The sequence below is a fragment of the Melopsittacus undulatus genome, chromosome 10 (assembly GCF_012275295.1).
Source record: "Melopsittacus undulatus isolate bMelUnd1 chromosome 10, bMelUnd1.mat.Z, whole genome shotgun sequence".
NCBI classification, from domain to species: domain Eukaryota; kingdom Metazoa; phylum Chordata; class Aves; order Psittaciformes; family Psittaculidae; genus Melopsittacus; species Melopsittacus undulatus.
The window spans coordinates 20264326-20552683 of record NC_047536.1 but is presented as its reverse complement, the minus strand read 5'-3'; the positions used below and the strand labels follow the sequence as shown (position 1 = coordinate 20552683).

Sequence of the window (288358 nt, the reverse complement as noted above, 5' to 3'; positions counted from 1 at the left end):
CAATTGCCTCCTAACATCCTACGTCAGGGCGGTATTGTGTGTACAGGTGTACAGGTTAAAGAGCTCTCACGCCTTTCTGGAGAGGTGATGATGAGCAGGTGTATCACTGCTGTTTTCTTTTGCACATCATCTCTGCTGCTGTGAAAGCACTTTGCAAGCAAAAGTATGGCACAAGTCATTTTCAAGACAGCTTTTTATCTTCACATCCTGCCTTTGGGAAGCTGAGAGGTGATTTGTAGCTGAACACTCTCTGCACTTCCCAACACACGCAGGAATAAAGTTTGAGGGTTCAATCCTGGCATTTGTTAAAATTTGTTACCAGTTACAATCAAGCAGAAAATTTCCTTTTGACCTTGGAGAAGATAAAGGACTTCACCCTTTGGAGTTTGAGATGTGCCGATCAACTGTAAGCATCTAAACAAGGAGCCTGTGTTCACAGTAGGATGTGTTAAGGGTCCTGTATATTCTGCTGGGTTCACAGCACACCTCAGTTAAGTGCTCCAAGTCAGGAAACACAGATCTCCATCTCAGTCCCCAGTTTAATTACTGCAGCCTCCCAGTGCTGCCTCCCTCTCTCATAAAACTGGTAAAACACTGTCAGTCCTGCAGAAGTTAATTCAAAGTAGGCTCACCAAAGAAATGCAAATACAGCAGCCTAAAACATTTAGATGAGTTTGTTTTCTTAAACATTTGGCAGAGCTGGGGCCCGTAACTCTTTGGGTAGAGACATGCAAGCCTGTGAGCATGAGCTCCATTTGCACAGGGTTGGCTTAGGAGGGTGAAAAGAAAGGTTCAGGTTTTAAATAAGCTAAGAATGTGAGGCAGCCTGCCCAGCCAGGCTCTGAGATGAAACATTCAACCTGATCCATTCCTATGGTATCCTGGTGGCTGTATTTTTGGAAACTTTGCTTTTTTACATTTCTCTTTTCTCATGGCTCTGCCTCTAGGCCTCATTAATCTCCATAGGATTTGCAAGTGAACAATTGTCCTAATTCCATCTGGCTGGAGTACAACGAAAGAAAAAGGATCCTTTTTTAAAAAAGAAAATTGCTTTTTTAGTTCTTCTTCCTTCTCCCTCCTTATTCTGGAAATTCCTGGCAATTTAACACTTAGCTACTTCTTAATGATATTTCCAGAGTTAAGCTCGTTGATATTTCCAGAGTTAAGCTCGTTGGTACAACTTGAGAAATGGGATGATTAATAGCTAGGCGTATGGGAGTGCTCTGTAGCCAGGCTGCTACTGTTGTGTTGACCTTGTTTCACAGAGGATGATATTTTCTAACACCATTGAAATGAAATTAGGACCCAAAGATGTGGACTTAGACCTTGCTCCTCCCAACCCCAAATCTCTCCCATGTTTGATGGACTAGCTCATCCTGCTTAACAATAGATGTATAAGAAGCTTCCTTCTTAGGAGCTAAAAATTAGGAAAATAACTGGAGATGTCAGTGGATGTAAATTAGAAATGAAAACAGTGACAGAGGAGGCTTGACTTTTTTTGTGACAGACAGCCAATTACTCATTCTTATGGAAGTCAAAGGGCTGCTGCTGGAGTGGTACAGAGTTCTGAAGTTAGGTAAACTCTGGAATGAAAAGTTGCATTTTGAGTTACTTTTGAGAAAGTTCAGAAAGTAATGGAGAAAAAAGTAATTTTCTGATCTAAACACATTTCTAAAGGCACCAGAACAGGGCCTTTGTATTCAACTTCTCTGAAATAAAATATGTCATTCTACCACCCTGAAAAAAAAACAACATAAAGAGAACATAAGATACCCAAAGCAGACAGCACTGGAATTTTCAGCTTGAAACAGCACCTCTGGCTTCTCAACTGAGCCAATTTTGCCAGGGAAATTTAATGTCTAGAGCTCAGTGTTGTCAAGAGCCTTTTAATACGTGCGTTTATCAGATCTGGGCTTTATTTTTATTTCCATTCAGGAAATAAAATTGACTCAACTTGCCTGTTGTTATTTATATTTCCCATAGATGCGGATTGCCACACCATAACATTCCTACTTGTGTTGGTACCTCAGCACTGGAGATCACAGAGCAGCATCTGGGCCCATGCTGCAGCTGGGAGCGGGTCTTTGCCCTGCTTCTATAGCTGAAAACCTCCTGTTTGCAGTACGACTCATATTTGAAACCACCTTGCTGTCTCAAGACTATTGTAGTTCATGGTTGTGAATTAAAATGTAGAATTTTTGAGTAAAGGTCCTAGTAACAGCAACTGAAATGTGGGCATACACACAGGAGAAATTCAGCTTGCAGGTCCTGCAGCCTACATGCCATCCAGCTCCACAGACTTATGAAATGAACCCTGATTTACAGGCAGGTAATTAAGAGCAGATATGCTGAGCAAGAAAGCAGTGTTTCTGCAGCTCCCATTGCCAGCTGGATCACACGGAGCACTGCTGGCACCAGAGCTGAGCCAGCCCTGCCAGCTCCTCCTCTCCAACACTGTTAACCCCTGGTGTGGGGCTGAGCTGCCTTCTCTTCTCTGCTGCTCTTCTGGGTCATCCACCTCCATTCAGGCTGAAAACTCTTGTGCCACCAACTCTGATCTTGCAGGAGGGATTTTCAGGTTTCTATTTTCTTTTTTTGCTGAGGAACATTTGTAAATGTGATAAATGTAAGACATGGATTTGCTGAACGGCTGACATTCAGAATGCCTTCCTAATTCTTTCAAGCCTACATTAATCCTTATTAATACCATTAGCATAATGTATGAGCTGTTGAAAGTGCATGGAAGGAGTAGGTTTTGGTTTGTCACAGAACAACCTGTTCCACATTCCTATAAGTCAAGCAGGAATAGACTTCCATGGCCAAAGTGTTTTAAGGTGAGCGCATTTGTCACAGAACACAAAGGAGTTTCAAACAGGCAGATTCAGCTGCTGCTTTTCTCCAGTAGAGAAGATAGATAACTAAAACCCTTGTTCCCATAGCCCTGCTTTAGAGCCATTTAACTTGACCTTACTGTTCAGTAGCCCCAGCTTAGCTCCCTCTGCAATGCCCATATTCCTATAAAGGCACCCCATGCTTCTCCCTGTTTATGGAAATGTCCATGAGCCCTAGCTGTGGTCTGATCAGCTTTCTGGGCAGAGTATGCATGTTTTGGAGTTTTTGCCATCTTCCTTCATGAAGACTGAAAAGGGGGCGAAATTAACCGGGAGAGGGGATATTGTAGAGGTTTTTATGTTCAACTCCCAGTTTAGGTCTCTGCAGGTTGTAAACTGTTGAAGCCTGTATTTCCCCGTCAGCAAAGCAGTTCGGCACGTGCACACCTTTTACTTAGCTGATTAACATGGCTGACTATGGGACTTAATGAGGTTCCACATCAGGGATCCAGCCAGGAGCTCTATTAAAAACCTGCTCCATATTTGTGAATTGAAAGGTGTGAGGGGCAGAAGCCAGTTTGCTTTAGGGGATGATGCACAATGTTAGAGGATGCACTTCATATTTTAAGAAAAAAAGCAGCTATCACTCTTGGATGGTGTTTAAACCCTATACCATTTCACAGCCCAGTCATACACAGCCACATCAGACATTGTTTGGGTCTGTATATTTATGGGTTTTAGTGATCTGGGTTGCTCCATGTCCAGGGAACCAGAAAGCTGCATTCCCAAGGATCTATCAGGTACTCAGTATTTCAGACAGTTCATCTGCTTATTTTACTTGACAAAAATGGTGATCATCTTCTGTATCCCCCACAATCCAGCTCAAATTGATATGTATTTGGAAAATACTACATGAAATGATTTATTCCAGCTTTATCCATGTCCTAATAATGCAATTAATTATTGATGGGTACTAGGAAAAAGAAAAAGAAGCAGAATAGTATTTCAACAGATGCAGTTATTCAGAAAAGTGAAGTGGACGGAAAGTGTTTTCCATGCCATCAGATTTTAAGCTTTGAAATATTTTCCTATCCAAAACTAGGACAACAATATAAAAACAACTCTCGTCAAGTACTTTTACAAACGGAAGTCTCCCATAATGCAGGATCTGGCCAATGAACATGTAAAATCTTCTGCCATGAGTGAAAAGCAATTTTAAAAATGCAAAAAAATCACATTGGAACCAGAGTCAGAATATTTTAATTTAAAAGCTAAGACAGAAGAGAGGTTTTGGCAATTAAAGCAAATCCTTGTGAAACACCTAAAACTGAAACAATCAAACTGAAACTCGCCCTTTCACTCAGACAAGTTCAATTTTAATGAATCAACCTCTCCTGTGGAAGATATATAACTGCACAGATCTCAGTTGTGCCTAGTATGATGAGACCTCAATTCTAACTCCACTTCCAAGGCTGCTCTATTAAAAGACAGGAAGGAAGCCAACTTGCCAAACTGCGCTTCTACTTGGGGAAGGAAAACAAGAAATAAACCTGATTGTTAAAGTATCTGCTGATACAAGCACTTGCCAGAATGTGGGGTGGAGACGGGGCCAGACCTTCCTTGCAACAACTTGGTAAAACCTAAGGAAAGCAGCAGAGGCTGTGTTAGACTTCTGGCGACACTGATGTGCTTGATGCTTGAAACTGAGCTGTTACAGACCATCAGGGAGCTGAATGTGCAAGGCTGAAGTATGAGAGATACACAGATTGAAAAGAAATAATGCAGATAATGAAAATCCAAGAACCAGGGTCAAGCCCATGTCTGCTCAGTAGAGCTTTGTGAACATTCATAGTGCACAACCATGCAGTCTTGGTAGTGAAGCACTTGTCTCTAGAAGCTAATGTTCCTGGAGCCACTGACTCTGCTCAATCTATGAAGCTTAGGGACAATCACTTCTTTTGAGAAGACTGGTCACATTCTGCACACTTTAGGCCCAGTCATGTTCTCTGGCTTTAGGATGAGCATTGTGGCCAGCTCCCTCAGCTCCCTCCCTCCCCCAGAAACAAAAACCTGCACAGAGGATGACTCAAGAGAAAAACAAAATAACTCCACAGAGGAGGACTCTAAAAACATACTCCATTATCTGCGACACAATGACAGCTTTTGATTCAATTTGAGCATTCCGGGTTTATCATTTTCCTCTCTGTCAGTGGGATGTGTTCTGTGAGCAGCAATCTGTGTTTTTTTGACAAAGTAGGAAATTCACAATGGAAAAGAAGAAAGGTAATGAAATCCTGAAGATGTCTTCTTCCTCTCTCTCTCTCTCTTTTAAAGGACTGGTAATGAGAAGGAAACTGGTTATAGTCAGAGCTGCCAGGCTATCAGATGGAATGAGATCTGAAGGGAAAAAAAAAATTAATGGCATGCTAAATATGTTGTTGAAATGCACTGGGAATAGCTTCACGTTAAGAGGAAAACAGCTTAAAATCATGTAAAATGGAGGTCAGGCGTGAGAAGGAATGTGTCTGTAGAGAATTGTGTGCATGCTAAAAGCTGCCCACAAATTCTAAATACACACATTGGGAACTGCACAATAATCTGGTCAAACAAGGTTTTCAGATCTGCATCCACAGCTATTTTGGAGTATACTTCATCACTGCATACTTTTTCAGTTATCACAATCTTGCATTCAGTGACAGAAACGAATATGAGGATGTGGGTCACTACAATTCTTTGCAAAAAGCAAGAACCTGGTAAGAACAGTATTGATTTGCTCAATTAGAAAATGTTGAATACTGTTATCAGTTTCAATTATAGTGCCAATTTCCTTTAAGCTCCACTCTCTGAGGGAATAAGTTTTATACACTCATGCTCTGGGCATGTGCATAAGCAAACTAAACTTTGAAACAATTGGCTAATTTTAACTATATTTGGCAGAGGCATGATTCTCAAAGTTATTAAGGTCCTAAAAGTTTTCAGAGGAAAGTGGAAGGCTGCAGTGTACATTGAGATAGTAGCCCAGGATCTACAAGGAACCTCAACTTGGAGCACAAGCACATAAAATCAGCTTCCCGAAGTTCATGAATACTACAATGAGCTATAGGAAACAAACAAACAAAATGATATTTAAGCCACCAAAGCTAAACACCTCATTTTTAGCTAAGTAGCTGTTAAAATTTCAAAGCACTCTATGTATCAATTGATCCGTGGGACTCCAGCAGAGGTTACTTGGAGGATGGCATCACAGCATTACCATCTTGCATGGAAAGCTTTGAAAACTAGCCTCTAAATACCCAGTCCATGAAAGTATGAAAGAAGTATAAATGCACCAAAACCTCCCACTGAAATCCCTTTTAAGTTTCTGAATGATGCAGGCTCTGTCTGTGCTTAATAGCAAAGAATTACATAAAGCTAAAGAAAGAGACATTTGGGGGGAAGAGCAACTGGAGGAGAAGTGGTCTGGGGTAGGCCAATCCCACTTGCACTGCTATGAATGCATGTTCAGTGACAGAGGAAAAGACCAAACAGTCTGCATAAATTATAGGTGTAAACTTTCCAACTGATGGAAAAAAACAAGAATGGTATTTTATTTTCTAACATAAAGGAAGGAAATCTGAAGGAAAAAACTATTTTACATGAATTGGATCCTATTTTCATTGAAGTCCAAAGGCTGAAGGTTTAGTGGATGATTTCAGAGAATATTCTCATGGCTTCCCATCTTGAGGGAATAAAAGAAAAGAAACATTTCCAAAAAAGGCATTTCCATGAGAAACTCCAGTGGCATTATCCAAATAGACTTCCCAGTTAAAGAAATGCATCCATCTTTAGTACTTCTTATTTACTGCTCAGGTTAATAAGGCAGAGAGCTAAGTAATTACTTTTGAGAGAGGGTCTTTTAGAGAAGAAGGTCCTATGCAGCCTGCAGTCTCCCCAGGTCAGAAATCTACCTTTCCTAAATGGGGAGTTAATGTATTGTAAAGTACCTTGGCCAGCTGGAGTGCTTACTGTGTAGTCTATAGTCTCAGACAAGTCTGTTCTGTTTAAATTGTATTTACATGGATTTTCTTTCTGGTTTTCTATTTGTTACACAGTGTTAAATAAATCTGGCTTTATTCAAGATAATTTGGATTTATTGATTTTTACTGGGGACAATTACTCTGAGTGATGTCCCAGGGGAAGAATATGAACCTCTGGTGGGGGGCACAGCAGCTAAGGAACTGTCACACACAATTAAAGGTGCAGGAGCTCTCTCATAGAGGAATAATAAGGATATTCTGGCTGTGCTGACTGCACAGACCATCTAAGTAGTGATTAAAATATACAAGATTGTACTCAGCAGCTCATTAAGGATTTTTCATTTCTGTATCACTACATTAGAGACCATAAGGAGTCACCCCTGTTTCAGTCCTGCCGTGTCTTCAAATCTACCACTGGAACTCAAACACCAGGTCCCAGGTGCCTAATGCCAAAACCAGAATCAGCTCTAGAATTTCTAGCAAAATACATATCTAGGCAAAGTCTTGATGGTCTGTAGATGTCTAGTATGATAGAAAAATGCCAGTTCTGAAGCTCTTCTAGGTCTCTGTATGACATACTCCCTCTCACTGCAATTCATATAGAAAAGTCAAATAGGGCTAAAGAGAAGAACATCCTAATATTGTTTGAATTTACACTTTTTTTAAAAGGCAATGACAAAAATCCACTTGACACAGAAAGAGTAACCTTGTCACAAAAACAAAGTGACACAGAACCAGTCTTCCGGAGTCACACTTCTTAGAAGTTTATTCAGTAGCTGTTTGTCTCTATTTACACTATAAATGCTGTAGTTATAGATGTGGTTTGTAGCAAGTATGTCATTCCTGCATCATGTTTGCCTCAGATTTATACAGCCAATTCCCCTGAGAACAGAGAGAAGAATATGTATATCATGGTGGGATAAATGTTGCATCCCAGGGATGCTACCCAGACTCATACTGAATGCAATGTGCCATCTCCTCTACAGAAGGACTCCCAGGTATGAACTGGATGGTGCCAATTTGGTGTCACTACACACTTCTTATGGATTTTATCCTTTCTCTTTTTAAATTGGAGAAAATAATAGGCGGGAAGGAAAAGGATCCTGAGAGAGGCAGTGCCCCTGTTCCAAAGCCTGGTGGATAGAAATAGATGCTGCTATTCACAAAATTGAGATGGAAAAAAACAGGAGGTTTCTATTCATCCTTGATCAGCTCATTATAAAATTCTCACTTGCTTAAGTCCTGCAAGCAAATAGCAGGAATCTAAAAAAGCATCAGATAATACCCCTGCATGTGCTGACATGTCTTGGTACTGGCATGGCTGCATGGAGGGGGGAGAGACTAAATGGGGGTCAGATGTATATAGGGATTATTTCAGCATTTTTTCACTCTAGGGTTGGATATTTGTGTGTGTTCCTTTTCATTTGCCTCTACAGAGTTGGTGGACAAGGAGAGAGATCATGAACATTTACAGCTGTTTGAAGGAGAAAAAAAAAACAGGGCAAAGGCACAGAAGCCCTCACTGCTCACACACTCCTGGGGATGATTTTTTTCCCTTTGTTTTGAATTCATCAGTGTTTAAATACACAGAGGGTCCTTTCTCGTATGACAACAGTGGCTGTGGAGAAAAATAGAGCTAAAAAACCACTTTCATTTTAGATGCTATCTCCAAGGAGCGTATAAAACTTACAAGTCGCTCACTGGATGGTTGAAAGTGCTTTGTTTACTCTATGCTCAAAACCACGAAGACTTCAGCACAGCCTTAGCACATCCTTGCCTCTCAGGGTAAGGGCATACAGAGGAATTCAGAGACCTAGATCTACAAATACATTAGCTAAGACCTTTTTTGATTTTTTCACTTCTAACAAGATTTTGGTAACCTCTAGGATCACACACAACCTATTAACCATATGACACCAGAAAAACTCATTGTTCTCTGAAGAAATAGCAGAACTTTATGAAGCACTTACTTATCTCCTTTTATTTACTTTATTCCTTATACCTAACCATCCATTTTTCTTAGTTACTTACATTATATTCACCATGGTAGCATCAAAATGCTTCACAGTCTTTAAAGCATCTATCCTGAATCCCTCTTATCATTAATGTATTGCTTTTCTCATGCAAATAAGGTACTTTTATGCCCATGCATAAGATGAGGGACTTAAAACCATGATTTGAATATCCATAGGGCATGGCCAGCCTGTATAGGTGAGTAGCCCAGGCTCATGTACCCTGATCTGAATATATTGCTTCCACTTCATTTACACCTAGCTGCAAATCTCCACTTGACAATACAGATTGACAAACCAGAAGTACTCTAAAACACTACTATGTGTAATTTCAGTTGAAAGCAAAATTACTTGTAGCCAGCCATTTTCTATGTAACATCACAGGAAATAAGGACTTTAAATAACAGGTAGATATCTTTGAATTTCTCCATATAAGTGACTTAAGAAACCTGCAACAAAGCTGAAGACTGAACAGACTCTAAACCCTGTTCTTCACTCTTCATCTGGCTAAGTTTTTATGCTTTTCTCCAGTAAAATGAATGAAGTAGGTAGTAGTTTTATCTTAAAAAACAAAAAAGCATGTTATCATTCTCTGTTAGCATTGAGGAGGAAGCGTTTAACTTGAGTGGAAAAAGAGCAAATTTAGTATAAAAATGGGGGGAAAGTAAATCACAAACACAAGCAGAGACTGTGTTTTGGAAAGTTTGTAATAGCTGGGTTTCAAACAGGAGCCCATTAGAAAGAGATATCCTGCAGAGACTGCAAAAGATACTGGAACTACTACTGGAACCACAACAAGGAGGAGACACACAGAGGACACAGTAAGCTCTGCCCCCAGACAGAAAAGTCTCTTTTAAGCAATAAGCCAGAACAGTAAATTTTCAGCATTTCTACTCTGCGTTTCCCCCAGGCAAGGGAAACTATCTTCATTATACTGAAAAGTAAATAGAGACAATCTCAAGGGGACTTTGGAAAGAAGCAGTGAAAAAGCATGCTATGTAAGACCCAGGGCTGGGATGCTGCACTTTAGAGACCAGGGAGAAGGCTCTGTTCAGGAGGAGGGAAAGAAGCATTACATTCATCCAAGCTGGGCTCTCCTTATTCTGGAATGTAGGGAAAGGATCTCTCCTTCATAAAATGAGTCTGAAGTCTAACACAAGGCACCATCAGCTATGCCCCAACAGAGAGCAAGGTATGGACCTGTTTAAGAAGATATAGAGGAAGGCCACAAAGATGATCAGAGAGATGGAGCACATCTTCTATGAGGAAAAGCTGAGAAATAGGGTTGTTCAACCTGGAAAATGCTCCAGGGAGACCTTCCTGTGTCCCGGACTATACGTAAAAAACCCTGCCCATTAACAGAATACCACATGCCAGAAGGAGACTCTGCAATCTCATCATTTTAATAAAGGGCCTAATGAAGAATGCTGAAAATTTACCCTACGGAAATGCCATCCCTCAATTATTCTAATCCTGCAGTAGAGCCTGTCTGACATACACTCACATCAGCTCCTGGTGTCCATCAGCCAACCACCCCTGCCCCTGCGCCACCAGTTTGAGGTGTCCTCACCCTACCAGCCCAGACAGGAAAACACATTCACTCTGGAGATCTGCCTATGCAGATCCAAAAGAGATCCAAGCCTCATCCCTAGTATTTTATTTCAAGTGTCTTTTCTGTAACTCCTTCCTCTGTGGGTTAATGAAGACTTAAGCACTCTGTCTCAGCATCACTGATGTAAAACGGCTGCTTATTGCCTGTTCCATCTCACTGACTTTTATTGTGATACTTAAACCAAAATGGTGAACTGTTACACTTCATAGCCTGCAAATAAAAGCAGAATGTTAAAAAGCAGAGGCTATAACCTCTGATCCAGTCAGAATTGCTCTAAACATCTAAGGCTCATAATCCTGAGACAACTTTACTCGGCTCCAAAGGGGCAAGGAATGGCATGGATTATCATCCACAGCATATGAAGGAGGGACTTTAATTGTAATGCTACAATTTTTATTGTACCCATGCTCAAAGATAATGAAAAAATCCTAAACCAGCATGTGAAACAGCTCAGCTTCATTGACCTCAAAGAAGCTAACCCAGTTTACATCAGTGGGAATTCAGCCCATTATTTAGAAAACTTGAATAACCTGCAGCAAGTAGGAGATATTGGATCTTCTTTTCTTTGGACCACACAGAGAAGCCACTGAGGTGATGGCAGTCAATTTTCTCTGTTTCCAAAGACCCACCTATTCTGCAAATCATTACAACTACAAACATTGCATTTCCAATTCTCCACTTTAACGGAGCCACTTGGGCAGTACAATATCTATTTTTAGAGGCAGGAGGTCCTGGGGTTATGTCTGCAGTGACTTGCGCACTGAAATCAAATAGGAGAGAGGAGAGAATTGGCTCTCAGTCGTATTTTCAGATTTCTGATTTAGGGAAAGCCAGAGGCCAATAGGAACTCTGGCTCAGCTTAGAGGAGGAAAGGGACTGTTTTTGGTTGTAGCCTCGCTCCTTCTGCACATGCAAGTACATTCTGTTAATTTTGAAATAACATTGTTTTTAAGGACCTACCTTCAATATATCTAAGTTAGCCAAAATTGATTTTAGTCCCATACTCCAACACACTTCCCACTGAGGCAGTGGAAAAGACACTATTGAACTAAATACAGTCTGGCTGAGCAACTTAGTAACACAAGCCTACCAAGTCATTAAACATTTCTTGGGCAGAAATATGAGGGGTAAATTTGACACTAGCCAGAGTACCTGGTTTTACACAGCATGAAAAGTCAAAATGGTTCGGTTGCAAGGATAAAATAGTTTGTGGGATTTCTGATTGAGCCCAGAGCAGGGAAAATTGGTACACTCACAAAAGGAGCCTGTTCATATGGAACCTGTACACGGTTTCAGAGCTTGTCTTTCTGCTTTTGGTTTCCTCACTGGTAACTCTGAGCAGGTTCATGGAAGCCAATACCTTTGAGGGAACTAGAAAAGAGGTAAAATTCTTAAGCATATCTGCAATATTAGAGATGGCAGCCATTCAGGGGGACCATAAACATGGGTTGGAGCAATGTCCCCAGGACCTCTGCGAGACCCTGGCATAACTGTGAAGACTGACTCCCATAAAGAATACCTTTGTAGGTAACCCTGGCTTAACAGGACACTGGGAATTTATCCAGCACTAAGCGAAATAATAGAGATAAGATTTTTTAGGTGACTCACTGTTTGGAGAGTCTTTTGCGGTGCACAAGTCAAGACACCTAAATCTGTTAAGACACCTAGGAGGGACCAGACTTCAAAGAAGTAGATTTACTGATAACAGATTTACAGATCAGGTTCTTTAGAAGCTGCCTCAAGGTAGGGAATAAAAATAAAATAAAAATTTGAAACAAAATAAATACTACAAAGGCAACCACAGTCTATATGTGTAACTGAAAAATCTTGTTTAAGATCTGTACAATTCAAAGCAACTCACTTCTGCACACAGAGCTGAGGAAGTTCTTGTAGTGGAAGCTGAAGATGCAAAAAGCTTTAAAATATTCAAAAAAGGGGTTGGCAAAACTCTTGGAAAAAAACAAAACAAAATAAAACCAAAACCCACCCCTTCTGGTTTATTAGAAATAAATATTCAGCAATTAAAAAAAATATAAAAAAATTTAAAATAACCCAAACAGACAAAATCCTTCGTTGTGGGTAAAGATAACATTTATAGCTCAAGAACTGCCTGAGCTACCAGATCCTGGAAGAGTGCTGTGGGCTGTTTTCATACGTTTGACCAGTTATCCCATGCTGCCCTACCTGGCCACTCTAAGGGAGAGGACATGTGCTGAGCAGGTATTTGTCAGAAAACATCTAACCTTATGTTCCTATGCCTGAAGACTTTTATGGATGTAATAATTTATGTAGCTCCTGGTAACTGTGAAGATGACACTGGTTAGTGCCTAGCACTTTTTGTGTAGACTTTAGAATGACCACTGTGTTTTTCCTGTTTTAGAAAAAAGGAAGATTTTAAGGAAATCTGACCAGCAGCTTGGCCTTTCCAATGCAAAAAAAAAAAAGGCTTTGGAAACACTTAAATAAATGCCGTTAAGGAAATAGGTTAGTTTGATATAAAATAGTAGCAGCATAAATGTTCCTATGTTTTACCTCTATGGAATAGCAAATCCAAGAGAGATCTAACTAATGCAACATAGATCTGCAGCTCCCATTCCCAGGAACTGATTACCCCAAAATCATCGCAGCATCCACAGGGGACAGCAAAGCACTGTTATGTCCTTTTTACAGAACCAGGGAAGTGAAGTACAGGTAGAATAAGTGATTTACCCACGGATCCCACAGGAAGCTTGCAGTGCACCAACAGCATTAAGACTGAGACTTCTTGGACAAACAAAGGTGCCCTGAGGGCAGCTAGGAAGCAGACTCTAGGTCAGCCCTCAATGAACTGCCTAGCTTCCGCCTCCTTAGGGGCATCCACCGACTGCACTGAGAGCTGTACATACTGTGACCTGCCACCTCTACAGCCACTGCTCAAAGCCAAGGGAATTCAGTTCCTCCTCTTGAAATCCACTCTCTCTCTCATGGTAATGAGCACTTTAATCTATCAGGAAAATGTAGAGCTTCTTGGCACTGCTTTTTATTTCTGATCTGTGTTTTCTCCCTCTCTCTTTTAGGTTAATTTATCTGATTACATGCAAGGCACTGCAGTTGTGTTAAGGTACCAGTCGAGTTTCCACTTGGAGGCTTGGAGGAAAGATTACCATTAAAACGTGACTTCCATCCACTCAGCTGAAATTACTATTGATTGCCAAAGAAAAATATTTGTGCTGTGAAGCTGGGAGCTATGATGTTGAACCGTATTAACATAATGTTAGCATAGCTACGGGTGTTTAGTGGCACGCAATCAGATTTGAAATGAACGTTGATTATAGATTGAGATTAATGTTCACATATTCATAGGAACACAATGAAAAGAGCAATTTCCTTTCTACTACAGATCAATGGTTTCCCCATTCAATTATACAGCTGTAATAATTGCATTATGCGGAAATATTTCTTAATGGCTTATTTCATTCTTTCTGTTTGCCTCTGTGTGTGAGAGAGAGAAAGGCAGAAAGGTCTGGTGTGCTTGCACGCACACATGCATGTGTGAAATCTTTTGTCAGTGGTACTTGTCAAAGCCTGTATATAATGCAAAATACTTTAATTACTAGTGCAAATGCGCAATCTTTGGCTAAGCTAATAATCTCTTGGCATTTTCCCATTATTCTTTTTATTCCCTCAACATAGGCTTCAGGTTTCTCTGCTTGTTTAAGGTTTTAACAGCTGGATCCCACTGCACAGCAAATAAACTAGTTTCGGTCTGTGCGTAGCTCTGAATCCCCAGTGTTGCCCAAGTGGTCACCAGAAATCCTGATGGATTCCTGCCTGTGTCCCCCACTGGTTCAATACTAATAGAAGCAGGTTAGAAGCACTGTTGAAATTCCTTACTCTCTTAGTACTGTCCACCTAATCATACCAGCTGGTGTAACTAAGAAGCACAAGACTAGTTAAGCAAAATAACTTCCTGTGAGTTTCCAACCTTGTTCTTAGCACTCAGGGATTTGGACTTAAATTAAAAAATGAGGCCTTAATAGCTATGGCAGATCTACAGGAAACTATTGTTAGTCATCTGATTCTATCTTAAATCAAGGCAAGACAGGACATCTTCTGAAGGGAAATCTGGTTGTCAGTGGAGACTAACTTTAAAAGCACATGAGGGGTTAAGGTAAAAGAACCTTCTCTTCTTATTTTGGTACAACATTGCTGAGGGAGTTCTTTTTTTCATCTTCCTCAGAAATAAAAGTTCCCACTTATCCTAATTTTTGCCCCCCACACCCCTGCCCCCAAAGCATATTAGCTCAGATGTATTCTCCTACAAGGGAACACCTTTCGATTCCTGGATTGGTGGGTCAGCAGCCCAGAGGAGAATGTGTTACAAGGGAACAGATGTATCTCCCTGAAGGAGTTCATACGGTGGGTGTGAAAGGAGGAGTTTTGCACAGAAAAATGCAAAGAGGCAGCAGAGAGAGCAGGCTGTAAGAAAATAAAAGACTAGCACCAAGAGCCAATGGAACCATTTACAGTGCATTACTTGGCTCTGCTCTGTGGGATGTCCTGTTATTGAACCTTTTGACTCCAAATGACTTGAAAACATCTGCAGAGAGATTTTGTTAGACAGCAGCCTTGACCGCAGTGCATGTGCAGAAGAACATTCTCCAAGCTACCTTACAGAGGAAGCCTGCAACATTTCCAGGTTCAGTATCAGACATCCTACAGACCATATTGCTGGCAATGATCAAAACCCTATAAGGCAGAGTTGAGCAAGGTACTTTAGGTTGTTCAACTTGGAAGCTGAGGGTAAGGGCATTCTGGTCGTACACCATTTCTGCTGACTGTACTCTCTGCACTAGCAAGAGTTTCAAGAAACCATAGCAGTTGTCATGTGAGATCTGCACCATGTATTTAAGCTGCCTTCGCTTCCTCCAGAGCATTCATTTTTTTCTCGATGGAAAAAAGCTTCCAGCAGCACACCACACAGCTATTCCTCAGCATGGTCTGGCTTGTTGCATTTGTCTTTTTTACACTGCCAACACTTTGAGGTAAAGAATTAAGTTTTGCAGGGTTTTTTTTATTTGCTTTTTAGGGTTTTGGTTTATTGTTTTTTTTTTTTTTTCCCCAGACCATCTACAAAAAAGATGTCGATGTTTTGGTATGTCATTCCACATTGTAGGAGAAAAATACAAAGTGTGCTTAAACAGTTTTCAAAGTTAGATATCAACCACTTTTAGCTGTTTTAGAAGAAAACCCCACTACTTGATACGTGGAAGAAATTACTACACAGGGATTACAAGAACTGCAGAGTCACTATTCCCCTTGTGATGCTGAGTCATCAGATGGTAACAAATGAACAAGAATGAGGCAGCATGACCCACTCATTCAGCATTTAATCTGGCTCCCTTTTTCCCCTTTCCTCAAAGTTTCACATCTCTGTTCACTCATCTCACTTTGTCAGAAGTCACATGGAGGGACAGGCACAGTTTTTGTCTCGTGTGCATTTTCAGTTACCAGACAGTGGAGTTTCACAAAAAGTGGTATACTTGAAGGGTCTTGCCTGGAGGAGAAATAGATGGAAGTAATCATTGCGTTTATTAAACTAAGTATTTGGGCCTTTGGGAAGTGGGATAAGAGAAGTTAAGTGAATTGAGATTGTGGAAGAAACAAAATAAGTTTGATAAATCCCAGTGAACAGAAAACAGCATTCAAAAGCTGTGATGTTTAAGATTTTGAAAACTTAGCAATTTTGAATGTGCATATTTCTGAGGACTTCAGGGGACCTTTGTGTTTAGAAAAGGAATTTATTTTTCCAACTTTTCATTTGACTGAATATCAAATTGTTAAGTCTGTTTTGAAGGTCCTGGTTATTTTTTGTGCTTCTCTCATTCCCAGTAATACTGATTCAGTCTCACGTACCTGAAACTTACTTGAAAAATAGCAAACACTTATGTTTGCATACATGCCAGCCTGGGCCCTGAGGCACACCAATGTAACTGCTAGGAGATGCTCATGGAATCACTCTGGGTTCACAGCAGCAACAAGGAACTGGAGTTTGACACAGTACTGCTCTTACCTGACCCAGCTAGTGGCCTAAACTCAGATACAGTGCGTGCAGATTTGGAGCAGTTGGCTTCAGAACTAGTCTTTAAACTCTCATTACCAAATACTGTAATCTACAATGAGCATTCCAGGCAGATATTCTCCAGTGTTTTTAGGAAGAAAATTATGTAAATTATCAGATCACCAAGGCAGCAAATGCTGAGAAGTGGCTAGCTTATCTTTACAAATGAGTTGGTGAAGAGAATCATAATATCTACAGTTAACAGAGGAGAGAAGGAAAGTGGGCATTGTACAGTCTTCCTGTCCACGACTTCCTTCAGAAGTTGAGGTGAACATGGATTTCATCGAGCTTTGCATTAGCTTCCTTTGGAAAAGAGATTTGTCTTTGGCATGGATCTCTTCAGAAGACTAGGGAGGGATTCATCTCCCCTGACTCCAGATAACTCTAGTGAAGACAACTGTGTGTGATCCAGTCATACATGATTCATTTATGGTTGAGTCAGTGGAGAGAAGTAGGGATTTCTAAATCATGATTAATGACCAACTTCTGTCAAACACATCAAGATGAGATGAATTGTGCTTTAGAACGGTTGACTATCCTCCGTAGTCTGTAGGAGAACTTACTGGAGCTGTTCAGACATTTACAGTTTAGATACCTGATGTGAAAGTTTGGAAAAAGTCAATCTCACACTTTTTTCCTAAGTAACATGAAAAATAAAAATCTCTGTGTCTTTGTATAAGCACAGAACACAGTAACAGCTTTTCCTTCATAAAAAATAAGAAGAAATAATCTGAATTATTAAAATTTGAACATTCATTAGCTAATTATAATCTATTCAGCAGAAAATAAGGAAGCAGAATCTGCTAGAGGCTTGCTCAACCACAGGTTAATCTGAAATTATATCCTATTAGATGTGAAACATAAAGAAATGCTTTGTTCCCAAGGTTATTTTCTACAGATTTTCTGAGTGGCCTATAATTTGGCCTAACACTTTACCTTGGAACTGTGTAAGCATACGGCATGACCTTCAACTCCTAATACCCTTCAAGAAGCTGAAGTTGGATTGTTTGGGGTCATGGGTAACAACTGAGAAGTCATAGGTCAAATTCAAAACCATATTACGTCTCAAGGAAAGATTACCTTCCCAATAACATATGGCATGACCTCTAGCTCTGATTAGTCTGAGGGGCTCTTGTTCTCCATTCACACGTTCATGTATTCAAAATCTCTAGATCAAATATGAAGAAAAACTTCTTTCACCTTATCATGGAAGAACGCTTTTTTTTTCCCCTTTCCCTAAAGACAATTCTGGGTTTAGAAATGCTGTATTTATGTTAACTACTTGCCAGCGAAGCTGTTTTTAATGATATGCATGAGTTCCACCACTACTGCTCTATAAAGCACAATGGAAATATCATGTGAGATCAAATAAGTAGATTTTCCCCTTTTGGGGACAAATACACTTTTAAGAAAGGCATTGATATCCAATAGCCATCTTAATTTATGACATGCTTAATTTTGTTCATGATTACTATAGATACCTTTGTAGGGGAGTGAAAATCCATGTTTTAATAATCTGCTCCAAGGCTTTGTTCAGTTTTAGAGTATTGCTTGTCCAAGGCGCAAGTCTTCATGATTGATAGGAGCAGCAGACAGGCTGTCAACACTGTGAAAATTAATACTTGAGTATCAGTGAGGTAGGCATAAGAGACAAAAGGTCTGGAGTTACATGGGAACCCAATTTGTGTTTATCAGTTTACTTACCCTGAAGCAAATTTCTCAGCAAACTAGAACTGCCTTCCCTGGAGTAACATCCTCAAATGAACAATGATGAAGCTTCATTCAGCCTGATGGTTCAGTCCTCCTAGGAAACAATGTGACTTCATTGTTCTGTACATTACCATAGCAGAGCTTGGCTAATGCCAACTGCTTTTATATCTGCAAAGCAAACAAACAAAAAAGTGGTAAAATGAAAGTGGAAGAAACTTGAAACAAAAGGTTTACAGAAAAGAAGTCTTTAGGCTGTTTACTACTGTACATAGGCAAACATATTTCAGCATGTCTGTGAAGTACCAATATGCTTTCAGAGCAATAAGTAATATGTGAGATCACTGGTCAGATATTAGTATTTTAATAATACCTCAGAGAAAGACTAAGACATCCACCAGTTGTTGTAAGAAATATTACCTGTCAGAAAATATATCAAACAACAGGTTGCTTACTTTATAACCATTGCTTCTCCTAGCCTATACTGGGAAACTAATGGATGAATTTGAATTCTCAGATGCATTAGGCATGTATTTAGGAGACCACTCACCAAGACTTGTGAATCAGTGTCTTGTGAACGTTATTGCCATAAAGAGTGTAAATGCAGCGTGCCTGAGGAAGCGAATCTGTATTTGTATCTAACAAAAAGCAGTTCTTGTTCAAGAGGGAGAAATACCTAATTGTCTAAATTATTCTGTTGTTTTAGATATGTTTAAAAGAGCTGCTAGGAGCTGCATCTGCTAGGAGGCTTCACATCCAAGGGAATCTGGCTTCTGCACTCCAGGCTGAAGCTGAATTTCGTCTTTCAGACTCATTGCTAGAGCATGTTGAAACATTTGGTTCTCTCAGCCGTTAACAGAAGACTGTGAATTTGAGAATTCAGCTTGGATCACACTGGATTCATTATCTAGTCATAATTAACTAGAACTAGGAGGGATGTCCATAGGTAGTTCTGTATTTTTCTCTTTACTGTTCTGTAACCTTCCATAGTACAGTCTTTAGCCTTCAAATGACATGCTAGAAGGAAAATAGTATTTGGGAAATAGTAACCTGATAGTAAGAAAGTGTGTGTTGTGGCATGCTCTGTTAATGTGGCTCACAGCTCAGCCTCCATGAGCTGTTCCTCCTTTGCACTAGTACCCTCTGCCCCTTGGTCCGGGTATTCAAAGTCTCAGTGTCAGCTCTTTTTGTCTTATGCTGATTAAACAAATCCACAGCTTGTTTGTCTTCAGAGTAAGAAAAAGGACAGGTTCCTTTTCTGGGCATGTTTTTTGTCCACCAAGCTCTGTTAGTTTCCTTCCCAGTGGAAAAGCACTATTGGGAACACTCGAGTGTTGTTCTGACTGCAGAGTGACTGGGGAGGGATCAGGGAAGCACAGATGTGCAAGCTGATGGGACTGTTAATATGCTTAGGGGTAGATGCAGGTAGTTTTGAAAGACAGCATGATTTGGAAAAGCTGTGCTGAACATTCTGTTGCAGTAAATGCCATCTCTATACTGAGGTGAAGATGGACTATAGGTTTTTACCACAATTTTTGCATTCCAAGAGTGAGGAACAGAGCCCTGCTGGGAAAGAGAATGAAAAATTCAAGTAAGAGACATTACATTAGGCTGAAACCCTCATCATCACAGGTAAGCATTATGAAAAGGCAGCCCTTTTGCTAGGGTTATTCTAGGTAGTACCTTGTAACTGGAAGGGCTTATATGTCACGCTACATTGAAATACGCAAACACTTTTCACCTCAGCTCAGTAAGTTTTTGGCATCAATCACAGCTGCCTTCTCCTTCATCCGAAGTGGTTTACACAAAACTGCCCATAATTCACTCTTTCTGAGGTTCACTGGCTCAATGAACCAAATCAAACCACCCCTGCAGGTTCCAGGAAGCTGCCCTGTTCTCTTCCCTGCTCACCACAGCCAGCGGGAGGTTAGTAAAAAGGCATTTTCTGTGCACTCCATCTACCCTCATTTTGCATTTGAAATTCCAGATTCACCCCCTTGTCTTCACTTTCTCCGGCAGTTTCCCCCCTGGCTGCTTAAAAGCCGTGCCAGGTGTTGCTTTGTTCCTTTACAGCAATATTGCTGCTGCCTTCTGTGTGCAGATGCTGCGGTCAGAAATGCCAGAATTATGCTCCTTTTAACATTTTCTTTTTAACTTTGTCCTCCATACAGTTCCTCATATCTCCCCCACCCAATATGCAGTTACACAAACTCTCTTCACTCACATGCTGAGACCTCAGGGTCTATGGGCCAAAGAAAGTGGCATGTGTAGAGACATGCTGCACTAGCATAGGCTTTTCCATTGTTTAGCTCATTGCTGCAGTGGCCAGGCACTCTTATACTGAAAATTTCAGCTTCCAGGTGCTAGAGGCAGGAATCAGAAAGCTCCAGAGCCTCCTCATCTAGCAGAGCTGAAAAGGAGAATGGGTGCCATGACTGTCTCCTGGTATCTTCTAGCTGTGGGACAAGCATTTCTTAGAGCATCAGAGTGCTGAGTTGTAATATGAGGGGATACAGAGGAGCAAGAGGATATTCTTCTTTCCTTCCTTCCTTCCTTACTGGGGATTCCTGGCAGTTAAACTGAGCTCAAAAGCATAGAAAGATCAGGAAGCTATTTCAGTGGATGAGGCCTCCGGCACGTACACTTCAGTCTGGTGAGCATCTTGGTGAATGCTTTGCAGTGTGGGAGGTTCCATGCTGAGATCAACATGTCTTCCAACCTTTAGTGCTATTCTAGTTCAGATGGAAGCCCCCATCTGTTATTATCCTCAAGAATCTCCCTGCGTAGCAGGGTCTTCCCTTGATGTGAAGCTGCAGCTGATCAGATGTTACTTGCACTTCTTCAGTAGGTGGAAAACTGGAGACTTACTGTGTGTGGTAAACACCTTCCTGAGAACTGTGTCTCTGTCTTGGGGGTGGGAAGCCAAAAAGAAGCAAGGCAAAGAGTAAATACATCAGTCTCTATTGCACCTAAAGGCCTGACTTTGTTTTCAAGTGAAAATGAGATTTATGTTATCAGCCGACAATGCAAAACCATCACTTAATGGAGTATGACTGGCAATCTCCACTAAAGAAAGAGCTCTGATTGGTATCACAGAGTTTGATTCAGATCAGGCTTGAGGTATGCTACCAAAATACTGAAGGGTCTGAGAAGAGGATAAGAGCAGAGAGAGGCACTTACCGCATATAATTTAATCGATTAAATTAGCCTGTTTCTTTTTCTCTTTGCTGGCAAGATGTTCACAAGCTGATTAGAATTTCTCCAAATTTATTTCTTATTCAAATTTACTCAATGGTGTCTTGTGCTCTTTTAAAAATAAATAATATTGACTGATTACAAACAGTTCTCTGGGAGGATATGCTGTTCAGTATTCAAAATATGGTCTGATTTAGCTAATGACTTGGTCACATGGATCACACAGCATCATTTCTCCTTTGCAAGTGACAGCTATAGATCTTGCAAGTCAGTAAGAAAATCGCCAGGGGTATGGATACTAAGAGAATAGGGTCTGATAAAGAGGTTAAAGGAGTTTTAAATTTTAAGCATCCGAAAGGAAAACCAGCCCTCCTGAGATTTGCTGGCTGGGTGCAAAGGTTATATTTGATTTTCTTTCCTTGCCTGTCTGAGACAGTGGCCTACAGCAGAGAGCCTTTTATCTGCATGTGTCCTAACTAATCCTGAACCTTTAAAAAATGCAGAATGGAAACTGAGCATAAGAGGAGGAACACACAGGGTATGACAAAATCTTGGATCACCTTTGTGCTACCTGACCAGTGTGTCCTCAGCCACAGTGGAAAGGATTCTGCTTTGCTGTTACTATAAGCCAACAGTAAATGTTTTACCTCCTAGTAGAACTGTGACTAAAGGAGACACTGAGACAAAGTGTCATCTCGGTGCTCCTCCAGAGCTGAGGAATTTTACACTCCACCCATTTCCCCAGGGCTGTGCCTAAAGTCTGTGTCTAGCTCAAAAAGCTTGGACACATGAGTACACAACCTGAGGTCATGGGAGAGACAGTGCACTCCTGCTCTGCACTGCCTAGAAAAGCTTAGACACTGAACATCCACTGCTGGAGACTGTTAGGAACAGGTTAAATGGCCATGTGTTGGGAAAGACACTCACTGAATTAGTCCTGCTCTGTGGCCAGTCTAGACAATCTCACGAGCTTCCTTCCACTGGTCTGGACACAAATACAAGAAGAAAGGTTCACAGATGCTCCTTGCCCAGGCCTGAGAGAAGCACAATCTATTCCAGGCTCCCATCTCCTGAGACTCTTCCAAAAGGAGGATAACCGAAGTGACTTTTGAACACAGCCACTTGACGTTCATCGTTTGCCAGGTTCTGTATAAGTGAAAGTTGATTGCCTCAAATATTTGCATAGCAAAATGCCAGCAAAAAGTGTGAGTAAGGATCATGCAAATCAAACATTTATCTGAATGAAGTCTGCAATGTTATTTCATCTTTTGCAGCATCACCAAGGTCTAAGAAGATGTAGTTCTGGACTAATCTGAACTGGAGGTTCAGAATAAGATCAAAATATTGGGAAAGGCATGGAAGAGCAAGTCTCTGCAGAGCTATGCAGGACAGGCTGCACATCACCTACCTACACTGGGGCTTTCTGTTTAGTGCAGGACTATTTGTCTCAACTTTACATTAAAGCCAAATTTAGCAACACCAACAATATCATACAGTCATATGGTAAAAAGCTCAGAGGGTGTGAATCCATAGCATTATTACCAGGACAGAGGTATTTCAAAGCAGCTATTAAGATGCAGGGGCATGCATATACATGAAAATCCAAGCAGAAGTCCTTATGGTAAGAAACACATGCTTCCTCTTTTATAAAACCATCTCCCACCCCCATTTTTTTTGTAGTTTCACCCTATTGTCGAACTCTTTTTCTTCCACTACTTTCACCTTCCAAAGAAAGCAAACATGTCCCATTTCCAGCAAAAAGCTTACTCAGTGCCTGTCTTCTCAGTGCTAATGGCTTTCTCAGATGGAAGATGTCGTGTTAGTCAGGAATCAAATGAAAAAAATAAACAATTAATGGGCAGGATTCATTGTTTTTTACATGCTTTTACATTTTTACTTTCCAGATTGGCAGCACCATGGGAAACCCAACACTTGGATGAAGAGGAGTGTATATGGTGAATATGGGGGAAGAATTCTGAAGCTGTAATTCGGGTAAGTGAGAGCTGAGAGGGGTTAGTTCTTTTTCCTTCTCTTTTTCTTCCTTTTTTTTTTCCAGGCAATTATTTTATAGCACATATCATCAAGTCTGTATTAAACAGAGTTTCTGGGGCTAATGCTTTCCAGCCTTGATTCTCAGACTTCGTAACTCTTCCAAATACTACTTTAAAATGTCTTAGCTATATAAATACATGAGACCTCAATGTTTCCCTTGTGGACTAAGCTGAAAACGAGTTAGATTAAAAATAGATTTATTTTTTAGTATTTCTGATTATGCATAGGCCAAAGAGAAAAACAAACAAACAAGTAGAAGTCTATCACATGAAAAGGACTTGACGTTCCTAATGAGTTTTTAAAATTGGCACCCAATTTTATATTAGTAAAAACAAATAGCCTCAGAGAAAGCTTACATACATCAAGGTCTACATAGAAGCAGATCAAGTTCAATAAGTCAGTGACTTGTTCTTGGCTATCTGACTTGGGCTACAGTCTCCCTTACCATGTTAGATGAGCTAGCCTCATAGAAAGTACTGGGAGCAGTAAGGGCCCAGGTAAGCTCACACAAAGGGCCTACTATACCACAGTAAGCAACTGAAATAAGCATCATTCCATAGCAGTACAATCTATCAGGGTCTCCACAACATCACAGTACCAGCACAAAGTGGTTTTCTGCACAGAGGTGCAGAACTGGAACTGCTCCACATGAACTAAATGACAAGTGTCTTTGAATTCAATGGCAAGAGCTTTGTCCAGTCTGATTGTAATTCACCTTTTTGACATTTCCAATTATTCTTTTGCTATCTGATTACTTTTTCTTAATCTTTTGCTGTACTTAACTGTCCTTCCTTAAATGCAGAGGTACAGAGGATAAACCGTACAATAGATCCACATTACATTAAATATCACAGTAAAATCTCAACAAGCACGAGTGTTTTCCTTTGTTTTAGAAATCAATGGATATTTAATTAACGTGGGGTAATAACTCTTGCAAGTAGAAGAATCCCTTCAGATTTAAATGAAATCATTATTATATGTTAAATGGGAACACAGATACATTTGAATAATTTCAAAGTTCTCTACAAACAAGGATGAATTTAAATACTCTGTGTTCTTCCAGACTGGTGCAAAAATCAATGCTTTATCCCCAACATTCTCCAAACCTGGACACTCAGACACCCGCTCAAGAAGAAAGGCAAAGGAATGCTCAGAGGCCAGGATGCCTGGCTCAAAGAATGCAAACCTATGCCATTTCCCGAAGCATTAGGCAATTCTTCCTGGCAATAGATGGTAGCTACTAGAGACCATGTTTGTTAAAGGTTAGAACACCCACAGAAGAAACAAGCACTCTTCCCATGAGCACTGAGTTGGCACTCACACGCAAAAAATCCTTCAGAATTTTCCAAATTTCCATTAATTCTGGGTACTTAAATTGAGTTTAAGGTTGCTCTGTGTGTCTGCCCATCCAACCCTTGCTACTGGAAAGGTTACTGGTGCAGACATTACTCTCCAGTAGGGACTTCTGTAGTCACTACATGTTGTTACACAGACCAGTACTCCGTGGGAGTTGGGTCCCTATGACTCAGGCATTCTGTTGATAACCCTTGTTTTTAATTTCTTGGTTTTTCAACCTAAAGAAATCTAAAGCATATTTTCACACTTGTAGTGTTTCCAAGACAATGTTAAAGCAGCTTCTAATGTTTGGGAGTGGAACTAAGGAAGAATTAGTACAAGATCAGCCAGTAGAAAGGAGATAAGAAAATCTGTGTGGCTGGAAGAAATATTTTCTAGGAATTCTGAAAATTCCCATTTTTCTTACCAGTACAGGGCCTACGTTGTTACTCTTGTCCTTATGTCTGAAATAAAACCAGTGACACCTTTCAGGTAAAAGCAGTGCATCTCCTTTCTTGTGTGTCCTAACTAATTTTATCTATAAACTTAGTGTGTCCTAACTCTTTATCTATATAATTCGGCATAGCAAAGTCTGGATAGATCTTTTTGGAGAGAGGGGTACTAGTCTTGCTTTCACAAGTTACAAAGGTTATTTACACCATAAAATGAAATAATTAAATTTATTTTTTTAATTATTATTTATTAATTATAAATAAGGAATAAAGGGTTTGATGGTTTGGGGATGCAGAAAGGTTTTGAGTCCCTCTTTCTCCCCTTCTGCACACTCTAACACAGCAGCAGCACTTCCGCTCTATGCTCAGCACTGTCAATGAGGGGCTGGGGATCCTGCATCCTTAATTGCTGCACCAGAGAAGAAGGGAGGTGACATAGGTAAACAGCATATGAAAAGAGCAAAGATGACTTAGACAGATAGCACTGTCTGTGCCAGGACTGCAGTCTGTACACCTCAGTCCAGCACCGACACTAAATAACAGTAAGTCCCCAAATTATGAACAGGCTGTGGAGTTCAGCACCTGGATATGGATTTTATTAGACACCAAGCTAGAGATTAACCCTCACTGGGGTGGTGCTGGTACCCCATTCATTACCAGTTGGGCAGGGGGTGAGACAGGGAGAGCTCTGCAGGCCCAGAACCACCAGTTTCACAACAGGCTGCTGTGTTTCCTGCGGAAGGTTTTGTTTTGTTTTCTTCATTGGATTCTGGGGTACAAATTCTTGGAGTCTTTATTTGTTGCCAAGTGGTAGCACTGTGTGACTCCGGAAATACCTGTCGCCTAATTAAATTGTCTAGAGAGGAATTTTGGAAAGCGCTTCTAATTCAGGAGCTTAATTTAGGCTGGGACTGTGCACCAGAGCTTTCTGTCTTATTATTAGATGGAATTTCAATCATTGCAGATCTCTCCCCACCCCCAGCATTCTTTCCTCTCTCCCGATCTCCTAACAACCTGATTCTGGCACAATTCCCTTTCCCTTTAACCCTCCAGAGCTAAAAATAATATCCTCTTGGAACTAGCCAAAACTGAAAAAAAAAGGAAAAGAAGGAAGCAAGCACTGCGCCAGAGGTGTTGAATTTGCAGGAGTGAGCTGGAGATGGGTTCAGCAATCATTTCACAGCAGCCTCTCTAGAGAGAGACCAAAGGCATTATGAGAAAAACCCAGCTCATGGGTCCTGAGAGTAAGGAAGATGATGTGTTCTCAGGGCAGCCTGTAACATCTTAAGCCTGTAACATTTGTAAGATGCAGCCATCATATGCCTGGATTAAACCAACAAAATGGTTTATGGTGACTGAAAGGATGCTATGAGCAAACAGGCTTAAGTAAATGTTTCAGTCTGGCCAATTGCTCTGTGCACTGATGTTCTTCTGCAGTTAAATTGTACCTTTCCATGTAATTGCAGAGAAAGCAGATACAGGACACAGGAGTGATGGAAAGATGTGGGATGGACAGCAATGGTACCCACACAGGTCACAGACATGTCACTTCCTGAACCTGACACATCAAGAAAGTGGCTACTCAGAGATGATTAGGCATCGTATAAAGGACATTTGAATCCTCAGGTGGGAAGTACAACGCCTAGTTAAAACAAGTCAAACTCTTTCAGAGTGTCTCTGTGTGTGTCCATGGCCAAGGGTAACAGCCTCTGATCCTGCATCTTCACACAATCACTGCAGAGAAAAACATTAGAAAAGCTCCATGGCCAAGCTGAGCACACCACAAGCTGCATGAGATAGAGCTTTACCATGTCCAGGGCAGTTTTCCTGCATTTACAGTGCTGTACCTGTCACCATGAACTGACCTTTGGCATTTGGCACTGGAATTGAAAAGGTGATCCCAGAACTTTCACTTTCCTTGCCACAATCAGGTTTAATAAGGATTACAGGAAAACTAAAGAAATTCTTGCTAACCAAACCTCTGTGACATAACAGCACACAACCAGCTCTGCTCTGGTATCATGTTTTAAACTGGATCTGTGTGTGGACAGCATATGTACATTAAACAGTTGCTTGCTCACATGGTTTGGACTGCAGCACTTACCTTATAGCTGATTTAATTCTGCATTGCATCAGCTCTGGGCATCTGCCTTCACTCACACTGGAGTGCCCAGATGGGTGATAGCTCTGTGCTGTCACCCAGCCCTGTGCTACTGCACCATGCTGAAGGGAAAATATGTCTGAGATTGGAGGTTTTCTGTTCGGAACAAAACTCAGAACTCTCTCTCTCTATCTCAGCAGCTGGATATAGTCTGAATCCCCATGCTAGGATTCTCCTCCTGCTGCAGAGAGGAATTTCAATCTCATCTGGGATTAGATTTGTAGGCTGAGACACTGCAACATCTATATTGCTTTTAAACTCAGAGAGAGCAATAGAAGACACAGGACAGAGAAAAGGATAATGCATTGACCTATTGCTTCATCAAGGAAGAGCGTCTAGAAATACATATTCTTTTATATGTATGTTTATAAAGAAATGTATCTATTCAGTATATCTGATTTTATGCTTCCTCCACACCTACTTCTGCACAAAACACACTGCTACCTGGAGAAGAGGCGAAATGACTGCCTTCCACCTGATCTGGACAGGAAAAAACTCCAAATCCAGCCTGGGATCTGAAACCAGATTTGTCAGCCTGAGCACATTCTGTGTTATACAGGAATGGCTGGGAGCATGAACTCAGCTCTTGTTAAAGGTATTTGTTTGCAACCTCAAATTGAACTGTTTTAATTTTGTATAATACACATGCATTCACATACAGACACACTAAAAAACTAAACTTTTGACATCTTGTTAACTTTGAACTGCCTTTTTTTGTTCAGCTGTATTTACTGGGCTGGATTCCCTGCCAGGACCATTAAGTATCAATCATTCATTGTTTCGTTAGTGCTGAAATGACTTTCTAATTGACTTTGTAATTGTAGTTAAAAGCAACTTTAGCACAGGCTCAAAGAAGTCTTCCTAGAGGCCTCTCTGTGTCCTGTCTTTCATCTGCTGTCACTGGAACTTAATGGAGATGCCTCTAGCAGAAGAATGGTGTCTGATCACTTATTTGTAGGATATTGCTTTATTCTGTATTTAGTTTGATTTTACTTTTTCTTCCAGGGTCTGATAATGACTTGATGTTTCTGCAATACAGGATATTTGTCTGATAAATACCTAGCCAGGAGCTAAAAGAACACGCAGGGACTCAAGAAATACACCAGGATAACATACTATGGACAGCAGAGGTGCCAAAATGTTCCTGACACTCATGAAGCCCTGATAACACTTTTTAAACAGCCTCTGGTTTTCAGTCATTCTGCAAAGGCAGATCTTTTAAAAATAAGCTTTATTTTTCTGTGCATTTCAGAATAATGTGGTATAAAAGCCCTGAGACTCAGCAGGGCAAGGGCAGGCATGCAGAAGGAGAAGAACAAAGCATCTCCATCCACCACCTCCTCCCTTCATCCAGCCAAAATGGACTGTAGCACCAGGGAACCCTTGCTGCACAGCAGTGCAGGAAAGGGAACCAGGAAGGAATGATGCTTCACCCAAGCTAAAGATAGCAGGCAGAGTTCTCCTCTGCTTTGGGCAGAGGAACAGGAGTGGCATTTCCCCACCTACTTCCCCTTATATTGGCCATACCAGCATGGCAGGCAACATGCTGCAAAACCACAGAGGAAGCAAACTTGCAATGAGAACAGGCATGCTGCTAAAAATGCCAGAGAAAAAGCGGTTCTGGCTAGGAGGCAATGCCTGGGTAACGGAGGGGTAGGCCTGGCTTAATGAAACCATGCCTAGATCTTATGGGGCTGTTATATGGAGAATTCAGCAGCCAGTAATGAATCCTTTTAAAGGGCTCCATGTCTTCACCACTGCCTTGAAGAGTTCAGCATCCTGGGGACTGCTAAAAGCAGCTAATCTCTAGTGCTCAGAAAAGACCTTGCACTGAGGTCATTGTTGCTATTACAAGATTATAATAAAATAAATACACTGTTAAGTTGATTGGTGTCATGCTCTCAGCCAGTACTGAAAAAGATTTCACTGTCTTATGCTCAGGCGAGCTGCAATTCCCAAGTCATTATCTCAGCCTTCCAAAAGCTCCCATTGAACATTGGAGCAGAATTTACCCTGCTTGATAGCATCAGAGGTTTGAGTTCATGACCTGTTGCCTTCTTACAGCATTATTGCTTCATTTGCAGTGGATGGGTTTGACCTCAAGGCTGTTTCATGCAGGTTCAGATACACCAGCTTGCTTCTGCTGGAGCAACATTGCTAGAAACTAGGAGCCACCTTCCCTGTGGACTTGATTTGCTCCAGAACAAGAGGAAGCTCAGGTCCTGGCACATAGAGTATCTGCTCTCCTACTGTAGAGCAGCTAGTGCTATACAGCTTTGTGAGCTGAGCTGCCAGCCACCAAACAGCACTCACAGAATCACAGGATCATTACGGTTGGAAGAGACCTCTGGAGATCATCCAGTCTAATCCTCTGTCACAGGCAGAGATGCCTCTCAGTACCCCAGGCTGCTCCAAGCCGCATCCAGCCTGTCCTTGAACACTGCCAGAAATGGAGTATTTACCACTTCTTTGGGCAACTTGTGCCAGGGTTGAGATGAAGCTTGTGCTTTAGTTTATGGCTATTGCTCCTCATCATGTCACTGTGCACCACTGAAAAGAGTCTGGCACCACCTTCCTGGCACCACCTTCCTGGCACCTGCCTTTGAGATACTGATCTGCATTGATTAGGTCCCCTCTTAAGCTGTTTTTCTTCAGAATAAACAGAGCCAGCTCCCACAGTCTATCATAGAATCACAGAATCATAGATAGTTAGGATTGGAAAGGACCTCAAGATCATCTAGTTCCAACCCCCCTGCCATGGGCAGGGACACCTCACACTAAACCATGCCACCCAAGGCTTCATCCAACCTGGTCTTGAACACTGCCAGGGACAGAGCATTCACAACCTCCCTGTGCAACCCATTCCAGTACCTCACCACCCTAACAGTAAAGAATTTCTTCCTTATATCCAGTCTAAACCTCTGCTGTTTAAGTTTCAACCCATTACCCCTTGTCCTATCACTACTATCCTCACAAGAGAGATGCTCCAGACCCCTGAGCATCCCTATGGAGGCCAGTAGCTCCTTGTCATGTTGGTACTGAGAAGCCCAGAGCTGGACACAGAACTCCAGACATGTCCTCACTAGGGTCAGCAGAGGGGGAGGAATCACCCTTAACCTGCTGCCACACTGCTCCCAGTGCAGCCCAGGATGCTCTTGTCCCTCCGGGCTGCAAGGGTCAGCTCATGGCCATCTCATCATCTACCAACATTCCCTTCTCAGCTCGCCAGTAGATCAGCTCCAACCTCCGCTGGTTCTTGAGGTTCTTCCTCCTCAGGGGCAGGACTCTGTTGAAGCTCATGAGGCTTCTCTCTGCCCAATTCTCCAGCCTATGGAGGTGCCACTGAATGGCAGCACAGCTTCAGGTGTATCAACCACTGCCACAGCTTCCCATTAGCAGCAAACTTGCCCATCACAATTGCAGGTAACAAGCAGCTTCTGTGCCCAGGCCAAGAGCTGTTTGCTTTCATTTGTCATGTTAGCACCATCATGGGCCTGTACTTCTGCAAAACCTTCCATCAAGCTGTGCCTGGTAAAACTCCGATGGTTTCCAGGTGATTCCTCTTATCATTCAGTCCTTATCTCATTATCTTTCAGTACTTAAATGGGGCCTATAAGAAAGTTGGGAGAGTTTTTCAGGAGGGCTTGTTGTCATAAGAAAAAGGTTTTAAACTAACAGAGGGAGATTCAGGCTGGGTGTGAGGAAGAAGTTTTCTGCAGTGAGGCTGGTAAAACACTAGCACAGGTTGTCCAGAGAGGTGGTGGATGCCCCATCTCTGGAGACATCCAAGGCCAGGTTGGATGTGGTTCTGGGCAACCTGATCTAGTTGAAGATGTCCCTGCTCATTGCAGGTGGTTGGACTAGATGAGCTTTGAAGATCTCTTCCAACCCAAACTGTTCTGTGATTCTATAATCATTTTGTGGTGTTTTATGATGATCTGGCCTGGGGATCCCAGCTTGCATGTTTCCTTAGATATAAGCAGTACATTAACGTGTGGTTGCTAGAGGTTGGTATTGGGCTCAGTTGGACACCTTTTTATATCCTGTTATAGTGCCACACTCAGTCACCCATGATGCTGGGGGTGTTTAATGCTGGTGACTCTGCTGTTTGACCTGTGAGCATAGACAGCAGCGATACTCCATGAGGGCAGATCAAAGCGAAGGAGCCTGGAAAAGCACTCTGATTTTCACTTGGAGTAGTGGAGCTGACAGCAATTGTTTCTCTTGGAGCCAACTGGTCGGCATTCAGGTAAATCCAACTGTTTCACACTGTTAGCTGTGCCATCTGCTAACTCCTCCCTGGCAGCATACACAGAGAGCTGCTGCAGGGAGGAAGCCACTGAAGGGCTCAGCCACTGCTTCTGTTCTCTGTGTACTTTTAAAAGGGATTTGGCAAAGAGCTGAACCTGCCTGCACAGCTCGGGTGCAATGTTTGAAGCAGTTTTCAGTTGTTTTAAGAAATGAAATGGGTGCTCTCCAAACCAAAAAAAGAAGAAGGGTTCCCTTGCAGGAGTCTGATTTTAAGATATTTTTGTAAATCTCATTTAGGTGGATTTATGGGTGAAAGAAATGACACATTATCTCAAGAGGGCCAGGCTGGAACTGCTTAGGTGGTTTCTTAAAAAAAACCTTTGCTAGAGGTCAGCATGGAGAGTGGGTGATCTGCCTCCTTGGCTCTCCAGAACAAGACATGGTGCCCCTGTGGGCTTAGAGCAGTAGCAGAGGCTGGCCTGGCATGTCATCACTTTGGCACTTCTAAATTGCTTCTGAATATATTGGCAATTTGAGCAGTGCCAGCTGCAGTGGTTTTATTAGATATTTCCTGGAATTTGAAATTAATTTGAAGGCTTAAGTTCCTGAAGTCAAGAGAGTCCAAATTTTCTCTGCCACTTTCATCAAATCAGACAAAAAATTGGATCCAAATGTCTCATGACCCTCCCACCTTGGGTAAACTTAAATGAACTAAAACTTACTGTATAGAAATCTCAGGTGCATTACTTTACTGATGATCTTGGCGTTTGATCTGAAGTCTCAGCCTACGTGGACCTCTGAACACCTAGAAGTTTGCTTCCATTACTTCAGTAGAGCTCTGCACAGCAGAATAGGTAAAAAAATGGGGGAAAAATGTCTCTCATCCTCTGTTGAGCTGAGCAGAAACAGAACTCTCTGTATACTGTAGTCTCATTGACATCTGTGAGCATTCAGGTACACCGTGGGATTAATCCCTATTCACTTCAGTGCTGGACTAAGCTTAAGATAGGCACTCTTATAGCTGGTTGTTGCTGCCTCTCATCCCTTGTCACTATGAAAAACAGAATATGAATTCAAGATCAATGTAATGTAGGAAGTTGCAGCTTGATTTATGCAAATATATTAGATTTTATGCAAATGTACAACTGACCTTTCTTTGGTCAAAGTAAGTTGACAGGTACAGGATTCTGAGCTCAAGAGCAGAAAAAATGAGAGGTGTATTCATTATGCAGTGGAGATTTTTTTCAGAGAACAAATATCTCCAGTTACCTCCAGCAGAGGCTTCATGACAGAACATTTTGCTATCATTTCTTGAAGAGATCTCCTGAATACTCACAGAGAAAAGCTGGTTGGACTTTTCAATAGAAATTTATTTTCAGCAGAAATAAGATGTTGCAGCTGAAGTAAAGAGTTATTTGAAAAGAATTTGTTTTCAAACAGGAACAGGCAGCAGGGAAAGACAAATCTGAAAAATGTTCACTGATTTTTTTTTTATGGTTTTTTTGAGTTTGAATTTTGGGGAAAAGGCTTTTTTCAGTGAGTTGGTTATTGAGAGTCATCTTCAGAAATACACTTGCTGCCAGTGTTACTTGTGGTTTTCTTTAAAACACTTGCAATTCCTTCTCCCCTCCTCTAAATTTTCTATGAAAAACCCCCACTCTGTTTTGTGATTAAGAGCAAACACGATTGAACTCAGCAGCTGTTGGGAGTTCAAATGAATGTTCAGAAACATAATTCTAGAAGAATCTGATGAATTCTGCTTTCTCAGCAGCAATGAGTGTTGCGGAGCTGATCTGCCCCTCTGCTCTGCTGATATTAACTGATTCATAATTTTACTATGCATTTTCAAAGCGTTTCTTCTGTAGTAGCCACAGAGTTTCTCTGTGAGCCATAACAGGTTTCAGGCACCTAAAACCTGTATCTAGGTTTGAAAATACACTCTCAATAAACACACAATCAGGAAGCAAAACGTGACAAATGAGGAAGGAGGCAGTCATATACCCAGAGATCTGGAGTATGATCTAGGCAGGGCTAGATCCTAGGAAGTACAAATACACAAGGTCAGAAAAACAAAAGTGTGAAAATGGGGGGCAAAACAGCATTTCAGTCTTCTTTTCTTTGTAAATAAAGGGCTGGAAGTATTCTCACAGATGCAGGGTTAATCAGGGAATTGTTTATATTTTGTCTTTAAAAAAGAGCTAAGCTGGATTTTGGCCCAGCAACAGAGAGGTGCAATCAGAGCTGGACTTTAGAGCCCTACCAGGATAGGATTAATCCACCAGTAAGGTCAATCTGGCATGTCAGAGTGAGTCTATCCTCCATCACACCAGGGGGGTGCTGGTGCTGGTTGCTCCTAAGCCTATGGTCTCCAAGAGATTGGTCAGTGATACAAAGGTTGTCAGAAAGATGGACTCAAGTTTAAACTACATCTTGGCAATCCACAGACATGAAATATCAGTTATACTTGTGACCTGGAATGATGATACCAATATACAAATATCACCAATCCTAAAATTAAGAGGTGATCAAAAACTTGATCATATTGGGCACAGCTGAACTGCTTGATCAGAGGGGAACTAGACTCACTGTAGGGCTAAGCTGGACATCCAAGATAAGAAAACCAGCAATTCTAATATGTGGCACTAGATAGAAACTAGATCCACTGAGGCATTTAATTCCTGCTCGGATGCCTAAGGGATCTTTTTAGAACCTGAATACTTCCATAGATCAGAGTCTTGGTAACCAGTAGCAGAGAGATACCCCTAATAAAACCATAGGTGACTTGGCTATGTGGCTTTCCTTGTGTTTCTGTAGGCTTCAGCAGTTTAATTGACTAATGCACTTCATAACATCCTGCAAGGTGCTTTGAATGTGCAGCCCTCAAACCCCACTGCTGGCTCCATCCTGGGGCTGATCCCATGCTGGTGGCAAGGGGCAGCCCTTCCCGCTCTATTTCAAATTCAATGCCATGTGTTTTGCAAAGCTTCAAAGTGCCACTTAACGGGACTTTCATTTTCCTTCCAGCTGAAGAGAAAGGGTTGTTAAACTCCCAGGCTGGCAAGTTGGAGTTTACACAGATGGAACAGTTAGTGCAGACCGCAGAACAAATACCAGCAACCAACCAGTTTCACACTTCTAAAGAAAGAAAGAAAGGAATGGCAGAGGCAGGCCAAAGCAAACAGGCCTTGGAAAACTCGAACCCACTGGCTGGAATTTTCAGCTGTTACTTTTCACATTCAGGCTTTTTTGGAGATCTCTCGATTCAGCAAAGCAGAGAAGGCTTTTGCATTCATCTGAAATGATTTAAAGCTCCAGGAGGAGTGCTGTGCTCAGTCCCAGCAACCACAAAACATACATTGTTTGAAATTTTATAAATGTGGTTTTCACTGAGAGCCACATTTAAAAAAAAAAAAGTATGTTTTCTTTCCAGCAAATAACGTTGAATTTCCCGCATCATGCCTCGCCGCGGCAGTGGGGTGTGTCACCTTGTATGCTTTTTGCTTTTTAGACCTGATGACAACTCCTGTGCCCCTGAAAGAGCCCTGAATCCCCTTGCTTTGTGGGGCTGCCATCTGTCTCTGCTCCCCTCCAGAGATGCTGCCTGACTGAGGAAGGCTAGGTCCCCCCGGGGCTCATCCTCGCTGTCCTGCCATCAATCAGAAAGGTCATTGCTGAGCATCACCACCAGAAACCTCTGCAACACCCTGCACTGCTGCTGCTGGTGCTCAGAGCAAAGGACCAGAACAGGAATTAATCCTGGTCTCTCCCATGGCAATGGAAACATAACCTCTGGGCCAACCCCAAAGGATTTTATTTTATTAAGACACAAGGGTCGTGCCTCCCTCCATCCAGCCAACCTTTCGCTCTCGTCCTCCAGTGACAAAGTAATTGCAAAGGAATTAAAAAAGGCATCTCCTGCAAATACAGTCAGACCCACTAGTGAATCTCCACTCTACATCTGAGACCTGCTGGGTAAAATTGTTAGGGGTGGATAGATGGGTTTAGATAAAATTATCCTCTTGTATTCCCAGAGACCCGTATTCAAATGCAAACCTCATTATGAAATTGAAATGCTTCATGCTGTGTAAACTGTGACTTGTACTAACAACACTGAGGTGAATTCTGCTCCCACTGAAACAGATGTTGATTAGAGTAACTTCAGATTGCTCCCTCAGCTCACTGGGGTCTGCAGGGGCCTTCTCTTACTTTGGATTTACAGTTAGAGAGCTGAAGCAGCATCTTGTTCTGAATTGTTTCATTAAAAGTACCTGTTTCTACATGGTTTTACTCCCATGTACCAGAGGTTTGTGTTTTCCTCTTTGCTGTATTAGCAGTAGCTTCCTACTCCATCATGCACAGGAGTACTATTCGGTACCTCATGTGCTGCTGACATCAGATTTTACTAAATCAATCCAGACTTTGTGCAAAGCTGCACAAACTCATCTTAATTCAGTGGATAAACACTGTTCATTCCAGCTGAGACATTAAATGATGCTATTCAGGGATGTAAAAATGAGTGGAATTAACTTAGGTGATGAAAGAGGAGACAGCTTTACAGAGTGAGTAGAATAACAGTAGTTATTTTAACCAGAACAGTCAAATCTTAAGCAGTGGTGGGCTTTGACCATAAATGATCAATGTCCACTCAGTTGATGAGCATGGGGACAAACTGCAAGTCAGATTATCTCTGTGTTAGGTGTAAACTGAGACACCAAGTGGGGCCATACCCCTCTAATTCATCCCTGGTTTATCCTGCAGGCTCCAGACAATTGCTTTCCTCGCTATATACCTCTGTTCTCAGAGTGTAATTTCCACTTGCTCTGCCTGCTCACCAGCACCACAAGCGGCATCTGCCAGGACACCTCCCTCCAGGAGGGCAGGCTGGCTGCAAAGCAGGTTGCTAAAGGAGGCTATGCTATCTGTTGTGAAGGTTTTCAATACAAGACTGGATAAAGCCCTCAGTAACCCTCCTGAGGTCCTTTTGAACCTGAATTATCCTGTCAGCTGAAGGTGGGTACCTTAGGCAGGTTTTCTGGAAACATATATCTCTAGGGACTTGTAGGTCCCCACAATTAGTACAGCCTCTCCTACATGGCAAGAAAGTGGCTGCACAGACACTGACATCCATGTCCCATCCACCTCCTCCCTGGTAAGATGTTGTCTGTTCAGAAATTATATCATCAGTCAGTCACAGGGCAATGGCACAGCAGGGCTAAATCCTTCCCTGGTGAAACCACTGAAGCACTGGTGCACCATCAGAGACATTGTCGTAACTCAGTATCACATATAATGGTTTTTTTTCAGCTAATATTGCCATTTACATAGTTATGCCAAACTGGACCCAGTGATTCATGAATTTGCAGTATTTTTCTTTTATTTCAATGCTAAGTGTGTACAAACAAGACTGCATCTATGCAAGGGAGAATAAAAAGATTGCAGTCTTCCTCTCTGCTCTGCAGTTCCTGCTTAGGGTGACTAGTCCCTCCCTTTCAAACAACCTTTGCTGACAGAAACCCTTGATGATACATGGCAGGATGCACCAGAGTACCGTGGAAGCCAGTGCAACGTGACGCATTTACTGTACTACAACGTACTGTATCTCAGTGCTAATGACGTCTGGGTATTGAAATAACCTCCGCAGGGAGCAACGCTGCAACACCTGCTTCTTCTGGATAACGCAGTCTTCATCTCCTTGCTGCAATGGAAAAAAAAGACCTTCTCAGAGAGGCTGCTGAAGTGGAATGTCACATTAGGGCATGCTTGTTAATGACAAACCATTACAAGGTTGCCAAGTGTTTAAAACGATGCTCCCAGGATCGTAAGTATTGGAATATTTTATGTAGCATTTAATTATGCAAGGTTCAAATTATACTCAGTAATAGGAAAGGCAAGAAAACCTTTCATTAAGTGATGCTTAGTAATCATTAATCACATATTTATGCTATGATAACATACTGTAATAGTGCTTGGAACATAGGTCCAGTGGTCAAAACATCTCTGATATTGCATTGAGCTAACGAGGCTTGAGGGTCAAATTCTGCCCTCAGTTAAATCAGCGACATCTACAATTGTGTTGGTTCAATTGAGAAACAGTTCTAAAAGCCACTTCTTAGGAGTGCACCAGTTCCAAGAATTAGCAAAAGGCCTTGCCCTAGGTAGAATCATCTAATTTTCAGCAAGTATCTATGACTTGAAGTGGGATTATTGTGTCCAGCAAAGCAAGCCAACAGCCTTGAAACACACGGGAGGGAAATTCAGATATCCTTTTCCGTGGGCTTTGCATTCCTTTGGGAGTTTTTACTTCTGTTACCCCTCAACAAGGCTAAATGTAAATAGAAATGCTGCTGGGAACTTTGGAGTGTGATCCCTGGAGTTAATATTCTTTCTCAATTATTCCGATGGGAATTTCTAACAAGTTAACACAGCAATTTGTGAGATCACCCTCTAGTTTCTTACACGTGTTGCTAAGAAGCAAAATGAGTTAATACCCAACTGAGATGAACACAAGACAGTTATTTATACCTTTCTTCAGGCTCTCTTTGAACTCAGGCAGGCATAGATTATGTCATTCACAGCCAAGCACTCTTCCAAAATTTTCTTCCCACAAATGGAATGCATGATCTTCTACCTGCTAGAAGACGTATAAAGTTATTTTTAATGAAGATTCAGATTCTGGAGGAAGAAAGAGCATTTGGGGGCAGCACTGATACACAAATATACTCTACATTGTCCTAATTCAAGTCCTGGTCATAACCAATATGAAACACTGTTAGGAGGATTTTCTGCTGCAAAAAGTTGAATGTGTGCAGCAATTCATACATCTCCTTTGTATCTCAGGACATCTATGACCTGTTGACAAATGGTCAATGGGCAAAGAGTTAGTGTTAACGCAGTCAGAAACTAATATCTGATAGTCATTTACTTCTGTGATGATGTTCCCTGTATCCATAAAGATTCCAGGATTTACTTTGTTTGAAAAAATCTACACAAATATAGTCCTAATTTAATGGGCACATTGCTGGAAAAATAGAATTGAAATACCTCCTCAGCCCAGAACTTTTTCTTCAATGTCTCTTCTATGTATGTCATGGTTTGAGCATGTTTTGAGGTTGTTTTTATTCAAGGTTTTTTCCAGCCAGGTGGAGGAGGGGAGGCCGGAAGGAAGGAGAGACAGGACACCTGACCCAGGCTAGCCAATGAGGTATTCCATACCATAGCACGTGATGCCCAGGATGCAACTGGGAGAGAGAGAGCTGGAGGGGTAGAGCTCTGGAGGAAAATGGAGGAGGGAGCACGCAGTGCTCGGCCGGGCAGGGTGAGTTATGGGTCGGTGGCTGGTGGGGTGTTGTATTCTTTTCGCTTGTTATTGGCTGTATCATTATTATTGTGTTATGCCTTAGCTATTAAACCGTTCTTATCTCAATCCGTGGGGGCTACATTCTTTGGATTTTCCTTCCTAACTCTCCAGGAGTTGGGGGACTTGGTTTAAACCACGACATGTATTAATTTCATTGTTTTCCTAAATACAGTGGTTTTTGTTCTCCATTTAAGATCACATACTGAAATATGACTATTCTGTTAGTCTTCTGAAGTATACAATGTATGACTTTTAAGACTTTCTTTTTTTTTCTCAGAAGATGTAATAAATGCCTTGAGAAATGTCCCTGTGGTTGTCAGAATGGTTGTGGAAAGTCACAAATGCAGTTTTTTTCTGTATGGATCAAGGCCATTGTCAAATGAAATAATTTGTAGAGGAAATGATCCCTACTTGCAGAACATGGAAAGTTTGCTCGTAAGTGCATACACTTAATTCCTATTAATTTTACCAGGGGGTAAGTGGAAGTGTTCATATAGCTTGTATGTATCCTTTGCTGCTGGTTGAGTTTCTGCTCCTGCTGATAAAAAAGTACACTGTATTTGCAGGGTGAACAGTCACCCTTCTGGGCCATGCACACAGGAGTGTGCATGCTCTTAGTTTTATTCAAACACAGGATGGAGGTCAATTCAGTCATTTATTCAGATTCCCATGGGAGGCTCCCGTGGAAGTCTAGCTATGGCAAACTATGGTTTGCAATTTGGTATTGTGTCCCCAGACAAAGAACCTGTAGATAGGATGTTATTAGAAGACTGGTTCTAGCTGCAATGAGTCTTTCCCAGTTTCTCTACAGTTAAGCAACTAGCCTGCAACTTGAGCTGAATTTGAACCTGGTATGCCATCTTTATCCCAGCTAGCTACAGAACCATCTCAAGAGAAGCTTTGGCTGGGTGAAGACCCAAAGAAGTACCACATATGTAACCAATCTATAGGGAATATACACTCCAAACAACCAGTTAGGCAGCTTCCAGAGCCTAAGGGGGCTACAGGAAACCTGGAGAGGGGCTTTGGACCAAGGCCTGTAGCGAGAGGACAAGGAGAAATGGCTTTAACCTGCCAGAACAGCGGAGACTGAGATGAGCTCTTAGGCAGAATATTTGGCAAGCTAAGAACATTGGGATGGTTCAGCCTGGAGAAGCTGCATGGAGACCTCAAAGCAGCTTCCAGTATCTGAATGGGACCTACAAGGATGCTGGAGATCTTCACCAAGGACTGCAGTGACAGAACAATGGCTTCCAACTTAAACTGGGGAGATTTAGGTTAGAAATAAGAAATAAATTCTTCCCTGTGAGGGTGCTGAGGCGCTGGCACAGGGTGCCCAGAGAAGCTGTGGCTGCTCCATCCCTGTCAGTGTTCAAGGCCAGGTTGGACACAGCGGCTTGGAGCAAGCTGCTCCAGTGGAAGGTGTCCCTGCCCGTGGCAGGGGTTGGAACTGGAGGAGCTCTAAGGTCCCTTCCAACACAAGCCAGGCTGGGATTCCATGTCTGTGGGCTGCAGGGGCTGTGGAGGGCTGCCTGTTGCTAAACAGCTGCCACGTTTCATCCAAAGTGGCTGCATTTTAGTGGTGGCTGAAGTGCTTCCCCATCTACATTGGAAAGCTCATTGGGATAATTTTGGATGACAGATATTATTACTATATTTAATTTTTGAAACTCCACTGGAAAAGTTAAGCACTTAAAGAAATCCCTACACTTACTATGTTCAGCTTTTTCCCCTTGTAAGAAACGACTGGAGAGTTTGTGCTTTTAATTATTATCATTCCCCCTTGAAATTATAGGTAAAGCACTCAGTGACATTCGAAACATAAATTACTGGCCTGCAGCCTTGTGCTACTGTTTCTCTATCTCCTTGCCAGGGCTGCAAATCAATTTTCTGCATTTCTCTCAGATATTTTGAAGAAAATTGTGGAAAATAGCTGTTGGCACATGGCATTTTTCCACAATAGTTAGAACTATTGAATGGGGCTGTAATAGGCTGCTTTGGAAAAGCCAGCCCCATTCAAATGCCAACCTCAGAAGGATCAGAACACTCTCTCAATCTAAATTTCATAATTTTTCCACAGGAAGAGAAACAGAATTTTCCCTGGTTTTGCTGCAGTCCTGCAGCTTTGTGAAAAAAAAATAAGGAAAAAGGCAAAAAAAGGAAAAACCTGTCCCTGTTTTTAATTTCTTTTTGTTTCTCTTTCCTATTTTTCTTTTTTTGGTTTTGTGTTTTGTTGGTTTGGGGTTTTCCTCGCTCTTCTGTTTTGCTTGTTCCAGCCACTCTACACTCTGATCTTGGGTGATTTCTGGAGGATCTGATTTAGGGGTCTTTTCTTTACTGTGGTATTGTCCAGGTGTTTCTACTACAAAGTGTCCTGGAAATTCACCTGTTTACAGTGATGATTATTCAGCCAGTAAAATGATTTTCCCTCAAAACTGTCTCTGGTATGATTTCAGGTGCTACTGGTCATACAGAGACATCAATTTCTGACTGGAAGCATCTTTACATCTACCCTGGCTACGCTGGGATTTAAACTCATGTGACACTGGCCAACACTGAGTAAGCTTATACATTCAAGTTTGATTGGTTTCTTTGGATTTAGAGTCAAAGCTCTCTAAGACCATTAAGACAAAAAGCCAAGAGATGACAGAAGCTTTTCAGTCTGTAAAGCAGACTTTCAGCATTTGCAGTCAATTATAGAATCCCAGCCTGGTTTGGTTTGGAAAGGACCTTAAGGCTCTGCCAATTCCAGCCTCCTGCCACAGGCAGGGACAACTCATAGAATCATAGAACAGTTAGGGCTGGAAAGGACCTTAAGGTCATCAAGTTCTAACCCCCCTGCCATGGTCAGAGAAACGTCACACTAAAGCATGCCATGCAAGGCTTCGTCCAACCTGGCCTTGAACACTGCCAGGGATGGAGCATTCACAACCTCCCTGGGCAACCCATTTCAGTGCCTCACCACCCTCACAGTAAATAATTTCTTCCTTGTATCCAACCTAAACCTCCCCTGTTTCAGTTTTAACCCATCACCCCTTGTCCTGTCACTACAGTCCCTAATGAATAGTCCCTCACCAGCATTCTTGTAGGCTCCCTTCAGATACTGGAAGGCTGCTATGAGGTCTCCACGCAGCCTTCTCTTATCCAGGCTGAACAACCCCAACTTTCTCAGCCTGTCTCCATATGGGAAATGCTCCAGTTCCCTGATCATCCTTGTGGCCTTCTCTGGACTTGTTCCAACAGTTTCATGTCCTTTTTATACTGAAGACACCAGAACTGCACACAATACTCCAAGTGAGGTCTCACGAGAGCAGAGTTGAGAGGCAGGATCACCTCCTTTGACCTGCTGGTCACGCTTCTTTTGATGCAGCCCAACATGAAGTTCTCTTTCTGGGCTGTGAGCGCACATTGAAGCTGGCTCATGTTCATTTTCTCATCCACTAACACCCCCAAGTCCTCTGCAGGGCTGCTCTGAATCTCTTCTCTACCCAACCTGTAGCTGTGATTGCTGGGATTGCTGCGACCCAGGTGTAGGACCTTGCACTTGGCATGGTTAAACTTCATGAGGTTGGCATCAGCCCACCTCACAAGCATGTCAAGGTCCCTCTGAATGGCATTCCTTCCCTCCAGAGTATCAACCGAACCACACAGCTTGGTGTCATCGGCAAACTTGCTGAGGGTGCACTCAATCCCATTGTCCATGTCACCAACAAAGATGTTAAACAAGATGAGTCCCAACACTGATCCCTGAGGGACAGCACTCGTTACTGGTCTCAAGCTGGACATTGAACCGTTGACCAGAACTCTTTGAGTGTGACCATCCAGCCAGTTCTTTATCCACTGAGTGGTCCACCTATCAAATTGACGACACTTCAATTTAGAGACAAGGACGTTGTGTGGGACAGTGTCCAAAGTTTTGCACAAGTCCAGATGGATGATGTCAACTGCTCCACCCCTGTCCATCACTTCTGTAGCCCCGTCATAGAAGGCCACCAAATTGGTCAGGCAGGAGTTCCCCCTAGTGAAGCCATGCTGGCTGTCACCAAGGACCTTGTTGTTTTTCATGTTCCTTAGCATGCCTTCCAAGAGAATCTGCTCCAAGATTTTGCCAGGCACAGAGGTGAGACTGACTGGTCTGTAATTCCCTGGGTCATCCATTTTCCCCTTCTTGAAAATGGGGGTTATATTTCCCTTTTTCCAGTCATTGGGAACTTCACCTGACTGCCATGATTTTTCAAATATGATGGTCAGTGGCTTAGCAACTTCATTTGCCAGCTGCTTCAGGACCTGTGGATGGATTTCATCAGGTCCCATGGACTTGTTTACATTCAGGTTCTTAAGATGGTCTCGAATCAGATCCTCTCCTACAGTGGGCCTAAGGTCTTCCTTCTCACAGTCCCTGTGTCCGCCTTCCAAGACTTGGGTGGTATGGTCAGAGCATTTGCCAGTGAAGACCGAGGCAAAGAAGTCATTGAGAACCTCAGCCTTCTCCAAATCCTGTGTAGCCAGTTCTCCCGATAGCTCACACTAGACCATGTCACCCAAGGCTCTGTCCAAGCTGGTCTTGAACACTGCCAGGGATGGAGCATTCACAGCTTCTCTGGGCACCCTGTTCCAGGGCCTCAGCACCCTAACAGTAAAGAACTTCTCCCTAAGATCTAACCTGAACATCCCTATCACCCCTTGCCCTAGCACTGCAGTCCCTGATGAAGGTTACACAAGAACTGAGACCCAGCACAAGAATAACAAATTCCTGAATTTCCGAGGGAGAATTCTTGCAGAATTCTTGCTGATCTCATCGGCCAGGTCAGACAGTAGGGCTGTTTCTGGCAGTATTATGAACCTACTTACAGAGAAGTTGTTTAGCTCAATATGGCAGAAGCTTAAAGAAACAAGGTCACATCTCAGCTGCTTCTCCCTAAAAACTGGTTCTTCCAAAACCCCTGGAGAGAGCTTCTGGAGTTTTGATTATATGTTTCATTGGAAGGTGGTGATGTAATGTTGTACCTGATAAAGCAAGGGAACCGAGCTGGGGCTGAGAATGGTGAAAGTTTACTGGTTTAATCCAGGTCTGGAGACCTTGGATATATCTACCCATAATTTCAGGAGTGTTTTGGGTTGGAATCTGTTGCTGCTGGCCGGTCTGTCACCTGTTTTGCCAGGGCAGAAGGAACTCCTGCAGTACCATTGTAAAAGAGTCGTTTCAAAAGGGAAAACTAAGTTAACCTGTGGGTGTTTCGGCTAGTGCAGACTAATGCATTGCTATCTTCATTAACAGAAAGAATGCCAAAGAGGTTAAATGAGTCAGAACAGGCAGAGACACAATCCTTTTATGAGTTGAATGGGAGCTGGTTTGTAACATGAGGTTATTGATAATCCCAGGGTTTATATAACAGCATGATTCTAGGTCAGGGAGCAAAAACCACATACTCCCATAGACACACACTGGCTTGTGCACTGTAAGATGACACACTCTTCTGAACAGATGGCTGCAGCCCAGTTTGAGCACATGCACTCAGGAAAGATGGCTTTTTGTCAGCGGGGTAAGTCCTCCTGTCTGCTTTTGCACCTCAATATGTAGGACAGATGTTGATATTCTTCAATGAACAGTTCTGCAAATGATCACCTGGGCTCCCATGGCACTGTATCAGCTTAACTCATCCCAAGAAACTCTATAGTTAGAGATTGGGGTTTTTTTAGAAACACTACAAACATCTTTTCTTTAGCTTGAGAAACAGCTTCTTATTTTGATGAGTTCCCACATGTGTATTGGAGAGTTTGACACCCAGTCTGGTGTCAAGGAGCTGGATCTGGAAGTGGAGGAGCCACTCAGGGTGAAATAATCATTGTCTCTCAGCTCTTCTTTATGCTCATAGGGTAGTATTGCTAAAGAAGGTGGTTTACTTTCCCAGCAAGGTACTACTGAGGTACAAAATGGTTCTATCATCAAAAAAAAAAAAAAGCTTTTTAATAGTAGAACTAAATTCTTGTTTTGTTTAATAACCTCTTTAGTAACTGTATAACACCAATGAAGGGCAATTACATGACTTGAGCCATGCCACAATGCCAGTGCTAAGGTGTCGCTGGTTGTGGGTCCGGATCTTCTCCTGGCATTGCCATCCTAACCAGTCATTTTGCAGGAAGCAGATTCTACAAGCTCTCATGACTGTGCAGGTTGTCAGTGCTGCCCGTGGCATGCCTGCTAGTACTGTCTGACCTGATCTTTATGGTGCCATAAAAGTCAATTTATGATATTAAAGAAAATTTGAACTGTTCTGAGTTCAGTAGTCAATTGTGGCTTAAGCAGCCTACCTTAAATTCCCTCCCACAACATTCCCTGAGAATCCTTAAATTCCCAGGCTTAATTTTCCTGTGGTCTTCACATGGACAAGCCTATTATTGAATAAAACAAAGGAAACTAAAAGACCATCTGGAAGAATATCAAGGGTGACAGCTCCTGAGTCTATGGCACTTTTACTGTGTGTGTATGCAGGTGAAGGCATTTTCATCCTCCAAATTGTCTGCCTTTTTTCTTTTTCTTTTTGATTTTTAATGTGTACTTACGCAGGGTGGGTTTTTTTCTCAGGAAGAAAACCCTTCAGATAAAGAGGAAGATGTTAACAGGAGTCTGCTTAACACTAAGTCTCAGACCTCTTGCTTTCTCATTACAGGCAGCATTCGGTGACTGCCATTAAAGGACTGATGCTGGAGGAAACTTCCCACATTTTCAGAGTTGCTGCTCATGAAGCCTGGTAGCAGCTTTGTGGAAATAGGCATTTCAGTCACTGTCATTCACATTTAAGAAAGCCACAGTTCAAAAGCAGACACTGTGAATATCAAAGGCTAGAAGTAAGTTCTGGCTTCTGTCATTACCACTCACAGGGGACACAAAGTGGAACAGAGGAAGAAAAACATTTAACAAGTACAGATGACCCCTAGAGGGATTTGGAAAGGGCCAATAGTGATGTCTGAGTGCGCTGTAGGCATTAAACTGCTTCGAGAACAAGCACAAGTGTTTGCATGCATGAGGTGTTAGCTGAACCACGGTGCCAACTTCAGCATGCATGAGCAGAGCCAGGGAGCTGAAGTGCAGCACCAAGAGAAGCTCTGCAGCAACCCCTGTGCGGGAGGTTTGCAGCTCCTCTGCTGTGTCGGTAATGTACTCCCTGCAGGTTGTTGTGCTGTCTCATTGCACTTTCAAAAGACAGCCTCAGTGCAGGTGTGAAAGAGGGGCAGGGTGCTGCAGCAGGAGCATTCTGACCGCTTCCCTCATACTCCTAAGCAGTGGTGGTGGTGCTGTGAAGTGGTTCCTAGAAAGCGCAGGACTGAGCCAAAAACACAGCTGAACTGGTGTCCTGTTGCATTGGCAAGAGCAGTGACTGCATGTCATCGAACTCCCAGTGCTCACAGAACTGAAAATAGCAGGAATTTTCCCTTCTTGAACAAAATTCCTCCCTCAGCTATGGAAGAGAAACAATTGGGAAAGAAGATCAAGTTTGCCAAGAGCAGTGCATCCCTTTCAATTCAGTGTTCTCCCTGACATGTAAGAAATGCATAATAATTACAGAAAGGAACTAGCAAACGCTTCACAGTTTGGAAATAAAGTCACAATATTTCTGACAAAACCTTTTTCCAGCAGAAAGAACCAAATCTCTGTTTTGCTGAAAACAGAAATGAATCAATGGCACTTATTTTAGACAGATTACTCAGGTTAAGGCAGCAAGGAAAATGCCAGGAGATGTCTATATCGAGCTCTAGAGGTCAGGAGCTCTTCTACCTTTTCCCAGTAATTTGAACAGGGTACCTGAGTTCATTTCTAAGTGCCAAGAACAGTTCTGGCATGATGAGGGTCAGAAACACCGACTTTTGAACACGGGATATAAAAAAAAAGACAATTGGAGATGAAACTGTGTAAGGCCCCAAAGGCACTTTCCATGGAGTCCTGAAAACAGCCGTGCCATTCCAATGTGTATTTCCCTATTTCCTCCACTGCATGAATGCACTCTTCATGTGTTTATTGTGCCTCATTTAGTTGTACAAAAGTGAGTGGGTGAAATAGTTTAGATGAAAGAGAGTCTGTGGCAGGAGATCAAGAAAATAATTACTGCTGTGATCCACTGCTGGAGCTGAAAAATCTCAATTAAGGGGGAGGATGAGCAGGAATGGCTGTTGGAAGGAATGGAAAGAGATGTATATGTATGTGTACACACACACTTCTACACTCCTGCTCCTTGTGTTTTCAAGGAATACTCTTGAAATTAGTCCAAGAAGTACTTTGGGTAGAGTCCCCTCCCCTCCCTGGAGTTAGTTTGGTTTCTCAGAAACATTACAGACTGTTTCAGGTCTTGCTCTGCACAAAGGTTTTACAGCATCTTTCAGGATGATCATTTACGTTTCAGCAGGGAGTAGAGTGAGTCAACTTAATACAAATCTGTGAAACTTCACATCTGCAACTATCTTCTCTCTGTTAAGCAGCAGTCTTGAACGGAAGAGCAAACAACCTTTTTCATTGAGGATGCTACATGGAGCTGGTGTAGCTAAGCTTCCCTTTCCTGAGATGGTTTCATGCCTCTTTCCTGGGGCAGGTGGTGACCATGACTTTTCCTAAAACAAAATACACTGTTGGGGTGATAGCTGATGATGGCAGTTGTTACCTTGTAAGCATCTAATGCTACAAGATCTGATGGGGACTTGGGGGTGTGGGGCATGCCCAGGGTAGTTCTATCAGGTGAGGGGTTGAGAGCAATGGAAATTTACGCATGTGAAGAGTTTCACACCCCAACTGAGTAAAAATGTGAGATGGAGGTGTTATAGATGAGGCATACATGTAGGGATCTTGTTTGCCATTAGTTCACCCTGCATGGATGGTTGTGAAGTAGGGTATAGAATTGCCTGACATAAATAAAGTTATATTTAAATTGTTGGTTTGTCCATTAATGCAATGGCATATAAATCTGTCACTCACACAGGTTTGCTTAGTTTTCTTGGCTGAGAACAGCCATTCATTTTGCAGCAGAGATCTTATGTGCCCTTAAACTGTGCTTTGGTAACACTACACACTGCAGATGTGTGCGTGTAAACTGGGGAACTACAGCTCTTGTTCCTCTGCTTCTACTTAGCAAATAAATACCCATCTCACTTGTTGTGTAGTGACACCTTCCATGTGTTCCCAGTGGTGGTGAGGACCATGCAGCTCAGCCATTCCCAACTTTAGGCACAAAGCACAACAGTGGCAGAGAGCACAGGTGGGTGATGTGATGTGAAGCAGTGTGTTTGCCCCATCATTTGCCCACATAAAACAGAGAGGATTTTTCATGCAGATAGATAGGTGCATATTTTCCCCCTGCACAGAGAACCCAATCTTCCTGGGTATCAAAAGAGTGTTTTGATACTTATGGAGCATGATGTGGTCATCACCAACTGTTGGTTGTGCAAGGACTGAGTGCCAGTTCTTCTGATAAAGAGCCTTAAGGAAGCATACTGATGATAAATAAATAAATACACAGATAGATAACAATCCATGGAAAGCTCTCAGAATTCAGAACTCTACAAGACAAAAGCTTAATCCAAATTAGTGAAAGACTATGTTTGTTTATGTGTTCCCCAGCACTAGTGGCATACTACTGCTGCACTAATGTGGCCTTAAATGCATCTATGTAAAACATACAGGTTTAGGACAACCACGGAGAACTGGTACCCAACAAAAAGGGACATTACAAAAGCTGTAACTCATGTTATTAAGTCATGTAACTCATGCAACTCATGTTCTGTTATGTGCATGTAACTCATGGACGGGGCTGTGAGCACCTGGTCCTAGTGGAAGGTACCCCTGTCTATGATGGAGGGTTGGAGCTGGATGAGTTTTAGTATCCCTTCCAAACCAATCTAGGATTCTATGTCACTTGTATTTCTTCCTGATGGAAGTTTGTCTCAGTGCTTGCCTAGCATGCCTTGTATTCATTACTTCTGTGTCATTAAAGGCTTCACTTCATAGCCACAGCAGAAAATAGCAAAGACAGTAGAAAACACGGTGTTGCAAGTTCCCTAAGTAGGATCAGTAGGGTGTTGTTTTTTTTTTTCTCCTGGGAAATTTCTGCTTATACAAGAACATTGCATCTGGTGAGGCTATGGTGATATGCATGTGGGTGGTTCAAGGTGTGGAACGATGTCACCGTGCCAGTTAGAACATGCTGATCATGATGTCATATCAAAGAACACCGCTTGCAAAATGACTGTCAGATGAACCCTGTGCAAGGGAACATAATGGCTTGTATTCATATGTATCATTTGAATATCCATGTGGCAGCCTGCATTCCTGTACCTATCTGCAAAAGGGGAGGGAGGGGTCCCTCACATGATGATACAGTCTCATTCCAGGACAGCCCATGGGGAGTTAAAAAGAGTCTTCTAACCTCTGCATAAACTCAGTGCTAACCTTGAGGCTGACGACGAGGATCCCCAGTGCTAACTGCGTCTATGCTGTATTCAACACCATACGGCTGGCCTCAGGAGCACAGCAGATAGGAACAACTCCTGCAAGTCTAGCTCCAGTTCATAGTGGTACACTTTATTATGAATACCTCAAGAAAGACAATCCCAGACTCATCTGGGTTGGAGTGAATGGCTTTTCTTGGTCACTTTGAACAGATCCTTCAGGACTAGGCCAAAGATCCTGGGAGGTTTACAAATCCCACATGGCTTTAGAGACATAGTATAAAGTCTCATCCTTAATTTCCCATTGATCTATTCTGGCTGACTGCAGTTGAGGATCTGGCACTGTTAACTTCTATTCAGAAAGTAACCATACGGTATTATATGGGGAGAGGCAACAATCAGTAAACCATCACATCATTCCAATTGTCTTAATAAGTCTAGACCTGTGAGATGCTGACCAATTTTATTTCACATTCACATCCATGAGAATCAGAAATTCCTTGTACCTCTCAGCACTTCACAGTGTCAGGACATTCTAACATCAGAACAGCTTTCCAGAAGCAGATGTACTGTGCCACATATTTCCAGTTACTGAAGAGGATTAAAAATCTGTGTCTGGGATGTGAGTCATGGAGTTCTAAGTAGGTCCAGGACTGAAATTTCTCTGACTCTTGGGAGCATTTTGGCTTGATCTCATAAGGCCTGAAATTCCACTACTTTACCTGCATGTGCAAATAAGCACTGCAACAGTTTCAGTCACTGCTAATGCAGCTAATACTTGAATAAAATGGTTAATTCATATTAAAGACCTAAATCAACACTTAATCCATATATTTTAAAAACAAAGCAACAAAAGGACGTGTTACATAGCATGAAATCTGGTTTGTAGAGCTCCCTGCTACAGTGGTTTCTGAAGTCACCAGCATGCTTTGGCTGAATTATCCCTGTATAAATCACCCAAGCACCTCTTGTGTTCTCTCTGTCTTCCCCTGTGCAGGCAGCTCTGCCTCCTGCCTGCTGCAGCAGGGCACAAAGCGAGCCTGTGCACACCAACACTGATGGCATGGCTGGGAGGGCACTTACACCAGGGCAAAATAACCATGGAAATACGAATGATGCTTTAAATCCCCAAACCCTTAAATCATATGCTTTCATTATGTGAATATATCATCTCTATAGTGTGTGTGTGGTGGGGTAGTGTGAAATCAGCAGGCTCAGAGCAGTTTTAACGAAGGTTCATCTGAGGTAAGGCAGTAAGCTAGAGGCCACATGTTGCTTTTATTGCAGTTTTCCCTCTTGCTTGCCATTCCAAGCCAGCGGTTCCCTCGGAGCCCTTCATGCCTACAGACACGCACTGGCTGCACAGACACACAACAGGCATGTGAGGCTTCCCTGCTGAATGCATTTAATATGCTGTCTGTGCTGGCATGCTCCTGTCTTGCTTCATAAAACCTGTTGAAAGCCAGTCAATTCATTAATCTTTTGCCAAGAGACGTTAAATGCCAAACAGGGAAGGACGATAATGACTTGACAGTTCATAAGAAAGGGTCTGATCCTGCAAGATGCTCAGAGGGGGAGCCAGTGTGAAGAGGAGGGTGCTTGGCATGCTGCAGGACTGATCTCTTACACATATGCTGCTCTCTTTCTGCTCTGATTTGGTACACAGCTTCCAGCATGGAGCCAGGAAGGTGTGAGGGTATGATGAGGCCATGACCATGACTGTTCTATGATTCCGTGATTCTATGGTGCTGTCCTCTGAGGAGGTCCCTGGTATATCCCTCAACAGAGTCTGCCTCAGAGGATTAGCAGGGCTGATGCTCCAAAGCACACAGAGGAGACAGAGGGACAGCTCAGTCTGTTGCCAACATGAAACTGTCTCTTCTCTGCTCCCATGGCTAACTGACAGATAAAGCCCTGGCAGTGGAAATTGCAAACCATTTGCAATTCACCTGCACTGTCTGGTCCAGTTTTATCCTGCACGATCACCAGCACTGGTGCTCAGGAGCTGGCGAGCGATGAGTGGTCTAGCTCTGCAGCTTCAACTTCTCTTCCATGTCTCCAAGCCAACCCTGCACTGGGAAGGGAGGAGGAAGCAATACCACCAGCCTCAGGCGACAGGGCAGCGTGAGTCAGGCTGCAAAAAGGCAGTGAGTTTCGCTGAAAGCTTGTGGGTTTAAAGAAGAATAATTGTTGAAGCCTTTTGTTTGAATATTAGATCCCGAGATTTTATGGCTCAGATTTTTGAGCCTTTTTCAGTGCCATGCTGGATGTTATAAATGTTTAAAGAAACAGGGAGAAGCAGAGTTCTTCACACAGCTGTGTGACTTAAGGTGCTGGAGCTTTACTAATGAAACTGCAGTTATCACAGGACTTGCATTAAGCTAATTGGAGTGGGTATTGCTGAGGTCAACCACAGTTTCCAAAAGGTCCCACTAGTTCCAGAGCAGTTAGCGATGCTGAAGGGATGCACTAAACATCAAGCACACTCAGCCTCCTTGGTGTACAAGAGAGGTGGATCAATATTGAATTAGGAGTGGATAAACTGCATTTAACTATATTTAACAGTACTACTGATAGCACTTAAACTTATTAGATATCAATTACCCCTTAGTTTCACAGCAGCTCATCTCTGTCTCATATCTGCAGCATTTGATTGCTCCAGCCAGAGTCTGTGGCAGAGCTGGGGGTGTTCTGTCCCTCAGCTGATGAAATCAGTCTCATTTTGCAGAAACTTTTTCCATCAGCCCTAAATCCCCCCAAATGAAGCTAAGTTGGTGTGCATCGTTCTTTCTGATCTAAAGTGCCCTTCCCAGCTTAGTACTTCAGCATCCTTTCCCATCTGAAGATAGAAGAAAAAGCTTCATAGAAAAACTGGCTTGGTGGTTTCCAGTTACCATGTGTTACTGACAGGCTTCATGTAGTTTTCTACAATAAGGGCTACCAACAGAGGTCCTGCACACTTCTGCAAAACAATTCCTTTGAACATCCATGGTGCAAAAGGTAGCATATGGCCCATACTTCTTGTTCTGTGAAGACTGCCAGTCTCTTCCCTGCAAACAAGGTTGCTCTTTGCTGGGGTTTTCTGCATATGCCTCCACACTAATTGTTTCAAATTGGATGCACTTTCCTCACTGAAGGCAGTTCCAGTTTAGGCAGCAAACACCCTCCACTCTGTGCATTCATCAGTTACAGAGGTCACCAGCAGAGCCATGTATAGCTGCTCATGGTTTTCCATAAAGCAGATAATTTCTGATGGCAGGAGAGGATAACCCCAATTTTAAAGAGTGCCTTAATGCTAATGGAGTCACCCTCCAGGGTGTTGTCTTCACCATTTTCCACCACTGCATTTTTGGTGGCAAGGGAGTGGGTGATCGCATTGCTGAAGCTCATGGCCCATCCTGACTCTCTGCAGCTCTGTATCACATGAGAAGCAGGAATGGCTGTCTAGAGTGGCCTATCCTTATTACACTTCTAATCCATCTAAACCCTAATGAAGTAAAACCTAATAGTGGACAGCAACAGCCGACTTTGGGCTGTGTGTAACCCAAGCAGCACTGCAAGCAGCTCTGTGGCCCAAATTGCAGTAATTGCTCTGTGCAGATGTGTTATGGTGCAGAACAGCCCAGCCTCCCCTCCCTGAAAAAGCAAACCTGCCCTTGATGGGTGGCTGCAGCCTCCCTCGGCAGGCTCAGGGGGAGGACAGGAGCTGAAGGGTGCCTATAGCTTCTAAAGGGCTTGTGATCTTCATTGCTTGGGTACATGCAAGTCTTTCCAAAGGCCATGGAAAAGCAGCTTGAACACCTTAGTAAAGAATGGGGAGAAGATGGAGGGCATCATCTTCTGGCTTTGCTTGCTCCCATAGGTAGAAGCAGGAAGAGGTCCAGCACTAAGGCACCTAGAGTTCACAATTATTCTCATAAATGATTTGTTTCTCAGTAGATATATCATGAGGAAGGGACTGAAGGAGCATCCAAATCACTCAGCAGGCCATCTTCAGGCACTGGAATGGGTTGCCCAGGGAAGTTGTGGATGCTCCATCCCTGGCAGTGCTCAAGGCCAGGTTGGACAGAGCCTTGGGTGACATGGTTTAGTGTGAGGTGTCCCTGCCCACAGCAGGGGGTCAGAACAAGATGATCTTAAGGTCCTTTCCAACCCTAACTATTCAATGATTCTTGATTTGAACTCAAAGAGCCCATTCGTGCTCCAAAGGATGCTCTGAGAGCCCAGATCTCTTCTGCTTGCTTCCCTGCCTGGTGTCAGTGCTCAGGGGCAGAAGAGAGGCTTTGCCCAAGGAGGCAGGCAGTGCTGCTGGAGCCCAGCACTACCAAAGGCAAAAATACTCTGGTCCTAGAGGAGAGAAAGGGTGTTCTTTGCTGTTCTTTCAATCTTACAACCAAGCTATGGTGGTATCTGCCTCTGTTAGCCCCAGGGCGCACCCAGGCATGCCAGACCTTCAGAAGAGGCTTTGGGCAAGCCAACATCAAGCCTTGCATCAAGCACGTTCCCGCAGGCAAATACATTAAGGCAAGAGAGCAGGAGGATTCCCCTGTTCAGAGCCGCACTGAGGCACTGCCGGTGTCTTTCGCTCCCCATTATTTGGGAGCATCTCCTTTGGCTGGCAAGCTGGGCTTGGGGAGGGCGGCTGTGGGGGATGTGCTGGGTTGCTGCCAGGAGGGATGTAAGGCCACGGAGCAGCCTGGGTTTCCTGGATACACCCTGTCTTGCAGCTATCTGCAGCTCCGCCGTGTTTGGATCAGCCTGTCCTGCAGTGCTGCGAGCGCAGAGCCTCAGCCTGGCCTCTTTCTGGCAGACTTGTTTATCTGGGTGTTACATTGCTCGAGGCCAAGGCTTAGTTTCTGTTGTATTTGTGCCAGGGTACACAACCCTGGCAGCTTTCGGTACATGGGAGGAGTGTCGTTTTATCCCAGAATCTTCCTCGGGAATTGATAACTGTTTAACAGAAGATCAGGGAGCGGATGGAGCAACCGGAGGGGTCCCAGAGGGGGGGACATACATACCCTGGGAGCTGGAAGAAAAGGCTGGACAGACAGTACATGAATAATAAACTTAGGTGCTTTAAATTTTTATTTCTGTGATTTGGTGGTGGTGGTGGTAGTGGTTAGCTCCAGACTGGGATTAATGAATCCCTTGCAGCTATTCTGCTTTGACTAGATCTGGCAAAGATTATACTGGAAAGGGAGTGGGGGGATGGAGGAAGAAAAAGCAGCACTTATCAGCGTGTTTATACAGATAGGAGCTAAAAAGGTGTAACGTGATGAGACATCTTTAATTTCAGACAATGCAAGCCCTGCACAGTCCCTCTGGGTCTCTTAAACAGAGGCTCTTTGGAGCCTCCCAAAAGTACATTGCGCTATGGAAAGTGTTAGGAGCTAATTATGCAGCAGGCTGAAGGAGCCAGGGGACTGGGCTGAAACCGAGAGTGAGTTTTGTACCCAAAGCAGCTCTGGAAAGCACAGCTTTGCACAGAGGATGTACAAACCCAGATATTCCTTCTTGCCGTGCAGTGTGCATCCACATCCACAGTTCAATACAGGTGCTTTTTGGCTTGGGCAGCTCATAAGGACACAGGTCCTTATGGGACACTGGGAGCAGTTGGGTGCAGCAGAGGCACCCCATGTGTGCAACTGACAGATCAACTGTGATGGGAATATTTGCAGAACTTTATGTGGAAAAATATGAGCTGTTTCATATAGAACCCCCAGTACTGAAATGAACCTCCCTGCCTCGGCTGACAGGGATCCAGGGAATTTGCGGAGCACTATTGGTTGTGTGATGCAATTCTTGAACATGTCCAAAGCAGCAAGGCAGAGGTGAAAATTGGGAGACTAATATTTCTAATGTTCAGTGGTGGTGGTGGCAGTGAAGCATGGAAGAAATTCAGGGAGATCCAGAGACTTCTCTGCACCCAGTTCACATCTGTTCACAATTCACTGCTACCTGCCAAACAATTAAAAACAACAACCTGTTTTATTAGCTGTCACATCCCATAAAATATTCCAGGGCCCTTCATCAGCAGCTGACACCCTGTCAATAAGAGCTCTCTGACTTAAAAAATGTGCATAGTGTTATTTCAGTGTCTGGCTCTCAGAGGTTTATCTCCAGTGCCCATCACAGGAGTATTCAAGCACTAAATGCAAGGTTAACAACTTCACAATTAAGGATGTGAAAGATATATAGACACTGTTCTTCATTCCACCCTGAGTTTGAGAAATACAGGTCTTGCAGGCTAAATTGGTCCGTGCCTGGTCCTCCAGGGAGCTGTGCATGGGCTAAGCTTTGGGTAGGCAAGTGCATGCCTGGCCTTGACTTCAATAGCAGATAATCAGACAAGCTTAGAAGGGCACTTGTCCCTGCTGAGAGCTGGGGAAATGGAGTGTTGTGGCATGGTGGAATGCTTTTCCTTAACTTTTGTAGTCTAAGAAAAGAGAAGATGGGGAAAGTTATGTGACTGCACAGAAGCCAGTGGTCAGAGGCCCAGCATAAAGATAACCAGAATGAGTGGACATAGGTATTGATGCATCTCTGTGGATCTCTGTGCCTAGGTAGAGATAATTTCTGCATCGTAAGTACAACATCTGGCTCTGCTCAACCCTGTAACACTTTGTGGATCTAATCACACACTTTATGAAGGCTTCTTGAGAGAAATATGCCCAGGACACTCAGATGCTGCCCTTGCCCTTGCTGGCACATGAGCAGATCAGACATTGTATTGTCATTGTTAAGCCCTGGCAGTCGCCATCATGCTACCAGCGCTCCACTCCAGTAATTGCAAAGTGTTTAAGACATCCAGTCTGAAACAGATTGATCCCTTCAGCACAATCCTAAATCTGCCGAGGCTGCCAAATTCTGTCTTTTTTACCTCCCACAGGAACAGGGAGACTTCCCACAGACTTTACTTTCTAAAATGCGTTTTTCAGAGTTTTAAAAACTGCATTCACTGGCCAAAGTTGAAATAAAAGTGGTCAAGGTTGAAATCAGCATTTTGAGAACACCAAGACTTAGTAGCTCTGGTGTTTAGAACAGGAAAAGTGAGGGGCCACATTCTGCAAAGCTAGGGAAGACTTTTTGTACTTTTTCTGCATAATAAAAGAGATTGCACTCTTTTTTTAAAGTGCAAAGTGAAATGCAATCTAAAAGCCAAATATTTTCCATGTTCTCCAGACTGCACAGCCACAGAGTGATAAGCCCTGGCCCATGGAACTCACAGTTTAAACAGACCAAAGAGATGAAATATAACGTCCAAGATCAAACAGGAACTTAATGGCCAAATCTGTGAAGGGACCCCAGGCCCTTGGATTCAGAACTGCTGGGATTCTCGTTCCTGACATGTTCTTTAATTTTCCAATCAGGCCTTATTAGAGATCAAAATCCTGTTAAACACTTCCAAAGCACTGGGAGCTGGCAGTTTGTAAGTGATCACTGCACCTCTCATCTCACAGGTGTTGCAATCACATCCATGAGCTGTGAGTGGAGCCTGTGAAATCATATATGTTTCAGGATGGAAACTGGTTGATTTCTTTGAAATTATCTCAGTTTTAGGTCTGTTTTGAGACATATGTTCGGCATTGGCATCGCATGGCTACCTGGTGTGAGAGAAACCTCTGGGCCAAATTGTGCCCCGTGCTGTTACCCAGTACAGCAGCATGAGCATAACCAGTAGCAGATTGTAGACTTGAATGGCAGAATTAGGCTTATATTGGTTTTCCTAGATGGAGATTTTTGCCCAGTTTTTAGATTATATTATCCCTAGCAATTATCTGAGCTGAAATATAATGTTTCCCCCTCCCAGGGATCTTGACTTACTCTCAGTGAATGGCAGATAAGTATCACTTAGGTGACTGATGAGAAGGTCACTTCTCATAATCACTCTGTGTTCTTTCAGAGTAGCTATTGGTCCTCAGAAAGTCATTTCCACCCTGGAATGCCAGGGCCTGCTTTGCATAGCAGTTCTGAGTTTCGTGCTCAGAAGTCTGTGGCTTCATCTTGTTCCAAACCTCCTCCATATTATCTGAAGATACAGCCTGTGTGGATGAGCCCCTAGACAGCCTCAGGGTAGCATAGGACATGGCACACACTGGTTTAGTAGCAGGATGGAGGTAGAATGTCACTGCTTTCCTCTCTGAAGCAGGAGGACCTCATGTAACAGGAGCACAACTTTCTGCTGGTGTATATCTGTGTTTGCAGTTGCATGCAATTGCTCACAGGCCTGCAGAGAGCCACAGGAACTGGCAGTGGTGAGAAAGGGACAGATGAAAACAAAAGAAATTCCTGGTACTGCATGGTTCTTCAGGGGAAAAGAGGAAAACTAAGAAAAGAAAAAATTAAGAAAGATAAAAATGGAATAAAGGAACAAGAAAAAGAGAGTGGGGGAAAAAGTGGTTGTGGCTATTTGCAAAACCCCATGTCGAACTGTTGCAAAGGCAGATTCCTCAGTGTATCGTCATTGATCCTAGAGGAGCACATGTGGTACCAGCCCTCCAGTCCTACCAGCAGTTTCAAAAGAGCCTCAAGGAATGTTCAATGGAATGTGAAAATTTTTCCTTTGGAAATTGCAGCTCAGATGGTGTTTTCTGTCACATGATGCTCAGCCTCAGCATTTCTATTTAAAAGCACAAAAACCCAGCGGTGGGAATAGCACAGGTAAACCTTGGGCAACTCTTTGAAACTCCAGGCCCTTGGTGATCTTAGCAGGTGAGCTGAGATAAATCGAGCAGCTCCGGCAGGCATGGGGCACATACACTGGACTGCTGGAGTGGAAGAGGCAGGTGGCAGAAAGTACTCTTTGATATAAAGATATAACGTCCTCTCTCAAACCTCAGGGAGCCCCGTCTCCTAATATTATTCTTTCTTCATTTTCAATTCAAACCAAAAATGAAAACAGAAAGAAAATAAGTCTCTTTTCTCTCCTTGCCTGCTTTTCCCCCTCTCTCCCTCCTGCTGCTGCAATGGCAATGGGAGGGGAAGAGAAAAGGGTCTAGAGCCACTTAGATCAGTTTCATGCAATGGAGAAGTAAGACAGGAATTAATTTTCTTGTTAGCCTTTTTGTAAGAAGACAGACAACCCTTTCAGCCCAAATACAATATTGTAATTGCTCATATTCAACTGACAGAGGTTCCCAGATGAGCTCCACTGAGGCATCATTTACTAATCTGTCATGTTCTCTAGCACCCGCACAGAGCACTGTAAAAGTGTCTTCTTCTCTTTAAGTTATTTATATAGTTGGCTGAAAGCGCTTTGCTTGTACAAACTAGAAACTATTAGATTAGACCAGCGGAGACAGCCAGAGGCAATCTTTTTAACAAAGTGAGTGGGATTCAAAGTAGGGTTGGAAAGCAAATATTATTTCACTGGAAGTCTATTAGAGGTAGTTCCCTGGATAACAAATAAGTGCTTTGTTAGCTTAGCTTGAAGAAATGCACCGGTCAGGTTGGCAGCAGCTGGGTCTAATGGTAAACTGTGTGATAGCAGATGATAATTCTGTGATCAGTGCAACACATAAGCCAATTTTGCTCTCCCTTCCTCCATAGCATGCCACATCCCTGGGTTTACTTATTTAAAGTGCATGTCAGAACTTAGCAGCTGGGGATATTGCCGTTTGTTTTAAAACTTCTCATCATCACGCATATGCACACACATAAAAAGAAAAAGTATGTAAATTCAGCCTATCAGAAAGCAAATATTGTTCTCACCAGGGAAGGCTAAACGTTTGTCTGTGTTGGAGTGCTCCAATCAAAGTGGAATCTGGGCTTAAACCAACTTTTAGACATAGAGCTCATCAGGACAAACAGAAACTCAGAGTCTCTAAGTATTAGGTGAGGTTAAAGCACATTTATAAAAATATGCAAAACAAGCCATAGTCATTATTAGCTGCTAATTCTGGCAAATATCATTTTCATTCAACCCCTGAGACAGCTGCTTTCAATGATGGATAATGTGATTTTGCCTTGGTAGAGGACAAAATGTCCCTGTGCTCTAAATCCATATGTGAGTGACTCCTAAAAGCAGAAACATGTCTGTATAACAACTTGGGATTTACTTCTTTCTATGAGAGATGCTCCATCCATGTAAGGGGTTCGTTTTATTTATTATTAATAACCATTTGGAAATTCCCTGTTTGGGTCTCCCAGTGTGAGGGATTAAAAATCGAAAATTATACATGGATAGAGAAAATACTAATGGACAGAGGATGAATTTTTGCAAAGAAAAAGCCTGATTGTTTCTGACTGTGGTGTGGAGGGCTAGAGACACCAGAAGGCTTCCCAAAAGGCCATTACTCAACCCCATTCCTTCTATTCACATGCAAGACTGGCTCAAGGCTGAACACAACAGGAATGCTGGGCTACCCAAAGGAGTCAGAGAAACCATGGCCCCATGTCCTGCTCAGCTTTACCCAGAATAAGTGGATTCCCCCTTGGGAAATGCATGACACAACCTGTTACAGGGGATGGCAGGGGGTTGTCTGCTCCATGCAGCTTCTATTGCAGTTGGACTTGGTCGTGGGAACTGCGCTCTGTCCCTTTCCTAAAGGGAAGGGTAGTGCCACCCAGAGCTATACACAATCTTCACCCCACAATTACATTTTCAAGCTCCGTCCACCTTCAATATACATATTCAGAGGTAAGATTCATCCCCAGGGTGAATGTAAACCCCTTCCCTGCACAATCTCCACATCCATCCAGCCTTCCCTTCTTTCCAAGCTCTGCTTTAAAACTTCGAGGAAGTTTGCCCTTTTGCCCTCCTCTCTCCTTATACTCCAAAGGCAGAGGAAAGAAAATAAAACTCTTAAGGAAGACAAGAGCAACTCTTGAGGTAGACATTTGCTTTTGGGGGGAGAGATAAGGAGAAAGAGTGAGAGGTTTTGTAGAGGCAAAATGCAGTGGGAAAATCCAGTCCATAGTTACCTATGAGTTGTGCAGGTGAAAACCACCATCCACTCATTAATACTCCTTAATAAGTTAAAAAGCTAGGGATTCCCAGGGACACACCTGGGTTTTACCTTGCCAAAGGAGTGGGAAGAAACAAGGTCCCCTCCCAAGCCCAAATCTCTCCTACGCAGTGGCAATGCCCCAATTCCTCGTCTGCCAAAGATCCTAAGTGCACATCCCTTCCATTCACAATTCACCTCTAATAGCGCTGCTCCCTGGTAATGATGGGTTAGCCTTTCTGTTGCTGGAAGCAGGCAGCTAAGCTGCAGCTCCCTTTGATCGTCCCTCACCACTCTTCCCGCAGGGCCATATTTTCCTAAGGGAGAAGGGGGTGAGGGTGCACCCATGTCACCAACTCCCTCTGGAACAAGCCAGGCAAGTCTTTTATCTGCAGGGAGGTTTCGCTCTATTTAGGAGGATTAAGGCTTCTCCAGTTTGACTAGAAGCCCTGGCCTGCTGATAAAACACGCATTTCAATAGCTTAGCACACCTGGCTAAATGCACTGTAAGTAGCTGCTTAAGTGTATGCATGTTAAAAGCATCCTATAGATGCTGGCATAGCAAATGGAAGTGACCTGGGGGGAGCACGGGGACACAGGAATGAAAGTCCCTCTTCTTTCTCCTTTCCATTTTATGGAGATTGTTTTCATTCACCATGAAGTGTCAAATTCCACCTTTTTCTTCTATAAGAAGGTGGCAATTACAGAAAATTTCTTTACAGGCAATGAAAGATCAGGGGCTAGAAAATGGAATTTATTCTTAGATTTGTCTGCAGTGACAAGGAGTCACCATGTGTGACTGGGTTTTTGCAATCACTCTTCCTCCTAGTTTGGCTCCTTTACACTTTATCAGTGGATCTGCTACACAGAAAAGGTTCAGACAACCCAGGTGATCTGCAGGGACATAGGAAGAAGAAAATGCCCAGGGAACAAATATGTGCCCTAGAAAGCTAAATACTTGTTGGGCCATCCCTCAGCTGTGGCAGCAGTTGTATTCCCACAGCAGTAAATGTAAGCAGATTTAGGCTGGTGGGATTTGCTTTTCTACTTACATTTTTCAGTTCTGACTGCACCAGAGGTTTCCTTTTTCTGATTGTGCATCTGGGGATGGATCCCAAAAGCTCAGATCACAGGGCTGTGACCCTGTGGGGCACTTCACATACACCTTGGCAGGTTTCTGGCTGAAGCTTGTATAGTGGGGGTCCCGCTAGCCTGGAACCTCCCACACGGTCACCAGGCTGCACTGAACAAACAGGACGTGAAAGCACTTCCCCAGCTCTCAGCACAAGACAACGTGGTAAAGTGAGTGGCACTTGCCTTTGTGCTTCTAGGAAAAGGCCAGTGTAAGCATTTTGCTGATGTATGGATTTAATGGAAGAGGTGGATTCCTGATTTTTTGTTTCTTTCCTGTTTTCTGGTTGCCTTTCTTTTAAGTGTAGCTCCTGATTTCAGCAGCTGGATGTTTCTATAGGGGCAAGGTGGGGTTAATAATTTGCTGTAACTAGTGCCTGTGTTTCACTGACAAACGCTTACAGCAGAGTGGGAATTTGAAGGCACTTGTCCAGGCTGGTAAAATACATTTTGTCACATTGATACACTTCTTTTTTATTAGTTTGGTTATAGTTTTTTATCAGCAGCTCTTTCGTTTCCTGGAGCTGGCTTACTCTCTTTAGATCAGTCACAGGCAGGCTGTAATGATCTTAATGCAGCTCTGATCTATACAAGCCAGGAGCTGAGTCTGGTGATATATTGCGATCTTTATTGCCCTGTTACTCCCATTGTCTCAAGTGCTTCTCCAGATCGATGGTGAAATTCCTCTGCTTTAGTGGCTGTAAACTGGGAGGCCACTCATTCACCAGACGTGTGATGAGCTAAACTGTCACAGATTGGGTTTATGGATGCTCAGCCTGCAAAAGACGTCACATGGGTGCATTCTGTAAAACTCTTGCCCAGGGAAGAGTGGAGTGAATCCTGGCTAATGTTGCACACACACACCCCCCCCCACACCCCCCCCCATACTCATTAGTTACATTTGGAATTAGTTCTTCCAAGTGGCTCTGGATCATCTCCTCACCATTGTGGCTGTCACAACTAGTATCTGATACAATTTTGGAACAGAAATAATTCGAATCTAGACTCCGAGCTTGGTATATTCAGGAAAACGAAGACTTCAGTGAGAAATAGTAAGGATGCTCACAGAAAAAATGCATTTGCATGTTAGACTTCAGAATTTGAGATTAAGGGGTCTGAGAAATTATATTGTGTCATTCAATATGTCATGAGATTTTAAAGCTGAAACCCTATTTATTGCTTTTGCATATAGTATCTCCCCCATACAAATACAGTTCTTACTATCTATTTCTCTTCAAACCTTAAGTTTGAGTTCACTCATTTCATCTCCTATCCTACCACCTATTCAGTTAACTCTAATTCAAGCCATTGCTTAGCTCCACCACCACCATATCCACATTGCCATTCTCTGCCTTCTCCTGGGCTTCTTTACACCTCTTCCCAAGCTTGAAACACAGCTGCAATTGGATTTCCTTCTTTATTATCCAAAATTCACAGGGAAGAGAACAATTACTGACATTAACTCCCTCACTCCTCGTTAGATTTGACATTTCAAGGATGGGAGTGGGGTGAGAAGGGAAGAGATTGATCCAATGTCCATAGAAGAGAAGGAACATAGAGCATTAGCTGTTCTTCCTTCACTTTCAACCCCAGGATAACTATCATCTAGACTCCTGAAGGGATCCTTTTCCTGAAAAATCTCAATTTTCCTTAAAAAAACTTTCAAGAGAAAAAAAAATTTCTGTAACTCCCAACAACTATAGTGACTGCTATTTAATATTGGATGTGTTGAGGATCTGGATTAGGAGGGCCTACAGCTATTATGAGCTTTTCCTGGTAACTTTGTCATGAGGATAAGAATTTGCCAGATCTTAGCAGGGACTTTATGTTGTTCATCCTTTGAAAGTGTATTTCTGGTCTGGAAATGCTCCTGGCCAGGACTTCCAGTATAGAAAATGTCATTCCAGAATCCAGGGCAGACAGCAACTGCTCAGCAAAGAGATGGCAAAAGAGGTTTGGACAGCCTGGGATGTAGAAGGAGGAAATCAGCAACTGATAATGTAAAGTCTTTCACTTAGAAGTAGGAAATTAAGGGCACAAACACAAAAATAAAGCAAAGAATGCAGGGAAGTAAGATCTATCAAGATTGGTCCCACATGAGCCCAAGGATGGAGCCTTGTGAGTAATACTAAAGTAATCTCGTCTTTATGTTGTTTCTTTGTTTTAAAAACGTGTTGCATGTCCATCATGGGGTACCAGGAGGATGAGGCCTGAGAGATTTTTAGAAGCAAGATGCAGAAGAGACTGATGGACTGAAAAAATAGTCCTCTATAGGAACAAATCTAAGTGCCAGCATATACGAGAGACCACAGTAGATTGAATGACGTTGTGTGTGTTGGGAGAGCTTCAATTACTTAATTAAGGAAACGATGATACCGAGAGCAGTTTGAAGAGAAAAGCTCTCTCATTTGGATTCATTTCACTTTATATCTTTTTGGTGAAAGATGGAAATAAAAACGGAAGCAGACATGAAATTTAATAATGTTATTGCTAGAAACTAAAATGGAAAAAATACTGGCAATGAATTAAAGCTGAGGCATAAAATGCTAAAAAAGGAAAGAGAAAAATGGTCAAGCAGAACCTAAATAATTCATCTGTTTCCAGCAGTGGAAGAGTACTCAAAAACAAGGTATGGTGGTTACAGCAGGCAACTGGGAGTTGGGACTCCTGAATTTTATTTCTTTTCCTTAACATACGTCATTCTGTAAGTCAGACTTTCCATGCTTCAGTGTACCCAATACTTCTTCACATGACAGTGATGTAGTTGGACTTAATTTGCTGATGCCCTGTAGGTGTAAATTGTTATGAATTGGCAGAAATCACTTGAGATTTAAGGATGAAGTTATCTTTCCATTAGGAGCTTGGCTACCAAAACAAACTGTCCATTGAAGTCCCCCAAAGACAATGCAGCTCCCACTGAAATTTCCCATTTCATAACTCACTCCAGGTAGAATTTTTCCTTCTGAAGTGATACTTCTAATTGAATATCTCCCTCCAACTCCCTGGCATGAATGTTGCTTCTGGGTAAGCAGTGTGAATTGCCTCTCTCTTGTTCATAAAGTTGAATCAAAACTTCAGTTAAGTCTATTATTATTATACTTTCCCTTGCAGGCCTCAATATCATCTCACATCAGAAGACTGTAGGCAATCGGACATGTGCCGATGAGACATACTCTCTATTTGGCCTTTCCAAACAGACCTGCTGCTGATTCCCGACACTTGGACAAGAGGATGATTAGAGCTTTGACGCTTTGCTGGGCAAATCTAGCACCTGCCAGTAGAGGCTGACAGTGGTCTACACACAATGGCTGCAGATAGAGTGTCTTGCCTTGGAGAAGCAAGCGTTACATCCAGGTGAGCTGAGATACTTGCATACCTTAGCCATCACTCTGTGAATTGTTTTCCTTCATGCATTTTTGGAAGATTCTCTTTTGTCCTCTGGCATGTCTATTTTTTAAGTGAGGTGTCCTTTCTGAACAGAGAATTTGTGCCCATAAAACCTGAAAAAGCCCACTCAACTACATGTTGTCAGTCAGACCAGCTAGATATGCAAATAAGGTAACCCAAAACAAAAGCTTCCAGATTGTTTGTATCCACTGTAGACTGTCATGGCACTGACATTGCTTCTGTGCATCAGAGAATCCATAGGAGAATTTGGTTGTCCATGATGGTGTAGATAATTGGTTACTAAAACCAACTGCACATTCAGATAGATAGAAGTGGTTTGTGGCTCATCCCTTTTGCCAAACTCAGTCGCTGCATCTGGATTTGAATTGCTAAAATCAGCACAAATGTTATTGTTGAAAGCCACAGACCATGGTTTATGTCAATGATAGAGAAACCTCAGAAAGTTTGGACATTTCCAGTCAGCACCCGAACGCTGGGGTATTTCCCCAGCTGTAGCCAATTGATATACTGCTGTTTCCACAAGTTCAAGTAGTAAACTCTGGAGAGAGATTCATGAAGGAGCCAGGGACTGAAGCTCTTTTGAGCTGCCAGTGGCACTTTATTGGTAAACCTATTCAATTTCTCATTTTGCCAGTGCAGAAGCATGAGTATGGATGTTGAGAGCCAGTTACCAGAAGAAATAATTACTTGAGAGATTTTTGAGCTTCAAAACTAATCCCATTTTAGTTGGAACAATGGTTAAGGTCATTTCCAAATTGGTACAAATGGAGTTGACTATCCCTGATCCAGAATAGCGAACATCAGCAAAGCACCAGCAATTAAACAGTTTGTTAACAACCGCTCTGCTGGAATGAGTCTGGGGCTATTGCACAGGAAGGGAAAGAAGGTGCTTCAGTGTAAATTGCACTGAACATTTCAGCACTGAGGCTGATAAATGGTTTCTGAAGGATTTTCCTGAAGTATCTGGGACTCCGAGGAGGGAAAACATCTCTCAGACCAGATGCTTTGAGCCAGAGCATCCTACCTGCAACACCAGATGTCAAAGTAGGAAGATAAAGGGGAGTTGTGGTTCCAGCAGAGAAATACAAAATCCAGCCTCACTGGGGTTGTATGTGCAAGAATTTTATCTCAAATATCAAGCTGGGACAGCTGTACTGCAATTTCTGCTTGTGGGAAAAGAAGAAGAGGTTTTTTAAACAAAGTGTGAGAATTACAAGATCTGCACCTCCAAAACACTATCAAAATCAATATTGAGGTCTTTAACTCCTATATACAGAACATGGTTTAGTGTGAGGTGTTCCTGCCCATGGCAGGGGGGTTGAAACTGGATAATCTTAAGGTCCTTTCCAACCCTAGCTATTCTATGATTCTATGGGTACTGCTGAGTGCTCAGCTGAGCACCCTCCTGAAAATGCATCCTAAGTGTCTGAGAATGAAAAGTTTTGGTAAATTTGGAGCAAAGAGAAATATACTTTTTATTTTATTGGTTTAAAATATGGACCTTTTCAGTCCTTGTAGACATAGACTCCAATGCTGGCACATAAAATTAATTTTTATATTCTCCTTTAAGCAGGCCCTTTCTCTTCAGCGAATCTGCTCTCAAACGGATGAAACTTCCCAGTAGCACAAATCTGTGGGTTTAAACCGCTGTTATTCCTTATCTTTCCATATGAAACTTTTGCTTTGGCATAAAAGCTTTTATTTCTAACTTTAAAAAGTCAACTGAATTAAAAAAGAACATATCTGAAATAATAATGGAACTAGAATATCCATATGGACAACTCTACAGCTGTAGCAGCAGCAGTTCGATTCTACTGTCATGGATCAGTTTTCCTTAGTAAGGATATAAATCACACACATCTTTCTCTAAGGATCAGTAGACAGATCAACTCCAGGTACTCACTGCACAAAAAAAAAAACCCCTCACAACCACTCCTCTCCCCCACACTTTCTAAAATCTCAATAGAAAGCGGACTATAAAGTGGTGGCTTTTTCCCATCTCCCTTAGTTGATGTTTTCTGTCAAGCCCCAGTTCTACTGCAAATGTTTGAATCAATTTCTGAAGCTAAGCATGGACAGTCTAATTCAGCTTGTTTCTTCCCGGTTAATACGCATCTCCAAATACCCAGAAAAAGTCTCAGGACATTGCATTTGATTTTGCACTTGACAGTTACAAATCATGTTCACTAATCTGGATTTAGGACAATTGAGGTGCAGTTTGCTCTCCAGTTCAGCAATAATGATGAAAAAATATAAAATTGCCTTCCCTGTTGGCTATGTGTGTGTGTACATAAATATGTGTGTAATTACAAAGAATTATTCATGTTGCTGTATTTGCTATATACTTTAACTTCAGGTGTTCATGGCCCATTACAATGGAGCAATTCCAAAGTTTCCTAAGCAAGATGAGCAGTACCATAAATATGTGTATGCCGTTGCCAATTACTGCATGAGTAACAATATCCTGAATGTCATATTCCTTCATTAAAAGGTGAGCTTGGGAATATCCTCAGTTTCTGCTTTCTCGGCGTTTCTTGAGCAGACTCCAGCCTCATGGTAGTCAGCAGCAGCAAGCAGTGGGGAGCTGCAGTTTTAATAACAAACTGTGACTAGTTGCTACTGGCTGGGAAGCAGCTCCCACTAGAGTGCACGGCCGTCGAAGTTGTGGGAGAGTATACAAGTCTTCGATTTAATAGATGGTCTTTTGAGTGAAATGCATCAAAGCCTGAGCAGACCCTTTGCTGTGGAAATGTTATCCTCAGCTGAAACTAGGGATAGGGTTCTCTAATTTGCTCAAATCTATCAATTTACAGCAGACAATATCATCATTAAGAGCTGAGAGTGGGTGGAGGGAGAAGGAGGAATAAAGGAGATAAATCATTGCTACTCTTCTAAGAGAGCATTATAACTGTTTCTCAGAGAAGAACTTGCTATGAACACACAGCTTCAAATTCAGCAGCAGCAACTCTCTCAAAGACTTGAATAGCAGTTTTACAGCCTTTACTGATAATCCCATACACTTTGTTATTATGTCAATGCAAATTGTCATAATTTATTATTTATACAAGAGGTTTTCCAAAGTAACAAGGACAGCCAAGCATCCAACTCCCTTCAAAAGTCAGTGTGGCAATTAGGTTCCTGGATCTATCTATACCTCCAGTATACCTCCAGCACCTATACCTTCACAAATGGCCTGGTGCATCTGATGGGCTTGGCTTGTTTATTGAATTATCTGTAAGATGTATTTCTGTGGGATTTACTTTGATTTTCAGAATCTGTGTCCCAGACAAATAAATTCTCTATTCAGTTCAGGCACTCTAACATATTTTGTTTGCATTAGCTACACTCTGTTGCATTAGTAATGTCCCATCATATCATATTAGTAGTCTGCTTTGCTAATACAGGAAAAGTTGTTCACGCAGTACAAAGTCTACATGTGTTAGTAGTTGTTTTCCTTTGTATTTCATTATAGAGAGAGGCATTGAGCTCGGGGGGGGGGGGGGGGGGGGGGGGGGGGGGGGGGGAAGGGGGAAGGGGAAATTTCTTTGATATCTCAAGTTAGATTTATCCAGTGGGATAATAGGAAGACATTTTGGTTTGCTTAAATTTGAACAAGGAAAATAAAAGTACTACATTTTCTTCCTTTTATCTTTCCAAATGCAAAGAGGCCATTGGAGTGATTTTATTTAACTGAAAGTAGTTCAGCTGGCTGAGATTTTAAATGTGGGCATTTTGACTATTTTCACTTTAAAAAATATTAATCCAAAAACCCAAAATGGAGGAACAGTGTTTATAGGACATGAAAAGACTTCTTCCTTCTTCTCCCAACTCTGTCCACTGCTGAGGTGACGTAGCTCTGACTGACTGCAATGACAGGAGGGCTCCCCACTCCCTTGGCAAAAATGCCCCCATTTTTTAGTATCTTACAGAAAATTGAATCCAGCATAAATCAACATAGAGACTGATCTTCAAACTGCTTTTCTGCACTACTTCTAATATGTGGCCTGTGGTCCTTTACTGTGTGTGCATCAAACATTTCCACAAGGACTAGAACAAAACTGAGTTGATTTTGTTCTCTACTGTCTGTTTGCAGAGCCACTGGGACAATTATACATATCTGTGATCCAAGAGTAAGAGCAGCACATGGAGCTCCAGAAGTAAAAGTCTGACCAATAATTTCCAAGGAACTGCGTGAGGTCAAGCTAGCCCCCTGTACTGCTATTGCACTTCTGCTAAAGGGACCAAGTGAGAAAATACTTCTTACACATACGGTTATATTAAGGCTAATCCAGCATCATAGTCCACAAAGCTTTTATATACACTAAAACCTGAGAAGGGAGGAAGGGAAAATGTGTTTATATGTGGTGAGAAAAAAGTATAATCTTATACAGAGAACTTTGTCTCAGCTGTTGAACAAGAAGATCAGGACAACATGTGCAATAATGCTCAACCTTCCTTCTAGTGCAAGATAGCATTAACAAGCACAGTGAATGATGAAGTTCAATGTCTTGCAACTTACACACTCATCATGTCCTCCAGAGCAAAGCTAATGCCAGACAATGACTCCTGTGATACACCATGTCTTTTCTGTTTGTTTGTTTTAATAAACTAATGAGAGCAAGAGGAACACCAGGCACACTGCTGTGTCAGATGTGACGTCTCCCTCATGCACACATGTACTTCTCCCTACCTGCAGTGGAAAGCCATCCCAAAAACACTGTGATAGGACTTCACAACTCCAAACCTATCAAAAGCATGTAGCATTTAAAACACAGTGTTTGAGAAATGTTTCAGGAGTTATTAGAACTGAGTCTGTCTCTCTCCTGACTAGTTTTAGTGCCTCAGGTGATATGTACAGTTGCTAATGATCACTTTTATTTACTGCATAATACTCCCTGAAATATAGTTGTGAATCAGTGCTTGACAGAATAACACAGAAACATGGCTCCTGCCCAACAGGTATCCAAAGCCACAAGCAGCACAAGAGTGTCAGGCACTTTATGCTGAGCTCTCTCAAAAAATTTGGCCTTTAAAAGAAGGAATACTTCTCTAAATCTTTCCCTGGGACCAAGTATGCACTGGAGAGAAAAATGATAATAAATACATTGTATAGATGACTGTGTATTGTCTAAAAAGGTCCTTTTCAATCAGATGTCTCATAAAAACTAGTTTCTGCCAAGACTAGAAATGGATTAAAATGTTTAGAAGGAGTTCTTTACCAGCTCTCTAATGGAACAAAACATTTAGGAGGTAAGACTTTTCGTACCCAGCTGCCATCTGGTGCAGAAGTGAATGTTACACTTCTGATACCGAGTCAGAAGACTTCCGTGCATCCACCTTGGAAAAAAAGAAATTCTGGTTTTAGTACAGTAATTTTAAAGGCAGTATTACAATATCTGAAGCTGCTCATCTTAGTGTCAGACTAGGTAGTCTTAGCTGGAAAAATACCTTTTCTGAAAGCACAAGTTTTCCCCAAGATAGCTACTTAAGAAGTCAATCCTAAACTGCTAGTTATCTTTTACTGTTTTCACTGGATTCTGTAGAAGATCCTTTTTTAAATGTATGCTAGAGAAAATGTTTCATTTTCCATAAACCGTTCTTCGAATACTTGCCTTTGCATTCCCACTCATGGCCTCCATCCTTTAATAATGCCGGCTACTGCAGACTCCTTCCCTGAGTTCCCCCACTGGGAAGCTCAATGGTAGTGGATTCTTGTATTGGTCTCAGCATTCAGGTAAATATATTGCACAGAGAGGCTGGAGGCAAAAGATGCAATCTGCCCCTCACCTGTTTCTGCATCTTGATATTCACCTAGAAACTGCTACCTGTTTTTACTGGGTGTATACCTTTTACTGGGGAAGAAGAATTAATTCTGTCATTGCATTTTTATCCTCTTATTGAATCATTTAAAGAAGACAGAGTAAAAAAATTATTAAAAATGAACACCTATCCCAAAATGTAGCTTCTGGACTAGATAATTCTCTAACTCTAAAGTTAATGAGAAAGAAATCAATATAATTATCAATATTAAAACTAACATTAGTGAAATTAAAATCTTCTAGGGAGTCACATTTTACCCTGCAGAATATTATAGATTGACCTAACCAAGCCATGTAGCATCAGCCATGCAACAGCTCTTTGGATCTTGATGTACGACGAACACTGAGACATAGAATTCTGATGGTTTAATATGCCAGCTTAACATCACTGACCTTGTGAAGGAGACACAAGGACAAAAATGGGGCTATGTCTGCTTCATGTGTGCTAGAAAGTCTCTGGGTTGCATGGTGGCTCTATTTGCTGATGTCAGAGAGACTTCATTGTGATACAGCATTAATATTGTCTCATGTCAGGTAATGCAAATACAGAAAATTACAAGTAGTGTGAGCATGTACTGAAGATGAGCTCTGTGACATCCATTATGTAGAAGCAAAATCATCTTACCTCATGAAAGATGGCAGCTTGAAGGCTAAATTTAATGAGTCTGATTCTGATCTCGTACTAGGTTAAACCAAAAGTGACTCCATTTCAGGTAATGGAAATGCACTGCTGCTAAGCAAAAATAGCTGGGTTTATTGATGCATCCAGCTACGCTTCTGTGAAAGTTGACAGCCTACTAAAGGTTGCTATTCATTAGTTTCTGAGTTTTGACAGTCATCATAATTGTTATTAGAAAACCTCCAGCAATACTAAGTTGAGATACAATTTAAAAATAAGCCGGCGGTACCTTTAAATGTGCCATAAGCTTTGTTTTTGGCACTGGTATCTTTGAGCGGAGGCTTACAGTTCAATTCAGACAGTTAGCAGGGTGCTGACAGTAACATGTTGGTACAAGACTGTACTTCTTTCTTTAGTTTTGTTTTAATTAAAGACGCATTTATTTTTTAAAGGAGGTCATAAAGCTAACCTCCTCTGACAACACAGAATTACATTATAAAATCATTCCTTATAATAATTATAAATCTCTGCTAAAGCAAATTGAAATTAAATTAAAGTACCAGCATACGCTGCTTTTCTTCCTGATAGGAAGAATACATCTGATCAAAATTACCACCGACTGCTCAGCTTTTGCCACAAGGACAGATACAGAAATGAATTGCAGCCTTCATTCCTGCTCCTCCACGTCTGTTAATGTGTCAGAGCTTTAGCTCCAAAGGATGCCCTCTAAGCACCTGACGTGTCACTTGCCTATACTTACACTGCATGCCACAGCTACAACTGGTTTCAGTGGCACTTTTTCACCAACTAACAGTGGCATGCTTGAGATGAATCCTGACTTTCTACACTTACAGAGGGAACAAGAAATGTTGGTGTAATTTTAATTTACATTTAATTTTTGAATGTAATCTAAAGTGAAGTAATTTAAAGCAAAAGGAAAAGAAACTCTACCTATATGAAATGTAATTGTATAATACTCTTATATAGCCAGAAGTGTTGAATGCAGCAGGCTGATTTCAGAAGGTTTATAGTCTGGGGTGACATTACTTATATGACATGTATGGAAACTATGGGGTGGAATTTCCCTGAAAACAGTCCTTCCCACAAGATTTCTGGCACTTGGGATTCTCTCCACAGCTTGAAATCCTGTGAGGACAATCTGTCTTATTGTACTTGAGTTGTCCTTAGTTGAGCTGGAAACCAAAGGCCAGATCCTTAATTTATGTAAACAGAAAGAATTCTGTTGAAACAAATAGGGAAATTCTCAGTCCAAAATTGTAACAAAGAAAAAGGTTTCTAAATCCTTCACGACCTCAGAAAGTAAAGACTAAATCACTACAGAAAGTGAGTGGGATAAGAAGAGGAGGAGGTGTTTTTTCTTTTCCTTTCCTTATGGCCTGTCCAGAACAGACATTTTTCTATTAATAAACTTAGAGTCACAGGAACCCCCTTGGTGAGCTGCAAAGAGGTACTCAGTGCATTGTTTTTTCATTTCAGTGTCCTTCACAAACAGCAACCAGTATTAGCTGCTAACTTCAGAATATACCAAGTCAAGAATTTGAGGATTAGAGAAAACTCCGTGTCCTACAGTATGTAAGATGCATAGATGTGATTCGTATGTTATAAGGAATGTCAAGGGATGTTAAGGCATGAAGTGTCTAGAGATTATGTTGTTGTGGCCATTTAAGAAGTGGTCTGAGCATTAAAAGGACAAAGAATGTTATTGGATGAAGTTTACCTTCAAGTGAAATAATCACTTTAGACCATTTTGGAGTTCAATCAACAGAAAGTTAAGAATCTCACTTGCTCTGGGTGAATAAATGATGTGTAGGAAGCCTGGTGGTGATGATGACAGAGAAGAGTAACCCCCAGCTCAGCCTGGGAGCTCCAGGTAAGGAAGAGCTCCCTGACAGAGGAGGTGGTCTGCCAGAATACAGTGGGCAAGAGCAGAAAGGGACAAGTCCTATTTCTGTCCCAGCTTCCATAGAGTCCCAGACTGGTTTGGGTTGGAAGGGACCTTAAAGCTCATGCAGCTCCAACCGCTGCCACAGGCAAGGAAACCTTCCACTAGAGCAGCTTGTTCCAAGCCTCTGTGTCCAACCTGGCTTTAAACACCGACAGGGATGGGGCAGCCACAGCTTCTCTGGGAACCCTGTGCCAACATCGCAGCACCCTAACATCTTAAACTACCTTCTTTTATCTTGAAGCCACCCCCCCTTGTCCTGTCACTACCTGCTCTTGTCAAAAGTCCCTCTCCAGGTTTCCTGTAGACCACTTAAGGGGTTTTAAGTTATCCAAGTAACTCTGTGGATGCCCCTTCTCTCCAATATGAGACACTTGGGTCTCAGTTTCTTGCCAAGGCAAGGAAAGAAGGCCTAGGAAAAAAAGCCATGTATTAATGGATGGCTTTCCATGGCTTCTTCTGTGTTTCCCTCCACTTGCCAGCACCCAAAGTTTTTTCTGGTTGAAACATATTAAGTTGGTGTTTGCAGCTCAGGAAGTATTACCTGCTGGTTGCAGCTCAGTGGTGTAATTTACTTTCCCCAAGTCTTTGGATTTGGGCTGTGTCAAGCAGGTATTAAGTTTCCAGAAAAAAATTCCCTAGCAAACTAAACATAGAGCAAACTATGCTGGAATAACCTAGCAGGGAGGTTATGGGAGCATTCATTAATTGCTGCATTGCTTGGCAGGCTGAACTGGTTACTAGTTTGTTTTCAGTTGCAATGAAATCCAAATTCCCAGTTTGGATCTCTCTAACAATGCCCAGCATGGTTTGGATGCTGCAGCTCCTTTCATCTCTACAGATGTTGATATCAACTGTAATCTTGCATCTGAGTGATCTGAACTTTCTGTGTGGGTGGGGTTGACATATGCCTTTGTGGATGAAGTCATTTCCTAATCAGGACCTTCATCTTAAGCAACACCTTGCTTTCCCTAGTGGTTTGGCAAAGTTAATCTTTATTGCCCTTCAAAGCATTCAGCAAGGCCAGCTATTCACTCAGATTCCTCCTGACAAATCCGCTTAGGGAAGTGGAAGCCTGGAGCATGGATGGGGATGGGTGAGAAGGACCATAGCTATTCATATCTGATATGATATGATGTTTCTAACTGATTTGCAAATGCTCCCACATATCATGATAGAGACAGAGAGAGAAACAGAAAAATATGCAGATACATCAAAAATCAATTCCAGGATATGAAGCAACTATTGCTACTTAGATTACAATTTTCCAAGTGTCTGATGTCTTCACAAGGGGTGTGGTGGGAAACCAGAGAGATACCAAGTAAGATAAATACCCAAAGAGCTAAACTTTTGAATGGTGAAGAACTGTAGCTGATATCTAGGAACTGTGTGCTACGAGAGAACACAGCACCTTCTGCTTCTAATTCCACTGACTTCCACCTCACTATTATGTTTACCTGGGACAGCCCATGAGGCACCAGAAGACTTCTGAAGTATTCCCAATGCTGAACGAGTAATTTCATTTCCCTCTTTCACTGCTCTTTGTCTGTCATGCCATTCTTAAGGCCAAAATCATCTTGCTTTCAAGATTTCAGTCTAAGCCTTTCGGGGCAAGAACAGTGTCTATTTGCTTGTCCATACAAGTGCTAGCACAGCAGGTCCCAGTCTTGGTTCTAGTCTGTAAGTAGTATTACAGAATACCTGGTAATAGTGGGAAAAAAGGATGAAGTCATCCTGAGCTCTTGTCCCGTTTATCCATGGAAGTTTCTATATCTGCACCTCTGAGAGTACAGCAGATTTGCCAGGTCCCTCTGGGCCCAAATTTAGAAAGCTCTACCTTTTTCCCCCACCCCTGTTGGCTTTGATAAAGCAGGTTCCTGCCAAATCTTTCAGAGGAATGTTTCTCCTCTGTGTCCTTTAAGTGCCCAGGAAGCTGGGCATGACATTCTAAAACAGGGACCACAGCAGAAATTGGCATAGCAGACTTTAGTAGTCTAGGTTACTCTCAAATCCAGACCCTGCGAAAATAATTCCCAAAACACATACAACCCAGTTCACATTTGCATGTCCCAAGTATCTGTGTTTAACTTGACTACTTAGTGGTTTTTCAGTATTCATAAAATACACAATGGTAGTGCTTGTCCTGAAACTTAGACAATGGTTTACTTCCTGTGCAGTGATTATATATGCTCCTGTAGCAGCTGAGAATGGGGGAATGGTGACCCAAAGCACAGCAAAGAGTGGTCTATGAACCAGCACTGAAGGAAAAGTATTTATGAGAAAGAAGTGCTCCTTGCAGCACTTGTTTCCAGTGCAGTATGATCAGCAATGGGTTTGCATTAATAAGAGCTGGTGGTAAATTCCTAGGCATTGTGCTAAAGAGGTGCCTGAGTGTGAAGATGGCTATTGATTATTCAGACTGGCTGGGCCTTGAGGATCACATTTTCATGAAAACATTCATGTATGTACATTGGCCACACACCTGCTGTACGAGTATTTTCCACATCTTAGTGCTTACACACATACATTTTCTACTGTTGCACATGCAGCTGTGGTGTCTATCTGATCATGCCAATTTAGAAACTTCAGCAGCTAAGTATCCTGGAGATTCATTAACCAAAGAATTCAACTTCATGAACCAGTTTCAAATCAACATTTGCCCTATAATCTCCATTTTTTTTTAATGTCTCAGCTCATTTGAAAACCAAACAAATTTAAATGTCATTTGGTAGCTGAAGCAAAGATAACCTGGTAACTTGTGAGTAGGGAGTTCATATACAGCATGAGTGTGTAAAACTGATCCATTCAGAGTCTTGTGTTTAGAAGATAAAGAGATGAGCCACTGCAGTAGTTCACCTGATTAATTCTACAATGCCAACTTCAAGTAACTGGTAGAAGTAGACTGGGTATGTGGATTATTTCAGATCAAGAAGTGCAGTTATATCGTGTGTGGCATACCCAATCAGGTGACTGATTGAAAAGTAGGGATTCTTAATTTAGACTCAAACATTTGAGGAAACAAATTGTTTCTTTTTCAGCATTCATGTTAACTACTCTAAAAGTAAATATTTAATGCTGTAGGTCCATGCTATAGGCTACACTGAGTGCTTTTTACCATGTATAATCCTTCTGGGTTTTACATTTCTGTTTTTTTACATTTCCGGAACCTGAAAATAGGTGTATGTATCTGAGTACTATCAATGAAATAATGGTCCTAGTGACATTAGTAGCAATAGATACATTCAGAAAGATTTGTCTAAAGAGATTTATTTTTGTCTTCTGTTTCCTGATCTACATTACTATATACACCTATAGAGAAATATCTGTGTGCACACATGCACACATATATATATTAATACCAATCCAGCCACCAGCTGCATTTTCCAGTTACTTTCTACAATTATTTTATTTAGGAAGCTCTGATTAAAAACTTCTTTTGAAAATCCAGCTCCATTGCTTTTAGCATTTTAGCTGTAAAGCAATTACTCAGCTTGTCAGGGTAATCATCATAAATAGTGCTGTCCAGGGTGTATCTACAAGCCAAAAGTACCTGGTTGAGTCAGTTCATCTCAGTTCAATGACCTGCCAAGAAAAAGTTGTATCTGTATTCCATTCCCAAACTACAGAACAGCGTGCATATAAAAATGGGCCATTGTTAAGGCATTGACCACTTTTCCATGATTTTTGAGTCATAATCACTGACACCAGCAAATTTGAGCTCTGCATCCCATATCTTCAGGCATATTCTTTCTCTTTTTTCTTGCAGAAGCTTGAAGCATTTGTAATACCTTATGATTTCAAGAATCTGTCTAGACAACAGATACAGAAGCATGGGTTCAGTTTAATTGCCTTATCACAAATAGAGGGAGCTCTTAAGTTTTCAGTGATTAGGTAAGCAAATTTGAACTGAAAGCCACCAACTGAGAACAGATGCCATGATGAAGTCCTTGAGGGAGTACCTTGAAGGGTAGTTTGATCCAGGGATGTAGTCTCATCAGGTACAAATTGCCCTGACCTTGCAGGACTGAGTGATTTACATCCAAAGAAGGCTAGCCAGAGAATGTAACAATGCTGTCTTTGTAGTTTTAGCACAATTTTTTGGCAGCCAAACAAGTCCAAACAGCCTCCATTCCAGGCCTTTCCAGTTCCTTGACTGCCGCTGGTACAACCCTATATGTCGCTGAAAGCCATCCTCCTCCTGGTTTTGTAGCCACTGGCCATGAGGAACATTGGCTCCTGACAAGTCAGCGACGTGGTCCTGAGCTCTTACAGCACCTAAAGTAGCAATGGCAGCATAAATCGCTCCTCTGTCCTTCTTTTTCTTTCATTCTTTCATTTCTCTGAGTTTAAATACGCATATGTTGGAGGATTTTACCCTCTTCCAAACCACAGAGAGAAAGCAAGCTCCAAAAAGTTCACTAGCATCTGCCCCCACATCCAGCTCCACCCATAGTCATTCAGAATATTTTGCACGTATCACATATATATTCTGTAATCAATCTCTATTCACATAACACCAATAAGTAAACTGAGGCCCAGAACAGTGACGCTGCCAGATCATACAGTGAGTTAGTGGTGGAAACAAGAATAAAATTCAGGAGTCAGCTGCTAACCACATAAGCTATCCCTGCTGCTGGCCTGGAAAGCAAAAATAATGGTTTGGAGTCCTCCAGTTTTCATTATTAGCTTTTTGGATGAGTTTTGCCTAAGGGGAATGAGTTATTCTCTGCTGTTGCATCAGTATGCTTCACTTCAGCTGAATTATGTGCCACTTTATGGTAGGGTTGTCTTCATTTTTTTCTCGGCTGCGCTTAGGGAGATCTTTGTGAACATCTTGTTTGACAAATTCCACACCACCCGCAGAACCACTTTGAGGCAAACTTAGCAGAGTCAGAGACTGAGCTGGGCCCACTTATCTCTGGTGGATCTCGTCTTCTTGTAGCTAATTGCAATATGTAAGGTCCAGTGACCAGAGCAGAATGCAGGGCTTGGACCTAAGAACTTGCTGCTTCACTTTGCTGTTTTTGTCCTTGTGGCTTTGGGCAAGTCACTAAACTTGATTGACAGCATGTTCATTTGTGGGCATGTTAGTCTCTAATGAACGTTCCAGCCAATGCAAAAACTATTTGCAGGAATATTTTTATGCCTTTATTTATTTATAAGTAGAGATTACATTAAAAAAAAAAAACAAAACCAAAACACAAGCCCTTCTCCCCCACACAAACTTTTCTTTTCTTCTCTTCTTTTTTAGTTTCCTGAAACCAAACAGGAAAAAGAAACCATCCTTAAACCAAGAACTATGGTTTGTAGGGAAAATCCAGAAAAGACATTTCTGTTTTGTAAAAACCTTTTTGATAGAAGTTTTCAAGCCATAGCAAAGGGGCAGAAAAATTCCTGGTTTGTGGTTTGGAACCTGCCCTGTCTTGATCCAGCTACTTCAGTCTCTAATGTCAACAAACACTGATGACTTTCAAAAATCCATAGGTTGTGTTTTGGATGATATTTAGTGAAGCAATACTTCTTGTGTATAGAATAGTCTTGATTCATTATCTAGCAGAATAAAAACAGACAGCAATGAATTAACTAGTTATCTTCTTGGTGAATTTTAATACATGGGGAAGTGAGGGCACAAAAAGGTTGGTTTAAAGTTGACATAGTATGGACACTTTGGCACTATTGGGCACTTTGAAAGCTAGCTCTGCTCATGCACGTAATTTTGACCTGAAGGCATTGCTACCATTCTAACCTTCTCCTACATCCTATTTCCACTTCCTCTTCCCAGCCTGTTCCTTATTTGACTTCTTCTGAAACAGCACAGTTGCACACCCAGCAGAACAGCTCAGGTCGGGGAGCACAGCTACATCCATCTACATCCATCCACATCCATCTGTGCTACAAGACAAGACAGACAGGAATGATCCTTGGCAAAGACAGAATCAATCAACTCGCTGGAGTCAATAATCAAAGCGATGTTCAATGCGGAGAAGTTCACTGATGCTCACTGCAGTGGGGAGAATATTTATGTACTTCTGATAAAAACCTAGCCCAGCCCCATTCTGGATGTTTAGTGTTTTCTGTGAATATGGCACAGCTCTTTCTTAGCTGGTAGCAGGCCTGAATGACATTCCTCCATCTCATGTACAATGATCAAGACCTGCTGCTTGTATCTGGATCATTTGTAGTTATACAGAGCAATCACTCACACACGCCCCATCCCAAAGGGTTGTTGCTAGGGTCTAAGCTGTGGTATCAGTGCAGTCAATGCAAGAGGCTGCTATTGGAGGTGAAGAGGACACCCCCAAGACCCTGGCAGGACAAAACTGGTCTCCGAAAGTGTGTGCTCAGCAGCCTGGGTGCATACTGGATTTCATTATCTCACAAAATTGCTGCAGACTTTTTCAAAGAAGCTCCCTCTTGTTGGTAGGGCCACACAACAAGAACCAGCACGTTTACGTCTGACGATGACGTTAACCACCTTCAGAGCAGCAGAAACAACCGCACCAGTCAGGCAGTGCTGCCTGCCAGCCTCAGCGATAGGCTAATCTGAGTGCTCCTGCAGACACCTGCCAACCATGACCCACCCCCTTCTGCCTCCCCTCCAGGTGAAACTCTGATTCAGCATCTTAAACAAAACCACAAAACCTGCTTGTCAGTCTGGGAGCTCTCTTGTCTCTCTCTTCTCTCCACCACAAGACTCTACATGCAGCTGTGCTGCTGCCCAGGGGCTGGAGCGCAGCAGCAGGGTACGTTCAGTTACAGCCTGACACCCGCTGCTGTTTGGGAAACTGCTGGGCTTTGGCTTGTGCAGGGAGAGCGCTTGATGCTCCCCACACTTGGCAAAGCTGTCTGGACTTGCACTTCCCAGGAGCGCTTTCCAGCATGTCCTGGGCTTTGTCACCCCCACCAAACTGTACCAGGCAGTTTGGCACAGGGAGTTTGCTGCTCTTCAGCAGCAGAACTCTGGTGGTTTGCTCCTACCCAGGCTTTTTTTAATGCAGTTTTGTTTTATTTTGTTTTGCTCAGTGGCTTGGAGTGACACTGAAGCAGAAACACAGTAAAAGGATAATCCTGAACACGGTTATTGCTCCAAGCAGAGACGCTGGAGCCTTTCCAACCCCAGGCTTGCTTTGCCCCCCAAAGGCAACCTCTCTTTGGGTGAGGAGGAGGGCTGAGGGACAATTTTTGAGCTGACTGGAGTTGGCTGTAATTCCTCCTCAACAGCCTTTGCTGACAAACCTACCCTTGCCTGAGTTATTCTTGTCTTTATTGCGACCCCCTCTTTCTAAGACCTTGTTTTTTTTATGTTTGAGAATGTTCCCATATCACAGTCAGGTTTGTTCACTGTCTGGAGCCTGTTGGGTTACTTTTTGTATTTTCACTGATTTCCTACAACACAGAGTCCGAGTGGAGAACTAGTGGAGCCTTCATCCTTAGAATTCAGCTGCCGTCTTTATCCTCTTCTTCCCTGACAAGTCCTTTTATTGCCTATTGTAACCCTTTTATTTTTTGTGCTGTTCTCTGTAGTTAGTCAAATAGATCCATCCAAACTATTAAAACTAGGCTTTTCAGAGTAGAACTATTAAAGTTCTTATCTCTTCTCTTAACAGAAGTGCAGACATACAGACTTGGGTTAAGTGAAAAGGGCAAATATATTAGCTTTGTATATGAAAAGGAAGGCAGAGGGAATTGTTATCCTACTTAATCAAATGTAAAATCCTGCAAAACGCTGTGCTTAGGAAGTGAAGGTGAAAAACCTCCCTTCCCTCTCACTATCTAAACCAGCCACAGAATAAGCGTTAACCCACAACCCAGAATTTAAGTCCTTTCCTCATCTGCGTGGCTGCAGTGGTTGAAAATAAATGTCCCAAGACCCTGAATTTGAAATTGGATCTGATTTATATTGTTACAGCCTCTCTCCCCCTCATCATTAGGCTAATCTAAAGATACGAGTTTGCACTTTAAGAACTGCAAAACTGACTTTTGCCCTTTGGTGAACACATTTTGATAAGGCTCCAAGAGTATTCCTGTAAATCAGGAGAAATGGCACAGATACATCATTAGATCTTGAGAGAGAAGTTGATAGCAGAGAGTAACAAGAAGATACTAATTGTATTTAGAAAGCTTTTAATTAGATTGAATAAAATGAATTAAGCTCCCCTGTGACTGTTTTACAGTCCTAAATATTATGATGCTTGTAGAGGTCTACAAGAACCAGACTGTGATTTTTCAAAGGCTTGAAGTGATGTGGAAGCTCAGGTCCAAGCTTTGAACAGTCAGTGAAAGCCAGATTAAGATTTCCCCACAAGAAATGGTGGTGGGTGACTGTAGGAATCTCCTTAAACAAAGGCAGAGTTTCATCACCACTATATCATCTTAGATGGACTGGCAGAGGCCTTAGTAGATTTCCCTGGAGAATTAAGTCTAGATTGAATGCTAATGAGGCGCATAAAGTACTTAATGCCCCTCAAAGATCTTGTTTCAGGCACTTGGCAGGCTTGGGCACCTGCTTCATGCTTTGATCAACAGCCTGCAAGGAAGGGGAGATACGTTTTTCTTCTGAAGAAATAAAATGTTTTATTCCATTTAGCATGCATTTTTCCTCAGAACAGTAACCCTGGGTATGGTTCATAGTGTTTCTGCATTAATCTTCCCCTGTAAACCATCTGTATTTCCACAATGAATTTTCTCTATGTTGATTTCATCTAGGATCTGTAGCTTGTCTAGCACTTTCTGCTTCAGGTCCTGTATGTTTTTGTCAGAATGGATCCCATTAAGCTTCCACCATAAATAAAATGCAAAATAATTTGCAAACTTTCTGGCACTTCAGAACTCAAAACTGAACCTGAATCCTTGGATTGGATAGGGACATGAGTGTTAAATCTCAGCCTAAAAATAATGCACTTAATAGCTCAGCTGGAATATCTCTGCATAAGACCATCTGTCATAGCTGAGCTATGAACAGTTTGGTGCATTGCCGATCTGTCTCAGCGTGATCTTAAGTTGTTTTTGTCTCCCCACTGGTGAGACACATTCTTCTCATTCACTTAATTTGTTTCTCTTGGAGTGTTTTTATTCAGTAATTGTCACCAAGTCAGTGTGACATGAAGCAGAAGGGAGGAGAGGGCCATATTCTGCCTGAACTATTCAGTGTCTCCATTGCTGTGACTGTAGAGGGTAACTATGGTCCATTCTTGTGTCCATCCTGCTGCTCTTTCTCTGATTCTCATTGCAGACTCTGCTGTCTGCCTAGAGATGAATAAAATCTTGACAACGCCTGTTGACAGTGGCTGGAATGTTCTTCCTTTTTTTCTGTGACTACTGGAGTTCTTCCAGCCTTGGTAGTGAGCAGTTTCATCCAGTGACTTGCATTTTCCAAAAGCCCTTCTGATCCTTCCACAGTCCTCACTGCAGAATACCTCTTGTATGGAGTTACTTAGAATAGGTTATATACAAACATACATTTCAGTGCCTTTGCTTTCACCACTCTATTCTTTCATACCCTTCTGTCCTTTTCCCCCTCCTTTCACTGCTCCCTGTACGTCTTGTTATACCTTGTTTCTACATGCCTAATTCATGCTTTAAATAACAGCTGTCTGATTCTTTGCTTCTTCTCATACCCAGCTGATTATTTTCAATGTATTGATTTTCCACATGCAGATTAATAGGTTATTCAGCTCTCAAAGCCTATATCCACACAGCTGTGAGCTAATGTCCAAGTATGGAAAGGGGTGGGGGTGTATGTGTTTATGTGGTTGAACACCTTTCTGATGCACTTGTGTAACAAACCAAAGGGATTTTTCTCCTCCTTATCACCAATGGACAATGAGTAATCACATTTCATAGGGAGTAAAAAATGATAAATAAAAACCCGGTAAGTTTGCAATAACAAAATTATTGACATACGTCTTTCATATACCTTTAATTGCATTGGCTATTGTATTCTGGGTGTGAAAGGGTCAGGTACAATGGCAAAGTACCATGGCACACATGTAGGTGGTGTGGGGTCAGAAGCTCCTCCTGGACCTTCCCTCTTTGGCACAGCCATTTCTGCTTCTTTGTGTTGCTGTATCAGCCTGGGAGGTACAACCAACCAACCTTCTTCCTTGCTTCTTTCTAGCTAAAATGATTTCAGAGGTCCAGCACACAGCAGCTGTATTACACAGCCAGGCTAGGCACAAGAAGCATTGGCTTCACTGCTGATAAAGTATCATGGAAACATAACCTCTGGGTATGAAACATCGACCTTACTGGTTTATCTGACCAGTAAGAACCCATGGAATTATGATAATATAAGGCTGTGAATTTAAGTCTTATATATAATTAGTGAGTAATTTGAGGGGTAGGAACTTTTTTAATGTTTTGTAATCTATTAGTTTTCAAACCAATTTATTTTGTCAAATGTGAGGGTGATCAGGCTCTATCTGTAAGACAGTAACTGCCAAAGGACTTCTGGAAAAGCTGGAATAAATGGCTAAGAAGTGCAACCAGCAGTTAAAGTAAAAATATACAGAACTGTTGGCAAAATGATTACTGTTTAGCAACTCTGGGCTGAGTATTTCCTGCTTTCCTGGAGCCTATCAGAATGGTAGCCCAGATTCTCTGCCTCATTAGGATCCTTTGGCATGCTTGGCTTGCTGGGCCTGGAGCTACAGATTTATAGTTGGTGGCTGAATGCTGCAGATATTCAGGGCATGTTCAGAACTCTTCAGAAACCAGCACACTTGTTGATGTATGGGTTGAGATGCTCAGCTTCAAAAAACCCTGGTTGCTGAAGTGAAACCTTTTTCAAATGTCTGATTTGAATTTCATTCTTGTTCCAATAACACCAAACCAAAAAGTACTTCTGGACCTCACTTTCCTCTTGCCAAAGCCAGATGGATTCAGCTGGGTTCTGGGGATTCCCTCACATCTGCTACAGCTTTGCTTTTTACCACTGCTCCAAGAAACCTATGTTGTTGTGTATAGAATCATAGAATCATAGAATAGTTAGGGTTGGAAAGGACCTTAAGATCATCCAGTTCCAACCCCCCTTCCATGGGCAGGGACACCTCACACTAAACCATATCACCCAAGGCTTCATCCAACCTGAGTTAAAATTACAGTGTCTCAGTTAGAATCAATGGTAAGATCTGGATGGGAGTGAGTTAGAAATAGTGATAAAGTAGGTGTAGGTTTAAAAACAAGATTCTGAAGGGAGGGGGCTAGGCATGGGAGTTTTGAGGCAGAACATGGAGTTCTGACCAGAGAAACGTGGCTAAAGAGTGGGACAGAATTAGATACAGGCTGGAGATATATTTTTTAAACCAGTTCAAAAAGGGAATGGTGGGACAGCTGAAATGTGTCCAGATATTACTCATTTCCCCCCAGTGTTAACCCCCAACACAAATTAACCTCAGTCATTTTCCTCTTCCCTCTTAGACACACTTTATTTGTCAAGCCATGTTGCCTTAGCACTTCCTAACCAGCTGGAATAAATTTAGCCTAACCAACAAAATAGCACAACATGGCAGCCTTTGGATGAAGGAGCAAGCATGTCTCTTGCTGACTGCAGCCTCTTGTAGGTCATCGCAGCACATGTGTGTCCCTATCCTGGTGTAGCTTTTGTTGAAAATGGCTCAAGGTACAAAAACCTGAAGCTTCCTGTTAGGCTAGGAACGGATCAGTGTGGGTAAGGTAGCGTGGGCAGGAAGGTATGCGAGCATCTGGTTTGAATAGCTCTGTGCATGCAATGTCAGCCAACTTTCTGTAGGTTTCACAGTTGTTAGTTTTTCATCCCGGAGCTCTAGAGCAGTTGTGGATCCCACCCTTCACGTGCCTCCCAGGAAGGCTGCGGGGAAGCTCATCAAAAGAGGGTCCCCCTCCTTCATTTACAGGAGCCACTGAGGTTAGAAATAACTCCAAAAAGCCTAGACATGCTCCAAAAGGTCAAGTATCTCCTGTGACACTCAGGAGGCAGGAGGACCTGTGCCTTGATGTGCTTCTGATGGGAAAGCAACATGTGAGAAGACAGGCGACCGAGCAGCCTGCAGGATACACATTCCTAAATGTCACTTAGCCATACAACCTGCGAGGGCGGAAACGTGGGCAGATGGAGAAATAATATTTTCATTGAAAATTCTCTACCTCTCAAATATTTCCTGTCAGGTTCCTTCCAAGGAGGGGCCAAAGCAAGGAAAGAGGGGGGCTGAGGTGGGATGTGTGGCAGTGGACACAAGTTTGTGATTCCTCAGGCCTCTCCACTTTGAGAGCGCTTAACTCAATCCCTTTTTTCTCCTCCTCCTTGAGAAAAGGATCATGCTAAGCATTACTGGAGCCGGAGGCAGTTTGGGAAGTGAAATAAACACCTGACTGTTAAATGCTAAAGGTTTACTCAACCCAAAATAAAAATAGTTCTGGTTTCCTCCACAGCGCTCTAGAGTTACGTTCATCAGTGCACATGAGAGGGAGGTTTGCACAGGGGGAGTCTTGGAAGGCTGAGACGCTTCAGAGGGTAACATTTTGAGGCAATAAGACAGGCCTCCCTCTGTCCTGAGAGAGCTCTTCTGCCACTGAGAAAATGCTGCAGCTGTTTTCCTGGTGCAACCTAAAAATAAACTCCCTCCTTCTTTCCAGGCTGTTTGTATCAGTTTCAGGGGTGCCATCGCAAAACCAAGATGTCAAGTGTAAAGCGTCAGAGTCTCAAGGACGGGCACAGTCCCCTTTGTGTGGTCTGAAGGGCAGAAGGGTCTCAGCAACTTATGGCTAAAGTCACAGTGGCTTCAGAGTGTTCAGGAACTGCAAGTGGTGAATGGTACAGAGCAAACACTACAACTGGGCAGTATGAATATGCCTGTCCAGCAATGTTCCCACTACAGCAGGGCAGAAAATATGGTGCAAACACTGGCATTAAGGAAATTTCAATTGAACCTTTATTCATAGAATCATAGATTTGTTTAGGTTGGAAGGGACCTTAAAGCTCATCCATTTCCAAGCCCCTGCCATGGGCAGGGACACCTTCCACTACAGCAGGATGCTCCAAGTCGTGTCCAACCTGGTCACTGCTGTAGCTTAGTCCATCAAGTTGAAGACATTATGTTGCTATATATGATCTGTGCTTCAGAAAGCCAAACTGGAGCAACAGAAAGTTGCCGTATGTGCAAAATTATTCTGCTGACATGTCACCTCCGAAATGCAAGATGGAATATGCTGTGTATTACAAAAGATATTTATTGGGATTGATCATATATGACAAATACATTTGCAATATGTTTCCTTCTGTCAGGTCATCCATAGATGGACTAGGAAATATCATTTAACACATACAAAGTAGAGCAGATTCCTTCCCTGTGCGGTGGCTGCTTGCTGTTTCGCAAAGCTTGCCAACTTGTAAAGTAGCCCAGAAGGGCTATATATGAACTAAACCAGACTTCAACAGCTATTTCATTGTCCTGTGTAGGTATTCTTCTTCAGGTAACAAAGTAGATTAAGCAAACCAGAGAAAAGGGCACTTTTCTGCACAGGGTGACTGATGGGATTCTAATCTGGCATCTCTATTGAAGTCAGCTAACACCAACTGCTTCATAAAGAATTTCCACACCTTTTCCTTTCTTAACTGAGATAATGAAGCAAATTCACAGGATATCAAATTATTCAGAACTCCAGGATGGATAAACTGAATTGAAATTACAAGACTCCTAGATTTGCATTTGCTCTTGGAAAATGGGAAGCCCAGACAGAGAAACACCCAACCTGAGCAAAGGTAATAGCAACACTGGATTAGCATGGAACTGCTCTCACTGAAATGAAATTTGCTGTAGTTAACGAGAAAGTTTTAGGGTAAGAAATTATAGAACAATTTGGGCAAGGAGAAATGAAAGCCACCTGTTTAAAGTTAGCCTTTAACCTATTCCCTCTGCCTTCCCTTTTGCTTTCTCTCTCTTTCAAACTCTCCCGGTATCTCTGCTTTCCATAGAAGCAAATCTTCCCCAGGGAAAGTCAATTCTGAAGGCAATTTTCCAAAAACCATTTGGCAGAATTGGCCAGTACTTCAACTGCAAACATGAAAAGGCATTTATTCCACTAACTCAAATGTAGTTTGGAAGAGACATTACTGAACTTGTTTTAGGAATATACTTTGACTGCATCAGTTTTATTGCTTCTTGTATAAATGTCAAACCCAATTTGCCTCAAAGCAGAAAAAAAAATCCCTTGAAGTACATGGTAATGTATATATTACATACAAAAACTGGAAAAAAAAAGTGTTGTCTCTGTGGTAAACTCAAGCCCATACCATGTTAATTGTGCCCATTGTACACATGTATGATCTGGTATGGAAGACTGTGTAGGGGATTGTTGTTAAGCTGGCCAGGTAACGTAGGATCCAGAAGAATCTAATAATTTTTAAATTTTGCTTGCTTAATTTTTCAATCTAAACTTTTTTGCTTTTCATTCCTTAAAAGGATTGTTTTCCAGTTGTGCAAAGAACTTGTAGTAACCCCGTCCTTTGTGCACCATCAGCAGCATTTAACCTTGCACTGTTAGCACATCAGCTAATACATATCACATCTGAGATCCAGGACACCCAGCAGCAAAGGGTTTTTTTACTTGGAAAGCAAGTCTTCTAAATTCCTATTTCAATCAGTACTCATTGCCAAATTTTCAGGCAAGAAGCGAACTGGCTATTTCAAAACACTTTATCTCAGCAAAACTATAGCTGGAATTTCTTGGGGGCTAAGGAAGAAAGTACATCTTTAATCCAAAGGTTATCCCTCTGCTGAATTTCAAAGACTTGCTGAAGACAGTGTGGGATACAGCTTCCAGGGGGAAAAAAAGGAGATTCTTTCATAATCAACACAAATTATTAAGCAACCTAAATAATCTAATTTCTGCACTTTACTGTTTAACATAATTTGTAGAAGTGGGAGGTATTAGGACAGACTACATATTAGGAGCTGCCATTTGTAAAATGTTACTGTGAACACATTAGGTTTTGCAATGGTTTCATTTGCATTTTAAGGTCTGATCCTGCAAAACCATAACTTTCTTCATATGAGTAGCTGCAATGGCAGACACACTGCTTCTTATCTACATAAAGTTAATGTCTTGCACAATTATTTGCAGGATCTGACATAAGACAGAAAACGCAATTACTTTGTGAGTTACAAAAAGGAAAATGCTCTTTGGAATAGAAGGTGAGATTATCTGCTGGAGTAAATGATATAGGATTCATTGAATTCAATGGAGCTGCCTGATTCACACCCGCTGATATGGCCCATTAATTTTAGTGTATGAAAATGAATCTCTGCTCTAAAAATACTAATTAGTAATAAGCTTTGAGAAAGAAGAAAAAATCAATTTAAATTCATTTTGTGCAATGCACATTTTCTCTTGCTATTTTAGTTAAATTATTATTATGCATAATAATGGAAGGGCAATAGGTGCTGTCACTTTAGGAATTTGTAGCTGTGATGGGCTGTATAAAAGTTTGTGATAGGGAAATTTCAGGAAAGCCTGTCAATTGAATACAATAGTCATTATTATGGGTTGGATTAGGGTAGTGTGTCCCATTCCCCTCTGAGATTTCATCCCCATATTGCTGAACACATAAAGAAAATTACACCATCTCAAAACAATTTACAGTCTAATTAGAAATAAAGGGCAGAGAGAAAGAAGGGAAACTGAGGCAAACAGAGCTTCCATAAGGAACAGAGTTTGGAGTCAGTCTCATGCCTCTTGACTCACAGCCAGGTGCACATCAGGATGTTTCTCAGGAAGGGGTTTTTTTAGGTGCATGTGCAAAAGTGAATATGTACTTTGGCATTGAGCCATTTTCAGCATTCAAACTAGCATGCAAGCAAGATCCTGCGTGAACACCCAGATCTGCAGTCATTGAAACCACATTTGGTGCATGGGGTTATTTGCATGCTCATTTTGCCTCTATTCAGCACTCATCCCACATGCATTTGTGCAAAGAAGATCACACTCCTGTGCCGGGAAGTGAAGTGGTGTCTCTAGGCACTGCCATTCAGCTTTGGGTTTTCATCAACAATAAAAGCCTTCTGGGATAAGTGGCACTCAAAGGGATTCAAAGCTGCTTTCCTTGTATTCCAAGCAATCCTGCAATAGTAATGAACCATAGTCATAGCTGGATTAGTCACTGTTACTTATAATGCAAGAGCTGAAATGAAAGAAAAAATGAAGCTTAGCTTCATGCAGTGCATAATTGAAGGGTGGAACTCACATCCACAGGACATTGCACAGCCTAAAAGTACCAGTTCCTTCAGAAAGTGATTTAAATCCTGGAGGACAAACACAGCAAGGACTGTTAGACATTACTGTTGATAGCTACAGATCGCCAGAAGTGGGGAGGATGTGCTGAGGAGATCAGTGCTCACAGATTGGGTGTGCATGCAGTCATTCCTCTGCAAGGTGTAAGCGAGCACTGGGCATACTGGACCTTTGTTTCACCCAAGTGTGGCTGAACAAGGGCTTGCCTTAGTCCCTGTGGTTACGAAATCCAAGCCCAAGTACCACAGTGATGTAGGAAATCACTCTAATATTGAGGGTTTTTTTTTTAAGAAGTAAGAAAGTAAAAACAAGTGTTATATCAGCTCAGCTATCTTATAGAGCTTTTTTGGGGTCTGCTTTGGAAACCTACTGCTCTGTACCTGTAAGAGTATTGACTCTCTACAGGTAAAAAGAGTTAAGCCCATTTGACACTTCCTGGGATGACATCAAAGTCATACTACAAACAACCAAGAGTTTAGGGTCTAAAGCACAGCAAGCTGCTTCATGCACCCTGGGGTTGCTCAGAACCTCCAGATATGGACCCAAACATATGGAAGATTGTTATTTTCATCTACTCTTCAGCAGCTGAGAGATCAACAGCAACAGTTCACAGAGGCAAGTCGTCCTCAGGACATGAGCTCCCTTTCCCCTGATCCTTCTCTCCCACCAGCCCCTGTTCGTAGTTTCACCTTGTTCTGAAGTTATGAAGTTGTTTCTCAGTGGCAGAGAAAGGAAAAAAAAAGTAGCAAAAAAACCCCCAAAACCCCAAACCCAACACTTCTTTCTCTAAGATGCCTATTGATAGGCAGATCCTGTGGATTCCTCCTAGAATGGCTATCTTTGAACTGAGGACTTCTTAGTGAAGTTGGGGAGTTTCCTGGGGTTTTACTGTTTTTTTCCTAAATTGATTGTGGAATTTTTAAACAAGGTTGGTGCCTCTGATCTTTTTCTCAGCAGCTGCAAAATCTGTTTCTCCCCCTACCACCTGTTCCACAGAAACCAAGTATTGGAAAACTTAAAGGGGAAAGAACAGCAACACCATTTGCAGAGCCAGCCTCAAATGAAACAAGGACTGTTCCTACTGCTTTGTGAACAACCAACTATCCAAAAGGGCTTTGATCAAGTTTTTGGCTTATAATATTTGTGAATTAAGGATAACTGCAGAAATTTACTTTAGATTTTGATTTGAATATTGAACACTCCTAAAGTTAATCCCCACTGTTTAGTTCAGGTCCCCACTGTGAAATACAAGTTTCTTGTTATTTCTTGTGTGCAGACTTTATTTTTCTAAGCTTTTGACAACGAAATGTCATTTGTAGTTTTCCACTTTTTTTTCAGTGCGTATTCCATGTGTTATTCTATATCTTTCTGTCACAAGGATGTTATTCTCACTTTGTTAAACAAGACTGTTTGATTTCAGTGAACTATGACTTTATAACATGCCTGGACCTGGCCTGGTGATTTTAATGTCAGCTTGTGCCTATAGTTACATGCACAGAGGTTACACTGCTGAGTATAAACCCTTTTCCAGGTTGGAAGACATAGACAAGTGGTGGCTGTAAAAATGAGAGAAGCCTGTAGGGATGAAACAACTCCCAGAGGCAGAATGGGACATCTTTAGAACTATATAAAGACACACACACATGTGAATTTCAGGGTGTGCTCTGTCGTGTTTCTAGCTGGAGCAAACCACAAAAATACCAGGTAAAGAGTTTTATTTATTTAAGACATTTTCATCTTTCTTAAAATCTGCAAAGTGCTGAAAATCTGCACAAAAGTGTACTCTAATTGATGTTTCTGAGCCCACTTTGGCTGTTTTGGCTCATCCTGTTAAAGTGAGGATCAGCATCCAAGCACTTAGGTAGTTTTTCTCTCCAATCATTCTGAGGGACTGCTACCACCAACCCAATCACAGTTATTTCACACTCAACCTTTCCAAATAATGCTGGAACCATGAAGTTATTTATGTGACCTGCTTAATTGAAAGAGCATTTGCTGTCAGTGATCAAATAAACTGTTATTGATCTTCAGCAGTGGAGGCTGCTCACACAGAGCATTTGGGTACATATTTTTCATTAAGACACTTTTCAGAAAGAAAGAATCAGAAAACAAATGACTACAGAGAAAAGAAACTGTGCAAAGCACAAGATGGCAACACCACCACTGACTGCACGGAAATGTAAAGGCTTTAATGCAGACAACATCCTCAACTCCAAATACTTGGTGAGAAAAAACTGTTTCACATCACAGAGCAATGGTTTGGCCATGGGAATAAAACAGTGGTGCAGCAGTCAGTAGGAACTCTGGTACCTTACTTGAGCAAGCCCTCTGCAAGACCTGGAGCAGCCTATGTACTCCCACACTTCATCTTTTCAATATAGCTGGGCACTATTCTTCTTAACTCATTTAGAAAGTTAAATCCGATCTTGATTTGATCAGAGCTTGAGTGCCTAAGTCAGCTAGAGTCTGCAATACTAAAGGCAAAATCCCTGCATACTTTGAAGATGTCAGTACCTGCATCACTTTTGCCTCCGTTTTATTATAAATTCCTTCCTTACTCTCTAAGAATGGTTCAAAGAACAGATGCAATGAAAAAACTAAAGTGCTCAGATGTTACCATAATGAGGTCATGGCTGCTCTAAGTATCCAACTAAACAGAAATGAGACATGGAGCAAAGTCTTAATCCTAGGGCAAGGGGCACAGCCTGGCCTGTACCCAATGTGAAGTTTATTTGAGCTGATTTGTCTTCTAGCTGGCCAGAGGCAAGCCAGGTTAAGAGATGGCAACTCATTTCTGAGGACTATGACAACCCAGGCTGTGAGTTTTCTCCTTGATGCTTTACTTCTGATGTACAGTTCTGATGTACAAAGGAGAAGAAGTGACATTTTTCAAATTCCAGCACCTGTTGCTTTTCCATTTTTTGAGTTTGAAAGTAGAGACTGAGACACAAGTGGTGGTTATTTACAAGAAACCTTCTGATCCAAAGGAATCATATAGCAGAAGAAAACCCTAAATGGTCGATTATCAGCTGCTTAAGTTACCATGCTATGCACATAGAGTCTTTCCCACACATCCAGTGTCAACCACTGTCAGAAACAAACGGTAGGATGGAAACAAACAGACCTTGCTTTGATCCATCATGGCTTTCAGGTATTTAGAGTGACATTTAGGAGATGTAACATTTGCCATTAATTTTGTGACAAAGCTATTGCTAACATGTCCGAGAGAGAGAGGGATATACTTGTTCCACTTCTACAGCTGAGACCAGAGGCTTCTGTTTTTTTGCACTTCTTACAACTTCTTCTGATGGTGCATAGGAAAAATATGTCTTCAAGGTATGTGCTTACAACTATGAAAAATCAATGGCAGAATTATCTTTGTTTTCAAAATATGAAAGCACTCACAGCACTAAAGACTTGCTGAGCTAATTGTTATACTCTTCCTTTTCAGGCTGCAGATTCACCAGGTTTCAGATAGGATGTAATCCTGTTGTTCTGTTGTTGGGATTTTTTCTCTATTTTTAAGACAAGTCTTATTCAAACTTCATTTCTTCAGCATGATTTTTTCAGTCATTTGGACCAAAATACTCAGTATTTTCCTTAATCTGTTATTAAAAAAAAGAGATCAAATCATTAACACACTTACAGACTACATCCATTTTACTGGTAGAATTACGCAGCTCTAAAATATAAGGATTATAATGGAAACACTAACACAGTCTTGACTACTGCTGCCCTGCTCTAATATCACTGGACTTCCTTTGGGGGCGAAGCTTTGCCTCAGGAACCTTAATTATCTGATGTGGTCAATTACTCCAAGATAATGATGATTTTATCAGGTATTACTGCTCAAATATTTTACGATAGACAGGCTATTTAATTGCATTCTTGACCTACCAAAATGCTTACAGATGACTCAATTAAACACTAAGGAGAGGTAGGGGGAGGGGAAGAAGTGAGGGAAAGCACTTAAAACCCTGGCTTATAGTTCATTTTGAGAGCTTTGTTCCTCTTGAAAATCCTTCTATCCATTCTTCCCTCCATCCATCCATGTGTCCATGCATCCATGCATCTGTCCACCCAAGCAAGTTGCATGTGCAGCATTGCTGGGGCTGGAAGTCTGGACAAACATATTCAATATTCATGTACAAATAGGAAAGCATTATCCAACCTCCCTTCTGCTGAGGGATCAGAACTGGATCCTGCATAAGCCCTGTGGTGGATTCACAAATCCATTTTAGCATCACTGAGTGTCCCAGAGCAATGAGCATGATGAAATCAATGTTCTACCATATTCAGGTGAAGCAGAGTTAAGACAAGGAGGAAATGTCTATTACAGCAGCCTCTGGGAATAGTCTCAGCTCCTTTAAACCTTTCCGACTCCTCAGTGCAATGCAGCCTGAAGTCAGCAACCTCATCCATTTTTCTCTCTGTTGGCCCAGCAGTTCCTGGTGCTGGGCTAACATTTGCCAGGGAGGCTGAGGTCACTCTGAGGGCTGCTTTAATTGGCATCTTTGCTTCAGTGGCCGTAATGGGCCGTTTCCCAGGTACAGAACTGCCATGTCTTAAGAATGCTTTGGCTGCAAAGCGAGCATTCCTTGGCCTTGGGTCAGTCCCTGCCCTGGATGCTCCCGGACAGGCAGCAGAGACCTGGTGAACCCTCCTGCACTGAGTGGTGGGGAGGAATCCTCCTGGATCCCCAGTCAGGGAGGGAGGGGGGTATTTCCCTGCCAGCAGTTGATTTGCTGGTGGTGAAATGGGAACTGTTCACAGGATTCTGAGGGTGGATGATTTCCCTGCTGCTTACAATAATGTTACTGTAACATTGTCAGCAATGGTGTTAAGGACTCAGCCAAGAGCACCGAGAACAATGGCCCGGATGCCCTTCACTTAATGGCTGCTGGAATTCTGCTGCATTTCTCCACAAAGATCCCTTTGTCTTTCTGCCCTGGAAATAACATGGATTGTTGCAGCATTGCTGCAAAAAAAACGGCAACAAACCCTCCTGGGTAGGAATGCCGTTGCCTACTATCGCATCAGGCTAATGGAAAAGGAGAGAGGACATTTTATGGGGGTTTGCTCAGAAAACTTTTCATGAGAATATTATTCCCATTTTATGGGGTTTCACAGCAGAATTTTCATGGGCCGCACTTTGATCACTTTCTGTTATGTTTTCAGCCTCACTAATACCCTTTTCAGTCACAATCCAAAGCACAGCATCCACAAATATTCCCAAATACACGCTAAATTGCCCAGGAAGGAAACAATTTTCCTATCTTAAATTAGAACAAAATATGGTTCTGTAATGCCAGATTTTAGCAAATCAAAATGCTGCAGCAATTGGTTTGGATAAGTGAAAACAGTTTGGTTTGACTTTTAAAAATATTACTATCATTAGATTTCATATCAAGATGAAAAGTCATATTGAAACTACTGTAATTCCCTCATTATTAAGCAGACTGACAACAGTCAAAGGAAACACAAAAACGCAGCAAAGTTTTCAGCGTTGTGTGATCCGCTCTTATTGCATTCCATGTTATGTAAAGAACGAACAATTTTTAGTGAGTAAAATGGTGAACTGAGGCCAGAAAGCGTGGGCTCTGTGCAAATAGTGTGCACCAACAGCACTGACCTAAAGAACTATCTGTGTTTGCGGACCCTCCTTCCATTGCCCACGCAGTGCTCTTGATGGGCACTCAGATGTGTTGCTCTAACACAAATTGCCAGGGGTGGTTTCTCTGTTTCCTTAAAGGTACACTGACCGGAACTTTCTTTTATGAATCCCAGTGTAAGTCACATATCACACCCTGTGCTATGGCTTTTGGAGGTGAAACTGCTGCTCTGATCCCTGCAGATCAGCCTGACGCTCTGCAAAATAGGTGATGAAGCATGGGCTTCCTTCAGTTGGTGCCTGCTGGCATCCCTGTGTCCAGAGCAGTGATGCAGGCACCAGTGCTACTGCAGAGGATGCAGCAGGCACCCAGACACCAGGGGCTGTACTCCTTGCAATGAGGCATCGCCCTCCACATAACTCCTCACCAAACCAGACCCCTCTGAGGTAACACACTTTCCTACCCCAGTATCCAGAAGATCAACTCCCCCCCACAACTTATTCCAAATATTGCAAATCAAATTGTTATGCCTGCAATGCCTCAGCTCCTCTTTACAGTACATACGTATTTCAGAGTTGCCACTTAATACAATTACAGTTCATTTAGCCAGCAATTACAGTAATAGGAAGACTGGCAACCACTGTCATTCAGACTGTGGAATATCAATGTTGCACAGTGGTACTCTTATTCATCCTATGGAGTGTCTCCTTCATTAGATGCACATACTGTGGAATCAGATGGAAAAATTAAGACCACTCTTTTTTTGGTATTGTTCTGTTTTGGCTTTTTTTACATTTATCCATATACTCTGGTTTCCAGACAGAAATATAGTGGATGATACCCTGAGGCCCCTTCCAACCTGATTTTATCCTATGACTGTACGAATTATCAGATCTATTCTTTCAGCAGATTCATTTTCTATTGCATTTCACCTGCTAGAGGATCTTTGACAATATATTTCTTAGAGGCAACTCAAAATATGGTTGCTCCTGGACAGTGAAACAGAAACTTTAGAGTTTTTCTTTAAATCTTTTGCACAATGTTTTCTTTTAGTCCAGATTTCATGAATTTATGTTGAGGAAGGTATTGAAATAGGTGTTCCAGTTAATCCTTATATTAACAGAATTCTGAAGAATCCATATAAACATATGGCTACAGTTAAGCAAATGTGCCTTAGACAGGAATGAAGTGCTGAATTACAGATGTAGGGATTCCAAAAGAAAGTTAAAACTCTAACCACATCTCCTGAGCTTTAAATCCTCTTTCTCAGTCACTTGACCATGCTGCAGCAAACCTACTTTGGACTGATGGTTTAAATAGCTGTATATAGCATTTTATTATGTGAATGGCTTTAAAGATTAAGACTTGCACAGGGCAAAAAATCTGTATTGTACCTGCAATATTTAGCCCTCAAAAGGGGGTGACTAACGGTAGGAGGATCCTTTTGTGATTCAAAAAAGATCTTTGACTCACTGCCATTAGTGCAAGGAGTTGTTTTTAGGAAGGAGAATAATGATATCTTCACAGGTTGCCAAACTTTTGCTCTAGAAGAGCCTCTTGGCAGCAGATCCATTTATTCGATGAGCATTACTGAATTTCCTCGTTGATCTGTTTGTCTCCACATGGTGCCGTCTTTTGACGGTGTTACATTATAGCCCCTTGTTCTTATGATAAATTATTTTAATCCATCATCAGAGCACACTCTTGCTCTAATGATGGATTAGTGTTATGCATCATCAGGGCGAGAAGCATTGATAATGTACTAGAAGAACCCCCACTGACAGTGGAAAAATGTGCCAAAAGAATTAATTTGAAGTGCACCAAACTGAAACCAGAGATAAAGGTGCAGCTACAGTTCACAGTAAAAATTCCATCAGAAGAAGCAAGCCCAGCTCCAGTGGCAATCTAAGGAAGGAATAAAGATGGAGACAAGGTCACCTAGGCACATGGTAGTGCAGGAGCTGTGCCATTGCACCAGAGAGTTGTGCAACTGTCATTGACATAGAATCATAGAATCCAAGTCTGGTTTTGGTTGGAAGAAACCTTAAAGCTCATCCAGTTCCATCCCCCTGCCATGGGTAGGGACACCTTCCATTAGAGCAGCTTGCTCCAAGCTCCTGTGTCCAACCTGGCCTTGAACACTGCCAGGGATGGGGCAGCCACAGCTTCTCTCGGCAACCTGTTCCAATTCTCACAGTAAAGTATTTCTTCCTTATATCCAACCTGAATCTCTCCTGTTCCAGTTTGAACCCATTACTCCTTGTCCTGTCACTCTAGTCCCTGATGAAGAGTGCCTCTTCGACATCCTTGTAGGCCCCTTGCAGATACTGGAAGGCTGTTAAATGCACATGCACAAAATGTAGGTGTCCTATGTGTCCCCTTGTGCTATCAGAGGAACCCACTTTGGAGCACACAATATGAAGAGGCCTGAATTGATGGGGGGGTCTCCCAGAGTTCGGTACAAATCTTTGGTGCAGCTATCCCCCAGTGTGCTCTTTTCTTCTAGATCCAAATTGCATCTGCCTTCTGCATCTCCCAGCACCAGGGCTGCATGCATGGGAAGATAACCCTTAGGGATGGCATGTGGTACAGCCCCACTTCTCAAATCCTGCACCACATCCTTGATGCTGAGAGGAACTGCAGTAGACATTTTGTACCTTCAATACAATTAATAACTAATTCTTGCAGTATGCACATACCTGAACCACAGAGTGCACCAAAATGTTAGGTCAGAGCTACATAATAATGAAAGTCTATGAAGTCTGCATTTTAACCTCTGAATTTTAGGAGCTTTATTTGGGCTCAGTCATGACTTCCTTTAACTTTAGTGGTGGAAATAAAGAAAACAACCAGCCAAAAATCCCCAGTGTTTTCTTACACTATTGTAAAGAAATGTGGCCCTTGGTGTATTTCTCTTCAAATTCAAGGTTAAATCTATTCTCCCATACCTTGTGTTACAACTGTGATGATAAGTATCAAGAAAACACTGAATACCAAAGAAAACACATGAGAGATAGATCATACTATCATTCACCTTCAGGTAAATCTGTAATACAGAACACTGAACACTGTTGGCACTCTGGCACACTGGGCTCTTAACCCATAATTTCAGTGGTAAAAGTGAACCAGTCTATTGGCACCTGAGTTCTCCAGGGACTGCTTTGCGGTGCTTGTCCTAACATGCCTGTAAGTGCCTGCAGATCCTTCTCAAACAGGATTTTCCACATTTTGGAAGGCAAGACACAGAACCCAAATACAGAAGTTGGATTTGTGACCCCTGTTTATGAGGCTGGTACTTTCACATCCAGCCATCTGCCTCTCGCTGTCAGAACTGTCACACTTGCTCTTCATGCTAGCTTATTTGTGTCAGTGTTTTGCCTACCCAATCTTCCTGAGAAAGGTGGGAGAAATTTTACAAACAAGCAGTGATGGAGTCATCTGCTGTGATTTGACAGATTTGGGGACAGGGCTAATGTTTTAGAAAGAGTTTTGGCAGGGCAGGGAATGTTCTGAAGAACAGGACATGTCCAAGTTAGAAGATAAATGGCAAAAGCAAGTAGTTATGCAGTAAAGTTAACGATTCGCTGTAGTTTTGATGGCAGAAAGGCTTTCTTCTCATTAACTACCTTTGGCACATGAACTAGTCTGCCCATGGGATTACTGAAAATTACTGTGGTGGGGGAAAACAGCTGTTCCCCCTGTTGGTGCAAGACACATCTCTCCCCATGATGGTTGTCCCAAGCAGCTGTTGCAGGATTTGGAGTCACCGATGCCTCTGATACTTTTTCATCACCTTTGCTGAGGTTTTCATCAACTTATTGATGTGTTCATTCCATGTCACTTTTTTTTGGTCGTGCAGAGAAGGATCTCAGGCAGCTACCAGGACTTGCAATTAATTATTCACATAAAACACTAATGCGTAGTTGGTCTAGGTAACTTCCTGAAGTTAATAATAATTACTGATTTTTCCTGGTGTAGCCTTTGAAGAACAAGTCTGAACCCATCTCCTGTCTGACATTTCATCTGTAGTTACCTTCTCTTTAGCGTGGGCCTCACTCCTGCATTTCACCTGACACCTGTAGAGGATCCAGGGTGAGATTTGATTGTGGAGTACGACATGGAGCTATAGGTCCTTCTTGACTTCTGATTGGAACCCTTCTGCCAGCAATCCCAGGAATATACCCTAGCGGCTGTGATTTATTGCTGTGTTATCATGCCTGTCTGCCTCATTATAGACTTTGAATTTTGTCAGGCAGTTTGTCCTCTAGTGTCTGGTAATCAATTATTGTGGTCTGCAAAGAAGCCTTAAGTACTTTGCCAAACACTGCTAATAAACTGGGAAAGAGCTTGAGCACAAATTCAGGTTGCCTTAAGGAAATTCCAGAGAGCACTTTCCACTTTATTGTCTAGTTCACAGTGTGAACTGGGAATTATCTCAAAGAGTAATTCTCTACAGAGCTAAACTTCCCTTTAAGGACTGTGCCATACTGGATTACTGCAGATGGACTTGTCTCCATCCAAAAGCTGCTGAACTCAGCAGTTTTTCAAATGACACCAGTAAGAGCAGGACTCAGCCCACAGTCTGAAAGCAGAAACTTCAGAAGAAAATGAAAAAAAATCCCTAATTCCTTTTTCTTTTACCATAGATAAAGCTGGTAGGAAAAATGAGAATGGACAAGTCCCTGTACTACACAGGCAACATGTATTTGTTGCGCTACACTTGTAAAAAAACCCTATATTTTACAGGCTAAAATAATCAATAGTGCTTTGTGCAAGTCCTCTGCAGCAAAGTGAATGCCACATGAACCTGTAGTTTGTGCTTTGTTATAAATTTAGTATTTTCTTTTGAGGCTGGCTTGCCTTAATGTTCCAAGGAGGAATGAGCTGACATCCATCCTGCAGGAGTGTCCATCAGCCATCCTCCCTCACAAAAACAGTTCTCTTAATCCTGCTCATTTCTCCAGCACTTCAAAGGGCTTCACTTGTGATCGTGATGTGTCAATGACTTGTTTGGTATCAGCATAAAAGGTGAGCAGGTTGGGAACCCTGCTCTCAGAGACAGCTGCTGGGAGCCTAGAGATTTGCCCTCTTCACGTCCTCATGTACACACACACACACACAGTCTTTCCGTCTCTCTTTAGTTTTTCCCTTAGGGCAGTCTTCTAAAAAGTTTTTTCCAGGTTGTAAAAGGCTGATTCCATAAAGGAACAGCTTAGTGCTACAATGACATGACTTGTGGCTTCCAGGCTCCAAAGCTGTAATTTATTCAGACAATTAGCAGCAGCCCTGTATTCTTGACAAATTCTTCACTTGTGTGCAGCTACTACACAACAAGGTGCTTTTAAGAACTGTGCCTTATGGATTAAAAGACTCCCTCCCCACCCCCCCACCCCACTTCCTTTTCTCTTTGTATTTGACAAGTTCCTTTCACAGTCAATGGAAATTAATACAGCAGGTTAGAGAGATGATATACAATAATCCATCCAGCCAAGAAAGCATTGTCTGAAAAGAGCAAGTACAGAGCCTACAGGAACGTTTAATACACAAAAGGGAATGGTTCAGTGTTTGCCTTTTGGTAAAGTTATTTCACCCTTCACTTCACCTAATCCTCCAGCATTACTGTACCGGATGTGACTATGATGCCATTAATAAGTGTAAATGGTATGTAAGCATGGGTTAGTCGTCCAAAAGCTCACATCTGAATGGCTACTCCAGCATTCAGGTGGCTTTCCCTGGACCACAAACTGGTTGGAGCACCAATTGTACATGCAGAGCCCCCTACGACGCAATGCTGAGACTCACAGAGGTACAACATAAATCAGCCCAGACCCTTTTTCACACACAAGCCTGAAGTTAAAGCACAGTCATAAAATCCAGATCCAGCTCTGAATCCTGCCTTCCTCCAGCACCGCTGAAGTTCAGCCTAGTCATCATCCAAATGCTGTTCAAAATGGGACTTTGACTTTCAAGAGCTATGATCCTGCCCATTCTTACACTAGTCTCTCTCAGCAAAATGAGGACAAAAGCAATCAAATAATCACGGGATTGGGCAGAAACCAGTTTCTTTTCATTGCAGGGGAAAATCCTGAGCTGAAATATGGACTAGATTTTGGGCTGATGTACACTGAGTTCATTTCACTCCAAAAGACACTCAGGGAGACCTCTGCAGAGGGCTCTTCAGAGCCTTCCTTGTAGCCCTGCAGGGCAGTGGTTCAGGTGGGAAATGACATTAATGATTTATACCACCAACATCATACTGTGCTTTATGAACATCTACAACTTGGGAAAAATGGGGATTTTTTTTTGCCAGACTGAAATCTGTTAGAATGCAATTTTGAGCAAACAGCAAGAAGATAACAGATTTCTTTCACTAACTGTGGGCAGAGAGAAAGAGGTTTAACAGGTCACGTATTCATAATAAATGATTCATCTGGAGCTCAGATGCTGGTGTGAATGGGTATCCTAGAAATACTTGGAGGGTTACAGAGGTGCCTGTAAAAACTGCAAGACTTGGCCCACTGTTACTTTTGCTCTGCATTATACAGCATTTAGTTCAGCAACAGCAGGGCTGCACCCTGCAGCAAACGAAAATTCAAAGTATTTGGCTTCATGTGGCAAAACAGTGTTTGTTCAGTGGAACTAACTGAAGAAAATTCCTCATAAGTAATAAATAGAAGTTTTTTCTTTCAACCATGGCAAGATTGTTATCAAAACAGAATGAGGATCTTTTTAAAGATCTTGTCTTGTTTAAGAAGGGATTTCCCCCCCCCCCCACACTGAAATGGGAAAAGATGAAATGAAACAATTGAATGAACACATCTGTTAATTGAAAATAATTTGCAATAGTGAAAAGAAATGTGTTTTGGAAAATAACATCAACAAGTTGAAAGAAGATGTAAATAACTTAGAAAGAGCCTGTGAAAGATAGGCCTTTGGGTGCAGGAGGGCCTGGTGCTTCCCAGGCTTTAACACACTTCCTGGGTATGAGGCTGCTTTTCCTGGCTCCTGTGTCAGTAGATGCAGTTACACATCTGTAACTCCCCTGTAACTTTCAGGAGAGTTGTGCTGGTTGATACCTGCTGGTGATGTGACACCTCAGTGTGGAACCCTCAGATGTTAATGAGACTCACAAAGGAAAAGCAAGCCATCTTCTTTGCAAAGGTAATTCCTAAAGCTCCAGGATACAGTATTTCAAAGTATTTGTCATTTATTTGGGAGCCTACCTTAATAGGCTTCCTCTTGCTTCCTTTTTTTTCCTTAAAGAACAAGTCTCTCATTCCGTCTCTCATTGCCTCCCTTCTCAGTTACCACCTTGCTTTGGGTTAATCTCCCTAAACAGAGATATAAATGCCGTATCAGATTTTCTTTTCCTTGGCTGTGAGTCAGGCCTGCTGTGCTTTGAGAGCTTGTTGGGGTTGCAGAACCTGTATCTACAGCAGCAGCTTCACTTTGCATTGGAAAGGAGTCAGGAAAGAGATCTTTTTTTTTTTTTATTTTTCCATTAGTCATGGATTTTAATTGGAAAAAAAAAAAGTTAAAACAAATTGGGGGGGAAAAAAAAAGGAAGGGAACGGAAGGGAAAGAAAAGATGGGGTGAGCACATCCATTTCTTCCAGCTTCCAACATGTCTTCTCTCGGATGCAAACCCACCAAATAAAACCAGGAATGTGTGTGAGAGAATGGAAAAAAGTCTTATAAGACTGCTATGAAAAAAGTCCAGAGAAGATGTGTTCATGGTCTGTGCAGCCTCCTGGTGGGACAGCCAAGGAGTGGGACTCTGCCACTGCAAAATGGGCTTTGCTTTGCTGGCAGGTATCAGCATGACCAACAGGACACTCTGGGCAGCATTTGTCAGGAAACAGGGAAAAAGATCTTATCCAGGAATATTTTATGTATGTTTTATTAAAGCAGAGAGCATTTCATCCACCTCTGCTTAACATTGCTCAGAGCCCCCCAAAAGGCAATAGAGTCCCTACAGTGAGGTCTGTTTATTTTCTGCTCAGTTGGAAAGCAAAGGTCCTATTACTGTTAAAGGGAGTTACAAGTATTCATCAAAGAAAGAAATGACCCATAAAGGCAGTTAAGTTAGTTTAATTCCCACTGCATAAGTCAACCTCTTTTCTATATATAAAATGATGGGGTTAGAAAAGGATATTCATCAAGCAGTCCACTTATTTGACTGGCTGCACTTCCCCAAGTACTTTATAATTTGTAGTTATAAATAAATATATTTTTAATAATAAATAGGTATTTAAATAACATACAATAACTGTCTTATTAAATCACAATTTTTAGAATGAATAAGCAGTTAGATGTTAAAGACGTGGGTACCAAACAGCCACAGGATTTCAGACCCTTTTCTTTTTTATATACAAGCCATAAATATCACTATAAAATTACTTGGTTAGCCAAGGCCCTGGCTGAAGACCCTCCTCTCTGACGTCGCCTTTAAGTGATCATATACTTTTCTGGTACTATGACTTTTTAAACAATAACCACACATTATTTTCTTTGGCCACCTCTTACAGTTCAAAAGGGGCAGCCTCAAACTCCAGAGCTGAAGTAAAGCAATGTGTCCTCAAACCATAGCCCAGAAAGTGAGGAGCATCTAATAGCAGGTTTGAGATTCTTGGTCTCAGTCAGCTGGGTCCACACTGTTTCCAGCAGTTCAGTTCATGCATTGCCTCAAAAGGAGGAAAAACATCCCCAACAACGAAAAGAAAAAGGACAGAACTCAGTCCTACATGCACAAAAGTATCTGCCTTTGTCTATCTTTGATGGGGATCCACACACACATACACAAACACACTCTTTCCCCTGATGTTGCTTTTATTTTAGAAGGAACAGCTGTGCACTGATCAGGGTCCAGTCCAACTCCCTTGTCAAGAGCATGTCTTAAATGGGAATGTAGAGCAAAGGGCAGAGGAAAGCAAACCTACCCTGGGGGGTAGGGTGGAGAGGGGATGGTTTCATGGCACATGGCCTTGGCTGACTACATCATCCAAGTTTTGGTAAGAGAAAAGCACAGGGTCATTGGCATGAGTTGGAATAGTATCTTGCTCCCATTCCTGGACATAGCCTGTCCCGACATTCAGCACAGGATGCCACTGGTCTCTCAGGGCAGGCTGGTGCCAGTACCTAGCCCTCTGTTCCAAGGTGGACCTGAGGCTGGTTGGGAAGAGAGGCAATTTTCTGGTGGTTGTGAAGGGGCAGGCATGGATGGGGTGCTAGCAGATCCCTGGGGCAGATGCTTGCACAGGTCAGGACATGACATGAGTGCTGGATTTTCTCCTGCCCCTAACCTGCTCCAGGAGTTCACCCAGCCTTTGGCCTCTTCTTTCTTCTTTTATTATATATATATATATATATATATATATATATATATATTTATTTATTTTTCCTTTTAAGCCCCTGACAGAGCTGAGATTTGCTGCTCAGCACAGAGCCCCTCTGGAATTTCTCACCACTCCACCCATGCAGTAAAGCCCATGCTGGACCATAGAATCATGGAATCACTGAATAATTTGGGTTGGAAGGGACCTTCAAAGCTCATCCAGTCCAACCCCCTGCAATGAGTAGGGACATCTCCAACTAGATCAGAGTGCCCAGAACCACATCCAGCCTGGCCTAGAATGTCTCCAGGGATGGGGCATCCACCACTTCTCTGGGCAACCCGTGACAGTGTTTTACCACCCTCACTGGACAAAATTTTTTCCTCACATTCAGCCTGAATCTCCCTCTTTTAGTTTAAAACCATTACCATGCTCCAGCCACCGCGCTCTCCCTCCAGAGGACAAGAGCAAGTCACAGATGAAGTTTACCAGCAGGCTTGCTCCAATAACTTTTTCCCATCACACTTTTTTTCCCCCGTTATTATTTTTTCAGGCCCCCCCTTATTTTATTTTAGGCGCCTCTGAGAGTTCAACTGTCGCCTGAGGCTTCAAACTAATTTTCTCTTCAGAAATGATTGCAGAAAGCCGCATGCATAATAAATCCCGTTATTGCTCTTGTTATTAAAATAGGTTGTTAGGGATGTGGACTTGGAGGCCTTTTTGTCTGATGACAGCAGTTCTTCTTAGCTAGGCGCTTATGGCTTATTGACTAAGGCTGCCAGGTTCAGGAAAAAAAAAAGAATAAGAAAAGAAAATCAAAAAAGGAAGGAGCTGGAGCTACTGTTTAATAGTGAGGAAGTTGGGATGATCTGAGGTAGTTCTTTAAATCACGTCCATGGGCTGTGTTTGAAAAGACAGTGCATTTTCAGCAGCTCCAAGGCTGCACTGAGGGCCCACAGAGAGTGTCTGTGACGAGCTCTTTTCTGGAGCAATGATTAATTAATGTTTCTTTGACATGATTTATTTTAATGATTAATTAATTCTGTGGCTGCCAGGACTGCATAGCTTCACCATGCTGGGCACCCAGCAAGCCCCAGTGTCAATGAGATGAAGCATCTGAAGAGATGAATAGGCTGAGGGACTACAATGGAAATGAACAGGGCTGTTCTGCTTTTTCAGATGGGGACTGACACCCATGGAGGCAAAGCAACTTGCTTAAGGGCACCTAAAAGCCCAGCATCAGGACTGGTAATAGAAAAAACCCTTGTAAGGTCCTGCTTGACATATTGACCATAAGCTCATGTTTCCTCATCTTGCTCCAACAAACCACACACTTCATCCAGCAACCTGAAAGATTTAGCAATGCAGAGAAGAGCCCCTTTGAAATGTGGTTAAAGCAGCAAATCTCCTGTGAGAATGTATTCTTAAAACAATAGAAAGTTTTCAAGCAGGTTTGATAAGGAAAAGTACACTGTCCAATCATTAAATGGAGACATTTACTGGTTACCACATGAAAATGTGCTTCATAAATCACTGTAGCCCTATGGAATGAAAAGCTAATAATGGACGAGGCCATGCACTTCTTAGCAAGTTTCTTATGCATGGAAACTATGAAGTAGGGTGTGTTCCAACCTGATGAAACCAAACATGTCATATCCATACTGGAGACAGTGTCAGAACTAGCAGAAGTCTCACAGGGAAACTTCTTGCTGTAGGCAGAGGGGGCAGGGGCAATGCACACACCGTTGCAAAGGAACACGTTATTTCCAGTGCGCTTTCAACACAGACCTGGCAAGCAGACAGCATTGCTCTGAGCCACCACCTCTGCAAGAGCCACCGGCATGAGATGAACTGAGAGGAGATGTTCAACGCCTCCCTGATGGTTTGATGTCTGCCTGCATCTCACTCCCAAAGGGAGGACACTGACTGAAATCTTCCCTTTAATATACATGCAGATGATGTTGTGCAGTGGTTGACAATTAATAACTATTTTAGCATCAAAGAAATATGTATTGTTTAAATATTTATTTATTTATTTTGCTCAGGGTCAGGATAGCTTTTATACTGTAGCATCCCAAGGAGGAACCTCTTGAGACTCTACTGTCAAAGCCATAATATCATAGTACTCTGGGCCTTGCTCTCCTTTTCAAGCACTGGGTGGTATCCATATTATCAGTGAGCTTAACCTCTGCAGCATGTAAGCTCCTCAGCTAGCATAGTGAGTAGGGTATGGCATGCAGTAGGTACTAGTTCATGTGTCAGATTCATCCTGGGAAGAACCAGATCATGTCCTTTGGCTCTGAGATGTCAAACCATATTGCAAACTCAAGTCAATGGGGCTGTACCACCTTACTTCTGGTGGCAGTGGGCTGAGGACTTCAGTCAGCTGGGGAGTTCAGAGGAACTGGGACTTAACCCACTCCGTTCAAGAACTGTGTCACTTCCTGGGTTAGGGTATGAAAACAGGTCCTATAAACTAAGAAGACAATGGAATGTAACAACACAGAAGAGGAAAAAGAGATAAATCTAGGAAACACTTACCCAAAGAAGAAATATGGCCACTCTTTGAGTGTCAAGACTAGCTAAGTGAGAAAGCTCCTGTAGAAAATATGGAGTCAATTAGAAAACATACAGACCCAATTGCATATTTAACAGGTTGAGAGCCCTAATTTGCAATTCTTGATACATTTAAGTGTGGAAGTTGACACTAGATGTGACTAAATGAAGTAGGTTGTTTATACCTGAAGTACCCAAATTGAAAAAAAACATGCCTGGCTTCAGCAAGAAGAAAGAAACTCAGGCATGGCTTCCTCACCCATGTTCCATTTATAGATAGATTTTAAAGAATGCAGTTTATGACCCAGCAATACAGAAGCAATTACAGAAATGGAAAATGATCAAGTCATTCTCAGGTATTCATAGAAAATTGGCATCTCCTGAATATTGAATTGCACTAGGCCCTACCTTTCTATAAATACGGAAGATCAATAATTATCAGTGAAATGCTTTGCTAACGTCTGAAAGCTGGCAGGACTGAAATAAGATATGTCATTTATGTGTTACTGCCTGAAAGAGAGAAATAGTCTTTCCCGTTCTCTTGGTGAATACACCCCTTGGCCTTGCGATGAGGAATAATTACGGACCACTGCCTTTGCGCCCTCAGGAAAGGAGTGCATGAACAAATGCTGGCTACAGCTGACTTGTTCTTTTCCATGATGAACACTACAATGTTCATAGTCCTCATATTTTGAAGCCTACAGAGCTGCTCTACCACACATCTTCATGGAGAGATGGTGTGTTGAAAACAGCTACTCTTGCGAAATACTTGGAGAGTCATTGAATAACAAAAATGTTTATTGCTAACCATCCAAAGATCTTGAGGCACTTTCCGAAGGAGATAACATCACCAACCTTATTGTATAGGCATAAGTGACTGAAGGAAATCACTCAAGCTCTTAGGAGCAGGGCAGGACATGGACTAGAGTTGATGCCCCTTGACTCTGAGCATCAGACTCCTTCCTGTTTACCTTTTTGCTTCTTACCTGCACCCTCCCATCCTTGCATACCACAGAGGTAGCTGTGCAGTCCAAGAACTACAAGTTCCTTCTTCCCACAATCCAGCATCTTAGGGTTTTCTTCACTCTATCAGACTTCAGAGTTTGGGAGAATAAAGGCAGAAGGAAATAAATAAGCTAGAAAACATACCATCATCATTAGAAACATAAAAAGCTACAAATCTGTCACACTGCAGAAACTCTCACTTCATTGTTACTGTGATTTATTGGGGAACTAATTTTAAACAAGTTTTCTTTTCCAAAACCACAACACAAAAACAAACTGAACAAGCAAGCCAGAGGACAGAAGCTAGTCGCTACTGGACAATTTAAGCAATAATTTCATTTGCTTTGTAGTATAAAAAGCAATAAAGGGCTGTTTACGGAGTGAATAAACACTGAATGAATCACAAAAAGCTCTTTATTGCGATTATACTCCAAGGCAGAGGAGATTATTGTTATTACACAAGAAGGCACAATGTGAAAATTTGACTCAATGCGCCAGATTTTCAGACTGTTTCCCCGGTACAATTGTGTTCGGGGAGTACATTGTGTCTAATCTTAGCACGCTGTTTTGACAATTCCACATGCAAATCAGGTGGTGGGGTACAAATGCATTTAATTAACTATTTACAGCCAATTTATGCAAGCCTGGTGGCTGGACACGTGTTTTGCACAAGCAATGGCATGCTGAATGGGTTTGAAAATCAGCTGCCCGGTGTGATGTGTTTAGCCCTTCAGGAGACCGCCAAACGTTCTCTACCGAGGAGCCTTCCAACCTTTCAAGGTGCATGATGTCTTCTCCTCACAGGGAAAACTTGCACAGTCTCCATGTAAAATTCGTTTCAAGGAGCTGAAGAAGCAGTAAGAACAGCACTGATGAGTAGAACATCTTTCTTTTTTCCCTTCATGCATTTCTAATGCACTGTTTTCTTGTCAGGCAGTCTTCTCTTGCAGTCCTGATGAAGTGTTTGTGCTGAATAAAGTAAAGCTAATCCACACAGATTTTTCTTTTCCTTCTTCTTTTGCGGAGGTCTTCCTGCTGTCAGACCATTAAAAATTGAGTGATGTCAAAAAATAGGACCTCTGTGGCATGGGCTTACTCTCCTGGCTGCTCAGTAGGCATAAAATCTGGTACAGTTCAGGCATGCCATGCTCAGTCTTGCAGGAGCCACCAGCCTTTTAAATGTGCATGTGTGCCAGGCATGCATTCAGACTACAGCACTGCCTTATGCCCAGGGATCTTGGTTAGTCTTGTCTCCTTGTGCACCAGTGCTTCAATTTTTACTAGTCTCCTCCCAGCTGACCCGATGGACATCATCTCCCTCAAATAATTCTCTGTCTCTGGTTGTTGGGTATTTTCGAATTCTCCACTGGAGGCCTTTGTGTTCTCATCCAATAGAAGTAGTTGGTGGTCTTCCACCATTGTCTTGTCTTCCTGTGAAGCCTGCTGCCTTGGCAAAGGCACCAGCATCTGCACTGAGAATGGCAGGAGAAGATGCTTCCAGTTACAGAAGATGCTCTCAAGTAGAGAAGCTTTTCCTGCTGGGACTGTTATAGACCGAAAACCATAGCTCATGCAGAGAGCTGGATTATTAACGCATGATAATAACAGTAAAGAATTTCTTCCTTATATCCAGTCTAAACCTCTGCTGGTTGAAATTTAAACAGCAGAGGTTTAGACTGGATATAAGGAAGAAATTCTTTCCTGTTAAGGTGGTGAGGTACTGGAATGGGTTGCCCAGGGAGGTAGTGAATGCTCCATCCCTGGCAGTGTTCAAGACCAGGTTGGATGAAGCCTTGGGTGATATGGTCTAGTGTCAGGTGTCCCTGCCCATGGCAGGGGGGTTGAAACTAGATGATCTTAAGGTCCCTTCCAACTCTAACTATTCTATGATTCTATGATCACCTCCTAGTTGCTCTTGAATGAGAAAAGTGGGTTAAGCCTCGAAGATATGGTGGATAAAACTTTATTCTCTTTCTACATGTATTTGGGAAGCTGCTAGGAATTATCTCCAGTATAGCTTGACTGGCATTTGAACATGAGAAGCAGTTAGTTAATATATGAATTAATCTTTTTGATTTTCTCTTGGTTTCCACTTGTAAGGTGGTCAGGTCTGGTGCTTATGAATGTGAGCATTTATGGGCACAGAAGAAAACCCAAGTGAGGCAAGGGACTTGCTATTATTGAAGAGAAAATGCCTATAGGAGAACTAATACAGTATTTTAGAAGATACAGTTAGAATAGCAGGCTTGAACATACAAAATGTGTGTGAGAAGTTCCTTATGGATTTTTTGTTTTAATTGCTTTTGGGTTTTGCTTTTTTTGCCCCATTTGAAATGCTTCAGCCACACAAGGAGGGGACAGAAACAACATAATGTGATATTGAAAATCAGTCTCATAAGACAATAATAACAAAATCCTCTACTTGGATGCAGCAAAAAAATCCTCCTGATTTTTTCCAGAATTGAAGGTCTGCTCCATACATTTGGTTTGATTTCTAAGCAATCCAGTAAGCAAGGAGCTAAATTCACAAGAGCAATTTGGAGCAAATAGTTTGAATTAGCTCTGGTATTTGTCCAGTTTGGGGGGCAATTAAATAGATCCCAGGGATTTAGGTTTTATTTATTTTTTAATGAAACTTAACCAGTCTTCTGACTATGTTCTTTGTGAGGCTTACATCAATTCAGTGCTAACAGCACAGGGACAGACAGTGCAGAAACAGTGGAAGTGCTGATAATTGAAAATATAGCCTTTTGGATCTATTTTAAGCCAAACCTCCCATGTGGAAAAGAGGCATCAATTTGGAGCACTCAGGTAAAGAGGAGGAGTGTAGGAGCCTTTGTCATCAGCATTTCCTCACCTCACCTATCATATTACTAACATAAGGCAAAAGCAAGAGCCATAATTGCCAACAAGAGCAAATGATGGTTAAAGTAAAATAACAAAAAGGAAAAAAGAAAATATAGAATATTATGGGAAGTGTACATGGAAAAAAAAACCCACAGCCCTTAAAAAACATCAATCCCCTGAGCTCAAAGCAATGGATTTATTTTTTAAATTGCTAAATAAACAGAAGGCAGGAATGGAGGGGGCTGCCATGGATGAGAATAGAACGTATTTTGTTGCTGATAGTTCTGAATCTCCTTTGAAGGTTTATTTTGCGAAGGCTGAAGCTTTCAAAATCCTGAATTCAATTCCTTTGGGCTGCTGGCCTCTGTAAACACTTTCATGGACGACCAGTGGGGAGAGAGGAGCTCTGGCCTTCGAGAACAAAGCCTTCATGTTCAAGACACGATTTCTTTGAGTAAGATGTGGTTTTGGCTGTTCCTTTCAAACCACTTACACCTGGTTTACTTCAGCAGTGCTGGGCAGGATATGGTAAAAGACCTGGAGTGTTAGGACCAAACATACCAGATGTTCCTACACATACATTCTCTCTTGCAGCTGAACTCCTAGCAGCAGCCTTGTCCCCCTTTTCATTCCTTCACCACAATTCAACAATCTAAGCAAAACATTATTTTTTAAGAATACTTCTTTTTCTCTTCTAGCTCTGACTCTCATTACCCTTTTGGCAAAGTACAACTTAGCTTTAATTCTCCTTAGCAGCAAGGTTCTGGTGCTAGAATTTGCTACATTTGAGAACTTGCTGCTCTTATGGTATATTTCTGCATTCAGATAGAGCATTCCTTTCTGACAAAAGTGAGGGATTAACATTGTCTACCCTGCTTTCCACTGGTGAAATGTAGAACATTGCCTGCATGTGCTCCCAAAAGAACACAGAGGCATGGAGAAAAGCAGTGATGAGCAGGGGACGAAGGCTTTGCATTACTTGTCAGATGAAGTAGGAGAAAAGCTAACATTCCCAGTAGATCCATCCAAGGTTTCATGCTAGCACCTCCTGGGATAAGACTCCAGGAATATAAGGAATGTCTTATAAATCCTCAAGCTGTCCAATAAATCTTCTTTAGTAGATACAAACTGGTCTGTTTTGAAGACACAAGGAGCAGTAAGGCCTCCAAACCTGATTGATGTTTTCTTCTAGTTCAAGAAAAATGGTAAGCCAAGGAAAAGAGATGCAAAAAAATCCCCCGAAAATATTAAACATGCTTGTCAGGGCTGATGTAGCATCAGCACCTTCAAACTCCTCTTTCCATCTCTTCCCAGTCAAGCAGAGAAGCCACTTCACCTTTCAGGATGATGTAGCCCAAACTATTACAGCCACACACAGTCAGCAACAACTCACTGAGAAAATGCAACTGATATGATTGAAGAAGTGACCTGGAGGACAATGGTGTTTCTCCTGCAAGAAGCCACCAGTGCAACAGCAGCAGAACCAAAATGCAGATATGTCCACATTAGCATCAGTCTACCAAGAAGCAGTGACAACAGTTGACTGTGATATGACAATCCATATGAGTGGATTGTCACTGTACCTGTAGACTTCAAGGTTTCTCTTTTGTCTCTTTTATTTCTTTTTTTCCTGGCCAATTTCCACATCACCTTAAATTCTGACTTATCTGAGTCAGCTGCAACTTGTTGCAGTTATTTTTAAATGGAGAAAAAAAAAAGAACCAAAACAGTGCCACCTTTTCCTGGTCTTCACTTCTTCTTGCCTAGCTAAAGCCAGTAAGTATATAGACATCATACCTCTCAGGTTAGGAGTGTTCAACAACTGTGGGTCCGTAGATGCTACACTCACACAAGCAATACCTGACAGTGTTTAAATGCTGACATCTGGAGTTCACTTGTTGAGAATTTTATGAGGAGAAAAAAAAATAACAATCTCACTTTATATATAATTTTACATGTCACAGCTTTGTTTTTCATTCCCAAATATCATCCCTTTCCCTCAATTAGTCAGCCTTCTGTTGCATGAAATGACTGTCATCTTGTGAACATTGTAATTGCCTTCTGCAAGATGAAAACCAGGTACAGTACAAAAAAACCCCAAAAAACTAACCACCTAATGGGGCAAACACTGCAGATAGATACACACATACATTTGTTTGACTTTAGAGGTGGAAGTGGACGGGCTTGAAATGAACAGACTGTTCTCCATAGCAAAAAGCAGCTGCAGAAAAAACAGTATTTAGGCCCCGCTTTGTGATTTAAATGGTAAAAACCTTCCATCTCTATATCTTTATCACAAGTGATTTCAAAGGCCTTCACAGCACAAGCAGAAACTATCCTGCTCAGTCCTGAGGTGAGTGGCATGGCTATTTAAAAATGATTTACAACATGAGGTTAAGAGGAGCATTCGATGCAAATGAACTCACTGGATGATTTCTGATAGCTAACTTGCCATCAGCATTCCTCAGACCAATCCAGCACTTCAGGCTTTCGTGAAATCCACCAGGATTTTTTAAATAAAAATGTAAAAGCTCAAACAGCTGATCCAGGTGGTGCTGAGGGAGGAGCTGAGTTTTGTTCATGAGGTGCTCTCCAGATGAAATTTCACTTACAAAAGAAAGAAGGTTTTATAAAAATAACCTGTCTGGGTGGAACCTGGCAGAAGTGCCAAGACAGGGGACTTTCCCTGCTGCCCTGCACTAACTTGTCCCATTAATCCTTTTAATTTAATGTATTCATTTTTACACAGCTTAGATTGTTCACTTCATGCCAGTACAAATCATGTTTTGTTCCCAATTCTTTCACCATGCTCCTTTGTCTGACAGGACCTTGCTGCTGCTGCAGTAACTTACGTGGGCTGTCAGCTGGGCCACTGGGATGCAAATCTCTTTTTGTCCCCTTGGGGTGCCATCGATATTTTATTAAAAGGTTGCATCTCTCTTTATCCGGGGAAGTGATGGACTAACTGCATTTTCCTTCTGTAATGATCTCAGAGGGCAATAAATAAATAGATGATACCTAAAAATATCTAGTAAATAATGGCTAAATGAGAATGGACTCATTTATATCTAGGATTTTCTTAAATTTGTTTAAAAAAATGTGTTTCAAGTATTACTTCCTCCTTCCTGTTCCTGAAGCCATGTCATAAATAAGTTAGTAATACATAACTGAGACTCATTTGTATTGAGTACCCAAAACTCTGTCTAAAAAGCTCGCTCATCAAATTTAGAAAAAAATGAGCTCTATACCATATTCATATTCATATACCATACCCTGCTCTTGTGAGACCCCACTTGCAGCACTGTGTGCAGTTCTGGTCACAACATAAGAAGGACATGGAGCTGTCAGAGCAAGTCCAGAGGAGGCCATGAGGACAATCAGGGGCTGAAGCACCTCCCGTATGAAGACAGGCTGAGAACGTTGGGGCTGTTCAGCCTAGAGAAGAGAAGGCTGCATGAAGACCTCATGGCAGCCTTCCAGTATTTGAAGGGGGCTACAGGGATGTTGGAGAGCAACTCTGCATCAGGGACTGGAGTGATAGGACAAGGGGTGATGGGTTTAAACTGAAACAGAGGAAGTTCAGGTTGGGTATAAGGAAGAAGTTCTTCCCTGTAAGGGTGCTGAGGCGCTGGCACAGGGTGCCCACAGAAGCTGTGGCTGCCCCATCACTGGCAGTGTCCAAGTCCAGACTGGACAGAGCCTTGGGAAAAATGGTCTAGTGTGAGGGGGTTGGAAAGAGATGGGGTAGATGATAGATGATCTTAAGGTCCTTTCCAATCCAAACCATTCTATGATTCTATAATTCTATGATATTTGACTTAGAACCCGATCTGGATGTGATAAGTCCTTCCTACTGTGCGGGTGTTTGGAGCTGCCATTTAATTTGAAAGACAAGTTCTAATAAATGAACATCTGAAGGTTCATCAAAGCTAATTAAGTCTACCCAAACCTATGCTGACTCCCCTTATTTGGTAATGCTCCATTTCTGCTTAACCTTATGTATATGGCAGTGAAGTCCTCAGAGAAGCTTCTCAGTACATGTAAACTATGCATACTGAGTATGAATGAAAAGCAAACTACCTATGTATATGCAAAAAAGTTATATATCCTTAACATGATCTAGTGGAAGGTGTCTACCCATGGCAGGTTGGAAATAGATGACCTTTAAGGACCTTTCCAATCTAAACCATTATGATTCTAAAGCTGAACACATACTTTACCATTTTCTGAGTACTTTGACATGACCGGACATGAGAAAGCAGTTCAGCTTCTCCAGGTTATGCAAAAAAAAAGAGAATTTTTTTTGTGTTCCTCAGAGTGTAATGGAGCTGCAAGAGCAGAATGATCCAGAACTGGTGTGTTTGAACACACAGCTCTGCAGTTTTCAACAGAAACCCCTGCACTAACTTTTGGAAATCACATTACTCAGGATTTCCAAACATTTGCAATATCCGGTTCTTTTGGAGTTACGTTTCCATATTTAACACAGTGCAAGAAGTGAATATGAGAGAGCAAGCAGGCCCTCCACTAGGAATTTTTACTAAACGTTATGAAAATAACTTCCTTTCTAAATTTCATTTTTCCAGATTAAGGCAAGATTGCCTCAGCTTTTGCTCTGCTGGTAATCCCTTTGACTAGACACAAGTTGCTACTGTCTCTAAATCCCTGGTGTTGCATGTTTTCTCCAAAGCCCTCACAACTTTTTCAGGATGCAGGCCAGATGCTGCTCTCTGAAGGAGCACCTACTCCATAATAGAATAATAGAATAGTTAGGGTTGGAAAGGACCTTAAGATCATCAAGTTCCAACCTCCTGCCATTACCCGTTGTCCTGTCACTACAATCCCTAATGCAGAGTTCATCCCCAGCATCCCTGTAGGCCCCCTTCAGGTACTGGAAGGCTGCTATGAGGTCTCCACGCAGCCTTCTCTTATCCAGGCTGAACAGCCCCAACTTTCTCAGCCTGTCTTCATATGGGAGGTGTTCCAGTCCCCTGATCATCCTTGTGGCCTCCTCTGGACTTGTTCCAACAGTTCCATGTCCTTCTTATGTTGAGGACACCAGAACTGCACACAATACCTCAAGTGAGGTCTCACGAGAGCAGAGTAGAGGGGCAGGATCACCTCCTTCGACCTGCTGGTCACGCTTCTTTTGATGCAGCCCAACATGAAGTTCTCTTTCTGGGCTGCGAGCGCACACTGAAGCTGGCTCATGTTCATTTTCTCATTGACCAACACCCCCAAGTCCTTCTACACAGGCCTGCACTGAATCTCTTCTCTGCCCAACCTGTAGCTGTGCATGGGACTTGTCATGGTTAAACATCATGAGGTTGGCATCAGCCCACCTCACAAGCGTGTCAAGGTCCCTCTGGATGGCATTCCTTCCCTCCAGCGGATCAACCGAACCACACAGCTTGGTGTCATCGGCAAACTTGCTGAGGGCGCACTCAATTCCATTGTCCATATCACAGACAAAGGTGTTGAACAAGATTGGACCCAACACCGATTCCTGAGGGACACCACTCGTTACTGGTCTCAAGCTGGACATTGAACCATTGACCACAACTCTTTGCATGCGGCCATCCAGCCAGTTCTTTATCCACAAAGTACTCCATCTATCAAACTGATGTCTCTCCAATTTAGAGACAAGGATGTTGCGTGGGACAGTGTCGAACGCTTTGCACAAGTCCAGGTAGATGACGTCAACTGCTCCACCCCTGTCCATCAGTTCTGTAGCCCCGTCATAGAAGGCCACCAAATTGGTCAGGCAGGATTTCCCCCTAGTGAAGCCATGCTGACTGTCACCAAGGACCTTGTTGTTTTTCATGTTCCTTAGCATGCCTTCCAGGAGAATCTGCTCCAAGATTTTGCCAGGCACAGAGGTGAGACTGACTGGTCTGTAATTCCCTGGGTCATCCATTTTCCCCTTCTTGAAAATGGGGGTTATATTTCCCTTTTTCCAGTCATTGGGAACTTCACCTGACTGCCATGATTTTTCAAATATGATGGGCAGTGGCTTAGCAACTTCATTTGCCAGCTGCTTCAGGACCTGTGGATGGATTTCATCAGGTCCCATGGACTTGTTTACATTCAGGTTCTTAAGATGGTCTCGAACCAGATTCTCTCCTTCAGTGGGCCTAAGGTCTTCATTCTCACAGTCCGTGTGTCTGCCTTCCAAGTCTTAGGTGGTATGGTCAGAGCATTTGCCAGTGAAGACTAATGTATGTTTCTTCTGCTTAAACAAGTTCCCCTGCACTACATATGGCACATTTTCCAAACCTTTCATCAAGTACAGAATTATCAATTTCCTCATAGGTTTTTCAATAGGTTGATCATGACAGCATCCAAATGCTTCTCAAATACTCATGGATGTTTCTTCAGAGCGCTCTGGTAAGGATGGGAAAAGATGAGATCCTGAGGCACAAAGATGAGGATAAGTCACCATGAGTTTGGCGTGCTGAAGATAAGGTAACAGAAACACTCTGATTTCAGAGTTGAAGTTAGATGGCAGTTCTTAGGTTCAAGGCCCTGCTCTACCACCTCCAGAATCCTTGTGACACAGACCATAGTGAACCTATTCGACCTACAGGAAAACTAGAAGCTGCAGCCTGACACAACAGGAGAGCTGTGATAAGCCCATTTTCTTATCCCTGCTCCAGGCCTCCACGGCACAATTAGGTCCAGGAGTGCATCCTGCTGCAGATCCCCTTCCCACCTCTTGCAGTTCATTACTTCATTCACACAGCGCTTTGCAACCTCAGAATGCAGAGGAGCCTGAGGTCTCATGGTCTTGACCCTCCCTGTTGCTATTGGAAACTCTTAGCTGAAGCCCCACTCACTGGGCACTGATGTGAAGCTTTGGTTCACTCAGAGCATTCCTCTCCTATCTGCTTTCTTCTGGTGTATGCCTGATGGAAGACACTGTTTCCCAGAGTTGGCACTTGGCCTTGCTAGCATTCACATCAACCCATTCCAGTCTGGCTGAAAACGCTCTCAATCTCCTGCTTTCCCTAAAAATATTCCTGGGTCTATATTCCTCAGAAAGATGCTATCTCTAGGAGAGTCACTGTCTTCCCCCAAACAGTTCACCCTGTTTATCTGTCTTGTCTTGCTTCATTCCCCCTCCACCCTTCAAAACAGGAAGACTTATGAATGAGAATGATTTGTTTAGCAAGTTAAACTCAAACATGACTTTAAACAGAAGGTTATGAATATACAGAATGCAGAGAACAGGCATTCAGCATTGTAATTGGATCACTCTCTAATTCCCTTGTCTTTGTCTAGAATTCAGCAGGTCTTGCCCTGCACACCAGAGTGCACACGGCAATGTTTGGGAAATGCATGCAAATACTCAGCTTGAAACCTGGTGTTTCATGGCTCCCTGCCCCATGCCCATGGGGGTGAATGTTGTCCCATTTCCTCATATCATATTGTAAGCAAATGCAACATTATGACTTTGTAGAGCTTGCTGTGAGCACCCACCCTCACAGATGTGTTAAGTTACACACAACATACTTCAGAGCCCAATTAGACCCACTTAATTTACTACTGAATATTGTGAGTACAGTGACCACAGACAGATTTGTGCTCCACACTATCAAGGCTCCAGTGCTGTACCCCAACAGGGACTTATGTCCCAGCTTCTCCTCTAAGGAGGAAGGTTGCCAATAGGTCAGCATTTCTACTGCATCACAGGCCACACAAGTGACTCTCCAGCATCTTGCCCATGGGCTGGTTTCTGGCACTTCACAGTCTCATGAACTTTGTTCCTTTTCTGGTTGGAGCCTGGAGCTTGAATATTTGTAGTGCATCTTTTCCACTTCCTCCAGAACCTCTTTTTGAGACTGCAACTGCACCTCCCTTACAGCTTCTCTTTTATTTGTACATAAGTACACATCAGACACACCATCTTAAGACTCTCCATTAGCTTCTTCCTAATTATCCTTGCCACAGCATCCATGCTCCAGGAAAGCAGGAGCAACTTTGGATGCAAATATACAACACAGGGCTCAACTTCTGCCCCTGTAATTCTTATCTCAGTTTCTCTAGGCTCTTTCCTTTGAACAGGAAAATGCTCTCTTCTCAGTATGACTTTAAAAACAGGAATCTCATTTTTCTTTTAATTAACAGTAGTTTTGTCATTCTCCTTCCCATCTTCATAATAAGATGTAGATCTTCAGTTCTGGGCAGATTTAATGTAACCTCCCTATGATACCAAAAAGCCACACATCTCTTGAAAGAAAACTGAGAGGTTAAAGAACAGGTTTGACAACATTTAGATGACAGAGCCAACCCTGCTTTGTGCCAGGGAGAACTAGACCTTTTATAAGTCTCTTATTTTATAAAATTAAACATGACCAAAAAGCATATTTCTCCATTGACATTTACCAGCTTTTGAGCATTTGCAAACTTAAGAATGTTCTTTTAAGGGGATTTTTCTTTTAACACAGATGGGCATGCTTAATGCAATACAGAGGAAATAAAGTTGATTGATTGAATACTGTCCTACAGTTATTCCTCCTGACAGACGCATTTGTCCTAGATGCTGTCAGCCACTACTTCAGACGAAAGGAGAATCACTAAGCCTTTTGAAGCTGAGTAACTCTGTGGGCCAGCAACCATATCCCATGACATAAACCCTGTACCTTGGCAAAGAAGCAGTTAACAAAACAGTTTTGTTCATGTGAAAATACAAAGCAGCTGCTTAGTTCCATACTTGGCAGAAGAAGGCAGCCCCCTCTGCACTCCTTGTCTTCTGCTGCTCTTGGATCATTGCAGAGTTAACCAGCTGTTGCATTCCACATGCCAGTTACACCAGTTCGGAAAAGCAAGAGCAGGGATAGTTTTATGGCTGTACAAAAGGAATGAGAATAATACACTACTGAACCAGAAAGGACAATATTTATATAATAAACATTTTCAGGAACATAATGATTCCTCTGTTGTCAAAATTTTGGAGTGGTTAATTGTGCACACAAAAACTGTACCTCATCTACATGCTCAATAGCAGTTAATATGCTCCCAAAGTGCCTATGCACTGCAGATCTGTCCATCTGCACAGCCCTTCCAGCAACAGTCTTCACAAAATAAGGTGGTCAAATGCACAAACACTTCTGATAATATAGTTGTGTATGTGAAATGCCTCATTTTTTATGTCTGTGAAAATGCAACACAGATAATTTTGTTTTCAAGTTTAAGAATATCAGACTAAACCAAGCACTGAGGGTTTACTGCAAAACATTTGTACTAACTTTATGCATTCTCAGATGGTATTCAGGTAGGAATTACAATTTGGTCTTGAGATATGGTGGACACATCCACAGATCTCAGCTGCAGGCTAAGATTCAGAGTCAGAGCCTGTCTGTTGCTTCAGATGTTCATTTCAGGCTAGACTCAAATTTACTGAGTTCTGTTTCTGACTAAAATCTAGGGCAAAAAACTATGTCAGTCAAAACGGGCTTAGTGTGAAAACATCCCTGAAAGCTGAAGTGTGGGCAACTGATTTGCTTATTGGTGTCTTTTCAGATGGTCTGTCCTTTGCTTCCTAAACATCAAAAGGAAACACCCACAGTAGTGAATTGATGACCTGGCAACAGATCACAGAAAGTACCTGAAAATGGAACTGAGAAAGCAGAGGCCATTCCTAAAAATGAACCCATTTTTATCTGGGAAAGTTTACAAAAAGAAGCCAAAGGGTTTGCAGAGTTCATACGTGATTTTAGCTCAGAATCAATTTTCCCTATACACAGAAGTCTGTGCTAAAATTTAGCCTCAATAAACTGACATCCCATATTTCATTATTTCAAAAGAGTTCATAATAAACAGACTTTGGGGGGTGAAGGTGGGAAAACCACTAAAGCAGGCACTCCTGTTTGATCTCAAGGTGGTTTAACTTAGGCTCCCCATCCCCTTGGAAATACAGCACTGACACAAACTCATATCAATTAAAAACCAATCTTCTCTCTGTCTGGGTAACCTCATCCTTCTAATCACTAGCGGCTGACTTCTCTGCTGCCGTGTCGCTAAACCCTGACCTTCATTTCCCAGTCACCATCACACCCAATGCTCAGGCCACACCAACAGTGACTTAAGGATCTTCTCTCTTACAATGTCTGGGTTTTCCCTGAAACTGACTTTCTAGGAGTGAATTTCCTGTGTTTGCCTTCTGGGATCTGTAGCTTGTAGGAACATTTGCCAGGAGCACATCCTCATGAGCCACCACATAGATTTCCAAGCTTTTTTTTTTTTCCAAATGCAAACTAAAAATCTGTAAAAGGGAGGAAATTCAGCCAAATGTAAACCCGACATTCAATGGCATTCAAGCAAATGGTACTTGAAAGAGGGGGAAAAAGGTTTTATTACATTCAAGATTTGAAATTCCTGAATCACTTGTCTCAGTAGGAAAAGCACAACTTTCTTTACAAAATGTTGAGAAGTTCCACTCAGTAACTTCTTCCAGAATCCTTCAAATCTGAGTATTCATCAAAGCCAGCCTTTCCCAGAGAACTGGGTAGATTTCACTGAAACAGTAGTCATGTAAGAAACCAAAGTCCTTGAGCAGTAGCAAGTTTCATTATTAAAAAACTCTCTTCATATTTAGGTCAGGAGGTGCTCAATGAACATAATGAAGTTGCATGGTTGTCTACTGGTGTTAACTTGTTATAGTCTATCATTTATAAGAGTTGGAAACCTGACCTGTCTTCCAAACAGCTTTCCTACCATCTTCCTTCCCCACTCAACCCAGGACATATTGGGATCTAGAGAGCTTTACTTCCATAGGATACCTGGAGCTCTCCTGGTCCTGGTGTTAGGATTGACTGGCATGCTGGAGCTACTCCTGGGAGTGCCATGTTCAGGCAGGATTAGATAACTACCATGAGTGGTGGGTTACCAAAGTGATGTTCGCATGCAAGTTATTATTTGTGGGATGTAGTCTGATGGCTTATTAGGTCAGGCATGCCACCTCCAATGAAACAATTTTATCTTCAAGATGAAGTGAATTGTTATTTAGTAGTGTGTGGCATTTGTGTTAATGTCATTACTGAATTAGTAATGCAGTGGCAGTGCCAGGCTGTTAATTAATGACTTAAAGACAGTTTTGGTATTCAGGTCTGCCTGTCAGGGAGAGACCTAAATCCCTCCAGTCACTCCCAAAAGTTTGGTTTCAAAGAACCGGTATTTTCCAACCAAAAGACTTTTAATGACAGAATTCCTGAACAGCTCTAATTATACCCCATGGCTCAGTCTGAGGGATAATATTGTTACCCTCTGTAAAATAACGGTCCAGCATCCCATTATGTGTCCCTGATCCTCAGGAACTTGGAGGGGGAGGATTGGTGAGAAGCTCATAAATCTGGGGGGCTGTTAGGTGAGTGTATGCTGCTTCTCTGACCACCCTGGGTTATTAAACCCCTCTGTGACTGCTGTGGGATCCGAGCTGGGTGGGAAAACTTTACAAAACCAGCCAGTTTCCATGTGGTGCACACAGTGGGAAAACAGACGGACACAGGATGTACCCGTCTGAATTGCCCAGCCCCAGCTGAATGTAGGCCAGCATCAGCCTTATAAGAGGTCCTACGTGGTCGTGCTGGGATTCTTTGGCCCATCACCCAGCTCGCGATTTCAAAAGCACGTTGCAGAGCTTCAGAGTTAACTTTCTAATGAGGATAATTATTATTATTATTACATATATATATATATAAGAGCCCAGATCCCCATGAGGTTTCTTCAGATTGTCCCAGAAACAAAACATTTTCATTGTGTGGGCTGTGATTGGGAACACATGTACGCACCGCACCCCACTTCACTCTGCTCTCTCTGCTACTAATTACAAGGGGAGCAGAGCCCAGTGCAGAAGTTTCTTTAATTCCTTGATTTTGAAGGCTCAGCAATTGAATTACCTGAAGAGGCTGGAGCTTCTCTGTGGTACAATCCATCACGCAGCATTTGGGTTAGGCCAGGGTGGGGAGACGCGGATAATATATACATGCTGGCAGCACTATGTAGTCACCCAAATGGGGAAGAAGGAATTTCTCTTAATTAATGGCGTGATGTATGACACGTTAGCAACACAAACTCTTTAATAAACCTTGATGCCTTCTTTTACATTCACAAGATAAAAGCGCACTAGGTTACCTGCCTGTGCTGGCAGAGCAGCTTGTGGTGAGGGAGCTTTAATAGGTGCACATGGTGCTTTTGATTCTGGAACTGATTTTAGACAAAGCTGCCTTGAAGCAAAGGAAGCAAATGTGACTTTCAACCTCACCCAAGGCTGCAACCCAGAGATAGAGATACCACTGAAGAAGGCTGAAATATAAATTTAATTAACTATAACTCCCAATAGGACAAGCTTAGGAGGCTTAGTTCAGAATGTGATTACCTGAACCTACAGAGCTAAAGTGTTTGCTTTCCAAGCTCCAGTTCAAGTTTTTGTTTAGTGCAGGACTGAGACACAGACTAGATGTGAAGCTCAGATTCACTCAGGTTTGCCACAAGCATAAGGGTACTCAGATCTGGCTCATGACAAAAAACCCTGTTTACAGTTACAATGAATTAGGCCTTCCCCACATTAAAAGCTAGCATTTTAAACCTCTCATTTTGGCCATGCCTTTTTCTATTTGGTATTTTGTAGCCTCCTGGGTCAAAAAGTGAGTCAGGAGGTCAAATGTTTCAGAAGAAATGGACTACAGAGGAGATGTGGCTGGGACTTGGGCTCCAGAGCTCTAAATTAGGCATATTAGCAAAGACTGTTATGAATGATTATTTATTCTTCTGCTCTTTGATGGGTTTCACTTCCTTGAAGACTAGTTTTTGGTTTAGGCCAAGAAAGGAAAGGAAAAGGAAATGTCACAGCTCTTGGCAGCTTTGGAGATCCCTCAGCTGAGATCTTGGAAGCACTAAAACCTCAGACAGAGAGCAATGGGGACAATGAAGATAAAATATGAAGAAATAAATAAAGTCTTCATCAGGGCCCACCAAACTCAGAGGAAAAACCAAGCATGACTCCCATGGCCTTCAGGACAAGACCATGACCCAGAGAAGGGACATAGCCCACAGACTGCAGATGTGACAGTAGAATTCAGACTCACCTAATCACAAACACAGTAACAAAAATGGTTTAGAACACTTCATAATAGACTTATGGCATCTTGTATCCTAACACTACAAAAGTGAAGACAGACCCCTTTGACCTGAAATCATGATATAGCATAACATTCTACTGTCCAACCCCATATCCTTGAGATCTGTGCAGGACAACCTATAAGGAAAGACTGCAGAGACCAAACACTCAAGACTTTTTCTCTATATTACACACTTTCTTTCATTTCACCTTTCTTCCATAAGGGTGTGAAAGAACAAAACTCTCCAGTATGTTACAAAATTACATTCTCCAAAAGACAAAGGAGAGGAGTCTTGCTCCAAATGTGCTGCTTCGCTCTGGTGTAAAACTTTTCTTTTCTTTTCTTTGAGAGCAATTTAGTGTGGCAAATAAAAGCCCAGATAATTTTTAAATCAGCATGTAGCCAACTCAGCCACCCAGTAGCTCTGTCCTTGGGCAATATTATTGAAGCACACACAATCTATACTAAAGAGATCAGTTTCCCTCAGGCCTGCCAAGGGGATGCGTTAGTTGAGCCCAAAATATGACAGAAGGAAATTTATGTGCAACTTTTACACATAATATCTCATTATGACTCTCCCCAATCTTTCAATTTTAAAAATAAACGGCCTTTGTAATGATTTTACCAGGAGCATGTTGGAAGGAAGATTGAAAAAGAAAGAGGAAAGTGGCTTTGGCTACAGTCATTTCTTTTGCTCTTCTCTTTCTCTCCTGTTTTTCTTTAATTTTCCTGAAGATGTTTCCATTCAATTTAGGAAGAAATGGAATTTCCCCCTCCCTGCACCACTTTTTCTCTGTTTTGCCCATGTTTTCAAAGAATGGAATGGCTGACATAATGAAGCCTCTGTCAATAGCAAAATCATTTTGACTGGTTGGTAAATAATGAAAGTTTCCACTTAACGTGCAAGCCAGCTTACCCAGGAGACTAGTGCCTTGGTCCCTTTCCAGGCCAGCAAACTGTCAACCCTTGCACTCCCCCCACACACACACATCCAAAAGCACTGCCTTGCAGCAAGATGAAACAAGAGAGTTTAGCTGTGAGCAGATTCATGAGTTGCTTTGCCATGAAGCACATGCACTTTTGGACAGTAGGGCACTGCTTGCACAACCATGCCAGCTGGTGCCTGCAGGATCAGGTTCAAAATGGAATTTAAAAAAGATGGAATAAATAAGAATGGACAAACAAGAGGCGGAGGAAATCCAAGTGATGACTGATCTGCAAATACACAATTCCCAGAGCTGAACTCGACGACTTGGTTTGGTAAAGAAAGGATAATGCTGTGTGTTTGCCCATCACTGAGATGTCAATCACTGCACAATTTTCCAGTGTTTCATTGTGGGTATCAGCAGGAACAACTTCATGTGCTATTCATACCCTACAGACCACAGCTTGAGAACCCACAGGAGGAACATATACCTGAAGTAAGAATCAGTTGCAAGCATTTTCGGGAACAACCTCCTCTCAGGGGGGTAAGGCAAACAAACAAAGCTCTCACTGCTTCTGCTGGTAGCAGAGTGGGATGTTCTCAGAGCGGAAAGCAGAATCGTTGCCAACGTACACTGACTGGTGGGAAGATTTTTCCCATTGTGGGCTGATGGGTAAATGACCATTATCAGGCACAGAGAACTGGAGCAAATGTAAAAATATTCCAATCTGTACAATAAAAGGTTTTGTTCTTACACCGTGTTCCCTTTGCATCCCAAGTTCCCAAATATATTCTCAGGAGATAAAAGCTTTTATGCCTGTTCCCCTCTAGTTAGTTTCATCCCTCCCCTGACGCCCATGCCCTGAGACAGTGTCATGCATTTATCCATATTCATTTAATCCATTCTGCTTTCTTTTCTGTATCACTACACACTGGTTTTCATTTTAATGTGCTTGTGAAACCAGAAGTAAAGTTATTAGCACCAAAAATCTGTAAACCCCTTTTGGAGAACTCATCATTCTCCTCATCAGTCCCCACACTCCTGCTGTTAGTCCAGCAGTGACAGCCTGTCAATACCTGTCCTCACGGAGTCAGTGGGGTGATCTCTTCCCTAGAGAAGAGATCTAGTCTTGCTTTCAGCTAAAGTTTTCCTCTGAGTTATGAATTATTTGTGTAATTCTGGGAAAACTACAAGAAATCTTGAAGCTGGATACTGAAGTAAATAAGAAGAACCTATGTATGTTTAGTAAATGGATATGACAAAAATAATATCACAAAACACAGAGAATGGAAGAAAACCAAACCATCTCAGCAAGAAGACTATGTATTTTCATTGTACTGATGATGTATTAGTTCTACATTTGACGAGATCGTTTGGTTTAGGCAGAACAATTTCACCAGGAAAAACGTGTTTAATAGAAGGAGCCTTCCAATAGAGGGATGAAACCAAACTTGCTAGGAGATTTACCAGTTAATGCTGGTCAACAGAGTTTGCTTGTTATAGTGATACTTGTTTTGGGAGGGAATGGCTACACCAGCATTGTTACCATTTGCATTAGTGACATAAAATGTCATCAGATAAACAGAATTCTTGGGTGAGCGGTAGAAAATCATAAGCTGGGGGACTGCTGTGGGTTGAGTGGCATAATGTGGCCAATAAATTCTCTAGGCCTCAGTTTTCCCCACTGTAAAATAGGTACAACCCATTAGGTTAATGAGAATTCATTATTCTTAGAACCTGCTCTGAATTTGGCATCCGCCATGGACACACAACGTATGTCAGGAACACCAGACCAAGCTCATTTTGAATACCCCTGAGGCAGGCTGTATATAAAACATATGTCAGTAAAACACCTGAACATTGAGCATCCAGGGTGGAATGTTGCAATTCCACTGATTTCAGTAAATACACAGAATCACAGAATCGTTTAGATTGAAAAAGACCTATAAGACCATTGAGTCCACATGTCTGTGTTATAACTACTCAGCTTTTAAATCAAACAGTACAATTAGTGCATGGCTGTTCTTCACACACCTTAACATCCCTTGTTTGATGGCTTTATGTGAGAAATTTTACCCCTCTGTTTGAGTAGAGTTAAAACAAATCTGCCTCAATTTTTTCCAAGCTTGCCCCATCTCCTATTCCCTGGCAATGCTACTGCTCTCACTGAGCAGTATGAGGCTGAAAAACCCTCTTGAAGTGAAGGTATCTTTGTTCCACCACTGACTTCATCGGAAATACAAAACACTGGATGCATCCTTAACCCAGTTTTCCATCTGTGGAGCCTTTCTACTGAGTTGTTATGCTGTGATTTACTGTTACAGAAGTTGAGTGTATCTTTGACATATTGTCTAGGTAGGGCATGAACACATATTCATTTCCAAAAGAAAGGATTTACTAGAAAGCTCCAAACTTAAGACCATTAAAAAGGCAAGAGTCTGGGAATGTGTTGGAAAGGGAGCAGAGTGTGCTGTGGTGGGATGATTTCAGCCTCAGATTTCTTTCCAGGTCTTTTGGAGAGCTCCAGTCACAGGCCAATGTCACACTTCTGCTCCTGGCAAGCTGACCACCGGGGACAGGACCTGGTCTGGCCACTTGGTCATGGTTACCTAAGGCAGCCAAAAAGTTCAGCGGCTGCTTGTGGTTTCAAATCCCAGAACCTGTAAAGCACAAACACAGGTTCGAAATGGGAGGCTGTGACCTCTCCACTCACCAATAAAACATGCCCAGAGTCATAATAAACAAAACATTACAATTCAGGGTGGCAAGGCATAAACCAGTCTGATGTATTTTCTTTCTGTCCACTTAAACAAATCTTAGCCTTTACCAAAAGCTACCTCAGTGAACTAAGTTATCAAAACAATCCTGATTACAAAATAGGGTAAAAAAAAAAAGTCAAATAAACTCAACCTAGGGTTTCTGATGGGATGCTTTATGATCTTGTTGTTGCAGAGCAGAATATGGGCCAGGGTAAACATGGCAGGGACACAAGTGTGATAATATAATGATACCTTTTATTAGCTCAAAGAAGAAAAGAGAATAGGAGAACTCTGGATACATCAAAGGTCTTTTTTCTTTACTTTCAGGACGCAGAAAGGAAAACCCACAGTTTGTGTATTCCTGACAGTCATTGTGTCAGGACCAGACACTCACATTGGATTTTCATTTCCCTGGATAGCTAGAAAGGGGGGAGGGGGGGGAGGGGGGGAGGAGAGGGGCCTTGTAGGAGCTGAGGGACTTGACACCTGATTATACAATGATACAAATTTCAGGTCATATTTAACAGCATGAATAATAAACTGAAAATTGTTGCTGGCTACTCTCCGTGTAACTTCATGGTAACCTTTTTAAGCTCTTTTCTATGGGCTACCCATGGAGCTGCAGCAGATTGCAGCCAGGGAAGGAGTAGAGGCAGATTTTTAGGCAATACTTGCCTTTGCAGGAGATGCAGATGATATAATCAGAGCCAAAGATGGGCACTCCTGTGTACCTAACCTACTCACAAGAGGGGACAAGAGTCAGGGCTGCTGAAACAACCCCCCCCCCCCCCCCCAAGCAAAACAGTGCACATGAGGAGAGAAACTTGTGGGTAAAAGTGATGTGTGGCAGTCCAGTATCGTTGGCTGGTGTCAGATGCAGCAGAGTTGGTGCAGTGGATTAATGATTTCTTTTCCAACCTCTTACATCTTTTTCAGCCCATGCCATCATTTATTACTGCATCCTTACTCTGCTACTCAGACTGACAGAAGGGGAATAAACTTCACCCTGCAGGTGTTTTCAGGAGAAATTATCTTTTCCCCAGGAACTGGATCCTACATTTGGTGAGTAATAGTTATTTTTCCCAACAGTTCATGACAGTGTAGTAGCAGACACATTTTCCCTGGGTATTTCAGATATGTTCACATACATCCTAAACAGTACTTGTCTTCTGTGGATATATGTCCATAAATGTGGGAAGTATTTTAGAGCGTTACACTAGAAAGTGTATTAAAAAGCCTACCACTTACATTGATCTTAAAGCATTAAATTTTGACATCTTCTGTGCAGACAGGCCAAGAAGCTTAAAATGTATTTATCACACAAGAAACAGATTAAGTCCATTTTACCCTTTCAAAGCAGATCTCAAACTTCCTCAAGCAATAATGGCATATTTTTCAATTGACTAAAATAGAAATAAAAGGGCTTAACAGGATTTAGGCTGACTGGAAAGAAGAAGCCACCTCTACAGGAGATTTCAGAACACAGGCAAAGGGAGATGGAGCTTTTCCCAACATCTTTTTCTTATTAATAACCTATCACCTTCATTTAGTGCAAAATTAATGCCCAACCACTTGTTTCTGTCAGTATTAGTATAACTACATCAAATACATAGATGTGTATTATATATATATACACATATGTTTTAGTGCATCAGAGTTGCAACAATGAGCCTAATTCAGGCACGTGTTTAGGAGGCAGCTAGCAAGGCTGAAGAAACAAGAGAGAAATAATCATTTAATCAGCTATACTAAAAGCCAGGGATGGGGATAACAAATGCTGGAGAGTGGGACAGGGGCAGCAAGGGAGGGAGACTGGCACAGCAGAGAGAATACAGTGGCTCCTGGGGAAGCCACAAGCCTTGCAGCCACATGGCTCAGGCTGCAGTGTTGACTTTGGCAGTCAGGTGAAGTTCTTGATGACTGGAAAAAGGGAAATATAACCCCCATTTTCAAGAAGGGGAAAATGGATGACCCAGGGAATTACAGACCAGTCAGTCTCACCTCTGTGCCTGGCAAAATCTTGGAGCAGATTCTCCTGGAAGGCATGCTAAGGAACATGAAAAACAACAAGGTCCTTGGTGACAGTCAGCATGGCTTCACTAGGGGGAAATCCTGCCTGACCAATTTGGTGGCCTTCTATGATGGGGCTACAGAACTGATGGACAGGGGTGGAGCAGTTGACGTCATCTACCTGGACTTGTGCAAAGTGTTAGACACTGTCCCACGCAACATCCTTGTCTCTAAATTGGAGAGACATCAGTTTGATAGATGGAGTACTTGGTGGATAAAGAACTGGCTGGATGTCCACATGCAAAGAGTTGTGGTCAACGGTTCAATGTCCGCCTGGAGACCAGTAACGAGCGATGTTCCTCCGGGATCGGTGCTGGGTCCGATCTTGTTCAACACCTTTGTCGGTGACATGGACAATGGGATTGAGTGCACCCTCAGCAAGTTTGCCGATGACACCAAGCTGTGTGGTTCGGTTGATACTCTGGAGGGAAGGAATGCCATCCAGAGGGACCTTGACACACTTGTGAGGTGGGCTGATGCCAACCTCATGATGTCTAACCATGACAAGTGCAAGGTCCTACACCGGGGTTGGAGCAATCCCAGGCACAGCTACAGGTTGGGCAATAAGAAAATTCAGTGCAGGCCTGTGGAGAAGGGCTTGGGGGTGTTGGTCGATGAGAAAATGAACATGAGCCAGCTTCAATGTGCGCTCGCAGCCCAGAAAGAGAACTTCATGTTGGGTTGCATCAAAAGGAGTGTGACCAGCAGGTCGAAGGAGGTGATCCTGCCCCTCTACTCTGCTCTCCTGAGACCTCACTTGAGGTATTGTGTGCAGTTCTGGTGTCCTCAACATAAGAAGGACACGGAACTGTTGGAACAAGTCCAGAGGAGGCCACAAGGATGATCAGGGAACTGGAGCACCTCCCATATGAAGACAGGCTGAGAAAGTTGGGGCTGTTCAGCCTGGAGAAGGCTGCGTGGAGACCTCATAGCAGCCTTCCAGTACCTGAAGGGGGCCTACATGGATGCTGGGGAGGGACTATTCATTAGGGACTGTAGTGATAGGACAAGGGGTAACAGGTTGAAACTTAAACAGCAGAGGTTTAGACTGAATATAAGGAAGAAATTCTTTACTGTTAGGGTGGTGAGGTACTGGAATGGGTTGCCTAGGGACGTTGTGAATGCTCCATCCCTGGCAGTGTTCAAGGTCAGGCTGTATGAAGCCTTGGGTGATATGGTTTAGTGTGAGGTGTCCCTGCCCATGGCAGGAGGGTTGGAGCTAGATGATCTTAAGGTCCTTTCCAACCCTAACTATTCTATGATTCTATGACTTCTGATCACACATCTCTGTGAAGCAGCATTTGATGGAATAAGATGATGCATTTGGATTGTTTTCTCCCCTGCCTACAGCAGCATTGCTCAGAGACACCAGGGCACAGCAGGAGAAGGACAGAAATGCGAGTTTCTACTCGGAGCAGTTTCTGTGCTTCCCACAGAATGAGGCACTTCTGGGAAAGCCCGCAACATCTCCATGGGCAGCCACAGGCGTGGGCTCAGGCGCTTCAAACCCCTGTACTGCCATCCCATCCCATAGCCGTTGGGCTCGGGTTCACACCCTCCACCCCCCACCCCCCATCAAGGTCCAGCACTCCAGGGAAAACCTGGATGAACTCTAGAAACAGCTGGAGAGAACATGTTAAACCTCAGCATCATTGCCTGGGAGCCTGGACCACAGCACAGGAAGAGTTACCCTCTTTCAAAGGACCTTAGGGAGGATAGCTTTTGATGATGTGAGGCGTGCCTTGATTCAGAGATACTCAGACATCACCAGGGTGAGTGCCCAGAGATTGAGAGATAGTGTTTAATGTGTGCCTTCCACCTGAAAGCACTGGGGAGAGAAAAGAGTGTTGGGCACTGGTTCAATCACACCCAATCACCCTATCAGCTCTGTAATAATAACCATGAGAAGGGACCAAATGGCCAAAAACGTCCCTTACACCCTTTGCCTTCTTCCAAAAGAAATGCTTTTGGCATTTCTTCTGGTCTCCTTCCAGCCATTGAGCAAGCTATTGTTTGTTGCAATGGTAAGCTAAATAAAAATTAAGTCTTGTTAAGGTTATTTTTAACAATTTATTTAACAATTTATTTAACAATTTATTTAACAATTACTCTGACACAAAGGCTACCAGGAAAAAAAGGTCCCTTTTGTGGAAGGTTCATCACTGACACACGGACACATTGAGAACTGCCTGTTCGATATCCAGTTAACATATGGCCAATTTCATGGGACATAGTCCATAGGCTTTCTTTCTTATTTATTACAGAAAATGTTGGAGGATGAACTAAGGCCAGGTTGGACAGGGTTTGGAGCAAGTTGCTCTAGTGGAAGGTGTCACTGCATGTGGCAGGGATTGGAACTGGAGGAGCTTTTAAGTCCTTTCAACCCAAACCAGTCTGTGATTCTACGAATATTTCTGAAGACAGGGATGTTGCTTGGCCTACTTTGTCAACATCAGCTTAACTTAAGACCACTGGACCTTTACCCAGTTGAAATACTACTCCTTGCAATAAATACAATAAAAAATAGGAAAAATACATCATTGACAGTTGGGAGGGATATGAGGAGGTTTTTCTATCACAACAGAGACCAAACAGAAGAACCTGGTTCAGTTGTCCTCATGTTGCTGTGTTTGTGGAAGGCGTACCCTGCTTAGATGACAGCTGAAATTGACCTTGATACAGGAAATGCAAAAGCAAGCAAAATACATGTGTGATCTATAGCACTATTTATTGTAGCAGCTGTGGGTCATTCCATAGGTCACATATTTGCTTTACCGGATTAACAGTGAACACATGTGTGCATCACACACAGAGTAAATTTTTATCTCTTTTGGTCTGGCATTTTGGCTTGGTGGCAAGAAAATGCCATTTCTCCTTTCTCATAGCAATGCACTGATAGAAAGCTGCCCCGGCACCTCCCAGGCTCACCCTAAACACTTGCCCAGCCTCCTTGCAGACTCTGCCCTTCAATCATGTGCAGGTATCCCCCTTTGTATCCCGCAACAGTCCCATTAACCTGAACCATTGCTTCAACCTCCCTTCCAAACCAGCCACTTTGCCTTTAGCAACACAGAGGGGCAACTTGGTACCAGCTGCAATCCTGGTTTTGGGGAAATCAAAGACAAATCTCCCATTTCTGGCAGTAGAAGCTGCCCTAAATCTCTGTCACCAGTGCAGCTCTTTAAGAGCACAGTAATTCTCCACCAAATTGAATCTCCTCTGACAATTGGCAGCACATCAGAGACAATTCACAGGCATATTTTTTCCCCTTTCCTAACAGGAAATAGGGCTTGTGTTACATTTACAGTGACCTGGAGCTCCAGGGGCAGACTAATATCTCACCTAAACAAACAGACACTATTTCTTCCCTGATAAAGGCAGATGGGCTGAAAGGGGAAGTCACTTGGCTGCAGCTCTCCTGCCTCCCACAGCATCACGGGAGGTGTCAACAATGCGCAAACCTGCGAACACCAACACACGGATCCCCGATGCAGCCCAGGATGATCAGAGAGTCACAGAATCAGTGAGGCTGGAAAAGACCTTTAAGATCCTTAAGTCCACACCTTCCCCAGCACTGCCAAGGCCACCACTGCCCCATGGCACTGAGGCCTGTCTCTACAGTGTGTGAACACTTGCAGGGACAGTGACTGTAGCCCTGCCCTAGGCAGCCTGTTCCAATGCCTGAGCACCCTTTGGGGAAGGAATTGTTCCTGAGCTCCATCTAAACCTCTCCTGGTGTAGCTTGAGGCCATTTCCTCTTGTCCCATCTCTTGTTCTTTGGGAGCAGAGCCCAGCCCCTCCTGGCTCCATCCTCCTGTCAGGCAGTTGCAGGGAGCCATCAGGTCCCCCCTGAGCCTTCTCTTCTCCAGCCTGAACCCCCCAGGTCCCTCAGCCGTTCCCAATCACACTTGTACTTTAGCTCAGAATGGTAGTTCAGAAGGTTTGGAGTTGTCTGGACTCAGTCTTTGTTTCTATTTTAATGAAATTACCATTGTCTCACCTCCCATGGACCTCAGTGGGGTTCTCTTTCACAATGTGAAATGGGGGCTTCACTGCTCAACCCACAGAGGTTGAGAGGACCCAAACACCCTCTTCCACCTCCTTGGAGAATGCATTGTCTTCCCAGGAGCTTCCTGCTTGCCTCTGTGGGGACAGGGAGATAATTCTGGGCTTTATTTGTGGTGGATTTAAAAAAGCAAACTCCAAACTGTGTGAAACAACTTTGGGGGACACTAACTTTCAACAGATGTCATGATTGGTCAATGTCCAACTAACAAGAGCCTTCAGAAAGAATAAACACCTACATGTACTTACTTGTAAGACAAACAGCATTCAGATACTATTTTTCTTGTAATTCCCTGCCCCGATACACTACCTTATATTTTACCCTCAAGTGATATCCCATTCATCCCTTGTAAAACTCTGAGAAACAAACCACAACTGATGGGAAAACCTACCAATTGCAAAATTCCACACCATACATGCATCGCACTGAACATGCTCATGAAAAGCAGAAGTGAATACTCTGATTTCACACCCGTTAACTCTAAATGCCAAAAAGCACGAGAAAAACCTGCATGTTTCAACAGGTTGCCTATCCCAGCAGCATTCACCTCCCTGCTACCCAGTCCCCCACTTTTCCTGATATAAACAGGCTTTGCACCAGATGCTCAGCTTCTCCCAGGACTTCTTGAAAATCCCATGCCCTTCAGGTTACCCAAGGAGAGCACAGTTTAATGCTGAAAGCAACAAGAGTCTCCCAGCCTCAGAAGTTCCTGGCTTTTTGGAATACCACAAAGAAATAAAACCTCTACAGCTTTCTCCCTGCTTGTCTCTGCCCTTATCACAACAAGGGAGTCACAGCAAGGTGAAGGGATAACCAATAGCTCAGGTTAAGTGCTTGTGACAGAAAGTCTGTGCAACACCTCCCTGAGACTGAACCCATCCCTCAGGATTTCCATCTATATCTAGTAGAGAAAAAGCACACTTCAGGCTACTGAGATTCCAAGTGTGCCTTCATAGCCAAGAAAGTAAAGTGGCAGGAGGAGCAAAATCCAAAGTAGGATAAATGTCTGGAGCAGGAAATATTCCCTTAGGAAGTGGCAGTGAGACAGTGACAGGCAAGGGAGTGACACTGTGGGAATGACTCGCTTTAAGCTGTTGTTTTGGCTTTTTCAATGCAACCACAAGCCTGTTCATGTCAGGCATAGACCTCCCTCTCTCCCTGATTTCCAGGAATCAGGCACCCACAGTTGACAATTAGAGCAGTGGAGGAGCTGCGGCTGCCTGGTCTCAGTGTGTCTGAGGTTCTTGGTCCCTTCTTTTGCAAGAGAAACAGCCATTGACCTTCGGCTTTTCTGTGTCCCTCATTGCCATGGCATTGTGCAGAGGTATTTTAGGGTGACCAGATCTGTTTACACCAACATTTGTAACATATCCCCATACAAATCTTGCTGTTTGGTGGAAAAGCAATGTGCCAGCCTTTCACTTACTGCTTGTGTCACTCCTACTTGTGTGGATGCCCTCTAATCATCTCCCTCAATACTTTTGCTACATCAGGATTGAACTTGGGAAAGAAACTGGATTTTAGCTCCCTGAATCTGTTCTGGGGCCCCCAAAACCTCCTGTTGAAGCTCAGAGTGAAACCCTATGCCAGCCTCAAATGAGTGAGAATTTTCTGTGACTGCGTCCTGTGGTTTCAGCTGGTTTTGCAATTAAGTTTGTGTCCCAGTTTCGTTCTGAATTTCAGCTGATGCCATGTTCAGTGCAGATAAATCAGAACCTTAAAATGAAACTCAACCCCATATGAGCCTCTCCTCCCAACAAACTGTTACCCTGTGCCTTTTTGTTCGGTTATTCTCTTCCCCACCTCATTTCTGGTCTGGTCAAACTCTCTTTTAGTCACTGCTCTTTCCCTCATAGCACAAGTGATCAAGGCTTCCCAGGGCATTTGGAGGTGTCTGCTAGGCTTTTCCCTCCAGATCCACATTCATCAGTGGTTTTGCTTTCAGCCCTCTTGCATTTACACAAAAGCAATACAAAAGCAAGGAGCTCTGTTCTTCAGGAATGAGTATGGGCTGCCGGGATCCCTGTAGCCTCTGAATACTGGGCTCAGCATCCACGAAGTAGCCAACTTGTGTGCACACACAGATGACTGCTCTCTGTGCATTAGAAGGATGCTTAGCTGATATGGTGGTTTCTTATTTTGCTACTAGTCCAAAGCAGGAAAAAGTAGGAAAGAGAAACAAGCATTAAAACGAAGAGGACTGGTCAAGTGATTCACGCTCAAGAAGAGTGAATCAAGGGAGTCAGGTCTTTCCAGAAGTCTGAAGCTGAGAGCTGAAACTTAGAATTGAATCCAAAGCTGAGAAACCAGAGGTCACAGAAAAGAAGCCACTTGTGTGTGCAGAGGTTTTGTAGATGCAGTTGTGGACCCTTGTTTTCACAGTCAAACGTGTTGCCTCCATCTGTGTAAACAAGCAGCAGAGAAAGTTAACATTACGGGAAAAATACAGTAGAGGGAAAGGGAGTTGAACAGGTTTTGGCTACACAGCAAAGAAACTTGATGGGATTAGGGCTGCAACTCACTTGTGCCATTTTCCGGTCCAGATGAAGAAAAAGAATGAATGCCCAACAGAAGGGGAAAGGGACCTTTAGAGGACAGTACCAGCAACACAGCCTGTGGGAATTCCATCTGATTTTAATGCAGTGGGAAGCATGCCCAGCACTCTAAATAATGCTCCGATTGTATATAATGTTAACAGAGCCCTGGTTTGATGGGGTCCTGATCGACACAGCTGGAGGGAAAACTCATCAGGAGTCGCAAACTAGGCAGTAAATAAATAAACTTCAGCGCCATGCAGGTATTTATAGGGGTTTTGTTTTTATTGTTTAGGTACATTAAAAAATGCCAAACCCAACTAGTATCAGCCACTAAGGTCCCAACTAGTGACTTCTGTGTATTACTTTTTGGTAAGTATGTTTATTTCTCATCAGTCTTATCCTTTGTCTTGCCCAATACCCTCCAGAACTTCCTTCTTTCCCCCATAACCTTTATAGAAGTTCCCTTACAGCTGGTTTCATGTGCATATTATCTGACAGAGAGGACACTGAAGTTCTGTATTTTGGTAAAAAAGCCCAGGCTAAAACATGAAATGTAAAAATGAAATGAAAGGCTTAAAGCATGAAACATATTAATAAAAAAGTTTGCTTGAATAAGGTCAGAATCAGAAGTGTTGCATTAATTAATTAATGAATTAATTAATTAATAGTTAATGTGATTTTTGAAGACATTTAAAAAAAAATCACATCATCAAATTCTGGGAACTATGAAAGTATCGCAGGATCTGCTGAGACTGCAGAGAAAGGGAGCCCCACTGCATGTCCTGCATGCTGGACACCCCAGTGAGGATGCCTGTTGGGTGCAACTGCAGATCCTTGCTATCCTGTATTTCCCTGAAGTAGAAACTGGGTTTGAGGGAGCTGTGGGAGAGCTCTGCCCAGCAACAGCCCACAGAAACCTGATGGAGTCTGGCCAACTGGATGAATAAGAAATCACCTTATAACTGTTCCTTTAAATGCATAAAGGAAACATTAAAGGCTGAGAGAGCTGGGCTGGTTCAGGCTGGAGAAGAGAAGGCTCCTTAAGAGAAGACCTTAGGGCAGCTCCAGTGCCTAAAGGGGCCAGAGAAAACCTGGAGAGGGGCTTTGGAAAAGGTCCTGTAGGGACAGGCCAAGGGGAATGGCTTTAACCTGCCAGAACAGGGGAGACTGAGATGAGCTCTTAGGCAGAAGCTCTTCCCTGTGAGGGTGCTGAGGTGCTGGCACAGGGTGCCCAGAGAAGCTGTGGCTGCTCCATCCCTGGCAGTGTTCAAGGCCAGGTTGGACACAGGAACTTGGAGCAAGCTGCTCCAGTGGAAGGTGTCCCTGCCCATGGCAGGGGGTGGAACTGGATGAGCTTTAACTCTATGTTGAAGTGAGGTTTTTTTGCTATTCAGTATCTACAACATGGAATAGAACCACAAAATCATAGAACAGTTTGTGCTGAAAGGGACCTTCAAAGCTCATCTAGTCCAACTTCCCTGCAATAACTAGGGACATCTTCAAGTAGATCACATTGTTCAGAACCACATCCAGCCATGCCTTGAATGTCTCCAGGGATGGTGCATTCACCACTTCTTTGGGCAACCTGTGCCAGTGTTTTACCACCCTCTTTGTACAAAATGACTTTCCCATTCAAAAAGTGTCAGGTAATGAGTTACAGTGAATAAAATGCTGTGTGATTTATGTGACCCATCTTGTACAGGCAGTAACATAAAAGGTGTAAATAATGTATTATTGTTGTCATTCCCACTGGCATATTATTAAGAGTAATCAAGAATCCTCATATTCTTCTGTCACACTCCTGTACAATAACTTTGTCTGTAGAAAACAGAGAAGGCTTATGGATTACATACTACCAGGATCTAAAGTCGCCTTCAGGTTGTCACCTCTTCTCACATCTGTTTAACGTGTACCAAAAACTAAAACAAAAAAAAAAACCAACAAAAAAAAAACCCCTCATTTTCAGTGAAAAATAAAAGGCCACTTTTGAAAAACTGGAAGTCAAAGCAAGATGAGATGTTTCACACCAAACAGCCTGAAACTGCCAGTGTGAGCATGTACAGAACCACCCATGTATTCAACTCTCTTTATTCCTCTTAGCTGTGTGAACTACTCAAAACTGGAGGGCACATGTCACTTAAGAGTGACATGCAAATCATTACTGCTTTGTCTGCCAGGAAATCTGTGTAAACCAATGTGGAGTTCAGGTTCATTATATTGACATTTTTACCAACAAGTAAATGGAAAGGTTACCTTGTTGACATACCAGATGTTCTGCAAACTGCTTTTCAAACCATGGCTTCCATACATCTCTATAAATAAATAAATTAGACACTTACAAATGGTGTGTGAATCAATATATGGTAAATCACCCATTTGTATACACACAGCAAAAACTACTGTGTGTAAACCCCATATTTCACACCATGTCAAAACCTCCTTTTTCACCCAGTACTTTTCATTTTCCTGAAAATAGCTGTCATCTATGTAAATGTTTTCCCCCAAGACCAACTGTTCTTCATAGTAAGAACATTACAGAGAAACCTGGGTGCCTGAGTTAGCACATGGTGTTATCAATGAGAGTTAAGCACCTAAGCTAACATACCATGACACATATGTAAGGGTTTGAGTTTAGTTATGTAAAAGAGCAGATTTGCTCCAGTTTAGATTTATCCTCAAGGTATTTTCACCCCCTCCTTCTTCATTTTCCCCCCCCCTTGATTCATCTCTAATAACAAAAATAAGCCATTTGTCCAATGAGATACTTCAGACAGTTGTCCTTTCGTGGTGACGCAAATCAGGACTGACCTTGCAATTGTAGTCTCTATGAAGCACACATGGTCCAGGATGAAATCACAAGGGTTAATGATGTGATTTTTACATGCTGCTGCACGCCCTCAGCCTCAGGACTAAACAAAATGGAGCAGAGTCCAGCTTAGTTTACAAAGGCCTTCAGGTACCTCAGCTCCATTACTGCAGGGGAGAAAATGGTGTTTGGTCCTTTTCATGAAGGTCTCCCACTGCAACCATTATTTCTCTCAAGTCCCCTGCAGTGCCAGTGATTTCTTGCCATACCCAGTTTCCTATGTATGAATTTATTCTGGTGTAAATCAGGCAAACCAGATTAATTTCCTAAATCTCCAGTTGCAGAGAAATGAGATTTCTTGGAATGATGGTGATGCCTTCTGCCAGCTGCCCCATCTCCTAATCAAAGACATGTCATAACAAATCAGCTTTTCTGTAGTACCTTATCTACATTCAACATACAGATGCAGAATGGTTTCAATACACTCCAAAAGGCTCCTCCAAACTGGAAGAAGCCTTGATCAGTTCAGACCCTTCTCAACCAGCTGTGAAACAGAACTGTGTCTTTCCCACTTTATAATTCTTCACTGAGTGCTCATACTGAAATTGTTTCATAACCGCATGAGTTTGGAGTTTTCATTTCACCCTTGGAAGAAATGTAGAGCCTGGCACAGTGACAAGTATAACAGTGTGTAAAAGCACAATTAACTTATGCTCCCACCCCATTTTTTTACATTTCTAAGGAAGCTCTGAGATTTCAAAGTGATTGTTTTCACTTCAGAGCCAGCAGCGCACAATCCCTTCACTTCATCAGCAATGCCCTACAAAATCAGCATAAACTCCTCTCCCACTGCTGGAGGACAGGTTACAGAACATTCTGCATTTTCCCCCAGCAACAGGCTTCCTAACAGAGGGAAGCAGTAATTAAAAAGGCCAAGTGGAGACACACAGAGCACTAACAGAGTTAGGCACTGTCTTCCCTAAGTTTTTTCCTAGGACAACCAACTTCACAGAACCCCAGACTGGTTTGGGTTGAAGGGACCTTAAAGCTCATCCAGTTCCACCCCCTGCCATGGACAGGAACATCTTCCACTAGAGTAGCTTGCTCCAAGCCCCTATGTCCAACCTGGCCTTGAACACTGCCAGGGATGGAGCAGCCACAGCTTCTCTGGGCACCCTGTGCCAGCACCTCAGCACCCTCACAGGGAAGAGCTTCTGCACAAGGTTTAATCTAAATCTACCCTCTTTGAGTTTAAAATCAATCCCCCTTGTCCTACCACTACATGCCCTTGTGAAAACTCAATACTTTTAATTTCATAACTTGAATTTGTTTACATATAAACAAGTAACACCTTAGAGACTAAAGTTCAAGGAAAATTTTTCAATGTGATTGTTAGAATATGCCAGAGGATGCTGAAGTTTTCTGTTTGACAAGAAGTTTGAGATCTTGAACTCTCAACTCATCTTGGTCAAAGAAAGATGGTTTCAGATACTTCATGCCAAGTTCCTAACACTGCAAATGCTTATGAGCTTATCTATCTACCTGCTTTACAGAGGCAGCTTGGGTGAGCAAAGTTAATGGTAAATATTTTCAGAATAGTGTCTTTTCTGTCTGCCTATGATCTGCTGTGGGGCTGAGGCAGGGGCATGTGAAAGAGGTGGATATTGAACCAAGAAACTTTTTATTACTTTGAAGATGCTGAATGAAACAGGATGAGGTTGTCCATGATGAGCATGGATGCTGTATCAAACCACTGCTTTGAGTTTGGTCCCCTGATGACTTCAGTTTACCACCACTTGCTTCCCTGAGATCGCTGGGTAACACTACGCAGAGTATCTCACTTGCATTTTATATTCTTCCTTATGAGAGTAGACACTCAAAACTGTGTTGATCTTCCAATATACCAAGGCAACTGTCTATTTTCATTCACTGACTTTTCTTCCTGTAGATTTCTCACGAGCAACTGGTGCTAGCACAGATCAGAGGTGCTTTCAGATTTAATCATTCTGTGCCCTAAATAATCTCAAGTCAAAAAAGCCTCCAGAGTTCATCTGTCTTAAACTGTCTTAAAGTTTGGTTTAGATATTCATCAGGCTTGCCACTTCTAAGGGAAAATAGTTTAAAAACAGGACTAAGCAGACTGTCACTGGAGAACCACCATCACTTCGATCATAGATGGCACAAGACACCAACCAGGTATCATATTTCCAGCAGCGTTCAATAGCCTGACATATGCTTTTTCTATACCACAAACACCATAAAGACATTCTGCCAGACACAATCATCTGTATATAGCCTGGCAATTTATCAGCTATCCTAACTAAGCACATGGTCTGAAGAGCCTGGCTGTTAAAAGAGGAACGGCCAGCTGCAGCAATGGATAAAATTGCATCTAAAAGCAGAACAAAACACTACCACACTGAGCCTTTGCTAGTTCTCTTTCACAAGCCTATGCCCAGATTTGTGCAGGGTCTTAAAACTCTTTTTAAATAAATAGATAACTAAATAAAAGCATTATGCCACTACTGATAGTTGCAAGAGTTGCAAATTAAAACCAACACATGCTTCTATTCATGGGAAAGTCAAAGGAGACTGGGTAGGTTTTATACTGAGGCTGCTCTTTGGATTCTGATTATTTTTTAAAACCTTGATTGTTCATTTTTAATGGAGTTCTAATGAAACACCCTTAAGCCCTGCAGTGGTTTGCATTGATGGTTAGCAAGCCAAATACCAGTATGTCTTGTTTCACATGTAGCATTAGAGATAAGAGAGGGTAAGATCATGCCCTGGTTTTACAAGGCAGTAAGAGGCACTTAGGGGCCATACAGTCTCCTGCTTGGCTGCCTAAAGCCTACCCTGGTCATTAAATAATGTGAAAGGTTTATAACAACAGCTGGTGACTAATATATTCCCTTTGTACAAATGTTTTATATTTGTCACTATAACCACTGCAGAGAGACAGCTCTGCTCTCCTAAAGGCTCAATCTGGCCTAGAATGTTTTTTATGTACTCAAAACCGCATCCTTACCAGCCCCCATTTGCCAAATACTGTCATGCACACAAATACTATCACTATCACATCTATCAAATAATAGTAGACTTTACAACCTATGGTAATTGTAAGCAAAAAGATCATAGACACAGCATTTTTAGGATACCAAGGTAAGGCAAAGCATGCTAAGCAGGAATAAAGGGTGTAAAAAGTGTTGAAGAAGTTCTTCCCTTCAATTACTTTGCACCATGTTTTCCAACAGAAGTTTTCCTGTCTAGAAAAGGCAAAAAAACCCTACAATTCTGTGTGAAGTGGCAAAAAAAAAAAAAGTAGTGCATTGGGTGTTGAGATGCACCTCAGATGCACCACAACTACTGAAGCTCTGATATGAAAGTCACAACTGAGATCTGTTAGATACTGGTTCTGCTTTCCACACACATGGGTCCATTTTCACCACATTTCACAGTTTTAGGAGGCAGCAAGGAAATTGCACATGAGAATCACACAAACCAAACATGTCCTCCTGCTGATTCAGTGTCAGTGCCGTCTTATTAGAGAAATAACTTAGTATTCTTGGATATCCTGGCACATATGTAGGTGATCCCAGGCAAATGACAAGTTATTTAACTGAGTCACTTCTCCAGATGAGTTTGTGACTTACGCAGTGAAATACAACCTCACAGTGAGTGTGAACCTGGACTTGACTCTGAGTTTCTGGAGAGGTACCAGCAGCCTCCTTGTTCTACAGAAAAGTTAATTGCTCATCTTCCACTTTCTGTGGTCATTTATTTCTTTTTTGCTGGCCTATTTCCAGAAAGGTCCAAGCATTAACCTTGCTTCCACCACTTTAACTGCCTCTCCCCATTTACAAGGAGGATCAAAAGATGAATATATGTTCTGCAAGCGGGAGTGGTTTTTCTTTCCTTGGGAATGTATGGGCAGACACCTTTTTCCATTGGATGCAAACATGTGCACCTATGACAAGATAAACCCACAGCTCAGCAATTTGGCCAATGCTGCATGAGACAAAACCAACCCATGCAGAAGTACAAAACACACTGTCCTATGTAATTTCAATTACATCTGTGTTTTCCTCAGACTTTCTGATTTTCTGGTAATAGAATTTTATGAAGGGCTGCACATTATAAACCCTTAGAAAGTCAGAAAGTCCAAGCAACCGGATGATGATATCTTTCTTGTACGGGTAATGTTAGGACCAAACAATATCACAACCATTGCCCTGAGTGATGCCATGTACTGTCTTTGGTAGTGCCTTGAAGAGTTTATACAGGGAGGAAAAAAACGCAAGACTGATGTCTACAGCTGGACAAAATGCTACAGCAAAGACTTCACCAAAATCTCATTTCTGATCAACCAAAATATTTCCCAGCTCTGTCCTAGTTCCTGAAAAATCCAGTGGTTTAAAATGCTCATCTCAAACAATAAAAGCTGCTCAAAAACATTTAAATGGTTATTTTCAAATTTTCCAAAAGAAATATCTGCATTTTTTATTAATAATTTGAAACTTATTTCAATTTAGTGGGGGTTTTATTTAAAGCTTAAAGCAAATTAAATTTAAAAAAAAAACCTTCCAACAATTAAATGAACAAAAATGAAAAGAAATGAAACTTGGACCCAAAAAGCAGCCTGACAGCTTCTCAGTTCGCACTTTTTAGAGACAGATTGTTTTCAACACACTCAAAAACTCTTTACAAATATTTTTGCTTCGTGTTTCCAGAATTGTCAGAAAACAAAAATAGTCCATTACTCACACAGCTTTGCCAGAAAGCTCCATGACTGCAAAGGACACAGGCTCATGTGGCCTCCAACAGCTGTATTCCATCTAATTCTCCTAGTTCAGCTTTGGATTCCTATTGGTTTGGCAGCCCTGAAGGTTCAGAATACCTTGTAGATAACATTAGGCACAAGAACATAGGTAGAATTTAGGCTGCCTGAAAACAGCCCTGAATTCATGGACATTTTCCATCTCTTGCTGGTCCTCCAGGAATGGTACCACTCTAACCTACCTCATTGTCCCCTTTGCCTAGGACTGTGTTCAAATGGCACACTCAGGTTCTGGAAATGGCATTGAAATGCATGTATGTGTCACAATGGTGCCAAGGAACAAGGCACAACCAGCATCAGATAAAAAGCAAGAGAAAGAGAAACCAGGAATTGTAAGTTAACTGAATTCTCAGAAAGGGAGTTGATGAGATGGACAAAAGGAGGTATGATTCATAAGAAACTCACATGTGACCCAATGTTCCCTGTCATTTCCGGGGATGGATAGGCACTCACAGAGGCATCACCAAGAGGAAGTTCTGCTAGATGTGTGTGGTCACCTCTTCCCTGGAATTCATCAAGGACTGAAAGATGAGCTCAACACAAGTCTGCAAAATTTGTGCTTTCTCAAAAACCTTCTATAATGTTACAATTGTAAATTCAAGCTCAGCTGTGGAGCTTTCTTTTGTGACTTCTATTAAATATCTACTATCATTGTTCAGTACCAAACCATGAGCTCCTTTGTGATAATGACTATTGTAACAATGAATGCCAAATCATGCTCTGCCCAAGGAGCTGAATATCAAGATGTATAACAAGAGAGAGATGGAGACAAACAAACAAGAAATAAGAGATCTGTGTGACAACTATGACACGCAGTAGTCTTAGCACATCATGTTCCCTGTCATTTCCAGCCCCTTTTGTAGTATCATGGCAGAGGGAAGCTTTATTCTTTTGGTCCAAAAATAACCTATATTTTGAATGTTTTGTTATAAATTTGGTTTGATTGGTCACACAATCTCTGGAATTAGAATAAAGATAGGTCATCTTAACATACAAATAACTCCTTGGATATTTAGCTTCTAGCTGGTTTTCCCAAACAGTTCTATAATCTACACACGCACAAATATTTAATTGTATGTTGTAAATGAACTGGCATAGAACATGGCATAGATGCCATGCCTTAGCACATTGGAAAAACACATTTTCTGGGTAGATGAGACATTTTTATGACACAGGACTTTACTACTTGTTGTGGACATGATGTTCAAAATGTTTCTGGTGTGTCAGCTTATAGGGATCAGGTCTGTGCTCTACCTACCGTATTAGGAAGCAAAGATCTTTGTTATATGGAAATAGGTTGAATTAAAGAAATTGACAAAGAACCATAAATGCCACTGTCAAAAAAAGATTTCTAGGATCATCCAGCTCAAACTAAACTTGGTTGAAATACTCAAAATAACATCAGTAGAGGCAAGTCCTAAGTACAGCAGGGATGGCTTGTTAGATGGATGTGTTGGCATATTTTAATTTACATGGCAGAACTGCAATCTTTGAATTCTTTGAGACATTCATATGCAAGGTCCAGCTAATGTCAAGGCTCTGTCTCTATCTGAATTACTACTAGAAATCAGCGTGACTTGATCCGTGTTCCCATACACAGGAAGGACTGGTAGACTTGGCCACAGGTGAAGAGGTAAGTTTGATCTATGCACCCGCTTTCTCTTCCAAATAAAGACTGGAATTACAGGGAAGGAAACGAGGCAAGCCTCAGCTCAGCTTGCTGGCAACAGCATCTTAGGCTGCGTGGGGTAGGAGACGGGAAGGCAAAAATGCCTCCTGAGGTTAAACAGCCACCAGCAAATTACTGGCCTCCCTCAAACTGGAAGGAGCAGGGAGGAGTTTGATTTCAAGGGATACCAAAATTCATGCTCAAATTAGCCAAAGCATGATGTAGCTTAGATGCTACCACTGCACTAGGTGATACCTGTGGGCATGACCTGGTGCAGAGAAACGCAAACAGCTGAAGTTTTAAAACTTATGTCTAAAGACAGATACAGCTCTGAATACCTCCATCTGGCACCATAGAGAGGGGGCTATTTTTAATACAGCGAGGACAGTGCCTCCTACCCATAGTGAAGCCTCTCTAGCACCATCCCCATTATGAGACATTTTTGTTTAATTCTGCACAACCTGCAGCTCAGGACATGAAGCCATTTTTCTCTAAGTACCTTGTTCAAATCTGGCTTGAATAATGGCAAATTAGTGTTTGCTAACAACCTGAGTTTGGTGGCTGAAATAAGCTGCCTGTTGTATTGAATCAGATCGCTTTTAGGCAGGCTTCAATAACCTATGTAGCTATTGATGCTAATGGACCTACCAGCACAGTGACCTAAGTGCAGTGCTAGCAGTGTTATACCACCAGCGTTGCCCAAAGCAGGCTAGAAAAGGACTGTCTAACCGCTGCTTCCCTGGGGACCTCCAAGGAAATGAGATGTATCTCATGAGCTTCTCAAACAGCAAAAATTAGAACAAAAATAAATAAAACGGTTGGTGGTCTCAACTGTGTTTCTTGTGGGCAGTCACCCATGTTGCAAAAGCTTTCCTTGTGATGGGCACTAATTGCTCTCCCTTGCTAAAGCTCTTAGTTAAGAAGTCAAAAGTGAAATGACAACAGAGAGTAAAGGTCAGGATGACAAAAGCATGCAGATCCTTTGCCCCAGATGGATAGTTCAGGAGCCTGAACTTCCACTAGAACTAATAGGAATGTTGGTCTCTAAGAGGAATCACCTGACCCACATTTAATCACTACAGTGATAGTCAAAATGTGGCTATCTTGGGTTTTCCTAAAAATGAGGAAGATACAGGCACACCCAGAAGTCAGATCAGAGCTTTTGGGGGACACTCAGCTCCGTTGAAGGTCCCCATCTTATGCATCAAACAGAAATAAAGATCAGCCCAATCCCAAAACCTCAGAAAACTGCCCAGACTGAGAGGATCTTGGCCCATGTGGACTCTCTGTGGACCAGTGGTGATTCTTCTCACCCCACCCTCATCACTAAAATACAAACACCTCATGTTCCCTCTGGGGAAGCACCTCCCCAGTGATCTAGGTGGACCCTTTGCTTACATATGAAGCTTTGAGCTTCTGAAACTGAGCTCTTTTCTCTCCTCTGCATGGTCTGGGCAGCATGAATGAGCCTCACAGCTGCTGCCAGGTTGGAGACTGAGATCTTGAATTCTGCATTGAGACCCTGAGTTCTGAATCAAGCACTAGTGAATTATCATGGTTATCAGTAGGTAGCAGCTTGAAAGATGTACACACTCTACCTAGCTGCTGCAAAATTCATGCAGAAGTGATGTGCCATGTGAAAAGCAGTTCTAAACCAGCACATTTTAAAAGAAACTAGATGAAAAAGATATGCAGTGAATCTCAAACACAAATCTTAGTTCTCTAATCAGAATGCAGGTCACTAAGTGCCTCCCACAAACAAGACACTGGTGACTATTAAAACCTTATAGGCACCTTCTATTACATAAGGCAAACCTTCTATTACAAATATTTTCATTGTTAGGAAGTTCAGTGCAAATATGTGGGTTTTTTCAGTAAAACTTTTTATGTATATAATTGTATTTCTAATCTTATTTTTATTAATTAGCATATAGCTTTGTTTACAGAACTGGGATTGTTAAAAGAATAATTGCAGCAAATGTACTTTCTCCATGTTTAGACCTGTACTCTGAGGCCCATGTCTATCTAAGAATAGATCCTAGATATTCATCTCATTACAGAGATGCCCTCATAACCTTAATTTGAAGGAGTTCCTGGTAACCAGAAACTTGCTCTCTCATGGGGAGCTGACAGAAGGATCTCATGAAAGACATTGTGAAGTGGTACATACCTGGTGGGAAGAAAGTGGTGTTTTGTGTATGATGGGTCAGCCCTTTCAGTCAGTCACTGCTGCAGCTTTTCTCACCACAGGTATGATTCTAGATCTTAATTCTTCGGTGTGTGTCCTGCAGGAATAATGTAGGTGGCAAACTTTCAGGCATGCAAATTTACAAATGAGCTCTGTCAGGCAGAATGTCAGAGGACATATTTTGGAGGTTACAAAGAAACAGAAAACAGAGTCAAATGAAACATAACCAGCTTGATTATACAAGACAAAACTGGCAATATGGAGGTTTACTGAAATGAAGTTAATATTTCTAAGAAAGTATCTGGGTTTAGTGGGAATTATTTTCTTAGGTGGTATTTCAATGCTCAAAAAATGTCAAAGGTTTAAAAAATCACCACTTCAAAACAAATGGTGGGTGTTTCAGTGGAAAATGTAGACATTTTTTCACTTGAACATCACTGATTCTTGGGGAGTATTTCATTCTACAAAAGGTTTCAAAGTCTTATCCGATTCTATCTATTACTCTCAAAAGGAGAGTAGAAGGGCATGGGGAACATTCTTAGCAGAGCAAATAGAGTTTAGGATGACAGGAGCCACTTGATGTTGAGTGGGAAGGTGAGTTTGTGTAGTAACAACTCCGATCTGAAAGGCTATGTTCAACCCTGTCTCCTTCTTAACTTCAGTTTGGAGCAAGTGTCAGATCCCAATGTAAACTTTCCGATCTGTGTTATTCTATTAACTGAAAGGGAAAGGGATTAGCATGTGTACTTGTCACATCTTTTGACCTGTTGCATACTGAGACTGAAGGTAATGTTAAAGCAAACAGCATTCTTCTCTCTCTGCCAGGATAAGCAGGGCACGGTTGTAGTGTTTTGTTAAAAGAAAAGAAAGCTGGAGCACGTAAAACAAAGTACATGCCTTGTGCAAAAACAAATCTTGGAAGGTGAAGATTTCCAAGGGGTATACCTTAAACAGGGCGCGCACGAGAGAGAAAAACAGTTGAAAGGAAAGATTCCTTCCCTGCCAAGCACCAGATGGAGGGCCTTCCCACGGAAATAGCTGCAGAAGACAGATCGCTGACAGAAACCACTGCCAAGCGAAGGAGGTCCTCCTTGTGCTGGTAAAAGCTTAGTGGACGAGAACATAATACTCTGATGAAAACACGTGCTCCAGAGAAGGGGGTTGGCATGCGGCACAACACTCTTTAATGTGACAGAGTGTGGCTCGTACCCCTGAAAGGAGTGCATGCAATGGAAGTTTGATGTGGCTTGGGGCTTCATTCCATCTTTTCATACAGATTCTTGTTTTTTTCCCTCACTTTAAGTTTATAGAGCACATGTGCACACACAGACATGCATAATGGCAACAATAATCTGCTTTTCCTCTCCCTTCCCCTGCATTTCATTTCCATGAGGTCTTTGCTGTGATTGGGACAAGATGAAGTGTTGGATGCTGACACTGATAGAGAATACATTTGGGGATAGAGGGCTTAATGAAGCTAGGCACCAAAAATCTCTTTTTCAAACGTTTCAGTTAACTTGGCACTAAATTATTCATAGAAAAAGAAATTGAGGGCTTTCCACTCCTGCTTTTTCCTAGATGTTTCTGTTTCCTTTGTGAAAATCCATAGGAGTGCGTGCACTTTGCAAAGAAGAAAACAAATTCAGCATCTCCAGGATGATCCAGTCAGTTCAGCAATGGGGAAAAAAAGGCAATTAATTGTATTGCTGTCACAGAGAGCCATATGAATGGGACAGGATGACCTGGGTACAGTGCATTTTCAGGAAATAGTGTCTTCCAAGAAGGCAGAGCATCAGGTACACCCTGATGTTCCAAACATTTGAATGAGAACCATTATATTACGGTTATGGCCAAGGCTTGAGCATCTACTCAACAAAGTAGACAGTTAATGCAAAATATTAACCACAACTAAAACCCAGCTCCACTTTTGGACCATCTTCCTTTCTTTCAGGTCAAGAAGCAGAACAACAAACTAGTCCAGCAGTTCAATAGTATCCAGTATCAAGCTAGTAAAACATGTGAGGAGAGGATAAGGGAGGTGAAGATCTTTAGCCTGAAGAAAAAGTTAAAGAAGGGGATCTAATCTGTATCTTCTACAAACTGATGCATGGCTACAAAGAAGACGGAGTCCAAGTTTTCTCAGATACACACAATGAAAGGATGTGAGGCAAAGTTCACAATTTGCAGCAAATTCCTGCCATTTGTGCCTTTGCAGCAGGGCTTTTGACTCTCTGTGAGGATCATCATCATCACCATCTATGACAAACAGGGCATGCACTCCCATTGTGAAAGGAGGCAGTTGCACAAACACATGGCACCATTTATGGGTGACCAGGACCAGTTCTGCAATGTCTCATGCTCTGTCATCTCAAGAAGTGAATGGATTTCACTCCCTTTCTCACTGTCACTATGCCAGGGGCATGGATGCGTTCTGTGGACAAAACAGCTTTGTTAGGTTAGTTCACATGTCTCCAGAAAAGAGTGCACCAGTTACTGACAAAAGATTCCCTTTAAACGTGACGTATCTGTTCTCACTGGCAGAGTCCTAATGGTATAAAGACTATAGAGAAGACAATTAAGGATGACACAAAAGTCTCCTGCAGTGACAATCAGTGTTATCAAAATTAATTTGCCGGGGTGTGACAATGAGGAATATCATGGTTTCACCTTGACCTCAATCTTTTTGATGGGAACTATTTCCCCATACTTTGTAAAGTATTAGTCAAACCTGAGTTGAAGTTGTAGGGAAATCCAAGGGAGATGGAGCACAGAGTGCAGTGGGCAACACTAAGCTTCTGTGTTGCATCACACCGAACAAGATCATAGAGACTACTACTGGGAATCCTCACCACAGATAATGGTGCTCCCAGAGCATGTACTTAACCCCTCTCAGAACAACTATAGAAGCAAGTTTATGGCAGGCTGTTATAATAAATGCAAGCATTTCAGTGCAGGGATTGGGAATATTTACAGGGTAAACAAAGACATTTTTGGGAAGCCATGTGGCAAGGGTCATTGCTTTGCTGAAAGACAGAATGAGATAAGAGCCCTCACGCTTCACTAGACTGACTCTTTCCTCTTCAAATGACTGGAAGGATCCAGCCTGACAGTACAAGGCAGCACTGTTCCAGATTTCCCACACACTGTCATTATCTCCTCACTTCCTTTTTACCTCCTGAATCATCTTTATTCACTTTGTCTTACAGCAGCATGTAATTGCCCCATCCAAATGCCAAGGCTCCCATGTGTTGTACAAGCACAGAATGAAACCCTGATACCCGGTCTGTAGTGCCTTAAAGCCTGTCCTTCAAGGACAGATGTATACAGTATTTTTGCACAATGATATCTCTAAAATTACATTTCCCAAGGCAAATACCTAAGTGTATTGTATATACATTGACTGACAGAATATTTTCAAATATAGAGTCTTATCAGTATCTATGCAGAAATTCCTGAATTTATCTATCTCTGAGGTTAGATATTAGGAGGTCTAATTATCCAAAGTCAGATGGGAAGCTGCCTGGATTGTAGGTTTCATATCCACACAAACAGACGGCTCTTTTTCATCAAGCATTTCATAGATGCTTTTGTAGAGATGCCTATAATAATGTATGTGTAAATATGCATGCAAATAGAGGCATACACATAAACATAATGCATAGTACCAGATAAAGAAGAGAGGACAAGACTCATCAAGGCACATTGCAGATCTGCAGTGCCCTGAAATGGACAGACAATATATGTTTTCTCTAGGTGTTTTCACTCTCTGCACCAAATCAACGGCTTTAAAAAGACTACCAGTTTGATCAACAGAACTTACTAATAATGCTTGGCAGCTCTTCACTCCAGTTCTGTACTGGCCAAATAATCTGCCTAATGCACTTTAAACCTTAATTAGATTTTTCTTACTTTTTTTAATTTGGTCCGAAGAGAATATAAGTTCAAGGACCAAGTATTTCCAGCCCACTTCATGGTGTTTTGACACCAAACTGCCAATATTCCCACTACCTGGCACTGCCAAGACTTAAGGATGTGCACACTTATAGGTACACACTACCATTTCCTGATCATCTATTTAATTTAAGCACATTATATGCCTTCAAATACTCATTAACAATTCTTATAATCTGCTTTTGTTTCATAGCTGAGGGGGACTGAGATCTGTACAGGATGGTGACATTTCCAATAAGAATATCTGCAAATTTCTCTCCTTTTAGAACAGGCAAACAAAAAAGCACCAAAGCATTGCCTAGTTATAGACCCTTCTTTACATGGAGGAATTTGGATCATGTCTCTCTCTAATACATAACAGTGAATGACACTTGTAGGATCTCACAGGTAGAAAACATAGGGGTTTCCTACTTAAGTTGTGAAGGACAGCAAACTGAACACCACCCTCTGGCTCCAGCAGAGTTGGGGTTTTACTCTGAAGGGCACTGTACCATTTGATTAGCCAAGTGATAGCAGTAGAGTTCTTACTTGCACTTAATCGTTGCTAATTTATTACCTGCCAGCTATTGGGTACCTCTAAACTCAGTGTAGACACTGTCCTGTCAGCTCACCACCATCCTCACTGCTACCAGTGCTATTCCCAGTGCCACTATGAACTATGTGGCTTACCTCTGCTGTAAATAAAGAGAAACTGTGCCAGTATTAAATAATCCCAAATTTGTCTGTCTGTGTTATGGAGATGTTGGTGTGAAAAAAAAAACCATCAGGATCTGAGCCTTGCAAATTAAAAAAAAAGATTCATTCAGAATCAGTGTGAGTTTTGGTCCATCAGAATTTAGATGAGAATTGATTGCTATCACTTTGCTTATTCCTTCACACTAATAAAGTCCATCTACACTCAAACCAAGTCCTCAGAGAAGTCTTTAAAGGGGGGGGGGGGGGGGGGGAAGAAGCTAAATCAACTCTCGAATTCCCACGTAAACGGGGTTGAGGAGTGGAAAATTTCTTTTACCTATTCTTTGGGTGGTACAGAAATCTAAAATTCCTCTGGCCCTGCTTCCCTGGGCCAAGGCAAACACAGAGATTGTCCTTTTAATGTCTTAAAGGCTCTGTTTTCTTGTAATGCCAAATGCAATATTTTGTTGAAAACACTACACCAGAAGTTTCCCAGCTGAGAAAACAGGCTGGTGAAAAATGGCTTCAGAAACTGAAATAAACCACGCAAGAGCTGTTCAGGGTGTGTGTATGAAATGAACATCTGGATCTGGCTTGTTAAACTGCCTCTTTTTTTCCCTCCCCCTTCCCCCTTTTACTTTTTCTCACAGCTGTTCGAAGGAGTCCTGAGGGCAAAGAGACAGGTCAATGGACTGGATTACACCTTTTTTTGGTTTTTCTTTTTCTCCAAGCTCTCTGCACCTACACGAGGAATCGAGGCCACCACATGTGGGTTTAATAAGTAGGCACAAACACAGGAGAGAGAAAAAAAAATAGCTCAATTCCTGTTGGTTCTTCAGAGAGACGCTGAAGGAAAAATAAACTCCGGATTTAAAATTTTCTCTCCCTCAAAAAAAAGAGAAACCTTATGGTTCTAATCAAATATTTCTTTAAAAACCCAATGGATTATTATTGCTTTAAGAAATCAAGGTCTTTGCACAGTGTATCTTTTTCTCTGTTCCTTTAGCAAGGAATAACAATGGGTTAATCCCATACCTGCTGGAGCAAGAGGAAATTATAAAATGCCAGTGGCCTGGGTTCACTGAACTGAGTCTTCCTACACCACAAAATAGATACATGCAGTTATATCGAAGAGGTTCAGATTTCATCTCAGGCCACAGCTTCAGCAGCTTGACCAGTCCAGAAATGAAACAGAGAACTAAAGGAACCAAGACAGTATCTGGGGATGGTATTTTCTGAGAAAGAGATGATTTGTCTCTTCCTACTGACACAACATCCCCTGGCATTGCAAAAGGGATGACAGTAGCAAAGCATCTTCCAGCTTCAGCAACCTGCTCATGGAAGCTCTTTCACGTGGCTCTTCTAGAGACAAGGTGTTAGGTCTTACCCTAGGCTTGGACTGTGGGTCAAATGACCATACTACACAATCCATTCAGCCATAAGGGCTGCTGATATCTCTTCAGTCCACTGACAATTAGCAGCATGAAAATACGCTGCTCCCTTTGGAATACAGACATGTGGCACTGCACTCTCATACACACAGGTGGAGACAACCAAGAAGCAAGGCCATCAAACCTGAGCAGACACCGATTTTCTATAAGCAAAACCCTCCTTTTTGCTTAAAGCTCTATTTTCTGACCAACTCTTACCAACTTCTGTGGTCCCTGTGTATGTTTACACTGATGAACAGAATTCCAGAATTGGACAGAACTATTGTACCTGCTGAGAGGTTTTGCACACCCTGGGGGCATAGTTTGTGACCTTTTTAGTAGCAAATCTGAGTTTACTGTTGCTTCTCTGAGTTCTGCTTGGGGCTCGTCCCAGTATCACAGTCTAATAAGTAAAAAAATATGTCCCCAGATCCTTGAGTTTATTTGGGGAATCTTACTCCGGCTAGAAAATTGATGTTGAAAATCAAATACCTGAGTAAAAGCCCTTCGCAAAACACAAGTCCTTGTGCCAGGAAAGAAGCTGTGTTGTTCAACATTAATGCTGTAACTCAGACACGGCAGTGGTATTTTCTGGAAAAAGCCTTTCCACAGTAGCCTCCACCAAAAAGCCAGCATTTGTCAGTAGGTGCGGCATGCACAGACCAGATTAAACACACAGCGACAGTGTTGAGCTTTGGGAAGTTCTCTACAGAGAGAAGAAGGCAGTGCTGTTTGATGTGCTGTTCACCCCAGGTCGGTATGAGTCCCATGACAAGACAACAAATCTAAATGGGAAATAGAAACTTGCCTTGCATTAAGTCAGTGCGACGAAGGTTTTAGGGAACAATGTTTGGTCAGCGCGGAGCTAATGTGACCACATTTTCCAAGCTCGTATCTACTCCAATAGAGTTGAAAGACAGAATCATTTCAAAATCCAGCTGCAGGTAAAGTGAATTCCCTTTCTCTTCTCTCCTCCCTCTCTTTTTATAGAAGACCATGAGAAGAGTATGGCAGTGAATATTATTTATGGAGCACCTAATAAAAATGCTATGGGGAAATAATTACTGGAAACATCTGACTGTGTGACTGTAAATGCCTAGGCCCCAGTGCGCTGATTTAATGGACCGCTGCTTTAGTCTGTTATGCCTTGTGCTACTGACTTCAAGCCCCCTGCCCTCCTATTAAACCTCTTGCATCACTGTTATATCAGGATTTTATTCTGCAAGGTCCATGGCAACTTTCCAGAGAAGGATAATGTCGGGAGAGGTGACTGTGCTCACAGGGAGGCCTGGAGTCAGCCCTGGGAGAAAAAATGGGCTTCATGTAGAAAGCACAGTGAAACCCTGAAGATTTTGTGGTTCTGAGACCAAATCATGTTTCATAAACCAGACACCAGGTGCTTTAGGTATTTCTGAATGACACTGGTTAGATGTGAACCCTTCCCTCTTTTTGTTTGCCCATTTCTCATTCACAAACCAATAAACTGGTTTTGACTTTTGGCTGGGTTTTTTTCTGTCTTTAATACACCTTTCCAACCTCCTGAACCCAGTGGTACAAACCTGTGCAGGCTCCCTGCACAAAGGCCACTTCTCACCCTGAATTGCTCATGTGCCCTTCACCTTTTCACAGATAGATGCAGAAATGTTAAAATTCACAAAACACCTTGGAAGGGATCAGAAAAACACAAGGATTTGAAGTTCCTGCTTTCATTTGCAAAAACAGTCCTGCAGAAAGACCAGAGGGCTATCATTTAACTGCTGCTGCTGACTTGCTAAATGAAGAGGAGAAAGTAAAAGGTAGATCACTGCTGCACTGACAGCAAGAACAAAATCACATCTACTCCTTCTGAGCCCAGCAGTTAGCACGCTGTTTCTTCTCTCTCTCTTTTTTTATTGCTGGTTTTAATGTAATATTTAAGTTGGAACTAAAATAGACCATGGGACATTAAATCACTACCAAATGCAAATTTACCCATATATCTGCACTACATTTTCTCCTACATTTACAAAGCAAAATTCTACCATTTGAACTGTGAGCTCCTATTGCATTTAATGGGAGGCAGCAAACTCCAGACATTACTTGGAATACACATGCACTTATCTTGTTGTTACAGGTCTCCCTCACAGAGCTAAAAGAGAGCTTTAGTACCAGACAGCATCTCTCCGGAGTCATACCCAATGAATAGTGTTTTTTTGAAAGGATTATTTCAAAGGAACTCTGAAAAAGAATCTAATGACTTTCAAGCTGCAGGATTGCAGCATGGGAGGAAGGAGATAATGGAATATGACAGCAATGCATTTTTCATAAACCCAGTGATTTCTATCATAACGAGAAATCCATCTATAATTTGGAGAACTTCCCCCCCCCCCCCTCCCCAGAAGGAGACCTACGCTGTTGCAGAAAGTGCACTGAAGTACGAAATGAAACAATAATGATGATGATGTTACTGATGAGTCCCACAGCTCTGCCTTCCCTTCTGTCTCACTGAGGTTTCCGGCGCAATTCAAGAGGAGCACTTCCAATCCCTCTCTGCCTCAGCATCACTAACCAGGGAAGCTCACAGGCATACATCAGAGATTTCATGATAGATGCAAAGCCCCAGAGAAGAGGCTGTTCTTTATCTGCCCAAAGTTAAACCTGCATCTGCTCTCAATTAGCAGGCAATTAGGGGAGTTGAAAAGAAACCTGTTTACATTGGCTATGAAGTCTAAAATAATTTGTGAGATGTCAGGCCAGGATATTAAGATGTTAATGATCTTGTTTCTTTACTTTTTTGCATGCAGCGTAGTGTCACATCTTCCTTTCACATCTCCATATACAGTAACAGAGTGATTGACTTCTGGGAGGGTAAGAAACCACCAGAGGCTGGTATGGATGGGAGGAGAAGTTGTATCTTACAGCTAGTGTGGTGGGACAACTGAGGATGAGTGATTCTTTGCAAAAAAAAAAGAAATGGTGGTTGCTCATTTTGAATTGTGAGATAATGTCATGGTCCTGGATTACAGCATTCAAAAGTTTAATCCACAATTCCCATAGTAAAGGCCCCTCCTGCAACCTCCTGCGAAAGCCAGAAACAGTGACTGAACAAATCCAAAACAGACTTTTTGTAGCCTTGCACTGGACTTGCTCCTGTGGAATGGTTCTGAGCTCAGTTCTCCCTCCACAAAAGCCAACACAGGCAAGTGATCATGGGACAGGAAGGCTGGCTGCTCCACAAGTAAGCATCCTGCATGAGACATCTAAGGGAAACTGTGATCTCTGAAATTCAAATTAACATCTGAGACAGGATCCTGCTTATTTCTCTGTCACTGCCTTCCAAATATCTTTTCCAAGTATCTATTCACAGCACTAAGTTTTTCAGAAGAAAACATTTACCACTGACCTCTCAATTCAGCAGCATTCTCCAACGTGAGCTTCCTTAATGTTCAGCCAAGGCTTCTTGGTATTTCTTCGGTCATTTCTGAACAGTCACACAAAGCAGGCTTTGCAGAAACATACATCCTCCTTGAAGTGAAAGGCAGCGTTAGTATCCCTTCCTTCTGAAATCACGGTACTAGTTTCCATTGGCACAATATGGTAGAAGAATAGTGGAATAGATGAGGAAAACTGCAGAAAACACCTTCTGGAACTTGTATTTTGTATCTTATTTCATAGAAAAAGTACCATTCCTACTGACTGCCTGTCAGTAGAGGGTCTTATTGACATATTAACCTCCTCTGATACAGTCATCATGTTATACCTTTGACCCTCACAACTAACCAAAACATAAGTCTAATAAACAATCACCAAGTTGACAAAACTACATTTATGTGGTTCCAACTGATCAACCAAATTCCTGTAATTCTTTACGTCATGACAAAACAGGCCCGAATTCTCCCTGATCCCAAAGACTGCAAAAAGCCAGGAAAAAAAGAGCGCACCACAGGTGCCACTGTGCCCTCTTGTGTTCTCCTTTGGGCCATCTCCTCTCTTGTCCTCTTTTGCTTTTTCCACCACATGCTATGGATCCAGCTCTAATAAGAGCCAGGTGCTCAAACCCCCAGGCTACAAAATAGCCTTAATTATAGTATTAATAGCATTCTGCTAAATCAGAACAAAAGCACAGATAGGTCAGTATTTGTGGTTATATTTTTCAATGTCCTGGTGTTTGTTTTCTTTCCAATTTTATGTTTGTTACTGGCATTTATAATGCCTAAGAGACATTCCAGAGGCTAAAATACAGGCGATCTGAGCTTTGCATGATACTCCTAACTTTCCACAAAAAGAAATACCAGGAAGAGATCAGATCTACATTACAGCAGCCCCAGAGGTATACCCTTGAGTTTTGACCTCCTTTGATGAAAAGCAGAAGAGCTCAGTATTATTAGTATTTATTATTATTATCTTAATTGCTACTATTATTAAACAGCCCATGAAATATATTAATATAAATAACACAAACATAGACATTTGAAACACAAATTCGAGCACAAAGACACCTCTTATTTACCAAATATTAAACTGAATTTTTAATACTTTCCATTAATAAATCTTGCAGATGCATGCTGCATGAGTCAGTCAATAATAAAGGTTAGGATGAACGTGTACAGTATGGGAATGCCAGCTGGTCTCTTTAAAGATTAAAAAAGGGGGGCTCTGTTAAAAGAAAAACATTATATTCATTTTGTTTTTGCCAGTAACATACTGATAACCAGTTCAGTTCAAAAGCCTAAAGAGTGAAGCTTTTGCAGTTCACTTGCTGGTTGAAGTAACCTGTCCTGTGGCAGACAGAGAGTGAGCCACAGGGTGAAAATCCTGTTTCACAGCATCAGGGCTTGGAAAGGCACTTCTGTTCTGCACGGGGTGGGAACAAAACCTTTCAAACACTGTCACAGAGGGAGAACTGGCTCACTCCCATGGGCATCATGTGGGTCTCCTGACTGCACCCCAAAGCACAGGTCCTCCCAGGAGTACCAGGCAGGAATCCCCTCTTTCTGGCATCTTCGCCTGACACCAACACACCATTTCCTTCATCTGCTTGCCAAATCATCCCCCTTGTGCTGCTTTATCCCCCTGACTAACAGCACAGCCTAAGTGCACTCCGAGCCCGGTCATTTGGTTGGTAACACTTGATGTAGCTGCTCATCTTGTTCACTCCCAACAATATCAACTTCTCACAGCCCAGAGTAGTAAAACATGATTTTGTCAGTAAACTCCACTACTGTGACTCAGACATTGACACACAGGGTGCAGTTACCGTGTGTACAGTAATACGGGGCCATATTTAGAGTTTTTAACCATAACCACACTCCCAAAAACTGCATTAGATCAGCAGCCAGTTTCCCGGACTCCCAGTCCTTGTTTCTGACTTCAGGAATTCAGATTATTTATCTTGTACCAAATAAAGTTGCTTAGGAGATAAAACAGCAAGAAGGAAAAACAGAGGGGCCTAACAATTAGCTGTAATCTGTTCTGGCTTGAATAGATAATGCACAGAGTGAAAACAGCAGATAGTAAAAAAAAAAAAAGCAGCAAATTGAAACCTCACATGAAAATAAATCTTTTTTTCTGTATTTATGTTTTTAAAACTTTTAATGTTATTCTTATCAGTGCATAAGTAATATACAGAAGTGTTTGTCCAGTCTTCATCAACTACATTTGTCTTTGTTAAGGCTGCCTACGAATATGAGCATAGACAAAGCAAGAAGACCCACTGAAGAAGGCGTCTGAGTTCAGCACTGTGTGACTACTGCTGCTTACTGCAGGTAGCTCACAAGAGGGGACATTTCAGCTTAGTTTAAGATCTCTGCCTGTAAGGAGCAGGTCTGGTGCATGGGGAAGGTGCTCTCACTTTCTTCCACCCTTTCTTGTTTTTAAACAACAAGCTAGGCATTGCTCGTAGGATGAAGAAAGTTGAGAGACTCACACAAACCTACAGGATGTTTTGAGATTAGAGAGGATCAGAAGCTCATGATTGTGGTGCAAGAGAGAGTGTTTAAGTGTGAGGTCAGCTAAGATCAAAGATACCTGTCCTGCTAAAGGAAAGTCAGATAAACATCATGAGTCAGAGAAGGTGACAAGCACAGGAATGGTGTGGATCTGGGACATATCAGATAACTCTGACCTTGGTCCCAAAACATCCCCTACCTGAGAGGCAAGGGAGTTCTATGCAGGTGTATTTATTATTTTGTCTACACTGTTTCTTTCCCATGTTATTTCAGCCAGAATCATCTCAGCACTGTAGGCAACACCTGCACATGAGCTGCTCCCATGGGATCACATGGGGAACCCTGGGAGTCTAGTAAGAAAATGCGGACTTCAAGTTCAAAAGGTCACGGTTGGTCCTGTGGTTTTACGGCAGCTAAAAGCATGCTACAGACATCGAAGGACAAAGCATCCCAGCACATGATACTTGGCACAGTGGCTGGGGAATCTCCAGTGTCTGGGAGAGCTGCCCTGGAGAGTGGGAACAGAAGCCTTTCCAGTGTCCACTCGCTCATCCACCTCCCTGTCCAGCTGGTGCAGTACTGGCACATCCCAGTCTGTGCAGCACTGGGAAGCTTCCGCATAGCAGAAATTAATCTAATCATAGAATTATGGAATGGTTTGGGCTGAAGGGACCTTAAAGCTCATCCAGTTCCTAGATATGGTTGCTCCATCTAGAGCAGGTTGCTCCAAGCCCTGTCCAACCTTGCCTTGAACACTGCCAGGGAACATTCAATCCATTCTGAAGGCAAAATAGAGTTGGAAAACTGTACAGCACATTTTATTCTTTAGGCATTCTTCTAATGAAAAATCGGCATTTCGGGGATGGTGTTTCACTTTGTTGCCTTTTTTTGTTTGGTTGTTTTAATTTTAATATAAAGAAAACACAGGGCAACTGTAAAAATTATTATAAAAGGGAATCAGCTATTGCCTTGGTCAGATTAGGTTAAGTGTTGTGCTCTAAAGAGCCCTCTTCTGCCAACAGCACTCATACATGCTACTGACCTGGTTCCTTTTGACCCATTATCAGGGCAAGTGCTGTATCCAGTTATTCAAGATACAACTGAGACTAAAAAAAGAAATCATAACACTGAAAATGAAGGCATTTAGCAATACTGACGCCGGGAAGTCCCTTAGGTGGGATCCCTCTCCTTTGCACCTTCTTCTCCATTGCACAAGGCCCAGAACTGCTCTGGATCCATCCGTCATCTCCCTGGAGGCCAGCAGCTCTGGAGTGGGGGCTGGCTAGCTCTGCTCTCCCTGCTTATTTTCTGGGAAGTCAGGCTTTGTCAAGTGGAATGAATCTTGTGTTCATTTTAAGGAAGTTTATATTTGACTCTGGTAGGGCTGGGGAGGAGGTGAATGATAGGAAGAGGAGGGAAGGATCAGAGGTCCCCACAATACCACAAGCAGCCCCACTACCAAGGCAGCATGAGGAAGCAAAGCACCAAAATCAAACACGCCTGTTGTTGTGTGTTTTTTCTTCAACGCTCAGGGATGACTCTAGTTCTAAATCCAGCTCTTGCTCCATCACTGACCTTGGGGCCCAGGAAAAAATCGTAAATTAAACCTCCTGTTTTTAAAAATCATCTTCTAAACTACAGAAAACCACTTGCTAATTTTGCAGCACAACCTGCCTCATTTGCAGCAATGATCTCCATTTACTATCCACACCTTGGGGGTCTGAAAGTCTCATCAGCCACTGCTGCCCTTCAAGAGAAAGGGAAGCTTTTTTCATGTAGTTATTGGAGCCATTCTTCTGGGATGAGGCACAGAAGTGGAAGTGTAGAGAGGAACTAAACAAGCCTGGACTTTCACACCAGCTTTGCACAGTTACATGAAGCGCTCCTCGGCTTTTGGGACTGTATCCTACCAGCAAGATAATGGACACAGCTAATGCAAAGCAGTGGTTCTGTGTCTTCTGCAGGGCAGGCACGACATTATTCCCTCCTCATTAAGTGTGCAGAGGGAGTGTAAGCAATCCTGCCTTGGCTGCAGAGGAAGCAGTAAATGGAGATTCTCTGTGCAGACTTTGCATTCCCCCAGTGCGGTGTAAACCAAAACCAGTTCCTGCAATCCTGTGCAATAATATAGAAAGCTCACTGGGTACTTCTCCAATGTGTCTCCTGTGGGTATAGACTCCTGGCCTCCGAGGAAACCAAGAATGCCATCCTAGCACTATAATCACAGGGGTTCATGAAATGCAGTGTTGTTGTGAGGAGCCTTGAAGCAAAAGGGGAAAATAAATAAATAAATAACTACAGGGGCGTTGCCACTGGGGAAGAAAGTTTCAAATCTGATCTCAATCAAGCAACCACATTCACTGCTCTGCCAGGCTCGCTGCAGAAACCACCACTGTCATCCCTTCATTCTTTTCAATACTTCTTAGGGGCATCCATCTTCCTTAACACAGAAGCCCTGATCTCAAAAACCAGACACAGAATTAATTCCAGGAATCCTATGGTGGGGAGACATTAAATCCCATTTAGAGGTTTCTGTGGAAGCCTCTCTCCATGCTCCTTGCAGTCCAGTCAGACCCGCAGTGCAGTGCACTGGAGCCAGCCTGAAGGAGCTGGGGGTTACAGGTCTGTGGCAGGCTGAGGGACAGCCTGGCCTGGGATTCTGTAGTAATGCAGGGGGTTGTTTCTGTGGGGGGTGTTGATGGTGTCTAATGCAATGGTGGGTTTGGGCAGAGGTTCAGGGAACTAAACTACATATTTCTTTTCTTTTTAACTCCTTCAGCCTTAGTTAAGTCATTAAATCTCCCAGGTCTCATTTCCAGAGACCAGTTGCCTTTGAGATTTCTCCTATAGCTCTCCAAGGCTAGGAAAGATAAGACAGAACAAAAGAGGGAAAGCTGAGCCACAGCATTCAGAAAGAATTGTGTCTAACACATCTCCCAAAGTCTGAAGAAAGGTGGTGGCTCCCTGCAGGTTTGGGGTTTAAAGCACCCCTTCTGGGTTAGGTGTTAGGTAGCATCTCTCCTTCCAGCATGTAAACATTAACAGTGCTAAGTATCTCCCTTGCTCTGTTTTCTAATGGCGCTTTTGAGACATGCTGAGAGCTGAGAAGATGAGGACAGGGAAGTGCCTCCTGCCTCACTGTCCTGCAGAGAGCAGGGCCCGTGGGTCACCCGTCAGCTGCACCCTGAGCCACCGGCACAGAGTGTGAAAGCACATTTTCTTTCCTCCAACCCATCAAACCCATGCATTTTGTCAAGAACACCTCCTATTTTGATATTAATTTTGTAGGATTTTTTTTTCCGGGTATTGTCGAACCTTGCTCCAGACAATCCACGGGTACAATAAACATTTCCTGAAGATACATTTCCTTCCTTTGTGCTTCACAAGAGGAAGAACACCTTGTCCTAAGCGGATATGCTGAGAGGTTTGGGTCGTCCCAGAGAACTGACCATTCTTTGGAGCTAACCTCACACCTTCGTTTGTAACCTACCTGCTATTTTTCAGAACAGAGATCACTCAGCGCAATAATGGAAGGCTGAGACAGTTGAGCCTTCAGAATGCTGAAGGCTGACAGTTCAGAAGGGTTTGTTCAGCCTGGAGAAGTCCACTTCAGTGGCCTATGCCTCAGTTTCCAAACTAGACCATGAGAACAAAGTGAGGTATCTATCTAATTGCACACTTAGGGCTAAAAGCTTTTTGGCTGTAACAGACAGAAGCTACTGTTAGAAAACTGCCTTACAGACACTGCCTATAAATGCTTGAGAAGACAGGCTCAAAAGCAGCATTTCAGGGAACAGAAACTAAATGCAAAGGAACAGAAACTAAATTCCTTGAAAGATCTATAAGAAAAAAAAATACAACAGGCGCATTAATTATTTAGCAAAACTCAGATGTCCATTAATGGCTACTTAGACAGCATTTTGGCAGGATATCCTATCTACCGTATCCCCACTGTTTCCCTGTAACTGCACATTTTGCTTTGCTGTGCTCATGAGCCACGTCTCTCGCTTCTGTCAATGAGGGTGAGGCCCTGCAGTCCTCATCTCATTCCAAGTGGTCTCTATTACCATACCCACTTTTAAAGCCAGCACCCAAAAAGCCTTCCATGGACCACTGAACAGCAAACTGAAGTCACCAACACTAGGGAAACAGAAGCTGTGAGAGATATGTTGGGATTTTTTTCTCAGCTGCAAACTGGGGAAGCCTTATTTCCCTAAAACATGGGATCAGATACCCATCTCCATCAGCCAGCAAAGCTTCATAACGTGCCTCAGATCAGAATCTGGCCAGCTTGCAGAATTCATTTTCAGTGCTCTTGGGTGCCGCCTGCAGGCTTTGAACCTGCAGATTACTAATAGCTAATCCAAAACAACACTGAACCTAGTCATTTGTGGAATAAAACGGGGACTTATTACACTAAAATTCCCAGAGAAATCAAGGTGTGAAAATGAGCTTTTTTTTGACTCAGTTTTGTGCACACAGAAGCTGAGACACATTTTTTTTTTCTCACAATGAGTTTTTTGTCATGATTTAAATCCAAAACGTAAAATTCAATACACAAGCCAGAGGGCCATAAACACACAGATCAGCCTGGGAGAAAACAGGCACAGAAATTCTCCCAGATGTTGGTCTCTATAACACAACATTGTGCTTTGACGAGGCCTCACAGACTTGTAGACACATAAATGCCTTTGAGGATCCTCATTCCGACTCCAAAAAGTAGACCACAAAGGTTTACAAAGGCACTACTATTTCCAAGGTCTTTTTTGTCCTTCCCCGTCCCCCATTTTTGCAATGCTTCATATTCTGCACAGTGAAAGTTCAGAGGCTCTGGCCTTGGTGTTCATAGACAACCTCATCAAAGTTTTGATAACTAAGCAATGGGACACCTGGAAGCATGGGTGAAGCCCTGTTGGCCCTACCTGCTATGGAAAATGGCTCTCCTGGAGGTCTGACATTATTTGTGCCTTCTTTAACCTCTGTTCTCTGACTGTTCCATGAGGCCTTGAAAAGGTTTCCCCAAAGGCTCTTCATTTGTTCTGGCAGCCATCCATATTTTGCTTCCTCGCAGTCCTCTGGGTCTGAGGCTGCTCCTGTCTCCCTTCTGCTCCTGGTCTCACCACTTCCTCCCCACGTCCTGTGCTTGACGTACAGCTCAAGTCATAATGACCCAGTAAAAAAAACACAGGTTATTTGTTTATGGAGCACATTACACACTTGAAGACACAGTCAAAAACAGCTTAAAGGGGATGTGGGGGCCTCCTAGGTTAAGTAAAAGTAATTTCTGATATGCAACTCGCTTGGACAGCCTGACTCTTGCTGCAGATGTGGGATGTGCCCCAATCATGTGCGACTATGGGGCTGGAGGGAATGGCAGCACCTCCAGCACAGGGGGACCGGTGGGTATGGGGAAGGGTGGTGGGGAGGGTGACCAAGCCCCTGGCAACAAATAATGGTCCATTTTCAGTTCTGAAGGAGATGACAAATGAAAGGGAAAATGTAAGGGGGAAGGAGTTAAAACAATTCCAACAATGGAAAAATTAACTTACCTTTTCTGATGATCTCAGACCCAGTGCTGGATCTAGGCTGTACTGACCGGTGACATCAATGGCCCCTAAAATTTAGCTTTCAAAATCCTATTTTCTTTATAGAGAAAGAAGAATATGTCTCTCCCTTCTCCCCACAAAAAACACTAGTTCCTGCAAAGAACAGCAGAAATTTATTCAAAATATTTCCAAATTTGCTTTTTTTTTTTTGCCAAACAAACACATGGCTTGGTTATAAAATTAATACAATCATAATCAAGTCTGTAAGTTACTGGTTTACTGTACTTAGTGTTTTGTTTCTTGAATAAACACAGAAGAAAAAGGAAAATAATAAAGGGAGGGAACAAGAGGAAAAATCAGCTGGAAATACAGACCTGGTGAGTCGGTAAAATGACTCTTAAGTATTTGCAATCTTTCCCCCCTCAACAAAAAGTGAATCCTTTTTCTCTTTTGAATTTTTCATTGAAATTGCTCTATTGTCCACATGACCACATTCCATTTTTCACAAAACAGTACTTTGAGAATACATTTTAACCATCTCTTACAAAATGTAGTCTGTTCTCCTTTTTGATGCTTTCTCTCATATGTCAAGTCTCTACCAGAAGTTCAAGGCCCTTCTTATTGAAAGGGGAATGAGACTGGAACGAGAGCAGGGAAGGGGGAAAGCATGAAAAAAGGGAGACAGGAACACCCCTGACACAGCAGATTTGGTGCAGTTCAGTGTCCTGTTGAAAATCTCCAGCAGGAGCCACAGAAATCCATCAGTGTCCCCAGTGACTGGTCACTTGAGCTTTATACAGCCCCCCATGAAACATCAGTGCGGCTGAAGCAAATAGAGCACCATGCACTTCACATGCCCCAGGCTTGCAAGAGGCCAACTGCATATATGGTTTGCCATAATGAGGAGGGGAAAAGGGGTAAGAGGTGTCCATCTGGCTATTGTCGATTAGCTTTTACATTTTAATAAGGATCTGAGTTATGCTTTGTTTCTGGTTTAGACTGGTGCTGCTCTCTCTAAGGCTGACTGCTTCTTTCTCTACAAAGCAAAACACCAGCCACACCTTTCTTAAATATAAGCACTCTTCTTATGAGGAGACTTTTCTTCTGAAGGTGGAACGGCTACATCTAACTGGATGTGGGGAAAGCACTGCGATTGATTGGCTTTTTCCTCTTACAGACAACCTGAGTGTTAACATCCATGTGCAAACATGTGGGAGCAAAGAAGAAGGATAGAAAGTTTATCTTTATAGGGTAGGGTTTTTTTCATCCAGAGGATCCCAGTGTCCTCTGCAACACCAATAGCATCGATTTCACACACAGTGAGTAAAGGATAGACAAGACACCAAGAAAACAAGATGTAAGGGCTCAGCAATGCCAAGAACTTCACCAAATTCACCTGTGCTCAGAAATTAGGAAATGAAAACTCCCATGCTGCTGCACCCTGAGCAATGTGACAATATCCAAGAGAAAACAGAATAAGGTCATTAATAGACACATCACCACTTCTGACCTGCAAGCATTGACTGGGTGGTGCCCAGAAGGCAGTCAGGCAGCAACACTGTGACAGACTTCAGGGAATGAAGTGCTGTATCTATGTAAAACTAAAAGTGGTATTTTGAACAGGATGTCGGTTAGAAATGGTAGCAGCACAATAAATACAACAGAAAGAGAAGGAAGACAAAACTATAGTGCACTTTTCAACTATCTATAAACACTAGCATTTAGAACAAAACTGGGAAGCTCTGGCTTTCTTTTATGGATACAGTTCATTTTGATTGCTTCCACACTATATACAGAGGTGCAATAAAAGCCCAACTAACCAGAGTAAGCAGTCAAGCATAGGCTCATTGGAGCCATTCTCATGCTGCTCTTCGACAGAGTGTACCTCTGTGGGTAAGTGCAGACCATCTTGTGCTTGCTCCACCTGTGATCCAACGAGTTTCCAGCCCTGGCACTGTATTAGCATGTCAACGTTCCCTCAACTATTAAGCTGAAATTCCTCAAAGAGGCCTGTAAGCACAGGTGTGGTGACATGTTATGGACTATACAGCACCTAGGCTGTAGCTGGCCTGCATCAAACCCGCTCAGCCCACCAGCAGAGCAGAGGTGACTGTACCCACCCGGATGGGGACAGCCACACCTGCTTTTTAGGTTGAAAGGTGCCATCTTTTCAGGCTGTCCATAAAGGACACATTGCTTTCTAAACTGATTTACTCCCACAGCTCTGACAGAATGGCTGTGGCCTGAGTCCCACAGATGTGCAGCCCGCAACCTTCTGCAGACTCCAGCCATAGTCTGTGTGCCCAGACATGTTCCTTTAATGTCAGTGCAAATCTCCCTTTTGCCTCAGCTTGTTATGGATTTGCTCAAGACCAGTCTTGTTTCTTTTGAAGTCAGCAGGAAAAAAACGAGTGGGGGAGAAGATAAATCTATTTTCCGGTCTCTACCTTCCTCTAAAAACCAGACTCTCCTCATGCAATGCAACCCGAAGTCTTCAGCTCTGACAGGTCCCACTCCTGCAGCCACTTGGTTTATTCTCTGAAGTTTGTATCCTGGAGTCCCAGCAGCAGCAGCAAAAACAGCTGCCAACATCCTGGGAATATCTGCCTTGGAATCTCAACTACTGTGTGAAGCTGCTACTCTCCAGTTTGAGATTTGTGTTTGTAAAGGAAATCTGTCCAACAACAACATCAAGAGAGGAAAAAACGGAGGAAAAAGGGCTTTATATAACAGAATTAACAGAGCTGTTGCAATAGTAACGTGAATTTAACAGGCAACTTTTCCTTCTCCTTCTCTGCCCCCACCCTCTAACAGCAGTTCCATTTGTTTTTGTTTCCAAGCTTCTTTTACTGGCCACTCTTACAGCCCCACTCCCTTTGTCTAATTTGGATCTCGAACTTCCATGCAACCGACTCTTGCTGTAACTGTAAATCTTTTTATGGCCCTTCTGCCTCTGAACTGTAGAATCAATGCCACTGTAAGCTGCCTAAATGGGTCATAAATCCACTTAGTGCACTGAATGAGGAAAAAAGTTTTTAAGGGAAAGAAGGAAAAAAAAGAAAAGGCAAACTAAGGTGGATGGAGGGACACGGGGGGAAAAAACAAGAATATATTTGCTAAATGGAACCAAAATAACAGGAGTCAAAGGGAAAATATGAACACTGGGGGGCGGGGGGGGGATGTGGAAAGGATGAAACAATGCATCTTGGTGATAAAAACAAAATCCTGAAGGGCTGCTCAATTTATTAACACTCCATGATTTTTGGGAGCATGTTGGTTGCCCTGCACTCTTGCTGGCATCAGTAGGACCTGGGAAGCATTAGGAGAGCCTACCAGGCTGCTAGCAGCTCATAGATTCTCTTTTTCCACTGGGTGGTCCAGGGATTGGTATCTGGGTCTAATTCTAGCTCTTTTGCATGGTCTGACTCGCAGGTTTCATTGTGGCTTGTGACCTAGTTGATTTGTCTGTAAATGGAAGATAAAGATATTCCCCTTATTCCTAAAACATTTTGAGAGCTGCTTGAATGTCACCAGGGAAGGGACAGGACTGATTCCTGTGGCAGTCAATAGCAACGGTTTAATTTGTGTCTGTAGAGGCAGAGCTAACCCAAAATAGGCAACTTTTGTCCATGTAATTTATTGCGTTTATCACCATGGTATCTGAGCTCTAAGAGTATTATCCAAATTCCACTGAATGCACCAAATGTCTTTCCACTGCTTTCAATAAGTTTTGGATTTGACCCCAAAGTTACAAAAAAACCTGAGGAATATGTCAAAAGAATGTAAGTGGGTGTGAGTTGAAATCGAGGAGTTTGGAGACTGGAGTATGCAGAACAGTAGCTATTTAAAGACCAAGTTTGCTACTGAGTGTTCCCTTTTAATAGGGTTATATAAATACATTCCCATCTCAATATATGTGGAAAAACAGGCAGTGAGGTGAGACTCAATCGCTTTATTTCTTATGGGAAATATTGTGCATAGCTAAACCACCTCTTCCCCTTTCCTCACCCACCACCCACAGGCCCTGGAAGCCTTCAGCAGCTGTGTACAGTGTGAAGAGGCACATCCGGGAGCATGGCGAAAGTTAAAAAGTTCACAGCCCTGCCTTTATAATAAAGCCCCTGTTTTCACTGAGTTCTCACTTGGCCTTAAAGACTTGATCTGAGTTTTGGCAACTCAACATGTCAGAACAGGAGGGGAGACTGATTATGCCTTTTTATTATTATTATTGTTATTTTATTGCTCTGCTGCCTTGCAAGGAAAAGAGGAGGGGAAAAAAATGAAAGCAATGCTCGTGCTTGGCTCTCTGCAAAGACTAAATGAGTTTCAGCACAGCTCCTTCAGGCCATGTGCATCCCTGCAGTAGGTTACTGCCAGAGTGGGCACCAACTGGCACCTTAATTACCATTATCAGGGAAAAAAAATCAGGCTGAGAGGTGAAGCCCTCTCTTTTTCCATCAGTACCATACATGTGCTACACTGACCAACAGTTCAGGTCAGGAGACGCTGATACTATAACTTAAAAGAGTCTTATTAAAATGATGGAAATCTTTGATTGTAAAAAGTGGGGTCTGCACCTGGACAGTAGTGATGTTTTAAAGGAAATCCATCTGGTATTTTATTGCTTATTCTCTCCATGCACCTTGTGTACAAGAACAATACAAGACCTGGAATATTTCCTATCGGGAGTCTTCCAAAAAGGTGTTTGTACTCTGACAGGTCAATAAGCCACACAGACTTTTGCAGTATTATCTCTATTACAGGTAACAATTGGAATACAAGTCTTTTTACAAGCCTTCCTAAAAACACTGTCATGGATCCTTGGAGCAAGCAAACTCTTGTGAACCCCACTGAACTTCAGGAAGCTCATATAACCCAAAACCGGCTAAGTCTTAATTATCTTCATTATCAGTATCTTCATATTTCAGGTGTAGTTCCATAACTTCACCTGAAATCAAGTGAAGCTCATTTTTGCCATCAACAGAGCTGGGGCAATCTGCCTGCACTGAGGATTGAACCCTGTCTGCATTGAAGAGTAGGACTCAAATGTCACAGGGTGCAGGATAGTGCAATTATGGGGAACCAGCTCCAGGAGGAAGTTGGTGTCAAAAGCCTGTAACAACACTGAGATTGAGCATGGTTGGGCATGGTTGGTCTATCTGTCTGCAAATAACCACATGAACATATTATGGGAAGCACATTTTAAAAAGAAAACTATATAAAGCATGCAGAATTTAATACCAGTCGGTAAAGACTTTGGGAACTCAACAACAGCATTACAATAAAATCACATACAGGCAGAACGACTTGATCACAAGGCAACCAACCTCTCCTTCATTGCCAATTCTAACTATTTTATTAATTCTAGTAAATATATATCACAGGTCTCAAGATGACTGATGCTTGGCCTCAAGATGACTACAGCCTTGGCCTCGGCCACTAGGTGATTGTTATGAATCTCAACTTTCATTTTTAACTTTTTAGCTGTCACCATTCAAAGAAATTATATTAAAAATAAACTATGAAAACATAAAAGAAAGGGGCAAAAAAGGTGAACCCTATGGAAATGCAGAAGACAAATTAAAAAATATTACTATAGTAATTATTTCTTCCCTATCTTCAATTCTGACTGATCACATTTGATGGCTAGAGTAGACATTATTGGCTAGCTGACAGCAGCAAAATTACCTTGAATGAAACCCATGTAACAGAATTTGGCTATAATATACATTTGCTTTGAATTTGTGCAAGCTCTAGTATAGAACTAGGAAACAGTCACAGATTTAATTTACTTTTCACTTCTAATGCTCCTTGCATATTGTGGGCGGTATGAATTTGGCAAGAGGTATGCATTTATTAGCACATATAAATTTACCAGGAATGTTTGGTCTTGCTGTTAAAGCCCAGATCTAGAACACAGGAATATGTCAGAAGCTGAGTGTCATTTTTAAAAGCAAGCTTAGAAATCATGTATTTATATTGAAACACTTCACAAGTAAACCAATTGCACCCAGGATGTTGAGAAAGCAGAAGGAAGACATATCCTGTAATAGTCTAAGATTTGGAAAACCTAAGTCATGATTTCTAAATACTTGGAATTGGAAATCCTGCTGTTAACTGCTCTTCACTGTTTTACACAGTTTCACCCAGATCCAAGGACAGATTTCTGTCTCCCTAAATTTAAGGAAAATTTATCAAAATAACCTGCAGATTCATACTTTAGCAGCTTGGATTCAGTAGTAGATGTTTGCACTTGGTCTCCTACCCGCTCCTTCTAAATTCACATACACAAACTCAAACAACTATTTACATCCACACATAGCCTGTAAAAGACAAAAAAGCCTCTTCTCAGCTTGAGGAGAACCTGCTGTCGACAAACTCCTCCCCCTCTGAACCATAACCTTTGACTCATCCTGTGGGGGAGAAGGGAGAAATTCAATCAGGTGCAGAATGCCAATATGTGCCTCTGGGGTGACAGACATCCAATTTCCAAGCAACCATTAAAAGGTCCATATGGAATTTGACGTTTAATATGAAGCAACAAGAAACAGGAAAACCTGACAGCAAACACATGCCGTGTGTTACTTCTGCCTGTGAGCTTGGGCCAGTATCTGAGCCTTTCCAGGTGCTCTCTTCTGCACTGGGAGCAAGCTGTGGGGATGTTCAGCACACTTGGGGTGCTCTTACATTTTATTATTATTATTTTAACTAAGATACAAGCTGTTTGGTCCGTTTGAGTAGGGTATGGCTCTAAGACAGATGTGAAAATAATCTGCAAACATAAGGGTCACACAGTGGAACATTTCCAAGACTGTATGAAACATTAGGCAAGTGAACAGAAAACATTTATTTTTCCATGTCATATACCACAGCAAACTTGGCTTTCTCAAGCTTATCTTTGTATCTACATTATAACTGAAGACTAATTGTGTTTTCCTCCATATTTTTCTGCAGATCAAAAAAGTACAAATCTAGTCTCTCTGTTCATACCAAAAAGTTGTTTTTTTCCCATTTATGGCATCAGTGCAGCAGCAAGGGAGTCAGGCTGCAATGCCAGAGACACTGATGGACTACAGGCAAGTGCTGCAGTCAATGGACCTCTGGAAATGGAGATGAAATGAGGCTCAGTTGTGTGCAGCACATTGATAAGAATTTGGCCCCCATTTTAGCATGACCCACTAGGTTTAAATTGCTTCATTTCTCAGCCAGTCAAGAGCAAATGGGTGGTAGATGTGATACGGCTGTTCACTGGAAATCACTCTTGACTGATTTAGCTTCTCCTCCTTGGTAGTGTATGGGCTCAGTTTATGGCTTGGGCACATAAATTACATGGGAAAAACCTTTCATGGTTTTGTATAGCATATATATATGTTGTCACCCCATCAGAGGAGAAGCTTTTATGAAGAATTAGCTCTGAGTGTACACAGAATAGCAACGATCATTTTTAGTTTCTTGACAAAAATAAAGTCACATTTTAAAATAACACTTTTGAATTAAAGTAGAACCAAGTAACTTTGATCCTCTTTTTATACAAAGATTCATAAAACATTGCTGCTGGTTCTAAACCTAACACATTTGAACATTTTTTATTTGTTTGTTTTTGGAAAACTTATAAGAATTATTAAATTCCAAAAAGTTTTCAGAACTCATTAACAAGATTTCACCAGTTTGGAGTTTGTTTTTGCCTCTTTGAAAGGAGATACAAAGATGTTTCATTTTCATTTTAACATGTTTACAGAACAAATGTTCTACCAGCATTGCTGCATGGTTATTTCTGGGGGATGAGTAACAAGATATTGGAGAATTATTCATAAGAATCATTTGGGTGATTTATATACTTTCTTGCGATTGGAACAAGGGCCTCATTTCAGGCTGTAACACTCTTAGTTTCTACCCACAGGCGGATGTAGTATTGAGAACAGTCACTTGAACCCAGGTTAAAGACCACAAAGATTAAAATCGGGGGAGTAAAGCTTCAAGACAAGGGGTGCTTTTGTCTTGGGCCTACGCAGCACACGACAGCAGGGTCCTGACTCCAGACTGCATTTCCCAAAGGACAGAGCACTGACAATTGTACAGCTACACAACAGCAGAATCTGGCTGAGGACCAAGGTCCCTTCTCAAGGCTGGCTGGAATGCAGGAGAGAGACAGGCTTTTATTGGAAGAGGAAAGCTGTGAGAAGGGAGGAAGGGACTTTACAAGCCTATGCAAAATCTCATTCAGATTAGGATTTAGATCAAGTAAATTTAGACAAACATACCAGGTGAGATTTTTTAGCTTCACTGTCTGGGTATCTCAGGTTTTAAGACACCCATAAACCACCCAGATCCAAGTGATCGGTGTCAAAGTTATTTTCCATCCTTAAACTAAAAACTTCAAAACTACCCCAAGTGGGAAGGCTTCTTTTTCTCTTAACCCAAGCCAGATCCCACTGAAGGCAATGGAGATTTTTTCTAACACCCTCCTCCTGCCCCTGAAGTTCAAGATAGGTTTACACAATGCAGATCTATTTTAATGCTTTAGTTTTAATGTTTTCCTTCAGTTTTGAAAACTGATGTGCTTTTCCGGTAAATAGTGTGTAACTTCTGAGTGCAGAACCACTGGAGGAAGTTACCATCAGGATAAACATTGATAATTAATAATTATTAGCAAAATTCCACTGTTCATGTCAGTTTGGTGAAAGAAGGGAAATTCATATACCTCAACTATAATATATTACTTGTTCAATGCAATAGAAACTCCTGCGGCAGAAAGACCATCCTTCTTACACTACTGCCAGAAATCTCTACTACTCTTTCAGGATCCCAATCAACGCCTCCCCAGTTTTCCCAACCAAAGCTATGCACTCAACAAAGCAGACCTGCCATAAATCTCGAAGCACTACCAGCTTTCAGCAAAAGCTGGTAACATTACACTGGGGGATGATGTATGGGGATGTCACCAACTCCCTCCTCACATGCACAGACCCCCTTCCCCTGTTGCAGGCATTTTTTACCAGCTTTGGTGACATCTCCCAGCCATCAAGCAGAGTGACAGCAGCAGCTTTCTCCCTGGTTCCACAGTGAGTGGTCAGTGATGTTTATGGGAGAGTGGAGGAGGGAGACAGGAGCTGGGCATCATTAACAGGACAACTGAATGGGTTATGCCTCTCTGATTTCAATTAACCTCTGAACTTTGTAGTGACAAGATCTCATGGTTACCAACTAACTCCAGCAAAACCCAGATGTTACAAGTGGTTAATCCAAGATCTCAAATGGTGCATAATTGGGATGCTTACCAAAACAAAAAGGAATAACATTTCAGACTTCTTTAATATCCTTATTGTGCTGGAACTGGGGTCTGATTATTCTATCAAACCTAGGGTCTGATCCTGTTCCCATTTCAAATCAACTGCCATTGAAGAACAAAGCAATCTGGCTGTTCAGGACAGAGTTTTCTATGATTTACTCATGCATTTTCAAGGGAGCAGGTTTTAGTTTTTAAATCAAGAGAAAGTTTTAGAGATTCAGTACAAAAAATCCTTTTAAAATCCTATATGAGCTACAAAGACTTCCAGCTTGCAATAAAGCTACAAACGAGAATTAAAATTGACCAAAAGAATGCCATTTTTTTTCAATGAAAACATATTTTGAGTTCTTCTAGCTTTTTAATTCAGAAACTAGACAGAGAAACCCTGGTTTTGTTGGCCTTGTTTTCAGCACAATTCTGACACTTAAAATGTTGGCCATCTCTGGTTAGTGGAAATAGATTTATAACCATTTATTAGGCTGCAGTGGCCAAAGGATAAAGTGTTATCACTTTGCATATTGGCTTAAATGAATTTGTTCCTAATCTCTGCTCAGCTACAAATGAAAGAGAAACCTGAATTGGTGACAACAGACCATGCATTTTCATGCAGGTGCAGTTACAGCACCAGGTGTGAGAGACACTGGAGAGTGTTGAAGCAAAACCAAAGGCTACGGTGCAAAAAAAGATGATAAATACCAGGAAATGTGAGCAGACTCATAACATTTTAAACAGATGCAGTATCCCAGAAGTAATTTCAAGACAATTTGAAGACAGAGTTGGTGATGATGCTATGGGTAATAAACCCCTCTTTACTAATGGGTTAATAGAAATATCAGTTTAAAAAGAAAAATGATGAAAAAAGATTATAAATTTGTTAAACAAAATTTACTGACTGAAAGGTGGTGACTACCATAAACTAATTCTAGAACTTTGTTATGCAGTTCTTTGTAGTTTAAACAGTACCATTAGTCAAATTAACTGCAAGCCTGCAAATTCTTTACTCAAAACAGTAAATAATTACATCCAATAGGCAACTTCTTGTAACATAAATCTCACAATCTAGGCTGATATTATCAAGAGTTTTGCTCATAATGGATATTTACAGCATCTGCAGGAAGCAAGAGCCCAAAATCAAAGTTTCTTTAAGGCACAATATCCCACTTTGCAATATTTAGGACATTTAGGATGCATTTCAGAAGCTTCTTCTAGACACCTGAAGATGTCCAAGTTACAACAGACTGCAAGAATGCCCTTCTATTCCTTACACATTACTATCCCTATCTAATAAAGCCTAATGTCCCAATGATAGAAGCATCTGGCTCCTCTCCCCTAATCAATAATATTCTGCAAAAGCCCCTTTTTCCAGCAGCAGCATAAATTATCTGTTCTATGCAAATAGAGTTGCTAATGTTAATTGCCAGGGCTGATTGGTGATTAATTTTTTGATTATGATCAATCATTCTGCAGGAATCTTAATAAGACATTCAAGGCAATCTGCAAATTGATAATAATTAGGGATCCCAACTGGTAACGCATCCACAGCCAACTATAAAACATGTCTGTGATTGAGCATGTCCCTTCAAATCAAGTTCCTCCCTTTTGAAGAAAAGGGAACAATCAAAGCCTCTGGAGCCTGATGGGACTGTGCTATCAAGAAGCTCCTTTATTGCCATTTTTATGGTAAGATGGGTTACAGCATCCTCTAATACAAGTGGCCACCTTCTTTATGTCCCTCATATGGTGGGAAAAGAAATGGGAGGTTTATTTACATGATGATGCTTTGGAAACATTACCCCAATTCACAGCATTGCAGCCTGGGAAAATAAGCAATTCACAGAAGCACAGGATCCCAAAGTAACCAACCTCTGGTGAGCCAAGAATCACCTCTTGGAGCAGTCCTGCAGGGAACACAGTACATGATACTAGAGAATTTCAGGCCATGCAAACTTAAAAAGGGACAAACAGAAAGCTCACATGGTATCTTTTTTTTCTAGTGCAGATGAGGTAATAGCATGAGACTTCTAGCACCAAAGTAGAAGAGAAATGCTTTCCCTCTGTGACACTTGTTTGTATATGTTAGGGTGAAAGTTCCGATGTTGTAAATGTAGCAGCTCAAAATGTAACATGATTCATAATATTTTCTTTAGCAATGAATTCTCTTGTAAACATAAATATCACTACGCAACATTTTAAACCCAAATACTAACTATTGCTTTGTAGGAAAACTACAGGCTGGGCAGGGACTGGATTGAGAGGAGCCCTGAGGAGAAGGACTTGGAGGTGACTGATGAGAAGCTCCCCATGACCTGGCAGTGTTCTCTTGCAGCCCAGAAGGGTTCAAGGCCAGGCTGGACACAGGAGCTTGGACCAATCCGCTCTAGTGGAAGGCGTCCCTGCCCATAGCAGAGGGTTGGAACTGGATGAGCTTTAGGGTCCTTTCCAACCCAAACCAGTCTGGGATTCTATTCTACGATTCTAGGAACCAGAAAGTACAAGTGACTGGAAGAGGATATGAAGTTTAACAAACAGCCCTACAGACAAAACTGAGCCTCCCCAAACACTGCTACCCACTTGGGCTGTGCAAGGGTGTTCATCAAGCTGTGTTCAACTTCCTTGGCAGCTCTCTGCCTGCATACCCCAGTGTGGCATTTCATGCACATGCTCAACCACTGGGCCTTGTGCAGCAAGGGCTCGACTTTGCTCTACATTCAAGTTGGCCAGACAGATCTTGACACATGCTAAGAAGAGCTGAACAGTCATCTTCCACTGTCAAAAATGAGTGACTTGCAGGAAGTGAGGAATATAGAGGGAAAAGTTTGAAGCATGTTGTATCTCAATGGTCACCTGTCACATTCAATTAATATCCAAGCCTTTGAAATTCCGGTGTTCATGGCTTAATTCTGATTTGCACAAAATATTGCTTTTTACATATCAAGGATGGCAAAAAGGAGCTTGAATATAAATTAAACAAATCCTTGTGGTCTACAATTCTTTCAGTACTTTCGGTGCTGCTAAATGTACCATTTTATGAGGTTCAAGGTATTTGCTCTTTTATTTAAGGAACTTACAGTGTAAGTAGCTCAGCTTTTGCTGTTATTAGAAAGACAGAGTAGGATTAGCCCCTACTTTTGTGTTACATTTTCTGAAGAGAAGTTAGATTTCAGATGAATGTTGTTTTACACAGGAAATATCTTCTTCCTGAATGTGTCAACTTTGCAACAAGAAACTGAAATATGGTTTTTACAAGAAGTCCAGTTATAAGTGCAAGCTTTTACACAAAACAGTTTCAATAAAAACAAAACCCAAACCAACCTAAAGGAGGGCAGGGTTCCTTTCTTTCCTTAGTAGGAAACAAGAAATGCTTTAAAAGGACACAGGAATACATAAGGGTTTTAACCATAAAATGGCTTTTAATTAGGGATTTTTAAAAACCTTGACCCATTCTTTGCTTAATCTCATTATTTCTCAGCCAGTTTCAATTTTTCAAGAATTGTAAACACATATAGAGGGAATTTAGTGGCCACAGCAACCACAGAGTGTCACAGGGAGTAAACACAAGTATGTACTAAACATATTTACCTTAGACAAAACTAGCCCAATTCTTTTCTAGTTGTCCCAGATCAAGAACAAGTCCTCTATTGTCAGGGGAGCAATTCTCTTGTTAAGCTGATGTCTTTGATAAACAAATCAGGTCCATATTTTTAAAGTTAACATTCCATTGCTTTTCTATTTCTTTTTAATTCTGCATATTTTCTGAAATCAAATAAATTAACAAATGTTTAATTCTGCAGCTGAGATTCCTCACTGCTCCCCTTATAAATCTCACTCAGGAAAACTGAACTGCTGTCACGTTCCTTGGATTTGGTCTGTCATTCCTCTCCAGCTCCTCGCACTTTTACAATTCACAAGGTCATGAGTACAAAATGTGCTTGTTAACTTCCACAAGAATAAAGCTGTCAGATGGGCTGAGGCCTCCTTGTGTACCAGGTTAGTGAGATATGATTATCCAAGCTTTAAAATGGATAAACCTATTAAATTAATAAATCTGCTGCCCTGTAGCCCACCACTGATGTCACTGCCTTACCTATGAGGCACCCCTTCTTAAATTAATACTTGCTAAAGGAATAAATCTATTCAAGATACTAAAGCTTTGTATTGAAGAGTTATCTTTTGTGTTACAAACTGTAAGTATCTTTGACTGCAGTGGATGTGAGTGAGAGAAAATGAATTACAGGGAAAAAAAGAAATATTAGAAAAATGTTATTACCTATCTAACACTGTGGGCTGCTGCTTACCCGTACACAACTAATCGCTTCCCTCTTTCTTCTTTTATTCTAATGTGTGAGTGAATTTTAGTGCTTATGAAAGTGAAGGATAATTAGCAAGGTAATGGGTAAACTGTAAGGGCACCGCTTTATCAAAGACAGATTGGGTCAGCTACATATGGGCCAAAGAAATCATGATTAACTTCTTTCAGCTGCTTTGAGTTATTACTCTAAAGGTCCAACAATGAAGTTTCATATCAGGGGATAGAGAAGGAAAAAGAGTTTCAAAGGGTTCATCCTTCTTGACTTCTTAGAAAGCCTTTAGTATATTGTGTTTGATAGAATATAGTATCACTAGTCCTTATTTGTATTAATCTATTACACTGACACCCTCACAGAAACCAAAATGCACTCTGAAAGGCACTGACCAAATAGATGGCAAGACCCTAAGATCTTGCAGTCTAAAATACAGAATTCAAAGGGTTGAGGGAAGCAAGCACAGACATACGAAAGCAGTTGCTTTAAGATCACATGGCAAAATCCAGCAAAAATAGAAAACAGAAAACACATTCCCTAGATCCACATCGGTACCCACAGATGAAGTTACTTCAATAAGGTTAAAAATGAGACAAAAATAAGATCCCAGCTCATCTACAGGCATCCAACAACATGCTCAGAACTCAAAAGTAAATTTGTAAAAGGAAACAGGAAATGAAAACTAAAGAGGGTTGACATGATTACGGGGTGTTAATAAGAAAAGACATAAGCCAGGGGCCTTGATGTACAACTAGACAACAAGAGGTTACGTTTGGAGTCAGGGCTATGCTAATTTGCAAACTTGGGTCCATTTCATTAAGTGAGCTGAGAGACAGGCTGTCTCAGTCCAGCAGAGAGGGATCTCATTATCCATGTAGGGAGCAAGAGATAAGAATCTTTTAATAATTGCTTGGATTTTTTTTTATGATGATATGGAATGCCAATTTTTGCTTCTCCACTCAATGTGGAGAAAAAACAGCCCCCCTCCTGGCTGTGGCCATTAGGACAGGGAGGGAAAACAGAGACTAATATGCTTGCCCGGGAGACCAATGCTGCAAAACTCCATTAAATGAACTTCATATTGGAAACATGTTTATTTACAGGGGATGAAAAAGTTTGCCAACCCTTTTTACTTAATTATTAATAGGCACAGCTGCACGAGATAGGGCCCAGTCCAAGCCCCAGTGCAGTCACCAGGCTACTGATAAGTAGCCTTGAGATCAAATCCTGTACTAATTTGTTAAGGAATGGTGCTGAATTGACACCTTTGGAAAAAGCTAAAGAACATACATTGCTTTGGTAAAAGCGCTGTTCACACTCACTTCCCCTTGTTCTTCTCTCCAAAACACTGCAGACATAAGAAAGGAGCTTCCTGGAAGCCAGAGATTTGTACAGTTATTCCCTTCCCTGCAATAAGTAATTCACCTACTTTAGGCTAAGCACATCACAGGTCTTATGATTGGGAAAAGTTTAGTCCATCAGAGACTGATTTTTAGAGATTTGCACCCTTCACATGACCATACCAAATACAATTCTGGCTACCTCTAAAATCCCTGGCATAAAAAACACCAGGGGTGATGTCAGAAAAGGTATCATGCTCCTTTTCACTGCAGAGTATTTGCTAAAGGATGAGATACAGACACAATAACTTACCAAAATCGTATTAATAGCATTAAACTTTTAACAGTAAAGTCTTCCCTCTGCCCAAATGTATGCTGCAAGGAAAGAAGAACTGTTTCCACAGCCAAATCTGCTCATTTGCTCGAATTCACTGGACTGGACTGTACAGTGTTGGAAAACACTGTCCAGGGAACTCTGGAGATGTGCTTAACTCTAAAGCTGGCTGCAGGACTTGTTTTATGCATTGGGTCAGCCTAAGGACTACATATAACTTACCTATCACCTCAGCAGGAACAGAATTATAAGGCTTTCTCTAGCTGACCTTGCCTCTTTTCCCAGCTCTTAGTTGCTCATGAACAATCTTCAGTTTTCCATATGCCCGTTTACTGTTTGAAAGGATTTGGCCAGTATCTTTTGTGAAAGACACTCCCAGTCTTCACTTTGCAGCCAAGATTGGAGAAAGGAGGGTTGACAGAATGGAAGCTGGCTTTCCTGGATAAAAAGCTCATGTTCTGGCTCCTTAATTAGATAGGAATAACTTGAGAATCAGCTATATGGGCACAGATGCTCCCCCGAGATTACAGAAGTGCCTTCTGCAAGCATATTCTGATATTTACGTTTAAGGAAAAATTCTGTCTCCACAGATATTCCTACTTATAAATCCATCCCTTGGAGCAATCCTGGGAAGCAAAGATTGTGTGTCCATTGGGAGCAGCAGAGCTGTGAGTGGTGCAGACACAGCCCAAAACTGACTTGGGCTACAGCCCACTGGGTCAGGGACAGGAATGACTGGAGGGAAGGAAGCACAGAGTCAGTATGCTCACAAGGAAACCCAAAAGACCAGAAAGGAAGAGAAGCAGAGGGCAGGAGCAGCTCAAAAGGGAGCACACTGACTGCACAAGGACAGGTCTTGACATTACTGAGTGTATAGAAGTTGTCCCATCCCTGACCCAAATCAGAGCTGATGTGGCACAGCCCCTCCTTTCCTCACAGCTGGAAGAGCACAGGGGTTACACACCACACCTTCTCCCATCCATACTGAAACAGGGGCCTGATACACACTGTTTCTAAGGAGGTGGTGTTCAGTCAGTCCTCCTCTAAATTAACAGTGCCCGCATCAAGGGGTGAGACTCATTAATAAATGTCACTTCCTGGGCTGCTGTAGAACAGGGTTCTTTTCAGAAGCAGTTGTTTCTCTGTAATGGAGACAGACAAAGAAAGTGGATGGCAGAACAAAGGCTCAATGAGCCAGGTCCCAGGAGGAGCCTTGGGATGTGCTACCTAGGAGCATGGCACAGGCTGCCGCTGTTTGGGAGCCAGGAGGGAGCGTACAGGGGTTAGCCATGTGCTTGCTCTTAACCTTGCAAGGACAATGCTTTGAACTGTCCTCCTCATAAGGCTCTGATAAAAGTTACAGTCTCAATTCTCCATTCTTCCCTCCCCCTTCATCACCATCACTATCTCACCCCTCAGAGATATGAAGAAATATGAGCAAAGGCTGCAGTAGATCATGTCAAGCCAATATTAAATGCCTCTAATGAAGCTTAGATTAGACCAGTCATCTTAAATGTCTGTATGTTGCCTATAAACACCCAGAGACTCTGCAACTGAGAGGCCTGATCACTGAGAAAAGGCTCAAATACCAGCCTTGTGCTTACAAAATGCCTTGAGTTCTTGATGTCGTAAGACTTATCCTACAAGGTGCTGTTAGCAGCCCTTTCCTGTTAATGTTTTTTAATAAATGGAAGTGTCTGTACTAACAATGTCATGTGAGTTTCCCTTCCAGTACACTTCAAACCAGAGCTGAAGTATCCAAATGATGTAGTTTCAAGCTCTGAGCACATTTCAGTCAATACTCATCAAGTCAATAGGCAAATTCTATGACTTCTGTAGCTTTGGGCTCCCCACATCTATGCGATTGCTATATTGCATCACATTTCACCCCAGACAGCTGTGGAATGATGCACATCACCCTTTATTTTGTAAAGTTACTCTGTCTCCCAGTGCTCCTAACTAAGTATATTCCACAGCTTTACTTTCTAATCAGACCTCATCACATTAAAACATACAATAATCTTTCCAACTGGTTAAAAGATGTCCACTAGTGGCTTGTGTAAGACCATTAAATTTACTTTTGCTTTTGAATTAAGTCACCAAATTTCAGCCTAGGTATTTAAAGATTAGAAACTAAAAATCAGAACCTGACACTTCCAAAGCTTCATGCTGGTTGCTTTGTTGTGCTCCCTTCTCTCTCCTGTCCACAGCTCCCTGTTGTCAAGTTAAGATATATATATCTAAACTACCTCAGTCTGAATTTATTTGCAGTGTACTGAGATAAAAGTCCAGCTGTAGTATAATTAAAATTTAGCAGGGTAATAGGCTCCAGATTTTTTAAAACCTATTTTCTATTAAAAGGAGATCTCTCTTTCTCTCTCTGCTTATTCCTCATAATTACAATATGAATTTAAGGTACCGTAAAATTAATAGAGCATCAATTCTAGAGACCGAAGTCTCCTACACAGGCAGCCAGCCAACCTGTCCCTGCCACTGCCCTCCAGCTGTGACCATAACCCTACACATGATAACAACTGGTATACCTCTAGGCAAACTCATTTACTGACCCTTTAAGATGGATGTTAAAAGACCAATTGAAGTTAATAATGTGTAATGCTTTTTGTGAACTGGATCCTTGACCATATAGAACAGATTTTAAATTACCCACCTCATTATAAGCTGCACAAAAGCTGCAGAAAAATCACCCTCTACTACTGATGTGTATATATATATATATGTATGTATGTATATATATATTTATACACACACAGAGGAAAGATTTGCAAGCAGGAAAGTGAAGATACGGTGAAGTCACTTATAGCCTATGATGGGTATGGTTTGATTTCATGTTTTAGAAGATTTTGCTAAACATGAGTAGTGAAAGAAATCTTCATTGTCCCCTTTCCTTGCAAGGGCAAAGAAGCATCAGGACAGGCCTTTTGGTGTGATGCTGGTGTCTAAGACTTAGGCCAGGGAAGTCTGGACCGTGATTTTGGAGATGCTGCAGCCCGCTGGCCTGGGGCAATGAGGTTCTACAGAGGATTTTGGAGTTGTTCCATTCTCAGGTTCTCACTCCAGCTGTTAATTTGGCAAGGACAGTGCTGAGAGTCCCAGCCAGGAGAGCTGCAGCCATGGCTCAGGGTCTGTAATGGAGGGCTTCTGCCCTCTGTCTTTCCTGTATTGTGCATCCACATCACTTAGGAAAAAAATGTTCTTTTTTCCCTGCCCTCCTTTCACAATAGGTGTGGTCACAGCTGGAAGGCAGTGGCTGTGTGTTTTGAACACAAAAAAAGAGGAGGTGGAAAAGGAGTCTCTTGTTAGCAGCTTCTGAAGGCTGAGACATTATGTCCAGCCACATACCTGTGATATGTGCAAGTAAAACAAATCTATGTACACAAGCATATTTGCTCCAGTGTAGGATGGGATATAATTATAGCCAATTAAATAATTTTTCCTAAGATGCTTTTTAGAAATCAAGTTGTTACCTATTCATCAGACTGTCAGTAAACATATCTCTCTCACATACAACATGTTTAACTTCTGCTCAGGTTATATTACTTATATGCAATTCTTGCAGTAATTAATGACACCTCTATCAGCTCTTGGCTTTTCAAAACCCCTGCAAACAAACAAAATGTAATAATTCAGGGAATTATCTTTTATCCATTTGAGAATAAGTCGTGAGGGTTGGTTGGTTTGGTTGGTTTTTACTTCCTACTTCTACATTCACATACATCTTTTAGAGATGGGTACGGAGTTAGTATGACCCTAGTCCTGGTAACGCTCATTCATGCCAGCTCCTTTGGTCAAGGGGACAGATCACATCCAAGAACTGAGAAGTTCAACTTCACAAAGCACAAGTTTTGCATTGCCAGGTGTTCATTCAAAACTGATTACTGCTCTTAGAAATAATAAATAAACATAGTATATGTATATACTTTCATGTCCTGTAACTGTATAAGCAAGCTCTGGACCTGTGGCCCAGCTGAGAACAGTTCTGCAGGTTATGTTAGTCCTGCCTCAGTTTTCAGATTGTCTGTCTACGTTTTTGCCTTGCATCAGGCAGTTCCTTCAGAGGCAGCCACTGCTGCAGTCATAGATGAATAATGATGTATCGCTGGGGCCCAGAAATGTCAAGTGGACTAGTGGTAAGTGCATTTTGTGATGTTCATGGAAACAGCATCACTAAAACCAGTGTGCAAGGCTGAAAGATTGTCTTAGACCCTCTGCAACCTGGGCTTTCCCTCAACATCTACCAGCTAGACCTTTTTTAATCCTTCACAAACAGCTTCTGTCTTAATCCTAAATAAGTCATGGAGCTTAAACAATGTTATTTAACCTCCCGTGTCCTCTCCCCATATTTCTAATAGTGCCAAACACCCATAAACTAATTCCAAAAAGCCACACGTTACCCAATCAATGCTGCCTAAGGAAAGCATTCAGGAGTGTTTATGGGGCAGCTGAAGTGTAATGATTTAGTAGATGTTTATAAATGTTTATACTGTACAGATTAACATTCCCCAGGGGTCCTGTAACGAAGAGAGTGCTCCAACTGGAATCAAACCAGCTAGCCTGGGCTGAATGAGCATGAATGAATCCTGCTGGCCTACCCTCACGAGCTGTTTACTCAGTCTGAACGGATTTCCTCTATCCATGCTCCTTCAGCATTTTGTTTTGAGAGAGGTAGAAGAGAGCCTGGTCTCAGAAGCACGGTTTGGAAACAAGCTAGAAAATCCAGTCACTTGGATTGGCGCAATTACTCACAAATTACCCTAGACAAAAGAACAAAGAGCCCAACCCCTTCTGTTGTTGAAGTGGAGGCTGAAACTCCCACTGACTTCAAAGGAAGCTGGGTCTCAGTCTTAGAACACAGTTTTCAAACACTGTGTCCAAGTGTAAACACTGACAATCATGCTGAAGTAACTATGTCCTGCTATTGCACGAAGATCAAGGTCTTGGTATTTATGCCTTAGAAGTTTCACATTAGGTCACTAGATTTGAAAACATGGCTTCAGATACTATGACGCTGTGCTGAAGGTTCACAGTGATGGGTGATGAAAGACCCAGTAGTAGTGGTGGACAGCTTCATTGAATACCCAGCTGAAGGTGATGGACATCTTTCATTCAGAGCAAATAAAAGAATTTCACTTTGTCCAGTGATTGCTCACGGAGTAAAATTATTTGCTACTGGTACTGGGATGCATGCAATGTGTTCCACATCGCCATGGGTTTAACATGAACACCAACCCCACAAAGTATGGCTGGGAACTGGTGGGTGAAGCTGTGCCTGCTTTGGTGCCTCAGAGCAATGAACTAGCAGGTTTTAAAGGACGCTAACAGCAGTGATGGCCCTGGAGGTATGAGAGAAAGATCATTTCTTCTGGGCATGGTGCCAGGTGAACAAAGCACAAGTAAAGAAACAAACCCCTCTGGATTTTTGCTGTGGTCAGGAGAGTATGACTTTTTATAGATGACACCTGTATATATTCAGAAAGTGAATAATCTCAAAGAGGCCAGGAATGGGTGGGAAGAACATAGAAAGGATCACAGTGTGGCCATAGCCAGCACAGGCCAATAAAGGCGGCCAGAAACACCAGAGTGAACCATATCTTCATGAGGGGGATCCCATTGCCAGGGGATTTCTGCAGACTGAGGGCCCACAGTCATCTTCGAATTGTGCATTTTGCTGGTGTGATGAGATTTCTCAGTTCTCCCAGAGTTATTCTACCTCTGGCTCTGATAGCCACATGTCTGCACAGCACAGACAGGGAGCAGCATCACATACTACAGGTGTTCACAACATTAAATACAAAGTACTCCTTGCAAACTCTTAAACCACAGCACTGAAGGGAGTCCCACTGAAAATGTCTGCTGTGACCCTTCAGCCTCTCTAATGGATCGGGCAGATGGAGAGGGCTCAGTACATAAAAGCATTTCTTTGAATGAGTTTCTGAGATGTTTTTAAAGTCTCAAAACTAAGTTTGCTTTGAATCTTGGATGGAGACATTGGACAGAGGTAATTTTGTCTGCAGTGGTTTATTTGCCCATCTCATGAAGCTGTCTGAGCTAGTTACAGTGTTTGGCAAACACTCCTGGTACAAGTTCTACACTGTAACCCCACTTGGGTCTTTAGATCAGTGGAAAAGACAGATATTTGAAATCTTCTAGAGCACTGTAACCATCAGGTAATTAGCTGTAGCAGACTTACAAAGTAGGAAAGGCTCCTGAGAGCTCTGAAATGAAAGCACAAAATGTCTCCGGGAACTAATTTTAGAGTGGCTTGAAGTATTTAATCCTGCAAATTATTGCCAGTGAGGAAACATCAAGGTACTGCTGGATCTTAATAGTGGCAAACCAGCAGGAATGGTTCACCCTAAGCTTCCTCCTGCTGATGGCTAAGCAATCGGACACGCTTTACACTACTCACAAGGTGCAGAGGCAGCTCTGTTTTGTTCCCAGTGACTTGTAAAGTGGCCTGGAATTGTTCCTCTCTTCTTTGTGTCTGCAAGGGATCCTTTATCAGTGAAGCCGATGCAGCCCTATACTGCAAACAACAGAGAACAAGGAAGAGAAGAATAAACACTGGGGGTACAGATAGCACCACACCACTACATCATGCTAGACCCTGGGCCCATGGATGCTCTCCATCCTTAAGAGGGCAGAGAGGGGTTGGTAGAGAGGCACAAGGGGGCAGAGTGCTTTGCTCTTTCATAAACAGGGTCTGTCTCATTTGGATAGATGGATGCCTTTCTGGTTCCTTGTTTTGCTCATGAGTTCTCATTAATGAAGTTGAGGAGATTGGATTTATCCTTTCATCCCCCCAGGCATCAGTTTCTCCATGTGTGAAATGTGTAAATCTGAACCTTCTCAGGGAATAGGAAATGGCAGATAGGGGACTAGAAACCAACTTCCGAGCTTCTTAAACTCAATCTGCTCTCATACAGATCTTCAGATCTGCAACCTCCTTTACTTTCATGAGACACCATATGAGGGAGCCAGGAAACTCCACCGGGAAGCCACTCAAGAATCCTGCCGCTGTGGTGGCTAAAAAACTTTTCTTCCAAACTGAATTAATTCATAGCCAATTAACACCCATGTTTTCTTGTGCCAAAATATTCCATCTTTAATAAGTAAGTAGTCTGTCCACCTCTGTGAAAGCTAAATACTTGATTGCTACAGAAGCTAGGAGTTTCCTCTTCCACCAGCCATAGGCAGAAATGTTAATAACAGAATGCATTGTAATACCCCATGCAAATTTTGCAGGAGTTCATCCAGGTATGTGCAAGAGTCTATGTACCAACTTCAAAACTATTTCCACTACTAACTTTCCCAGCTGGGAAGTTTCTCTCATCTTCTAAAAAGCAAAGGCAAGAAGCTACAGTTTAACATGTTACTGAAAACTCCTTCCCAAATAATATAAGCTGCAATGTCTCCTCATCTTCAAAATCCATCAGGCACCAAGAAGTGTCTCATCTAAAACCGTAAGAATTAAGACCTGCATATTTCTTTGAACAACAAGCATTTCTGAAATCAGCTTTTCTTTCTTTTTAGGTACAGGTATCCTTTTGCACATGCACCATTTGTATCTGCAAAACCAAGTGACCAAAATGTTAAAACTAAAGTTAACCATAAGACCTTACCCATCTGCATTATGATTCACTCTTCAAAGGATTATGCCTTGTTTTCCACTAGATTCTACCTCAGGATGGACAGTGCTCACTTAATAAGCAGATATTCAGTATTTTGTTACAGTGCCATTATTCAGCATGTGTCTTCAGGCCTTATTTACTGCCTACTATTCAAAACCTGCTTGGAAGTCACAATTGCTGATTTTCCTGTGAGGTTTTCTAGGGCTCTTATCAGTATGGCATATGAGTGCTTCACAACGTTCATTTCTTTTAACAACACCCTGTAAGATGAGAGGAGATTATTATTCCTGTTTAACAGACGGGAAAGTGAAACACAAAGAGATTCAGGTCAAAACATTCCGCTAACATTGGGTACCCAAGCTGAGATGCCTGGGAATTGATTTCTCAGAATGTTTAACATTGTACAGCATCGTATGCCAGGAGAAATACCACTGACAGTGTATTCTGCAAACGGGAACACAGAAAACAAAATAAGATTAATACCCAATTGGGAAGAATTCAGTTTAAATCGACTTCTCTAAGACTGGATGAGAGTTCTAAAGTATTCAGATGCCTTTGCCATGACATCCCCCAGTTTCTTTTCAATCCTCTGCCTCTTACTGCACTTCCCAGCTTCCATACCAAATAGAGGCAAAGCACATCAGACACCAGCCGCCTCCTCTGCCCATCCGTGACTCATCTCCTGAGATGCTCCACATTCTGAGCGGAATGAGACCTGGGTCCTCCACTAAATATAGTAAATGGTCGTGTAATTAAAGACTATACCAAACACATATACAAAATAAACACCTGGCAGGAAATCTTCATTTCATAATTTCCCAACACCCTTTTCTAAATAATAAGCTTTTCAAGGAGAACACTGTCTCCATTATACATACATATATATAAAAATATGTTTTTGTATATAATTTATATAACCCATATATATATCTGCATATACTTATATAAGCCAAATATGATTTATTTTATAGAAATATTCTAATATATTTTTATATATCCATATTCTTGCTCCTGAGTCATAATATGTTGAAATTTTACAAAAACTGGAAAAGGTTCCTGCATGGAACACTAAGCCCAAACAATTAACATTTTCAAGTTGAAATTAGAGGTGATCAAAATCTGCCCATAGGTTCCAGTTCAGCATTTTTCCTACATCTTTCTGTTTCAGGGCATCAGGACCACTTCTATTTTGTATCATTCACAGCTGAAGGAACATAGAGGTAACACTCCAAATTTCTAGTATGCAGGAAATTCAGTTTTTCCATGATTTCATTTCATTCTGAATTGGGAGCACACCTATGCTTCCCTTGACTCAAACTTTTAAATTCCCCTTGAAATGTTATTTGCGTTGGGTTTAAATTATTCTAAATAAATCAAACAGAGCTGATGCCAGCATGAGAAATTTCAATGTGAATGCTCAGTTTGACAGAGCTACAAGGAAATACAGAAGCCTGGAAAGTTTCAAGCATTCCCAATTACAAGTACACCACCAGCTATTTCTAAAATACCATTGTAATACCATATACATTTTGTAATACTAAATATGCTATGTGTTACTTTCAATACAGTGGGACCAAAGAAGGCACCATCATTTTCCAAATACTTTTACTGCCTTTCTGTCTTAGATACAGCCAAGTGAGGAGTGGAGCCTTGCCCTCCCCACCTCCACCGGCCAGCCTTGTTTCATACAGTCATGAAAAAAGAGCCTAATCCAATATTTTCTACTTTAAAAGAACCTGTGAAACAAGAAGTTCTGAGTTTCCTATATGGATGAACTGACTGCAGCAGGCAGAGCTATGCCAAGTCCAGGGAACAGCACTTGTGAGCAGATACAGGGCGCTGCTGAGAAGTGAAACTAGGGTTTCATAGAATCATAGAATAACTGAATAGGTTGGGTTGGAAGGGACCTTAGATATCATTTAGTTTCAACTCCCTGACACAGGCAGGGACACCTTCCACTAGACCAGGCTGCTCCAACCTGATCTTGGGCTAACCATGCATTAAATGACATGGAAAGCTGTCCAGTTTGCTTGTTTCACTGACTAATGTTTTGTTCTTTTGTTTTATCTAGGGGATGAGTAGAGTGCAAAACATAACTTGACTCACATGCCTTTGAAGGGTATGCTGGGGCCTGCTGTGAACCTGGGCTTCTAGTTCAGAAAGGATCAGCCACAGAGAACCATTCAAACAAAGTCCCATGTCAGGATCTTCTATTTTGAAGGGAGGTGAGAAATTGGAATGAAATACTCAGCTGAGAACAGCTCTTTCGGTAAGGCTCAGGCAGTGGAAACCACACAGCCCTGCAGTTGCCAGCAGCCAGGGAGGAATTCCCCTGTCATGAGGGCCGTGACTCACGCGTGCCCCTGCTGCTTTTCTCCCTCTGATGTAGGGGCCATAACTGTGGTCTGGGATGTGTCAGGAGAAAGGACCTGGCAGAGATCGCCTCTGTTACACAACTTCTCCATCCTTCCCAAAGGCATGATCCACCCAGGGCATGGAGCTGCTGCAGGTGACACAAGCTACAAGATCCTTTTGCAGCTGATATTTCTTCTCTCCTTTCATTTCCCTTATTCCTCTGCTCCTCTGGAATAACCAGAGTAACTCACCCAGCTCCTGAGCAATCACAACACTGTTACAAAAGTCAGAAGGATTTTTAGCACCAGTTTCAGCAGTGTAGAATGAGGCTCCATACACAGCAGCGCTGAAACAGGTATTGAGGTCCCTCATCAGTTTTGCTCAATAAATTAACAACGGAGCTGCTGCCACAGCAGTGTGAGCAGTTGGCAACGTTTGCATTTGTGCTTTGGGTATTTATTACTCTGTTTTTCACAAGCCCTTTTAATGCCTCCAGGAGTAATTTATGGGGACAGAAGAGCATAAAAATAGCAGATCCCACTTATTTAAAATCTCTGGATGATGAAAATCACATGAGACGAGCAGGTTTCACATTGTTTCCTCTTCATAAATGGCTTCTAAAGTAGTAAAAGCCAACACAAATCCTGTACAAACACCATGCCATGTTTGTTTGGGCTTACCTGAACACTGTGTGGACATTTCAGGTTTATCCAAGTTTGGGCTCCATTTTGCTGACTAATTCCATCAAATCACTGCAGGTTTTAGTAACAGTTAAAATAACTAACTAGACACATGCACTAAAATAGCTTTTAACTAGTTTTACTACAGGAGAGGATTACTTTGTGAAAAACAGTTTTTAGTATTAATCTTGTTACTTTTCAGATTGATGAGTAATGTGTGTGAGTGGTGGTTCTTTTTCCCTTTTGTTGGCAGCTTTTAGTGCTCCTGCTCCAGAATAGGAAGCAGACTGATCTGGATGCCCAGGATGGTCTAAGTTTCCAACAACTGACAGGTTGCTTATTTCTTTTAGAAAAGCAGCAAATTAGTGAAGCATGACTAACTAACTTTGTGATCCAGTGAATACTCATCCTGGCAGCAACATTTAGAACCATAACCTTTTGGTGCTAAGAGTATAGGAGTTTCTGGGTGGTGTAGTCTTGGGGGTATCTGTCGCACCCAAAAGCTTTACATTATTTCAAAAGTGACGTGACGTTTCTGAAATAAGTAGTGTTTGCCTATAAAAGGCAAATTAAAGAGGTTCTTTGCCCTGTCTTTTCTCAAGAATTGATACTCGGACTCCCTAGTTTCCAGATAAAGCCATAGACTATAAGATACAATGCTTGTCTACTTTAGTTCTACTGTATCTCATATTTTGCCTCATGAGACCAAATTTATTACGGTGATGGATGTAATATAAGAGTATATTTTAAACACCACAAGTGTACCTGCTTGGCTGCTCATTTTTCACCAAGTCATTCCAGGAAGCATTTAAAAGCCAGAAGTCTGCCCCAGAATTTGTTTGGATAATCTAGGCTTCATGATTCTGCAAGACAGCATAGAAAGTTAACTTGAGAGGTTTTCTCTGCTATTAGTCACACCAAAGGTCTATAAAGGCAGCCAGATCTTTTATCAGACTCTTTTCACAGAGAGTGATAGAGAGAAATCTCAACCTGGACCTCCATCTAGCAAAAAACCCCTGCACAGATGCTTGGCCTCCTTTAGTGTTCCCTCTCTATAATCAGAGGAAATAATCCACAGCATGTAAAGCTGCAAACATGTTCAGGTCTTTGCAAATCACAGCCACAACAGACCTGAGCTTTGAAGACTTGCAGGATTATTCACAATTTCACCAGCCTGATTCAGCAGAAGGAACATAGAACCACTCTGAATCACAGTCGAAGCCATTTATGGGTACTGGGAAAAGTAGTGCCTCTGGACAAAATGTAGCTTTTTCTCAGATTCCTTCACAGGTTTAAGGCGAATTAAACCTTTCTGAAACTCACTGGGAAAAGATGGAGCAGGAGGAGAGAGAAGGACAATTTATCTCTAAATTACATTGCTCTTCAGAGTAAACCACAGAGAGCTGTAATGGGACAAGTAATTTTTTTACATGGTATAATTAATTAGAACCCATAAAACCCAATTAAACAGCACTTTTGAGACTATCAAGTGGTGCATGTTTGAAACTGCAAATATGACAGTGTAAGTACATTTTTATAGCTGGGCACACTCCTCAGGATTATTTTCAGTGCTCTACTAAAATGGGAAATGGCACCAGTTTGGCCCCTGCTAATAAATCGTTTGGAAACAGGCTATATTAATAATCTTTACGGGGGTAGGATGGAAGCCAGATGGGGCAGAGAAGGGAGTGTGGAGGTGGCATAATATATTGGCCGGGAAAACATAATCCAGACCAAAGCAGCAATTTAATCTTGATGTGCAGGGGAGAGGGCTGGGTGTACAATAGGAGGGGTGGTGGGCTGGAAGGAGACCAGCCCTGCGGGATCAAGAGGAGCATTTCCAAGGTAAGGAAGGCAGCATCCCACAGGGTGAGTTCTTGTCTGTCTAAATGAGACAGGGAGCAAGAAACAGAGCAGTGCTGCAGACAGGGTTTCTCCAGCAATGCAGGAGCCTTGTCCCTGCTGCTTGTCAATGAGCAGTGGTGCTGGAAGCTCCCCCTTTACCACTGTCACAACCTTGCTGTCCCCGGAGGGGGCCGCTGCCTGTGTATGCAGGCGATGGTCCCGATGCGTGCGTACGAGCCCGGTACACAACCTAGTGCGAGTAAAAACTCCCTTTGCCCTTGTTTATTTACACGAGGCCCCATTTGTGTTTAACTTGGCAGCCAGGAGACCTGCGCCTTGTGCCAAGCACTAATTCCTTGACTGCCCTGACAGGCCCCGGCCTGCACACCTGAAAGCCATTAGCGCTCGGGCCGGGTTGTTCTCACGTTGCGAGGCAGTGACCCGCGGCCGCGTACAGCGCCGGCACACACTCCATCATCCCCTGTCAGCGGGTCCCGCCCGGCGGCGCGGGCACTGCCAGCGCAGCGAGCAGGCAGATCATGAGCGCTCGGGAGAAGCCCTGCCTTAGCAAGCGGCCCCCCTCTCAGAGGGCAGGGGTACTCAGCGGAGTATCAGCCCTTCGCCTTGAGTTATGGGCTTTTTCGGGGTTGGGGTAGTTTATCCTTCGGCAAACAGCGATGCAGGGTGATGAGTAAACAGCCCCTGACAGCTGAGCTTCAGTGACAGCACCAGATTGAATCCTACAGCCCCATTCAACTGTACAATGATCCTCATGTAAGCTGCTCCCTTTTCTCTTATCAGTCACTCTGAAAACCCCTCCAGAATCACCCATCAACACAGGAAGAGTATTTAATCCAGAAATGCAGAGAAACAGTCTTTCAAATGAGTTTTGGAAGCAGTAGTGAACAGCTGGACTCGATAGAAAGTGTTGCAGTGAAGACTTGCACCATCTATGGGAAGAATATAGGGAGGACTTAAGAGCATAAAGGAGATTAGCACTCTCTGCAGAATGCTGTTGCACTACATGTTATGCTCTCTGAAGGTTGCAGAGTGCTGTCACATTCTTTATTATACACGGGGAGCCTATTCATCTGTTAGTTTTTATGAATGCATTTACTGTATTACAGAGTCTTATAAATATTTGCATTTCATAAGCCTTATGCCATTTCACCGACACTGAGACCCTTAAGCTTTCTCCCGACATAAGTTATTTTAAGATCTCAGTCTCCTCAGCAACTCTAAATTCTGCCATTTTAGTTTGCTAGAAACATTTCTTCTCCTTGTATTCTCCCCGTGTGTAATACCTCTACTTAGAATAGGGACTGAGAGCCTTGACAAGCTGTCAGTCCTAGACCACAAACAGGTTTTGGACCAAGTTCTCATGACCTTCAAAAGGAAGGAATGAAGGACTTAACCACTGGAGAGCTCCAGATTTCCATGAGGAAAACCAGCACTGCATTTGTTTCTATGGCAGTCTTAAGGCTGTGCACTTTTCAGTCATCACTTCCTAAAGATTACTAACACCCTTCCCACCCGCCCAAGCCAAACAAACAAACAAAAAACCAATTGGGGTTCTTTCAGAGCCTTTTTTCACTGCATTTCTGACGCCTACACAGTTGAACATGTGGGAAAGCACACGACCTGACAGAATATAACCACAGGCCTAACAAAACGCTTATAACATTCTTTCAGGCACTCCTAAGGCAGTATTTGCTCTGAAATATATTAGGTAGATGCTGATATGACATTTTTTCCTAAGCCTCTGTAGTTCACATGTGGCGTCTCTACAAGCCTTGTACTTCAGGTTCCTCACTCTGCTCTTTAAATTGCTGGGCTTTTGAATGTACTTAATTTTTGCTGTGTCCCTGCAAGGTCATCTAGGGCAATACTTCCCATTTGAAAGAGGAGGCACTGGTACACAAGATCTTAACTGGTTAGAGATGAAAATGGAGATGTGCGAGATGTAATGATCTAATGTAAAATATGTGAGTTCCTTGCTCCAAGACTCCATAATAAAGTTTTTCTCCCGAGAGATTTTCTTTTCCTTAATACAAAAAAGGTGCTCTGTATGGTAACAACCATGCTGAAATGAAGACCCTTCCTCCCCAGTTTAAGAAACACAATAGTAAGAATAATGTTTGTGCATTGCAGAACTGAGCATTTTGTAGAGATCCATAAAGGCAGATCACGTGGTGAAGGGAGGACAGAAAAATCACTTTAATACTAAATCCTGGTTTAGATGTTTCAAGAAAACAGCACATTTTAAGGAGACTGGAAAGGTGGGACTGCAGCAGACTCGTGGTTTAGTTAGTTAGGGAGTAGAGGCACAGGGAATATCAGCAGCCATCAATGGGATGGCAAATGCCATTTGTATAGACATGTGTCATTCCTGTACTGCAGCCAAGTGAAACTACAAACACTATTAAAAGTATAAAGAGGCTTTAATTTACATTCCTGCTAAGGCATCTTTATGTTGCCAGAATATTACAAGTGGGCTTAGTGTAAATGAGAATCTGGCCTTAATATTCTCAGACAGAAAAGTGAAATACACAGACATACTGACTTAGATTTCTGTTCTCTCTTCTGTTACTGCAATATATCTGCATGGAGCAAAACTAGTAGAAGGAATACAAATCTTCACATACATTGCATAGCAGCTTCAATGAGCACAAATGTCATTTCATGTGACAGCAAAAATGGCTCTATACAGCCCCACATCCCCTAATAACATGGCAGCATATGGCTAGACACACTGCCTGGATCATGTCACCCCTGCCACCATAGCAATCATGATGCTACAATCAGAACTTCAACTCCCAACACCCACCTAAACAAAGTCATCCGTTCAGGAACCTCCAATACCTCAGACTTCTGAACAAACTGAACAAACTTTTTAGTACAAAAGAGCAAAAGCCTTGAATAACATCAGTGCCTTGGGAAAAAACTATGTCCTTCACTAGAGAGAGGCACAGCAATGAAGCAAACTGCAGCAATCCCTGTTAATGTGACCAGGGCAATACACACCAGCCTTGAGCTTCAGGAGCTTCTCACTACCACCAGAAGCATCTGTGCATCCTGACCATTAGCATGTTTCCAGGTGTGGCCAATTCCAGATGCTTCAGAGGAAAATGGAAGAACAAACCAACTCAGAGGCCAATTTATGTATGAAAGGATGAGGCAAGGTGGTGGTGGGGGAACCAAATAACCCCCCCCCCCCAATGCCCATGAGGAAGCCCTCAAGCAAAAGGATGAGACAGGGGTTTCAGAGCAGACTGAGAGGAGAGCTTTCCATCAAAAAGAAAAGGTCATCATATGAAAGACATATGAGAGAACAAAAGTGTAAGCAAAATGGGTAAAATTCTGAGGCCTCTGAAAACAATAACAAAACTTCCAAATTTTATTTGGGCTGAGATTTGGGGTTCAGCATATTTAAGTAGATTCTTACATTCTTTTACTAAATAAAAGATCTGTAGCTGTTGAAACATCTACTTGGGATGTGTTAATTTTTATAGGAAAATGAAAGGTGCTAATTTATCCCTGTCACTGAATAATATATAAACAGTTAAATGTGGTCTGAGTTTGGAAGCTGTACATGGCAGACATCCTTTAAAAATTCATTCAAAAGGTACTGAAAGAATAATCTTTTCCAAATCTGTCAACAAGATCCCAGCCACTGTTCCTGGCAAGAAAACAGCCTAATTTGGTAAAACAATCACTTTTGCTCTCACAAACATTGTAAAACAAATGGGGTCATGGAAAGAAAAATGGGAACATTTTAAAAGACCCTTGATAGCTCCTCAGCAGTGTGTGTTACCGTGGGGTGTTTCCAGGAACCACACAGGTTTTAGAAGTACAACTAAATGCAGAGGGTGGGAGGGAGATCAGAGTGCAGGCAAGGGCTGAGGCACTGCAAATCCAATTCACCGTATGGTTTTGCTGTGAATGCTTTTCCAGGTCTCACACCATTACATAGGATGTAACATCATAATGATGTCAACTCTTGGACCAAGGAATGAGCTGATTTAAGTTTTATGAGGGGAAGGATGAATACTTTCAAAGGAATGGTGAGTCGAATAATACACAACTGGTAGGAGAACAGTCCAGGGAACTCACGGCTATGCTTTGAACTATTTTTAGCAAGGTACTGCAAGTTCAGGGATAGTACAGAAAGGGCCTGCACAGCTCCAGTGAAGCACACCATGTCAAAGTGTTGACAGTTTTCTATTCATTTTGCAGAGAGAGAATCTGAAATCTCTCTTCTCTTTCACCAGAGGTGGCTGCTGTAGCAGGCCTTCTGCTTGCAAACAGTTGCATGTGTGTGTGTGAATGAGAATCAACCTGTGTAAGAAGCCTCCATCTCTATGCTCCATGCCAGAACAAAGGACAAGCACTCACATCTGAAGCAGCACAAGCCCCTCTCTGCTTTCTTCAGGGTAGTGGGAAGGGTGCTGCAGCAGGAGCCAGGTTTCCTCCATCTCTGCCCTGTCTCCCACATGAAAGCCATCCCTCCTCATCACATGCTTTCTCCTGAGGGTGCTGACTTTTGCTCTGCCCACCCAAGGAGGTGCTCCATCGACTTGGTGTTAGTCCCAGCACAATCAACAGCACAGGAAAACATAAAAACCCCTGAAACTGAGATATAAAGAAAACACAGGTTGGTAATTTTTCCATCAAAGCTGTTGCTGTTCCTACAGAAAAAGCATGTTAATAAAGACCTTCCCAGAACTCCCTTTGTAGAGTCACTGCAGATGCTAGTTTCTGCCAGTTCTTATTATGTTTTTCCTTCTTTAAATGCATACTTAAATACATCCAGTTATTGCAGATCACCAGGAATACATGAGGAATGGGTTGCTTTATAAGCTTTACTACAATTATGGTTAATGTTGGAAATATATACTGTATATTTCCTGTATGGTGGCACTGCTACAAGCACAGAAAATCCACATTGAAGGGGATTTCTATGCAAGCTATGCAGCAGATGAAGATTGTATTGCAAGCCTGATTTACTGATTCAAGCTTCTTCTCTTACCACCCACTTCTCTAACAGCTTTTAAACTTAAATAGACATAGAAGTTAAAATGTTCTTTTATAGGGTGAAATAAACAGATTTTATGGTTCAGAAACTTCGAGTTTAGAGATCAACACTTTGCCACTAATTTATGCAGGTTCAAGCTGAGGGAATGGCTTGTTTTCCTCTCTACAGTTATTGAGGGCTTTCCCCTCCAAAAAACATCAAGATGCACTTTAAATTAAGTGTTATAATAATTTTGGATGCAGGCAATGCTTTCTCTTGACAAAGTACATCTAACTTACTGCCTTCCAGAACCCAGTTCCCATGAAAGCAGAGGGAAATGACTGCTGGAAACCTCAAAGAAGATGGAAATGGATGCAAACCATCAGAACTTACTATTCATATTATTGACAGGGCCTTTAAAAAAACCACCACCAACAACAAAACACACACACAAGAAAACAAAACAACAACACCCCCAAAGCTCACAGGAAAGCTGTTAAATGCCACTCTGGAAAGCTAAAAAACTCTTACGAATGTAAATGCAATTTCTAGTTACACTTCTTTTTTAACTGTCAAAGTAGTGTAAAGAGCATTTAGCCCCAGCCCGTTCAGTTAACTCCTTTCCAGTGGGATAGCAGGATACAGTTCCAGCTGTCACAGGGAATCTGAGGAGAAGCAGTACAGTCAAACTCCATCTCTTACACAACACATTTCCATCACAGGCAGCATCCATCAGACTTCATGGGTAGTCCTCGCATTTCAGTGAGCCAGAGATGTGAATTCCAGATTCACACACAAATAATTAGAGAGCATAAAACCCAAGGAAGACAGAGCTTGGAAAGCTTGGTATGGCCTGAATGCACAGAAAGTAATTTTCAAACCCAGGAAATGCAGGAGCTGTATTTGGCTGTGCAGTAGGGAGAACCACCCTAAATATTGTAAAGAAAAATTGCAATGCCCTCATAGTTTCTATATGTTTCACTTATCCACCTATCTGTTTATTAAACCCTCATCACTGTGACTTTCGAGCATCTGACAGATCCAGTAACAGCAGGGGATGTTTTTCCTCCCTGTTATTACATATGTGAACCAGCATTTAAGTGGTTAAAAAGGAGGCTTTGTTTCCAAGCAATGATAATCCTGTTCCTGAGGACACCAGTAATGGTGGTATATGACAACATAATCAGCAGCACAAGGATATAAACAACTCCCAATTATCCCAGACCAAAATTTCTGAACATCTTGTTACATTTTTTCCTTAGGCCTTAAAATTACGGAGTTGTTATGGTTGGATGCTTTGTGGTGAATAAATCTAGAATAATTTCCTGGAAAGAGTGAATTGCCACTGAAGTGCTGTTAGTGCAAAAGACCACAGTACCAAGCTCGCCCTGGCTTTCCTATCCATGGGGGAAAAAAGCCCCAAACATACAATGTTCTCAACACTAGGGGACAAGAGAGAAATAGGGAGGAGTGGTGATTTGATTTTGAGGAAGTGGAAAGTATTTTCACGCCCCACATGGAAAAACAGGCAAGAGGGAGTGCACAATGGGAACAGCACACAACACTGGGATTGCTTGCACACTTACTTCTGCCAAAATGCCAAATTCTCTGGGCCTCCAGGTAAGTAACAAATAAGCAACCATTAAAGAACCCCACTGCACATGAACACCATCTCTATGAAGCTGGTGAGGATCTGCAGGTGCCATTTCCCACACAAGGTGCACTGAGGCACTCATCAAGGCTAGGAGCTCCCACAGAGATACGATTCTGTAAGAGAAACAGAGATGTTGTAGGACACAGTGTTTAGATCTGAAGCCAGTTCAAAGTAACTGTGTTGAGAGCCAAATCCATGCTTAGGCTTTGAATATACCTCCAAAACATGGATGTTTTTGGATCTGGAGTTTGGGTTCTGTCATCCATCTAATCTTGAAATGGGTGGATCAAAGATGTTCAGTCTGAGGCTTAGCAAAGTGCTAACAGATATTTTTGCATGGAAATGGTTCAGTAAAGTGCTCCATGCAAGGAATAAACTTGTTGCTGGACAAGTTGTGAACTGAAAGAGAAGTGAAACTGGAGGAGGAAATTACTATGTATCTATTGATTGTTTTGGTACTTTACCTTGCAAGGTTGGCTTTGTTTACAAAGGAGAGGTTGGTTTTATTTACAAGGTAGGGGGAGAAAGAGGTACAATGTGGTTGAGGAAAGTTGGTAGCAGTGCTAGAAAAGACTGGAAATTAAGAAGGATGTTGAGTGGCTTGGGCAGTAGCAATTGTATGTTTGGTATTCCATCCTATATGACCCTGGCCAAGCCATTGAGTGCCTCAGCTTCCTACTTGCTAACTGGAAGTAGTAAACCTTGCTAAAAAATAAACTGATAAAAAGAATCGGTGGGGGGAAAGAACTCTCTTTCACCCTCTGCAGCCTCATGACTTATAGGTGGCCTGATACACTCATTGAACGAAGGAGACTGGATGGCTTCCTGAATGATTCAAAATAGAAATACAGAAATACAATTATAGGAAAGAACTAATTGCAAAACACTTAAAGCTATAGGGACAAGTGTGGTGATAGATTTTCTGACATTTCTGTGCTTTAAAGGAAGCCATGCCCCTGTTCAAGCTATAGGAAAAACACAATCACACGCGCACAAATTGCACAGCTCAGGCTGGCACTGGTATTTGCTCTGTAGATGGCACAAATGCCAAATGCTAGTGTAGAGTGGAAATAGCTGTAAGCCACCAAGGAATTAACCCTGACATACATGTGAGATCTGGCCACATCAACCACCTCATTTATTCCAGAGCATGTATTTTCTTGGTCACCATTTTCAGCCTACCCTAGCCCACGCTTTTGGCCAATACCAACCTTTAACCTGAAGTCTGTGAAGATCTGAAAGGAATTTCCCCTTCAATACATACGATCCTTCATTAAGCAAAGCCATTTCCATGATTCCTGGAGAATGAAGAGGCACAAATATCCTGGAACTCAGGATCCTGCAATTAATACTGTGGTCTCCTTTTAGGGGATGAGAAGATAATTCACACCTAGTGCAGACAGGTCATTCCAGGATAACCTTTATACACTGAGTAAAGGCAGATTCCTAAATAATTCAAAATGGAAATCTCAGATGTCGTTCATTCTTCTGCTCTAAGTGACTAAGTGTTATGCAAATTTGGGAGTGGAAAAAAAAAGCACATGGCCTTGCAAATGAAATTAAACCATAGATGGGTTGCTGTGTTCTGGGGAAAACTATGAACAACAGTATAAGACCTTACCTACAAATCTTGCAGGTTTACAGATTATGGAGAACTGCAACATTTCTCCTGCTGTTACACACATTCACGTCATCATGTCTTCATTTTCCAAGCAATTTCCAGTTGGAAACCACTGAAACCTCTTTAGCTACAGAGACATAAAGACAGATCAGAGAACACTCTCATGAATTGCAGACATCTTTATGCAAGACCAGGCAAAGCCGAAGATAGCTGCTTTCCCCTGTAGTGCAGAAATTCTTGTACAGATTACACACCTTATTAATTCTAGACCAGTGAACTTGCCTTCTAGGTTATAACCCAGTGTCACATTATTAGTCAGGTTTCCCAGCATCTCTTGATAAAAATGGTGGTTTTATTGGTATATAAAAAACAGCAGGCAAGTTAAATGTTCAGGATTTTCTTATAAAATATTTAAGTTTATAAACTGTTGCAAATAGGCTACTGTTTATATAATATTCACAGACATCTGTAATGCCTCTCATGAAAGCTAATGTACAAGCTTTTAGCTACTGCAAAAGGGATTTAAAGATGCTTTGCCCATCTTAAAGTGCAATTCTACATAGTCTGAAATGCTACTTTGATACTAGTTTGTTTTGAGCTTAATGTTTTTTCCCCTCACTGATGTCTGGGTTGAAATTTGCCTACTTTATGAGTTAAGGCCCCAGTGCATTTAAAATTTAAATACCCGACTAGGACACTCTTATTCAGCAAAACCCATGCACATGCCTCATTTCAGGTACATGTTTGCATCCTTCAAGTCTCAAGGCTCGAATCATATGCCCACATTATTTGTTATAACAGACAGAAAAGCAGTTGGGAATACAGGCATTCCTGAGGCAGAAGGCTGTACTTCACAAAGGTAAGAAGCTCTAATGACTTGTTTTCTAGGTATTGCCTAACTATTGCCCAGTACTAAGAAACAACTGCTGCTTCAGTTTCTGTGTTACTGACATTTTTTGTTGTCATTTGTTTCTGCAACACTGAAGTTATCCTGTAGATATTTTACTTTTGTTTCTAAAATAAAATAAAACAAATAAAGCTACTCAGAGTACAAGACACAATTGCTCCCCCACCAACAAAATAACAAAGTGAGGTGGGATTCTTCTCCCATCATCAGTTGACTGCAAAGTGTCACACTGGTACCTTGTGTTGTTTTCATGTCAAACAACAGGAATAGTAAAAAAAATTTAATATTTTGAGCATATTGTTTAAAACAGAACAGTGTCAGAGAAACTCTCCTTAGAATTCTCCTTCAGCTAATGTAGAGGCAGCACAGCTGATGCAAAAGACTAAGTCTCAACCACACACCCAAATGCCAACAGCTGAACAGCACAATCTAAAGAGAGTTATGGCATTCCCCTCAAACCTATTTGTACCACACATCGAGCGTAAGCATTGATCAAATGTGGTTCCGAATCAAGAGGCTTATAGTGAGGATCTCAGGTTACCTTCATCTGGCTACAGTCAACCTCTCAGAACAGCCTTGCCAATCATTCCCATTATGACTTTTGCAGACGGAGCATTTGCAGCATTTCATATTGTAAGAAGCTAAGTGGCTGGTGATGTGTACCAAACCACCAGCTCCAGAGAACGACAAGCTTTCTGCTTCCTCACACAAGTCTAACGGGCTAGAAAACAGCAACCCAGTATACCACAGAAGTGTTTCTTTGCTTTGAAGGCGCAGTTTCCGTATCTGCCTCTATCTTCCCATATCTATCTTTTTTAAGCTCCAACATAGTAGATTCCCATGCAGTAGATGATGTTCATAGCTGTGATATCAGATCAGGGGCAAATATTTGCCACCCTGCAAGTGTATACATGGGAGTGAGTGAAGAGAACCCCATGGTGGGTGGCAACAGAAGAGCAAGCACAAGTTCCTGCTTGGGACCCTCAAGCAGGAATGGAACTTTAAACTGTTAGCAGGTACAAGAGCCTGAAATGAGGACCAGATGAATGCAACCCAATGTAGATACTAGGAAATAAGCAGCTCTGAAATTCAGAGAGATCTAGAAATTAGCTTAGCTGTAAGGACATGACTTGCAGTAGACACAGTGAGCTCCTGGCAACCTTTCTCCATTGGGTAGATCTTTAGTTACTACTTGTCTCTCTTCTCCTCTACTCACTGTCAATATGTGGTAGTATTCTGAAATATGTGTCTGCTCAGGGAGCCTCTGCAGTCTTCTTAAGGAGTTGCTATAACTTCAGTATACCATACTGGAACCACAGACCGGTGTACCAGTGCCTTCAGTGAGTATATTGACATTTTATAGCAACAATCTGTACACTAGATAAATAAGGAGCATACTAGCCATCTCTCTTATTTCTTTCCTCATCCTTACCCTGGTAGTGCTGGGCTTTTGCCCATCAGAACATAACCACAGACTAATATGATTGGAGTCAGTAAAGTGCTACAAGAAGGTTTTCTAAGTCAACTCTCCCAGCCAAAAGACTGAGTAAACTGATATAAAGCATGGCACCAGACTATCCTTGTGGGCAGCCATAATCATAAATAAATACAGGTTGTATAAGTGAAGGGACATGGGCAGAAGTAGGATATACTGGGCAGCATCTCTCCCCTTCAAAGAGCGCAGACAGTTCCAGTCTCAGAGCTTTCTCTATTTACTTATGGTGACTGACACATAGTTTGTATGTTTGCATTTTGTCAGTTTGTATTTTAAGGACAGTTACAAGGAGGAGTAAGTTACTGTGCTGTTTCCCCGTGAAACCTGGCAGAACTGGTATTTGTCAGTGTGAAGCACACATAATGGTGTCTGCCTGATAGAAGGAGAAAACCTGCACTCAGAACAAAATGAGGTCAGAGCAGACTTAAAGAAGGAACTATCTGATCCTATTATCACCTTTTCTTACTCTAACTGTGTCACCTACAATAGCCAGCAGTGTAGAGGACTGGAACTGACCTCAGTGTTGTCCCCCACAGCTTTTCTCCTGTGAAAAGAGATTTCTGTGTTGTTCCCCTGTCAACTTATAGGAGGAAGTGGTCCCAGAAGTGGTCATGGAGGTAAAGGTACACAGTACAAGTTCTACAGGAATCTCAGGACAAAGGCTATTATCCTGAGAAACCTTTCTGAGCCCTTACGTGCGTTTTTGGCACAGTTTCTACTCCTGTGTTATGTGGAAACAAACTATTTTTCCCAAGCACTGGACAAATCATGAGTCTGTGTCCTCAAGAAAACTCATCCTCTAGAGCAAATACAGAAACATGTCACCTAATGTCTCACTAGACTTCAGCAGAGTGAAAGACAAAACAAGCAGCAGATCATATTCCTACTATCAATGCAGTATTTCCTTCAAAGATTCAGCCCTTCCAGACCTCCTTCTCCACCCACATGTAGTTGGTCTTCTTTATAGATTTGCAAGACTGATTGAAGAAAGCGATAGCTCCTGTCTGCTATCTTTGTATTTTGATATAGAGTAACTTCAGCTCTAGTATCCAGTCACAGTGGACAGAAAGGTGCCTACCATTTTGGCAAGATAAATGGCATTTTGAGCAACACAGTGCCACAGAAATACCTGCACAGACAATGAGCTGTTCTCAAAGATCCTCTGTACAATGCTAATGGCACGGAGTATGACCTTCAAAAATTCTTTGCACAGTAAATAAACTCTCCTTAAAGCATGCATTTATAGAAGAAGGGAAAAAAAAAATCCAAACCGGCAAAACTGGAGAGGTTTATTTTAAGGACAAGGACTTAATCCATTCAAATAAATTTAAATAATTAGAAGCTGAGGACCACCTTGACAAGGTTCCCAACCCTGCCCCTTTTCATTTAATTTAATGAGGGACACTTGTTAACAATGCCAATAACAGGCTGTTGTGGTAATTCATCACAGCCAATACACCCCTGCTCTAATCAGACAGACAAGTAGTGAGAGTTGCCCAGTGCAATCACTGTAAGATTGTGACTATAAAATAAAATGAAATAAAATAAAAGCAAGATTTTTTGAAAAAAAGACCTTTGTTTATTTGATTAACTCCTTTGCTATCTATTTCGGTTCTTTCCTCTTCTTCACACAGTCATTTTCCACTCATCTCTCCCAGCTTCCCTGCTTACTTTGCTTAGCAGTGCACTTCTTGCAAGCACATGAAAACTGTTCCTATGGTATCAATCATGCATATTCTTGAAAGGCAAGCTTACCCTAAAAGCACTCAGAGCCAGAACAAGATGCAAGACAAGTGGATCCAGCAAATGAATAGGAGGCATCACAATGAGACAATTAGGATGAATATAAATAAGCTGGCGAGAAGAAATATCATTTCACTGAAACATGCAATTTTACTGAACCCAAAATCACACTTGGAGACAAATCTGTCTCCAGAGAGCTTTCAGGATAAGGATTTTTGAGGTTGGGTCATCTGTGATCAAAGACAGCAACATGCCAGATATTTTGACTGACTCTTTGCATTTTGCAAAGGCAAATTTTGAATGTGAGAATTGCCATTATCTGACTATTTCATGATGCAAAGTTAGCAAGAGCCATCTTTGGGAAGGACAATGTTCTTAACGCCAGTCAGTCCTTACACTCTCATGGTTTTACTAGAAGCCACTGTGCAACATTATGCAGAAATACCTAAGCTAATGTAGAATGAGCTAGCTTGAGTATCAAAAGCAGTGCAGACACGGACTTGAACTTAAGTTGACCACTGCTATAAAAGATAATTTAAAATATTTTTACAAATATCTTAGCAATAAAAGGAGGATCAAGAGACCCTCCATTCTTTACTAGATACCAGGGGACACCTAGTGACCAAGGATGACAAAAAGGCTGGGGTACTTAATGCTGTATTTATCTACGTCTTCAACAGTCACACCAGCCATGCTTAGGGTACTCAGTCCCCTGATGGGTTCCACCCAAGAATGCTGACGGAGCTGGCAGAGGAGCTTGCTAATCCACTCTCTCCATCATCTATCAGCACTCATGGTCTAGAGGGCAGGTCCCAGGGGAGGCTGGCCAGTGTGACACCTCTCTACAAAAAGGGAAGGCAGGAAAATCCTGAAAACTCCAGGCCTGTGAGCCTAAGCTCAGTGCTGCTGAAGGTCATGGAGCAGATGATCCCAAGTGAGATCATAAAGTGAGCGCAGGAAAATGGGGGAATCAGGCCAGTCAGCATGGGCATCAAGCAGAAGAACAGGTCTTGCTTGACCAACCTTATCTACTTCCACAATAAGGTGACCTGCCTGGTTGATGAGGGAAAGGCTGTGGACATTGTCTATTTGGACCTTAAAAAAGCATTTGACACTGTCTCCCACACATTCTGGAGAAATTGGCTTCTCATGGCCTGGGTAGGTGGATTCTTTAATGGGTTGGAAACTGGCTGCATGGCAGAGCCCAAAGAGTGGTGGTGAATGGTGTCATATCTAGTTGGCAACCAGTCACTACACTGCCGGTAACTCTTGTTAGCAATGATCTACAGGATTAAAAGCATTCAGCAAACTACAGCTGCTTTGTTCTGAGGTTTTATTGGGGGTTATTTTTATTATCTTTTTATTTTTTTTCCACCATTAGGGAATTACTAATTGTTCCAAACTGCTGTTCATTGGCTTAGAGTTCCACATGTACTGTCAAACTGCTGGTCAGCTGGCAGGCACACCGCGCTTTCCCAACAGATTTATTTCACAGCTGGATTTGCAGTCTAAAAGGGCCTTCCCATTTCCAGATCTGCAATCCTTCCAGGCAGAAGGCAGGAGAGGAACAGACAGATGCCTTTCCACAGAGATGTAACAACCCTAGCAGGTTCTCAGCATGTCAATAACAATCTAATCAGGCTGCATTATATTGAGGGGAAAATGAGACTTCTGACTTTGCCAGAACACTTCACACATCCGCTTGCTCTTACAAACACATACAACACACTCCAGTTTCCAGATGCAGATAAGGATAACCACAGTGTGGAAAACAATCCAAGAACTAGTCTAGCCAATTCCTAGCTGGACCTCAGCCTCTTTCCATCTCCTCTCCTTGGTCTGGAATAACAATTGCTGCCTGTAAATTTAATGGAAACTTCATAGACAACTCTGTTGTGCTCATGTTGCAGATGGTGCCCTACTGCTCTGAAGATGCATAGGAAAGATGACTCAACAAGCTGTCCCACCTTGCCTCTCCCCCAGTTCTGTTGTGTTGATAGGAAAACCTGCAGACCTAGCAATGCCCAGGGAGAAGTTACTTGTCCTGGAAGAGTCCTGATGGCACCTCTTAAGGATAGCTGCAAGCACCTCTCCTCCTCACATGGCCAAGCAACTGTACAAAACTATACAGAGAAGTCACACAGCTCACCCAAAAAGTACTGCACAGGCTTTTCTCCTGCTGAGTGTTAACTCCTGCCAGAGCTCTCTCCTTGGGCAAGGCTCACTAAAGCTGACCTTACCCAGACTGTAAAACTGGGGGTCATATCCCCAGACAACCATAGTCAACCTAAATTAACCACTGGCTTGTGGATCGGTGAGCAGGGAAGCACCCCAGGCAGCAGAGCCGCATGCTGGCTTCTTATCCAGCATGCTCTGTGGCAAGAACTCGTACCCAGTAGCAATCTGTTCTTGGCAAAAAGATAAATAAATGACAAAAGAACATCATAGGATCATGATTCTAGACTCACTGCCTAGGGGAGGGAGCGGGGGAAAGATCTGAGCTCTTTCCTGGCTGATTACCTAAAGAAAAGACAAAAAAAGATGACTAGCTCCAGTGAATGAAACAGAACCTTTCAGTTCAAACGCTGCAGCCAGGTCATCCTGGTTCCCTTGATCTCTTTCCCACCCAATGAGCTCCTCTTAAGCTCTGACTGATGGTGTCATCTGTTTCAAAATGTGTTTATTCTGACAATTTGCTCTGCTTTTATGTAAAAGGACAGGCCAGCGACTCATTCCCCAAACCTCAAGGAAGCAGCACAAGCCTTGGCTGCTAGACCAGTTGGCTCCCTGTGGACTGTTGATTTTTGGATAAAGTGTTATTCCATCCTTAAACGATGTACTTACCCTGAAAAAGAAAGCGCACACACAAACACACAACTGGGTATTAAGAGCTTTGTTAGATCTGTGACTGACCTTGTGACTAAAGTGTCAGCTGCTTCTGCAGAACTGGCGATGGCAGTGGAAAAAAAACCCCAAAACACAAACCAAGAAAGCAAAGGAAGAGTGAACACTGAACTGCTCACAGCTGGACTGAGCTGAACTTCCACAGCTCAGCTGCTAACACTAGCTTTTCCTCATTGCTTCGGTGTCAGTGAGGTTATGGAAACCAGAGAGGCAAACAAGTGTCAGTTTTTAAAACAGATCAAGGGCTAAAGGAAGGGGGGAAAAGGGTGTGGGGGAGAATATTCAGAGAACATCCGTTCTGTGGAGAGTTGTGTGTTTCTCAGGGTACCCAAGAGAAGGGGAGATATGCCTACACAAGAGAGGTCAGCAGGTATCAGATTGCATCACCCCTTTCCTCTTTCTGTTGGCTGCCTTTTAATGCTCCCTTTTGAGTACATTTCCCTTTGGTTGTGGTAAACACAATTCACCAGCCCTCTTGAAGAACATGCTCCATTGGCACTGAAATAGAAACCTGATTTCTGCCCCCTGCTCTATCTACCCTCTACTGATCAGACCCTGCCTTAATCTGAACAGAAGAGACAGGATCTGGGAGTCAGGCACAGACCCACAGTACACCAAGAGAGCACATAAATTCCTCCAAACAAGCTGATGGGGCTCCTCTTCCTTCCCCTGAAGAGTTCAACCCTGGTTTTAACAGCTGTGCCTGCTTGGACTTGGTGGAAATGTAGTCCCAGCTCTGCATATGCATCTATGTGCTCAGGGGTCAGCAGCCCTGAAAACCATGCCTAGACAGCAACATGATGAATGGAACACAAGGACTAGATTAAAATAGACTTTCAAATGCAGTTCCATTTAAATAAATCCCCCTATTTCTGTTGCCATTGACTAGCTTAAACTGCATTTTACTCTCTACCATTTGTCATCTTTTTTCACAACCTATTTGTGGTTAGCAGACATTGCCTTTAGGAGACTAACAACAAAGCAAGGGACATGAGCTCATTGTGTCCAATGCTGCACCCCTATGCTGCATGCTGTCTCATTCCCACAGGTTGCCCCAGTGAGTGAAGGTCCCTGCTTATATCCAGACCACAAACTCTGGGGATGTCCACCTACCACCCTACACTGCACACTGACACATGCAGCCCTTTCACACTGACCCTCATCTCACACATCACAGTCCTGGGTCACAGCCCTGTTTTGGGGTCCTCTTCCTACAGCTATGTCCAGCATCCACATAGGGCTGGCTCCATCAGCATCCTATCACAGCCTGACACCCAGCTGATGGACCAGGGGAGAGAAGGAGCTGAAAATGTCACTGGTGGCTGGTCAGGGGAGGGGACACAACCTACACTGAAATGTCAGACAGCCCTGCTCATCTCCAGAGACATGGGAAGCACCAGCCAGGCTTCAGAGAGCCCCTGCCCAGCACAGCTGGGCTGCTGGAGAACCCCTTGGCTGAGTTCACACCCAATATAGCACCCACAGCTCATAGCACAGACTGCCAGGACCCAACTGACTTATGCTATGCCCGAAACCAGGCTGCTTATGAAAGAACAGGAAGGGATCAGAAGTCCATACCTGGTATCCTCAGGTGCATTAACATGAGAAAGCAGCCAGGCAGCCATTCCAGACCAGAAGCAACTGTGTATCACTGTCTAGCTGCTGGTCAAAGCGGAACATTTTTAGCTGTAAGGCACAGGATTTGACATCAAATTCACCATTGCCAGAACTATGCCAATGTGAAGCACTACTGTCCCCATCAAAGATGTTCAGACCAAGAAGAACGCATTTAGGAAACATGACATTCTTGAACATGACACTGCTGTGTCCTTTTCCATCCAACATGACTGGAATTAGATCCAAATTACAGCCAGTTTTCAGGATGCCTGCAGTAACACCCCAGGGCTGCCCAGAGACACTGGCACAGGGTGCCCAGAGAAGCTGTGGCTGCCCCATCCCTGACAGTGTTCAAGGCCAGGTTGGACACAGGGGCTTGGAGCAAGCTGCTCTAGTGGAAGGTGTCCCTGCCCGTGGCAGAGGTTGGAGCTGGATGAGTTTTAAGGTCCCTTCCAACCCAAACCAGGCTGGGATTCTATGATTCTATGATCCAGCTGATCATCTGGGACAATGTACGCTAGCAATACAGCCACATGGACAGTGTCTGCCAGTCCTGTACCCACAGTTTAAGACAAGCAGATGTTCCCTTTTCACCATGTGACAAAATACATAGCATCCATCTGTAATGTCAGTGAAATAATTTCTCAAGTACCTTCAGTCCCACGAGGCTGGCCTGCACAGCATGCAGGTTACTTGTATTTCTGATGTTCTCAGAAATTAAATCAGTGAACAGATACACAAAGTGCAAAAATACTGTCATGTCAACATATAACTTTTCCACTATCAAATAAAAGCAGAATAAATTGGCCACAGAAATAAACTACTGGCAAAGAGGAAACCCCAGAAACTCAGACCTCACTGAACATCACTCAAGAGGACTTCTTGCTTGATCATGAGTCTAAGAACCAAGGAAAACCATTTACGTACTTCACTGCTGCAAAGTGTTTTCATCTTTTTATGCTTTGGTTTGGCTTTTGGTTGAGTATTTTTAGGACCTTTGTGATAGTACAATGTCCAATGGGATAGAGAGATCCTCTAGATTTTGTAACTTAAGAAAAATATATAAATCCTCCAGTCTTAGGATACATGCAAAATCCTGCTTCTGCAGCCAGTTCCCAGGCATTTGAAGGCAATGCAGGGAGTCACACAGCCACCATGGGACAGCAATGTCAGAGAAGCACTTCTGCAGATGGTGGGCAATGACAGCACCAGCTCCTCTAAGGTTCTAGTGCTGGTGCCTGTCTTCACAGCACTTTGCCTACCAAGCAGGGTAACATTTTACCCACCTTATTTCTTTCTGCTTGCTTCATCATGGTTTGGTGTAAGTCATTAGGGTCTCCCCTTGCAGCAGCCAAATAGCCCAAGGGTGCTAGAGCCATGAGGCTATCTAGTAGCTTCCTTGCCACAGATTTCCTGCAAACCCTCCCGCCTGAGGCAGTCCTGCATTTCCCACCCACATGATTTCTCCTGAACCTTTCCAGATGGGAAACATCCAGACAGTGCTGGAAGAGCTCAGCAGCTTGGATGCTATCAGCAGGCTGGGAACGTAGCCTCCAGGGCACTGTATCAGGGCTGCACAGATCCCATTGATTTCCTCCCTTTTAACTTGGCAGAAAGCTGAAGTTTTCAAAAACGATTCTCTTTAACCTCTGTGAAGAAGGAGAGATCTCAGGGATTTGAGCACTGATCATCTGAAAACTGCGTTAGGGGGTGAAGGAGTTTGTTTGAGATTCTGATCAACAAAGCGCGGCTCAGAGGAGTGGGTCAGGAAATGTCAAAGATGGATCACCACAGAAGAAGATGGTTTTGTTTTATAACAAGCTCTGCTGCTAAAAATGCTGGGGAGCAGCAGCTAGGAGGGAGAGAAGGGGTATAAGGTGTCATGGAGGAGGGGAGAGAAAGCTTTAGCCAGCAAGACAAGCATCCTGAGTCACTGCTGGGGAGGTGAGGCCACTTTGCCAAGGAAAGGCTGACAGAGTGTGTCTGGAGTAATTCCACAGCTTAAAAAGTGATAATAATTTATATTTTTAACACAGGATTGGTGCAATCCTGGACACAAACCAAATACAGAATACCACTGATGTGAGCCATGATCACCCACTGCCAGGGCTGCATCTGTACATGCATGCAAGGAGGGGATAAGTGTGGTCCATGCCATTCCTCTGAATGAGCCACATCCCCATGCTTGTGCAAAGCAGCTCCTAATGAACCCCTTGCTCGTAGTGCAGAGTGCTCCAGCTTCTGCTCCACCTCAAGCATAGCCCCATGGTAGCATCAAGAGGAGCTGTGGGCTCAGTTCCGTCCCCACACCAGGAACCCCTTGCTGGGGATTGGGAACACTGCAGTGGTGAGCGCCTCCGAGATGAATGACTTTAGATGAGCTTGTTCTGCTGACTCATGGATGTGATTTTCATCAAAGAGCAGTGTATTTGCTGAACTCTGATTTCACTTTCTCTAGGTCTCCACAGCTAATGTCTGTGGCTACAAGACACGCAGGATATTAATCATAGAATCATAGAACAGTCTGGGTTGGAAGGGACCTTCAAAGCTCATAATCTAGTTCAACCCCCTGCAATGAGCAGGGACACCTTCAACTACATCAAGTCACTCAGAACTACATCCAGCCTGGCCTGGAATGTCTGCAGGGATGGGGCATCAACCACCTCTCTGGGCAATCTGTGCCAGTCTTACCACCCTCAGGAGAGGCAGAACCACCGCCCTTGATGTGCTGGCCACAATCCTCTGGCTGCAGCCCAGGATACAATTGGCCTCCAGGCTGTAAGCACACAGTGTCCACTCATGTCCAAGCTCTCACCCACCAGTACCCCTCAGAGCTACTCTCAATTCCTCCATCCCCCAGCCTGTGTTGATACCGGGGGTTGCACGGACCCACATGCAGTTCCCTGCATGGACCCCTCTCAAGCCTCTCCAAGCTTGTCTGTTAATCTGTATTCTTTCTTTATTCTTTTTTTCTGCTATAAAACTTTCTCAATTTCATTGAACTTTTAACTAAGAATGCAACAATTAAAACCTGATTTTTAAAAAGATACAGCAAAAGCACTTTGCTGCACACCCTTTGCAAACACATCACAGTTACTTACCAGTAAACTTCGGCTTGGTCTGGGTTTTAAACTGACAAAGTACAAAGTGAATATGAAACCCCCAGAAAGAAAATAAGGTTTTTTTTCCATCATTATCTGAGTACTAACAAAGCCCAGCACTGCACAGCCCCTGAGTACTGCTGGGACTGATGTAGCCCAGCACTGCACAGACCCTGAGTACTGCTGGGACTGACAACAGGAAGAAACTCTCTTTCCATTTTGTCCTGTCAATATTTTCCTTGCAGTGCTTTGTTCAGCACTGAGACTAACTGAGGCACAGTACTGTTTGTAGGCAGAAATAAGATCATTCATTAGATGAACCGGAATAGCTGGAAAAATTAGATAAGTTTCCAGGTGCTTCCTAACCAGCCTCTCACACAGTCACTAAGACAAGTCTATTGAAACGCCTTGAGTTGAAGGACTCGATGGGCTCTGCTTAGGTTTCCTTTCAGTCCTTATTTCCAGAAGCATAAGTGCTTTTTGCAGCTTATTTGACTCAAGGGCAAGGATTAGATCTCTCCAGTTACAGAGAAGCTTCTCTTCAACCAGCCAAAATCACTCAAATTACTTTGGTAGCTTTGCTTTCTCCCGGGCTCCTTTCTTTTCATTTGTTAAAAGAAATGGCCAGAACAGTGATTTAGAAAATAAGCACACACACACAAACCCCTTTAAAAAGCACAAGTAAAACCAATCCCCTTTTATGATATACCCTATCTGTTCTCCTTAGTCCTTTCCTGTGTTGAACCCTTACCAAAATCCTCATCAGGTAAAGTCTGACAACTCCTGGTGTAGTGATCCATGGTGCAGCTGCTGGAGAGCAAAAGAGATGTTGTGGAATTCCATATTCAAGTGACCAAGTCACTAGCTCCATCCTAACTCCGTAGACTCCAGGAGGAAGAGGAGGGTAAGGTACTGAGCCACTCTCTTCTCCCAGGTTCCACAGACCTTCTGCTCTATGAATCCAGCAGATATGAACGGAAAACACTGACGGAAAAATGGGACACCAGAGAACACAGAGTGCACTTTGTGATCTTAACTGCAGTTTAGGGGTGCATGAGGCTTCTACACATAGGCACTGCAAGCATGGCTGAAAGAAAACAGCACTCAGTGCTGCTAAAAATGATCTTATTTAACCTTTGAAAATAAAAGCAATGATTATGAAAGGGGTGACAAGGTTGTTCTCAGGATGTCTAGTTGAGAATTGCTGCCATTTTCCTAGTTTCTCTGGATATGGGGCTGCTAATCAGAATTCAATGATAAATTGTGCTGGAAATGAGAATGGTATTTGGATTATTTGCCCTAAGCAGAAGAAAGGCAAGTCAAGGAGGAGGTGTGAGGCAGAGATCAGTCTCCCTTCGTGCATGGGCATCTCACAGGACTTTAGTATCAACAGAAGTAACCACCAAGTCCAGAGCTGCTAAAGCCAAATTCAAAGTTCAACAGCCTGAAGAGCTCTATTACACCCTGCCCCAGCAATGGGGCCAGACTCAGATGCCTTAGCAACAAGCAGTACAGAAAGCCCAGAAGATAGCTGCATCTGGACTCTTCCTTCAGAAGAGCAAAGGCAAAATCATCCAGCCAGGATCTGAATCAGTAGCTGGTCCTGACACCTGAACTACCAGCAACTCCAAGGGCTGCTTTAAGGAGAGAAACAAAATCACAAGGTTTGTCAGCAGATTTTCATTAAGAGGAAGCTGAGGTCACCCATATTTCTACATTAATTTTCTAGTACATATTGGTTGGACTTTAGGTAATTGTCCCTCCTCCACCCCCCCACCCAACCCCCCCTTTTTAATAAGTACAATTTACTAGAGTTGCATAAAAATGAGTAATACATTAGTTTCACTTAGACCCAATATAAAATGAGTCATTTCTTTCCAGCACATGACCAGGCTATTATGTCTCTCCTAAGTATATTGCAGAAAGATAAAGATGTTACTTTTTGCCCATAAACACACTGTAAACCATCTGATTCTTTCAAGTGACAATGAGTTCACCTCCTGAAAAGGTCCATTTGAAATGCACCTTCCCTGTCATACCCACATCCCACAGCTATACCAAGCCCTGGGAAAAGGGCACATACTTTGTTCTCACTCAGATGAACCGCGTTTATCTCTTTCTGGCTGACAAGGGGAAAATAGTCTTTGTGACAATGGGGCCCCGGAGGGAATAATGTGGTACCTTTATTTATAGATCCAAGGCTTGATAATCTGATCACTTGATGCTCCCTCCCCTTCAGGCTTTGAGCAACCAGTATTTAGCCTTGCCCTGGTTTTGGCTTTTCTGCCCCTCTCATCTTTCCAGCTCTCTACATCTCAGACAATATTTCTTTAGAAAGGCAGCAGGTTCTCTCTGGGGCTGTGAAGTACAGCATTTGTGCAAACAACATGATTGCATTGGTTCTGCCAATCCCTGGTCAAGGTATGAGGGACCAACGCTGTCTGGCTCTGTAGTGACAGCAACATTGCTGGGTAATCTGTCTGGCTACGCTGAAATGAGGGGGATTCACTGAACTTACTTTTTTTTGTTTGCTAAGTTTACTCCTGAGCAGTCTCTCTGGAACTCGATGGCAATCCTGTAAATACACCAAAATCTAAATCAGAAGTGGGATTATTAGTGAAAATAAAACCAGCTACTAACCTATTTACTTTAACATAGCCTGACAGAAACATATTATTGCGTCCAAAATCACACCTTACGAAGAAGCTCCCACACCCTTTTAATGTCTTTTATATCTTCTCTGGACTGCTTCACATCTGAATGCACAGAGCATGTTTTAAACGTACAGGTGGATGCTCCCAATGTCATGCTCATTGACAGCTCCAATCACTGTCATCAAATGTACCCTGGCAAAGAGCCCTGATATAATCTAACCTCACCTTGCCCTTTGCTGCCATCTAGAAACCAGCCCATAACTTACTGAGTACAGAGTACATCTTTTTTTCTCTTTTCCAAGGAAATCTTTTCATTAGACCAACTGGTATGGCAGGGAGAGACAAAATACCTTTCACACTCCCAAACCTATTCTCAAGGTCAGGAATGAGAGTAGAAGATTTTTCATTCACCTTGGAGTATCAGCTTGTTCACTGGTATTGTGCAAGTGACTGCATTTGCTATACTTCCAAATCCACACACAAATTTCAGCTCTCTTAAAGTAGGAACTGGTGCATTGATTAATGCATTTTCTATGTGGGGATGTTCAGCCTGCACAGGAAGATCCAACAGTACTGACAGTAATCAAGAGAAGCGTTCACTACATGTATGCATACGTATTACTTTGGGCCTGTAAGGATACTTCAGTGTCCCTCTATAAACAGAGATATAAACTCCCCCTTCCTTAACCTCCAAACAAACCTTAGTTTTAAAAAGAGTAGGGGAAAAAAAAAAGAAAACCCACCCTCATTGTCACTTTGGGTCAGAGGCACAAGAGGATCCTGTCACATATTTTGCTGCAGTTCATCATAAAGGAAGAAACCTTCAGTTTACACAGGAACACCATATTAAAACCATAGAATAGTTAGGGTTGGAAAGGACCCTAAGATCATCTAGCTCCAACCCCCTGCCATGGGCAGGGACATCTGAATTGATACAAAATGGACCAATACCACAGTGCTGGTAAAGATCTGCAGAAGCTGCTCTCCTGCCTTCACATTTGCAATGCAGATTTCCAAGACCCTTCTGCAAACTCAACTCCCACACTCTTAATTCAATTCATGGAACTACAAAGAGGTGACTTGAAGCTCCTTCTCAGATCCCAAATTTTGGATCTTCTCTTGTATTGTTCAAAGTTTGAGCTACCAATACTGAAAATGCATTTTTCTATATCTTTTTTTATATAGACTGTAACCACCACCTTCTCACTTTGCAGTCTGAGCCAGTTCTTAATCCATTGCTTTCCACTACTCAGTCCTAAGGGTACACTGAGGTCACGTTTCCTATATTTTCTTGGAAATCATTAAACATATGGGGAAAGGGGGAGTTGGGTAGAATATGGTTTAAAAGCTTCTGTAACTCAAGACCTGGAGCTATAAGAAAGGACTATGCATTTCAGCACTGATGATCAAATCATGAGCTGGCAAGACTGGGCTTTCATTCAACTGGACCACAAATGCACTTGAAACAGTGACTTGCTTTTCTCCTTTTGTTTCAGATCCACCCAGCATCTTTTTTGACATAAAGTGACCCATTTCTGTTCTGAATCACTAGCAAAGAAGGGAAAGGAAGAAAAGTGAAGATATCAGTCTCTACATCTTCATCCCACAAAATGTTGCAGAGGGCACAACTTGATTGTTAACTTCTCTCACTCTCTCATGACCTCTTGTAAAATAACCCCTTCTCACATCTAAGTTATAAAGTAAAGCAGTTCCTTTCATACTTAAAAGTGCATGCTGTCTATGATGGCAAGATAAAGGTCATCCAACAGTGAATGGAATTAGCTTATCTTGAGAAAAATGATACCTCAGCCACAAATGATGAGGGCCATGTAATGAGTACACCTTGCCCAAGGTTATGGGGGGATCCACATTAAGGAGAACTCAGACTCTCCACCCCTGCACTGTTTCAGCACATAAGAGAGGCAAAATGACTGTCACCCTTAAATTGTGGATACTAAGACTTCCCCACAACAGTACTCATCCAAGGCAGCTGCATTCCCCTTCCAAACCTCAGGAAGCACTTGCAGGACATGTCTGCACTGTGCAGCTACCCATAGACTAGTATCCAAATGATGCATCCACATGCAGAAGAAAGCCTAACACATGCCCTAAAACACTTGTTCAGGTTTGAGGCTGCTTCTTCCTCAAGCCCATACATGAGGAAAGCCTGTCTGGGGCCATGCTTCCTCCTCTGTTTTCAATGATGTGGACACAACACATGGATGTGGGTGCTGCAGCATTGAGCACTGCAGCCTCACTTGTGAAGAGTGCAAACTCCCAGCCCTAGGAAGTGCAGGCATAGCATCATTTCCAGCCTCTGCTTCTGGGAAGCAGCCTTCATCCTTCATCACCCACCTTCCCCTCAAAGGGTTCCCACCTATTACACTGCACGGTAGAGAGGCAAACACCAGCCACACTGCAGGTTCCTCTATGTATTAACACCAGAGCCAAGGCTAGATGCAGGTTTAGGTTCTCTTTGGCTTCAATGTGTATTCAGGGAGGAAGTACATCTTGATCCTCCATGAAAGACTTCTGCTAGCCATCAGACATAGATTACAGGTCAGTGAGAGAGGAGGATGTTACGTATCTTTCCTTCAGACAGTGCTTCAGAATTTCTGTGTTGGACAATGGAAAACACAAATGATGTGATTGTTTCAGCTGATCACTCTGGCAGTGATTTAAAAAGAAACGGAACAGAGCCAAGAAAACCCAGTTTTATGAAGCTGCAGCCTATTTCCTAAGGAGGAAGGAGAAAACCTGTCTGTACAGATGTTTTTCCAGCCCCCAAATTTGTTATCTGTACTGATCTTATATTACAACCCTATTTCGTACAAGCCAGATAGCACACAGCCAAAGCTACAGGACTGTCTTTCTCTTTGTTCCTAGAGACTAACATAAAAGTCACTGAGTGGGAGAAATACTGAGCCAGTCCCTCCTCAGGAAACCCCAGAAACATTTCCAAATAGCAAATTACACATGTAGAAAGACTTGACAAATGGGACAAGTCCGCTCCATTCCATATGCTTACCTTCCACATAGCCTTCGTCCCCTCGTTTCCATTATTAGCCCTTTTACCGCATAATCATGCCTTTAAAAAAGTGCAATGCCTTCTCCTTATAACATCGCCCTTGGGAAGCCAAAGCACTTCAAATGCAATGGTTTGGCATTAAACAAGGAGAGTTATTGTTATGCTTCTTACCCCTACACTTAAGCTTAATATGGGCATAGATTGGAAGTGCAGAACAGACAACTCCTGAAAGCAGAAAAACTACTGAGGTTTCTTGTCTAAGGCAGAAGAGGAGGAGGGGAATGGGCTGGAGGTGACTGTTCCTTAGCCAGCGCTGCTAATCGAAGCAAGCCATCCTCATCAATATCACTTTGCTTTGGCAGCTTTTCAAGAGAGAAAAAAAAAGAAAGAAAGGAAGGAACCCCCCCCCCCCCTTGCACTCCCCTTGTGCAACACGTTTAATTGCTCTGTGTGCCACACACCAAAGAGGAAATCCAGGGGGTTAGCAGCAGTGTGATGAGCTGCATCGCCTTTAATGCTTTAAAGAGCAAACTCCTGCAGTTGGGGAGCAGGCAGGGGGAAGGCACATCCCCCTCTGACCCACGGGGCACATTCTTTGCCACTCCATCTGCCACCCCCAGCTGCTAAATCCTCTGTCACCAGCACAAGGTGATCTCAGACCTGAGCGTGCTACTAACACATGAAAGGAAGCAACTTTGGCTGGGTGCCTCCTCCCAGCCCCGCTCCCCCTGTGCCCTTCCTCCCCTTCCTCCCTGACATGTTTAAAGCATCTGAACGTCAAGGTACTGAGATATCGCAGAGCGAGCTTCCCTTCCCTATCCTGCTCAGACGTCTCTTGTCAGCAGCTCCCTCCAGCCTTACTCTCAACCCCCTTTTTTCCATGAGGATTTCCCTCCCTCCTGCTCTGGAGCCACAGCTCTGGAGCTCACATTATTTGCTTTCTTGGAGCCTACAGTCTGGAGCCAGGGAGGTTTGTCTGCTTCCCTGGGTTCAGCTAATAAATTGGGATCAGGGGGTCACACAGCAGGGGACTTGGAAGCCTGAGAGCCTCTGACACCATTTTTATTAGTTTTTACTATACATACCATTTCAGGAGCCGGGATGCCATCCCTGTGGGGCCCTACCCATTGCTTAGTAACTAAGATTTTGTAATCTAAGTTTTGACAAGGTCATTTTTTACCTTGGGAGAGGGTGGGGGAGGGAGAACCCCCATGTACATTAATTACACAAACACTGTGGGGACAATGCAAATAGGAACCCATTTCCCTTTTGCATCAGGGATAAAGAATGAAAAATGTTTTACTATAGGGCTATTACAAGGCAAACAGGCCAGGATGTTTTAAATGACACACTGACACAGACCTGCGCTCTCTGTGCAGGTTGGGTGAGTGCATTTCAGCCTTTCCCCTGTCTATTCCTAACAAAACAAAAGTGACGAAACCTGGAGGGAGCCACAGAGCCCTGGTGCCCATGTTATACTAAATACTCCCATGCTTCTTACGGCAGCATAGGCATGACCCTGATCCAGCTAAAATTAAGTAACAAAACCTCCACCAGACTCAGCATCACCATGACAGTTAACCCTGTATTTAGTCAATCACTGCTGGCACATGGGGTGTAAATTACCTTTTGGCAAGCTCTAGCCCCAGCAGACAGAGGTGTGAAGAGCCCAGGCGACCGCCAGCCCTTCAGGTCAACTGGAGACAGTTTTTTCCCTGATACAACGTTTCTTAGGATAACAAGCAGGATGACTGGAAAGCATGGGAAACAAGGAAACACAGCCACACAGAGCTGGTCAGAGCTGGGACCGTTGCATGAGGGTAGGTACAGAGCCAGTGTGCCAAGCCAGGCTTCTCCCATGTATTTAGCACCACTTTCTTGATCCACAGCTTTGCTGTTCAATAACCCCGAGCATATTTTTCTTTCTTTTCCTTTCTCCTTTTTTCATCTCCTGCTCTGATAAATTCATTCTGGAAAGAAGAAAAAGTCCTTTGGTCACTGCTACCTTTCCCTTCCACCCTCTCCCCTGGTCCAGAGCTGTGTGAGGTATATGCCTCTGATGTGGTTAGAGCAGGACTGAGGTTAAGTAATGCTTTGAGGTCCTTCAGTATGCATTTTGCTGTCTGTCACCTCAGTGGGCTCCAGCATATGCTTTGAGGTTAAGTCCCAGTGTTTGTGTTTTGGGCCTTTGTTGTGGTTGCTTGATTTGTTCATGATGGCCTTGGCTCTGCCACCCCACCAGCAAATACAACATTCACAAAGTGGCGACTCAGGCATTTCATCCCCTGGCAGCAACAGTGCCTGGCAGAGGCTCAAAACAGATCAGAGAACGGGGCAACAAGTGTCCCCAAGATGGATTTCAGACAAACAGGGAAAAACCTGAAAAAGCAGTAAGAGAAAAAGCCTGAGATTAACTGAAGAGACAGAAAAACAGCTGGAATGTCAAGTGGAGCCTGAAGAGATCAAAAGTAAATCAGCTCAGTGATAGGCAAGGAACTATGCTGTGCTTTGGAACAGCAATGCTCAAAATATGGCAACTCACTGGCCTGCACAGCTTTTTCCCTTGGTTAAACTCAGCCTCACGTCAAAAGCAGTTGCTTTTTGCTGCCAGCACTGGAAACTCAAAGCAGAACCTACAGATCAAGCTGTTTTCTTCCTGCATCAGGCACCAGCCCTAAAAATAAATGACCCTGGAGGACTCAAAAAGCTGGCTCACTTGTTTGGCTGATAGCGTATGAAGCAGGATAGCAATGCTTGTGCTTGTGCTTCTGCAGTTATATGGGCTCTGTGGGCTTTCAAATAACAAAAATATGTCCCCAGACATGAAGAGAGAACTTCATCCTGACCTGGTTTTACATCATACTTCACCCCTGGAGGAAAAAAGAGTGATCCTCATAACATATCATAGAATCACAGAATGGTATGGGCTGGAAGGGACCTTAAAGCTCATCCTGTTCTAACCCCCTGCCATGGGCAGGGATACCTTCCACTAAAGCAGGTTGCTCCAAGCCTCATCCAACCTGGTCTTGAACACTGTGGACATACAAAACTGTAACATCAATGAGCGATCTGAGTACCAGACCACGTGTCTGAACTGGAACTGTCAATTTTTCCATAAAAGCAAGACATTATGATGATTCACATTATGCATCATCAGTGACGGGTATTCCTACATTAACCATGTTTCAGGGTTGAATACATGTGAAAGTATCTTATACGGACTTATACAATAAGGTACTCTGTAATAAAATACCAAGTTCATAGAGGGAGGAAGGATGGTCTTGTGCTGAAGCACAGCACTGGAGTCACAAAGCCTGGATCCTGTCCTTGGTATGACCTGTGGTAATCCTGTGAGACCTCAGAAGCAAGACTTATCTTAGCTATGTAGTGTGAAATCACTACTGGGTGTACAGCAATTTACAGAGAGCTTTATAACTCATTTTTGCCTGTTTGATCTCCAGCTCCAACTTTTCTGGCAAAATAGCAATTAGAGCACAAGTGCTGAGCCGGCTCTTTGTTGCTGCCCATGCCCTATCAGACTAAGAAAATGATTGTGACTCAGTCACCTAAGCTCTGTTCTGTTTATTCATGTGTAAACTGGGAAACACTATAATTGCTTTCTAAGCATTAATAGATTATTCCTCATTGCACTACTACAGAATTCCTAGAACAGAGAGAAATAAAACCAACAAGAGCAGCAGACAACAGCAAACTGCTCAGCACTGTTTGTTTACTTGTTTTTTCTTCTGAGTGCTGAGGTACATGAGAAGTTCTTTCCACTCATGTCCTGACCTCAGTACAGTGTGCCATGGTGTGCTCTGTGACCATCTACACTTCTCTCTATTCAGACGTGACTCCATCACAGACATCATGCCACTACATTCAATGGGGTGCCTAGCAGGGAGTTCCTGAACACATGTCTACTTGTACCTCTACCTTATATATTTTCTCAGATCAATAAATCTTCTATATTTCACTGTCATTAGGGGGCAAGATAGTCAGATGGATATCAGATGATTAATTGACTTCTAGGTGCAGTTACCTTCTTCTACAACTCCTCTATGCATTTGTGTATCTCCAGCCACTGTTTTCACACACATTTTCTCTGGTTGCTGAAGTCCTATAACTCTGCATGTCTCCCTGCCTGTTACAGCAAGCAGCCAGAGAGCAATTGTAACCAACACACTGATTTGTATAGAGAGAAATTAATCCTCTTCCTTCTTGGGGCTGGATCGTCTCAAGTGCAGGATGGATGGATCACGAACTAAAGTTCCAAAGCAAATAAGGAACTAAGTCAGAGTGACAGGAGGTATGTAACATGGGCAGATTAACTTCACACCCTTCATCATCTCAAGCAACAAAATAAACGTAGATCAGACTACAACACTCAGGCCTGGTGCTCCCTTGAGAAAAAAACTAACAGCAAAAAAAAACCCAAACAGAGCCAAAACCCCCAGCCTTTGAAAATCGCTTCTATGGGAAGCAGGAGGTGCATGCTACAGCTTGGTAATGCAAACAGTCTCCTTTTCCATACTGGGGTATATGCCCATCTCATAACAAGCACTGCTTTACGAAGACATAGCTTGAGCTTTGATTTTTATGTTGTTAGGCTAAAATTGTTTTACTATTGTAGTTATTTAGTCACAGGCCAATCAGTCCCACAATAGCAACTGCAGAAGATTAACTGTAAATATGGCCTGCATATTTTATTACTTAAAATCAGCTTGTTCTCATTTCAGGTAACAACATGGAAATGTATTGAAAGGACAAAGGGAACATTTGAAGACAGTAAGCAGGGTCAGCTAGTAAAGGTTCAAACAGGTATTCTCAGCAATCTATAAGACACTCACAGAATTGTCCCACCTGAAACTTAGAAGTTTCTCATGGTGGAGAAAGTTGTTTGGGAAAAAGACACAAATGAAAAATGAGCCATTTCCGCTCACAGGCAGCTGAAGCTGAACACTCATGTATCCTCAGAGAATGTCTGAGTGGAAAATCTGACTGATCTGGCAGCGACCATTCCAAGACAGCGATACTGAGTCATAAAGCCAAGCCGTAGCTACCACGCAGCCCAATCCAGTGCTCCTCAAGTCAATAGGAAAGCTCTAGAACTGGCGCACACAAATTAAATCAAGTTTGGAGCGTGGCTGTTATTAGCTCAGCCCCACTGGAGGAGCTGGCAATGAAAAGCTGCTGCTTTCGTGAAGAGACTTCTATTGCTGTTATCAGTGTCATTTCTGTCTAAGGATGTTCTGCAAATTCAGAGAGGCATCAAACTAAGGAGTGTTCTTTGGACTTTGTTTTTCAAAGAGAAGTTGGGAGAAAACAGTTTCACAGCTGTAGGTTGAGCATGAAAAATGTGGCAGGTGACAGAAAGAGGGTCACCACACTGGGAGAGTGTCTCTATTTTGACAGGGTATGGGCTTGGTTTGCTGTTACATCATGTGAATTTAGTGCTGGTAAAATGGGGGGAAAAATGCTGGTCTATTTAAATCCTGGGATGAGGAATTGCAGCATCCACCACTTAATAGGAAAACATATTCTCCTTCAGATGAAGCAGCTAACAAAATCTATATAGAGGACAAGCACTAACAGAAATCAGACATGAAAGCACAAGTTAGGATATAAGAAAAAAGAAGCTCCAGAAGGGACACTGAGCAAGCCTAATTGAACTCCTGATGCAAAGTACATCCCTTGAAGTCAGACAGCTCTTTCAATAGGGGTAAAAATGACAAAGTATTATTATCTGCAATTGAGGAAGACAGAGAAGAAACAGAGACAAGACTGTATCTTGTAAGACAAAAGAAAAGCCATAAAGGGAGCCCTTGACCTCCCTCTCTCAGCTCTCAGTTTTGATGCAAGACAGAAAGAGCAAAGGTAGTAACAGCTTCTTGCACTCAGCTCTCACTTGGAAGGACCTTAGGGAGGTAAGTAGAGCACCCGACCATCATCTACAAACAGTGGCATCAGTAAACCCTGCCCCTGATGTACTTCCATTAGACACTATGGAGAGTAAGGCATTAAATGCAAATGGAGAATGGGAAGAAGAAATTCTTTAATTAACTATACACCAGTGTCAAAAGCCTGGGTAATAAACAACAGGAAATAGAATTGGTCATTTATGAGCACTAATTTGTCCTAGATTCTATTACTGAGCCTTGTAGAATGATCTGCATGACTGAATGTTTAAATCAATGTTTATAATCTACTTAGATAGGACCCAGATCTTAGAAGAAAATGAGGAGTGGAAAAGATGGCATTACCTATAAGAAGTCACTCATAATTATGACATCCTTTGCCATCATGCTAGGAAGCATGGTGACTAACACATAAACTGCTTTCTTATCGGGTGTAGGATGAAAAGATCATCTAACCTGAAGGTCTCTCATCTGAGAGGTTGATGCTAGTCCCCCTTAGAACTGCTAAATATCCAAGCTCTAATCTGTCAAGGTGGTGGAGAATTCACCATGGTGGGGAAAACCTCTACCAACTTACTCTTACAGAGGAACCAGTCATCCAACAAACAGCAGTAACATAACTACAGTTAATTATGAGTCAGTCACCCTTGTTACAGGCAACAAGAGCAACTATGTAAACTAATAATAATATATACTTGGTGGTCTGAAAAGCTTTCAGCTTTATAAAACATGAAGGGCAACTCAGTTGAGTTAAAAAGTCTCGCTGACCAAACTGGAAATGTTTATGAAGGTCTTACAAAAAGCCCCAGATCCCACAGCCCAATAGTCAAGAGAAGATATGATGCTGGTGAAATAACTAATCTACACTAACAGGTTGCAGAAACCTAATAAAAACAAGGAAAATTATATACCCAGAAGAATAATGCACAAAATAGAGTAAATATGAAGTTTATTAGGAATCTTAAAATGCAATTTCTGCTTAGAGCTAACACTGAAATGCAAAAGACTACTACCAGGTGAAGATGTTTTCAAGATGATACACCTAAGCAATTCCCATCTAAGATATCCCAAAATGGGAAGCAAATGCTTTCAGCATATCTTGGAAGAAGTTAGATTCTAGAAAATTAACTTGATATTATGGCAATGCTATAAACAATGAACAGACATATTATCCATGTAACAACAAAAATAAACTAACCAAAGGAATCATGTGAACCTCAAAACACAGAAATGCACAAATGTATAAGCAATCGCCATGAGTTTATGGAAACCACAGCCTGTCAAATCCATTTCACTTCTTCTATGAGATTGTAAATGGAGCTAAAAAATAGCTTATGATCAGACTTCTAATAAGTGTTTGAAATCAGATTTATACAGAATTGAATGCTACAGAATGGATCAAAACACATAGGTCTGTTGTACCCTTTGGCTTCATAATATGTGGTACTAACAGGGCTGGGAACTGCAATGCAGTGGAAGAGCTGACTGCCACCATTAATGATGGAGAGCAAAGATATCCTACCACTTCCATTACAGCAGCACTTCTACTGAGGCTATTTGCAGCTTCAGAGCAGATGGATTTTCCAGACATACCAGCAGCAAGAATAGTCTGGGCTTAACAAGTCTTTACACACATGATAAGGCACACCTACTAGCCTAGCTCATTATCTCCACAATTCCTCCTCCTGAGACATGGACAAACACCTGAGGAATGGAACCATGAAAATAAAATGCCTTCCAGAGGCCGTATTCTTTTCTGAGGCCAGTTAATAGCTATGCTGACTTTTGGTAGATCCCAGTGGTGTCCCATACCCATCCCAAAACAACATCTCTATTGGTATAGAACAGCCAAGTTTTTCATTTGCCTGAAGTCACACCCATTATTTGCTCCCATAACCATGCTCAACTCCAAAATATACCCTGAATCTAAGGATCTGACAAGCTGTGGGGCCCATATCATTGGTATTGGAAGATCTTCCAGAAACCAAAGCAAAAGCGTATGTGATACATACAGTGCTCTCTGCTGAAAATCATGGAGAACAAGGAGTGGCAATTGCTGTTCTCTGATGTTCTAGCATGCATGGCATGCAATGACCTTGACCCTATTTTTAACCTCTGACATGCCATGCCTTGATGCCAGCCCTGCAGGGTTATGTTAGTTAAAGCTTCAGTGATTATTTTGAAGTGACAGATGGAGTGTCAAAGTAAACAGCATCTGTCCAAAGGGCTGCAGTAGGTGATGCTTCACAGAATATCTCCTGAACATCTGCAGTCATTAAATGTTTAGGGTGAACAAAATTTAATCTTGCAGGCTCTGTTGAATCAGGCAGAGTTCACTGCACATGGGCCCTTGATCTAGAAAAGAGTGCTGCTTCTCCCTAAGCCCTCTTCCCCCTGAACTTCAGAGCTGTGGAAGCTTGTTTGTTCAAAAAATAAGCGTTTAGTAGATAAACACCCAGTTTGGCAGCATGAAATTGTTTCTCATATCTGAAAGGAGACAACAATCAGGATTTAAAAATGTTCATCTCTTTCCACCTTTTATGTAAGGGGTAGGTTATTTTACCAGAATGGAAGACTTTTTGGCTGTGTTTGTTTCTTGCAGAACTCAGTAGTGATATCTGAAAAACATGATGTTACTCAAAAGATGTGACCAATGGGAAAAAGCATGAAGCAAGTGAGAAGCGGGAAAGGCCAGAAACTTATCAACGTGTGAGATAGTTGACTTTGATAGTCAGCAATATTAAAAAGCCCAGTGCAGGGATACAATGCACTCCTTTCCCTCCCACAGAAGGGAGACAAAGCTCAGCAAGTCAGTACCAAAGACACAAGTAGAAACCATCTAATTTGCTTGCATTGACACATACTTGGGGTGGGATCCACCATTTCCTCCTTCCTACTTGTGTCATTCCCAGCAGTTTGAATTGACATGACCTGTAGTTCACTCAAATCCCTCATTTTAGAAGTATAAGCAGCAGCTCATTTGGGAGCAGTGATGAGCAATTTGAAGGAGACTGTCACGAGTACAAACCAACAAAGCAGTCATAGAGTCAAGCCAAGCAGATAGGAGGCAGACAGATCTGTAGAGAGGAGATACTGCTTCTTGAAACGTGATGGCTGTGAGACTGATACATCAAGCCTTGCTGTGGCACTCAGACCTTACTGTAGGCAGTTTCCTGGCTACAGAAAAACAGAACATCGATATGTCCTTTCCAAGGCAGAAAGGGGCAAGGAAATGAAACCCCTTTGCGCTGCATGGCAGGGAAACATTATTACAAAGGGACAATTTTTCCAGAGTCCCAGATAGCTGGTAACCCTGCTCATTCTGAACAGGGAACAGGTCAGAAGATAAATGTTCAGCCTTCGGCACTTATTACTCAGAGTGCAAGGTTCTCATATGAAGGTTACCATATAATATTGGATTATGGTAATATATTACATTGCATTGCTGATAGGGATTTTTCATAGTTTTTCATGTTCATTGCTTAGCTCCCTATAGTTTATATTATTTTCTTCTATCTATCTAATATATCATGTTTCTCAGTCACCTATCACTTTGGTATCCTTCTAGAAGCAGTAATGTATTTCTTAGATATGGGAAAGATTCACCAGTTACCTGCCAGCACTACTTCTTTCCCTCTCATACTGTTGGGGAAGCCAAAAAAGATGCACTGTTGATTTCGTCCTTTGCCAAAAGCTGAGGCTATTGGTCTGGGACTTGCATGTATTAGGAAATCCATTTGTGCTCCCTCTTCTTACTCAATGTCATTTCCTTTCCCAGCTTCAGAGAAAAAGTCTGCAAGTAACCCCAGAAGAGGGTAATACATTATTTTTTAGTTGACAAAGCTGAGGGCAAGAAGAAAAAGAGATGAAACAACAGAAATGTTGATCTCATTCTAAATCACACGTTACATTTAATTCTCTGTTGCTGTTTGTTCATTGCCTGCTAAACTTAAACTGTTCTCACATCTGGCGGGGCAAGTTCAGAGCCATAAATGCCAGCAGGGGTCATAACTGGAGAAAGAACAGAAAATGAGCTAATGGTTGGAGTCAAGGCTGGTATATGCCCACAAGTCATGTTCTGATGTAAGCATGCAAGACCTTCAACTCTCCTCGGAAAACTGTGATGACACTTCAAAACACCCATGAAATGCACTCTCCTAGATGTGAATTATTGGGAACCACAATGGAATGGCCAGCCCAAGTTTGTCTTACCTCTGAAATTAAAAGCTTTTGAATTTGAACATAGTTTGTGTAATTCTGTACTTTAAAGGATTATCAATGTAGACTTCTCCATGTGACAAACCCTGAAGCCACTATTATGGAAAGCCTAACTCTCTCAGCAGAGTAAATATGGCACCAACTGCCACTTTGGAGAGCTACAAAACCTCAGGAAAGAAGGAGAGAGAAAAAAGAAACAGGCTGTGAAAAGGAATGGCAAACTTACAACATGTGAGTGCATGGGGGATGGGGAAAGAGAAGATGAAATAAAGGCCATGTCAAATGACTCTGCCTTCCCCTCTATTTCGTTTGGAGAGAAGATTAGGTTACTACAGTTCAACAGGACTCAGTTTGCTTATTGCTTTGGGCATTAAGAACTTAATGCAAAAGTAATGAAGTTAAACCTGTGGCATAGATAATGGTCATTAGCAGTCTTCTTTTCCTGTCATAAACCTGACCCTTGTTAACTCCCATTTTATCTTTCTATGCAGATGATTTGAGTGGGGCAGGAAGTATTCTCTATTCTGTCCAATTTGGGAACAAAGTCAGCTAGTGAGCATGCACTGGTATTTCCCAAACTGAAGCCCCTCTTCCCCTCATTACATCCCAGGTTGCATTAGGGAATAGGAATTAGGTTGCATAAAGGGAAACATTAGGAAGAAAGAGCAAAATCTGAGCCTTTGACAGAAAAAGCAGAACTTGCAGCAGGGACAAGAGCTTCAAGAAGTCAGCTGGAATCAAAACCTCCTAAAAGGAGGTTTTGTTAGGGAAAAGGCAAGGATTAAAAAGCTTTAGCATGAAACAAAACCTATTTACTGTTTAACCACTTATATTTCTGTCCTCCACCTCCCAGACAATGGAGTTCTTTCCCCAATCATTAATTAAACTCTTCTACAGTTTATTGACTGAGGGCAAAATTGCCTGCAAATAGATCCTTGATAGTTGGTACGGCATTTCTGCCCTCACAAAGGGAATCTATTACCCAGTTCTGCCAAGGAACATCTCTTGATGAGAGAGATTTGGATAGACCAATATGAGCAAATATCCTAATTCTTTAGTAGTTATCCAAAACTCCAATATTCTTTCGTCAGGGACACAAAAAGAGCAACATTGTAGCTAAAAGGAACCTGTTTTTCACAACTACATGGGAAAAATACATCCCATTATCACCCAGGTCTGAAAACATGCTCTAGTTCATCTGCTTTTAGAAGCAAGATGACAGCTACTAACTTTTTTGCCTAATAGTAACGATCAGGCTTTTTTTCCATGGGAATTACCGGGTGGCATAAAGAAACTTAATGTAAGGTTTCAAAGGAGATGATCATTCCATTGACTACCTAAAATGGTAGAGACCTGTATAGCTACATTGACCTTAAAGGTACATTAATCAATTTTGAGGTTTCACTGCCAAGTGAATCCAAACATACCAAGAAGGCAGTAATAGAGCCCTCAGGCCAATTCCAAAATTGCATTATCTTCAAAGGAAGGATCATCTGGCCCTCAAAGTGAAAATGCTTCATAATAATATCAGTCATCACAAGAGTTACACCTACATTTGAGTAACAGGGAGTGGATGAGTCACCACCTGATGAGCAGACAAAAAACGAATTTTTGGGTTACGGTCCCAGAGAATTATCTGTTTCCTGTAAATTCACTCAAAGGGAGGAAAACCACAGGCTAAAATCTCAGCTTGGGGTAATTCTGTATTTCATGCTGAAAAGGGGCCTGTACAGGACATTGCTGAATAGACAGCTAAAGCAGTCCAATTTTAAGGTGTAGAAGCCAATACGACTGCTTGAATCATCTCCCAGTCTCCTGTTGAGCTTCTCATCTACTTTATTTACACAGACATATGTGATTTTGTTGCCAGCTGGTGATTTGGCAATAAAATGAAATCTGAGCCTAATGTGCCTGGAAGATTTGTTTGGAAAAAAATAAACCCAAGATAAAAAAAACCAAACTAAGTAGTAGTTGTTTATAGAAACATTACAGTACCTTTGATCCTTTCTTCTGTTCTGCTTCAATATGCTTGAGTAAAAAGAAAATACGCTGTAAATTTCAGAGAGCAGCATGGGGGCTCCTGTGTTTGTGTTGCAAAGACAGGCTGAAGCCTTTAATCAAGACAAACTCCTGTAGGGCAAATTTCCCAATCCAGAATTAGTGCGGTGGTGATGCTAGGTGGATCCCCATCCGAGCAATCTACAGGTCTTGTAACTTGTCTGACCCATTTCTGTGGCAGGGCAGCCCTGCAAAATGATTTGGGCATGAGAGAAGGTGGGGAGACAAGGAGGTGACACACAGGGAATGAAGACTAAAGCTAATAAACATGTAAATATGTGGAAAAATCAGTCAGAAAACTTAGGAATGGCTGAAACACTGAACTATAAATATCAAAGAAATAGAATTATTATAGAAAGTGTAGCATCCATATGAAGAACGCTTCACATGTACATGACCATGCATAAAAACACTACGAGTAACTCTCTTGACCTTCTCTATACATACGCATGTCAGACAAATATGCACATGATGCTTTTTAAAAGCTGATATTTATTATACCTCACATCAAAGCCTAACTGCACATGGTCAGCTTCTTATGGAATATGGGCATGCAACAGGCACAGGGGGCAGAAAGGGCATTAAAGCTGCTTGTCTTATAGAAGCCCCAGTTAATAGTGGATACTTTTGTAAATTAACTTGCTGTAATAATTACACTTAAAAATCAGAGGTGCTAACTCACCCTTGAGGTCTATCAAGACACCATCTCCATAATTTAGAACGTTCCGGTGGGATTCAGAGTGTGTGTCTTCAGAGGCAAACCAATGGCTTTTCAAATACTTGTCCAAAGTGCATAAGAAGTAGTCCTATGCTGTGCTACAAACTGAAATGTGCTGAGAATGCAATCCATGATTCAGATACAAATGTATTTAAAAAATACAAGTGTCTTTCCTTTAAAACCCCATTTTCAAGCAGTGTAATGTGTTCCTTTCAGACCAAAATCTTGTCTTTTTCCCCAGAACAGCTTTGAATACACTCAGTTGCTTCTGCATTCTCTGTGATCAGATAAATCGTTACAGTTAGAAACTCTTAAATACAAATTACAACTCCAGAATGGCCAAGGGAAAACATCACTTGGTTCCACAAGGAGCCTGTGCATGACTAACAAACAGTAAAACAATGTTTAAAATACAAGTTAGAAATCATCACCAGACCCCTGAGATACTGAACGTAAATGGCTATACTGTAACAGAGCACCCAGTGTACTCAGGAGGCATTGAAGAACATGTGGACAAGTGAATATTGTTGTGGCCACTGCAGTAGAGGAGGGTTTAATTTAGCTGCCTTCTCACATCCACATGCTAGAGACAATGTTAGGAAATCCCACATGTGTCTGTGGGGGTATTTCTAAAGTTTTCTCCATGGTTCCACATCTGCGCATGACCAAGGCTTTGAACGCAGATGGTGTTCCATGGATAGGTGAACTGATTTATGTTTTTCAGTTAAGGGGCCATAGAGCAGAGTGGCTGATTGCTATCAGTTCAGAGGGGGCAGGAATCTGGGCCTTCTCCAACTTTGCACAGACAAGTGGAAGCCATATGTGATTTCCTACAGCCATCTAAAGCGAGCAGGAGCTGAAAGGTAACTTCCCCACCCATGTGGAGGAGTTTAAAGCCTGCTGAGAACTTCCCCCAGCCAAATGTTCAGTGATTTGTGCAGCCTCCTCTATCTTTGAAACACGAGCAAGTTATTGTTGTTATACAAAGAAGCTGGCAAAGTGTCATCCCATGATTCAGCATATCAAGAAGCAAGATAGCATAATGCATCATTGTGCCAAAGGGTTGTGCAACGCGGGCTGAAACAGTCCATATAAAAGCACTGTTGTCTTGGGATGGAAATGGCTTTTTTCATGGAAGATACCCATCTGCCAAAAACCCTTGTTGTATAACTAATGTTTTATGAGCAGAAGATCCAGAGGCACTGTGACACAGACATAGGAAAAGATTCTTTGGTTTACCAGGATGATTTGTTTACAATTGTAACATCTGGTACAGAAAGTTGTGAAAGAGATCCATGAATTGAGAAGAGGAGAAAAAAGAAGTCCTGCATATGATTTAAACTTCACTGTGAATTGGAGATAATCCATTAGAGTCAATGGAGATAACCTGGCACAAATCTACCTTCAATGAAAGGAGAACCACAGCCAAAGAGCATCAAGGCACACAGCCTTACTGCCTTTCTTTATAAAGCCCATGGGGAAGTCTGCAATAGGTCAGATTACTTCAGCTATTTCCATCATTCAATTCTCTTTTCACCCTTATGGCATTGCCCTGCAGGCTGAACCCCAGTAATTCCTCCCCAAGTGCTCTGACAGGGTCAGACACTGTCATCCTAGAGGATGCCAACATTGCACCCCATAAGGGATCATGCCTGTTGTCTGTTACCTCCACCTGCCTCAGGAAGGGCTCTCCAGCTGGTCTCCATCAGAAGAGCACCCTCACATCGTTCTTCCCAGCCTTTCCTCCTTTCAGAAAGCATCATTCCTAGAGGAAAGGCTCCAAAAGACTCTTGGAATTTAAAAGAAACATCTACCTTTTAAAACAAAACTTCATGAGGTCTTTTTGTTGAAAGAACTGATATCCTTAAAAAGGAAAACTGAGACCAGCAACTCCTTTTGCTGAAAAGCCTCTGGGCTGACATAATGGTGACCAACTCTGCCCACACTTGCCACCAGAAGCCAAAGAGAAAAAGCTCTGCAAATCATTACCGCATTCTCCTGCATCCTTCAGGCATCCAGTCCCCATCCTCTACTTTTAATTTAGATAACTGGTTTCCATGTCCTGTCTAACTTCTGTTTTCCCAGTCTGTGCCCTTCTGATTCAGTTTCCTCTCTGCTGACTCCCTGCTTCCTTGCCCAAAGAGCTGTTTTGGCACCATTTTTTCCTACTTTATTTTCTTTTTATATCTCTTGACTGTGTCAGATGCTATTAATTCTATTTAATAAAGATGAGAGACACAGGCAGTGAGGGAGGGCAGACTGTTAGTAGTAATGTAAATAGATCAAACTTTTACCCTACACACCTCAAGTTATGAGAACCTGAAAGTAAAGGAGTAGTTAAGGGCCTCAGCTGCTCGTATTGGCAATCCCATCTTTCATAAGCACGCAATTTAGATTTAATATTATGCTTAATGAAGGTAATTAAAAACAAATTGCAATTAAAATACTATTTAATGAGGTTCAACAGTGATGTAATAGATATGTATCTATCAGCAAGTTCAACTTCAATAAATATTTTCTTAATAACAAACTGGCATTTAATTAGTATGGGGAAAATGTTGCTGTTATATCTAAATTAAATTAAAATATACTTAGAGCACTTCCTCACTTAACAGTAAGTGCTAATGAAAAATATTTAAAAGACTTTTTCTCTCCTTCCTTTTTTTTTAAGGGTAATGGTTACAAGAACTAAATAAAAGGAATTTAATTGATTGCAGAATATGAGGGTACTATCCAGCCCTGCACAGAAACACGTAATTGTTTTAATAATCTCCTAGTGCACAGTATCTCCACTGACATATGCCCATGAACAGGCAGCCTGGCTGGGACTGGAAGTATAAAGATTGAGCAAATGTGATAGCTGACAGTCATGCTCAAAATTCCCACCACACCTTCCCCACTCACCTTTTGACGGCATTTCTGGTCCCATCAGCATAAACATCTGAGCACCTACCAAAGATTTTAAAATAGAAATAAAGTGTTTTCTTTCTTCCTGCAGAGATAAAGTGTGAATATTTCATGGATCTTTATTTGTTCAGTGGGAGAGGGCAGGAGGAGTTTAGTATTTGGAGTTTAGCATATGTTAACTATTCTGTTTGAAACAAAGGTTTCTGAAATCTTTATTTCTCATAAAAGGTACTTCAGTAGCTTAAGCCCTGATCCTATCTGTCTCCTGTGCTCGCCAGACTCCTTATAGTGCCCGATGCTTTAATTGCTCCTGCACTCATTATGACTTGGACTAAATTCAAACAAAACATTTTGTAGTGAAAAATAGCTTTTAGGAGCACACAAAACAGGGACCCTTAAAACACTGACTATTTTTGATCAACTGACTGGAACTTGGAAGGATTAATTTTGACAGAGCCTGTAGAAACACAAAATAAAACCTGAATAAATATTTTATAATTCTTTTTCTCTACAGTTCTTTACTAAGTATCTCAGGACAGGAACTGGAAAAACCGCCAACCAAAACGTTTTCCTTGCATATATGAAAAGGACTCCTTCTTCTGTGTCTTCACAGCACCCACCACAAGAGGTCTGGTTCACAGGAAGGATGCAACAATCTGATAGATTTACAATATCAATGCAAACAATTCCCCAAGGCAAATAATGACTTTTCATTGTTTCACTCCTCAGAAATTCTGTACATGACATTTTTGTACAGCAACACGTGTCACATATACAGGTATAGTTTTTTGTCATCACTGACTGTATGTAATGTACCTAACTGCAGACAGAAATGAGCTTATAAGAAAAAAACAAAAGGCACAACGTTGAACATAATTTAAATAAAGAAGAAAACCACACTGGCACAATGTTTCCCCTGAGCTCACTATGGATTCTTTTTGCAAGTGTAAAAGACTCAGGGGAACTAGGTATTAAAGAGAAAAATTTAGCCCTTAGCTCTGTTCTTCTTGAAGACAACACCAAGAATAGGAGATGATAATCATAAACCTGGTCTCTCTGGATAGCTTTCCACTTAATCCCACCAGCAGCTGTTTGGCCCAAACCTCTCCTTCTTCTTTACATATCACAAACAGACTGGAACAAGGACTACTAGTTTTAAATTTCAATTATTTTCTGTTAGACTTAAGAGTGCCAATCTTGGTTTAAAGTGATGGGTCCAACATTGCACAGTATTATTTCATAAAAAAAAAAAAAAGATCCAGACATAGAAAATAGGTAACAGATAAGCAATGTGAGAATGAGTTACTGAATATAGCGTATAATATTAAACCATACAAAATCAGAGAGAAATAGCATACATATCCAGCCAACTCACGATTGATCCTGAAAGCTCAGATGTATTAGATGCAAAATGTGAAGGATGTTTTCCTGGCATGTTCCAGCTACTGCTATGATGCGGATAACACTTAGCATCAAATAATGCTCCTAGAATTCCAGTTTTCAAGCATTTCACAATCCACTGCTAAATATGACATCCTGGGTGAAACAAATGTCTTGATTAAGGACTTATTAACATTGAAACAGAACTGACTTCATGAATTATGACAGGTCCTACTATACCCATCACAATGCATTAGAGCTGAAAGCAAAGATACTGTCCTTACTTCAGAAAAACACAGCTATTTAGTTAGGGAAATACCCACTCAGAGCAGTAGGCACAGGCAGAGCCTGGTTTCAGCAGGCAGAACAGAAAGTCATATCCAATTCTTTAGTCCTATGTCTCCTAGCGTACAGTGGTTGCTGTTGTGTATCTTACCACACTCCTACTTGAATGGAACAAAAACCATTTAAGTTTGATAAAATACCTGCTCACCCTATTAATTTATAGTTAAACCTGTGCTTTGAAGAAGACACTCTTCCTTCACTTTCACCACTTAAACTACTTTCTTAGAAAACAGAAAGAGCCAACAGGGACCTTGGAAAGATGCTTTACAATACGGATTATTGGACACTGGTGGAAATGCCCAATATTGCATCTGGTTTTGATGCCAAGAGCCTAGCTACAACACAACCCACAGCTCAGTGTCACCTTGTCCCCAGTATATCCAGTCACCTAATGAAAGCCCCCAGTCACAGACAAACTGGAGTTGCCCTCTGAAAAATCCAAGGAAATCTGTGGGGTTTGACTGTCGGTACCTGTTGCAGTACCTGTGGTGGGTCAGATGGAACTGGAAATCAATCAGATTTAGCTTCCTAATCACTTGAAGGCTTTTAAAAATTCCACTTCAGATACAAGAAAAGAAAAAGGAGATGGGAAGCACAGAACCAGGAACTCTGGAAAAGAATTTGTTTAGGGTTGGCTACTCCATGTTAAGCTTGGGGTCTTTTTCAGCCAGGACAGCTAATGCTCTTACCAAGGGGAGAGCAAACTACCATCACTGATGCCACCAAAGATCTGAAGAGTCAGGAACTATCCCCTCATCCCTAAAGTATTTCCACCAAAAATAGCAGAGAAATGCTGATTAGGAAAGACAGTGCTTTAACACTCTTGGCTCATGGTTAGCAGTCTGGCATCTCTGGTGATGCTCAGCTCAGGCTAAGACAAACAGGAGGCCCATGCCAAGTTGTTCTGCAGGCAGTGGCCTGTTGCCAGATTGTCATTTTTCACAGAAAGGACACAATACCAAGCAAGCTGGCTGAGAATGAATAAAAATGTCATCTGTGTTCACTCCACTTCAAGGGCTCGTGCAGTATTGTTCTCATGCGCAATACAAGTCCAATTGATCTAACAGACACATCAAAAGATTCTGCTCAGGACCTTATTGGTCACTCTTCCAACCTTGTCAGGGAACTCACATCAAACTGTTGCATCTTACAGCAGTGATTAAAAAGGGTTCATTTCTTTCATGAGCAGAGGATGGTTTATTTTTTGCCTACTAGAAATTTGTCTCTTTCTTTCACCCAGCAAAAAAGCACAAGAATGAGACAATGAGCATGAAAAAGAAATATGCTTCACAGAAATAGCAAACCATCAGATTTGCACACTGCTGGAGATGCAAAAGCAAAGATGATTGAGAAAAGGCTGCAAAGCCAAAAAAGCACTGACAAGATTCATCTGCCATCTGCGAGAAAGAAAGGAAAAAACAGAAATAAACACAGGCATGAGAAGGCAAGAGGAATGAACATGGTTTGTTACCATGGGGCACCTTTTCCTGATTGAATTCTGAAGACTTTACCAATGGGGACATGGGTTTTGAAACAGAGTCTAGGGAATTTTTGTCTTCAGTGACTGTGTCTAAATGTGCACAGTGAGACAGCTTCATCTTGGGCCCCCACACAGGAAAAGCATACATGAGATACCCCAGGAGCATACGAATCATGACTGGCTTTCACGTGTTTCCCTAGAAAGGGGCTCCATGTTAGACTCCATTTGCACACCATCTGCATGTGCTGTTAGGACATGAAGTTGGAACAGTCAGTTGTTGAAGGTAAACAGGATCTTTGTTTTTCCTAGTTAGACTGAATTCAACATACTAAACACTCTTTCAGAGCTGTTCAGCCTCCTCATCTCCTAGAGACAGCAACAGGTCTTGAAGTATTGAGTAACATGCAGAAAATCCCAGAGAAATGGGCTGTAGTAACTGGTACTAATGGGAAAGAATGGTAGGGAGCTGGGAAAAGAGTAAAGCTCCCTTCATCCTCTCAGTGTATTCTTGCCAACAGCTACTGATAGAATCAGATTCTAAACACAACCATCAAGACTAGATTTTCATACTTGGAGAGAGATGAGGAACAGCTTCCAACAAGTCTCCATGAGCCATCATAATAACGAAACTCTAAATATCAGATACAGCAAAATACAAGCTGGCAACAGAGAAGAGCACTGCATTCCTCACCTACTGCTGTGCAGGAAAGACAGGTGCTGGATAGCTAAGGTTACGAGCTTTCTTCCTCATTTCCACTGCAAGGGTTCTGCATCCTCTCTGGTGCTTTGACAGGCAACTCCTTGAGCAATAAATGAATTTGTGCCTTAGGAAAGTAAATTGGAGAATTCTATAAGATATCTGTATTCTGAAAGTTGAAGAATGACCTAAAGAGCACTGGAAGAAGCCATGCCACTTTTCTGCCATCCCCCAAGCCAGGATTTACACTCCATCATCCATCTCTGAACATTATTTGGCAACCCCTGACTGAAAAGAAATCCTCAGTAGAGATTCCCTCACCAGAAACCACATGAATGGGAGTTACGGGGAAGATGCCTCAACCACAGTTGTACTCAACACCAGCTTGCTCTGTGACCTGATGATTTACCTGGCTCCAGCCTGTGAGAGGAAGACCATGGTGTGGTTTGCCACCTCACTGCCCCAACCAGGCAGAGTACCACACCAACACTGTCCTACCAGAGGGGAAGAGTAGCACAACAGCAGAACTGGATTCAACATCCAAGGTGCACTGCACAAACCAGACGTGATACAGCTCTTAAAAGGGGGCTGTAGAAAGAAGTTACCATAAAGTTTCCATTCCAAAGCACTAAAATCTTACATTTGCTTATTAAATTTCAGTTGGGGCCCCAGGCAATTGAACAGAGCACCAGTCTAGCTACTGCATTTTGCTTTCCTTGCTGCTACTGACACACAGCCATAACTTACATAAATAAATTGCAGAGCCTAGGAGTTTAATCTTGGCTAACCATCCCTTCCACCTCTGGCTTTCAGGGTAAAACTGACATCACATTTCAGATTTGGGTTTTTGTTTTATTATTCCTTTCTTTTCTTTTAAAAACATTATGGGAATGTGGAACAAAAGAAGAATAGCATATCCTCTGTTTAAGGGCCCCTGATTCAAAGACCAGTTGAGACAATAGCAGGATTCTCATGTATTTTGTAGGTATTTAATAATAACCCAATGAGTCCAGTTGGAAAGTCATTACTCTCAGGGGCCTGCTGGGAATCTGTGCTTCCCCTGCTCACTGATGCTTTCACATGGCTGCAAGCACAGAGGTGTGCCATGCCTGCATCCCAAGAAATTCCCTGGTGCCTGAAGCTCAGATCTGCAGCCTGAGTTAGCCACATACAACAGGAGCTGGGTGCTGTGTTAGGGCTCTGCTCCTGTGTGATTGCTGGAAAATGGGATCTGAGATGACAAAAGTTGTTGTAGTTCCTATTCTTTGGTAATCATTTCAGATGGCACAGACTTGAAAGCCCTGATCCCCTCTCATGGGCTGGTTCCATAATGCTCAGCACAGGAAGGAAGGATGATTTTTTTCTAAAATGCTCAATAAAGATATGCTCTCCCATAAACTGGGCTTGAGGGGCTCAAAGAATTGCCAGCCACAAGTCTTCACAACCTGTCAGCTCTCAGAAAGGCTTCAAATTGGCTTGGAAATAATGAAAAACATAATAAGAAACATAGTGGACTGTTTTATTTGCTTGTTGATTTTGGAACCTAGAACATAAATAACCACCTCGTGTTTCAAGCTCTCTTCCATCACACACACGAGGAGGTGTGGGGTTTGCACCTCCAGAAAGAAGAAATGTGCTGGGGTTTATATTTGTTTGTATACTAAAAGTGAGAGTTCAAGGAAATAGCAAGATTATGAGAGCTCAGGCTTTAAGAGACCCCCTAGGCATTACTGGAAAGATTCACAGTTACGTTACCAGGCTCGGTACCTTTGTACTTTTCCTCCAAGTATGACAGTCTCCACTCACAGCTGAGGATCTCCTTCCTCAGGTAGTACTAGAGAAAAAGGGTTAAACAATGACAAGGAGAGACCAACAAGCTTGTAAAATATGTAGTAACCAAGCACGGTAACAGCACTCAGCTGTTTTTGCAACCCCCCCAAATTATACTGTATAAGTCATGTATTAGCTGTTCTTCAGCATTTGCTAATTCCAAAGGCTTATCCCGACCAGTCAAAACCAGAAATAGCCCATCTCAGACAAACAACAGGAGTGGCACATGCTGGAATCAAGCAGCAGTAGAGCAAAGAGCTAAAGCATATGCTTAACTGATGAACAGGAACACATGTGCTTAAAAAAATTAAGCGTAAGATTAAATATTTTGCTGCATTGAGACCAGATGAATTCCGTAGTTAGTTTATTGTTATCACTATTACGATCATCACTACTACTGAGCAGACAACAGACCATGGTAAAGCTGGCTAGCTTTTTCAGAACTGTTTGTGCAGTTTATCCAGCCTATGCTGGCATTTACACATCCTAAAGTCATGATTCAAAAGACCAAGATCAGCAGCTACCCAGTTTGTTAAGACAAAGCTGAGGTCTAGTGATTAACTGCACCCAGGAATGACTTTGATAAGCTCTGGTACCTTAAGAAAACGGTGCTAAGCACTAAATGACAGAGCAGAATCATAGAATAGTTAGTGTTGGAAAGGACCTTAGGATCATCCAGTTCCAACCCCCCTGCCATGGGCAGGAACACCTCACACTAAACCATATCACCCAAGGCTTCATCCAACCTGGTCTTGAACACTGCCAGGGATGGAGCATTCACTACCTCCCTGTGCAACCCATTCCAGTACCTCACCACCCTAACAGTAAAGGATTTCTTCCTTATATCAAGTCTAAACCTCTGCTGTTTAAGTTTCAACCTGTTATCCCTTGTCCTGTCACTACAGTCCCTAATGAATAGTCCCTCACCAGCATCCCTGTAGGCCCCCTTCAGATACTGGAAGGCTGCTATGAGGTCTCCATGCAGCCTTCTCTTCTCCAGGCTGAACAGCCCCAACCTTCTCAGCCTGTCTTCATATGGGAGGTGCTCCAGAATGTGCCACAAGTAAAGACTAGTGGGAATATTTGGATATGCAGAGCAGCAAAATGAGGGGAGTTCAAGCATTCCTATTCTGTTTGTTTTTAAACATGATGCTCCTACTGCAAAGAGGTGGTTAAGAGCATATGCTGTCATTTTAAATTCTTTTTTTTAATTCAAAATACTAATACTGGTTAATATTACAAAAGAGGAGAGGACAGTGCTCCTTGGGAGAGGTTTATTCTTTAATCTTTTTAAACCAATGGGAATTTCAGATGTTCAGGAACTGTGGCTGTAACAGATCTGTATTTTTATTAAATTACCTTTTTCCTAAAGGAGATTACAACATGGCACGTGGTGTCTTTCAAACCAGACACCTGTAGGCAGAATTAGAAGCTTCACAACTACCATAGCTGAGGTTCCCAGGGGCTGGGGAGGTGGTGAGGAATTGTTCAGCTCAGATCCAGGGAAAGCTGGCAACCTCATCAGCAGTGTTATCAAGGCCTCTCCAGATCTCAATGGCTTTCCTGTCTGCATATTTTTATATGTATGTACATTTATTTATTTATGCATTTTATTTTAAGGCTAGTTCCAACAGGAAAAAGATAATAGAAGAGGGAGAATTTCCTGTGACAGGGGACCAGGGAGAAAAAAAGGAAAAGAAAAGCAAGCCCATTAAATAAAATGAGCCTGGACAAAGGCTTATGTGAAACTGAAATGAGGCTGAGACGCCCCAGGTGCAGCACGGGTCAACCGCCCTTCTTCCAGCTCCACGCTGGAAATGTGCCCAGCTTTTGTCAAAGGTCCCAAAGCCACAGCAGAAGGCTCAAGATGTTGCCCGGCCTTGGGCTACAAACTTGGCTGCTGCAGCAACGGTGACCTCTGTTCCTGACACGGGGCTGGATCAGTGGTTTTTGCCAGTTCTTCCTTCTCCCAGGCAGAAGGACCATTCAGTAGTTGGGGTTTGTGGCCTGACATTTGGGCATCCAACAGTTTCTGTTCACAGGCAAAACTCTATTTAGCAAATGGATTTCAGCCCATTGTTTACACTGGTTTCCCATGGCTGGAAGCTTCAGGAGGCTGTAATATTCCAGGGCTGGAATATAGCTGCGGAGCCTATATACTGTATACTGCAAAGCCAGTATACGTCGATCCTATCCTTCACGGACCAGGACTGGAGCAAGGGCACTGTAGACTCCATGTAAAATGACAAGCTTCTCCAATGAGCACCCCAACAAGAACAAAAAAGCGGAATTGGATGTGGACCCTTGAAAATGCTTTGTCTATTCTCATAAATACCAGCTCATTTTCTTCATGTTCCCAAACTATCTACAAACTGGCAATGATCTCTGAGCAGAGTGGACAGAAGACCAACAAGTGGAATTGCATAATGCTAGTCCTGCCACTAGCCATCCTGCTTTTTAAGCCTGTTACCTTCGTTTTAATGGACAATGGAGCAGTGAAAGGGCCCTGTGTAAGAGGCATGGAGCAGGACGGGGAAGCCACTCCTCCATATTTTTCAAGAAGCAAGTAAAACACATCAGTCTTCTCCAGAATTAGTGCTTGCTGCCAACAGCAGACCAGTGGCAAGAGATGCATGGTGCTACTAATGCCTGCTTTTAAATTCTTGTTGTTATTTTGAATTACCATAGCACCTGTGGATTCCCTTCATGGGAGACTGGCCTACAGTGACAGAACACCCTGCAGAGCCAGCACAGATGGTTCTTTAACCAGGGAGTCTGCACTCCAAGCCAAAAGCTGGCAGATGATGTTACAGACAAGGTGGGTTCCATGGAAACCACTAATGTTCATAGACTCACAGCCTGGTTTGGGTTGGAAGGGACCTTAAAGCTCATCCAGCTCCAGCCCCTGCCACGGGCAGGGACACCTTCCTCTGGAGCAGCTTGCTCCAAGCCCCTGTGTCCAACCTGGCCTTGAACACTGCCAGGGATGGGGCAGCCACAGCTTCCCTAGGCACCCTGTGCCAGCGCCTCAGCACCCTCCCAGGGAAGAGCTTCTGCCTAAGAGCTCATCTCAATTTCACCCCATCCATTAAAGAGCAGACCTATGGGGAACTGCCTTCTTTTAGGTGCTGAAAATTATCTGACAGTTGGTAATCTGCAAGGGGACATCAGTGAGACAGATGTGGTGTAAGCAGGTAGGTCTCCACAGCATCAGGAAAGGGACAGAAGCTGAATTTGGGTGAGCAGAGTAAATTACCATGAGATACAGTGTAGAAAATGAAAGGATAATGACAAAAAGCATGATCCTTTGAGCCTCAAAGGAATGATAGGGAGTGCCTGTTTCTACCTCTGCTTTCTTTACATACTGCTGAATTGCTCCCTCCTGAGAGGCCTCATCCCTAGTGCTCGTAAAAGTACTCCAAGAAAGTAGCTGTGTTCTCTCCAACATTTGTGCCCTCCCTTTTCAGCTTAAATTAAGCAATGGAAAACAGGACAACGTTTCCAGCAAACATGATTTTACAGCACAGCCTCATCCCTCCTCCCTTCTTCTCCTGCAACAACAGTATTTTTGTTTGTTTAAATGGGAAAAACAAAGGAACACATTCCACAATGCATGCTCCTACCCCTCACCCACAGGATCACTCCTAAAACACAAAGTTTACAGCTCAATGACTGAGAGCTCCCTTTCATGTCAGTATCCACACTGAAACCTCAGCAGGGCAAAGTGCCTGAACCCACGCCTCAGACTTCCTCCTCCTTCCCTCTTCCTAAATGCTGCCTCACCCTCCAAAAAGTCCCCCATGGAGAAAAAAAAAACAAAACAAAGCTCATAAATGGAAGTAAATGACAAAACAGAACATACCTATGATCCTTCCCCTGCATCAACCTGCTCCTTGCAAGCTGCAGAAATCTCACTGATCAACAAGCATCAATGCTAAGGTTGGTCCTGAAAGCAGGCATTACATGTGCCAAAACAGGCATGTCATTGTACATACCATTACCACTGACCTGCTGCACAGCACTCCTAACTCTCACATCGCTTTGGCAGAAGTCACTGTGGCCAGTTCCACTTCAAAGCTACCTCTGCGCTTTCAGAATCACAGTAAGTGCTCTCTCTAATTACTACTTGTTTCCAGTATGTTTTTAATCATAATCATTAAGAGACTGAACACGACCCACTGAGATACAGAAGTGTAAACATGAGCAATAATTATTCCAACCTCTTCACTGGCTTCAGGTAATGATCACACTTAAATGCTGTTGCTCAGTTTATGACAGTCTGGTTTAGCATCGCATTTTTCTGTGTGTTTTTGGTTAAGGCCACCTAAAGGTTAAGGTCTATAGAAGAGGGAAAAACATGTTTTAGAGTTATTTTAAAGGCTTTTAGTTATTTAAAGTCAATGCCTGTGACCTGTTAAGAATCAGCATAGATGAAGACATCTGCCTTATGCTATTCCAGAGTAAACAGATCTGCTGCAGAACTGTAAGTCAACTTGAAGCTGGAATTTCAGTTTAATTTATAGTAGACATGCCACTGGCATTTCTGCTTGTAGAAATGGTCACGTTAGTTTTAATCACGCTAACATGGTGCTAGGAGCATTCTGAATGCAGCAGCTCAAACAGATGTGCTAATATTTGCCCTAGTTTTTAAGAAACAAGTGGGAGAAGAAGGGAGAGCCTGCCATTAAGACCATCAGTTACTGCCATGGTCCCAAACATCCCACGTAATACAGTGTCCTTTAGTATACTCTTACCCTTCACCTCCCATACGCAAAGTATAGAGGGTGCAGTTTTCTCTGTATAATCTTGTAGTTACTGGTTACTTTTCTGGCCACCCAGCTGACACCCCTAGGCTATGTGAAGATAAATAATACATGCTCAGAGCTCAACACGTGTGCCTGACTGCTATCCCAATATAGGTGCAGTCACCCCATGCTTGCATGTGCTAGGACTGTCCCAGATTTAACCATTTAACCACAGACATACCTATCCCATTAACAGAGACCTAGAGCCTCCTAAATCCTTAGAAAAAACTTGAAGGCTTAAACACAATGAAATGCTACTCAAGTGCTTGCCAATGTGTGGTAAGTGGCTGTAAACACCACTTAATGCACAGCAAGGATGAATTTGAGCCAGTTATTCCTCCTTGAAAGTTAAAGTGACATAAAACACCTCACATCTCCCATGGATGCAAGCAGGTTTTGGGTGTCTAATCCTAAGCTATAATATCCCCTGAGCAAAACTGTTTGAATTCTTTTCATCGGGAGTAATGTTGTGTTTGGGGTTCTGTTGTTTCACTACTGCCTTGTTTGTGTTTGAAAATACATTTTTCCTTGTTTTCCAGTGAAATGCCAGAAATGGAAAATCACTGTTGACGTGGGCTTAAAACCCCTTAGGTTGGAGTTGTTTTTATCTGTCCTGGTTAAATAAATCCTCTGGTCACTGGGAAGTTGGAAATAAATATATTTCAAAATACCTTCTGGAGACTTTCTGATGCCCTTCCACCAGACCTGCTCCAGTTCATCCTTGGCTCTGATGTGGTGCTCCTGGATAACCCAGTGACACAATGTTCTGTGCCGCCATGACCCGGCTGTTGAGATAATAAGAATTCTAGTCTCCAAATCAATGATTTTTTTTTCATCAGAAAAAAAAGCAGTTCATCAGATCAGATGTTATTGCAGAAATATATTTGCTGTGAATAATTACAGCTTTTGTGTAATTTTTCTGCAGTTCAAGATGGAGATTCCAGAGAAAACCAAATTAAAGAACACTCAATCATCACAATCATAATAGTAATAATAAACCCCCCAAACAGGCTATTTCAGACTACACCAAGGCTTTGTTTTTTTCACAAGTATCTGACATAAATAGCGAGCCAAGTTTTGATCACAGCCACAGAGGTGGATGCTCACGGAGAGCCTGCTAACACCTCCCACCATTCACGCCCCAACATCTAATGTGTGAATGGAACCGTTAGGCACACACTGCAAAGAGGCTGACACCCACTTCCATGGGCGCAATCCAAGGCATGTCCCAAAGTGCTGCACGAAGCTGGCAGAGGCGCAGAGGGCTCACTCCAGCCCCTCTGCCCACCGGCTATCTGCATCCACACGTGGAGATGGGAAGAAACGAAGGCTCCACCCTGTTCCCAGAGGATGGGTGCAGCCCCTTTCCCCAAATGAAAGGAGCTAAGCCAGGCTCACAGTCTTCAATTCATAAGTGTTCATCTATGAAATCGGATTCCCACCCCTCTCCACTAAGAATCTGCTAATTCCACGAAGCACAAAATGTCAGGATTTTTGCCAATATGAGCACAGCTGTCAAAATCTCATCCTTGGAAAGAATCCCACATAGACACAGGTTTTACCCCAGCCAAAATGGTCAAACTTCTCAGAGAAACAGAGAGGAAAAAGTTTCCATATTGTCACTGCAATAGCTTGGGATTACTCACTGCCAGACAACTGGGATGCAGTGTTTTAATAGCTGAACCACTAAAAGCAACGGGCATCTTGCTATTGACAGCACTAAGAACAGATTCAGTGCCTTTGGCACAAGATTATCAAAAGCATCATAGCAGGAAAAGAAATAAGCTTGTTTGGATTCGGGAGACAACAAATAAAAGGGAAAATATGCTTGCAATTTGCTATTTCTATAATATGTTTTTCTAAATATCTTCAGCACTTTTGCCTGGTATTTCCAGTGGGAGTCTGAGCAGCTCTGGGTTTATACTGTCCTTGGGTTCATGGTCTTTCATGCCTATCTGAAATCCAAGCCCAAGAGACTTGGCTGAACTTGCCACCAGTGCAAGGAAGGATGCAAAAAGCTTCCCATCTGGATTATCCCAGGGACTAGAGACACCCACAGCCCAGCACTGGCTGGGCACTGCCATGAACACACAGAACTGAGCAGCATTGCCAATCCCCGGAGCAGGCAAGCATAAACGTGTTTCTTCAGATGGGAGATGTGAAGAGGATAAATGTTCATGAGCAAAGACAGCAGAGGAACAGCAACTCCTCAGTCCCTCGGGCAGATGGGACCTGTCTGTGCTGCCTTTCTTAGCCTGGCCCAACTTGCATGAGAGCAGCAGTCAGGCAGCAAGAGATGAACTCCTGCAGCTGAGGGGGTGAGGAGGAGAGGTGGCATCAGAAACAGCAATCATTATCTTCTTTACTGGAAAACGTTTATCTGAGTGGCCGAATTCAGTGCTGTTCCAGATCTTTATGAGATTTATGAGGCTTAAGAAAAAAATTTACTAAGAAGACATAAAACTTCGGTGGTTTGAAATGGAAATGTTTGCAAGGGACTTGGGATCAGCTGGTTTCAATTGCAGCCCTGCCTAAAGCAGGGAGGGCTTCACTTCAGGGCTAAGGACCTCAAACCTCTCCTGATCTGAACCTCCAAAGACAGCTAGAGATTAAAACTGACTAGTGAGCCAATGCTCCATCACTGGGAGGAGCTGTGGTACCTCAGATAAAGGAAAAACGTAGATAATTGAGATGATGAAGAGCACATGGCAGAAACACTCAAGTCTTGTGTGAACTAGTGCAGTCCTGCAGGGCCAGTCCTGAGCACAAGCTAATAATGTCTGTTGAATCTAAGCTGATTCCTGATCCTGCACCACTCACCCCCCCTCCCACATCCTGGTTCTGCAGAGCTTATTACATTGTATGGAATGTTAAACCCAAGCTGGCTTTCTGCATTGACACACGGCTGGGAGCAATACAACCCTAACTCCAGGCACATGGAGCTCTGGGGAGCACAGGACAGGGACATGGCTCTGCATCTTAGCCCTGGTGTTCTCAGCACATGACTGATTCCCAGCAGAGGCATATGAACATCTCTGTACCCTGCTCCTTGTTTCCACTGGGTTCATAGGGAAATTCCTCCTGGTGCTCACAAAGCACATTGCCCCAGATTCAGCCTCTGCCTTCATCGATGTAATGCCGAAGTCAAACTTTGTTGAGAAATCTCCAGGCTGAATTTGACCCAGTGCAAAACAGAAACTGAATTCCACCTCCAAGCATAACAGAGAGGACAACAAAACACTTAGAAAATGTTGTTTTTCCCGTATCAGAAGCTCGAAACCACATTACACACTTGTCTTAATGAGCGTAATAAGCTTTAACTTTAAGCCTCTGAACTGAGCTCATCATCCACTTTTAGAGTAATATTCCCTTCAGTGCCTTGTAGGGCATGTTGGGATAGGTTGGCCAATGTTTAACACCTTTGCATTTGCCAGCCTTTGTTCCTGGCTCTGCAACAAACACAAAACACACTGGAGATTTCCATAGGGTATCAGGGGAGGTCCACGCCTCCTACCCTAACAGGATGCTTAATTATATCGGGCTCCAAGTGGGATTCACACCAAGCAACTCACAGCGGCTCTGCTGGCAAACAGATCTGAAGGTGTGTGTGGTTCCTTCCACCTCTCTCCTCTCCCCCAGTTAACAGAGAATATTTCCTTCCCTTCTTCCTCCTATCTCTTGTCCCACTGACCAGGCACTGAGCAGCCTGGCTCACCTGGCTGGCAGAGCCTCACTCACAATCACTAAATCCTATCACAATCACTAAATCATAATCCTTTTCACTGGGATTGCCTTTAATCTTGTGTAATTGAAAATACCAAATGCTGCAGTCTAATATGTAGGAAACTCCTTTTTATGTAAAGCTCTGGAGACTACAATGAGAGTACTGCTGTTGACATGGTCTTTCCCACAACAGATCAGCCCAAGATCCTGCCTTCGCACTGGCTCATGCTCTGAGATGCCACATCCCAAAATGCACTTGTCAGTATTTAGCATTGCTCTCTGAGGAGACAGAGTTTTGCATCATTCTGCTCAGCCATTGTTTATGGCTCAATGTGTGAGCTTTGGCTAGCTTTCCCTAGCTTGCAAATTACTTATGGCACTTACTTGTGTACTGATGTTAAGAAAATCATCTTGGTTTGTTTCAGACACCCAGGTTTACAGCCTGGCCTGATAGCATCTTGCAGGAGGGAAGTCCACAAATTTACCTTATTATATATAAAGATGCATTTACTTGTTATTATTCACATCAGCATTATCTTTGTAAGATCTCTTACCAGACAGGTATGATTACAAACCTTTCCTGGCCTCAAACCTGTTTACTCAGGTAGTTTCACTCAGCAATTAGGTTTTGAAACACAGAAACAAACTTCTCAGTCTACTTCTAGAAGAAATTAGGAGCATATCACAGGCTAAGACAGTGATCTGAGCAAGATTTCTATACAACTGGCCAAACATACTGCTTCAAAATCTGTAAGTACAAGTTTTTACAAAGAAATGCAAATGTAGGTCTAGTTTGGAATACACTGAATTTTGTTTTCATCATCAGCATCAATGTAAACTATTGTCTGGAAGGAAAGACAGTTCTGGCTCTTATGTACTAACTCACTGTGGGACATGAAGCTTATGTGGTTTATTCTCAAACAAAGCAGTTCAGTGCCCATCCGGCTGTAGCTGTAGATATGGTCTTGCTGCAGTTTGTCCGAGAAAATAAATGACTAAGAGGTGTTTACCAAGACTTGATCTATCAAGACTCTCTCTCCTCAGGACCCCCTTTCCATTCTCCCTTCTTGTGATTTCAAAAAGAGAGTTTATTGTTACTGACACACTACTGCAATTAGCTAAGCCATCTGCAATGCAGTGAACTGATCACTTTTCATGACATGAAGTCCCAAACCAAATCAAGGTCCATTGTCTTCAGTGCCTAAACGGGCATCCCCTGGTCTGAGAAACCACCAACATTGTTTTCCTTTCCTGAGAAATATGGCTTTGATTTAAGCAAAAGGCTTTTTAACAACAGGCTGTGATTCAAAAAAAAAAAAGTTGTATTTTTTTTTACCTTTGGCTCTATTCAAATCTCTCAGGTAAACACTTTCCATGAACATTTCTCAGCCAGCAGATTGCTTGCAAACTCCTCACATTGATTATCGACCAAAGTACCAGCTGTGATCCATGACCTGTGCTGCATGACTGCTCATGTAAGTCACACAGAGCTGCTTCTGTTCCCAGCTTGCAAGAGTGATAGCATGGACTTGAAAGGAGGGGTTTGGTAGTGCACAAACAACCATTTTCATCAGTACTGTTGATTATTTTATCTTCTTTTCCATGAACATCCATAAAAAGAAAACTAATGATGATATGAATTAACTATATAAGGGATAAATGTGACTACAGCAGTTTTTGCCCTTATTGTCATTAATATTTTCCAGTGAAAACACTCACACTTGTTCTCACTGGCATTCCTCAGAGGGTGAAGTGTTACCCAGCCGAACGAATGGAGCTCAGTGTGAATTTCTGGGGTTTACTCATATATGCTTTTATTTATATTGTTCAGATATTTAAAAATTAGAGAGCTCTTCCCTGATAAAGCTACAGCTGGGCTTTTATGCACACTTAAATTTACCTGACTATAAACTCCTGATATTGAGTGATAACTTCTTTATCTGTCAAATACTGCACTCCCGAACAGTGATGTATTCAGCTATAGGGAAGACTATACAAAAGCTATAGTCAGCTATAGGAAAGACCTTTCAATTTAGATTTTTTAAAAATTAAACATGTTCTTACAATCAAATTTAGCCTTTTTTAACTGTTCTGTATTTACCTGGATGTTTCTCAGTCCATTAACTAAATGCCCATGCTTTAACCAATTAGCTAATGAGCAATGTCATTAGGAAGAGAAGGTAATTTTCCAGAAACCTGAGAAACTGTGAACACCAGATAACAAATCAAAATAAATCATCCAACTTCAACCCCCTCTCTTGGTGTTTGTTAATACACAGGATTGCAAACATTCCCTCCAGTATTATCTTTTCTCCCTTTATCTCCAGCTCAGACTGATTTGTAGCTCAGGTCACTGTAATATCCAGCACTCCACAATGTTTTGCTTCAAATTTCCAGTAAGGCATGCAGCTCTTTTTGCCTTTCTACAGACATCAACTACTAAGTCTTTCAGGTCTCTCTTTAAATCTCGGCCTTTAATACTGCTGGGTATCACAGCACATATATAGATATACTGCTATAGCTCTCTTTAACCAACCAGAAACAATCATGACAATATGGCATTGCCCCTCTGGCAAACAGGCTGCTATAAAGAAGAGGTATTTGGCCTTGAAAGTATTGTTGATATTTTCCAAATTTTTCAAGATCATCAGGACATACATAGAGGGAGGAGAAAATAAAAAGGGGAAGAGAAAGAGGAACTGCTTGTAAATGTAGAAAGATACTTCTTAAGATGTCATTCGAGGGATATCTCATTTCACTGGTCAAGTGCAGTTTGTCTAATCTGACTTTGAAATCATTGTTCCTCCCTTAAAATATCTCGGTTGTATGAGAATACATGAGTCTTTAGGAGGTTGGCAGGGTGAAGAGAGGAAGAGAAGGAGAGAGACAGAAAGTCAACAGATCAATAAAAGCACTTTAGGATAATGGCTCTACCTCAAGCAGACCAGGTCTGGATTCCAGGCCAGCCCAACACTGCCAGGAAATGTGCATTTGCATGAAGGAAATTATTTGCATGAATATAATTAAACCCACAGCACCATGGCAGAAGGTGAGGTTCTCTCCCCATCCTGTTTCAGGGGTACATCTTTCTTCCTGTTCATCCTTGATCACACCCAGTGTCCTGACTGGAGTCAGCAGGACCAGAGTCAGGAAGCCTGGCCAAATTGAAGACATTGGTTTGCAGCTTGTAGTAAAGAAAGGCAGTAAAAGAAAGCATTAGGACAGAGTGGAGTGAAAAGAGAAGGGCGCAGAGGTATATGCATATTGGTTCCCCCTCTAGCCCTTTCTTTTTCATGCTGGGCAGTTACATGGAAACAACAAAGTGCCTGAGTCAAGTCAGAGCTGATCTTTCAGGAGTTAGTGCCAACAGACTGCATACGGCCACCATCTGCAAAAGGCTTCCCAATTCGATGGAATTTTATTACAGTAAGGGCCCCATCTACTGCCAAAAATTTGCAGTGAAACAAACCACACATTTAAACATCTTTTGTTTCATTAAAATACTTTCATTAACTCCCAACCATTCCATTTCACTTTCTGTCTCTTGCCCTCACCCCAAACATGAGAGAGCATCCATAAGCGACAGCTTCACCAAGCACACCCATGATGCCCATGCCAGGAAAGTTCTCCCTGCTTTTTATATTGCTTCAGAGTACCCAGCCATCATGGTGACCCACACAAAAAAAGTCCATCCCCCCTCTTGCATCCCAGACAGATGAAGAACTAGTAAGCAGCAAACAAGTGGGTTTCCCAATCCATGCTGTGTAGCCAACTAGTCAGGCAAGGCTGCCCACGGGAAAGGAAACATAAAAAGTCATGAAAAGAAGTTTGCTTTCTCGTTGTACACTTACAACCTGCTGTTAAAAGGACTCAAGCCTGCTTCCAGATAGCCCAGAGCCTGGAGCTGTTCAGGAGCTTTTAAGCACTTATTTGAAATCCACAACCCCGTGATTGTGGCACAGTGTTGGAAGTGGAAGAACTGGGACCAGAGTATACGAAATAGTTAACCCAAATGGAACAGAACATTTATACCAAAATAAGCGCTTCTCTATGGGTTGTGGGTTACTCTCAAGGTTTAATGTATATTTTTGGGCTGGGGGGTTGCTTTAGAAGCTGTCAGTACTTGTAGGGGAATATTTCCCTTCTCCCATTACTACAGTAAAAATCATCAGACAAATAGATGGCCCCATAGATTGACACCTAGAAGCTCTGCTAAGTGCCAGCACTTTGTACCCAAGGTTGAAGAGCCCAGAAGGAAGCAGGTCACAAATTCCTGCTCCAGAACTGCCCATTCCCCCCCACAAGACAGCAAAAGCTCCGGTTCTCAAGACTACGTAAGGGGAGTACAACAAAATAAGGAGAAACTGCAATAAGACAAACATCAAAGATTGTTTCTCTTTAATTACCCTCCCCCAGTATCTTTGTTCATCAGCTGGAACTCCCTGTTGCTTTTCTAAACTAAACAAACCAGTGAGGTTTTCATGCTGACCCACCTCGTCTCTTTGGGCTGACTAATTGCTGAAACTGGCAATAAATTGTCCACTTTGTGACATTCTGAATAGCCTCATTTATTGTGGACAGCACACATCTGTTGCTGTATGTGCACACATGCATGTGCACACTTACACAAACACAACCCTCTCTCCTGTTGCAGGGCTGGCTGGGGCTGGGGCTGGCCAGTGTACTGTTTCGGTCCCATATTGAGTTTTGGCTGGTGCTGAGGTCCCTGAGGTTGAAGAGGAATAAAGCTCCTGGAGGGGAAACGTCCCATAAACATGGCTCTTGTGTTCACCTGGGAGGGAAATGTTCCCATCGGATAAGGCTGCTGAATAAATCACGTGAAAAAGGTTCTGCTTGGTGCAGGCTGGGAGCAACCTGGTGGAGGGACAGGGTGTAAAATGCACCCATACTTTCTCTTCCCTGAACAAGCAGAGCCAATTTTATAGAATCCCAGACTGGTTTGGGTGGAAGGGACCTTAAAGCTCCTCCACTTCCAACGACCTGCCATGGGCAGGGACACCTTCCTCTGGAGCAGCTTGCTCCAAGCCCTTGTGTCCAACCTGGCCTTGAACACTGCCACAGATAGGGCAGCCACAGCTTCTCTGGGCACCCTGTGCCAGCGCCTCAGCACCCTCACAGAGAAGAGCTTCTGCCTTGCATGTAACCCAAATTTCCTCTGTTTCAGTTTAAACCCATCACCCCTTGCCCTATCACTACAGGCCCTGATGAAGAGTCCCTCTCCAGCATCCTTATAGCCCCCTTCAGACACTGGAAGCTGCTATGAGGTCTCCACGCAGCTTCTCTTCTCCAGGCTCAACAGACCCAGTTTTCTCAGCCTGCCTTCATACAGGAGGTGCTGCAGCCCCTGATCATCCTTCTGGCCTCCTCCAGACTTTCCTACTAGCCTGAGCAACCAGCAAGAGGAGATTACAGCCAGCAAAGGGGAATGCATGCTGCTGAACCACACGATGCTGTTTTAAACCTTCAGCTGCTGTTTCAGGCGTGAAAGAAATCTCTCTTCACACATATCACACGAACCTGACAGAAGACTAAATTAAAGAAAGATCTGGCCAGCCAATCTAGCCTCTTTTCTTCCTCTCACAAAACTGAGTAACACATAAGTAATACTTTCATCATGGTCACTGCAACTGCTTCAGATGTAACATCCATAATCAGGCTATTTAATTTCAATCAGGAATTTTTCTCATATGCATCAGTCCCAGCTTGTTGCTCACTTAACACCTATGCTATGTTTTTAAAATCAAACTCCAGTATTTTTCATCAGCACATTGATGACAGACATGGAAGAGGTGGAGAAATTCCTCCCTCTGTAACACACACGTTTGTTATTGAAGCCAAGAAGAGGAGTGCTCCTCCACGATGATGGCCTTGGCTCTGGCTGGGTGTGCACGAGCAGCCCTAAGCCCCTTCTCTGGCCACTGGTGCCTGCCCATGGCAATCCAGAGCCTCCCCACCACCTGCACCCAGGCCTACCCTACTGTGCTCCAGCAGAAGGTAATGCTAATAGCTGGAAAAGCTCTCTGGACAAGTGCAGACTTCACCTTACTTAGTGGGAGAGATGCTCAACTCACACCACCTCCCATCAGCATGGAAAGGAGAATTGCTCAAGAACTCTGATAATACAAAATGTTCAGGGGGGTTTAAGGGGTTTTGTCTTTGTTTTTCAAGAGGATTATTTTTTCCTTCATTCCTGGTGAGAAAGCTTATGCCTTTAATGCTGTAACTATAAACTAAATAATAGATCAGCTTTTTTTCTGTCAAGCATAGCAACAGAACTGAACGTATGCAAAGTTTCCACTAAAGGTTTTTGCAACTCAATTTTCCTCTAGAGATTAGAGGAAGCCAGATATTCTGTTTCTTGCTGGAACTTGGCTGGTAGCCACACTGTGCTCCCTTTCCCTGTCATCCATCCCTGGTCTCCCCCCAGCCCCCAGCACTGTTAATCAGATTGCTGTATCTTCCCTATATTTCTCCTGTCAAGCTATTAAAGGGATATGAAAAAGAGAAGAGAAAGAAGAGAATCAGCTGAGATATAAACCAGCTCAGGTCCTAGAGTGCCTCTCCTGCTTCTCAAGGTTGAGCTTACTGTATTACTACACACACTCCTGTCAAAGCAAAGGAGAACTGTGTTTTCCCATGCTAAGATTATATGGCTGTAGTTTATTTCCCCAGTGAAGAGGGGCAGGCAGAAATTCTGGACAGAGCAACCACGGAACTGTAAAACCAGGAAACTGTAGCATGGAGAGGGAGTAAAGTCATTGAGCCTGGGCTACGGGCTCAGGATATTCCAGCTTGGCAACACCATCCCTCTGCCTGCACAGTGAAAAAAGCAGCACTGACAGGAAGGTTCATACCATAAAATAGCAGAGAGTTATCACAGCTCCATGAGCTTTAGCAGCTTCCTTGGGTAGAGAAGTCCTGGCGCATGCTCAGCAGCAAGTGGAGGTGGTTGGTTGGAGAAAAAGCTTTATGAGGCTCACAAAGAACCCTAGACCAAAGTCAGACTTAGGGCTGAAAACACTGATTTTACTGCATCTCTCCCTCCTCCTTTGATTTTGGAGCACAACAGAAACGCTCAGTCCAGCACTCAATGTCTGTAGAGAGGTTTGCTCCCATGAAAGGGTCCCTAGGGGACCATTTATTCACCAGGAGATGAAGCAAACTCCCACCTATGGATATGCTAGGACTTTGAAAATAGTTGGATACTGATATTTTTGGCTGGGTCTACATCCCATTCTTGTACATATTAATAAATGAGGAAAATAACCTAGCTAACATGGCTCCAACACACCAGAAACAAGAACTGTTGTATGATTTTGGCCTAAGCTTTCTCTTTGTAACCAACCAGGTGGCAATCTTATAAAGAACACCATAAAACTGCTTCATTTCTCTAGTAATCTGAGAGTTTGTGACTGCATCAGAGACCAGGCCCTGCACTCCAACAGCACACTGTACACAGATTCAGTTTATTTCAGGCATGTCCACTTTGCTCTGATTTTAAATAGTACTTAGAGAGGTTTTTAAGAGCCCCTCAGTGAGCTGTGAGCTCTCAAGCACCTCAGGTGTCTTGGACAATGGAATTTAGATATTAGAAAATAAAAGACTTACTTAGGTTATTCTTAAGTTCCTTAGAAAACAACATGTTCACATAAAAGGTAAAAGTCTATGGAGAATCATGATGGCATGATGGGTCACTGGACAGATTTTGTCCAAATCTATGTTAAACAGAGAGAGAGGAAAATCAAATCAATTTACCAATACCCAAGTTCCATATTCATGCAAAATATTTACTCACTTTGAAAAGACTGTGAGGCTAAGGAAGGTGCTGATGACATCTGATTGCACCTTAATCACAGAGTCACAGACTGGTTGGGTTGGAAAGGACCTAATACAACACCTAATTCTAAACCCCTGCCATGGGCAGGAACACCTGATCATAGAAACATCTAGGTTAGAAAAGTCCTTTAAGATTATCAAATCCAACTGGTGACCTAGGACTGCCAAGTGACCACTAAACCATGTCCCTAAGCACCACATCTACACATCTTTTAAGTACCCCTAGGGCTGAAGTGTTTGCTCTAACACTAATGAAGTGTTTGCTGTATCCATCCCTCTCTGGGGACAATCAAGCTGATTTCTTGGGTGTAGACATTTTAATAAAATATCAGTCTCTTCTCCTTGGGTTTTTGTTTGCTTTTGCATTTAGAAAAAATAAACAAAGGTCATTCCTACAAGTAACTGTAGAATACTGTGAATATTTAACACCTATGAAGTTTGTGTTCCCAGATAAATGTTTGCCTGCACGAAGTCCAGGTAAAAGGAGTTGAGAAAGAACACAGGAATATGCACACATACCTAAAACTGCATGCACACCCACATCCTTCACCATTCCATAGGGACATGGCTTTCGCTGCTCAAACACGCCTACTCAAGCATCCTCCCCAGCCATGCTGTCCTCGCTGCAACCTTTTGTCTTTCACTTACCTCTCCTTCCTTTATCTCTGTTCTATAACCATTACCTTCATCAGCATAACTCCATAAGATATATCTAGACATCATTTTGCCAATGAATGCATTTCACACAACATTAGTCATATTGTACTGTGGATAATTTTTATGATATTGCTGTGCCTCTCCTTGGTATGTTGTTACAGTTTAATTTGTACATATTCTGCTGCTGATGTAGTGTCAGTCAGCTGTAACCAGAGAGAGCACGATGTTTCTGTGTTATTGCAACCCATTTTCCCCTTAAAAAAAAATTAAAGTAAGAAAGGAAGTGGAAAAACCCAAACCATTAGAGATAGACCTTTTCTTACAAGTAACTGTTTGCTTTCTAGGATTAGTTAACTTCAGATTAACTACAGTAACAATCAACTGTAGATCAGGACAGTGTTGAGCCAGATGTCAACTTTGCCCAACAGAAAAGGATTCAGATTCAGGTTAACATCTCAGGCCCATTACACAAATAAGCACAAGCTGCAAATTTGTGTTTTGAACCGATTTTTGCACAAAATTCAGGGTAAGAGTTTCATATCTGCAACAGATCTTGAGACTCTTTCTAGCTAACTTGTCTTCATCTGATAATCTAATACTAGCTATCTCCTTCCCTTCCAAATGGTGATACTCATTTCATGGTTAGAGTTTAATGCTGTAGATCAATTTTCAGTCCCAGGCATCATTTTTACTTTTAGACATGAACAACACTGCCTGTCAACTGTTTTAGGTATTCAATAGACAATATCAGTATCTACACAAAGAACTGGCTACACTGTTCTCAGTGTTTCTGCTCAACGATTGAGTTTCCCATATGGAAATGTTTTGCAAAATAAAGGATTACTTGGAAGGATATTGGGCTAACCCTGCTGAGTATCTGCTTTTTTTCTTCTTAGTTCTGCAGCATGGAACGTAACCGCTGGTATTTTGGCCAGTGACCACAAGGTCATAAGACTGAGTGAGTGACTGAGACTCCCTGAGTTCTTTGTTTACCTCTGGAAGACAAAACAATTGATAAATTCATCTAATAAACAAGAGTTTTGTTTAATTCTTCTTAAATACTTTTTTTTTAAAGGAGCTAAGTTTGCCCCACATATTTGAATGCTGCCTAAGAGAATACATTCCCTTGAGCAATGATCTCTCACTTTTGTTTCCAGCCAATTTTACAGGTCAACTTCTTTCCCTATTGATCTTAATCTAAGACTTAGAAGAATATTTCTTGCCCTACAAATTTACTCCTCCAAGTTGAGCATATTAAGCAGACTGGTTTGTTATACTGCACCAATAAAGTATAGAGTTATTTGGCTCTGAAGATCAAATAATGTGAGTTGTTAAAGAAGAGCTAATCTCTTGGGCTGAGATCCCTGAAAAAATTTTGGTACCTTGAAGATCTTGGGTGTTCACCTCCCTGAGTTGCTATGAAATAGTCATGTTCTTGCGGGTTGAGAGAATGCCAGGGCAAGGTGTGCCCTCTGTTCCATTCCTGGCTCTTATTCTGGAAGAGTAATTCAGTGTCTTAAGCCTCCACAATCTCCTTTAAGGAAAAGGAGTTTTGTTTCATCTTCTCAGAGGACCAGTCATGATAAAAGACCTTGGTGTACTTAATACGCTTTGTGTGCCTTAATCCTGTAATATGGGCAGATGCAAGGAGAAACTACGATGGAACAATCTTCTACTTTTGTTCCTCCTCAGATCCCCTAAACACTTCCATTCACAAAAGCTGCACTGGGAGGAGGGGAAACATGGTCTAAGTCTTCCCCAAATCTCTGACATCAACTGCTCTATCCAAGAGATGTTTAGAAAGAAATTTAAAAGGGGGCAGAGAGATTAAGCTTTGTAGCTGCAACACCCATAGCACCACTCTGCATAGGGCTTGCTACAGCACCATGACATCCCCTGCTTGATCCATTTACAGCAGAGCTATTCTGACCTCAGTCAGATTTGCCTAGATTCATTTATATATTTGTTCAGACATGAACAAAATACTCTAGCTGTCTATGCTAATTTATAACTGAAGGACCTATTTAACACCCAGAAGGGTTTTGGTATGAGACAGCAGCTAAGCTAGAGCTAAGAAGCTGACATACACACTAACAGGATCATCTTACATGGTTAAAAGGTGTAGACAGTGATTCCGCAAACTTCATGGGTTTCAGGCCTGAACCTGAAGTATTATAGAATATAATGCAGAATTCTGGAATACAGCAGTTTGATCCTGTGAAGAAAATTACCTGACATTAACTCTACAGTTACCATACTCTAAGGTTAAAAAGTCCTGAGTTCTGTCTATTGAGAAATAATTGAAAGGAAACCAGTTTGTGAACATGCAAATAATTAACCCAGTTCAGACAAGAAAGTTGATTCATAATCGTAACATTATTCATCTTATGCTTATAAGAACCTGTGATCTTAGTACTTTCACACAACTAAAGCACATACCCTTGACATGTTGACACTTATATGCCTTCTCTACACAATTGTGCCATCTGGAAGACCAACCCAGGGATCTTCGTGCTGCCGACAGAGTACTAGGTAGGGCCCCTGCCTTATTTTAAGTGAATCCAAAGAAACAAGGTCAGGTATTAGAAGACAAAAGATATCTCCCCACTGCCCATGACATTCTTCCACACAAGAACTAACTCAGGCCATGGTGAAATGAAGTTGTTAAAGTGTCCATAAGCACTTGGCCCATGCAGAAGTTCTTATCATGCCTTGCTCCTGTGAATCAATCCTTTTAATTAAGGTAGCTGGGGGATATAATGATGTTTTTATTTACAATTGCAGCTTTAAATTAGGATCAATAGAGGCAGCTACAGCCCTACAATAACAACAGTCCTGAGAAGGTTTTCAGAGAACTCATTTCTGAAATAAACCCATCCTATTTCTATTAAAAATGTAATAAAATATCATAGAGAAAAAGACTTGGACCTTAATACAAGAAAAAGGTTCAAGGACTCTTACTATTTGGTTTTTGGTTTGGTTTTGATCACCAAGGCCTTCTTCCCTATGGCTGTCTCCCGTATAGACATGGACACATATGGAATAAAGTGAGTGGGCAGCAGGCCAGGTCAAAGCTAATTCTGTCAGAAGAGGAAAGTACACATCTGTTCAGTTACCACCCTGTACTTCTTGCTTCTTATTCATTGTAAAATTTTGCTCACTATGAAGCTTATGCCATAGACAAGGGGGTTGGGGTTTTTTTTTTATCAGCTCTTTCAAGAAAGGATGCTCTCTACTGGAACAGGAATGGGTTCAGCCTGAACAAACTGTCAGTATAAAACAACAAAAAAAATAGCCATTACTGAAGGGAAATTGTAATTTAGGTTTTGGAGGGAGGGGGTTGGGGGCATGACCTTCTGTCAAATGAGACCTTTTCTGAGAATGAAATTGCAACAAAAGGACCCATCTCATGACTTTCCCATTTCATAGCTTATTTCATAGTTGCTGTACAAGTTGGGGTAATATCTGCTCTGATTTATAGAGGAACAGTTCTGTAAGAAGCCACCCTTCTAATTATAATTGGTTATGAGGTCCATCACTCACATCAGACTGAAATTTACTTCCATCTCAAACATGATCTTTTTTTTGCCTGTTTATTATCATAAACTGGCCACAGAAATGCTGATAAAGAGATTACAGAAAATGTTATTAGCTTCATCCCCTCCTAGTTGAGTTTCTTCTTTTAATACAGACTTATTCTGAGTCTTTGTTTACACATTGTGATGTGTCAGACAGTAACCACTATCTCTTCTAAGGGAAGTTGTGCAATAAAAGCCTTCCCTATGCCATGTGCTACATTAGGCAGAAAAGCTGACTTCAACAGAATGAGCAAAAGAACCTATAAATCCAATGATTCCCTCCACTTTCACAGGCAGGGTATACAAGGGCTTCACACGTATAGTAGATGTTTCATTTGGATGCAAAACATGCTAAAATTTGTCCTGAAAAGCATTTACACTTTAAAAACATACCATAATTCTAAGAAGAAAAATGCCTGACGTATATTCTGGGTGATTTCAAATTCATATATATTTTAAATGATCTATATGCCCTAAGCTGTGCATTTTATACAAGAGAATGATAACCATTACCATTCCACTCCATCTAATCCACTGATGGCCTTGATTTATTGGCCAGTTGTGTACAGTGCACTGCCCCTCCTGAAATTCATGCTCTAATTTTCATTTTTGCTGTTGCTGCTTCTGCTGTTATCTGGATGAGCACTTGCCATGAAGGTATCATGGTCTTACTCACCCTGTAAACATAATTGATGCTATTGAAGATAATGATTTAGGATATCATCCATCTCCAGTACAGCTTGCCATTACGTGACTTGTTCTTGCAGGTATCTGATTTGTATCATAGACGAGTTGGCTTGATTGCTGTTTTGCCATAGAGTAATAGTTTCCTGGTTTCCACTGAGATACTGAGTCTGCCTTGATCACTCAGGTGATCAGTCAACACACAAGTTAATTATGGGTGAAGGGGTGTCTGGAGCCCAAAGATCAAAAGATACACACAAGGTCTTCTCCAAGTCATTATTCACCTTCTTAAGCATCAGGCACTCAGTTCAGATTCCTGTCTCCTGTACTGTGATATAATAAAGTTATATCACTTTATTCCCTAAATAAAGTGATGCAACAGCAGGAAACCTGAATTAGAACAGCTAAAAGATGCAAAATGGATCTTCCAATTTTCCAAAAGAGGAAAAACAAAGAAACTCTTGTGGGCATGATTGCCTGAAAGGGGGAATCAGGATTAAAAACTCAAGGGTTGCTGTGCAGAGGTGGATGACCTGACAGCTTGCCACAAGGTTTTCACGTGCTTCCCTGGTAAATTTTTTTAGGTTTTTTGGCATGCCCAGGAAATGTTTTCAAATATTACCATCATCTTTACTTCCAAAGCATAGAATTTACTGGCAGAAAATAGGAGCTACTGGACAAAAAAAAAAAAAAAAATCAGAAGACCTCCCAAACTGTAAAAGAACAGCAGTTCTCAAAAGTTACATATTGCAACCACCCTCAAAACTCAAATGTAGGCATTAACATTACCAGCAGCTAATCACAATTACTATCCTGAATAACCTGCAGGAGACTTACTCCTTTGGGCCACATTCCACATGCCTCTGGGGAACAGGCACTGCAGCACTGCAGCCTTCTTCCTTCTCCAGAATCCTGTGAGCCAAACACAACCTCTTGGACAAGTCTGTTGTCCAACAACAGACAAACAACTGAGGCCTACAACAGTAAAGAGGTTGCAATGTCATGCTGTAGCCAGCTTTTTGTGGGTGGAAAAAACAATCTTCTTGGGGATGATGGGTTGTGCTCACCAAAGGCTTGAGTATCAGCTTGATACACCACTGAGCTACACCTGCATTCATCCACCAAAACTGGTTTCTCCATCCCTGTGGTTTTCATGTTACTACATTAAAGGAGACATAACTGGGCAATATGCCTCAAGAGTTTATTTCCTAAAATAATATGATGATTACTCCACCCAAAGTCACCCTGCCTTTATTTTTAAGGCAGAAGGAACTGAATCACTGAGCTGCAGATTTGAAGAGATACTGCCTAAGGTCAAATGTTCAAAGGACTTCGGTGCAAGTGCCACTCAGTGCACACAATCCCACATATGCTTTCTTCCGTATGCAAATAAATGCTACAGATGCACAGCCCACTTGCACGTATCTGCACATGCCAAGGGGATTTACACATGTTAATACTTGGAAAGCAAAGTGAGAATGTATATAAAATGGCATGCACAAAGTACATTCATCCATGTGCATATCCCTCCAGAGGAATCACTACTTGGATGTGTTTCTAAGTGGAAAAATCAGTTAAAATATTGATATGTCACCCTCTCTCCAAAACCTAATGATTACAGTCTGCTAATTACACCACATCTGTTAGAATATTCAGCAAATATATTGTGAACCTGGTCTATTATCTATGATACCAACAAAAATTTCAAGTAACGTCTTAAAGTCCACATGCAAGGTGACAGCAGAAGTAAACCGTGCCATGCTACCCCTATCCTGCAACTTCCTCATGCAAGTACTACATACTGTGACAGAGTAGCTAAAATAACCTTTGCTACATTTTACTTTCTGCAGATGGAGAGAAAGCAGTGAGAAAACATAAAAATTCACACTCAGGAAGGAAAAGTACATTAAAAAAAAACCCAAAATTAAATGTCATTTACCATTTGTCCCAGAGTAGCTCTGAAAGACAGTGGGACACAGACTGCCATTGCTTTTAGTCAAGTTTCCTACAGCCTGGTAGCTTTTGAAAGCCTGACACATAGGTGCATGGTAGGGTCTGCTGGGGAGACAGTCATCTTAGCACAGCTATGCCTTGAATTTAATCTCTCATTATACAGGATCATAGAATCTCAGACTGGTTTGGGTTGAAGGGACCTTAAAGCTCATCCAGCTTCAACCCCTGCCACGGGCAGGGACACTTGCCTCTGGAGCAGCTTGCTCCAAGCCCCTCTGTCCAACCTGGCCTTGAACACTGCCAGGGATGGGGCAGCCACAGCTTCTCTGGGCACCCTGTGCCAGTGCCTCAGCACCCTCACAGGGAAGAGCTTCTGCATAAGAGCTCATCTCAGTCTCCCCTGTTCTGGCAGGTTAAAGCCATTCCCCTTGTCCCATTCCTACAGGCCCTTGTCCAAAGCCCGTCTCCAGCTCCCTTGCAGCATCTCTACTCCTGGAGTGAAATCCATACGGATTTGCCAAATCCCTATGCTTTTTAAGGCACTTTAATACTAGTATAAATTCACAGATCTGCTTTCTGTCAGGAAGCAGCTCTCTGTTCTGTCTTGCACAGAGCTCTGAGCCACAGCCCTGCTTTTTCCCCACCTCCCATACTCAACAAGGACTCCCTCACACTATCATTACTATGGTTTCTCCAATACAACAATTCAGATTTCAAGCAAAAAAACCAGATTTATTTCTTTTTCTCAACAGCAGTGTACAATTTGAAAGTCAAGCTGGGTCCCTTCCTTGGCTTTCTCAAACCAAGTTCCCCAGGGCAAATGCAACTGTCTGGTGTAAACTGGAGCAGAACTGCCACCGTCTTCTGGGTAACAGAAACAAGAGCCTTTGCATCTCATTATTATTACTATGGGACCTGAGCACTAGCTAGCTGTTCTTTTTATACCACTTGAGCCAGCCCACTTCTGCACCAGAAAGCAAATCATCACTCAGGCTGAAGTTTATGAAACTTCTGGGATTCACAAACGTGTTTCATGAATTTCTGGCAGTAGTCTGAATATTCACAAATAATGTGATGCCAGTAATCAGAATGAGTCAAAACTTGACACTTCTATTCATAAATCAGGAGATGTTTTATTTTTACTGCCTAAACAGTTCTGCTCCCAAGCACGACTGGAGTTAAACCACCAACCTGGAGGTGAAAGGACCTTTATTGAATGTATTTGTTTAGGTTTATATGAAATATAAAAAAGTGCCTATCCAGGCCTCTAGCCACCTTTGCTGTATATTAAAAAGAACAGGCCAGTTCACACAGACAAAAATAAACTCAGCAACTTCCAAAAGCCAAAGAAGGCACAAGAAAGCCTCTTGGCCAGAGACCTCAAATTTTTCTATATAAACTAGAAACTTTTGCACACACTACTTCTCTCTTCTGCAGAGCCTGGGACATGAGGAGCTGTGTCCCTCAGGTCAGCAGAACTGGAATCTCCCAGGCTGGAGTGGAAAGAGAGCATTCAGTCATGCTCCTGCTGAGGAGATCTATCCAGTATTCTCTCCTTAAAACTGAGAGGACTGCAGCCAAAAAGCCGCTGTGGCTTGCAGCTGCAGTGGTATCACTGGGAAGACAGAGCAATCTATTAAGCAAAGAGGATCCAATATCCAAGACCATGTGCCAAGAATCTATTTTAGCCTCCCCCGCGAGCCCACAAGCGCAGTGTAGACCCTGGAGCACCAGCATTAAGTGCTGATGGTGAAACTCCCACTTGTCACTCCAAGCACATGAACAGCACTCTGCAGATCCATATCCCACCACTCAACACACTGCACGTACACCCTGGCCATCCCCCAGGCCGAGGGAGGACTTCCACTCTCCTACATTACAGAGTAGCTTCATTTAACCACTTCTTCCTTCCACGGTCAGAACACTGTAAATTTATGACTCCAAAAATAGGAGAGGGAAGAGAAAGCAAATCTATTGACTTCAGAACACAAAATGAAACAAATTAAGATTCTCTACTGCAAGGTAGAAGGGCCCTGCAGACTAAGTTCTGTCTTTTTGCTGTTGCCATGGTCCCCTCTGGTGCCAGCCAAGAGCACCACTCACTGTCCTGCTCAGCCATCCTCTTCCCTTGCAGTCTCCTTTTGGAGTGAGGACCAGTAGATCTGGGGAGGCAAGGGCAGAGAAGTGAGACATGTCTTTATAAAACTGGCTTTTCTCCTATAGTCAGATTACATGAGACTTAATTACAGATTTGTCTCTTAGAAACAACTCCAGTTCCACTACAGGAAGATCCCTTCTAAAGTTAACAAAAGCACCAGTCAACCAGGTCTTTTCCTTTCTGAATGCTGCAGAAAGTATGTGTCCATGAAAGAGGCTGCAAGAGATTGTTAATCTCCAACATGCTGCAGGTTGTATTTTCCAAATCCTCAACTACAAGCATGAAAAACCATGCTCTTTTGGGGTCTGGGTTTTTTTTTACTAGAGGCCGATAGATTTAGGAACAGTTTCCATTTAAAACACTGAGCTGAGGTTTCTCCTGGGGAAGAAGGGCCAGTAGCAGACAGGTTAAGGGAAGAGAGTGATCCCTGTCCCATCCATCCATGCTGCCTTGCAGCAAGGCAGAACTGCAGCAACTGCCAGGGGACAGGGGCATGCATGAAAATCAGCTCTCTCCCTGAGCTTCTGTTCTAGCCAGAGCGGATGTGGATAAGGAGCAGGATCCATTGCAATCAGGCTTGTAGAGCACAGACTTCCTCCCCTTCAAGTGTCTAAAAAGCAGCCTGCTGAGATTTTCTCCTGGACAGCTCAGCATTCAGACAGGCTGTCTAATCAAAAGCACCTCCCAACTGAAATGCCACCCTGCTTGCCTTTGGACACTTCCCACTTCAGTAACATCATTTATAGTTCCATTGTTGCAATATGAAGCCCTAAGGAGAACTGGCTCCTACAACATGTTGTCATTACATTTTAGGCAAGTCTGAATGTAGCTGCAAATCTCTCTGCAAAATACAGTGGAGGTCTATTAAATGTATAACTTCCCTGGCACCAAAATGTTATTCTTTTAACAGGTCTGCTTCTTCCCTGGGATCCTGATGAAGTGTGCTCTGCTGTGTTATGAAATACACCACCTTTTGGTGTGATACACAGAAAACATCTTTGTTTAACACAGCTTATCTTTTATTATGTCACTTTTTGATCAGATTTCTTTTCTGTGCACTGGAAGCATATTATTGTGACAGATACATTGCTTTAAGGGGGACTTTGCTATGTGACCTGCAGAGTCAGAGTGGGGATCAGATCCCCCCCGAAACACAGGCTGGACAGCTGGATACAACATAAAGGAATATGGAGCAAATAAAGAATCAGAAAAAGCAATTCAGCAGCACTCTCACCCAAGTGGGCTGCTGAGGCTTTTTTCCAACCTGACATACAGGTCTTCTAGAAAAAAACTGAAAACTGAACTGTTATTTGACATACCACGCTCATTCTTCCATTTACACACACTTACCAGAGTTAACATGAGAGCTGGATCGACTCAGGGAATCCCACTGGCACATCCATTTTGCTAGGAAGAGGCGACGTGGTAACAAAAAGCCTGGAATATGTCCCCCCTCATAACCTCCACTGTTGTGATTTCTTCCAGATCCTTCAGAAACTGCAAACAGGAGCTCATGGTAAATATAACTGCTTGGCAGGGAAGGTGCCAGCACAGTACCCTAGATGCAAGGATCCCAGTTTTCATTGTGAACTGCTGCCAGCACCCAATGGGATGAAGTCCAGTGAGATACTTGCTCTGATAGCTCACCACTGCTGCAGTCACTGGAGGGAACTGGTTTGGCAAAGATCCAAACAGGAGTTGGGTGGTGAAGAGAGACTTCCCTCTTTTGGCAGGAGTGAAAGAGCAGCTCAGCCACCTTTTGCAACATTGCCTTTGGGTGCCTTCATTGAAAGAGGTGATATACCTAACCCCTAACTCTTTAGGCATCTCTGTTTCCAGCAGCAGCACCCCACACACAGCGCAGCATCCACACATGCCACCACTTGAGCTGGGCAGCACACCAAGCTCATATCCAGCCCTCCTTGGACTCCACAGAACAGGCCTTCATCCACCTAAATCCCTTGCAGGACCTGTTGGAGTGTGCTCCTCCCAGAGCAGGGTGCCTGCGCCTCCTTTCAGGCCAAACCACATCACACTGATGCCACTGCTGGTTCACTGAGTTACTCACCAGCTCCTGCATGCCTGCAGAAGCTCCGTTTCTCAACCAGAGGGCTTTAAATGAACATCTCCCCTGTTCCAGGATGACACTGTAATTCCCTGGCTACTCACTCTTCTCAGAGGTGTTCTCCACTCCTCTTGACAAAGCCTAGCCACTTCACAGAACGAGTTCAAGTTTCCCTGAGTGAATGGGCAGAGGAAACACCATGATTTTATCTTTTATGATAAATTTTTATCTTTCATGACCACAATGCTCAGTCAGGGACTTCTGCTACCGCCCTAAGAACTGCTTTTGGTAAATGATATAATGTGGAAGACAGGATCCACTCCAAAGAAAGATGATCTCACAACTTACATATCCTTCTTCTTTAGCACAGGCAGGTTATCTGAGCCTTCTTTGGCAACACTGCACACCTCCAAAGGGAAGGATGGACAAAAGCCTCTTTAAGGACAACCTAGAAAAGTCAGATTTTTTTTTTTCTTTTTCCTGAGAGACACGATTTGACCTTTAAATCCCTTGTGCTCAAATCAGGCAACCTGAGTAGCTGATTGAGGTCCCAGATCCTGGGTAAAGTTAGGGGTTACAGTGTCAAAGTCATTGCTCATCAATGACACATTTGGTATCTGCTCATGTATTTTGAGCTTAGTGGCTTGAACCAGTCATGTCTTTTCCCCATGCAGGTGGTAACCAACATCTGACAAGCATGTTGACCCAGACCAGAGGCCAAATCCACAGTTAGAGAGTAAGTAGATTGGGTTCAAGTCCAAAGTCAAGGCCCAAATTCACACAACAGTGGGTGAATTTGTGACTTCCCCTCTACGCCTGACTTCCCCCTGTGCACAGTACACAGCAACACTTACTTCCAGGATTGCTTTACAGAAAAGTTCTGTTAAAGGTTATTTAGGTGCCTGTAGTAAAGACCATGTTAGCAGCTAAGGCAGGGAGACAGGAATGCTACAAGCTTTCTTCCCACACCCCTCAGCAGAGGGGACTTGCCATGCCTGCTTTTGGTCTTTGGATTCATTACAGCCAGGCAGGAAAAGATGGCTCATATGCATACAGTGTTTATCCTGCTGATCAATAAGCTTCCTTCCTGACCGATAACCAAGCCACTTATAATATTAACAGTGTTATTTAAGATCTGTGGAAATTTAGTCTGATCCAAGCAAACCAGAAATATCTTGACCTAGATACTGAGAACAAAACAATGTTGAGTAAACTTCAGGGTTGCCAGTTCATCTATCACTACACTTGACATTTTATTGAAGAATTGGAGCAAAACTATTTTATCCCAAAGGTTCTCAGACCAGCATATTTATTCAGTGGATGAGGAGGAAAATTCAAATACTTTCCCACTCTCACTTCAGATTGAAAAGGGGTACATTTTATAGCCTATTTGTAAGGTACACAAGTTGCCTATGAAACCCTTTCAATGACTGCAGATAACAAAATTACACCAGAAAGCATAAACGAATAAGACTCATCTATACTTCCTTCTGAGGAAAAAAGGAGTGTGATGAAAGAGCAAAAGAACACAGAAAGTATTTCCATCGTCTTGCAAGTGTGCAAGCTCAGGATAGTGACCTGCACTGTAAAAGATGGTCACTGATGCAGAAAGGTTCAATAAAGGTTTTCAGAAGCACTTTCAAGCTGTTGCTCCTTTTGGTTTTATGTAGTGCTGGGCATATGCAGCACCTCTGAATAGCAAGTCCTTTCTCTTCTTGAAGGTCTGCAACAACATTCATAATAGCTCCTACAAAAAGGAAAGCCCATACAACTTGTGTAACACATACAAATGCAAAGCTAAGAGACAATCAGTGTCTAACCTTCTGTCCGGGAGCTGAAGCCTCACAGAATGTCAGCCTAATCCAACAGATTGCTGCTTATTCCTCTTATCCATGCAGATTTTGGTGCTTACGTGCACATATTTCAGGGGGTGGAGTATTTTAAGTATTTACCTACCTGGAAGACAAACAGCTTAACAAAAGGTACAAAAAGAAAAGCAAGATTTTCAGAAAAGATCAAATACATCATAAGCTTGGCAGACGCCATAGCCCTGAAACAGCAGTTTGAAACTTGCACCATAACAAATCTTCTCCTATACATTATCTCACAGGAAACAACACATGATAAATTCTTAGCACAATGTGATTCCCCTCCTTCCACCTCCTCCCCACTTCAGAAAGATTTAACATCTAATTCAGCTTTTGACGAGCTGCTTCATCACTGCGGGAATGCTGTTGATCTCTGTCGGAACCCTGCGGCCTTGGACAGAACAAACTGAAAAGGGGGAAAAAACTTTTGGCCGTCTGTAATGATAAATAAATACATTACAGGATACAACTCAGGGGAATGAAGGCTGACACTGACTGAGCACCGTGACCTCCACACAACTGCCAAGCCTCAGCCGCTTAACAAAAGTCAACTTTTGTTTGCCTTCCTCCCCTGCTCCGATTTCTTAAAGCGCAAATGCAGGATGGAAAAGGAAAAGAAAAAAGATAAATTAAACCAATAAAAGCTCAAGGAGAAGTCCCCAACCCTCCTCATCTGCTGCCCAGAGGCACTTGGGTTCTGACAGAACAGTGCTTTAGTTCTTTGGTCTCCTGGAAATTGGAAGAAACCAGTCCACACTGCAGCAGCAGCAGCAGAACAGGGCAGCTGTGCTGCAGGAAATGCTCATATCCCTTTAAAAAAACAATTTTGCATCAAGATGTGCCTGCTTTCAGGCTAGTCCTTGGCTCCCATTTAATTTTCTTTCTACTTAAGATCCTCTCACAAAATCAAACATGTATGGCAGCTGTTGGGTCTTCACAGTGAGAGGGAGCGATTGATTACTGCATCAGGTAATGCACTTTCTTATCCGTGGAAGCCTCACCCACTTGTGTCAACCTAGCTCCTAAACACTTCCTTTCAATACTGGATCCCCATTTCTCTGCAAGGTGATACCTTTTTGATACTCCATGGCAGGGGGCTGGAAATAGATGACTTTTAAGATCCTTACCAACCCAAACCATTCTGTGATTCGATTACTTACTGTAATGTCTCCTCATTCTAAAGATGCACAAAGTGATAAATAAAGTGTCATGACAAAGTCAATAAAGTTGAAAGCCAGGTGTGGACTGCAAGTATTAACTCTCATGTCTTCACTGTGCTTATCATAACATATTATTCCATTTACTCCTTATGCTTTATGAGATTCAGATTGATCAAGTAAGTTCATGGTCACAGAATCACAGAATCAACCATGTTGGAACAGACTTTTAAGCTCATCAAGCCCAACCGTTCCCCAGCACTGTCAAATCCACCACTAATCCATGTCTCTGAGGGCCTCATCTACATGGTGTGTGAACATTTGCAGGGACGGTGACTCCAGCACTGCTCTGGGCAGCCTGTTGCAATGCCTGAGCACCCTCTGGGGAAGGAATTGTTCCTAATCTCCATCTAAACCTCCCCTGGTGCAGCTTGAGGCTGTTTCCTCTTTTCCTCAGGAACACGCAAGAAGGGTGCAGCACAGAAAACCCTTCACTAACATTGATAAAGCTAATTTCAGTGCAGAAAGTACCTCACCAGCGTGGTGCTCATCATCCCAGTACCTTGTTGAGCTATTAATTTCAGGCACAAAGTTAATATAGCTACACTGCCCCTGAATCCTACACCAGTGTAACCTCCCAGCACAGTGTAGACACTGCAGCTCACTCAGAGCTGTCCTAGGGAGACGTGGTGCAGCTTGATGCAAGTTTTCCTTCTGCTTCTTCTGCTCCCCTAAGGAATGCCTCCTGACGGCTCACCATCAGCCAGACTGCTGCTGACACCAGGCTCTGTTCTCATAGCTCCTGACTTGCAGATTGTTTAACTCAGCTACACACCAAAGCACCTATTTAATCCACTCTGCCCACAGTTACTACTATTTAAACACTTTGCATTTTCAAGTGTCCTGTGACTACTCATGCTTCCTAATGTCCTTCTTACTTCCTCTGTCGCCTGCCATTTGTATACACAGGGAAAGTGGATAAGAGAAAGATGATTCAACTCACCCAAACAGTGAAAACTCATGATTCAATCCCTTTATCTTTTCTCTCCGGTTTACATCTTTCTCAGTCTATCCTGTTTCATTTTTTTTTTTTTTTGTTCTCTCTAGGTTTAGAGGATTTGGATGGTTCCCTTCTGGTTAAAGGCAGGATCTTTCTAACATGTCTTCTTACATTTGAATATTCTCCTGAAGATTTTTCCACTGCTTCAACTTTGCCCTCTGAGAGTAACTGGAGAAAAACATCCTTCAGCTCAGTCAATTTCTTAAGCCTGTTCTGCTGGGGAGCAGTTATTTCATGTTAACTATATCTGTGATTGTCCTGGAGTTGTTTCCTGCAAGAGTGAGCTCTGCACGTTACAGTCTCTGTTAGCAAAGGGCTGCTCGATGCACCACAGGGGCAGTCACAGATGGATTTCCACAGTGGTGCCCAAGCATTCCCCAAACCATCACTGAGCTCATGCCTTGACTTGCCCATCAGAACAAGACTGACACTTCCCAGGAGAAATTGTGTGAGAAGAACTAAAAAAATAAATAAAATAAAAAAGGAAATTAAATCCATTATAATGGATTTCATACTCCAAATCAATCCATTTGCAAAGCTGTAGTTCCCAAACATTTCACCTAAGTCAAATACAGCAAAAAACAAAAGAGCAGGACAAACTAAAAAGCAAACCATATGAAGATGAGCTCTACACGAGAACCAGGGACAACAGAAAAAATGGTCCTTCAAGTTCAGTCAAAAGCTTTGAATAGGAATTCCTCCCTTTGGAAATCAATGAGGCCTTCACTGCACTGCACATCTCACCTCACTGCAAGCCACAGCAGAGGGGATCTGCTGCAATCTGTGCTTCTACCTGGGAGGAAATGCAAAGTCTCTACTGAAGTCAAAGTGGGGGTGGGGAGAGGGATCTGACCTGGATGCCCAGGTGGACACTATCTGGCAGAGCAGCCCAGGTTGCTGGCATGCCTTGTCCCCTGCCACAGCCCTGCACGTGTGTTTAAACAAAGCAGCTGATAAGGAGCCCTTGTCTGTCAGCAGGATCTGAGCCTGCGGTTCTTTGAGCGCGTTGGGGTTTACTTGGCGGGTCACGCTGACTCCTGGGGAACCATTTATCACCACAGAAAACTCCAGAGGATGGCACAGTGCCAGGGTCTTGTCTTCTCTTCCTTCCCCCTCCATCCCTGCTCCCCTCCTGGGTATTGATGCTATATCAAAACAAGCCTTCAGTTCACACAGCAACAGAACGTTTTTATAACACCCCTGCATGGGAATGCTCCATAACCCATTGGACACTCACTTGGAGCTTGTTAGGTAATTCCAGGATATTTTGCTGGGTTTTGTCAAAAACACCACTGATTAAATGAGCTATAAAAAAGGAAGAGGATCTTTTGCACATGAGCCAGGCTTGAAACGCATCTTGGCACCAAGGACATCAGGGGATTAGTGCACCTATTGGTTCCATGTTCTAAATTTTGCCATTTTCTATCTCACTTGGAATCAAATTGGAGAGTCCAAAGCATTTAAGCCAGTTTGTGCATAATGTAATTGAAAGCAAAACGATGCTGAAGGGATCTGCTGAGTCAGGGTTTTAATAAGACAAAAGCAGAAATTTAGATTTTGGTGGACACTGAAAACTCCCTTTGCTGTATGAAACAGAGATATCTGTTCAGACTGTGTATATAGCTATAAACTAGCTAGGTCATCTTAACTTCATTTTCCCTCATCCTGCAACCAAAGCTTAATGCTTCCAGTAAGGACAATGTTCAAGGCCAGTTTGGAGAGTGTGGAAGGAGCCCCTGCCCATGGCAGGGAGAACTGGATGATCTTAAAGTCCTTTCAAACCCAAACCAGTCTGTGATTCTATGATGAATATGTTACTTCAAATCTTCTCACAGCATGCCCATCTCATCTTTACATTGTGTTAATCCCATGTTTCTGGGCTTCCACTAGTTTGCTGCAAGGATCACAAAGATCTGATATATCAAAAAGGATGGGGGGGTGGGGGGGAGAGGGTCAGGATGACACTGCCTCTGAGGATCTTTACTGTTTTTCCCCAATTCACTGAAGATAGCCGTAACCAGAAACAGGACACCAAGATGGGCACATCAAGGCCTACAAAAACTCTGGGTTTTGTTTGGCATAGAATCAAAGAATAGTTAGGGTTTGAAAGGGGATCATCCAGTTCATGTAACCTCCCTATACAACATACCAGGTATTCATGCAAAAAACTGTTTAGACATACATTCCCCAGCCTCAAACTGGCTCAAAAAATCATCTGAAAGACTCTAGTTTTGCTGTTCCAGGAACACTTTTGACTCATACTCAGTCCTTATTCTAATACCTTTCAGGGTCAGTGAAGCTAAGCCTTGCAGGATTGTTACAAAGTGTTAACAGGCTGCAGTGACTCCATGTAATCCAGCACTGGCTGTTATCACACCCCACTGTCACCTCATTAGTTGGCAGGTTAGGAGAACACAGGTGCCTCCAGTGCTCACCCTGTGAGGTTGCTCAGGGAAGCACCCACCAACAACTGCCCATACTCAGGGTCAGCACTGAAAGTCCTCAATACACAGCATAATCTTTGGATGTCACAAGAGGATTTGTCTGATTTTTCCCCAGTAACTTTTTCAGTAGCACACCCATCAACTGCTCTGCCAAATCTGTCTCCACGCAGTTTTTGTCTCAGGCTTTCAACAAACTCCCATACTTTTATTTCTGGGAAGGAACCTGGGAAGCTTTTTGGGGAACACTTCATTCCTTGGTTAGCAGAAATAAAGCAGAACACAGCCAGCATATCTGAAAGGTTAAACACATCATCTATTTTAGGTGCATAATACAAGATTAATGCAGAGACACATCTAGAAGGGAATTCAAAGCCCTAAGACAGGTTCTCAGAATCAGCATGAATTGCTCTCTAAAAGAAAAATAAGGGAAACCAAATGTATGCAGCCAGCTTGGTGAAGCTCTATTGGTAACCAGTTATGCCCTGAACCTTATTTTCAAAAGTGTGTGCATGTAACGGTGTGTGCAAAAATGAACAATCAATAGTATCCTCCATTTATATGGCTTACCATGATTGCATCTTGTAGCCATGGTAACTCTGCCTCCACCTGAGGAACCACATGCACAGATATGCAGGTACACTGGGAAGGTTCCCACCCCAGCACCTTGTTTCAAGTAACTGAATGACAAAGTCATGTCCTACAGAATGGCCCCCACAGCAGCAAAGTGGTTCATAGAATCACAGAATAATATGGGTGTGAAGGGACCTTCAAAGGTCATTTAGTCCAACCCCAATATCCATGTGCATTACATAGACATAAATGCACACAAATGCACAGGTTCATATGTAAACAAAACAACATGATTGACTTAATCTATTACAGTAGTTGTGATACTAAGGAATAAGCACCAAGAAAAGTTCAACATGCTGCATGGGAGGTCAGTGAGGTCACTGCAGTGCATCCATTTTTCACATACAAACGCATACGCAGATACGCAACAGGACAAAGTGGTGACACCAGAACTCGAGACATGCTCCAGATAAGAGCAGAAGCAATGCAGTGCATGACTTCACCAATTAGCTCAGTTGCATGAACACCCCTGCAAAGCCAGTGCTAACAAGAGCAAAGCCAACAAGCATGTACGCAACTTCTATAGAAGCATGAGAATCCATTAGCACTATAATGAGTCAAAAGGAGAGACTGGGAGAGTGAAGAAACCTTTTACTCCATCTTGTGTTGAAAACATTGTAAAAAAACATGCAGAAAGCAGAGATTTCCCTCCTTGTCTTTTCTTAGAAGAAGGCCTGATCGTGTTTCCAATAAGAAGGAAAGAGCAGCCAGTTCCAGCCAGCACTGATTTTGGAATACCTATTTTCTACCAAGAGACGTTAAATGGGATGTCTGGCCATTGGTGAGATACCGTTTCCATTTTTCCCTGGAACAGGCCAGGTAAAAAGCAAGAAGGAACAGGGGAAGTATTTACTGAGTCTACAGATGCTCAGTTTCGGTAGGTAATGGAAATCCTTTATTTCACAGTCAGCTAAGAGATGAGAGTAAGTCCTACAGGGCTATTTCAAGCCACAGCACTGCTCTTCTGATGTTACCTGTTTTGAGGAGAAAGCTGCACACACTGGAAGAGCCAGCTGGGGCATTCAAAGGGAAATGCAGAGCACTGAGTGAGTGTTAGGAGCATCAGAGGTGTTGAAAATGGACTGAAAATTGCTGCTGCTGCCTACCTCCCAGCATAGACGTTCTAGTCTGCTCTTCAACTTGCACAGTTTCTGTCCCATGCATTGCATACACACACACTTGGCTGGCCTTGATGCCATTCAGGTCAGACAGTATCACTGCAGTTTTGTCTACTGCCTGTTATTTTGGAGACCAGTGCATGGCATCTCCTGCTAAAGAAGTCCTAACACAATAAAACAAGGTTCTTTTAGCCAGTTTAACAACTGGATAAAGCCTAAACACAGCAGATAAATCATTCTACAGCCTCTACATTCATTACCAATTAATTATTGAAAGGGTATCTATTGAGTGCTTTAATATGCATAAAAGTAAAGACAATTCCAGTTGCCATGCAACTGGCTGAGAATCATAAACATAAATGCAGTAGCTCCATTTTCATAAATAATCTTATTTATCCAGAGTGAAGGGCTCAGTAGAGCCACCACATCTGAGCAAAGATGTGGGATTTCAGGTGCAGTGGAATTAAGCATTTGGGAACCTATATTTTAGTAATTAATTTGATTATCAGTGTAGCAAAAAAAAAGACCAGACCCTTGTATCCATGAAGTCAGGTATAGTTGTTCAGACCCTGGAATTGCATCCTACAGATTGATAAGGAGTATTTACATACAATGCAATCGAGAGAGGTCTTATTGACAATCAGACATCACTCAGCATGCAGCCTGAGAAGACTTGCTATTATAAAGATGAAAATAAATGACAAAAGATGTATGTGATCATTCCAGCTGATCCCCACCATTTCACACAAACAGCACTAACCTGTGTTTAGGTTGATTTAAAGTACAGATGGTTTCACCAAGCATCACAGCTTCCAGCACAGATCTGGACTAGGATTGCATGCTTTCTTCCTAAGAAATTTGCTAAAAAGATGAATTTTAGAAAAACAAAAAGTTTTGTGAATTCAGGCCCAATATGGAAACTGTTGTGGTAAATAGGAAAATTATTCAAAAGTTTGTCAAGAAACGGAATTAAACAAACAAATTTAGAAAAAACTACATTTTGAGATGACCAAAAAGATATTTTTTTTTGAGTTATTCTTTCAGTTTCCCCTGGAACAAACTTGATATTTTGGTTATAAGAAAAAAATGAAAAAACACTAATTTTTTGCCAAGAGTGTAGACCAAACAACATAAAACCAGCAGAAATATCCCCCACATTTGGAAACAGCATGTAAACACGCTGCTTCAATTTTATCCCAGCTCTGTCTCAAACTCCCCTTTCTCCTGTAGTCTAAACAACCTGATTTAGTTGTTAGCAAGCCCAACTCCTGCCTTAATACCTAATTTACAAACTCCTGAGCTTGTTTAGTCTTCCTGCCATTCCCTTGCAAAGGCTGTAGTGCGTCTTGATTCCACTGCTGTCCCGCATTCTTCACATGATGGGATTGTTACTCTCTTTACCTGTTTCACAAAGTTTTCTCTTCCAGCTCCCTTTCTCTTTGCTGCTGACAGACCCATCAAGGAGAAAACTCTCTCAGCTTATAACTTAAATCACCAGAGTGAGAACCTGAACCAAATCTGTGTAAGTGATTGATGGGTTTAGCTGCTATACATTTTTTTTCTTCTTAGGGTTTTGTTGTTGCTGCTTTTTTACACCTGCGTGCAATTGCTGAGAGTAGGCAGGATAGTCTTAAACATAGCTCAGTTTATTCCTTAATCCACTCAAAAGAAATGTTTGGCATTTAACATTTTTATAATAAAAGGTATCAATTAGGAACTGTCAATGTTTTCAGTAGTGATATCTAATTACTGTAACTTGCTATAGGCTATCTTGTTAAATTCTAGTTGAATGACTAAGTATTCCTGACAAGTTTAATGCATTATTAAAGGTGTAATTACTTGGTTATTGCTCATGTAATTCTGAGTTAATTACATGACATCTAAATTCATCATTTTTATGTTTATTGAACTTTGGTAAATTCACTTTTAGTTACTGCTTGATATTTACACCCTGATTTCCTCTACTACTCATTTGAACTTAAAGGAGAATGATGCTGCATTTTCTCAGCACAGCAGGAGAAATCATGAGGGGGAAGGAACTAATAATCATAATAAGTCCGATTTCCCTATCAGTTTTCAATTTTCCTCTGCTTTCCTTGCCTGCTGCTATTTGCTCAATTTTCAACATAAGAAAATGAGGCTACATGTTTTGAAAAGAACTGAAGTGAAAATGTGACCCCACTGAAACCAACTGCAAAGCTCCCGTTGTGTTGAGTAGAAACAGGATTTTGCCTTTGGGAACCCTTTTTCTGGGAGGAGAAAGGGAACTACCCAAGGGGCTCTGGGATACAGGACTTCAGCAATGTCAGCATCAGTAGTCAGATGCCAAAGGAATGTCTCCATGAATCAGCCACTGTAACTTCCACTCACTGCATTCGGAAGGAATATTTAGACGCATTTGAAATTCCCTTCTCCTGCTTTGCTTCCTCCCTACATGATGCCTTTTTTTCTATCTCTGATTTGGAAAAATGACCTCTTGTGATCCACCAAGGACATACCTTTGCTCCCCAGGACCCACGCTGCAGTCCCACAGATGGTGGGAAAAGTAAATGCTGTCCATGCCACAGCTACCAAAAAAAAACCTTGACAAGCTCAAGTGCCATTGCCATACCATCAGTGAAGCTGAGGTTATAAATCTTGCTTCATTCCCCTTTGGAAGAAGGATCTTCAATTAAGCAAAAATTGATTTTCTAATGATTTTTTTTTTCTGCTCATGATTAGTAGATTGTTTGAAATTGTTCCAGTCTAACACCAGACAGACAGAACAATTAAACATGCATCACACTTGACAGAAGGACTGATTTTAAGTCAGTGAATGCAATTTAGCTCTTTGATTTTTTGGCGAGAAGTGCAACAATTATGAAGGAAGATTCTAGCTCAACATTGCAACTATTGAGCCAGTCAGAAGGCAAGGAGAAAACGCAGTAGGGTGTTGGGAAATCACTTCTGATCTTATGGAATCCCTCACTACGCTGCATTGCATGTAAGGCTGAAGTTAGTGCACTTTCCAATTAAGTAAATTACTTAAGTCGTTAGTAACAGCTGAAACATTAATTGAGACTTGAATCAGATTTTTGGCAGGTCAGATACCACACTGTCATTGTTGAGAATGACTTTTAGGAAATTAGGGACCAACAATGAAAGTTTTCAAAGCATATTTAAATTTTAGCACTGATGGAAGGCTCAAAACTGATTGAATCAAAGCCCACTAAGCTTAGGTGCAGTTTTTCCATTAATTTCAAAGCCCTCTGGAGCAAACTCTAAGGCATATGCCTTCTTTAAAACCACACTTTTTGATGTGCACAGAGAACAATCAGAATAGGATTAAAATCCTATTAGATATGAACTAAACTAATAATTTAAACCTTACTTTATAATGCTACATTGACAGGCACTGCTTTACATTCTAAACTCTATAGATGTAATTCTGATCCTACTCATTTTGCTAATAAGGTATAATTAAAACTGAGATCCTTACATCTACAAGACAATACTGTATGTCATTATCCATGTTGTGTTAGTGTTCAGTGGTGCTCACCTCCCAGGCCAGGGCACAGCTGTGACAGGTACCATACGAACACAGGACAAAAAGACAACCTGTTTCCTGAAAGGCTGCAATGCCACTGTCAGAGTAACAGGCAAAGAGAAACTCAGAAAAACTGAGGGTGCAAAAAAGCTCACAGAAGATATTGTTTGTCAAGAAGGACAAGAGACAGCAGCATACTTGCAATTTAGTCCGTGTAACTTTGCAGGAACCATAGCCTTGAACAAAACCCTCAGAGCACAACTGGTGCTTCTGAGCCAGCCCATACTAAAATCACAGCATTTTTCAAAGCTGGATGATGATAAATTTCACCTTTAATCCAGTTTAATCTTTTTCATCTACAGATGATGTTGGCCAGGACAGTCTAAACCTTGCTAGAATGCATCAGTAGAAGTAGGCTCACCGTTCTGATGGAATCGAAGTAAATCCCATTTTCTATCAGTCTAATAAGGAAAGTTTGGAGATTTTCAGCTTGCATTTCCTAGTATGTTAATTTTATCATTGCCCACATATTATTCTGCTTGATCTGACCTGAATCTGACTTACTGCATTTCCCAAACTACTTTTCACTCAGCGGTTAATTAAAAGATTTGGTCCCTGACACACTGCTTACAGCCCTTATTGGCACCCATTAGCCCAGCTAGACTAATTCTACTGAAAAGCAAACCTCTTCTTATTCCCAGGGTCAAAAGTTCACAGCCAATTCCCTAAATCTTTAACATTCGCTATTAGTTCATTATTTGAACCTACTCTGTGTAAGAGGCTGTATTCAAATGTAGGCATCAAAAGTCATTCCAGATATTTTCTCACACAAATTCCTCACCTGCCAGTTCACTCCATCACTGCCTATACAGTGCTGGGACTGGAGAGTGCAAGAGCTTGGAATTTATTTTTCTTTTACTTTGCTTTGAGTACCTTTTCTTACATATACAACTAACAAAGAAGGAAAATGCATGATCTAGTGCGCACAAAGCAACAAACATTTTGCATTGTGCTTCAAAATTACCTCAGCAGTTTATTTTCCTGTGCACACCCGGAGTGCAGCACCGCCTCTGAGGCACATCTAGGACTGAAATCCATACATAGGCATCAATATCACACTGAAAGCAGTAACACCAGCATTCCGAGAGCCCCATTTAAATAGACAGTCACAATTCAAGTCCAGACCTCAGCTGAGACTGTAAACAAATGCACACACATGTTCACACACACATAACCGCAGTTTCTCACACACACACATGTATGCTTACAGGCACATTGAGATACATTCCATTTTAGAGATAATAAATAAACCACAACATTGAGATTTGAATCTAGGTGGTAGAGCCCCCAAAGCCCTGAATCTCTGAGAAATTTGGCTCCTGGGCTTTGGTTCAAGCCCATCTTTATTGAGACAAAAAGTTCACTGGGGGAGGTGTGTGGGAAGAGAAAAAGGCAAAGTTTAATTATTAAAACTATGCGGCTGTGCAAGCATCCTACTTAAGTTGAGTTGTCATTAAACTCAACCTTTCCCCCTTGAACCTGGTGTCTGGAATAGCTCAGACACCAATGACGACCTTATGTATTTCTTTTAATTATTGTGCAGTAACCTCCTCCAGCTCACTACAAGCCCTCAGCTACTTCAAGCAAAGACATTCTAATGATTTCTATTAAATCTTGGCCTCTCCCCAACGGAACACAAATTAAAAGCATTACTAGGAGGATACAAGCTTCAGCACTTGGAAGTGTTATATAAAGAATGGGGAAAGCTGCCAAGAGCTTGTTGTCATTTCATATGCAGCAGGGGATGATTAACCCCTTGGTGGCTTTTCATACCCTGGGAAGATCACACATCGGGCTCTGGGGGGGGTTCCCCCTCATGACTGTCCCCCATGTTACACTTCAAACTCTTGTTAACTTGGTATTTGGGGAAAATGCTTCTTCCAAGAAAGCACTGTGCTATTTAGGCTCCAAAATCAGCCCTGTTCTACTGACATAATTTGGAGAAGAGAGGTCTAAGAAGACTACAAGTATCATCCAGAGCTCCTCTAACGTGTCCTATACAAGACTGCACTTTCATAGAGGATTTTCACTTTCCCATATTCATTGGCTTAGTAGAAATCAGTAGGAATCTGTGCGAGTTTGAGCACAGCTCTACTGACACCCACCACTTCAGCTAACAGACCAACTCTATCAGCTGGTGGCAGCAGCAAACTGCCATCCCCTGGTGGCCCAGCTTCTAACAGGGGTAACAATACATGTTTTGCTAATGTAATGCCATCACACTGTGCTGTGTCTCCTGCTGCCACCATTAGAAATGTAGGTTCAGACTATGAACAAAAGGGATTTTTGTTTTACTTAAAATTGTGGAGGTCAAAGCAAAATCTCTCTTTTAAAAGCAGCTTATACACCATTTTGTTTTAACAGCAAATCATCTGATTCTGATTTCAAAAAAACCACGAACTGGGATAACCACTGAGGCATGCCCAAATTAAATACGCAAAAATCTCACCTGAAACAACTGTCTCAAATAAGCTATGCAAGAGTGGGAGCTAGGCAAACTTGGTTTAAATCCTGGTGTCATTATAAGCAACAGAGACTTTCATGTTTAGCCTCCCTCCACTTACTTTTCCATTTTCTATATTGCATATGTAAATAATGAATCTAAAGGACTGAAGTGTACTTTCAGATCTTTAGATAACAGAATTCTAAGGTAGGTACAAGACCAAACTGCCCCTAAGATGGAGCAATTGTCAAATCAGACATCAAAAGCTTCTTTACCCATGTTCCTCTATTAAAAAAAAACCCGTAAGCTTACAAATCCTGAACCTTCTCCTTTGCATGTGTCTGTTAGCACTCAGGCAAATGAAGAAAAGCTATGAAATCAGCACCATCCATCCACTCACACCCTCTGTGCATAGTGATAATTGAATACATGGGTGCCAGGTAGTATCCATCCTATCTTCCAAGGTGCTACAACACCCCAAGGTACAGACATGCCACAGGGTCTCACGGGCAATGCAAACCAGAGGGTCGAATTTCATTAGGTCAAATAAAAAGGCAAAATCAGTGGGAGAAAAAATTGTTCTACTTAAGGTTTTGGACCAGTATTAAAAAGCAAGAGAACAAAAGCACCTCAGCAAAACCTTACAGTATCCATTTAGAAAACCTATTCTGAAGCATGGCTGAGACAAAACCATTCCTGAGAGGTGGCGTGGGGGACCTGCTGCTGCCTTGTGATGCCTCATTCTCCAGATTGATACAAACAAAATCAAGGGAGCACTAAAGCAGCAGGGGATTATTATCTCCAGAGATAACTACAAACAGTTTCATTTTAAAAACAATCAGCAGCATTGTCACTCTATTTCCATTTCTTGAAGCACAGGAATGTGATGGAATATCCAGCTCATTCCAGAAGTCAGAGCAACTTTCTCCTTGAAAAATCTCTGTAGAAAGAAACAATTCACTTCATCTGGTCAGATTTTCTAAGATATCATTGTGCTGAGCCAGTGCTTCCCCTCTGCTTGCATCGCACTAGCCCTAACAATCACTGGTATTACTATTTCTGCCCACAGTAAAATAAATAGGCTGCATCTTCATTTCAAGGTAAAGTACATCATTTCCTAAAGATTCCTCCTTATGGCAATGCCAGCCTAAATACCACTAAAGTTTGAGTGGCCAGGCAAGAAGGGAGCACGGATACGAACAGCTACTTGCTTTAGCCAAGCTGGTTTTCACCCAGCCAGCCGCAGCAGCACAGGAAGGCGTGGCACCAGCATGGGCACTGACACCAAAGCCATGCACATGACAGCCTGAGAGCAACACACTGCAGCACATCGACCACACACCTCCTGGCCTGGCTGAAGGCTGCTAGGACAAATTTTAGGAGAAAGTGATGTTCAGGATTGCTGAGATCATGTAGAAGAGAGGCCTACAGTAATACTACTAAACCAGAGCTTGCTCAGCTGAGAAGGGTCAAGGTTTTTTTGCATGGTATCTTCCCTTTACTACTAAAGACTTTCTCCAGTGTCCTTCCCCTCTCTTCTTTCAGTCCCCTGTTATTTAACATCCTAACCCTTTTCCAATCATCATAGAATCACAGACTGGTTTGGGTTGGACAGGACCTTAAGATCATCCAGTTCCAGCCCCCTGCCATGGGCAGGAACAACTTCCACTACAGCAGGTTGTTCAAGGCCCTGTCCAACCTGGAGGATGATCAGGGGCTGGAGCAGCTCCCGTATGGAGACAGGCTGAGAACATTGGGTCTGTTCAGCCTGGAGAAGAGAAGCTGCGTGGAGACCTCAGAGCAGCTTCCAGTGTCTGAAAGGGGCTACAAGGATGCTGGAGAGGGACTCTTCATCAGGGCCTGTAGTAACAGGGTAAGGGGTGATGGTTTCAAACTGGAACAGGGAGATTTAGGTTAGACATAAGGAAGGAGTTCTTTCCATGAGGGTGGTGAGGTGCTGGAACAGGCTGTCCAAGGAAGCTGGGAATGCTCCATCCCTGGCAGTGTTCAAAAGGGGGGGAAATTCAAAATGTGCTTTTAATTTCATAGTGAAAATCTGCAGCTTGTCACCATTTCACATGACCATCGTGCACAGCTTACAACCAGCACTACTGCAGAAAACCTTTCAAAAGGAGCCACTATCTTTAAAAAGGAGCTCTGAAGCCACTTCAGAGAACATAAGCACTGGGTTGAAGGTAATAAGAGGAGAGGGCAGAAGATTATTAACCGTGTGTAATAATCACACTGTAGGAAAGTATTCTTAATAGTTATCCTTCTTTGATTCATCCTGTCATCTTCATCTTTATCCTCCTGCTGCAACACACCAATGCTGCTTTGCTGAGTGAGTCAGCATGAAAACTCAGTAAGAAAAGAAATCCCCAATCAATTAGGATGTCAGATCAGGAAATAATTCCCTACGCTACATCAAAAAAGACCCACTCCTATCTTTTGTCAGTCACTAGATTGAAATAAAGAGGTAGCTATGCACAAAGAAAACTGTCATATCAAACAATACATCCTTCACTCATTGGAGATATAAACACATTAAAATGTGGCAGGAGAAAGAGAGTCAATTGAACCTGTTTAATGGAATCAGCTAATTGGATAAATTACACCATGATAATAATGATTATCATTGTGGAGACATCCTGCTTGGTACTCGTGCTTGCTACGCAGCCTTCTCACTTGATTCCTCCTGCTAGAAAACATGGTGTAAAATGTTTTGAAGGCCTGAAGGACCAAGCTTTGCTTGGGTGAAAGTTTCATCCATAAACCTGTACATAACCCAGGCTTCTGGAGCTAGGGTAATAAACTCAGTCAAAAGGGATTACAGGCACAATAAGCAAACACAGCTCTTCAAATCAGGTTCCAAACAATGACAGGGACCTGAAAAATCACTAGCTATGAATACACATCACCATTCACACACACAGAATCCTTCCTACAAATTAATATTGCTAGAAAACATGTAGGCTGGAATAAATATTAACCAGCTTGCCACTAGCATATGGCAGGCACACAATCTGAGAAAACTCTTAACACTAAGTACATTCAATAATTAGTGTAACTCTGCATTTATGGAGTTGATATATTTGGTTCTAAAATTATAAAATTTAAAAAATTAAGGGAGTTTTACCAATCTCTCTTCTTGACACAAGCCGAGTTTCAGATCTGCTTCATCATTGTGCTACTTCACGTTCATTACACTAGACAGAAATCAGTGCAGTATGAATGGCGTTGACTTCCAACTCAGAGTATTGTTTTGAGTCTCAAAGTATGAAGAGCATGAGGATTTGGAGATATGAAACCCCAGTTTCACCCTGTTCCTCAGGGGTGCAGCCAGAGCGCACAGCACCCACTTTCTCCTGCCCACCAACACCCATTACCGCTCTCTCCCTCCAGTAACAGCCTGCAGTGGGGCATTACCAACAGGGTAAGGGCTCAGCCCAAGATTAAACCAACAAATTTCTACTGACTTATTTGCTTTTACAATATAAGTCCAAGCAGCACAGCCATAAAAGGAAATTTAACATGAAATTGTAGTTTAGGGTCTGGATGCAAGGAGAAATGCTGACCTTGTTGGAAATGAAGAGGAAGCACCGGTTTTCTGCTCATATCCTGCATGCCCCCAGCCATCCTAAAGGACCCTCTATCACAGCTCCACTCAGAATCAGACATTTCCAAATTGTACACAGAGTAAAACATAAAAAGGAATAAAGTGAATCCAGTTATGTGTCATTGGGCATCTTGGTTTTGTGATTATTAAGATAAACTCAGACAAAAGCTTAAGAGTCTGCAGAAAGAGAAAAGGCCTTGTGAGACCTGATTTAAGATGAAGATTGATCAAATAGTTTTTGTTAGGCATAAAAAAGGGGGATTTCAAAAAGTAATAAAAATTACAAATATCCACTTCTTATATTCCCTTAAGACACAGGAGGAGTAACCAGCCAAGATCTCCCTATCAGATGGTTGGCACCAACCAACAGAAGCAGGGTTCATTTGCAATTTGATTTGTACTACATGGAGTTGAAATAAAGGGCAGTGAATTTCTGCACTACTACATTAAAAGCATCCAGCCTGGAATCTCATTTATCATCTTTTTTTTTTTAAGTGTGAAGTATCTTTTCAGTTATACGTAATATTTGACTAAAAAGTGAATGGCCTTAATGATGTTTACTGCTGTTGAAGATGTAGGAAAAGGGAAGCAGGTTCAGTGGTTAATTTAGCCAGTTTTACTTTCATGTCATTTTGGAAACACGTAGAAGTTCATGCTTGCCAAGGTATATGGTCTGGCAGCTTTGCAAGATGCAATCTTTTAGAAGCAGAACGCTGGAGCACAGAAGTTATTTGGCTCCTGGAGATTCCTCAAGATGCAATGAGTGGCTTGTCTTTCCTCTGCCAGCATCAGAACCATCTTAAGACTGCTGCAAGAACAAATGACCAAGGTGAATAGCATACACATAACACTCTGGCATATGGATACCATTATCCATGAAAAAGCTCATGTTTACAGTTGGATAGACAAAGGCCACATCAAAAATATGATGGTGTTCTAATGTAAAAAAGCGATTCATCTTCGTTTTTTTTCTTACTCAGAGGCTACTTGCTACCATTGTGTCCAAGCAATACCACTTTGAATAAACAGTCTTAGCAAAATCAGAAGTGAGCTTGTGATGTCTCCCTTTGCCTAAGAAAGACAATTGAAAAAGGAATAAAAGGTCCATCTGACCCGGGTTTAATTCTAAAGTTCAACTTTATGTTGTTATTTGTCTTGCTTTCAAGCAATAAGTTGCATTATCTTCTTAAAAAGTTTCAAAATTGTTGATGTCACCTGAAAACTGAGTGGAAAGGCTGCTGTGTCTTTGCTGTACCATTTAACACTAGAAGCACTTTTTAGAAGGGAAAGACTGCAATGTTTGTCAGAAATGGTCATGTCCTAAAAAGTCCTTGTCTCTCAATAAACTCTTCAAACATCACTTACGCCTTAAGACACAGATTCAATAACAATGTCTCTGATAAAGAGCACAAGAATAATTTCTTGTTCCTTCCTTTGGCCAGAAGAGACTTTGCTCCTCTTCCAGCCACACATCAACTATAGCCTACTGTTAAGCCTAATCCTCTTGTCTCAGCTGTTCCCACAATCTCTCAAGCTATTCTTTCCTTGGTGGTGGGTATTTTTTCAAATTGGTAAAACGAAGTTACAGATTAGGCAAGTAATAGTTTGAAATAATGCAGGGTGGAAGGAGGAAATAGGCAAGGGAAGAATGGGAAAAGGCAAGGTTTCAACTGCCCAATAGAAACCTTTCTTAGTGCTTTGTGATTTCACTTCCATTGAAAGGGTTGTCCATAAGAGGGGAAAGTCTTCCTAGGATAAGTAAGACTTCATGGAAAGCAAGGCTGACCTCCTCAGCCTCTCTCCCATCCCTTAGTGGTAGCAGGCGTTTGCAGAATGCTTCAGAGAAAGACAAACTCTAAACCAACAAACACTTGGGGAGTGGAAAATTCCTAAATTCCAAACTGTGCAACATGTGGTGTTTCAACAGCTTTTGGGAAAGCTTTTGCAAACATCAACAAGGCGCGCAGCTCCCAGTGCTCTGCAAGAGAAATGTACCCAAATATTAAGGCCGCAGAGGTGACTTTGTCAACCAGCAGAAAACATGACAACAGCAAAGCAGGGAATGCGGGGGGAGTTGTTTGGAATTTTTATTATTGTCAGCTACAGATAAAAAAGCAGACAGAGCTCAGCATCTACTCCCACAGGAAAATCGCATCCAGCCTGGAAGTCTACTTGAAAAGAAAAACAACAAATAACAGAAAATGAGCAGGAAAAAATAAAAGCTTTTGAGCCAATTTCTCCATTCCCTGTTTGGCCCAAGACTGCAAGAAGGAAAGGAGAAGCTAAGCTTAAGGTATCTTTTCACCTTCTGTTCTCAGACTACCATATCAGCTGAGAATAGAAGAGAAAC

The 288358-nt window shown here is 42.2% G+C and overlaps 2 long non-coding RNA genes across 13 annotated transcripts; one reads left to right on the top strand and one right to left on the bottom strand.

Moving 5' to 3' along the window:
* The first annotated feature begins 64719 nt into the window (after positions 1 to 64719).
* On the top strand, positions 64720 to 70078 carry LOC115946261 (uncharacterized). The gene is made up of 3 exons (XR_004080359.1): positions 64720 to 64946; positions 67357 to 67491; positions 69094 to 70078. It is a non-coding gene; the product is annotated as an uncharacterized lncRNA (long non-coding RNA).
* Positions 70079 to 92347: 22269 nt separating this feature from the next.
* Positions 92348 to 267595, bottom strand: LOC115946258 (uncharacterized). 12 transcript variants are annotated; one of them, XR_004550074.1, is made up of 14 exons: positions 267372 to 267595; positions 215892 to 215948; positions 201607 to 201733; positions 199918 to 200098; positions 197713 to 197949; positions 188429 to 188697; positions 187216 to 187332; positions 164901 to 165677; positions 157434 to 157555; positions 147978 to 148092; positions 144544 to 144642; positions 108154 to 108261; positions 107153 to 107209; positions 92348 to 93272 (listed from the first exon to the last, which is right to left on the bottom strand). It is a non-coding gene; the product is annotated as an uncharacterized lncRNA (long non-coding RNA). The 12 variants fall into 12 exon arrangements; XR_004550073.1 differs by lacking the exon at positions 144544 to 144642 and adding an exon at positions 119733 to 119867; XR_004080348.2 differs by lacking the exons at positions 92348 to 93272; positions 107153 to 107209; positions 108154 to 108261; positions 144544 to 144642 and adding exons at positions 133701 to 136359; positions 138749 to 138807; positions 139304 to 139468; positions 201197 to 201283.
* Positions 267596 to 288358: the final 20763 nt, after the last annotated feature.